We start from the raw sequence: 288,358 nt of genomic DNA, 5'->3' as shown, positions 1-288,358 counted from the left end.
ATGACCTTCCAACCAGTTTCACAGCATAACCCAAAATCTATTTAAACTTTGTTTTCAGAAAGCTGCTTCGGGATACAATCAATGTACAACACTTGTAGATATTTTGCTTAACACTGGAAGATACATTATATTTCCCTGTTCCTAAAGGAAGATTACATCACCTCTATGTGCAATGAAAACAGCAGCTCATTTAGACTTTTAAAAAACAAAACCCAAAGATTGAAATATGATTGGGAATATAGCCTCTCGCTAAAACTAAGGCACCAATAAATTTGATAAAGACAATGAGTATCCAATTTCTGAGCCAATGTAAGCCAGCAAGTTGACTGTCCTGGGAAGATTAAAGAATTGTTTTTTGTTGTTTTGTTTAAAGTGGTGAAATAAAACAATAATAATAAAAAAATAACCGGATGAATATGTTCTGGAGTGATGTACAAATATTAAAATGAATTCCATGCACTATGGAGAGATGAGCTGGTTTTCTATTTTTAAAAAAAATCCATTTACTAAAAAACCTGACAGAAGCACTGATTTTAGCACTTGCTACATGTACCGATTCAAGCCAGTTTTGCTATTTCATACATGTTGTTTCTCCCTTGCCAACTTTTGGGCTTGTGGTTGAAACCTTTTTCCCCCCTCTAACAATTTGAAGGAAATGACTTGAGATCAAAATGGTTAAATCATAGTACAAAACATTTTTAGACCTTTCCTTTTCAACTGCCGTTTCTCTTTAAACTGTACCTCTGTCTGGAGAATTTAGTAATGTTGCAGATGAGGAGGAGAGCCTCTTGTTAATGACTGGATCAACATGTTTCGAAAGGTTCATAGTTGAAACAGATCGCCTGTCTGGATCTAAAACAAATGGAAATAATGCTAATTGACAGCCCACATGCAGCAATGCAAGTTCCTAGTCCTCTAGAGGGAAGTAGAAATAGGAATATTGTGGTGGTGGGGTTCTCTACCGAACGATGCCTTTAAAAAAGGACTTCTGGGAAGGACTTTTAATAGGTGACTCAAAGAGCAGGCACAATATTATGTTGGATGCAGTCCTATTAAGACATACCTGGAAGTAAATCCAACTGATCTCAGTAGGTCTAACTCTGAATAGATATGTATAGGACTACATTGCTAATTTCCAGTTACATCCAACTGAACATCATGATTCATTCAGTCAAAAAGCAACATCTTTTATGAGATAAATCTGAATGATCTGATAATAAATAAATACAAGGAGATGTTTACATCCATCCCACTGCATTTAAAATGTGAGTGATTCAGTAAGCCTAGAAGCAAATGGGAAATGACAGAGAGGCATCAGTGTATGGATAGACAAAATCCACTGAAAAAGGACAGTTGCCTATTAAGAAAGATAGCCTTGTGGATACAGCTGATTCAGAAGCATGACCACATGTATGTTATGATGAGAATGTGGTAACAAAGCCAGCGAACATGGCAAGTAAAGACAGAAAGAAAATTGAGAATGAACTTAGGTAATTTAAATGACTAAATCCAGTTGTTAGTCACAATTAAAGTAAGCCCATTTAATTAACAAGATTTACACAAATACTGATTTAACATTTAGCAAATGATTCAGGCTGCTCTACTTGGGTCTAGCAATTGGATTTAGCCCAAGTAATTTCTGTAGATAAATCCAAGGAAAACGTAAAATAGTTTTTATGAAATTTGCCTGTGTGCGTGTGTCTCAGTTTGTGTATGTGTAGTCTATGTTTGAGAGAGAGAGAGGGAGGGAGGGAGAGGGAGAGAGAGAAATGGGGTGGGAAAGCAGACAGACATACACAGAGAGAGAGAGAGAGACATCCTTATAAACAGACAGAGGAGAATGTATTAGTCAGACATTTGCATGGGCCACACCTAATCTAGTTTCCTATCTCAAACAGCCCTTTTAAAATTTGCTTTTCAATTTATAGGATTCCTATGTACACATAAAGATTATTTTCATTACTGCCAACTACCCGGGCTATCGTTATATGGAAAGGTAGGCAATGAATTTAAACATAACATAGGCCCAGTACAGATGGGCCTTGTGGCATGTCTTGATGATGTGCTAGGGTTGCCTCGGGGGGTTGCTTACAGATGCCCCGCAACCGTAGCATGTCTTCCATACATCAAAATGGCGGTTCCCTGTACAGATGAGCGCCGCCATTTTGACGTGATGGACACCTAGCGTCCGCACTTTGCGGCACCATAATGACATCGCGAGCGTGCCATTGGCGCACTGCGGCATCATTATGGCACCGCAAAAAGAACCCGCTTTTCGCGGGTTCTTTTTGCTCCGCAAGGAAGCCACACGGTTTGTCTGCTGCAGCTTCTACCTGGAGTAAACCAGGGCGCCAGCAGACCACCCTTTTTGGGCACTCTGTACCGGGCCAGTAATAGATATTTTTGAGATTTGTTTTTTTCTTACATTATACTTAATATCTCATAAAATTGATACACAACTGTCGATATTTTGCATTTTTCTCCTTCTTTCATGCAACTTTTCTTCCAACAAGTCACTGTTTTTAAGAGGAGAAAGTATGGGCAGTGTGTGGTCACGTTAAGTCAGAGAATGGAAAGCTCAGAAAGGAAGTATAAAAATGTGTCAAAGGGGGGGGGGGCACTGTTGATGTAGACATGCTCAGAAGTTTATTTGCCATGTGAGCTGGAGGGGTATTTAGGTAAATAGAGGTTGCATGCTGTAGGGAGAGGAAAAAGAGCAATGAGTAGTAATCTGAAGGGCAGCCTGCATCACATATACATGAGACTATTACAACAGGATTCATTTTACTTTTTAAAAATGCTGACTAGGTTTGAGAAAGCAGTGTCACAGTGGACCATCCTCTCTTGCCATACTACAGAGTCAACAGCATTATTGTAGAGAGAATATAATAGATATTTCAAGAGATCTGGAAGATAAATGGAGAACTGAAAGGGATTTTGTAAAAGTCTGTATTGGGAAAAGGAACAGAGAAATAATTTAGTCAAACAAGTTGGGGAGACGTTCCCCTGCAAAGACCTTTTGAAAATATTGTTTCTGAAGCTGGAAAGAAGACTGAATACTGTCTGTAAACAGAATCACTGTTTGTTACATTTTGGGAAGTTGTACTGCATTCTTTAAGTCACCCAATAATAGTTTGGCAAATTTGAGGAATGCATGGGCATGCTATCTATGAAGCTCTAGTCTATGTAGCAGGTGTTAGGCATGCATGGTGTCTAAAAGAGGATGGTTTAGTTACTGGTGTACTGGTCCAACTCTGAGGAGATAACTACTGATGAAGAAACCAACACATCACAGTGATTTATGTACCGGGTTTTCTAGCACCACCCAGAGGTCTAAAGTGATACTCCAAGCCTGCTAAATCGAGAAAGGTGAATGATGATTCAACAAAATAACCTAGGGACAGAATGCAAGACAATGATTTTCAAAAGTAAAGAAAAAATGTAAAAGGCAGCAAACAAGTTATACAAAGAGAAGCAAAGAGAATAGGTAGAACACTGTTATGAAAAAGCAATAGTTTATTGATTTTGTAGCACAAAGAAAGCACAAAGTTCCTTCCTTTTGCAAAAACAGTAATACATATTCTTGCTCCATAATTAATGAAATAAACACCCATTAGTGCATTTGCATGGGAAAAAAATAAAATATTTAATATACATATAGAATTTCCTGGCATTAAATATACTGAACATCTTTCTGGACTTAAAGTCTCCTGTTTATTTATCTCAATATATTCAGACACAAATTGTGTCTTGAAAAATACAAAATGTGTAATAGTATAGTTTGTTTAATTCCATTTTTCATCCAAAAACAACTTTTTCAGAGGAAATGAGAAAACTACCTAAGAGTTTACAATACTAATATTAGCTATGCTAAAACTAATACTAGCTATGCTGGACACTAAACACCTTTCCAGTGGATTTAAAGGCAATGAAATATATTCTTGTTTCTAGTTTTTAATAAGAATTCACATTGTTTTCCTAAATACTTGTATTAATAATGCCTAGTGAACACACAAGCGTGAAGAAATTAGCTTAGACAGACTCTTGGCACACAAAAAGGTCACAGAGATGAACAAAGCAAATTAAGTGTAAATACAGGTGGAGTTTAAAAAGAGTGTTAGTTCAATTTCTTATTCCTGACTGCTAAATACAAATGTAAGACACATGCACATTTAAAGACACAATCAAAGACTCAGCTGAAATACAGTTTGCAAAGAGGCTTTAAGTTTGCAAATTAGCACAAAGATGGGGAGACAGGCTGAGACACCTGGCCTCCACTTTTACCTGTTGTATTAATGCTGCTGTTGCTATGCAGTGTACCTCCCCAGGACCATCTATTTTGTTTTTGTTTCGGTTTCTGGCTCCTCTCAATGGTTCGGCGTACAACAGCTTCATGTCGCTCCTAATGAGATAATGCAAAGTGAAGTTTGCCTAAACTAGTACAGTTCTGTTCTCTTCACTTTAAAAAGTGAAAATGTGATCAACATGAAGACAATGTGTTTCTTGACTGGCCATTCTGAATGATGAAGGAGCTGGAATGAATTTTCATGTATATCCCTCATCCCTTATCTCTACTGATAGAAATGATTGACAGCAGTCTTCCTCTTGCCTATCTACAATAGGAAACATGCAGGAGGAATGTCTACATAGACATGAGTGGTGTTGTAATATCAAAAAGTGGCTAATTGAGCTTTTCTCCTGATAAACACACTATGGATATTATGGTCCCATCGTTATATACTATACTATGTTTTAATGTGCTACAATATGTTTATATTATATAGTATGTTTAAAGTCTCAAAGGCTTCATCCGCACTGCAGAAACAATCCAAGTTGACAACACCTTAACTGCCATGGCTCAATGCTATGAATTTCTGGGAACTGTGGTTTGTTGTGGCTCTCTGACAGAGAAGACTAAATTTCTCACAAAACTACAATTCCCAGAATTCTACAGCACTGAACCACGGCAGTTAAAGTGGTATGAACCTAGATTATTTCTGCAGTGCAGATGCAGCCAAAGTTCCTCTAATCATTATCCAAACGCCATTAAATATTAACCAAATCTCATTAATTTCATTTCCTTACAGGCACAAAAAGGAAAGTATAACTCCTTGTACATTGTATAATCCGAAATTATCTGAAGAAAGTTTTTTGTCATAGCTGCAAGCAGAAATTCACTGTTCCAGAAGATACCCTAAAATCCACTTACCTTGTCTTCTTCTATTCGCTGTCTTCGTTTTTCCTCAACTGCTGCTCTCCTTCTCTCTTCTTTCAGTCTCTGCTCTTCCAATTTCTTTTTGCGTTCCTCTAGATGTTTTTCATAATATTGTCTCGCTCTTTCTTCTTTTTCTAGCCAGGCAAGTTCTCTTGCCGCTAAACAGCAACAAAGAAAACATCACTCTAATCTTGTCTGTTTATATAATCTTAATATTCTCCTGCCAAAACACACAGTTTAGACAACTCCAGCATATAATCGGAGGGGGCAGAGAATCAGAAGCAGACTTCAGTTCATGCTTAGTTTTCTTACCGAGAAAAATTAAAAGTATCCCATCCAAATAAATTTCTGGAAAAGGCGTATCTCCACAGATGCTGGCGAAATGTCAGGAATAAACTCTTCCACAACACAGCCACACAGCCCAAAAACTCCACAAAAAAACCACAAGGAGTGTTTTCTTTATTAATCTCTAGGTCCACCAGCCAACTCTATGGTCAATTTCCGGCAGAGTTGTGCTGGAGAACCTAGAGGTTTACAGACAGAACATGCTAATCACATCCACAAATAATCAAACCCTCAAAGGTCAAGTGTGGAGGGCACACATAATGAAATTTCTTGGAGATGGGAACCCAAGTCTAAACACAAAATTCATGTATGCTTTATATAAACCTTATACATATAGTATAAGGTAATTTTATACAATATTTTAAGTAATGTGCATGAAATAAAAGTTTGTGTATATTAAATCATCATAAAGCAAAAGTGTCACTGTCTCAGACACCTATGAAAAAAATATATGTATTTTGGAGCATTTTGGAATTCCAGATAAGAGATACTCAATCTGTTTAACATTAGCTAGTGGTTTGGGAGTGGTGGTGGCGGTGGTGGGAATTATCAGTTTCTTAGCTTGCTCATAAGCTTATTTTGTGCCAAGGGCTCCTTGTACAGCCAATGAGCTTTAATTTCTGGATGACCTTAGTACACTGTTTTGTTTTGGCTTTTACGTTGAATTTAGCTAATAAAAAAGGAGCGAGAATCAATATTAAGAGTTCTGCTTTACTGCAAAGACTCTTCTAGGCTTTTGCTACCTAAAATGAGTTCAAAAACAGATTACTTAAGATCCCTTCCATAATAAATTATGGTATGTTTAATCTCTTAATTCAAATCAAAATAACACTAACTGAACTATCACATTTGAAATTTTGAGTTTTGGTTTGCTTGTTTGTTTTTACTACACAACAATCCAGGGCCTTATACAGTGGGCCCTCTCCTTACGCGGGGATCTGTTCTGGATCCCCCCACGTAAGGGAAAATCCGCCTATGCTCCAGCCCCGTAGGAGATAATGGGGCATGTGTATGTGTCGGCGCGGTGCATGTGTGCCATGGGCGCATACGCCATTGTTCTTCTCCCCACGTGGCTTCTGTGTAAGCTAGAAGTGCATAAAATGCATCTGCACATGGCGCAGGCGCACTATACCACTGCCAATTATGAACAGTTTTAGATAAGGCTTTTATTATATCATCATCCTGCCACATCCGGTTTTTCAGGAATTACAGATGATGATGTCTTTTATTCATGACACACCCTTGTTTTTCTAGCCACTTCTGTCTTTTTGCTTACTGTTAAAAGCAAAATCAAAGATAAAGAGTATCTTTTCACTGAGGACCCTCTCTCTGGAACTTTCCTGTTTGCTCAGCTGACTCACAGTGTTATCAATGACAGTGATGCTCCAGAATTTCAGGCACAGGTCTTCTTCACCATCTGATGCCTTGATCCTTCTACAGCTGGACAGACCATTGCATGAAGGTTCAAACATGGTGTCCAGCATGGTGTATTGGGTTGGGGAATGAGCTTGGACTCTAGAGACTAGGGTTCGAATCTCCAGTCAGTTAAGTGAAATTCATTGGGTGACCTTTGGTAAGTCACACCTTCCCAGCCTCACAGGATAAAGCAAAGGCAACCACCACCAACCTGAACAAATCTTGCTAACAAGACCCCATGATAGAGTTGCCTTGGGGTTGCCATAAGCTGGAAATGACTTGAAGGCACACAATGACAACACTCTGCCATGAAATTAGGTCCTACCCAAATAACACTTTTCTGTTCTTTTTAATGAGGTTTAACCTGTTGTTATCACTGCTGCTAAAAATTTAACAAGTGGAGAAGTCATCTTGAGTCACATTCTTCATGAAAAGGAGGCATATAAATAAAGTTATTGATTGACTGAAATGATTTTTATACACAGGATGGGGTGCTAGCTCTGTCAAATTGTCATATAACTTGTGTTTGATAATGCAAACTATGTTTGCTATGTAACAGAAAGAAATCATTTGTCCAAGGCTCAGTGTTCCTACTGTAATTTGGTATTTAGCATATATTTTAATAACAATGAAACTTTAAAGAAACATTTTGGATTATATTCATGTCTGTCTGTTTTCCTCCTTCCTTATTCCTTCTAGCCCACACGATATGTTCCCATGGCTTTCCAACCTTTTAGTCAGTGTTCATAATAAGAGGAAATAAACCCCCACTAGGAGACAGCAACCTCAAAATGTGAAAATTCAGACTATTAAGAATTATCAGCTTTCTTTTGGTGCCTGTTTATCAAACCATTTCCTGTATTGCTATGTACTGTATATGCATTATCCTACTTGAGAGTATGTATTTTCCCTGGAAAATGATTAACCATCCATTATAAAGCCAAGCCCTCCCTCCAGTCCATCTGCCTTGGTCCAGGCCTTGGAGATAGAGAGTAACTGCTGGACCTCTTACCCTTTCCCTCCACCACTCCCTTCTCCTTCTGTGTCATGTCTGTTTAGATTGTAAGCCCGAGGGCAGGGATCCGTCTAACTAAAAAGATTGCATGTACAGCGCTGTGTAAATTTACAGTGCTTCATAAATAAAGGTTAATAATAATAATAATAATCCCAGACCAAATGACATTATGTTTTACACAAACAGCTACACAAATTTTAAAACGTATATGCTCCCTACTCCAGAGACATCTCAGGCAACTTGCAACAAAGTACATTTAAATTGAGAAGAGAACCCCCTCAATAAAATAAATACAACTATAATAAAGTACAGAACAGGTGTTGTCAAACCAATGTTCAATACTGCAGCAGTTTCTGAGAATGTAAGGGGCAATGAACAAAGTAGATTGGTTCTAATTTGGGAGCACATTCAAAATGTGACTCCTTGCACTCTACTTGCTAAAAATATAACCACAATTGATACAAATCCTATCTAATTCTTCATCACACTTCACTGCTTTGCCACCCAGGGAACATTTTTTGTTTCATTGATTGATGGCACATTGAGAATTTTGCTTTGAATGCCAAGAAAGATTCCTTAAAATTAAACTTTTAACTGCCATCAAATTGTCCTTTGGCTATTTGAAAAAGGGGCAGAAAAAGAAGGGAATACTTAAAATCCATGCAGTTATGAATATGCTTAAACATAACACAACAATATTAGCATGATGTAAATTCTAACTATAGAGAAGTATATTATAGACATCAAATTATACATCTTGATAATGTTGTACAGACCAAAGAGGAGCAGAGCAAACAAATAATTGAAATGAAGGCACCACATAAAGACTTCACTTGTCAAAGAGAAAATAGCTGGGAAACTCACAGGGTGAAACGTCAACATTGCTTGAGAAATAAACATTTACCATTAAGTCAAAAGTTAATAGACATGCCTCTTTCCAAAGCTATTTACTTTGGTTACTCCATACATAGCAGGGCTAGTCTACATGGAGCAGTTTACCACTGACATACTATTGACACCAGGATGGGGATTCCACCTTGTTGGGTTTTTTAAAATTGCAAACCTGTATTTCTTATGACTTCTGCACACCTGAACTGAAAACAGTTCATATCTCTTAGGCATTCATAACCCATACCTAATCATTCTCATTTTTTTATTCGCTTTAACTGTATAATTGATTTTATTTCTCCTTTTATTAAACAAAGTAATTTTTGGGTGGGAGTGAATTATTTTATTTCCCCCCATTTCATTGAACAACTCCTATCCAGAGCCAGCCAGGGATCTTGGAGTCAATGCATTACAAGCAGCGTGTTCAGGGAGAATGTCAGTGCCACTTTAAGAACCATTTTGGGGGCAAGACTTCAGAGAAAGACATTTGGGCTTCACAAAGAGAATGTAAATTGGGCAGTGATGGCAGGTGATGATGGTGCTTCTCTTTACATTTCAGGTGTCAGAAGAACTTGCTCCACCTCTAAATAGAAGATCTACCTCCTGTCCACTCCTTTAGCATAAGGTTGGGGGAAATGTGACTCTCTGATGTGATGATTCCATGTTCTGGTGGAAACCCAGTGGTTTTCTGTTCACAGAGTGTAAGTCAGATTCACTTTTTGATTTGCTTTAGGCTGTTTATGAAGGGTGTGGGTATCTGGAGAGAAAAAATCTTTCTTGAGGGACACAAGGTTTTTAAAAGCAATACTTTCATAGAACAAGCAAGTTCACCAGACCCAAGAACTGTAATGCTTATGCCATTTAATATGATGAATGTTGCAACAAAAGAAAAAAAGCCTATTTTGACATATTACTAAAACAAAAACTTGATTTTGGGATATCATGCAAAGAGCAAATTCATTTCAGAGCTCAATGGCTCACTTTAATAAGCTTAGAAGTGAAACACCATCAACAAAGAAAGAAACAAACAAAAAAACTACTGAAAAACATGGATATTTCATATTGAAAAATAGTCTCATTGTTTTTGTTGAATGCTAATGACTAAAGAGTCACATTAAGTCTCTCCTTTGTAATTGAAGGAAAAGAAACCTACCCCTCCTCTGTCACACAGTACTTAACAATGTCTTGTTTCTGTGCTTTTACAGAGGGGAGGTCTAGATCTAACGGGCTTGCATTACAGAATTTTACTTCTAAGGCAGATAATTACCAGCCCTGGTACCTGTCAGACTGTCCTTTCCCATTCTCTTTTCATAGGAGAGGGGCAATAGCCAATAGGAGAGACAATTAATCTTTTTAAATAGATTGCAACTGTCCCTCCAACCACCAACGCTTAAAACAAAAGGGAGAAAATATTGTTCTTTACACCAGAAGTAGACAAGCACTTCTGCATGGTTTTTTTTGGCATTCCCAGTGGCCCCTGGAGGATCCCAAGGAAGACAATCTGCCCTTAGCTCATTGCAATTGTGCATCCCTGATTTAGTTTAAGATTTGGTGAAATCCCTTGATAGTAAGAGCAGATTGTTCCATTTCTGAGAAGGTGGATTCTCCCTCGCTGGAGATCATCAAACTGGACTCTGAGGGTTGTGCTAGCTCTGGATATTCTCCATGAAACAAGGCGATGGACAACATGATCTTTCCAACTCTGTTTTGATTCTGCATGCCTCAGTTGTGTACTTTAAGACAGACTCACTATCACTATGGAAAAGCTAGTCTCCTTACAATTTAAACTCTACCTTAAAGAAAGTCATATTCTCTATACCTCAGACTCTGGATATTCCATGTGGTCACAATTCCTTATTAAATAGATGCAAATCCAAATGGAAGCCTGTCATCTAGATCTAGCTAAAGACAGAACAGACTAGAAAGTCATAGAATTTAATTCTGAAGTATAGGTGCTCCCTTTCAGTGGCCAATAAATTTAGTTTGAAAAGTGAAGATTCTCAACAGGGTGTGTAAAAACAAAATCTTGTCTCTAGGGAATGTTCCTTCCACCAATTGGTACTCAAACTCATTTTGGGTTAAGCAAGGTTTCTTTGAATTCCTGCCAATGTTCAACCAGAAAGAAAATAGTCCTGCATCAGAATTTATATAGACAGGGCATCAGCACTTGCCTTCTTAACAAAGTGGTTCAAAATATCACTGAACTTGCACTTTGCTGAGACAGAGTTAATATTTTTAGAATTCCAGGGGACACACACCAATTATTTACTCCTTTCAGGGAACAGGGTGAGTAGAAATGTGAAACAGCAATTTGCAGAAAGTCAGGAAGAAGCAATTTGTTAATGTTTTCTCCCAAGAGAGATAGGTAGCACTTCAGAACACTGATTTTACATTTTACAGTCAGCCCTCTGTTTCCACAGATCCTACATACATGGATTCAACCATCCACATATTGAAAATGTTTTTTTAAATTCTAAAATTAAGTGATTTTGTCACTTTATAGAAGGGATGTCATTTTACTACGCCATTATATACAATGAGACTGGGTATGCATGGATTTTGGTATCCATGGGGATCCTGGAATGGAACGCCAGCAGATACAGAGGGTCCACTGAAACAGGCAGAAATTAACTAAATCTGAAATGTTTTCTCCTGCTGTTATGAATGCTATAAGACTTTTCAGTATAATCTTGCCACTCTCTCCTCAAAAAGCATTCTTGCCCTCAGAATTATTGGAAGGAAAAATGTTACACATCCACTTTCTATGAAAACGTTACTGATCCATTACGGATACTCTGCCTTTTTCCAACATGGAGCTTTATCTTTTGTTCCATGTCCTTGATTCATTCACTCCCATTGTCCTGGGCCATTCTTTCAAAGTTAACAAGCAAGCTCAGTTTAATCCAGTTATTTTTAGGTTTGAGCAGTATCAGTAAAGAAAACCATACTGATAGATGACTTTTAAAAAAGGATCCTTATAAACATCCTGGTTTGTTGGTCAGAAAATAAATACAAATGGGGAAGGGATCATTGTGTTTAGGCTGGGTCTGCTTTACATTTTAATATCATGAACTGCTAATATGAAAAATTACAGAAAAGCTAAAGAAGAAAACTAAACCAACTACTGCTCCAAAATGCAACCTGAAGAACATACCCAGACAGTTTAAAGATAATATAAAAATAGATTTACAATATTAAGCCTAATTTACTGGGAGCCAAAAGAACTCTGCACTGAAGACAGGGACATTACTCTGCACTGAAGACAGGGACATTGTCAGGGAGGAATACAAAAAGGGCACTCTCTACAGCAAAAAAGAAAGTGAAGCATCAATGACAGGTGTAACTTTTCAACCAGTTAAGGACAGACAAGAAACAAAAGTAAAAGGTGACAAACATGCGGTCAGAAACATGAATCCAGCTGTTTGATGACTTGTGTGAAGGGAAAAAATGAGAACTACTATAATAATCAAGGGAGAGAAAAGGAATTTAACAACAAAAAAGTAAGAATCATAGAATCCTAGAGTTGGAAGAGACCACAAGGGCTATCCAATCTAACCCCCTGCCATGCAGGAACTCTCAATCAAAGCATACCCGATAGATGGCCATCCAGCCTCTGCTTAAAGACCTCTAAGGAGGGAGACTCCAAAAGGCCTCTTCCTTAAGATCTGAGAAATCAAAAGGAAATCTAAAGCAAGAGAGTGGGGATGGTCTATGACCAGTGAGGGAACACATTATACGACTAAGTACAAATAAAAAGACAATGGAAACAATACATGGAAGAACTATCTAAAACAGATGGGGGGGAAACCACTGTTTAATTCAAGAAAAATTTGCAGATGAACCTACAATTTTAGAAAGTGAAGTGGACTCAAAGCAGTTGAGAGAAATAAATTGTCAGGAACAGATAACAGTGATTATAAAATTTTATTTATTGTTCGTGCTGAAAAGAACAAGAAAGTAGAACAGTAACTACTATGCCCTGCATGGAGAATGCTTTAGAGTCAACTTCTGGGATCTTTAATCTCAAAAACAAAAATCAGAGAAATTACTTTTAGGACTAAAGATAAAGGTTTCCCCTTTGACAAGGTTGTCAACTCGTGTCCAACTGCAGGGGGCAGTGCTGATCTCTGTTACTAAGCCAAAGGAGCTAGCATTGTCCAAAGACAACTCCGGTGGGCATGTGGCAAGCATGACCACATGGAATGCTGTTACCTTCCCACCAAAGTGGTAACTATTTATCTACTTGCACTTATACATACTTTAAAACTACTAGGTTGGCAGAAGCTGGAACTAGTGACAGGAGCTCACTCCGTCACACGGTGCTTGGGCTTTGAACTGCCAAACTTCTGATCTTGTGATTGTCAGAATTGGCATCTTAACCACTAAGCCACCATGTCCCTTATTTTTTGGACTGTAACCCCCAAAATCCTTTAATCCAGCAGCAATATGAAATACCTCTGACTCAGATCCTAGGGAACTAGTCAAAGGAGACAATGAGCAAATAGTCAAGCCCAATGGTTCCCAGAGGTTTTTTAATTCTTGTGACCTCCTTTACATCTACATGTGGATGGTGTCCCCCCCACTCAATGTAGTATTTGAATAAAAAAAACTGTTTGTTTAGTGTGTGTATTTTCATTTGCACATTCATGTATATTCATGAATATACATGAATATATTCATGCAGCAGCATCTCCTTCCAAAAACCAGGGTAATGATGGGACTGGTGAGAGAAGAAGAAGTGGCAGCTTCAGATAGACTTTGCCAGAGGCCATGATCCAGAAAGCTTCCCTGGTCTCCTCCTTCTCCTCCCTCAGGCAGAGGCAACTGCTCCTTGAGTCCTCTTCACCTTTCTATTCCCTCTCCAGGATACAAAGTTTGGCAAGAGGAGTAGGAGTAGAAGGAGTAGAAGTAGAAAGGAACAAGGCCTCTAAGTCTTGCACCCCTCTTGAGAAACTCTTGTACCCCCCTGATGGTTCCCCCCCCCCCCCCCACAGTTTGGGAACCACTGGTATAGCCTCATCTAGGGCTATGCTTCCTAAATAAAAAAAGGACACTGGCAATAACTAAATAAATATTTTTTAAAAATTAAAAAATAGAAATGAAGGAATGTGCTTCATCTGTTCTTTAGGGGCAAGTGGCTCAAATATAAGTTGCAATAGAAGAACAAAGCATATATTAGTCAAAACCACCTCACGAAATAGCTTTAGCATTGTATGGTATTTTCTCATCATTTTTTTTCTTGCTTATTTGTACGTATCATGAAATAATGCAATGATGTTATATTGTTCGAATATAGCAGTATGCACATTCTCTAGTTAGAATGTGGAATAATGAGATTGTTTTGCTTTCTATGGCGGGATACAGACGGGCAAAAAGGGGTGTATTCATGACGTCATGAAGGTAGAGCCTTCAGACGGGCCTTACCTGAATGCCGCCATGAACACGCCCCCTGCACGCCCCAAGCGGGAAGAAGCGGCATTAAAAAGGTGCTGCTTTTCTCCGCTTCTTTTCCGTTTGATGCGCAGCTGCGCAGCTCCGTCTGTAAGCTGCTGCACCGGTATGCCAGAATTGCTACGCCGCTAATTTAAGTTGCCCATTTAAAAGCTCCGTGTCTGCTGCGTCGCATAATGAGTCGGGGTCCTGGAACATGCACAGTTTGCAGTCAGGCTTTAATTGCAGTGTCAGCTGCCATGCAGGTGTGGAAGCTGCAGCACAGCTGCAGCGCATTTTAAGACTCGTAACCCTAACCCTAACCCTAACCCTAACCCTAGAGCAACATGTACGCATGCGCTGCTTGGAAAGTTTGGACTTTAAAGTGAGCCCCTACACACATTCCTGTGCCATTTTCACCTAACAATAAAGACTGCTAAAACTGTAAATATTTACATATGTACAAGGGAGGTGATGGGGGATGGCAGGGGGACAGCGGTGGCAGCGGCGACAGCTGTGGCTGTGCATTGCAGATTCAGCAGGAGCGCGGGGACCAAAGGAGAGGAGGCATCCATGATGCTGGTGACATTGGCAAAGTGCAAGTGGACAAGGATGCCAACACCAGCTGATCACCAGCTGGCAGGAGACCACCATTGTTCTTGGGCAGAGCGGGGGAAAAAGTTTTAAAGGGGCTTGGGCACTTTAAATGTGCCCATAGGCTTTCTGCCGCCGCTGCTTAGCGCTGCAGCTGCGCAGCTGCGCATCCGCCAGCCGGCAAAGGGAAAAAAAAAGCCCCGTTTTTGGCCGCCCGTGAGGAAGCTGCCTCTCTCTTTGCAGCGTCCTCCGAGGTGGCGGTTTGGAAACTGTGGGTCAGAAACGGCCCCAGGTGAGGCGTCTTCACTGCCCCCCATGTGGAAGCCCCATCTCCTGAGCCACGCCCCCGGGGTGGGCGGTCTGGAGGCTCCGTATTCAGCAGAATACACCTCCAAGACGTCTTCCCCTGCCCGTTTGTATCCCGCCTATCCTACTGAAATGCCAAACCAACAAATATCACCCAAGTCAACTAAAGGTATATGTACTGTACCATTATAATCTAGTTTAAAATACAGCATGATAGCAAGCATCACACTGAGGAAGGCATTTTTCACAATATTAAGAGTGCCAGCAGTTATACAGCAGTTATATATTTACAAAATTACTTTCATGGAAGGGGAAACTGGGGAAACTGCCCCCCCCCTCCATGAATGGTCTGCAGTTCAGATGCCTTTAGTGAGCCTGCTTTTTTCTAAAAAAAGAGAATATGGGTGATTAAAGACAGAAACCCAGGAGCCTCAGAAACTGTATTCAAAGATTGCTTAGGAGATTATCACACAAGGGCTATCTATACTTTAATAACGCTATTCTAATGTTATTTAGCAAGAATGATGCAATGGTGAAATTTCAACACTTTCTTTTACACAGTGTCACAATAACAGGGCATTAAAGATTCACAAACTGTAAAAGAGTGCTTTTACATTCCACATGTCAAAATAAGAGGTTGTGATTGGAGAGAGAAAAAAAACATGTAGTCTTTCACTGCTGAGGAACTCTCCTGTGACTCACAAGTGTGACACAGGAAGTGATTCTGTTGAAAGGCACACTGGGGGACTGGGGGATTTAATTTATTTCTGGAAGCTTTAATGATGGATTCTCAATGGCGCTATTGAAACATGATTGCCTTTCACTTGTTCACAGTAGCACTAATGAAGCACTATTGGCAAGTTTCACTGTTGCTTTTTTGTTGTGAATGAGAAGTTGCACTAGCACAACGCTTTGATGATGGGACAAGTATAGTATGTGCAGAATGTCATGTGAAAATCTTCCTGCAATCACACAAACACGAGGAGAGCATAGCACTTTTCTCCTGTTTCTTATCCTCATGTGACAGTCTCCTTAGGGATAAAGCAGATGGGCGAAATGGATCGATCTGCAGTGACCAGATGGCTTGCTCTCAAAATGGGCCACCACCAATGGTCTCAAGGCACCACCAGCAGGAGCATTTTTCCTGCTCCTTTCCCAGCTGACTTCGAGCCACCTTAGGCAGCCTCAGAATGACATCCGTCCGCTTCAGGGGTGTGCATTGTTTAAATGCCACACTCCCAAATTGGACAGAAGCCGCTTTATTTGGCCCATCTGCTTCAGGCTACAGTCTCACAAAGTTACTAGGGTGGAAGCCTGTTGACAGAGAAGAGGAGGGGTGAATGGGCATCCTTTCCGGTTGTTCTGTTGCTGGGCTTTCTCCTTGGGGAACCATGCTCGCTTTCTGGCTGCTCCATCACCAGATCTTATCCCTGGAGATGAAGCCTGGTGATGAAAAAGAGGAGGAGCAAACCAGCACCCTTCCTGGAAGCTCCATCACCAGACTTTCTCCCTGGGGAGACAATCCAGTCATAGAGGAGAAAAAGGATGAATGCACACCCATTCCGGGTGTCACCCTCTGCACCAAGTGACACCCTAGCTAGTGATGCCACTGCATGGATATTTATTCGTAAGATTCCAAATGACAACAAAAGATAATATGTCACTGTTAATTAGAACCTCACATTTTATGCTGCTGAACATATAATATAAATGTCAAAAGATAAGCATGTGAGTTATGACTCATCTGAATTATGAAGTAGTTAAGAGTAAATTGCATATGACTCACCTATCAGTTTCTCCCGTTCCTCTCGCCTTTCTCGGGCAAGCCGTTGTCTTTCATCGACTTTGAGTATGGGTGCAGAGTCTACAAAACAACAGCGTATTTAAAATCTCATTTTAGAAAGCTCAAGATTTAAAATTCAGGAATTTGAAAACATAATCTAAGCAGTGTCAATTTAACCAGTTTAAAAATTTGTGCAATTGAATTCTTCCAGCATCTTCCAGCTAGTATGTGGAAACTGCTGAAACTATAAAACTGCTTTTAACAGCTTTTTATCCTTTTTAAAAGCATGTTTTAAATTGTTTTAATATTGTGAACATATTAATTCTATTTTAGTGTTAATCTTTGTGTCTGTTTAGCTAAACTATACTTGTTTTCAAATCTAATCTGCCCTGAATCCCAGGGTGGCGTATAAACCATGTTAATGAAGAAGAGGAGAAGATGGCCATATATTATGGTACTCAACAAGGCACCCTCTTGATGTTTTGGATAAGAAACCCCATCGTCCATAGCCAACATGGATAATGAGAGATGTTGTTGTTGAGTGCCTTTAAGTCATTTTTGACTTATGCTGACTCTAAAGTAACCATATCACAGATATGTGATACATGTATACATGTCGCCACTAAAGTAACAGTTACAATTTTATTTATTTATTTTTAATTAATTATGTAAATTATATTTAACAAATTATGTAAAATTATGTGAAAACTCATCAGGCCTTTTTGTTCCTAGATGGCAAAATTCATGGAAATTCCAAGTGGAGGTTGTAGAAGTGATGTTTTGAATTATAGCTCCTAGATTCCCAGTTACAATTTTAATGTGATTCTTCCATTCCATTTTCTTACTGGTTACCAAAATAGTTACTTTTCAGTTACTTTTCAAAATCACATCTGAATGCTACATTCTGCTGCCTGGTGGTACAAAACATACTAAAACAATGCCTAAAACAATGTTAAAAATAACCACAATGGTCCTTCCAGATTTGTAGGTGATACGTTCTGCCCCACCCCCTTTGCAAATGCGAAATTTTGCAAATATTCAAGTCCCATTGTCCCCAATGGCATCGCTGAGGGCAATGGGTCTTGACTATTTGTGATATTCCCTCCCTCCCTCCCTCCCTTATTGGCATCTTCCCTCTGGCGCTGGGGGCTTTAATCAGAGCCTGAGCTGCAGGGTCTTGTAATCAGCCCTGGCAGCCACCAGGACTCTCTTTCTCAGCAGCACTCGGGGCCTGGTGTGCATATGCCCCACCTCCTCTGCTGCAGCCAATGGTCAATTATAATCAATTGATGGTGGCCCGGGCTCTGATTAAAGTCCCCAGTGCCAGGGGGAAGATGGCAGTAAGGGATTGAGAAGGGAGGGAGGGAGTCGCAACCTTGGCGTCATGAATGGCTGATGCTGCAAGTGCCAAGGCCGCAGATCTGGAGGGACCACACTGTACACTCAAAAAGGGCTAACTAAAAAGAAAAAACTGCCAGTGTGGTGTAGTGGCTTGAGTGTTGGATTACAATACAATGCTGGAGACCAGAGTTTGAATCCCCACTCTTGGCAAAAGCTCAAGGGGGGGGGGGGACAGGTTGACAAAGCCCGGGGGGGAGGGGGTAACTGGTAGCCTGGGCAGATGCAGATGACCTCTCCACCTGAACCTTAAGCCTCATCACACAGACTGCCTAGAAATAAAGACCTGTACTAATGCTTCCCAGGCAGGCAGGTGAAGGGGGAGTCCTAAGTGAAAAATTGCTCATCACTGAACCACAGTACCCCACATCCCTTCAACCTGTATTTGCATACACCTTGTCAACCTGGAGAAGACATCTTTGACTGTGATTGGTTTGCCCCTTAGGTCCCATTTTGGGAGAAAGGCAGGATAAAAATAAAATAAAATAAAATAAAATAAATATGACATGTTGCAGTTGAATTAAAGTTGTGGTCTACTTTTAAACCATAACTCAATTTCACAACAGATCTTTCTCTTTCCTCATTTCACTGCTAGGGGTTAAGGCTGCCAACATGTATACATTTATGAGGAAATCTTAGTGAAGTCAGTGGGGCTTACCTGACAAAAGCAGTAATAAAAGGATTTCTCTCTCTCTCTCTCTCTCTCTCTCTCTCTCACACACACACACACACACACACGTAACAATTATAATGTAAAAAGAAGTTAAATCACCTCTTATCACATAACAGCCATAATGTATCTAGCGTGCAGCTACACTGTAGAAATAATGCAGTTTGACATCACTTTAAATGGTGCAGCTCCATCCTATGGAATCCTGGGATTTAAAGTTTTACAAAGAGCTTATTCCCACTTATATTTAAACTGGTTTGTGATCTGCTGCGGCCCGGCGACACAGGTAAGGAGGGAGGGAGGGAGGGAGGGAGGGAGGGAGGGAGGGAAGGTAGGTTAGTTTAGGTAGGTAGGGAGGGAGGAGACTTTTCTGTCCAATGGCGGTGCACGTGCGCCGCCATTGGACAAATACTGCTTTGAGCATACGCGGATTTTGGTATACGCGGGGGGGGTCCGGAACGGATCCCCGCGTATACCGAGGATCCACTGTATTTGCAAGTGTATTGGTTATTTTGCTTGTTTGTTTTAAAGACATGCACCCATAGGACACATCATAAGCACAAAGGCAGCGCTGGGGGGGGGGGTGGTAGGGGTGGATCTACCAAAAACTTTGCAGGGATGGTCTTTCTCCTCCAGAATAATGGTGATTCAGATCTGTTGTTCCCAATTGTTGAATACGCTTTGGAATCGATTCTTTTCAAAAGAACTAGTGTTGGGAAAGAGTGGATTTATTTTTATTTTGCATTTGCCTCACTTCGTCGTAATTGATACAAATCACAGTAGGATCAGAACCAGTTTCAAATGGAAACGATGGTCATATAACCCATTCAGCAATTCGCTTTAAATCATAGTGGGAACATGGCCGAAGTCTTTATCTTTATCTGTTAGAGTACTGGTGCCTCACAAAACAACAGATCCCAGCATTCTGTAGGATGGAGCCATGGCAGTTTAAGTGGTGTCAAACTGCATTATTTCTACAGTGCAGGGGCACCCTCAGATGCTTCTTCATTACTGGATAAGGTATTAATCAGAAATAACTTGTTAACAGTAACAAGTTAATTCTGAAAAGGCCTTGTTCATGTGACTTGTGCATTAAGGGGATGCAAATTAAAAGGTTTTTTTTTTGGCAACATGCTTAGGTGCTAGAAAATGGGTTATAAGTATGAACAATCTGCTTATGCTTTGCTACAGATCATGTTAAAATTATGATAAATGATGAAGGAATGCACCAAAGTTAAACAGGATGTGGGATTCCTTAATTTCTTCCTATTTTGAATACACTGCCTTTTCTTTTGAAGGTCTTCCAAATCTGAGCAGCAGAACAAATGGCACTGAGGCAATTGTAAAACTGACACTGGGTACATTGAGTATGTCTGAGAAAACATAACTCTTTCCAGATTTATTTGTCACTGTCCCTGCCAAGGGTTATAAAAGAAGGAAGGGAAATGTGCTGTTTGGGCATTATGTAACCAGACAGGAAGCAAAGTTAATACTTTCAGTGAACCTGAACAGAAAATCCATACTAGTCTGGAACCTCTGAGGTAAGCAAAACAAAACTGGAACATGCCCGAACTGAACATAAGCAGAATTTAGCTTCAGCCAGGTCTTTCCAGGGCTTATTCTTGAAATTGGTTTTATATACTCAGTGCCTCTGAGTATATACAATGCTCTCTCTCTCTCTCTCTCTCTCTCTCTCTCTCTCTCTCTCACGCACACAAACAAACAAACAAAAAGAGGAACAAGTTACTGTGTGACCTAAGTCTGCATCTTTTTTGTGTTTCAGTTGTTTAAATAGTGTAGATGTACAAATACTGCTAAAGGAATATCAAGTAACATTAGTAAGCTCATGCACACCATTACAGCCTTATGTTGATGTGCATAAAGTATTCAGTTAATACTGTATGGGGCTTCTTATATTCAGTGATTGTGATAATCATCACACTTTTAAAGTATGCAGTACACAGCTGCGTAAGTGCAACCATGAACATCACAGTAAATATACTGAAAAGACATTGAGCTTTCTTTACCTAGAAACAACTATGAGCTCTTCACTGTTAGCTGCTATCTCTCTTCCTATATAGCTTTGGATTTGCCTGCTTCAGTCTTGTGTTCCCCAAATTTGCTGACCTACATTCCAATCATCCTTGGCAGCATAGATAATGGGTATAAATATGATTTCTAGGAGCAATGAGAGTTGCAATCCAACAATCCCAGAAGGCACTAAACAGGACTAGGTTATTCCTTATTCAGTCCATCTTACTACTACGCCCCCTCCGCCTCCTCGCCGGACTCCGCAGCCAGAGCCGCGCTTCTGCCGGGCGGCCTCCTCCCGGGGTGTCGGAGGTGCGCATCTGCGCACCGCCCCGGGAGTGCCGCCCACGGACTGAAGGGGCACCGTTTGCGGGACTCTTTTTTAGGCTGCTTTGGCACCTTGCGGCAGCCGGGAGTGGGCCCTTTAAAGACTCCTGGGGGGAAGACAGGGAGAGTGCTCGCCAGGTGAGAGCGGCGAGCTTAAAAGCCGGATGCCCGGACCTTCCTGCCACGCCCCCTCCGCCTCCTCGCCGGACTCCGCAGCCAGAGCCGTGCTTCTGCCGGGCGGCCTCCTCCCGGGGTGTCAGAGGTGCGCATCTGCGCACCGCCCCGGGAGTGCCGCCCACGGACTGAAGGGGCACCGTTCCGGAACTCCGCAGCTGCGCAGCTGCGCAGTCTTTGCTGGGCTTGGGAGGTTTGGGTTAGCCTAAGAGCAGAGGATGCCTGTGGTGGTTAACCTCTGCTCTTTAAATTGCTGGTGTAGGGTGGGGGGAGGTCATGGACGCGGGGGATGCATGGGCTGGGGAAGAAGGGGATAACATCACTTTGAGCGGAGCTCCCATTGAGGTTGTGTGGGGCAGGGGGAGGCATGGCGGTGGGAGGAGGGACTTGCGTTCCAGGGGAAGGCGAGATCGATGCCTCATATCTATCTCCCCTTCCTGTCCCTCTCCCAACCTAAGGGACCTGAGGGTCACTCCAACCGTGCCACAAACCCTGTCGCTGCTCCTGTGCAACGCCAGATCGATCAACAACAAGTCCCACATCCTCCACGATCTGTTGGAGGACCAAGGTTGCGATCTGGCTTGCATTACCGAGACCTGGCTTGGGCCTGAAGGGGATGCTGTGTGGGCTCAGGCCCTGCCTGCCGGGTTCTCGGTGAAGGACCAGACCAGGTTAGGTGGGCGGGGGAGGGGTGTGGCCTTGATACATAGGAACACCGTGTCCCTCACTAGGAACCACATCCGACAGACGTCCTATATCGAGTGTATTTACCTGACCCTAAAGGCGAGGGACAGTCTAGGGATTCTGTTGGTGTATCGGCCACCCCGTGCGCTAACGGACTCCCTTAACGAGCTGACACAGCTGGTCGCTGAACTGATGCTGGAGACGCCCAGGCTACTCGTCCTGGGCGACTTCAACATCTCCCTCACGGCCAGCTATGTTCCACCCGGTGCAGCTCGCGAATTCATGGATACCATGGCGGCCATGGGCCTGTCCCAGCTGATTCTGGGTCCTACGCATTGTGCGGGTAATACTCTCGATTTGGTCTTCTGTTCTGATGCGGAAAATCCGTGGGTGGAAATATCTAATATTTCCCCCCTGCCATGGACGGATCATTTCCTGGTTGAGGCGAAAATCAAGGTCTCTACCCAGATCCCTCCCGGGGGTGGTGGACCTATTAGGATGGTCCACCCTCGAAGGCTAATGGAACCCAAAAGGTTCCAGGAAGCCCTAGAGGGATACATGGTTGGAAGTGACGGCGACTCTGTTGATGCCCTGACTGGTATCTGGAATACCGGTCTCTCGAGGGCTATACACAGTATCGCTCCCAAGCGCCCTCTCAGACCCGCTTCCAAGCGTAAGCCCTGGTATACGGAAGATCTCCGGGCAAGGAAGCGGGAGCTGCGACGGCTAGAGTACCGTTGGCGGAAACACCTTCGCTTAGACGACAAGACTCTCCTAGCCCAACTGTTAGAGGACTACGGAGAGGCGATACGAGCAGCAAAGAACTCGTTCTATGGTGCTCGTATCGCGTCCGCGGAGTCGCGTCCAGCAGAGTTGTTCAGGGTAGTCAGGGAGCTAACTCAGCTCCCTCCTGCCCTGAACCAGATCCTTGAACCTTCTAAGGCCTGCTGTGACCATTTTAACAACTTCTTCGCGGATAAAACTTCTCGGATAAGCGAAGGTCTTAACGCCGACATTCAGGCAGAACCTAGAGTAGAGGTATCCAGGGCCTCCGTGGACTTTATTAAACTGGATCGGTTTGAGTTGGTAAGTACCGAGGATGTGGACAAGATCCTCGGAAGTGTTCGGAAGACAACCTGCTCTCTCGATCCCTGTCCCTCGTGGCTAGCAGCCCAGGGGGGACCGGCTGTAACTCTATTGTTACGCCGGATCATTAATACATCTTTGAGGGAAGGGCAATTTCCATCCGACCTTAAATTGGCCATTGTAAAACCTTTATTAAAAAAGCCCTCCCTCGACCCCCTGGTTTATAATAATTACCGGCCAGTTTCACTGCTGCCATTTTTGGGGAAGGTGATCAAGAGGGCGGTTGCAATCCAGCTTCAGGCGGTCTTGGATGAAACGGATTATCTGGACCCATTTCAAACTGGCTTTCGGGCGGGTTACGGAGTTGAGACGGCCATGGTCGCCTTGGTCGATGATCTCCGTCTGGGCATCGACAGGGGAAGCATGTCCCTGTTGGTGCTCTTGGACATCTCAGCGGCTTTTGATACCATAGACCATGGTATCCTTCTGGGGCGTCTAGCAGAGGTAGGAGTCGGTGGCACTGCGCTCCAGTGGTTCCGCTCCTATCTCTCTGGAAGGTCCCAGATGGTGCAGCTGGGAGATGTGTGCTCCGATGAGAGGGCCCTTAAAACCGGGGTCCCTCAAGGAGCCATTCTGTCTCCCATGCTATTTAACATTTACATGAAACCGCTGGGAGAGATCATCCGGAGACATGGGGCGCGGGGTTATCAGTACGCTGATGACACCCAAATAATCTTCTCTATGTCTCCGACTGATGCAGTGACTGAGGATGGCGTCTCTCCTCTCGTGGCCTGTCTGGAGTCAGTAATGGGCTGGATGAGGGAAAACTGACTCAAGCTGAATCCAGAGAAAACGGAGGTACTCGTGATAGGTTCCCCTAGCCCAGGAATGGCGGTGGTTCCACCTGTCCTGAACGGGGTCACGCTCCCTGTGAAGGACTCCGTGCGCAGTCTGGGGGTGCTTCTTGACTCGTCTCTTCGCCTGACTGCTCAGGTGAATGCGACAGTCAAGAGCACCTGTCATCAGCTTCGGCTTATTCGCCAGCTGCGCCCATACCTGGCCCAGAGAGACCTTGAAACTGTGGTACACGCCCTGGTAACCTCGAGACTGGATTTCTGCAATGTACTCTACATGGGGCAACCCTTATACCAAACCCGGAAGCTTCAAATGGTGCAGAACATGGCAGCCCGGCTGGTCACTGGCACGTCCAGGGCCAGCCATATAACACCGGTATTAAAAGATCTCCATTGGCTGCCCATTCGCTTCCGGGCGCAATATAAGGTGTTGGTGATGACCTATAAAGCCCTAAATGGCTTGGGCCCAGGATACCTGAAGGACCGCCTCTCCCCATACATTCCGCCCCGCACCCTCAGAACATCTGGGCAGCAATTACTTAGGGTTCCCGGGGCGAGGTTTGTCTCCACCACCAGGAGGACATTTTCCATCGCCGCCCTGGCCCTTTGGAACACGCTGCCCATAGAGCTCCGCTCAGCTACCTCCCTGGCCCAATTTAGATGGGATTTAAAGACCTTCCTGTTTGGAATTGCATTCCCTGACTAAGGTCTTTTAGGCCTCCTTCCGCCGCACTGGCAACGGGATTGGCTAACCTGGGGCCTTTTGTTTTTGTTTTTATGTTTTATGTAATTGTTGTATGATTTTAATGTTTATTATTGATTGTATTTTTAATTGCTGTAAACCGCCCTGATCTGATGGAAGGGCGGTATATAAATAAAAATTTTATTATTTTATTATTACTATGCAAAAATATTGTTTTGATTGTTAAAAAAAATCCTCAATACTGGTGCAGTGAGTGAAAAGATTATACAAGCTATAATATAACAATAAAGTTAAAAATTCAGCACCCCCTCCAAAAAAGGTTAATTGATCACATGATCAATTAATAATTAAACATCCTTTTGAAATTAAAAAAAGTATTTGCCTGGTAGTGAAAGGAGAACAGAGAAGAGGTCAGCCTAGGCTCCAGTGGAAGGGAATCCCACAGCTTGGGAACAGTCACTGGGAAGGATCCCTCCCATGTCCTTACTAGATGGTCCTGTGATGGTGGTGGGAACAAAATAAAGCCCTTCTTCGAATATTTTAAAGACTCTGATAGGTTTCTATAAGAAGATATGTTCTTTCAAAAGGTCTGACCCTAAGTTGTATAGAGCTATATAGATATAACCGGCATTTGCAACTGTGTCTGGAAATGAACCAGCAAATAGTGGAAGTGTTTCAATAAGAAAGTTATATGTTTCCTGTAACTGGACCCATTCAGTACTCTAGATGCAACATTTTGAACCTACAGAAGTTTCCAAACAATTTCCAAAGGCAGCTTCCATACAGTGTGTTACAGTAGTCCAGCCAAGCATCACTGTAGCTAGATATGACTTCTCTGGCAACAAGCATTGCTTTGTCTTTCAGTCTGGCTGCTCTATGTCAGAAACAAAAATTAAAAGTATAGCAAACAAGTGTGCCTATAGAAATTGTGTATGCATGCATGTGAACGTATGGAATACTGCAACATTTTGAAAAGGGGGATTGAAAATAATTTCTATTTAGCTGACTTAAGGTTTTCATATTTATTGTGTTGATGCTGTGTGCTTTCAAGTGGTTTCTGGTTTATGGAGACCTTAAGGGGGATCTATTGTGGCATTTTCCTAGAAAGATTTGTTCAGAGAGATTTTGCCTTTGTCTTCTTCTGAGGCTGAGAAAGTGACTTGCCCAAGATCACCAAGTGGGATTTTGTGCTTGAGAAGGGAAGCGAACCTGACCTCTAGAGTCGTAGTCCAACACTTAAACCACTAAGCCACACTGGCTCTCAAGTTCTCATATATCACCCTTCAAAATATTTAACCCAGTGCAATTGACACCATACTTTAAAACAAACCAATAAACTGATTAAAAAGAGCAAGTAACATAAGTAGCACAACACGAAATAGCAATTAAAAGCAACAAAACAGAAACTTCAGCCAATTACAATGTTTCAAAATATGTCATCCTCTGGCATACTAGCTTGAAACCATTACCCATTAAAATGTCAATAAGATTAAAAGTGTATTTACTGAATGCCTGAAAGATATTGAAATGGGCACAAGGCAAGTCTCCCTGGAGAGGGAGTCCCATGACCAGGAGCTTCAGACTGAGTGCCAGCGATGCCACATATCTATGCTAGCAAAAGCAACAGGAAGTATACAAATGGATACCTGGTCTGGCGCCAGCGTTGTTTGCATTCTGCCCTAAAGCAGCAGAGGAAGGGCGGCTGGATGAAGCAGCTTTTTTGTCTTGTACTTTAGAGCTTTCAGATGCTAAAATGAAAAGAGAGAAAAATAAATGCCTGTTAATCCCATAGTTGCTGCTACATTTGTTGTCATTTAGTCAACCTGTGATAGCCAGAGACAGAACTACAATGCATCTCCAGTAGGGACTGGTTAGGAAAAACAGCTATTGGGGTTTTGTTACAGGCATATATGAATATAAGGAAAAACAAATTCTCCCCCTGCTAATAGAAATCCAAATACTACTACTACTACTACTACTACTACTAATACTACTACTACTAATAATATGGTATATTTTTTTAAAGATCCTGAAACAGACATGGCTCCCCATTCCTATCTCTTAAAGCAGTGTTTCTCAAACTTTGGTTCTCCTCGTGTTTTTGGCTTCAACTCCCAAAAGCCCTAGACAGTTAGGCCAACAGGAACTCTGGGGGCTGAAGTCCAAAACAACTGGAAGGCCAAAACATGGGAAACACTGTTAAAGTGAGAGACTGAGAGTCCTTGCCACTTGTCAGCTAATTTTGGGTTCTGTCTGGGGTCACCTTTATCAGTCTCTGCTCCCTCTATCCAACCCTTCCACCTGCCTCTCCCCAAATCATGATGCCATGAACCTTATCCCTGTCAGTCACCATAATTATGATTTGTCTTCCAAATAGTTAAATGCTGTCTATATATTAAACATCACCTGCAATACATGTTTTCCCAAAAAATAATAACATAAAATTTTATTTATATCCTGTCTCTCTGTCATTGACAATGAGTCAACGCACAAGTTAAAAAGTACATACAAAATCCCATCCCAGTATCCCACCCACCCCTTAAAACATCACAAATAATAAATCTGTCTTGATCAAGGGTTCCCAGCCTGGGGTGCCTCCACCCCCAAGGGGTGTGAGATGGCATTTCAGGGGATACAACAATGAGTGGTTTGTGTCCTTGAGTGACAAGTTGTGAGTCATCACTCAGCCAGCTTGCAGTGTGCTTTAAGAAGTGGTAGGAGGTGGTTGTGTTGCATAGATAGTAGTCTCATTTATTTATGCTTATTTAATCAAAAGGAGAGAATTTTACAATTTGTAATAATTTCCATTTTTCTCTCTGAATAAACTAGAATCTAATTGCTCAATTTAGATTGGAATTTTATCCATTGAGTTAAAGGCTTTTTTTTTTTTTAAATTAAAGTTCAATTTGTTCACCCACAGTATTGTATGTTGTTCAATTTATGGTTTTAAAATTAGACTTCTTCATCTTCAAATGTAGTAGTTTTGTAAAGTGTGTAAACATTAACCAAACATTTTTTAGGGGTGTAGGGCATAGAAAGGCTGGGAATCACTGCTCCTGATCCCAAGAAGGTTTAAGTACAGTACTGCCTTAAGTAATATAAGCAATAAGTGGCTTCCAAGTACTCTCAAACCTATCTTCTTTTATGTCCACTCTTGTTACTCTTCATTTGTATATTAATTTTTCTGAAAGAGCTATGGACCATATCCTCTTTAAACATTTTTGTTTTGAGAGATTTTGAGAGAAAATATGTAAAAAATATCTGTATAGGAATAAGGAATTGTTTTACTTAACAGGATTACAATTGTCACTTAATACAATTTTTTAAAAAATTACCTTTATGAGCTTCTGGTTACTCAAATTATGTTACTGGTTAAATCAGGCAGATCAGATTAACATCTACACTCCATTTAAATATCTCAAGTCTTGAGTTCCAGAATATGGAAATGAACACACTCTTTTAGTACTAATTTAGTCTACAGTCGCCCCTCCTAACTTGCAGATCTGAGATCTGTGCCCTCAAATATCCGCGGATAGGCAACCTCTGCCTGTGAGGCTTGAATATTCACAAGCCTCCATTTTCAGGGGGCTCCAGAATGGATCCCCTGCAAAAACAGAGGGCCAACTGTATTTATTATAAGTATTCACTGATATGTACATACACATATCTTCCCTTCAGGGACAATCACAAGCATAGCTTTCCCTGGACACTTCAGTGTAGGTATATTCCATAACATTGTATGCAAAGCATCATATATTAAGTCTTATAATCATTATGTTTTATTCATCAGGGGATTCATAGGAACTATACAATTAACAATGACAATAAACAATGCATGTAGGAAGATCAGCCTTCCAAGCCAGATCGTATCATCTTGATCAGTGTCAACCTAATCACTGTCATTGGTGTTAGGCTCTGTATTCTATAATCTATGCATTTTTACTAGGTTTTACATCCTTATTTAATTATAACCATTTTAGTGATATATATAAAGATTGAGGAGTTGCCAGCTAAAATTTGTCTGGTCTGCAACTCCCTGTATCAGCTGCCTTTGGCTCACTGTAATGGTAGTGCTAGCTCTGTCAGAAACAATGGAACAATATTGTCACTTTGGGTCCTGCATAAAGAGAAAGGCAGGATAGAAATCAATCAATCAATCAATCAATCAATCAATCAATCAATCAGACAGACAGACATGCTCTAATGGAGAAGTAAGGAACATTTGATTCCCAAGATGCTTTTGACTTCAGCTCCCAGAAGCTCAAGGTCTTGTATGTAGCACTTTTGAGACTAAATGAAAGAGAGAAGTTGGTAGCAGAGCTTTCATAGACTTGAGTTCAAGTCTACAAAAGGTCATGCTACCAACATCTCTCTTTCAGTCTCAAAAGTGCTATAAGGTCCCTTTGTATTAATTAAATATATAATATTTAATATAAATATCAAGATTTTTACCCAGTGTTGGTTAGCTGTTGGTGATTTGAATTATTTGAATCAAATTGGTATTTGAACTGTAGCACCTACAATTTTTATAATTTCTTTCACTCCAATTTCCAAGAAAAAAGGTTCCCAAACCACAATTTCCCAGGAAAAAAACCCTTGATGTTATATAAAAAGTTTTGCTGTGTCAGCCTAGGCAAAGCATTGTCAAATATAAGTGCATTCTAATACAATACAATACGGAAATAATAGCATTTGTTTGGAAAGATGAAGTAGCTGATGAATCTTACTATGGCCTTTGTTTTGGTCCCATTAAACATCACACTAAGTTTGCTAATTCTTTTATTGAGTATGTGTATAACAAACAGAACGAAACTTTGAGTTATCATATCCTACAGCAGCCTTACTTTGACAAAGAACAAACATGGATGATGGAGTTGCAGTAGTAACCACCCATTCCATTTTACGATCTGTTTCATATAAAAGAATGCTGACAGGTTTCACATGTGAAGAAAAGTTCAGGGTACCCTATATATGAAGCTGACATGGGGAGTGTGCCAATTCTTCTGCTGATTCCTATCAGTCCACCATGTTAAACAATGAAATTAGTGTAGATAATTTTGTCCCAGATGAAGGCCTATACAACTTTGAAATGTACCCACACTTCCAGTTAGAATTGAAGCACAGAAACCTGTCATCCAGACGCACCTTCCAGCACACGCACCTGTTGCTAGTTTTATGTTCAATCAGTGCATGACTCCCTAGCTATACAATCCCAGCTGTAAGTCCCCATTCATATTTGTACAAGAAAAGTGAAGACCTTGGTAGTGGACATAAAATATATATGCTGTTCTGTAAAGGACATGCTTAAATTGTCGTGGCTTGCAAAAATGTGCTTGAAAGTGTATAAGCTCCTTGAAGCCCTCTAGATGCTTTGGACGACAACTCCCAGCATCTCCAACTGGATGGAGGGTTCATACAAAACACTGGTATGGCCCCGGATTGGAGAATGTTGGTGTAAACAATGTTAAGTGCAGCTTCTGAAAGTGAAATTTTACAGAAAAGGAGTTTCCACAGGCTATCCATTGCTGAAGGGTTCAGTGTCTTTTGTAGCTTCCTTATGCTTCCATGGCTACCAGAAGAAGGAAAAATTAAAAACTGGGGACCTTTATTGGATTTATGTTAGGAATCATGGCTTGTTTGGGGGAATGTTATAATTATTGATTCCTTTAAAAATGGAACTGTTTTACTGCTTATCTATAAGCCATAGGGTTAGCCCTGAAGGGCAACCTATAAATTAGGGATGTGGAACCCAATAGAACCCTAGATGACAGAATACAAGTCATATCATTCCTTTCCACTGTCCATGGTGGTCAGGCTGATGGGTTGGAATCCAATATATGGAGGACCATCAGGTTCCTTTTCTCTGCTAAATCCCTCTGTATAAGTAATTACAATAAAAAGACAAACTAAAAAAAGCAGGCATATATGAGCCTTTCCAATAATAATAATAATAATAATAATAATAATAATAATAATAATAATAATAATTTTTATTTCTACCCCGCCTTTCCATAAAAAATGATCAAGGCGGCTTACAAAAGTTAAAAACATTACAATACAAGATAAAACAAGACAATATGAAGTTAAAAACATAGCTACAAGAGATAAGAACAGGAATCAATAAATTACATATATCAAGGCAAGAAAGGGAAAAATCAATTTACTATGGTCCGGGGTCAAAAAAGGAAGGGGACAGGGGCAGAGAAAACAATTAACTAAGGTGGGAAGGCCAACCGAAATAAATGGGTTTTTAGATTTTTCTTAAAAGAAGCCAATGAAGCGGTTTTACGATGGTTGGGACAAGGCGTCTCTTATTCCTACTACCATTACAGGCACCTTTGGGGAGGACACAGAAGAGGGCCATCTTGGTACCTGCTCCCAGGCTGTAGAATTCCTTGGGAGAAAAGCTGGATATCAACTAACCAATTTATAAACTAAATACAAGGCAAGGAGTTGCTGTGCCTGTGATACAGAGTCTGAGTTGCTGTGGAGTAGAATTTTTACATTTTGGGTGGGGTGAGGTGACAGTGGCAAACAAAAATTATTTCTGGATTTGTGTTCACAAATGGCCTTGAAATGGTCCTTGTTTCCTAAGAACTTATGGTTGTTTTTTACACCTGATGGTCCAATACTAGAACAGAGACAGTTCAACTCAGAAACTCTACTTCATGAACCCCACTGCACCCCACCCCTGTTCCTTAGGGATTTAATATCATATTGTTAAATTCACTGGGTGGGTATTTGGAAGAAGGTTTTACTAGTCGTGGGAAGTCAAAGGTTAATCACTTACTTAAAACTGGCAGAAACTACTAACGTTCACAGCATTTCAAGGACTAAATGCTAAGCTCCTGTATTTGTATGTAATCCAAAAACAAGAACCTCAACTGAAGGTCAAACAAGTCAACATGCATAGGATTTCTGGCACGCAGAAGACTGGAAAGTGTTCTTAGAAAAGTAAGCTGGTTTAAAAAACAATTAATGGGCATAAACATTTCTTTATTATAAATGATCAAGCATTTTAAAAAATATCTGCTGAACTTGGTTGAAGTGTTAATTTATTTATTTTTATTTGTCAGTTAATTTCTACAATTCTTGATGATTTCCCTACAAAATTCGGTCACAGGGGAGTATTAGGTATGTTCTGGATATGTACTCTTCATGTACCCAAGATGAATGCAACACCTGAATAGTTCTGGTCTGAACTACTAATAAATGAAGTTATGCTCAAAACCTCAGCAACACAGAGAGTTTCTTCTGCAGAGCTGTTAAAGGGGAAAGGAGTCTTTGAAGGCAGAAAGTCTGAAAACTATAAAGCACACATGACAGAAATGGTCCAACAGGCCTGTCCCACTGGGGCTATCATCATGAGTGCTTGGAAGCATTAGCGCTAATGGATTAATGATAAATCACAATGACATTACTGTACATTTTGTTGCAGAACCTGCACAGAGCTAGTCCTACAACGACATTCTGTGGCGGTGCCAACTGCACAGTTGTAAACAATTATTCCAGGTTTCAGCCACTTCTAATATACAGACTTGTATATTAATTTCATGCAAACTTTACAATGCATTCAAATTTTCACTGGGGGTCACAAAGAAACCTATAAATAACAAAATACAAGGTGGTCTGTTTTGTTTTGTTTTGTTTTGCATAAAGCATATAAAATTATTTTGCTAACATTACGATGGAAAGAGGAATATGTAAAATCCATTAACTAAACTGTTAATAAAAATAACTTAATTCAGAAATCATATTAAATTACTAAAATGTCTACAAATGAAACAAATTAAAATAATGTGAAGATTAATAGCTGCTAAAAATTAACATAGTTGACATATAACAAAATAATAGATTTTAAATATGACAAAGTAAGAACATCAAACATTTTTAAAATTATAGTCCCCCCTCCTTTCTCTTGGACTTGAGGTCCGTGGTCTTCAATATTCATGGAGAGGCGACCTCTATTATTTTCAATTGGGAGCGCCCCTGCAGCACATGCCCCATGGGCACTCACGGGTATGCAGCCCATTCAAGCCTATGGGGCTTGGATATTGGTGAGTCTCCATTTTCGTGAGGCAGTCTCTATCTTTCTTCTTCAGTTGATGCCAAAAGAGACATAAAGGTGGTCTTTAGGTGGGCCTCTCTGGAAGGAGCACCATGGTAGAGAAGGCACCATTACCAGAAACTAAACACCTACTTGATTTCAAAGGGAGGAAGGGCATCAGAAGATGATGGCATGAAGAGGTACATATTCCATGGCCATTTTATATTGTATGCAGGCAGCATAAAGACATATGAATGACATTGGCAATAGAGAAAGGCACAGAGGACTTGTCACAGGAGGAGAAAAGTTACCCTGTGTTTTAAACCAATCTAAACAATAGATTTAAGATTGTAAAGCAATTGTAGAGATTCAAGAGCCAGTCTGGCAAAGTGGTAGGACTGTTGGTTTAGGACTCCAGGAAAGCAAGTTTCAAGCCCCTGCTTAGTGTACTGGGGCTGCATTCACACTATAAAAATAATCCAGTTTGACACCGACACTTTAATTGCAATGGCTCAATGCAATGGGATTCTGGGAATTGTAGTTTGTTGAAGCACCAGATCTCTTTGACAGAGAAGGCTAAAGGTCTCAGAACACTACACTTCCCAGAATTCCATAGCAGGGAGCCATGGTAACTGAAGTGGTGTCAAACTATATTATTTCAAGCAGTGCGGATGCAGCCTGGATGACCGTGGACAAGTCACACGCTCTTAGCCTCACAAGTAGGCACTGGCAAACCTCCTTTGAAAAAAAGTCTTTTCAAGAAAATTCTATGATAGTATCACTGTAACTGGGAATTGACAGTAACAACAGCAACGAAGTAGAGATTTGGCTCCTGTATTTATTGTGTAAATGTTTTCTAAATAAATACAAAAATAATTTTATTGATGGTTTTTTAATATGGAAATACTCAACCATAAAGCCTGAGATTTGGAGTTCATTATCTTCCAGGTATAAATTTGGAGGGCTAGAAAATAGTTTCATTTATTTCAGAGGCTTTTTTGCTTATTGTTCCTCTGTAAAGTTGGGTAGTTTGTTACACAATTAGGAAACACGTTTTTGTATTGAAAGCCATGATTTAAGTAACAGAAATGTAAGTCTGCATGAAACATATCACTGTATGCATCAAATTGTATGCCAGGGGTAGGCAACCTTTTTGAGCCGGGGGCTGGGTTGCTGTCCCTCAGACAACTGGGGGGGCCGAAGCCCAAAAATAAATAATTAAATAATTTTTTTTAATAAATAAATAAATAAATAAACCGGGCCAAAAATTTCAAATGGAGGACACTTTTTTAAAAAAATATGGAGGACACACTAAAAAATTGCTGATTTTTAAAAAAATGTTAATATAAATGCATGTTTCGGAGGCTTCTATAGACAATTGCCCCCCCTTGCCCGCCTCCTCCTGATAGGCCAAAGGCTCCAGCGGCAATCAGCGGCAGGACCGGGCTGGGGCCGGTCCCAAGGCCTTGCCGGGCTGCATCCGGCCTACGGGCCGCAGGTTGCCTACCCCTGTTGTATGCCAAGAACAAGATGCCTGTAATATTTATGAAATGTGCCAAAAATAGTCTCTTGGCACCAGTATTTAAGATATCCTCAACAATCTAAGTGTACAGAGAATTGTACATCACAAACACCAATAATCAGTGTATGAAATTTTAATAACATGACTCCCAAGACTAAGCCAGTTATTAAGGAAGTAGTTCACATTGCTTGTGCATACAGTGGGACCTTGCTGAGACTTACACTGGATGTACACAGTCCAAATCAGGCATATTTATTTCATTTAATGACATCTGGGAAAAGCATTATTTGTAGTACTATCAAAGTACTATCAAAGGCAGTGGGCCTTGGAGCTCATCTTAAATTGTCCCAGTCATGAACAAAGATTGCAGCCTTATGCAGTGTTCTGCCAGCTAACTTCGCACATCCAGTTCAGTGGACTGTAGGCGACAAAAGCTCATGCCATAGAAAAGGCACCGGTTTTTAAAAGACGTCATGGGATTTGTTGCTTCCATCACCACAAATATAGTGTGCTATCCAACACTATATGTACTGTACTGGGACCTCCCCCATTACACACTACCCCAAATGTTCCCCAAATTTGGTCCACAAGATTTCCCACACTCTGGTGTTGACAACCAGAAACTGTTTTCAACCAGCTGTGTCTCTTCTGCTAGCTGACAAATATTGCTGGATAGAACCTAAATATGGCACTTCATCTGGAAAATACATTTATTGATGCACAAAAAACCCTATCTAAATATTTAAATAATAACTTTGTAAAGGGCTGGCAATGACATGGGCAATTGAATAATACAGAGTTAAAATACTATGATTCAACTTTAATGCCATGGCAGCATCCTGTTGAATCCTGGGATTTGTTGTTTACAGAAGAGCATTTAAACTTGTCAGCCAGAGAATTCCTTTGATGCCTTACCACAGGAGACAGGCATGCAGTTAAAGTGGCATCATAGCACTATAAGTGTGTAGTGTAAAAGAGCCCATAATAAAAGTCACTGTACTTGAGTTAAGAAGAAATTCTTCCAAAGAAGTGATTGAAAAAAACAAAAGGCCTGTTGTCTATGACTGATTCCATGCTAAAGTCCTTTTAGCACACTAAAGGTTTTCTTCAGCCATTTTAGGAAATGACCTAGAGATGGAATTCAAATACTGGTGCTGCACAGTAAGATTTCACTATGCTTACTCCAGAGTAAATGATGTTCCCCAAAGCCCCTTGAGACGGTTCTTTAAAAGCTTCCTTCTTACAGCTTTGACAGGGAGGGGAGTCTTAATTACTTGTCATTCTTCATTTTCCTTTTTTATTTAGCATATATATCTGTTGAACTACATAAGAACGTAAAAAAAAAAATTAACCATGAGAAAAACACATAACCTAGGGAAACTGGCAATAAGGGAGTGATCAACAGCTCAGTCCTGCTAAGAAGTAAGTTCCATGGATTTCAATAAGGCAGTGAGATACACATATGTTAAAAGAGAAGCAATTTACAGGGAGCAACTTAAGGCTTTACTTTTAAGTAAAGCCACAAGAGTCCTGAAACATTCCTGTCTGTGTCTGACATGTCTGGACTTCAACTACTCTTAACACCCCACCCCATCCCTGCAGACAGACCTGTAATATAAAGGAAAAGAATGTTAGAGCTTGTGAAAGGTGTCATCCTGGTTCTTCATTAAGAAGTGAAGAAGAAAAGATGACAAATCCAGAAAGAAAAACATAGTCAGGAGTAGCCTATGAATCCTCCGAGTGAGGTGTGTATGCATGTGTATACATTGTATATGGCTGACTACATCAGAACGTGTCCTACCAGTCATCACCATGTGAATGGTTTTGTGTAGGCACTCCTGGCTGACACAGTCTTCAAACAGTTGCTTAGCAACAACAACAACTGGATTTTCTGTTCTGAGTACATTGTTTGCAGTCCCGCTCTGGAGGGATGCAATTTTTAGCCATATGACATCCCCACTGGACTCTGATTTCATACAGCTGGTCCATCAGTATCTCCCTGTTTGCTATTCTAGGTAATAACACCATGTCATTCACCTTTGTGTGCCCAAGACTGGAAAGCAGCAAAGAAGTAGCACGTAATACTGCCATTCAGCCCCAAGCTATATAGGTGAGTTCATTCTATGTTTTATTCATATGTGTCATTACAGCTGACACATACACTTAAATTTATGAAATTCACTCCAAGCTACAGATGCCCTTGGTGCACAACTGAGCTCTCTCTAAATGCACTGGGCTACATAATTCTGGCTGAAGATGATGGGAATGCCAAGTCATTGGAAGGGCACCAGGTTTTGGAAAGAAGCCTGATACTGAAGGGAGAATGCTACTCATTACATTCAGAAAGGCTTGAAAACAATGGAAGATTCTCCTCTAGAATCAAAATGGCATCCTCTCCTCTCCGATGTACCAAAACTGATTGGAATGGCAGTGGAATCTTTCTTAACTCTGGCAATTTGATAGGATCTTTCAGTATACTGTACCTAAATCACAGTACGCTACTGTAGGGTGATTTTAGGGCAAGCCACATGGCATACAGTTGTCTCCATTGGCACCTTGCTGTTGTTTCACAGCATTTGACACCTCAGACATCTACTCACTGCCCAGAGCTTGGAAATGTTGTTTTATTACAATTCCTATAATTACTTTGTTGGAAAGTAAGAAGACCAAAAGGGAGATATGCCTATGTGAGAGGGGTCACTCCCCCATTTAGTTCTTTATGAAACATCACCAGCAAAGAAGTTCAAAGGAAGGAATGTTCTGAATATAGAGAGGGAGGGTGTATCTACACTGCAGAGTTAAAGCAGTTTGACACCACTTTAGCAGCCATGACAGTTTCCTACAGAATCCTGGAATTTTTTTGTTCGGTGAGACACCAGAGCTCTCTGATGGACTATGGTGAGTAACTCACCAAACTACAAATCCCAGGATTCTGGAGGGTAGAACCATGGCAGTTAAAGGGGTGTCAAACTGCTTTAGTTCTGCAGTGTAGAGAGAAATGTTGAATTAGTAAAAATTTGGTAAAAACCAAACGAACATAGATCTGATTGTAAGTTAGAAAGAAAGAGACATGAAAATGTTTTAAAAACAAAAATAATGAATAAATTTATCTGCTGCATGAATAAAGTTAATATTTGCTGATTTTTGAATAAGTCTTGCTGAACACTTTTGAAAAAGTGACAGAATTCAAGCCTTACCCAAATAGATCAACCAGCTAATGATTTCTCCCCACCTTAAGTATCATTCTATTATTTAACAGTAGATTGTTGTTATTATCAGTATTTTAACAACTGATTTTAAATTGTAATGTGTTTAATCCTTTTTAAAGGGAGGGGTTAGATATAGTATTGTACAGACTGTATGTAGTGTATATTGACTGCTTTTTAATCATGTAAGCCGCTTTGATTGCTCCTGTAGCAGAAAAGCGGGGTATAAATAAAAGTTTTATTATTTATTTATAAATTCAGGTGGATCCACAAAAGTAAGAACAGGTGGCTGCATGTAATGATACTTCATGCCAGTAGAAGCACAAGAACTTTCCAGTAGCATATGTTTAAGAGTCTTATGCTGCACTAGGACCTTCATACATCAGTAATACTAGTGATCTCTACCACTAGTGATCAGAACTGTGCTAATTTTAACAAATCAGAATTGTATAGACCAACTTCTTCTGAAAACAATCCAGTTTCTAATTCTCAAGCTGGTAGTTGATGTCGTATCATTTCAGCATAACCAGCACAATCTGGCAGTTTGACTCCTGATTTTCCTTATAGCTAAATTTAATTCAGCTACATCTATAAAATGTTTGGATTAAAGAATTGTTTTTTTTAAATATTTTTTTGCCCTGAATATTATTATTATTCAGGGTGTCATACTAAATCATTACTAAATTTGCTGTTGGTTACATCCAGAAGTCAAATTAAGTTAGGTTCAGTTTGAAACTTAGAAGTCTGTGAAAGCTGCTTTTAGCCTGTGGAACAAACAAACTCCAGCTATCAGAAATGAGAATAATTTAAAGTGTTCCAAGTATCTTTCCTCTGACCACAGTCAATGCTTTTTTCATATACTATTCCAAAAGCTCTTATTCCCCTGCTTAATTGGAATTATACAGAATGGAGCATCATGTTATTCTACTACTGATCTCTGCTTTCAATGTCCTCATAATGCTTTCTAGCTCAAGGGTAGATAGGTTAAAGCAGAACAGAATCTATATCTTCTTGCAACTATGTGGGAATAAATTGTTTTCAAGCTGTGTTAATTTAATAAAATTATGTTGTGTTTGTGAAGACAACCTTGGTTTTAAAATTAGTGTTTTTATGACCTTGTCTTTGGACATTGTAGATATGGAACTGTTTTTCACAATATTATTATGAAGAACAATGTCTTATTTATATACAGTTGCATATAGGGCAAAACGCTATGCATTTTCATTACTATAAGAAATGGTAGTTATTCTGAGCAATTGTGAAGTACCGTAATTCATAAAAAGCATCTGCAGACTTAGTATCTATGGCTATATTCTAAATTTCACTTGTCTTCTAATTATTCGCCTATTATTTTATGCTATGTTACAAAATATTTTGGTGAGCTCCTTTCTGAATCAACCGAGATACAGGGCGTGACTGTATTCTCCTGTTATAGCAACATAATATGGGCACCACATTATATTAAAAGCTGGCATTTGATGAGGACATTGGCAGCAATAAGTTTCAAATAAACAACATCAGTGCAGGCAGCAGCCAGTTAGAGACAAACATAATTTTTCAGTGCAATTCTAACCATGTCTAATCAAAAGCAACCCCAATTCAATTTAATACAGTACTGCTTTCTTCCAGGTGGAGATACAGGAGTGCAGCCTGTTTCTGAAAAACAAACAAAAAATGGTCCATGGGGCTATATCCAATTGTGGGTCATGGGGGGGGGGGGGTAGGTAGGGGAGTGCATTGGAGAATCTGAGAAATCCTTTGGGGAGTGGATTGGCAATTGAAATGGGGAGGGAGGTAGTTTCATCTCAGAGCTCAGAAAGTTACTTTTTAAAGATAGTTAATTCCATTACCCATTACAGTGTTAAACGTAACCCATTGCCATTGCTCATTGCAAGGATGAAAAAAAGTCACTTTTTGTGTTATTTGTTTCATTACTGATATCTGCTACTTTTGTGCTTTGTTTTTTGCGGTGGTAAGGGAGAAGCTCTCATAAGTGATTAGAATGGCATCTTGCAGTGAACTGCATTCTGTTATGGCCTTCCACTAGGAGGCACGAAGGGTGGAGGAAGCAAAGGTCATGTAGGCTTTATATAGGAATAAATGTCAAGTCGATTTTGGGTGAGCACTATCCTACTCTTGTCCTCCTGAGGAAGGACAGCCAAGACTGAGGCCAAAAACCTCTTGGGAGATAAATTGACCCAACTCCTGGTTACACTGGAAACTGTTCTGTTTAAAAACTTGCAGAGAGTGGTATTTAATATCCTCCTACACAAGCAGTTTTCTCAATGACCCCACATTGCAAGGATTCTCCCCCTTGGAATGGCCTCTTCAATGTCCCTGTAGTAAAAGTAGAAAGCTACCAAACACACACACTAGGGGATCACTCACACATCATTTTTATATTGAAGGATGCAAATAACCTCACTCATGCATTCTGGGTTTGTTACTCACATCATGGAAAGGCATTAATCTGCATATCTCCGAGTTTGGAGCAGGAGCTGGCAGCTGAGGTGGGATGGAGGGTGCCCCATTGCTGGGTCTGTACTTGTTCTCCATGGTCTGAAGGGGAGCAAACATGCCACTTTTCTCCCAGGAAGCCAGTCCATAGCAATGGATATGCAAGGAAAGAAGAGGAGGAGGAGCTGGCTGGGAGTAACTCCGTCCCACCAAGTCAGCAATGTGAATGTATTTGCAATGCATTCAAGGTATACTGAGTTTAATCTGAGTCTGTTCACATCATTATTCACACTGTCAATGATGCAAATCTTTTTTAAAAAACATGGGGAAAGATCCGCTGTCAAATATCTCGGATTAAGTGAGTTTTTTGGTAGTCCACCCTCAAAAACCTTTGCATTCAGGGTATGTGTGTACAACAGGGATGCAACTCGAATTCATCCTGGGCTATTTTCACTGTGTGAAGAGTGCCAGAGAAAGAGAGTTGGGAGAGGGAGATGTACATAGCATTTAACCTGGGTTTTAGACAAGGCACTATTCTCTCACCTAACAGCTGAAAACAATTAAAAATGGGGATGAATTTTAAGGGCAAAATTTTAGCTTATAAAGACAAGTACAGATTCAACAGCAATAATACTGTCATGCCTGGGAAGGAAGAAGAAATATATCATGCAGCCATTCAGAGTAAACTAACAGTGGAAGTTTCTATAGATTTCTGAACTGAGAAGTACTTGGTGGCATTTCAGCAAATGTAAACAAGTGGCAAGGGGGAGAGACTATACACTGTAGTAAACTATACACATTTGTATACAACTTGCACTGAAAAGCCAAACAGCAAAGTAAACAGCTACTTTATTGCTATACTTGGCTTGCTTATGCTGCTCTTAATAACACTACACTCTAAAAGCTTTTACGGACAAAATCCAAACTGCAGTCTGCCTTCGGGAAAGTGGCTTAGGTCATACAGCTTTAGCATTGATGTTTTCTATGCTACTATTTGATATAGTGTTCTGATGACCCTATATAATCATTGTCAACCATAGAGAAGTATGATCAGCAGTAATACTGAGATGCCTACCATTCCAGATCTCCCAGTTAGAGCACTCTGCTCATATTACAGCTGTCTGTTCCTCCCATCTGCTTCCAGACCTTATCTAATTCTTCCTGGACCAGATCTGTTCTTGTAAGCTTCACCTAAAGTGAAATCACTGGTTACTTTTCTTTTTTTCTTGTTGGTAAATTTAAATTGCAGCAGCTGTGCAGCTGCAGCCAAATACAGCCCAATGCCTGGTACAGAAGCCAAAGCAAGATAGGTCAGCCATTCCCCCCCAAACTGTTGTTATCCCTTATTGTTATCAGTATAAGTCTCAAATGCCTAAACCACATGCCATCCAGCTTCCAATGGGCAAAGCTGGTCTAGGGATAGCTAACTAAGGAAATAGAAAGGGATTTCCATCACTATATAAACAGAATGACTACCATCTGCAGGATCTTAAGGATGCTCTGGAGAAGCTGCATTAAAAGTCCCTGCAAACCAGTGGCAAGTCTGACAATTGATGCAGGACAAACTATTCCCTTGTGCTTTCAATATCCAGAATCCGTCATGACAGACCTTGGAAACTCTATAAGTAGAAAATAGATGTCTGCATGCAGGAAGGTCCATGAACAGAAACAACAAGGAGGAATCTAAGAAATTTCCAATAATAATGAAGTTCAATAGCAAAAAAGCATTTAGAAGGCAAATATTTTGATTTAAAAGAAAAATGACTATGTATATGCTTTGTTCATAAGAGACAAACAGTACTGCATCCAAAGTAGAGGATGTATATCCATGAAAGCTCAGGTGAAAATAAAAACCAGTTAGCCTTAAAGGTGCTGCACATTTCCCCCTCCCTCCTTCCTTCCTCCTCTCTACCACCACATCCAGTTTCTTTGGAAAACTAGATTGTGTTCACTGTATACAAGAATTATGAATGTTGTGATTGTATTGTGAACCCACTTGCTATGTTCATAACATTCCAGTGATAGTCAATGTTTCACTACCCATGCAATTAAGAAAAGAAACAAATCTGAACTTTGCTGTCCAGACAAATTTTGCTGTGAATCTGCTAAATGTGGGCTCCACAAGCTACCCCATAAGAACAATTATACCAGACTCTTCCTTAATTGATTATGTTTCCTGGGCAAGATTTATTTATTGATAAATGAATATTTATAATTAATATAAAGTGCATGGATACTCAGATCCAGACCACAGCCAAGGCTTATTGATTCTTTTTGTACAATATTGCCAAAATCCGACCATATCTCTCCGCTTCTACTGCCAAGATCCTGGTCCATGCCCTTGTGGTCTCACGACTTGATTACTGTAACGTCCTCCTGGCTGGGCTTCCTCTTTCTCACCTCCATCCTTTAATCTCTGTTCAGCATTCAGCTGCACTCATTATCACTTCCACCCACCGCTCTGACCACATCTCTCCTGTGTTGGCATCCCTTCACTGGCTTCCCCTCCCTTTCTGCATTCAGTATACGCTCCTGCTGTCGACATTTAAAGCCCTCCATGGACTGGCCCCTCCTTACTTATCAGACCTTCTTTCTCCTCACCTTCCCACTAGGGCTCTCCGTTCTGGTAGTCAAGGTCTACTGTCTCAGCCCAGGATTTCCTCTGCCCCCGGATTCGCCCCTTTTCACTTGCTGCCCCTCACTCCTGGAACCTTCTTCCCCCACAAGCAAGAGCCATCACTTCTTTAACCAGCTTCAAAACGGAGTTGAAAACCATCCTGTTCAGGGCAGCGTTCCCAGGCATTGCATAATTGTCGCTTACTATTTGATGTTCTTTTGGTGCCTGTTTATCAAACCATTTCCTGTATTGCTATGTACTGTATATGCATTATCCTACTTGAGAGTATGTATTTTCCCTGGAAGAAGATTAACCATCCATTATGAAGCCAAGCCCTCCCTCCAGTCCATCTGCCTTGGTCCAGGCCTTGGAGATAGAGAGTAACTGCTGGACCTCTTACCCTTTCCCTCCACCACTCCCTTCTCCTTCTGTGTCATGTCTTTTTAGATTGTAAGCCCGAGGGCAGGGAACCATCTAACTAAAAAGATTGTATGTACAGCGCTGTGTAAATTCACAGCGCTTCATAAATAAAGGTTAATAATAATAAACATTTGCTAGACTGAACTCTGCTTGCTGCTAAATGTTGAAGCAGAAAGAATGCTGAAGTCTAATGGCACATAGCTGATCCATTTGCCTGGTTCTCTTTTTGCTCCTTCCCAACAGATACTTATACAGTATATCCCTTGATGCTTTCAAGAAGCATCTACCATGGTGTGAAATGCATACACAGGAACATTAACACACACCAAAAATGCTCCTCATAACTGCAGAAGAGAAAAAGCTGTGGAAAATGGCAACTTTTATTCCTACACTGATGATCTCAAGTCGTTCCTTTCACTAACAGAAAACAAAACAAAACATAATTGCTGAATCCAGCTGCTTCCAGGCAATGGTAACTTTTTAAAAAAGCAACATGATAAGAGTGTATGAACTCCCATGAGAAAGTCTGATATCTCAAACATCTCCTTGAATAAGTAGGTGAATTCAGCTACCAAATAAATAAATAAATAAATAGTTAAGTATCTCTACAAACTGAGAAATGAGTGTAAAAGTATTCTATAAATAGGTCATTCTTACTAAGTCAAGCCTACTTCGCAAAATAATATCAAACAAGATTGGCTAATGGGAACTGGACCACTTGCAGTAATTCACATAATATTTTTGTACATCTCTCAAACAATGGTTTCACTTGGAAAACTAGAACGTTAACAAACAATGACACATTTTAACTAGTCATTTTTTAAAAATATACTTTTAGTCTGTTTAAATTATTCCTACTGTCTTAAATTGTTTAAATTTAAATTGTTTAAATTGGTTTTTTTATGTCAGCCTGGCATCCTCATATATAGTCTGGTATAAACAAACAGGGGCAAGCAGCCACAGGGAACAGACAACCACAGAGTGGTCCAGTAAAGCAGGTGAAGAATAGAGAAGGTGGCATTGACTCTGGTTCAGCTATTTTAGCCCAACCCACCAAACAAACAAACCATACACTTAAAATGTATTTTGTCTCCCCATCTGCTATGGGATGCTTTTGTTCTTGGGACATACTCTTAGCACCAGTCTGCAGATCCAAATGCATATGAAAGTGCATATGTATGGTGTATATGTATGGAGGTATTTTTATATACAGAAATCACTAGAATACTCATAGGAATAAGAAAACAGTCCTGCAGTTCACACAGTACAAGCATGCTTATCTGAATACATTACCTTTAAAACAAAATAATAAATCACACCTCCAAGTAGTATCAAAGCACTATTATCAAGAGACCAGATAAGTATAGGATTTTATAATAGTCAAAGTCCAGGTAAAATAAATTACAGTACCCACACCCCTACTTTCCTTCTGTTGTTTATATCTGCTCAGTGCTATGACTACAGTAAGAAAGTCCCAAGTAAGTGTAGATGGGATTATAGCCTTAAACTGCAAATTCATAAGTCTGATGACCTTGTACTTTGCTTAGTTACTGCATTCTAGAAGTGACAGCACCCTAATACAATTTATAACTGTTAGCAGACTCTACTTCCTCATTATGGAAGAGGTACTTCTTATTAAGCTCTTACATATATTGGGCTCCTCCAGTTGACCAATACAGAACTGAGACACACACAGCAGATGTGGATCACATTTAAACTCATGAGTGATTCTCATCTCCCCCCCCCCAAAAAAAAAAAAAATGTTTTCAAGAGCACTATAATCTCCAGCTCAGTGCTCCTGGATAAAGTCAGTAAACTCAATCCTTTTTTTTCTTATGGGATTAATGCAGACACTTTACAAATTTACTCTTCAGACATAATTAAGCAATTGGTTAAGGGGGAAAAAATCTTCCCTCCGAGCTTCTCTAAATGTTAGGGACACTTGGTACTCATTACTCATGGTATTCAAAGCATCCTTTGGAATGTAGGATTATTTTTTTGACCCTACACTGGCCCCTTTAAAAATACTGTGCAGCAGTGTATGCTGACTGCTTACCTGAAAAAATGATTTAACAAAATTCCTGTGACCCAAAGGATTTGTATTTGTGAGTCTGGATAGTGGAGGATTTACAACAGTAACTGCTGAAATGCTCTCTAATACATATCCTCAAGACAGGTTCTTTGGTTATATTCTCCATTCCCTTGCAAATCATTCACCTCTTGAGCAAATCTGTATACTATTAGCAGACAACAATGTATATATTACTGAGATGGTGGCAAAATTTGTTTTGGCTACAATTAAGAGCTAGATATCAAAAGCATTAGTTCTGATAGTAAATAAGTTTATTGTGCTGGTTTGTTAGAATAATGTTGTAAAATTGTTAGATTTTAATATTTTTGACAATTTTTTTATCATTCCTAATTTGTTTTTGGTGCCAAATTTTTAAGTTATTCTGCCATTTGGCTTTTATTTAAGTATATGGATTTGTGACAGCTCATAGCTTTTAGCAATAATTAAAAGTAAAAGAAAAGACTGTGGAAACTTTTCTGAATCAATATAGGTGAATATTTTATTTTGTAATGCAATCCCCCCCCCCCCAAAAAAAAAAAAACCGAAGTGATAATTTGTGGCAGATTTTGGACTTACTTTCTAGTATGAAAGATAGGGAAACTCTGCTTTTTGCTCAGACTGTAACTTTATGAATTTTTTCTAATTGATGGATAGATTAACTTTCAAAAATGTATTCATTAGAAGCGAGGCATATTTCCTCATTTTAAAATATTAGTGTATATAAATCCAATAATTGGACATCATCGTAACTGCCACTGGTTTTCAGCCACTATCCTACCATACACACTTCTCTTTGCCTTCTTCTTCTTCTGTATCTTGGTAATGTTCCTTTGCCTTTCACCTGCCTGTGTAGTGATTAGTTGTTGTTGTTGTGTGCCTTCAAGTTATTTCTAACATACACCAACCCTAAGGTGAACCTATCAAAGGGTTTTCTGGGGCCAAGTGTGTGTGACTTGCCCAAGGTCACCCAGTGGGTTTCCATGATTGAGCAGGGAATTGAACCTCAATCTCAAGAGTCATAGTCCAGCATTCAAACAACTATATCCACCAGTTTACTCCCTCCTAAAATAGCACAAAATCAAACTGTTTATTTTCAAAGCTGGAGCAAGCATAGTGTAATTGTAGAAAGAGTTTCTTAGAAGAGAAATCAAGAGAGAAGGTGGATACCAAAACAATTTTCAGAAGCAGTAGAGCTTTTGGAATGGTCTCAAAATCCTTGCCCCTGTAGAAGTACAGATGGTTCGGAGTGGCTCCCGTGTTAGTGGGGCAGTGAATCTGCTTTGGGTTTTAGTCTAGAAGAGCTATCCAAGGTACTGGTCCTATTTTGGATGAGTATCACAGGCACCTCCCTGAAAGGTCAACATTACACTGACATGGAAGCTATAAACCACCAGAGGAGAGGAAAACAGATAGAAAGATGCACTGCGGAGTTCAGCAAGGCCAGCCCTCCCACCAGGCAAAGTGAGTTGCTTGCTTCAAGGAGTATAGTGCTAGAAACACTGAATGGCACCCCAGCCCACTGCAAGCCCTTGCTGTCTGCAGCAAATCCCCCAACCAGGAAGCAGGTAGTATGCCACAGGGAACTGGTATGGCTTGGTCTGATGCCCAGACCACTTACTGCATCAGAGAAAGAGCTAATGTGCAGTGCCTTGCTTTGAGGAGTTATTTGTGAGTAGGGTGATCAATCAATCAATATTTATAGGCCATCTCAAAGAACCACAATACAGAATACAAAATAGATAAAATTCTATTTAATTCTATATAGAACTCTGTGTAAAACTTTAAATAAGAGTTATATAAGAGAACATAAAAATAAAATATATGGGAATAAGAATAAAAATATAATAAAACTATATAGATACAAAGCTAATAAATCACTCTATAAGACTCTGTGTAAAAGGTTAAAAAAGATATATGGGTAGATAAAAAGAATAATAATACAAAAGTCAGTAATATGATAAACTATCGGAATAAAGTTACAATCACACATCAAAATTCTTCATCAGCCCTGCAATTTACCCCAATCATCCCCACATATCTAGATCTCAGGTGTATTGCTTTGTCTAAATACTGAGCTGTAATGAAAGATATTTTTGAGTCTTGACCGCTCATGAAGTATGTTGTTCCAATATGGGTATCCCAGTACACTGTTCATTTAATATATGGACCGAGATACAGGTCTCCTTCCTGCTGGTACAGTTGGCACTTAAATAATATGTGAGCTATATCCTCAATTTCATAATCTCCACCAATACAGGTTCGCTCATTATAAGGAATGCCATTAAATTTGAGTAGGGTGATCTGAGAGGTAGCTCTGCCCTACAAAAAAGCTAGGAATATGGGTCCCTTCAGAGCAAGGAACTGGGTAAGCCTGGCTTTGTGGACAGCAGTACCGTCTGCTCCATTCCTGAAATCCAACACAGTGGGAAGGAGGATATTAGCAAAACTGCCCAAATAGCCTGATAAGACTCTCTGTTTTGATGATTCCTCACTCCCAAATGAAGTAACTCATGATGTTTGGGATGTTCCCTCAAACTTTGGAAAAGTACTGCATGTTTGGATGGAAGGAAGGATTTCTAAATCCCTATCTAAAAGGAAAAGATCCACTGCACAATAGGAGCTCTATCACTGTACACAGGTATAGCACTATGATTCCACCTGAACTGCCATGGCTCCATTCTATGGTTTGGTGAGGCACTGGAAGAGTTCTCTTGCTGAGAATTCTAAACACATACACCCATACCCACAAAATGCAAACCTCAAGTTTGCATTGGATGGAAATGCAAGTAAAGCCTAGTAATATAGTGCTATACTGTGAAGTGGATTATGACCATCCCAGGAAGATATATAGAGATAGATCATCTGACCTGAACATGCATCTTAAAGAGCAGACTATTACTTAGCACAATAATTCCTGAAGATATGATTTGGTTCTGAAGATGAATTTCACATTGTGGAGCATCTGAGGACGCCACAATCCAGAAGGCAATAGAGTTAGGGACATGGAAGTGGCTGGGTGGAAGGATACAAAAATGGTGTGGGACATGGTCTGTGGTATTTCTTACCAATTTGGACAGTCCTCAGAAAAAGCCACTGTTAAACTGTTCAGGATGTATAAAAATGGTAATACCAAACACTGGCATAGCTCTTCCAAGTGTTTAAAGTGTTTTGTGTGAATGATCTAATAATAATAATAATAATAATAATAATTTATTTGTATTTCCCGCTTCTTCCTTCAGATCGATGTTGTATAGTCCATTCAGCAACATTTTATAGTCCATACAGCAACACTGAAAGGCAGAGGTGGGAAAAGTGCACCCCATAGGCCAAATGTATTGCCTGGAGCCTACTTTTACAGCTCCACAAAGCTCCCCTCGGTAGTCATTCCAAAACTTCCAGCTCCCTCCATTTTCAAAATAGTTTGGAGCCAATTTTGCCTCCAAACCATCCAAAATGCATAACAACTTCACACAGGAATGCCAATTTGACCTTCTTCCCCATTTCCTACCACTGTTTGCACACAAAATGACCAAAAACTGTGTCTAGAAGTGACACAAGGTCACTTTTTGTGAAAAGAGTGAAGTCTATGCTTGGGCCAAAGATTCCCATCTCCTCCCAGTTGTCCCTCCTTGCATTAAGATAAGTGAGTCTTAGTATCCACATACTTCACATAAGGGTGGGAGCTGTAGCCAAGATGTGTCCCTAAGGACAATCTAGTGGATGCATGGCAGAGTGAAGATGTGAGCCAAGAACTTACTGATTCAATTTTTAGTCGCCATAGTATACCGGTCCTCAGCATCATGCACTTATTTTTCCTCTCATTGCATTTCATATATTGTCGCTTTCTTTGTTCCAACAATGCTCCAATAATAAAGGAAGAAGGAACATAATATGTGGGGTAAATGACATTAATATCACCAAGCCCACAGGGAAGTCAAGAATGAAATTGGAAGACCCATTATGAAGCTCAAGGGAAGCTCACTGGAAGGCATATTACCAAGTGTATGTCCTCAACTGGAATGAATCCATGTTACTTGTCTGTCTAGAACAGCAAGGAAAAACACCTTGGGGATGTAACTATCATGCTTCTATATTAATATAAGATGTGCATTACAATGTACAAACAAGCAGTAATCATGAACACTGAACAGTTACAGATGAGTAAATCTAGGTAACTGTTCCATATTCATGATATTGACAGAAGCCACAACTATAACACTATTGCCACAATTGTACCTCTCCCTCCATCCCAGTTTACTGGGCATCACCTGCTGGCAATCAAAGCCTGGGGCAATGACATTGGGGGTGGGGGAGGTCAGGCCAGAAGAGCTTCCTTAGTTAAGTTATTTAACTAAACTGGTGTAGAAAACTGACCACTCTCTACTGAAGCCTACCCATCACCCTACATTTCCAAAGCAGAACCCTTACACACTGTCTTATGAAAACACTGGAATTTTAAAAGTAAACATTTTTGTTTACCTTTTGCTCTTCACAGGGCTTATCAGACTTCATAATTACAGTACTATGTTTCCACTTTGACCAATATGGTTCCATCCTATATTTTCCTGGGGTTTGTCATTTAGGGAGGAATATTTGCAATTCTCAGCAAGATAGCTCTAACGCTTCACTAAGCTACAAACCTCAGCATTCCATAGGACAGGATATTGCCATGGCAGTTAAAGTGAAATCACAGTGATATAACTCTATAATGTGAAAGAGCCCTGAGAGAAAAAGTTTAAAATTAAATACTAGTCAAAATGGAAAAGAAATCCATCTGACCTTGGATGAAGCAGATCCTAACATTTCCCTGTTGTTAAGAGAATGAGAGATGCAGAGTTAAGGTCTGAAAATGCTGACAGCTTTGTCCTTTTATAATGAAAAGCTGACACCACAGCAGGAAAGCACTAATGAAACTTAACACCCAGCTGGTACTTTATGTTTCTAAACTAAGATCTAAAATGGTTCAGACAGATTGCTACCACTTCAAACAATGGATGTTGGCATGTTATTCCCTACTGCATGACTGCTACACCTTGCTTACTTGAAGCTTCTGTGGGTCTGCCATCAAAACAGCCCATTTGCAGCTCAAAATCAAGTGTATAAACTTGGGATGCAGTTGCACAATTTTGGAATAATGATCATTGGACTCCCTCCACTATGTTTGTATTTCAAAGGTTGTTATTTAAGGCTTATGTTTTATATAGAGTGACAAACCCTTGATTCTTAAGAACACCTTTTTAAAAAAATTGATGAAGAAATGATCAACGTGTTTAAGCTAATGGATGCAATTTATGGGTCTACAGAGCTGGACTCAGGAAACACAGATGCTTCCAGTCACGATGGTTTGGAGTTCAATTCCCAGAATCTTCAGATAGGATGACCCATGCATTATGGGAACTGCAGTTCAAAGCAGCTGAAGGGCAAAATGTTTCCTACAATACTGAGCTCTCTGGGTGCCCATAAACAAGTACCCATGAGCTCAAGCAACAGCCTTCTAGCATAAGTTTCAGGAAACAATCTGCAAGACTGGAACCACTGTAGAACAATATCTCTGAGTATCATATTTGTCAAATGGCCCAGACAGATATGATGACCAGTGCTAATGAATGTCACTGAATGTCCAGCAAAACAACTGAGATCCAATTCCCCACCTAGTTCCTGACGTAGGTAGGCCATCCGCCAAGGCAAACAGAGCTGTTTCTATCTCAAGACTAAGCCTGAACTCTGATTTATGAACTTGTTTAAATTCACAAAGATTGTCAATAATATAGTAGATGTACTATACAAAATAATAACAAGATGTTTTATATATTCAGATCAACTTCAATCTGAGAATGTTACATCTTTGTTATATTTAGCTATTCACTCCTTCACCCATTTTGTCTTACTGAGTGCAATTTGTAAATTCATTTTATTCTGTAGGTTATGCTGCCAGCAGGATTTGAACTCATAATGATTACATGTATGGTGTGCTATATTCCCCTGTGATAAAATGTAAACTGCTGAAGAAGACTTTTGATATGCGGTCAATGCACTCTGCTTCAAATCTCATATTTCATTTTTGCTAGTTTATGAGATTTTATGATGTGCTTGCTGTTATTGATTTAGCCTTTTACCCTTAAGCCTGTCTTAAATGTGTTTACAGTGATTGTTTTTTCTTAGTCTGTCATCTCTATGTGGTAGTATTCTGGGTAAGATCTTGCTTGCATGTTTTCCACATAATCCCAGCAACCTGTTTTCTTTTCTACACACAGACAGGGCTCAAAGTCTACACTGCTTTTTTTTAAAGGGCAGTCCATCAAAAGCTGTATTTCAAGCAATGTCATATTTTGAAATGTAGAGAATCCCTCAGAGACTTACTTTCCCTCAGCAGCTGATCCACCCTACTGTCAAACATTTTAAAAACCTTTTCTTTCCCCCTTGTCCTTTCCTGTTTTCTATAGCAGTTAAACAACTCAAAGGAAAGACTGAAGGCTGATTAATCTCCTTAACTAATATTTCCCACACAGCATGACGGTCATTCAGGGTAAAACACAACGGGTGACAAGACAGACAGAGCACCACTCTATACCCAGTTTTCATTGTTTTCAATGACAACATTGTTCAGTGAACCAAAAGCACTAACCACGACTAGCTGTTTTGAAGCTCCAGCAGGGAGCTATTTTGTATGTAGGGTAGATGTTGACATATTTGAATAAATCCCCAAGCCATCAATTCAGCACTTGAAGTGGTTGGCCACTCCTTTCCAAGATTAAAATTATTTGTGATTAAAAAAAAGAGAGAGTCTTAGCTCCTTTTAGATGTTTTCTTCTCTACTTATATACTGATTTCACAGAAACTCTGAAGGTCTAAGAGAACTTGTATGAAATGAACTACTGTATATACTCATGTACAAATCTAGAAATTTTAGTCATGACCCAAAAAACCTGAGTTGACATCTGTGTAAGTAATCTATGTAGGCCGACATCAATATAAGTACTGTACCTTAACTCCCCCCCCCTTTTTTTTTTTAAAGGAACCATCCTCTGCTGAAAGGCAAGAGTGTAATATGTCCTGGAAGCATTGAGCCAGGCCTGCTGGAATTTTGTAGTTTCTTTGGCATTGTTTTCCTTTGCTTTGCATGCTTTGTTACATGCCCCTAGGTTTTGCCCTTGACTTATCTATGAGCCATATCAAAATCCAGAATTTTGGCCCCAAAATCTGCCCTTGACTTATACATGTGGTCAACTGACAGTACAGTATATACTGGTATGTTATACTAATTACTTAAAGAAGAGACCATTCTTAAAGGAGATAAAAATCTTAGTGGAAATTGCTGGAGCCCCTGGGGCCTCCAGAAACTACTTCTGGGGCCATATGTGACATAGGAGTACACCATTACCCCCTTGTCTTATTCTGAGACATCTTTTCCAATTTTAAATAAATCTCAGGGTGTATCTACACTGCAAAATTAAAGCAGTTTGGCACAACTTTAATTGCCATACCTCAATCCTACAGAAATCCTGGAATTTGTAGTTTAGTGAAGCACCAGAGCTCTCTGAAGGACCAGGCTGGATACCACACCAAACTATTAATCCCACGATACTGTAGGTTAGAGCCATCACTGTTAATGTGGTGTCAAACTGCTTTCATTCTGCAGTATGGATACTGCCCGAGAAGCAAGACATCTCAGACTGCAAAGACTGAAACTCCATTTATGTCTGTCATGTAACTAGACAAGATGTTTTTTTCATAGCACAATTGGTACTAAATTAGAGATGGTGTAATCCCAATTTTGATGATTCAGCAAAATAGCAAGTGACAGATGATTCAGAGAAGAGACACACCAGCTATCATTCAGAAGGAGATTCAACAGGCAAGGAGGGGTTTAGCATCTTCTTTCCAGTGGAAGGTCATTCCAGGAGAAGTTAGCAATCTCAAGTATTCTAGCACAGTATGGATTTAAAGTAAAAGACATCACAGGTGGGAAAAAAGAGAAAGAAAAAACATATTTGTTTTCCTTCACTTAGGAGTTCACACTCACTCAAACATGGTATTCTTTTGCTTAACTTCTAAATACCTAATTTCCCTTGTAGATATTCTTGTAGATAGTCTCTTGTCACATCAGATTTTTTTCTCTAGATCCTGGCTTGGTCAAACCTGGTAAATTATATGCTGTTTCATATTAATCATGTCCTCTCTACTCATAAGGCTTCTCTTAGCCTATGCATAATTTTGAAAAACACACATTACTAATTACATTTTTTACATGCATATACCTTAGAATTTTTGCATTATTTAAAGACTTCAGGAAAGAGCAGCATTGACAAATATGCAGAGTACACAGAGCAGGCTATTAAGGGCAGCATTAACAAAGATACAGAGAAGACAGAGAAACTTTTCTGAAATATAATGTTAATTACAACAGAAGTTAAAGACTCTTCTCCGTAATGGGGGCGGGGGGAGCAAGGCATATAACAATAGAAAAAGAATTTTATTTATTAATTTTCATTTAGATTCTGCTTTTCTCCCATATGGGACCCCAAGTTATTCTATAGGATTACAGAATTCTATAATTTACAGTCTAATGGCGAGAAGGTCCTCTCTTTTGTCTTCTATTACCTAACTGAATTTTATGGTGGACATTCAACAAAGAGAAAACAAGTGTAGTGTACTACCCCATCCACTATACTATCCATTTTAGTGTCAGTATATTGTTTTATACTATACTATACTGTTTTACTGCATCTGAGGAAATAGACCAAGTCTACAAAAACATATGCTCCAACTTCTTTCATACAACCTCAAAGGTGCTACAAGATGCCTTTGCATACTGTTTGAGTGTCAAAATAAGACTTTACCAGCTTATCAATTTACATTGATCCACTGTATTCTTTCACATCCATTTTCCTTCTATATTTTGTTGATTATAATATTTCCTGACACTCAGAAAATATTCCAACACTGTGACAGCTCTCTTAAGCATCCCTTATAAAGCCCCCAGGGCATTCTAGAAGAGCTCTTCACAAAAGTTTACTTTCAGAATGGGGAAAATCCCTCCACAGGAAAAAAAAAATTGTAGCATCTTCCATCTGCATGCAGCAGGCCACCAGCTTATGTTACATTACATTGCTGATATAGCCTCTACCTTTTAAATGGCGGAGGGAATCCTTCTGATTATCTGATTAATAATTTTCCAGCTGACAATTTACAGTGAAGGAACAATATAGAACTAGAAGAGTTACAAGTAATACAAAAATCTTTCTCCTTGAATATTCAGCTCTCAGTATCCACATATTTTTTTTATCCACAGGGCAACCATCTACAATTTGAAAATATATTAAAAAAATATAAATTCAAAAAAGCAAACTTGATTTTGTAATTTTATATACCATTTTACTATGCCACTGTATTTAATGGGACTTTAGCATCCACAGATTTTGGTATCCATGGGGGTGGGAGTGGGGGTGGGGTGGGATCCTGGAACCAAATCCCAGCTGATACCAAGGATCCTCTGCATATGTGACTACAATTCTGAAATCTCAAGGTTGAAGAGTAAAGGCTGCTCAAGACTGGGATTCTGTTGGGGCATGATGACAGTATAACAACATCAACATAGGTACACAGATGTATTCATTCTCTCCCTTTTTACTTTTCCTCATTTTGTTTTATTATAACCTGAAGCTGAAATGAATTTTTACTACTTGACATATATATGATACTCAACACAATGAAGGTGCAAAATATTTTTACTGTGGCGCAAGTAAAACAAACCAAACTGGCACTTTCACAGTGGCACTTTCAAACTGGTTCCATAGGTATTCATGCCCTTTGCTGTGGTGTGGGGATAAAAAAGCTCTGATACAAGCTGCCTCCAGAATTCACATAAATAGATTAATGGAACCCACCTGTGAACAATTCCAGCACCACATTATCCCAGATTAAATACATCTATTTCTACAATGCCCTTGAGTTTGTTGGAAAGCACATCTAAACAAACAACATTATGAAGACTAAGGAACTATTAAAATAACTCCAGGAGAAAGTTGTGCAGAAGCACCAATTAAGTTGGGGTTATTTAAAACAAACCCCCCAAATATGAATGTGTTTCAAAGTGGCATTAAATCCATTATTACAAAATGGAAAGCACATAGATTAATTATGAGTTTGCCAAGAGAAGGCTGTCTACCAAAACCCATGATGACTGGCTAAGGAGGTATTAGTGATTAATGAAGCACCCCAAAAGGTAACTATAATCCTAAGGGAGCTGGAGAGGGCTACAGCTGGACCTCCAGAAAGCTGGCTTTTAGGAAGAGTGGCAAGATTTCGGGGGGGGGGGGGACTTTATCAAAGATATCTAAGAGGCTATGAAAAGGCATGTAGGGAACATAGAAAACATGTGGGGAAAGTTCTTCAGCCTAATCATAAAAATTTGAACCCTTTCCCTCTTGTTGCAAAATACTACGTGTGGCACAAAGCCACACAAAGTCAAAGTGATCACTGCACTGAGAATACACACACTCACACCCCATAAACCATGATGGTGACAAAAGCATCTTCCTCAGCAAGGACTGGGAACCTGTTCTGGAGTGAATGGAGACAAAGAGAGGGAAGTTCCACAGGAAAAATTGTTTTAATGAGCAAGAGGCCTGCATAGAAGCTTCACCTTCCAGCAAGATGATGAGTCTAAACACACAGCCATAGTAACACTGGGGTAGCTTAAGGACAAGATCTTGAATATCTTGCAATGATTCAGCCAAAACCCAGACCTCAGTTTGCTTGGGAATTTATAACACTACATCAAAGCTGCTGTTCAATAATGGTCTGTATCCAACCTGACAAAGCCAGGATTTGTGGTAGTGGCAGGAAGATTGAACAAAAACTGCTGGACCCAGAAACACAAAGCTGAGAATTACTTTGCCAGGAAGGGTCACATCTGTAATTTCTACTTCAAGTATTCACTTGGGATTTGCATGAATACTTGTGCAACCAACAAATGCAAGTTTGAGTTTATTTACTTAACTTTTATACCACAATAAAATAATGCATGCTTTCACAGTGTGGAGTATCTTGTGTACATCAGGTGGTAACAATGTCAATTAAATCCATTTCACTTCCAGGTTGCAACACCATAGGAGCCCTGGTGGCACAGTGGTTAAATGCCTGTACTGCAGCCATTTACTCGAAACCACAAGGTTGCGAGTTCAAGACCAGCAAAAGGGCCCAAGCTCGACTCAGGCTTGCATCCTTCCGAGGTCGCTAAAATGAGTACCCAGACTGTTGGGGGGAAATTAGCTTACTTGCTAATTAGCTTACTTGCTGTTCACCGCTATGATCTTTGGAATAGCGGTATATAAATAAAACACATTATTAAATTATTATTATAAAATGTAGAAAAGTCAAGGTAAGACTTAATACCTCTGCAAATCACTGTATGTGTTACAACATATGGTATATCCAAGCTGAATAATGCTAAACAACCTCATCTTACAGATATCTTTTTGGGAGGATGAGGAAATATGTGTGTACATGTGTGTGTATGTATGTATGTATGCACACTCCATGCATAAGAAATATAATGCACCCTCATCACCCTGCATCACTGTTATCATCCTTGGGCTACAGGCTTAATTCCTAATGTGGGATTTTAACCAATAGTCACCATCTGGTCCAAGAGGCTTATATGGATTCAGTGATTTATTTTAGAACTAGTTATGTTAAAAATAGCTGTAGTAAGTGTCAAGCATGTTTTCAAATATCACTGACTAAAAATTTTAACTGACTCTGACAATGAGACTTATGAATGATAACTATAAAACATTCTAGAAATAATATGCATTGATTCTTATTCAATATATAATGATGCCGTTCATATTATATTCTAGTACTCTACATGTGAAAAGACTACTACTCACTTTTCTCTGCTTAGAATTTGATGGCACTTAGTTCATGGCACACTAGTTCATATTGCACACTTAAGTGGCAGCTCAATTACTTCTCAATTATTTTCCAGTATCAGTGCAAGTGCAAATAGCCATATTTTATATTTCATCTATTAATCTATCCATCTCCTGGGAGGAAGCAGCTGCACATTTTCTACATGCAGGTGTGTACATTTCCTTTTAAAAAATGGTAGTTGCTAGGCAACATAAGTATTTCTTCCTCAGAGAGAGAGCAAAATTTTTGCTTGCAAAACCACACACCATTGAATATTACCATATTACCAGATATCCAACACACACACGCACCATTTGCATGTTTGTTTCCTTAAAACTAACAAAGCATCCTCAAGCTTGGGCCCAACCTTCAATGACTAAGAAAGTTCTCCTAACCTTCTAGAATGTACAGCCAAAACACAGAAATATGTCCTTCTGGCACCTTTTAGCACTATGATTCCACTTTAACTGTCATGGCTCCATCCTATGGAATCCTGGGACTAGCGATTTACGGAGGGACATTTATAATTCTCAATCATAGCACTCCAGTGGCTTCCCAAACTACAAAGCCCAGGATTCCATACGATTGACCCATGGCAGTTAAAGTGCTATAATGATATAGTGCGAAAGCTTCAAGAATTCACCAGCTACATGTCCAGGTAGTCACATTTCAAACCTTCAAGTAAAGGACCTTTTCACAAATGGGGGCTTAGAAATGGTGTTCCAACCAATGTCATTCACCCCATGTTCCCAGTCCCATGGTCACTCACATAAGGAAGACAGTATTGCTAACATAAGCTCCAGGCCCAAAACACTCTGCAGAAATAATTCAGTTTGAGACCGCTTTAACTGCCCTAGCTCAATGCTAGAGAATTCTTAGAACTGCAGTTTTGTAATTTAGTCTTCTCTGTCAGAGAGCTCTGATGCCACAATAAACTACAATTCCCAGGATTCCCTAGCACTAAACCTGAGCAATTAAAGCAATCTCAAACTAGATTATTTCTGCAGTATGTTTTCGGCCATAGTGTTTTCCAAGAACCCAAGCAATATATCATCCTGAAGATCTAGAAATGTGAAGAAGTACTATCACACTCTCTAGCTCAGTGGTTCCCAACCTTTTGTCCTCCTTTTTTTACCTCAGCTCCCAGAAGCCCCAGTCCACTTGGTCAACAATCAGGAATTATGGGAGCTGAAGGACTTGAAGGGTGGGAATCACAACTCTAAACCACAAAGAATCTCCTGGGTAGCAACCCAGCACCTCAGGGTCAGACTCATTCCAAGTCTATTCAGCTAATTTCCTTATGCCAAAACATTTTCGATATATAGTGACAATTTTGAAGCTCAAATGGCTAAATAAAGTATTCTACACCTTTTAAAATGGAAAAACTGAAGTCAACAGTTGAATGGCTTCAATGACATTGGAGAATGTAAAAGTCTTTCCCAGTATGATGTGGGTGGGAGGTGGGATTCTCACATTAAAGACATAGTAATAAAAGCTTAAGGTAGTTTGGGAAAACTTTAGTTCAGTCCACAGTGGAGAGAAGAACCAGGATGCACCAAGCATGTCCTCCAGACACTGTTAGATTGCAATTCCCATCAGTCTTAATCAGCACAGCAATAGTGAAGAATGTCTTCTTCTCACAACAGTGCGTACACCAGTATAAAAAGGCTTAGTTCATTTGCTATGTCTGTTTTGCAGCTGTCCATGGTACCGATATTGGGCTGACCCTTGCTGCTTAAATAAATGCAGGACAACTTCCTAGGATAATTCTTCTCTGAATTCATTGGATTTAAACATTAGTTCTGCTGGGCAACAAGAAAGAGAGACAGAAAAGTGGAAGGGAAAATTCTTCCCCTTCATCCCCTGTTGCCACCATGACTTGCACTCTTAGAAGAGGAAGAAGTGAAGGAGGAGAATGTGCTTGGCCCCTGATGGGAGGAGACAACTGCTTGGAGAATTGCAAGAGGATGACAGGACAGCAACAGAGACAGGCAGGGAGGGGGAACCCTGATTATCAGCCCAAAACACAAAGGCATAATGGACAATCAAGACAGACATTTCACTAGCAAGAATTATTCTATACATCTCTGATTTATCAGTACCTGGATAAAAGAAAATAATATTAAGGGTGAAGTCCAACATTTATGGAATACAACTTCCCCTTGAAGCCCCTCAGACCATCTAAATATGTATCAGAGGGCCCCCAATCCTTCAGAGCAGATTTTGAGGATACATAAGGGACTGCAAGGAGAAAGGAGATTGCTCTTTCCATGCTGCACTAATGGACTTACTGGTGGGAGAGTTGATTAGATATCATTCTATATTCCTTTATTATGATATGTTGAGCAGCTTGCTGTTCACAAACATCTTACATCTTAGAACATACATCAATTTTCCCCATACAAGAACATCTTAGAACTTTGCTTCTTCCCTGCTTTTTAGCTAGATCATGATCCCCCAATATTTTTTTATCCATTGTACATCATTTTGGAGGTGGAAAAGTAATAAGCACATACTTTAAATAAATATATAATAACAGTTAGGGAATTTGTGAGGCAAGAATTAGACTGCTAATCATTCTTTAACCAAGCATTTTAACAAAGTTTCTGTTTTAGAAAAAGAAAGAAGAGAGAAAGGAACTCTCTCAATTCTTTAACTCTCTTCTCAGACAGGATTAATGATACTCTGACCATTTCAACCCTTCCCCAAATGGTAATTCACCTTTAGATAGTCTTTTCAGCTCTCTCAGGTAGCTATTAATGAGAAGAAAGCCTGTGTGGGATGGAATTATCTCTTGGTGGATAGGTTGTTGCCTCAAATCCACCTCTCAGTGAGAAAGAGCACTAAATTAAAGAGCACTACATTATTCTAACTTTGAATAACTATGGTAAATAGTGATATTTGCACATGAAGATCAAAGTTGGCCACAATTTACTGAATAATAGCAATTTTCAAGAGTATCAGCATCCCCATTGGATACTGAATTTTATCAGCTGGAAGGTATCCTTTTATCTCAAAAATGTGTGCCATAAGACCAGGTCACCCCAACTGAATGACCCAGGAAGACAGTCAGGCCTCAAGTTAGTTCTGATCCCATGTCATCTAAGCCAAAGGAATGTTACAGGGAATCTACCTTCCAAGTGATACGTTGAGATGCCAGCTGTTTCCCTAATGTAATCCTACCCTCTAACCCATGCTTACCTTCTCTTGCCAGTTGTGGCTTGATATATTAGACCTCAAATAGAAGTCCATGCATGCAGTGTAGAACAAGCCAAAAAACCCAAACGCCCAAATGCCTATTTGGATTGGGGTGGGGGATCATTCTCAACTCTGATGGGCAATTTGCTGGTCCCATGCTGATATGCCAAAGAAACTGGGAAGAAGCCAGGTCAGCCAGTTAAGAAGGCAAGGCTACACAGGCTACCTTGGTTAAAAAGCCCCAGAGTGTTGTTTCTCTGACCAGTCTTGTTGCACCCATCAGAAAGCAAAGGTGGACAGAAAGCAATCCATGTGGACAATTTTGGATTTTGGAGTGTTTCAGATTTCAGAATTCTAGATAAGGGAGACTAAAACTATAGAATACTATTCTAGACAAAAGAAAACAGAGAGAGAGAGGAGAAAAGAGAGAGTTCTCTGTACTTATAGAATACTCCTACACAGAAAAAGTTCCTTGCACAGAGAAGACAGAGAGAAGGCTTGGCTACAACCTTTTTCCTTGACATCTGCCCCCCCCCCCCCCCACACACACACACTAATACAATTAAAGTCACATCAAAAGCAAGTCCAACCATGTTCAGTGATGCTTACACCTGAGTAACTGGACTATTAAATCCAACAGAATTTGTCATTTCCAGTCACTGCAATGGAATTTAGGTGAGGCTAACTTCTGATGGCCTATGATTAGTATTCTTTATCACAATGAACCTGTCAGTCCTTGTAAGTGTTTATACTTGGCTCACAAACTGTTCATTATTATGCTCCTGAATTCTGTTTCAGTTTTCTGCAGGGCAATAAACCAATGCATTTTTAAAATTTATATTATTAGTGCCCAATAACCAAGAGACCCTTCTGTATTTTTGTTGTTGCTGTTATATAGTACATACACAAAATATGTACACAGACATATAGTGATTCTTTACAGAATGGTAACTTCTCTAGTAATTCACAAAATATATACATATACACACATATAGCGATTCTTGACAGAATGGTAACTTCCAGAAAGTATTTAGAGGGAGAATGGGGGGAAAGATGGGGGGTGGGGGTATCTTCCAGTAAATTGCAGAGGAAACTGGGAGAAAATTGAATTTGTTAAGTGTCCCATTGTTAAAGTTAGTTAATAATCTGTATGTCAGACACTACATACAGGTTTTTCTTTAGTATTTTGAATGTACGACCACGTCCTGACTTATAGGGAATGTTATACAACTTAGTATTTAAACCATTATTTTCAAAAGATAGTTATTTAGATATGTTACAGCTTAATAGGTTCAGCTCTATTTTCCCTGATCAATGATATATTTCTCCTGAGTATCATGATTATCTTTTATCCAAAAGCCCCCTCTCTGCATGCAGTTCATACCCATTTTACATTTTATCACTTGGCTACTGACTATCATGCATTGTTTGCAACATCTATATTAATATTGGGATGTGGATTCATTTTGAGAAAAAAGGGTTTGGGAGCTGAGTGAGGGATTAAACACTGCGGCCTTTCACATCTGGATGCTGGATTAAGGCTGGAATTAAAATGAGGCTGAAATCTTGGCCTACTTCAGACTAAATGTTCATTCAATTAATAAACTACACCCACCCACCTGTTTTCAAAATATGCAGTCTGCTACTATTTTCACTCATTAAGTTTGTGACTAAAATAAATGTGTGTGAGTGGGGGGGGGGGGGGGAGATCTACGTGTAGGTAACATAACCCAGTATTTTAAATGTTGAGAGCCAGTATGGTATAGGCCTGAAATAAATGGGCCAAAAGTACCACCTTTGGGCTGATTTGGGGCTGTGACGTTCAGATGACACATGACCCCGGGTCAGGCTAAAGCCTCACTGTGCCCGCCTAAGGCGGGCCAAACCCAGCCACAAAAGGAGTGCAAAAGAAGCTCTCCTTGCCAGCAGTCCATTGTGGAGTGTGGTGGAGGGCGGCCTTGGGACCGTGGTGTCTGCTCCCTGTGGTCCTGCACTGAACAGGGAACTATTGAGGTAAGAGTAACACTGGCTGCTCCTTTTGCCCCGTCTGCTCAACCCCCTAGTGGCCTGAGTACTGGACTAAGACTCCTGGAGATAAGGGTTTGAATTCTTTCTCCACCATGAAAACTCACTGAGTGCCCTGGGGCAAGTCACACCATCCGACCTTAAAACAATGCATTAGCAAACCTACTCTGAAAAAAAATCTCTCCAAGAAAGTTTTATTAGACTGTCACCATGAGTTGGAGTTGACTTCAAGTCATGTAACAACAATATTAAATATCACCTTTATCTGCTTTGCTTTAAGAAGTACTTTATTTTCTCTTTGTTTTAATGAACTCATTTGCTCCAAAAGCCAAAACCTATCACTCAATATGCATTATGCATACAGCTATTTTAACATATCTGATGTATTTTTCCAAGTGAATAAGTCTTTTAATTTCGACCAGCAAAACAACAGGTTGGGCACAATCTTTGTCTTCTGTGGGTGACAGGGCTGCATCCATTGAAAGCTTCTTTCCATTCCATCCATGAGACATTTTTACTGCCATAATGAAGAAGGGAGCTAGAGTGTTCTTTTTCAATAACCCACCCCCCATGCATGAAAACTGCTGTGGATGACGGGGAATCCTCCATAACAAGAGAAAAGATGACTCGGGGGAGAGAGCAGAAATAGATGAAAATCACTCCTATTCCCTTTCTACCTGTGGAAGCACTCTAAGCAGACACTATTTCCAGAGAAAGGAAATAATGGGTCGAACCTGATGGCAAATGCTGGCTTCTGTGTCAATGGGACAATGAATCCACTCTGGATTTTACTTCATATTTTAAAGGTGCCACCCAAAATGCTGAAGCTTCCATAATCCCTTCTATTGGGTTCAGCAGTTTGGAGATCTCTTTAAATTTTTTATACTAAACCACAAATCAGATCCATCACCTGTGTGACACAGAAGCCACCAGCTACTAGGGATCCAACCCTCTACCTTGAGGTTACTTTCACTCATACAGTGAAGTACAAACTTTTTCATGGCAGCACCAAAACAGGCGTTTTCTTTCATAATCAGGTAAGTCAAGTTAATGCCCTGAGTGTCCAACTACATTCCTCACTACCAGAGCCTGATAAAAGTGGCAGTGTTTTTCTTTTTTCTTTGAATGGAAAACAACCTAATCATGACCGTTCTAGAGGGAATTATGGGATGAAATCCAAAGAGGTCATTTCCATGTTTTGCATATCAGTTTAACTTGTTCTGAACAATTTTACAACCACAAAGAACAACAGCAGTGGGTCGGTAGGTACGAAGAAATTCTAATCCTTTCCTTCCTCAAATATTGACTAAAATCACTTCACACACACACACCAAACTTGCTGCTTACCTTGGGAGGGTAGCTCCCACCACAACCAATAGGAACATTATTACTTTAAAGAAATGGATATTTGAAAATGAATTGTGGAAAGTGACAGAAAGCATAGAAAAAATATATACATAGAATATATCTATACTGATATATTTGAGTAGCCTCTGTAAATTAGCTTCTGCATATTAGCCAGGAAAAGTCTCACATAAACAGTCACAAATACAAATGTTTACAGAACAGGAGTTTGATGTGCCAGTATCTTGACTTCGATGCTATTGCAGCTCTTAATCCAAAGCATATTAATATATGCCAGCAAACACTAGCCCAAAGGCACTGACTTTACTTCCCAGAGAGGCAGCTATCCCTCTTCTCAGTTCTCTTTCTGCATCTATCAATCTTTGAAAATTCACTGATAATTTAGGTCTAATCTTCAAAGCATGAAATAGAACTCACTGGTGTTCTCTTTTTATTCCAGAGATAACCTTTAAATCCAGAAAACAAATCTAGGGCTATAATAGAAAGTATTTTGTGGGGTGGGGATGAAAGATGCTGAAATGACAAAACTTTCCCTTCTAAAATGAGGTTTAAATTCCACTGCAAACAAACAAACAAACAAAACTATGCATGTAACCAAGCAACACCCATTCTGATACAGCACAAAAATAACTGTACTACACTGGCTCAGAAAAGCACATTAAAACAAAAACAAAAACACACCAAAAGGAGTTTGTTTTCCTACTGTACAACCAAAAACCTAAGAACCTTTCCCCTCAACTCTGAATCACAAAGAGCTACGTCTTGAAATGAAACTGAGTTCCTTACCTTCTTCCTCCATTACTGTGAGCACTTTGGTCACATAAGCTTTCCCAAGGATCTATTGTGGCTCCACAGTGTGACCCATATTAGAGCTGTATGACTTTGACATTGCTTAAATCCATGCACAGATGAAACCTGACTGGCAGTAAAGAAATCCAAGTAAGGCTGATGGGACAGTTTGTGGCAGATACCTTGCGATTCGCGATTTCAAATCAGCCAAGAATGAAGGAGTGGTATCTCCGGTGCAAATAGAACATAGTTTTCCTGGTCAAAGCAGACATCTCCTTATGTTCCCTAGTTCAGCATCTGATCAAAATGGAGCCTGTCAGTCACATCCATGAGATTATTTGAGGGGGCAGAGGAAGGGGGGAAATCTACAGAGCCTTTCCCAGGGCAGTGCGTCAGTAATGTGAGCAGCTTAGCTGAAGGTAAGCCTGAAGCAACTGGTTAGGGGGTGGAGGCAGCTGTCTGCCATACTGCCTCATTTTCCATCACAGTGCACAACACAGTGCATGGCCCAATTGTTCCTGTTTACTAGGAAGGATCTCTGTATTCTGGAACCCAGCAGCAGGTAAATTAATGTCTCTATTCCTTGTCCTTGGAGTTTGCTTTGTGAAAAAGTTGCCGGCTTTAATCATTCTTCAGGCCAAAGTCTTTCATCAAGGCCTATGAAAGTTAGTGCCCAGCTCCATTCCACACTACCAGAGCCCAGTAAAAGTGACAGGTTTTTTAAAAAAATGTAATACAGCTCTAATCATGGCCATTCTTGGAGAGGTTTATGGAACATGAAATCCTAAAATGTAAATCTTCCATGTTTTGCATATCATTTTAAGTTGTGAACATTTTTACAACTACAAAGAACAGCAGTGAATTGGTGGGCAAGAAGACATCTAATCCTTTCCTTTCCCAGATATGGACTGACATCACTCCACCCCACCCTCAAAGTTGCTATTTGCATTAGGAGAGTGACTGTCACCAGTGCCAATGAGCATGGGTGGGGTGTGTGGACCACACCTGGTGATGCCCTAAAAGGACAGAGACAAACACTGAAGTTCTGGACCGTGCCAACCACTACCATGTCAGGATGCACAGGGAAGCCATTGAAATCCACAAACAACCAGAAAGAAGAAACCCTTAAAGTGAACAAAGTTTGGCTACCAGTCCTGAGGAATAGCAAAATAAGGACTCAGCAAATGCAAATGGAAAACCATTCAGAGTCAGGGGCTTTCCCAGCAGATAATGATCACCAATTAACAGACATTAATCCTTGTTTGCATTAGCCTCCCTGCCTGAGGCCAGTCATCAGCACAGAACAATACACATGCAAATCACTCCTGCATTCCCAGGCTCACTCAGTATATATACACCCAACTTTTTCCAGGCAAAGCATTCTCTGAAGATGCCAGCCACAGATGCTGGCGAAACATCAGGAAGAAACTTTTCTGAAACATGGCCACATAGCCCGAAAAACCCACAAAAAACTAGAGACAACAACACTGTTCCCCAAACATAGGCGTTTCAGAAGAAAAGGGCTGTGGTGTTTGCCTGCATCCCTTTAAAATGCTGGAGCTCAGCGGAAGAGATGGTGTGAGTGGGACAAGACTCAGAAAGAGGAGAAAGAAGGGAACAACTCAGTCTTTTTAAAATTTTCTTCAAAAGCATGACATCATACAAAATGTTGACTTTAACCACATGAAATAAGGTACATGTAAATGTATTTAGGTTGTTGATATAACACTGTAATTTAAAGGTATAATTTTAATGTTGCTGCTTGTTTATGTCACAATTATTACCATTACATCCAGTGATATACTGAAATTATGATTAATGAGTAACATTATTACAAAAAAACATTGCTAATATGGTTTGGTATGGGAGGAGGTCAATGGCGGAGGGGGTGACACCATAAGTTACTGTGCTCAGTGGCACCAACCGTAGTGATGCCACTGCCATTGGAAGCGAGGCTCCCAATGCAGCCCAGATGCGAAGTGCGGGAGAAAAGTATTACTCCCCCCCCCCCAATCCTTATTCTACCGATTTCTGTATTGTTTCCCAGCCTACAGGGCTCCCAAGGTGATGAACAAATAAAAACAATAAAAACAATACAGAGGGTTTTTAAAAAATTAAAACATATTAAAATGATCTTTAAAAAGCCTTAAAACCAATCCTTAAATCCAATTTTAAAGCAAAACAGAGCATTTATATCTGTATAAGCATACACACAGGTGTACAAATAGACACACGTATAAAGTTTATGCCAATTAGCACACAGCCATATTACATATTGGTGGGAGCCTTACAATGACGTTTTCCCTAACATATTTCTAATCTAAACAACAAGCCTCTTCTCTGTGATTTAAAAACCATAGATTATGGGCTATGGCAGGTGAAATGAATATATTACAGTAGGTGGACCACTAAATAACTTCCAGCAGTGCTCACAAGGACAGTTTAGAAATAACTGCCGATATGAAAACAGCAGCGTGACACAGCATGTCCCATTTTTACTTACAATGCAAGGAATATGTGCTAGTGAGACTCAGAAGTTCATTCATAAGATTTCTGGAGATTTTTCTCCCCCACCACTACCCCAAATTAGAAAGAAAAGAAAATCATGTTATGATTCTGGTGTTCACAGAGCAGGATGTCATACTTTCTGCTTATCCTGCATTCCTAATCTAAATTACACTTTTGAACATGCTATTTTGCCTTGCCTTGAAAACAGATAAATTTTCCTCAAGAGCACACAATAGTTTTAAAGGAGATATTTTTAAAATGAGCATTAATCTCTCTCAGTCCCAATCTAACCCTTCCCATGCCTGTGGCGCAGTGGGTGAGTGTAAGTACTTGGAGATCCTATCACAGATTTACTGCTTCTCATCTAAGATATCAAGATACCAAAAATATTAGTAAAGTATTTGGAGAAGTACTGTATAATGAATGGAATTGGGCATTTCATGCTGCTTCTTTTGTTTCTCTTTCTCTGTCCATTTTGCTATATAATAAATTAGCTCCATAAACTGCTCGTCTGTTGGGCGGGGGAAATCTGTTGTTGCTGCTGCTGTGTGCATAACTTGAAGGCACGCACCAGAATTTGGTGACCCTAAGGCGACCCTATTACAGGGTTTTCTTGGCAAGTTCTAGGCATGTTCAAATAGCTATCAAAAGAAAAATGGTTTATACTGTATCTATTGGTGCTGATGTTACAGAGGCACTTTAACTTGTAACTGAAGAAAGCCTTGCTGTGTTTCTCATCATTTATTTATACCTTTCACTCATATCCTGCTTTTTTCCCCATTTGGGACCCAAAGTGGCTCACATCATATGTTAAAACAGTATAGCTAAAAACAACCTGGAATACCAAAAAATTTAAAAGCATTAAATGCAATCCTTTTAAATAAAACTTTAATTTTAAACAATTAAAGGAACACTGAAACCTTCCTACCCAACCAGATTAAAAACTGAAGACTTGTTTAAATATCAAGGACCTGGCCTACCAGAAGAAAAAGACCAGGGAGTTTCATATTCTGGGAGCAGCTGCTGAAAAGACTCTCTCCTAGAGTTTCACCAACTGTACTTGTGAAGGTGGTGGGACTGAGAAAAAGCTTTCCTTCAAAGAGCTTAAAAATCAGGTAGGCTCATATCATTGTTGTTTGGAGAGGAAGGGGCATCTGTGGAGAGCAAATTTCTTCACAGTGAAAAACTGGAGTCTGTTTTCTTTTCTTCAGATATCTACTGGTCTGCTTGCCCAAGCACAGGAACTCTTAAACATACACACTTAAAATGGTAAAATATTATATGGGCACAGTTGGATAATTGGAGCCTTGTAGCTATGCAAACTGAGAGAACCAGCATGTTGTAGTGGTTTGAGTATTGGACTATGACTCTGGAGAGGATTTCCTGCTCAGCCATGAACCCACTGGGCTGACTTTGGGAAGGCAATGGGGAATCTCCTCTGAACAAATCTTACCAAGAAAACCCCATGATAGAGTCACCTTAGGGTGACATAAGTCTGAAATGACAGCAACAAGCTATGCAAACTAGTATACATTATACAGCATCACAAATTGGCTGTAAAATGGTGACTACTTCACAAAGGCAAGGAGCAGTTCCTTTTCTCTACCATACATTATGGATGCAGTAATACAGGTGAGTCCAGTCACTCAATCCTACTATTATCATTTGCAAAATGTTCCCATTCTAAAAACCAGGAAAGATGCATGAATAGAGCACCTGCATGAGTGGGACTGATAACTGGACTGATTTTTTTTTTACATGAGTTTTCCCAAAACATCTGTTGTTGTCCAAATGTTTTGTCTTCAGCTTCCAAAATATCTCACTGTTGGTTATGTGATATGAGAAGGATTGAAATTGCACTGCAAAACACCTGCAGAATATCAAGCTGGGAAAGTTTGCTTTAGGTGCATGAGAAAAGGAGCATATGTGGTTCATTCACCCAGTGGAACCCTTCACCAATCTGTAAACATCAGAATAAGACAGAATACAAAATTGGCTGGAGGACTCAAACAGTGCTGCTGGACAGGCTGTATAATCTCGCTTCCCCATCTGCAATCTCCAACAAATCACCAACCATACGACAGTTAGCTTTGAAAAACTGTTATCTTCAATAGGAGTCTTTCCCTTACAAGCTTAACTGCTGTAAAGCAGGATCTAAAACAAGCACAGATCTGAGTTGCACACCATCAAAATTCATTTGTAAATAAAACTGTCAACAGCATTCTTGATAAAATACTCTGCTCATTAACACTTTCCCCTGTTCATACTTCACAACTGTTTCTTGTGATTTTCTATCAAAGAGGTCAGTGGCTCAGCTAAGAGCAATATGGTACATCTTAAGACATAATTGAACTTAAGAGCACTAATATAATTCACCAGCTTAGGGGTAATATTCACAATTGGCTTTGTCTATATATGGGGGTGCAAGTATCTGGGTCTGTGGTTGCCCCGCACCCAAAGCAGCTGCCAGTCAATGAACATATGGCCATAAGGTAGAACACTATCATGTCAATTGCTGGCAAGGTGGAGAAGCTGAGCATCCTACACTTTCAGATGAAAGAACACAGATCTGAAATAGAAGGCCTTGCACAATCATTTCAATTACAGCCACTGGGTAAGTTTGTGATTAGTCTCTGCAGAACCATCTCTGTTAATGGAAATAATGGAAGAGAATCTTGGTAACTGCAGTGGGCTGTTCATATTTTAAGCATTTTCGATTGTAACTGGCCATCAAGAGGTCTAAAGTTGTTTTCAGAGTTTCACCAAAAGGACACTGGAACCAGTTAGACCTCATGTAAAATGCATGAAGAAATGAAGTGACCCAAACATGATTTTAAAAGCCAGGATAAACAAATACTCTATATTGAGAGTAGTGTTGATTTAACTGTGCATTCTTATAAGTGCTTACTCAAAAATAAGATGCACTCAATTCAATATACAGTATACTGTTAGATAAATATTCTTAAAACATTTACAAAAGTCTCCCAAGAATGTCCTAAATGGTCTGTTTGTTTGCTTCTTAAAAAGGTGTCCTGACTATTGTAAATCAGTGACATGAAGCATTATGTATTAGCTGGAAGGGAGGAAGGGAACTACTGGGGTGAGGAAGAGAAAGGGCATCTTTGAACATCTGAGGGACAACAGATTTAAGATGGGGTGAATTTCACATGCCCTTTATGACAAGTTGGGCAGTATGATAACTATTTTATAGGTACCAATTAATTTGTAATTAATTCCCCCCCCCCCCAACGTACCAAAAGTATAAGGAAACTGTATCATGATGGTAACTTAACCAGGAACAGCTTTACTCCAGTTCAGGTAGTAATCTAACTTCTTCTTTTGTAAAAATATTTATCAATACAGGGAGAATGGCCTCACTAAAAGTTGCAGGAAGAATATCCTACGGTTCAAGTGCTGGCTTCTACTGTGTCTTATGATTTATTGTTGTGTGTGATGAAGCAACAAGGACGCTGGCAGAAGGACCATGAGTTTTGTAGCACAGGCCAGCAGATTGTAAAATTCAGATTTTTTTTTTAAAAATAGTAATTAACAGTAACTTATTTTAGAGCTTCTGAAAAACACAAACATCGTTGTTGTTTTTAAAAAAACTATAATAGTAACTAATTATGGATTTCCCTTGAAACTACATGGGCAATTACTTTTTAAAAGTAGTTTACAGATCATTGCACTTGACACATTGTTTGACAGGTGGATAGAAGTAGTAGGTTTGACTGTTCTTTGATTTTTTTTAAATAACTATTTTTTGAAAAGGACTATTTACATATATGTGTTCAGCTATGGAAACCAACTGGGTAATTCTGGGCAAGTCACACTCTCAGCCCAAGAGGAAGGGAATGGCAAGCACATTCTGAACAGATTATGCCAAGAAAACCAGATGATGTGTTAACTTGAAGACACATAATAACAACAAATTGAATATAGAGTTGAGAGAATTTTGTGTTACATAACACAAATTCTGCTCCCATAACATCAACATTCTGTTACTATCATGTGTCAGGAAAACTGAGCAGCTCCACTTGCATCTGATTATTTTCCATAATCCATTCTGCTCCCTCTAGACAGAATAGGGAAGGACAGTGGAACCCTATCACAGCCCCTCAGCCCATCCCTACTGGCATAAGTCCCTCCTGAGATTCAGCAAGTATTGTCTATATACTTCTTATCCCTAGCTTTGCTTCAAATGTGCCTTTAAAAATGAAAAAAGAGAGTCTCAAAATGCAGAATTCTGGAGCTAGAGCTAAGTTTTGCTTGCAAAAAGTAAACAAGAGTCTATGTTTTATAAGTTTTCTCTTATAAAAATTAAGAAGAATGTCTGGACCTTAAGAGAGGTATTTTATTACCCATCATTAATTATGATGGAAACTATCTCCAAGACAATTAATTAATCAGACCTTAAGAGTGTTTCTTTATCCCTGTGATTATTTACTATGAATATTATCAATCCAGTAAGAGTACTGGGAGAACAACAGGGATCTGGCCTGTCTACAGCTCACAGTCCAAGACAGCTAGTTGATGCAAGGAGTATTTCCCTGGATTACCAGGAGATTGACCTGGATTGTCGAGGTGCCCTCACCTATATTCAGCAGTGGAAAGGACAGGCTTTGGGGGCGGGGGTTCCTCTCCAACAGTCATTACTGAAAGTGGGCAACCACATGTTAATCCACTCTGACAGAATACCTGAGCTTTCTTTCTTTAGTTTACTTTCAAAATCAGAATAAAATGACCTGCAGGTACTGTATTTTAATGTTGTTGTTTTTTTGGAAGTCTGCAACTTGGGTGGTTCCAGCACCCAGAAAGGTCAGGGAACCACCTCAGGCCCACAGAAGCCATAGAGCTGAGCTCCAGCCCTGCAGAAACTCTCAACCAGCCTGCTACATCATTCTCCCAGTGCTCAGGAGTGCCTTAGGAAAGTGAGTGATAAGCTGGGGAAATGATGCTATTTACTTTCACAGGGGAAAAGGCACAGAAAGAGTGGCATAAAAATAACTGTTTTTTATGTTTAGACACTTGCCCTTTGCAAAATGAGAGTATTTATTTCCATCATGCTTCTTCCTCCCTAACCTCAAACCACTTGCCACACTCTTTTCTATTACTTTAGAGGCAATCGCTAAAAAGGGTCCGTGAAGAACCAGGGAGATAAATGAGCATCAATGCTCTTGCAAAGAAGGCCCCATTTAAGCACAGAATAAATCTTCTTTTGAAAATCACAAGGCAGCCATGGGGCAGCATACAATTTGCATATGACAATTTGTACATGTAAATATTTAGAAATAACTAGTAGGTTTTTAATACCCTAATCTCACACTGCATTTTGAGGAAGACTGCACCCAGGTGGCTCAACCTGCTGTCTACATACTAGTTGGTGGGCAACTTCAAGCCTTCTGCTTTCCTTTCCTAATGGTTCTTTGTAAACTGGACACACCTTCAAAGCAGAAGATACCTTTCCTTCAGCTACCATTCAAATAGAGGACTATCCACTTTAATAAAAGACACATGGCTACCACTAGCTTCGTATCAGAAAATATCAAAGCAAGAACTATTTACGTAGATTCCTCAAGTGCCTACAGAAATTCATTTTCAATCCCTGAGAGAATTCTGTTTCTATTTCTATTAAAGAACATTACTGCCTTGTGTGAGCAGCATGAGAGAAATCTTTTTTGTTCCAGCATGCACATTTTTCTTATTGAACAGAACAGATTACAAAAAAGGACCAGCAGATCCTGAGGTACTTTATAAACCAAATGTAGCAGACTAAATGTAGACTAAATGTAGTGACATTCCATTAGAACGCAATATAGTTGATAATTAAAATATGTAATACACATTTTTAATCTTGTTAGCAGGCAGATGACTAAGAATTACATAAGGATCCAGCTGCTTCATTCTAACTTCAAAATCTTGAAGAATCAACATCAGGCAGGCAATTCTTTGAAATGCAGCTGAAGCACCACTCAGGTCTCATCGCAACGGACTATCATACCTAGATTATTATGAGACACATGACACAGTAGATCTTTTGAACAACATATATGTAACATATATACAATGTATTCCTGTATAAGACTACTCAAAGTAAATCTCACCAAGCTCTATGAAGCTTACTCTTAGATAAGTTGGTTAATATTGCAGCCTTAGAATATGAAATATTTTAAAATCATGTGTTTGAAAGATGACTCCCATTTTACAGACAGAGGAACTGAGGCTATGAAATAATGAGCCCTATAAAGACAATCAGCGAATCCAGAGCTGAGATGGAGCCCAATTATAGGTTCAAGAGAGGATTCTGGCACTCAAAATCGGCCTACAGCTATCTGTGTAACTTTCTACAACTACAAAGAACACCTCAGGGGCAGTTTAACCATGTGTGTAATGGCTAAAGAACATTACAGGTACTTGAATTTTAGCCATGCTATTAACTCACTAAAACACATGTTCACTACTGACTCATTTGTAATGGCTTTTAGTCAAATACAATCAATGACTGACTGACTGACTGTAAAACCACACTGCATATTAAAAAAAACCAAAACATGAAAATCCACTCTCCCTGCCAGCTCCCTGTGCTCTCACCTATACAAAATAAATGCATAAATCTCATAAATCAGCAAACAAAAACTAAGCTCATGAAGACAGACACAATAGTTTCCCAACAGGGCTAAAGAAATATAAGCCATTTATATCTGAACTGTTTTGTCATTTTGGAATCACATTCTTAAGTATAATTGATATTTCCCTGCATATGGTAGCAAGTGTTGCTATAAAACACTTGTTGTTGTAATTGTTGCTGTTGTTAACTGCCAGCAAATCGATTTTGACTTATTGGTATTCTATGAATCAGAGTCCCAAATCCCTCTATCTTCAACTGCCCTAGTCAGATCTTGCAGATTCAGAGCCATGGCTTCCAGGATTGAGTTTATCCATAGGGAATGTGCCCTTCCTTTTTTCCTGTTGCCTTCTACCTTACTTGTGTTCATGTGTTCTCATGACATGGCCAAAGTACTCAGTTTAACCATCATGGCTGGATTTGCTCTCTGACCCATTTATTTGTCTTTGTAGCAGTTCACAGTATATGCAGAACTCTTCCCCAGCACCACATCTCAAATGAATTGATCCTTTTCCTATGTGCTTTCTTCACTACACATCTTTCACAGCCATAAATGGACATGGGAAATATGATGGCATGGACATTCCTAATTTTAGTACACATTGATACATCTTCACACTTCAGGATCTTGTCTAGTTTCATCATAGCTGTCTTTTCAAGTCCTACGTTTCTTCTGAGTTCTTGGCTGAAGTCTCCATTCTGATTAATGATTGAGCCAATGTAAGAAAAATCTTGAACTATTTTAGTATCTTCACCATCTACTTTAAAGTCATGAGGGTAATCTATGAGCATTATCTTTCTTTTCTTAGGGGCTGTACACATAGCCCCTAAGGGGTAGTGGGACGCCTCCCCTTTCCTAGCCGGATTGGGGCTGTGGCAACCTCACGCCGTGGCCCCAATCTGGCCTTTCCAGGGCGTGAAAAGGAGCTGCAAAAAGTGGATGCAGCACCAGAGGAGCACCTCAATGTGTGTGCTGTGCAGCGCATGGTATGATGGTGCCCTGGGGGCGGAGCTGGGATGTATATCATGAAGACGCCACGCCCCGACTCCACCCCCCAGCTGGCCTTTCAGGCCGATCTGAAGAGCCCCTTATTCTTCAACTGTAAACCTGCCTTTGTACTCTCTTCTTTTACATTTATTTGAATTAAGAATTCAAATAAATGACTGGTTAAAGAATCTGAGGTCTGAAACAAAAGTAATTGCCCATTATGTAATTCAAAATGTAAGATCACTCTATTACATATATGCATAAAATTCTGCAGCTGTATTATACTTTTATCTCTTTCTAAAATCAGGTGGCAATGGAAATGTATGTCCCTTTTTACAAGAGATGTGGGTGACTGTGACCCTCCTGACATTTTCTGACTACAATTCTCATCAGCTCTATTAGTGAAGGATGAAGGGAGCTGCTGCTCAACAACTGGAAAGCTATCAATTCATCATCTTTAGTTTCAAAGTCTTCCAAGGAAGTCGTACTTGATTATTTGAGATAACCTGCAAGGCAGGATCTTCTTAGTTCCGGAACCAGCACTTTAAAATTACCTGTCAAAACAGAAAACAACAGCAAGATGCATCTGATTACCAGTGCATCCTCATAATAAAGGAAAGGTTATCACAGGGCAGGCATCATGATGCAGCCATGTTATCATTAGATGACAACGTGCAGATCATAGCACAATTTCAGTTGGGCCTCTCACTGCTTTAACAGTGCTTATAGAGTGAAAGGTAGTTTTTCAAATGTAACCAAGTCCCAATATTCTTTTTCACACAGGCTTTCAGCACTGTATACCCATCATGACAAATGATGTTTCAAGCAACAACAGATATATGTTTGGGGTTATACTCCCTCAGAAATCTCAGTTTTACAGCTGAGATTCAAATCTGAGCCTGGATGCCCAATGTCCAGGTTTGGACTGTGGCCAGGAATGCATTTGCACAGTTAAAACTGATGCATCAGCTATACTAGTTTCTTGAAAAGTCAGATCTGGCTACACTGACACAAGCCTTGATGGCATCCTGTTTGGATATCTGCAACACACTCTACATGGGGCTGTCTTTGGAAACTGTTTGGAAACTTCAGTGGGTGCAAAATGATGCAATCAAGTTGTTGACTGGAGCAGGTTATAAAGATCATATAAGACCCTTGCTGAAACAACTCCACTGGTTGCCAAACCATTTCCAAGCATAATTCTAAGTGCTGGATATGACCTTTAAAGTCATACATGGCTTGGGTAAAGACTGTTTGAAAAACCATATCTCCCTATATGTCAATACAAGGGGGTATCGTAAAGTAATAATTATCATCCAGAAGTTATTATGGTATATTGTTGAAATTTTGTCAGTGTCATCATTGGCCCCTAAGAGCATGATGTTGAGACAATCAGCTCATTATGTATTTTTTGACAGACTGTGCCAGAAGTGAAAAAAAGTGTAAAATCCTTGTAAGGCGCAATCTGAAGACTTCTACAATAATGTAATCCGGAGGATAAAGAAACGCTGGGAAAAATGTATAAATCAGGATAGTGACTATGTAGAGATAAGTTAACAACAGCAATTCAAAACAAACTTTATGTTGGATTTTTTAAAAGGTGATAATTAAAACTTTACGATACCCCCCTCATAGTGTGCACCCATACACTCCCACACTCAGTTGGCATTTTTTTTCCTTACTAGCATCTTCAGGTGCAATTTTCCTAGATTCCTTAATTGCTTGGCAACAGAGGAAATGTGTTAGCAGAACAGCTTTAACAACTGCATGCATCGGTGCCCTTTACAACTAGTGACTGACAACCCCAGTTTGAAGTTTGACAGTCCAAGATATGACTGTTAGTTGTTGTTGTGTGCCTTCAAGCAGAAGCCAGTGTGGTGTAGTTGTTTGAGTGCAGCACTACAACTATGACTCTGGAGACCACGACTTGAAAACATAGGGTTGCCATATGTCAGAATTTACTTGAAGGCACACAACAGCAGCAGCACAGCTTTCAAGTTGTTTCAAACTTATTTGGACCCTAACACAAACCTATCATGGGAGTTTATTGACAAGATTTGTTGAGAATGGGTTTGCCTTTGCCTTCTTCTGGGGCTGAGAGAGTGTGCCTTGCCCCAAGTCATCTAGTGGGTTTCCATGGCTGAGTAGGGATTTGAAACCTGGTCACAGTCAAACACTCAAACCACTACACCATGTTAGCTCTCTATACACGATATCACTATACAGTACAAGATACAACTGTACTTCAGATCAAATGTTATTCTTCTACAAAGTATTAGACTCAAAGGAAATAGGAAGCTGCCTTATATTGAATCAGATCCTTGGTGCATCTGGTTCAGTATAGTCAACTCTGACTGGCAGAAATTGGTCTTTAGTATTTCAGGTAGGATTATTTCCTAGCCCAAACCCCTGGTGTTCCCTGGAGATCCCCCTTCAACTGATCAGGCTAGGTTTTTCTTAGCTTCCAAAACTAGAAAAGATCAGACAAGATCAGGATTGTATGACTTGTTCTGGAGACAGACAAACTGCTACTCAGCTGTAACTTCCATCTCAAACTGAATAGGGCTCTCAATGTTCAGAGAAAATGATGTAAGAAGTGAACCCTTCAACAACCTTCAAATGATCTGAAGTGTTGTACAGGATTCCTAACTAATCCGAGAGTGAGCCCAGGGAGAAGACTAGCTGCAGGCACAACAGTGACAGAAAACTGTGCACTCCCAAAGGAGGGCAATGCCAGGAAACTTATATTAGATCACCAAGAATAAAGCTATAACTTGGGTGGAGGCAGGAAGTATCACTGGTAATAAACAGGGTTGAATCAAATGTATTTAAATCATGATGAAAACCATGATTAAATCGTTTCTACTAAATTTCAGTTATTTAAACTGCAGTTTTAATCAAAAGTGAGGAAAGATTCTATTGAATCATCATTTTTAACAGAAGTACCTTATTGTTTCAAATTAACTTTGGTACATACTCAGAAATGTCAGTTTCATTACAATGTAGCTACACTTTAAGCAATTCTTGCATTCTGAACTGTTTTCTGATTAATTTTAATCAAAAACAGGATCCCTTATTAAAACTGACTAATTATATAAAGGGAAATCCAGATGAGACCTTTGAACAAAAATGGAAAACCTTTTACATCTCATGTGCAGAATCAAAAAGTAACTATTACTATTACAGAATTTGATATGTAAAAAGTAAAAATGTTTGATATTTAGGAAAGAAGAGGTAGTATACGTTGACTTATCTTGGATAATTAGTAAAGGATTTATATGGACAAATTAATAAACAAGGGGGAATAGAATAAATCTATATAGTGTGACAGAGAGAAGAGGGCAGTTTTGCTCTTTTATTTTAACGGGGGTGGAGGGATATTGGGTTTGTGAGGGGTTCTACTTTTTCTTTTTCTCTTTCTTTCTTTCTATTCTCTCTCTCTCTCCTTTTTCTTGTTCAGATATATTCCATCCCCCCAAATTCATTGTTCACTGACTTCTCTGTCTTTTTTTGTTAGAGAGACACAAGGCTTGGGGGAGAGGGGAATTCATGTGCTACTCAACATGGTGGTCCATGGACTGGTGCTGGTCCATAAGCCATCAGCTGCAGGCCCCTGGAGAGTTTCAAGGAAACTCTCCAACCTATCCAACCATATCCAGCTGGTGCCACTTTCAGATCAACATGGTGGTGCCTCTTGGCTGGGAATGGATCCCAGCGAGCTGGATCAATTTGGTACCACATTCATACTACTGAAGATGCAAATCGCTCTGCTCCCTCCAAAAAGACGCAGTTAGTTACCCAGTGCCAAACGCACCGGGTAAAGTTGCTTTTTCACCGCCCCACCCCTACCACGTGGGTGCATTCTGGGCACAGTGTGAATGACCCTAAAATAACCCAGTTTTCATACTGAGCTATCTCGTAGTGTGAATGACCACCAAACTTTGCAACACTGCATTTAATGTAATTTAGGCTCTGAAGTATTATGGCCCCAAATTCCGCCCCCAACTACTCTCTTTTGCTGAGGATTTTCACTTCTCACAGTGAATGACAGGGTGGCTGCCTTCCCATGTAGTTCCCATTCATTCCCCAGCACCACTGCTGAGGTCAGAACAAGATGCCCAACCATGCTATCAACACTGGCATCTTGTTCTGACCTCAGAGTGACTTGAACCCACCACGATGGCATTGGACACCTCACAGAGACTGTGACCGAAGGCAGCTGCTGTCATTGCTGTGAAGAGAGCCAAAAACCCACAGTAGAACCTGAGTTATTCAAATGTGGGTTGGGGGAGGAAGCCCCAAATTGTGTGTGTGACAGTCTATGCCCAATTTGGGGTTTTGTCCCTGCAAGAAGTAAACATGATTCAGCAAGCCTGGAGGAATTTCAAGGTACATCACCCAGGTAGACAAACCTTCAGTTTCATCAAGCCACTGTTTGAACAACACCATACAAGGTATACCATATTCCAGAAAACATGGTTTTGTTTTTGCTGAACTCCCTATACAGTCTTTGCATTATTTTGTTTGACTGGCAAGCTCTACAAGATTTACAGAGCTCAGAGAATTACTTTTAAAATGACTTAACAATTAATATTACAAGGGCTCCAAATAATCAGTTGGTGTTACAATAACTCTTTGCATTCTCCTCAGAGTAATAAAATAGTTCCTTTGTACCACAAAGTAAAATTGCTTATATTTTAATTACATAATAGAGACTTCCAAATGCTGCAAAACACCTTGTGGTTCAAACCAAACTGTTGTCCTGTCCACCTCATTGTTCCCCCAACATCTGCATCAGAGCACAAGACAGAAACATGCACCAGCACTTGAACCACGTCATATTTCTCCTCCACAATGACATGATACGATGCCCCTGCAATTATAAATGCAATTAACAGTTATGGTATACCAGAAAGAAACCAAACTTATCCTAATTAAATTACAGCTGCAGAGTAACAGGTCTAATCTGCACTGCAAAATTAATGCAGTTTGATACTGCTTTAATTTAGCCTTCCCTGCTAGACAGCCACAACAAACTACAAATCCCAGTATTCTATACCATTGAGCCATGACAGTTAAAGTGGTGTCAAATTGCATTATTTCTGCAATGCAGATTAGACCTTCGTCATATCTTAATTATTGAAAAGGAGTTTGGTTACATGTAACTATTTTAAGTAGTTCCTTCCAAGATTGAATAACTTACTTCATCCAAGTGATATTAAAACAAACTTTTGACCTAACCTTTTGTACCAGAATGAAGTGCTGCAGTTATTAAATAGAAAAAATACACTGCCCAGTAAGCATCTTCCATAACTAGAATGCCCCAGGAAATAACATATGATGAGTCATGATGATGGAGACATTAATTTTAAAACGAGCAGGTCCTAGAGCATTAGCTTCTAACTCTAAAGGGGAAAAATTAAAAAGTCTAACATTAAAAAGTTGAGCAATATATTTCACCAAAAATGTAATCTATTTTGGATCGTTAATAAAGATCTGCCTGGCCCAAGTTCCCATATTAGGTCATGTATGGATATCTGCCAAGAAAGAGTTAGATTTCCTTCTTATCTATAACTGGCATCACCTGGCAAAGCGAACCACGGCAAATTTAAGAAGATGGCATAAGGTACACTCCATTTTTATCTACCACAATGCACCAACTTACTATGAGTACTGGAGACACAACAGATAATGCCAAAGGCTGCATCTGCACAGGAGCAATAATGCAGTTTGACACCACTTTAACTGCCATGGCTAGATATGATGGAATCTTGGGGTGTGTTTGAGAGTTTAAGATGGGTTTAAGACCACCCAGTGACCTTCATGGCTCAGTGGAGATTCAGACTAGGATCTCCCATGTCCCAGTCTAACACCCTAATAACCTGATCTCCCAAAATAAATAATTTTCCTAATCTCACATGATATATTTTCAAGCAATTATGAGTTTTCCACATTACCTTTTTGAATTTCAAGCAATAATTCAACAATTTATTTTTCACAGACATTTGGTAGTATGCCAGGTCAGTGTCACAGTTAACACCATGAAAGTCCATTTTTATTTATAGGGTAGTGCTGACTATTGACCACTCCATATAGTATCTACTTCAGGTACAAAAACACTAACTAGGTAGAGTTGTTACTCTACTTTAACCAAGATCCTATAACATAAATATACACAAGACTTCAGCTCACCCATTGTGCCACAATAAATTAATTCAGGGTAAACTAGGGCATGAAACCCTTGCACAGCAAGTCTCTAAACTAAATTGACTATAAGGCCGATAAAAAAAAGTCTGATGCTACTAAAAGGGTGAATGCAATCCAATTTATAATTATGTATAACTCCTTATAAATTACACCTGTTCATGAAAAGTACAGTGTTCATTAATTTTAAATACAGGATAGAAGTCTTTTAGATTTCAGTTGCACTATGAAGTCTTTATAAAAGCCCTTAAGCTTAGAGAGACGGTTATTCCCAGGATCTTTAAAACTGTTTCATAATGTCTTTACCATTCTGTTGCTCTTATTGCTGTATACAGCAATTTTTATTATAACTCTTAATGATGTATACAGCAGAAAGAAAAAGAAAGAGAGAAAGAAAGAGGAACAGACTAACAAACACATTATGAAATGGTTTTAAAGAATTAAAGTATGTTAAAGTATACGTCAACAAGAAAGAAAGACTGATGAAGCCATTATGAAATGGTTTTAATGATCCTAGGAATAATTCTCTCTAAGCTTAATGACTTTTATAAGTTCTTTAAAGTGCAATTGAAATTTAAAGGACTTACATTGCTGTTGTGTGCCTTCACATTATTTTCGACTTATGGCAACCCCAAAGTGAACCTATCATGAGGTTTTCTTGGCAAGTTTCTTCAGAGGGGTTTGCCATTGCCATCCTCTGAGGCTGAGAGTATGTGACTTGCCCAAGGCCACCCAGCAGGTTTACATGGCTGAGCGGGAATTCAAACCCTGGTCTCTGGAATCAAAGTCCAATGCTCAAACCACTACACCATGCTGGCTCTATAGTATGAATTTAAAATGAACACTGTACCTTTCATGTGGGTGGATTTGTATTATAACTGACATCACTATATGATTGGTTTTTTAATAGTATATTTTAAACCTTTTGTTGTTATTGATTTTGAATCATTATTATATCTATTTTTGATAGGATAACAAAATATATTGTTCCATTTGGATTAATGTTTGCTTATTTCAGAACAGCTGTAATTTATAAGATTTTATACATAATTGTAAATTGGGTTGCAGTCACACTTTTAGTAGTAGGTAGCATCAGACTTTCCTATTAGTCTTATACAGGGGTAGGCAACCTTTTTGAGCCGGGGGCCGGGTTGCTGTCCCTCAGACAACTGGGGGGCCGAAGTCAAAAAATAAATAATTAAATAATTTTTAAAAAATTAAATATATAAATAAACCGGGACAAATGTAGGACAAAATTTTCCAATGGAGGACACTTTGTTTAAAAAAAAATGGAGGACATGTGAAAAAATTTGCTGATTTTTTAAAAAATGTTAATATAAATACATTTTTCTGAGGCTTCTATAGACAATTGCCCCCCAAAGGCCCGGCGGCAATCGGGGGCAGGACCGGGCTGGGGCCGGTCCCAAGGCCTCGCTGGGCCGGATCCGGCCCGCGGGCCGCAGGTTGCCTACCCCTGGTCTTATAGATTAGCTCCTCATCCATCAGTCCAGTGTGTGTGTACACATGTGCACAGAGAATGCCATCTGCTTTAGGATTAAATGTAAACAACCTCTGAAAAAGCACAATTGTTTGTGCCACAGTATTTATGCTTGGACAGCATCTCAACAAAATTCCAGCCAGATGTTCATGTGTGAAACTGGTGCACTGAGACTTCTAGTTGCTGCAGTGCAGTCACTACAGACCCTGTTAGATAACACCATATATGTCTAGTTTTGCTAACCTATTTACACTTAAGGAAAAGACCACAAGTTTAAAAAGTTTTAAAAAAAAGTCTAGAAAAAATAATTTCAAATCCTAGAGGCCTGGCATTTTTCCTACCATTCATTTACTACACAGACTTGCACCTTTTAGATTTAAAAAGCAGCTTAGCTACTTGATAGAGCAATGTTCTCAGGCAGTTTCTGCCTCAAGAGGATGGAACTGTCAGTGTGATAAAAGCACTGAATCAAACTGTAGGGTCAGCATAGTCTTCAAACCTGATTACACAATACACAATTACACAACAGCAATTATAACAATAATGAAATTAGTTGTCTACTTTCCTCCTTCTCCTCTCTTGCCAGGCCCTCTCAAGATCTATTTATGCATATAACAGATTTCAGAACTAGTAATGAAACAAGAGCCCCTACACCATGCATCAGGCTAGTTTAGAAAGGAAGGCTGTGTGAAGACTCAGTTGTGACAGAAACAGCCGAAGTGTTCATGAGAACCAGCTAGTCTTGCCAAAGTGAAAACTGAAGAGGGCTCCTACCTTTAAGCAATGTGCACAAGAGGGAATTTTAGCAAGTGCTGCTTGTCATGCAACCAGGAAATGAGAAACACCTAATGAAATCCCTCTGTTCTTCTTGTTGTTGTGTGCCTTCAAGTCATTTTTGACATGGTGACTCTAAGATGAAGCTACCACAGGGTTCTTCCTGGCAAGATTTGTTCAGAGGTGTTTGCCATTGCCATCCGGTGAGGCTGAGAGGATGTGACTTGCCCAAGGTCACTCAGGGGGTTTTCATGGTTGAGCAAAGATTCACAGTCGAACAACACTCAAACCACTGCACCACACTTATACAGCTATTAAAGGTACAGGAGCTCGCTCCAGTTTTTACTCTTGCAACCCTAGAATTTACTGTGAGATTGTAATCATCTGTCCTCACCCCATCCCACCATCAACAGAGGCATTTACCTCAATCTGCCCAAAAGTAGAACTGGCCTTGCATACGCCTTCAAGGGGGACAGGACATGTCTCAGTATTCACAAACCCCTATTCACAAGTGCTTCAGATTAAAAGGTGGGGATGTTAGGAGGACAGCAACTGATCCAGGCCTCTTGTGGACCCTAAGAGGCTTCCTGGTTTTTCCCAGATGACCTTACCCCTTTCCATGTGGCAATACTATTTGGTGCTTTCCCTCATTTTGTAGTTTTTTTTAAAATTTTCTGAAAGATTGAAATCCCTCTTCAAAGACACTTGCTGTCACTAACAGCTTTAAATTAAAATATGCTGGGGGGGGGTTGTTCCCAATTTTGCCTTTGGCCTCACCCATCACTGAAATGCAGCCTCAGGAACCTTTCTGAGACTAAATTTAGTCCTTCAGCTGGGAAAGATTCCCCACCCTTGATACAAATTTGTGCAAGTTAAGCATAAATACCTGTACTATAGGGGATTGCAGACACATTTGGTTGAATATGCTTATAGAGCTCCTGTGACTGGAAAACCTGATAAGGCAGCCAAACATGCTTACAAGCCCCTATGCAGACCTTTGTGATCTATGAGGTAGTCAGGGGTGCTGGCGGGTGAGGCATGCATGCTCACACATGTCCATTTCATAGCTTCCAACATTTCACAGTTTTCACACCAAGACGTGTGTGGCCAAGCATCATCAGAGTGCGGTCAAAATGGCAAAATGTATTAATGATGAGAAATGCAGAAACCAAGAGACTGCTTTTGCATGAAACTGCTGGGAAAGGAAAAATGCTTCTCCCTGCTGCTGACTTAATTGAATGTGAACTACTTTTGCACTTTGAACTCTGTTTGCAACAACTCAAGTACGATGAGGACAAGAAGAAAAAGTGGTAGGAGGAAAGACAAGCTAGAACATTTTAAAAGCAGCGGAAAATTGAACAACAGAGGATTAATTGGGACTGTTCCTGAAAAATCAGGACAACTGGACAGTAAACCATTTTATTCCTATACCCATTTCAAATTAGTGCCCGTTACACCTTATGGATATAAGCTAGGTGCGCATTGTTGTTGTATGTCTTCATGTAATTTCCAATTTATGATGGCCCTAAGAGTTTATAACAGGATTTTCTTAGCAAGATTTGTTCAGAGGGGGTCTGCCTTTACCCTCTGAGACTAAGTCAGTGTAACTTGCCCGAGGTTACCCAGTGGGTTTCCATGGCTCAGAGAGGATTTGAACCCTGTCTCCAGATTTGTGATCAAATGCACAAATCACTAAACCATGTTGGCTCTTAAGTGTGCATTAGCCCCAAGAAAATCCCAGCATCTGGAAAAACGTTTGACTACTGATTAGGATTACTCCCACACTTCATGAAACTGCTCCTATAGGCTCTTTCGGGATTCTTACTGTCCCATTACTTCATCTTAGTTTCAAGGCAAGATGAAGAGTGGAGAGGAGAAGTGGATGGAAATGCAGGGTTTGCTAATAACTTTCAAGATGCAGACAAAACTTAAAGGCTTCTGTGATTGGACCACAAATGAAATAGAGAAGATACCATCATTCTGCATCTGTCCCCTGTTGTTCTATTTGACTGCAGCTGTCTCCTGTCATCTGTGCATTATTATGTTTGCTGCTCCTCAAATATGCCTGCAGCTAGACAAACAAGGATAATACAGCATCATCCTTGTAAACTTTTAACCTCCAAACAAGAAGGGGAAAAGGAAACCTTTCTTTTTAGTTGAAAAATGAGGTGCAAAGGGGAATGCTCATCTAAACAGTCAGTCCCTTTTGACAACTGGCAGTATATGGCATCTCAAAGCTGAATCAGAGACCCAACATCTAGGTCAGCCCTTATTCTGATCCTTATGGTTTAATATCATCTGTCTACATACAGCAGAATTCCTAATTCTCAATTATCAAATTCACTTTGCACTCCCCTTGCAAGACCCAATTTTGAGATAATGCAATGAAAGAGTGCATCTGTTTATCTAAATATTGTGGATTCCCCTCCTGCCTTCCCTGGTTTCTTAATATGAGATAGTTTGGTTTTGCAGCAGCCACAACTGATTTTTCCTTGACTAAACATGAATTTACAGAAAAATAATATGCACTTTGAATTTTTTAAAAAAATCCCATTGTGTTCAATAGAGATTATTCCCTAATTATTTTTTTTATTGTAGCTTCAATTTCCAAACACTCCTAGGGCTCCATGAAACTTGAGCTGAAGTCAAAGAAATGGGAAGATCCAATCTTTGTATTGCTACATTTCATACATGATGAATAGTATAAATGGCATGCCAAGCCAAAGATTTGCATTGTCACAGAAATTTGGAGATGCAAGGGATCTTGAAGGTAATGGATGAAGGGAGGGGGGAGTCTAATAAAGAGATCCCTCACAGACAACCACTACATAGCAGGAAATAATTTTGTCTATATTCAAGTTGCTATATGTTAGTTTATATGCTGGGCAAAGATTCAAACCTGTGAGCCTGAAACATTTCTTGGTCATGGTGCTGAAAAAGATGTCCTTCAGTCCTAGGGTTGCTCCAACCTAATCCTGGCCAGGCTGCCTTCTTTTTCACCTCTTAAGTAGTGTGTGTGTGTGTGTTCAGATGCATACATGCACACACTCACTGTGAAGAGAGAAGCTGCGGGCAAGCCTACTTAGAGCCAGGCAATTACAGCTTTCAGACTGCTGTGAAGGGGGGCTGGGGGCAGAGGATATATTTCAGAGACCTGTCGGTAAAAGAGAGGGATGCAAGTAGAAAGAAATTAGTTAAGGCAGAACAACATAGATCTGAGGCAGTCAGGGGAAGATCTGAATAGGGGTTTGCAAGCTGGAAATGTGGAAAGAATGGAGGGAGTTCATGTTTAACTTAATTGCTAATTGATATATCTTTAATTGTTTTGTTTTCTACAACTGTGTCTGGCTGTTTTTATTTAAGAGTGGATAAGAAGAGCTGGTCACGCTTCACCAGACCGAACCCACTGACCAACACAGCCACCTGTCCAGCATAGAGATCACGTTGAAGCCCATATTTCCTGAGGGAAGGGGAAAGTGAGGCACAGAAGCCTTAAGAGTTTAAATATGGGGCCAGCCTGGATAGGGATTCTGTCACACCCACCCTTCATCTTGGCAAAAATATGTTTCACAAACATTTTTAAAAGCAGTTGCAAAACAATGTTTGTGTTTCCCACGGCATGATACTATGGACACTACCTAGCAGAACTGCTGGGTTTTGCCCCTATTTAAAGCTAAGTCCATGGAAGCATTTTTTTTTTCCAATAGGGAAAAATATTCACTTGCAGAGTGCTGGAGACAGTTTTGTCAATTGTGCACCTACACTGCATAATTAATGCAATCTGACACCACTTTAACTGCTATGACTCAATGCTATAGAATTCTGGGATTTGTAGTTTTGTGAGATATTTAACCTTCTCCGACAGACAGCTCTGGTGACACAATACATACAAATCCCTGGACTCCATAGGATGGATCCATGACTGTTAAAGTGGTGTCAAACTACATTAATTCTGCAACGTGGCAGCAGCTCAAATCATTCCTAGTATCTTTAACATGTGACAACTGTCCACCAAAACTGCAAAACAATCCAAGTCTATTTTAGAGCACTATTTTAGTAAACACACTTTATTAGCAATTTTATTGAATTCTGTGCATGACTTTTTTAAACAGCATGTGTGTGTGTATTGTCTGGCACTGCTTTTGAGATGCAATGCTGTTTGTTTTCTTTCCCTAAAAAAATTTGGCTGACCCAATACAGTATTAATCTTCAGCTAGACAGGTAAAAAAGAAGCTGCAGAGCAACAAAATTACTACAGGCATCCTATTACCTTCCATCAGCCAGAAGGTTCAGTTTTGAGTTAACGAAAACACATTCTGATCATAAGAAAGATTTCTAACTGAGGTTCAGATAAGTGACACCTTGACAATACAGGGAACCCCAAAAGGCCAGACCTGTGGAGTCTGGACACTATACTTAAAGGTGACCAAAGGACTGCTCATTACCTGCCTTTGTAGTATTTGATACCTGTGCCATGAAATAGCTATTAGGATCAGCCCTACTCTGTTGCCCCTGGTGAGGTTATGGTTTGGCAGCAGCTTCCAGTTCATTAACCCAACACTGGAAGGACAGGTTATTCCATGCTGTGCAGGGAGGGAGAGTTTTTGAAGATCAGAAAAGCACAATAAAGGCTTTATGAGTAATTGAGTCAATGATGTTCATGTGGGTGTGTTGGGACAGGAAAAAAACTATTCATATAAAGAATGAGGCACCTCTCTCCCCTCAAAGATGTAACTGTTCTAATAATTTCAGGAAGTTATAAACCAGAGGTTCTCAGTCTTTGGTCATCCTAATGCTTTGGACATCAGCGCCTATAATTCCTGAACTTTGGCCGTGGTGCACAACTCTGGGAGCTGAAGTCAAAAACACGTGAAGGACCGAAGGTTGAGAGAACCACAGGGCAACATGCTGAAGTAGGGAAAGGGGAGCATATGTGTACAAATATCAGAGAGAGTGGGGGGGGGGAGACTTTGAACAGTCCCAGCGTGTACTTGACTTCTCGGGTAATCTGTTGACCAAATATTTTCTTTGCCTCATCTATTCTTAAAGGATTTGGCTTTCAATTTATGTGTTTGCTAAGTATTTCAAAATTACAAGGAATATAGCTGAGTAATTACAAAAGCCAAGCATAAGGTTGTTAGTCTGGGTACTGACTTTTACTACAGGTATACACATGCAGCTAGGATATGCTGTGATATTAACACATACTTTACAAGCACTTTGAAAAATTATTACCTTGTCTGTAAATGGCTTGCTAGAATGCTAAATCTATTGAAGTGTTAAGCCTAAATCCAACTAGTAGCCCCAAGTAGTTTCACTGGATCAAGTCACACAAGTGCCAATTTATCTCCTTCTTTGGAGGTTTTTAAACAGAGATTGGATGGCCATTTGTTGGGGGTGCTTTAATTGCGTATTCCTACATGACAGGAGGCTGGACTGGGTGGCCCTTGAGGTCTCTTCCAGCTCTATAAGTCTATGATTCCATTATTCTATCAAGTTCTCATTAATAGATCTATTTATGCTTCTATTTTCTGGTACTTGTTCAGCTGTTTAATTTTTAAAAATTCAGGACTAACATTGGAGCAGCAGACAGTATTGCAGAAATGCATGTCCTTAATGAAACACTGCAATTAACTCAAGCCATTATCTGTAGTATTTTGTGAGTTCGGTTTCAAGTGTTGTTGTTTTTTTTAAAAAAAACACCCAAACACAGATGCCTTCCCCCTCCCCAGCTGGTTAGTGACTACTCACATAGATTAGGCTGATAGTTAAAAAAAATGTCAACAACCACAATAACAACTGTGGTTTCAAGAGTCATAGGTACTCAGGGAGTAATCTTAAATGAACTCACAAAACAGCTGAATAAAACCACCACAGATAAGACTGCAGCAGCACAATTACAAAAAGGAACACTATTTGGAATATGACACATTTTTTGAAAATGGCATACTTATTCCTCGATTCTTGGATATAATCTGTATCATTGATGGTCCAAAATTCCAGTCAGTAATGTTTGACAAATTGTGAAACTGTGGTTCAAAACAGTCGGGCCAAATAGAATGGCTTCTGGCTACTTCGAGGGTGTGGCACTTAGATGACGCACATCCCCAAAGCAGTCAGAAGCTGCTGCAAAGCCATCTAAGGCGGCCCAAAGCCACTGACAAAAGTAGTGGTGAAAATCCACTCCTTGCCAGCAGTCCATTTGGGACCAGGGTGGCAGTCTGCTTTGAGAGCAGGCCGTGCAGTCGCTACAGTCCCTGGCCAATCATGGGGCAATCATGGGCAGGGTGTCTAAAGGCTGCTCCTTCATGCCCATCTGCTTTGCCCCTCCAGCATTAGCCACAGTGTCTAAAATAACAGATGTCCCCTATACTCTATTGAGATGTGGAATTCTAAAATATGGAATACAGTCCAAAGGTCTTTGGAGAGCAGGATGAAGAATTAGGAGAGTTGTGTCTGGAGGAGGTTGGCAAAGGCTGATCTAGAAAGGGATCATATTTCAGAAGGTAGTAATGCTTCATCACTCAGAAATATTCCAGCTAAAACAAAATTCAGATGAACTAAGCTAAATTTAGGCTTAGGCTTAGTTTATTCAAGTTGGTTTACTAGGGATAGTACTTCACATCTGTGTTACTCAGAAGATCAGCTAACTAAACAGTCATTGGGTATAAGAGGAATACAATCAATCCTACAAAAAGCAAACACACACCACCATCAATCCTTGAAATCATTTGCATGACACAGGGAGGGGTTTACTTTCACACCAGGTGGATTTCTCTCTCCTATTAACTATGTTAGGATCAGTGTACATTAAATCCAGGTATTAGCAGTTGTACATCACACAAATGTCGTTCAGTACCCTTAGTCTTTGGTGAACAGGGAGTTCTAAGGATATTTTTCACAACAAGCCAAGTAGAGTATATCCACTACAGATATAATTTATTTGTCCACTTTGCATTTAGGCAACACTCAGTACTAAAAGGTACAGTAGCAGCAACAGAAATTTGACAAATTAATTGAGAAACTATTGCAGATAAATCAGGTTAACATTAAGCAGGTTGTACGTGGATCAGAATAAAAGGGCCATCAAACATTCAAGAAACACCAGTAGGAACTTATCAAATTTCTTTTTGTTTCTTATGCATAACAAACAACAACAAAGTCATCAACAAGGAATCTTCATGACAAGGAGACAAATGAGAACCTAAGAAATGGGATTTGTAGGATTCATTCATAAACTGACATCAGGGGTGGGCAGAAAGTAGATCTGGATTTACTGTTGGATCTCAGGATGAGATGCAAGGATGTTGGATTCCCAGTCAACAACAGTAGCAGCAAGGTGATTCTCCATTCCCCTCAAATTAAATTTTTGAAATGAAGAAAGTTTGAGATAATTTGGAATAGATTTTTGTATAGAATAGCTTTAGGTATCTAAAACAACTTTCTGGGCTCAAAGGTCTTTAATTCTAAGAATTTGCCTTTTATACCAGGGCTCAGTTGATGGATTTCAACATTCCAGTTTTTTTTCCTTTGTTTGTAAAGACAGACTGCAGAAACTGAAATATGCGCTACTCTGTCTTACACTAGCAAACAAATATGGTCAATAAATCAAAGTTTCCAAATACTGAGTGCACTTTCATCATCATTATGATCTTGAGGCTGATAAATCTTTAGACTATCACTTGCAACATCACATCCACTGGTAGCAATTTTATGTTCATAGGTACTAATGACTGTATTTTATTTAAACCTATTAAAGTGTACACTGCAAGAGGCATCACAGTGTTTGTAAAGACAGATTTAGTATAAAAGGTAATCTTTGGGGAATCTCAGTACAGACATGAATAATATTGAACCAACTGACAATTACGTTATTCACTCAAAAAGTATGCAGTTGTAATAGCTCTTTGAAAGTTCTGCTCAGGAAACATCAGTGAAGTTATTCTGTATAAACCTACCTATTTGACATCCAAGACAAGTTCCCTGACTGGCAGGTATTCAAAGATAATTTATATATTTTTTTTCATTTCCTAGTCCCAAGCTTTTGTCTCTTTGCTATCCGCCTTGACAAAGGGTCATGTGAGATCTGAAACACATTGAGAAGGTACAGATGTAAGATTACACTAGGCTGGCTTTCTGATGTAGTGCTCCAGATGTTGTTGGACTGCTACTCCCATCAATCCTAGCCAACATGGCCAAGGGTGAGGAATAATGGGAACTGCAATCCAGCAATATCTGGAGAGTCATACATTCACTAGCCCCATGCTCAATCATTGTTCCACTTTATAGAGAAAAAGAGTTTTTAAACATAAGTAAGCTACTCTGACATACATACATAATTTTACTGATGTTTCATGAGCAGAACTTCCAAAGAGCTATTGCAACTGCATACTTGACTGAAGAAAACAATATACATACCATTAATTAATTAATTACAAATTGGACAAAAATATTATTTAAAAGTTCTAAAGGCCTCAATGGAACTTAGTCCCTTGCAAGTATTTTGTAGGCATCAGACACATTGATGCCTTTAATAACATGATTATAAAACACACTGTCCTTTAAAATAAAACTGCTGACATTCTTTTTCCTCCAGAAAGCCTTTCCAAAAGTCTTGTGCCCATATATGCTGGTTCATGCCAGCAGCAGCATCACAGGGGCATCAGATCACCCAACTCTCAAAGTTTACAACACCATGCAAAATTCTCTTCAAAGGGAAGACAAACAAGTACTTTGATACCAAAGCAAAGCCCAGACATGAATCTACATCATAAGAACTAGAAAGTGCTAATAAAAAAAGATAATAGAAGTTCTGCTAGTAATCCACTTGGCTTCATGTTTACTTCCCATGGCAATTGCACAGAATGTCATTTACAACTTCTCAGATTTGTACAATGATTATGAAACACATTAAGATACATACATACCTAAAAACTCAGGTAGATGTATATATTACCAAGTAGGAAGTTTTGGAAACAAACTGATCAAAACAGATTTTGCTCTATTGTATTGAGAATCTATATTGTTGGATATTTTTTCCTCACTTCCATACAAAGGTTTGAAAACATTAAAATTCACAGTTTGAAAAAGCCAAGCTCCTGGAAGTTAACTATTGAGAGGAGCCCATGAAAATAGCTGTCACTTTCAAACAAACTGGCCCAAGCCCCAAGGATAAACATTAACACTATTTTAAATCTGTAAATATTTGCCTGTCAAACTTCCCTTTAATCCTCTGTCTGAATGAAAAGGAAAATAAATGAGTTCTCAGTCAGCAATACAACTGAGATATATGAAGTCCTACTTCCTTGATCAATACCAACCCATCATATCTGACAGCTGTTTTTCACCATCGCAGAACATTGTTTACAAGCATTTTTAACTGAACATTCTCACTTAGCATAGCTGAGGATCCAAAACATTAAGAGAACTGTGTCAGTACAAACACTGCTCAAGACACAGGCCCAAGATGGAGCATTAATAATACTTAACTTTTAAAGATAATGGATCAGGTAAGAATATGGTGCTCCACAGTGAATGAAACAAGATTTTGTCAAACATTCAGCTGGAAGTTTTTCTGCAGTCTTGCATGAAGGTATTGGACTTTGAACCAGATGTTTAATATACTTTTTTTTTTCAAAAATCTGTACTACAGACTGTAAAACATCTAGCAGAAATTTTTTCATTGTTTTTGCTCCCTCAGTAGTCTAGGAGAACCTTGTTTCTCCACTGTAATACTCTCATTTTTGTCAGCCTATGCCAGCAGAAGAAAACAAACACTTATTGCTGATCTAGAAATAGATCCATCTTGCTGTTACCAGTAACAATCTGTGACCAAAAAGTAGCATTTTTAAATATGGTAAACATGTCAAAACAGAAAGCAGCTTGCCATGATTAACAAGGCAGATACTTAAAACCAGAAATTTATCGTTACTATTTTAACAAATAAAAGATGCACTGAATTAGATGCCATTTCATAAAACACCATGAACAGTTAAGTGTTGCAACTAGAAAAATAAATACACTGCTTGCTGAGCCTTACCTTTTTGTTTCTTGGAATTGCTATTTTTTTGCTGTTCATCTTCCTCGTTAATGGTAAACAGAACAGGAGTATTTGGCCTTACACCTGCCTTTTTAAGTCTCTCTTGCCGTATAGCAGTTGTCGAACCGGGCATATTGTTATTCTCTCTCTTTTAAAACAAACAAACTACCATATATCAGTTCCGCACTCACTAGCTGCAAAGCAGCTTGTTCATTTGTAAGAGATCCAGTACAGCTGAATAGTATGTGAAGAGCTGCTGAATAACCAACATCCACTTAGCAGAAGGCGGCCTGCAGTCTCCTCCACCTTGACAAGGGGAAAAAAGGCGGCCTTCATGGAAGGCCCATCAGTTTGGATGCCTCTTCCTCCTGCTGCTGCCTGAATCTGTTCAGTCAGAGCCTGCTTTCCCTCCTGATGCAGTACCTTTTCCCTCTCCTGGTAGCTTCTTTCCAGCTCTTGCACACTGAAATATTCAGCACGGAACCCAAGAGGAGAAAATATGATACGCCACCATTAACAGTTGCCCTGACAACAGTGACATATCTGAATCAAAAGGAGGTCCATGAATGTCGTCTCCTCAGCTGCAGGAAAGCAGCCTGCCGGAATGTTCCCGGTGTGTGTTTGCGTGTGTGTGTTGGCTGCTGAGGCAGAGCCAGCCAGCATTTCAAAGGGGAAAAAAAGGAAAGGCTGAAACCACCTAGCAGGCTGGGCTGCTCCTTCTTCCCTCAGAGATAGGTGGAGGATGGATGGGGCTCCTGCTTGCACAAGCACAGAAGTTTTGAGGACAGGAAGCTGGCCGACAAGCCTTCAGGCAGGTACGTGGAATTTGCCAGTCCCTCGGTTCATTTGTGGTTTTGGGCCAGCGTTAGCAAAGCCAGGAGCACTGCAGGCTTCCTAGCATTTCCCAGGACTGCTCACCTTTTGCAATGGGAAGGCAGACTCCCACAGAAGGTAGCTGTCCTCTGGAAAAAGCAAAACTCTCAAGGTGTTTAAAATTTCATAGTCACTGAGCAACTTTCACACTTTCCTTAACTACCAATATTCCCTTGGGCAAATGTTAACTAATGCAGTACAAAGGTTACTAGCAAGAGGAGTAATTGAGGTGGGTAGGACAAAGTGCTATCAAAGTTTTCTGGCAGACAAAGTAGAACATAATAGTGCCCTTTGTTGTTTACGGTAGAAAGTGTATCATAGCATCCATTTTAAATACCAACATTTTGTTGTTGTTTATTATTTACAAGATTTTTTATTGCGCTTTTTCATTAGAAGTAAGAATATTCACTGTAAGAAGGAAATTATAATGAGGTAATGAAAAGCCCAACTAAACAGAATTTATAAAAAGGCATATGGCAGGGAGACAAAACAAAGATATTGCAAGCCAAAATGTATGTCTAAAGAGAAAATCCATTACAAGGCAGAAAACAGTCATTAAGTGAAGACCAATGTGAAATTTTTAAAACAGAAGTTCCATAGTCTATGCATTGTTATGGAGAAGGACTATCTGTTCCTACCAACTGGCAATGGAGGCACATTCAGAAAGGGCTCATCAGCCAAACACAAAGGATAGACAAGTGGACGCAGCCTTCAAGTTTATAAACTCTTAGGAAATGGCAGCTGGAGATTTCTATGTCAATGGAATGGTGAATCCACTCTGGGTCTTTTAGTCTTATTTTGGTGTTTACCACATTGGATAGCTCCCTAAAACTTCAGACTAAAAGATGGAGCTGATTTGCTATCCCACTGATCAGCCACTGCTTGAATGAATTATTAGTGATGAATGAATTATTAGTGATCAGAGAAGTTTGACCAGGAATGGAATGACTTGCTCCTTCATACTGATGCTGGTCAGAAGCATCTTCTTGTTTCTTCTGCTAATGAACTGTCTTTTAGCTTCCTATGAACACGTAACTGAATTAAAGGTTAAGCTTAATTTCCCCTGTTTGTTTGTTGTGTGTCTTCAATTTATTTCCAGCTTATGGCAACTTTAAGGTAAACCTAGCATAGGGTTTTCTTGTCAAGATTTTTTTCCCCAGAAAGGATTTGCCATTGCCTTCCTTTGAGGCTGAGAGAATATGACTTGCCCATGGTCAACCAGTGGATTTTCATGGCAGAACTGGGAATCAAACTTTGGTCTCCTGGAGTCCTTAATGCGGCATTCAAATCACATCGTGCTGCCTCTCTGTTTTCACTGACCACAATCAAAATCAGTTTGTCCAGATTCAACCTTTTTTGGTTGAAAAATGGAAAATAAATGCTCTGAATAAATGAAAATAAGATGGTAGGATATGTTAAATGTGTTCTCATAAAGCAGAACAACGATTGAACATGTGGGACTAGTGAATGTATGGCTCTACAGATACTGCTAGATTGCAGCTCCAATTCTCTCATGGTCAAGGGTTCCTCACCTTGACCATGCTGGCTAGAATTGATGGGTGCAGCAGCCCAACAACATCTGGACCACCACACTAGGAAGGCCACCCAGGAGACCTAGTGTAATCTTACATCTGTACCAGCTCAATGTGTTTCAAGGCTCACATGATCCTTTGTCAAGGTATATAGCAAAGAGGTAAGAGCTTGGAACTTGGAGAAATGTAAGTTCTCTTTATATACCTGCAGTCAGGAAACATGTCTAAGGCCCAAAACACATGGGCAAATTGACGTGACTTCAGGTCCCATTGGGAGCATGCCATTTACATGACACGTGCCCTGAACGCGGCCTGAAGCTGAATGGCACCAGCGCTGTCTCCTGCCTCTCTATTTGGCCTGTTTGTTTTGGGTATTGGATATCTAACAGGTAGGTTTACACTGAAGATTTTCTCTCAAATATCCTTAGCAGAAACTTCAAAGAGCTATTAGAATTGCACATACACTACTTTTTGGGTATGTAGCATAACCTTCAGCTCTATCGATAATATACATTTCTCTACTGAGGTTTTCCAAACATTACTGTTTATATTGAATCATGATGCTTCTTGCGGCAGAGCATTATATCTCTGTTTCATCTAATAAATAATAAATGGTGGTTTCTTATTGGTAGTGTGTTTTTCTCAGCTGTTCTTGGAAGAGGTAATAAAATTTCTGCCAGTGGGAAATTTTTTTTTTGGGGGGGGGACATGTTCATTTGCAACTAGGGAAGCTGGTGTTGTGCAAAGTAAAATCTTTAAAAGAAAAACTCAAGTATTTAAACCTTCAGAGAGAAGGCAATTTTTTTTAAGCTGCCTTGAATTCTACATTCTAAAAGAAAATTAGGGCAATGCTATGCATTGCGACTGCTGTGAGAAACAGTAGTGTAACACCAGCTGTTTTGTATGGAAAACAGACAAAGTGAGAAAATGAAATGTGCCTGGCCATGGGTCTTTAAACCTCTCTGCCTATTAAGTTTCTCAGATGCAACTATGCATTTGTTCAAAGGAATGCAAATATGTACATCTTAATCCATAACAAAGTCACCATTAGTCTGAAATGACTTAAATGCACACAGCAACAAAATCAAAGTATTAATCCATCCCAAGGAGTTTGTTACCCTACTAAGACTTGCCCAAGGAGAAATTACTGTGGGACCGAACAGACAGGCCAAAATAAAGCTGCTTTGGGTCACTTTGGAAGTATGCTGTTTAAATGATGCATGCATCCTAAGAGGCTGGAAGCCACACCAAAGCCATGCTACAGTCCTAAGGACTGGAGTGCAGCTTTGGTGCAGCCTCTGGCCTCTTAAGATGCGTGTATCAGTTAAACAGCATACTTCCAAAGTGACCTGAAGCAGCTTTATTTTGGCCTGTCTGTTTGGGCTCTGTGTCTCACCTCACTGTCACACTGAGAATGCAAGCTACTACAGCCTGAAATTTCATTTTTGCATTGCAGTGGTGTGTGTATGTATGTTTTCAGGTCATCTGAGGAAAGAAAGAACTTTTGGTTTTTTACAAACACCACTGGAATCAGAAACACCACATGGGTTTTGAGGTTAGTGGCAGGGCCAATTTCAAGTATGACAAAGGCTTTGGATACACAACATCTCAACTGGCCTATGGACGTTTGGTCACAATCATATGTGACCAGTGATCTGTCATTCTGTGGCTCCTCTAGCACTTAAGTTACTTTAAAACAGAGTAAGTTACTTCCAAAGCCCCAAAAATGTAACTACAATAAGTAACTTTTAGAACAGAGTTGATATTCACAAAAGCTCATGCAATAATAAAAACAATTTAGTCATAAGGCTGCTACAATATTCCTTCCCTCCTCCCCCTTCCTTCCTATTTTTTATATTTTTAAAAAAGTAGCTCTTTCTTTTCTCGTTATTAAAAATACCTGAACTAGTTATTTTTAATTAATTTTAACAAGCAGTAGAAGGCTGTACGCAAAGAGAAAATGCAGACACTTTTGGTTAAGTATAGGCAACTATCCTGTATTTTCTCACGGTGGTTGAATCCACATCTAGAGATGCAATACACTAACTTGACCACAATTGCAGTTTAGCGAAACCGATTTGTTTCAATGTCCAGCGTTATGGTGTTTGCAGCCATTTCAGTACCAGTAGTGGCTAGTCTCTTCCATTTCCTTGGACTGGTGAATTGGTTCTCGGTTTTAGTCTGAGATTTAAAGGAGTTATTTAGGTACTGAATCCTACTAACAATATAGGCTCAGCACCTATTCAGCCTACAGTAAAACCTGGAATGGATCCCCTGCCGTTCCACTAACATGGATGCCACCAGTCTCCATGGTTCATTGCTTGAGAAGAAGCATGTCTTAATTTCCTTGTACATCAAGCAACTTTTCTGTTTTTCAGCCTGCAGGGTTATTTGAGGAAAATCTCTTTAAGTTTACATGTAACATTTGCTGTGGTTCATATGTATGTGAGAAGTGTGTGTGTGTGTGGGGGGGGGGGGGCGTACACATGTGTACTTTTAAAAAGCAGATTTACACTAAGTTGTTAAAAGTACTTTTGTGTTTTAAATTAATATTTCAGAACTACTGGAAGCAGGATGTATGAGGCTTCATCTTATGGTGAAATGCCTCCTCACCGTTTTCTTTTTCTTTTTAAGTTGACAGACTATGGTAGATGTAGCAAAATGGTCCCTACAGTAAAACTGTCAATTGAGGCCTCAGGTCCTGGCATCACATTTATAATCTATAGTGTTATATCTGACAATAGACTCTTCCTGACTGTGGTTGCTTGGCTGTACTCTAGCATCACTTAGAAACCAGTTACTGTGCAAGATTATATATATATATACTGTATATACTTGACTATTAGTCAACCTCATGTATAAATTGAGGTCAGATTTTAGGGCCAAAATTAAGGATTTTTATATGACCTGAGGATAAGTCAAGGGCAAAACTTAGGGGCATGTAAAAAATGTTCTAAAGGATGAAGCAAAGGAAAACAATGCCACAGAACTTACAAAGTCTTAGCAGGCATAACTGTACTCACCCCAAGGCTGGATCGATGAGAGAGTCAGGGGGGCTTAGTGCTTCCAGGATAGATTACATTCTTGCCTTTCACCAGGGCATGGTTCCTTTTTAAATGACGGCTAAAGTACTTATACTGACCCATGGATAAATCAACTCAGTTTTTGGGGTCAATTTTTTGACCAAAATTTCTAGACTTATACACGAGTGTATACAGTAGATAAAATAGTGGGTTCTTAGTGTTTTGCAGCCTAGGACAGAGTCTGAAAGTAAACTCTCTCCTTAACTCTAAACATGCCTCTGGGAGTCCCTGCAAAATGTTTAATTCCCCCATTCCATCCCCCGCTTCTATTATAATGGCAAATGTTTGAGCAGTCAATGATAAATGACAGATGGGATGATAGAATTCTAGGGGATTAGTTAGCTCAGGGGACATTCACAGAATTTATATGGCTTATGTCCCCATAAGAGAAATGACTATTCAGATGTAAACAAAAGGCACATGTTATAGAACTGGTTTTGCCCAGTGTATGTTTCATTCTTCCCTCTTGATAGGATTACTGTATTCTCATCTGCAACAGGATAGCTTGGCTCTGTGACACAAGGGCGTAATAAGGTGGAAAATGCTTTGAAGAGAAGGGTGTAAGACAAACAAAAACAAAATAAAACCCCTAGTCACTCTCCACCAGATTACCTTACAATGCTTATTCAGACCACCACTAAACTACAGATAACATAAAACTTTAATTTAAGAATTCAGCCCACAAACTCTAAAACAGATGATATAAACATTGCCCTAGAGAAGAAGTGTCCAATATTCTTTCAGTGATTGAGTATAGCTGTGCAAAAAAGAATGCCTGTTGTTGTTGTTGTTGACTCATTTGCTACCTGAAAATAACACTGGGCCTTGAGGTGCCTTACAAATATTAAAACAAATATAGATTACAATACATACAAAAACATCAGTAAATCTGTTGGATTTCAGAATAGTCCAAAGAGTTTATACTGGGAAAGTGTTATTTAATCTTTCCCTAAATTAATAAAGGCGCGTTACAGACCACCCAAAATGGGCAGTCTGCTGGCGCCGTCATTTGCTGCGCCGAGGAGCCCCAGCAGCCAAACCACGCGGCTCCTCGGCACAGCAAAAAAGAAGTTGAAAAAAGCGGCTTCTTTTAGCGCCATGGAAATGGCGCCACAAGTGGTCAATGGCGCACTTGCGGCGTCACATCCGTGACATCAAGATGGCGGCGCCCGTGTAGAATGGGCGCTGCCATTTTGTACGCGCTGAGCGTGTACTAGGGTTAGGGGCGTCCAGAAAGGACACCCCTTTCTAACCCTAGTACGTGCGCGGCACGTACTTTTTACCCGTGCAGAACGGGCCACAGTGTCCATTCAGTATATAGATATATTGACTCAAATGGTGGCTCATAGCAGGAGAAGGGCCTCGGAGACAGCAACTGCTCCTGGCACAGATTAAGTGACTGGGAAAAGGACTGATCTTGAAGAAGCCCTGAAGCCAGAAATAGGCAGACAAGAGTCACAAGACCTAATTTGCTTTTGTACTATAACTCTAAGACCAACCAACTGGATTGACCAACTGCTGGACTGTGGTCTACTTGCTGGCCACAGCTGTTTAAAACAAGTTAAGTGAGGTGGCACAATAACCACTGTAACCACAACTAGGGTCTTTTTTTAATTGTCACAGCTCCATCCTATGAAACTCTGGAGTTTGCAGATTACGGTTCTTACTTTGGATGTGTGTGTGTTTGTGCGCATGTATGTGCCTTCACATTGACTGTCAATTTATGGCAACCTCATGAATTTCATAGGGTTTTCTCAGAAAAGCAATACTCCGCAGCGATTTTGTCAGTTCCTTCCTCTAGTCTACAGTATTTGTTATTAATTTGCAGTATACCATCCAAGGATTAACCAAGGCTGATCCTGCTTAGTTTCCAAGATCTAATAGGATCTTTAGGATTCCCTTTAATTTGCTTCATGAGGTATAATGTTTTACTCACTAGAAAAGACAATATTGCTGGAAAGTTAGAGGGTAGGAAACAAAGAGGTAAACCACATACCAGATGGTTAGACTCAATCAAGGAGCCTGAAGGAACTATGCAGATTGGTTGAGGACAGGGGGTCTTGGAGGTGTCTCATCCACAGGGTTGCTGTGAGTCAAAGTTGACTCAAAGACAGTTAGCAACCAATTCAGAATTATGAGCCAGAGAGCTCAACTGCCTCACCAAACTATAAATCCCAGAATTCAACAAGATCGAACCATGGCAGTTAAAGTAGAATGATAGCACTAAAACTGTGTAGTGTGAAAGGGCTTCAGAATTCCATCCCAGCGTCTTCTTTTTTTAAAAAAAGAAAGTAAACACAAGAGCATTTTAAGCAAAGAGGGCAGAAAAACCCAAGCCAGACAGTTAATAATGCAGCCCTAACTACAACATCAAGCTGAATCTGATAATTTAACAATTTAACAAAAGAGATGGAGAATAGAAATCCTCACCAAAATGGGGAGGGGGGTTCCAAAGAAGGCACAAACTCAGCTTAAAAAGGCACAAATCTAACTTCCAAAGCCACTCCATTCCTAGTTTTTTGTGGGTTTTTCAGGCTATGTGGCCATGTTCTAGAAGAGTTTATTCTTGATGTTTCGCCAGCATCTCTGGCTGGCATTTTCAGAGAAGATACCAGCCACAGATGCTGGTGAAAAGTCAGGAATAAACTCTTCTAGAAATAGCCACATAGCCCAAAAACCCCACAAAAAACTATGGATGCTGGCCATGAAAGCCTTCGACTTCACACTCCATTCCTATTTGTTCACCCTGTCCAGTCATTTCAGTTGTTAATTCCTGAGAAACAAAGAGGTTCGCTACAGGGTTCACCAGCTCTGATGAGCCCAGCTATAGAATGGCTTATTAAATCCTTTTTTTAAAAGTGATGATCCTGGATGTTTCAGAGAAGAGGAAAGAAAAAAAAATATATCACCAGACATATGTCCCTTTCACAAGGCATTCTCCTGAAGCTGAGTACAGGACTGGAGGAACTCAAATGTTCAGTCGCAAATGATTGCAACAATAAAGATATTCATGTTGAGCCTTGATGTCTTTCCCTTCTCTTCTTATATAATAGAATGATTGAAATGTGCAATCACACTTCATTGGCTTCAAAATTTAGATGGACGACCACTTCAAGGCAGAACACACCATTGGGGAATTCAGCCCTGGAGAGCTCTTTGAGCTGAATACAGGGAAACATTCTTAAATTTATTGTTTTTTATTAATCTGCTGCATGATATTCTATAAGTCACTCTGCTTTTTATGTTCTTATTTTGGAGGTGTGCATGTATATGTGTGCTTTCACATCACCTGTCAACCTATGGCAACCTCCTAAATTCATAGTGTTTTCTTAAACAAAGAATATTCTGAGTGATTTTGCCATTTCCATCTTCTGAAATATAGCCTACAGCACCTGGCACTCATTGGTGGTTTCCCATCCAAATTCTAACCAGAGCTGACCCTATTTAGTTCCCAAGCTCTGATGTCTTTAGAGTTCCCTTTAATTTGCTTCATGAGGTGTGTGTGTATATTTACTTCAAAGCCACTTCAGAATGGAAAAAATGCTAACATAAATATTACGTATTATATTATATATCAAGGGCACATACTCCCATGTATTAACAGCATTTTACTTCTAGCAACATATTTCCCCTTCCAAACCATGAGGAGCTGTTTAAACTGAGGAAAGGAGACTGTCATCAGATATTTTCTTTCCTAGGATTTATGTTCTTCATGAATTATAAAAATCACAAAATTGAGGGGACTCAAAGACTCATCCAGTCCAACACTGCCAGTTAAGGAAGCCATACCTAGAGCATCTCTGAGTTCATCTAATCTCTGTTTGAAGACAAGCAATGAAGGTGAGACTACCCGCCCTTTCCAGTGTTGAACAGCTTCTACAGTCAGAACATTCCTCCAAATGGTAATCTTTCTCGTTTTAATAATTATTGGGGATGAATGGTTCAGTTTAATTCTGTTCTATTCCTTTCTTTTGATTGTACTGCACCAAGTCTCTTCCATCCCATTTTTACATTTGGGCATGAATCCTACAGGTAATTCCAACCAGAATAGACTTACTAAATCAACTGTTCAATGGTTAGTCAAAATGTATATAAATCTTTTTTGAAACAACAACAACAAAAAAGGCAAGACTTGTGTAAATCTCATTGATTCAACAGAGTACTCTAATTGGAATTAACGATAGGATTAAGACCATAATGTACATAATTAAAAATAAATAAATAGCAAAATAAAAGTTAATTGGTCCAAATAAAGGTTGCCACAATTTCTACAAAATTCATTGGGGGTCACCATTAGTTAACAGAGGACTTGAAAGCATATAAACACACCCACTTCCTTTAAATAGTGGCCATCTGCAGAAGGTAGAATTTTTGGGAGAGCAAATATCACACACACTGAAAATTGGACTGTTTTTGGCTTTATAAGCAATAGGGCATGATAACATCCTGTCACTCACAAGCTGTTTTATGTGCCACCGCCAAAAGGTGCCAACTTTTCCCCATATAGTGTCCCTGTGAATAACAGGACATCTTTAGGTACTGATGGTCCCAGAGGCCTCTCTACCCCCATCTTTCAGCAATCACACTTCAGCGTATCTTTACTGTCAATGATTGAACTATAATACCAGACACAGAGGCTACGTATAAAAGCAGAATAAATGTTCTAGTGTACCCTTAACTGTGTACCAGAAACCAAAATAGTTGAATTCTTCCATAACTGAGCACCATTAAATGAACACCCTTCACATTAGTTGCCAACATTAACTTAGGAACAATAGGAAGAACAGGTTTGCACTTGGAGGTAAAACGACATATTAAGCAATTTTTTACAGAAATATGGACCTACTTCAAAGAAAAGTTAATAGCACAAACATGAACATTAAAATTTCTCCATCGCACCACCAGAACAGATATGATCAAAGCAATGACATTTCTGTATTTACCTTCTAAAAGCCGTTGTCTGCTAAGAAGCTGATCATAATTAGAAAAAAGTGTTTCTTCTTTTGTTTGGGGAAAAAATTCCAGAAGCTTAGTGCAGCAACTGAGGTTCCACTTTCTGATCCATCACAGAGAGCTGTGAGACTGGCAAATACCAGGGACAGGGTTTTTTCCATGGTAGTCAGACATCTTTCAAATGCCGCCTACCCAGAAGTTCATACTGGCACCTCTTTGTTGGCCTTTTGGAGGTTTTGAAAGGCTTGCCATATAATCCTACATCTGATTGTTGAGAATTAAATCTACACAGTGGAACTTATTTTCAGGAAAGAGGGCACTGAGTTGCAACCTTAAAGATGAATTCTAGCCTCATAGAATAGCCTAATTTTAGCATACTTTGCTTTTTAGCTGAGGTTTTATCTGTTATTGCTATCTTACTTGTTATTTTAAATGATTTGTTTATTTAATATTGTTTCTTATTTTTATGGTTTAATTATTTCAAGAGCAAAATACATTTCAAAATCTTATTCAATTTATTTTGTGGGAGATTTTTAGCTTGTTGAATGAACAACAACAGTAGCAAGAAGAGGGCAAGTGACATATCTTCCAAACTAAAATTTCCACTTAATAAACGCTGTTGTTGAGTCGAAAATGTAATAAAGATTCATCTTTTGACATCAGGCATTACTTTATTAAAAAGCAAATGCATACACCATTTCCTGACTGTGGGCGGGGCTGGTTGCATGTTAACTAGAAACACGTGTCTTGAGCGCACAGAAGCCCCACGTGCGCAACAAACTTACACCTCCAGTGCAGCAGTAACAGAAACTTTAATAGGAACTTCCCAAACAGAACTCTTCAACAATAATAACTCAAAGTCCAGATCCCAACCCTTTGCCTGTCGTCAAGGCAAGCCTCTTCAGGGCTGGGGAATCTCCCGGGAGCTGGGTGCTTCTTCTCCTTATTGAGTTCTCCGCCTGCATGAATGTTTCTCCAGGGGCTCCACTTCCGCCTTCTCCCGCTCTCTAGGAATAGGGCCCGCTTCCCACTTGTCTCCTTTTGAGTCCCACCACTGTCCTTCTAAGGCTCTCCCTCCTGGCTGTCTCCACCCTTCAGCGTCTGGGTAAGTCCAGTCCCCTTCCTCCTGAGGATTTCTTAACAGTACCTCCTCGTGAGGCCCTTGCCCTCGGCCTCCAGACCTCCTTTGGAGAGAGGCGGGGGCGCTGTTCCTCTGTGGGCTTCTCTTTACTGTCTCTGTCCCTCTCGCAGCCGCCACTTCCCGGTCTCCTCTTCTGCGCCGCCCCTCTCTCCCCGCGCAACTCTGCCCCTCTCCTCTTATCCCCCTTGGGACCACCCCTTGCTTCACCTCTGGCTCCACCTCTTGCTCTGCCTCTTTCCCCAACTCCACCTGTGTCTCCACCTGGTCCCCATTAGCCCTCCTAGCTCTCTCTCCAAGCATCTCTACCTCACTACACTGACATTTACATGTATCTGTTCAAGTGGCTATTTTAAACAAGTTTTGAATCATTAAAAGCATATTCACATCTTCCTGAAGTATACTAAGTGATTCATAAATCTAAAGAGAGGAGGCTTCATAATCAGCATTTAGCAGTCTGATACTAGACACCCTGCACCCCTGTCCCACTTTGTAAGGAAAGAGAACCATTGGTCCCAACTTAGTGCTAGAAAGTAGCTGACTAGAAGGTGAAACTGCAGCTTGCCAGAAGGCCACACCAGTTAGTCAAGTAAACAATAAGCCAAAGTGGTCACCTAATAGTATAAATACCAGGAACTTGCTCATTCTTTTCAGAACTTTTTACCTCTACAATGTACAGTAACTAAGCCCCCTGCTTAGTGAGAGGGCTTGAAAAAGAAGCCTTTCTGAAGGTTCTTTGCAATCCTTCTCCTCAGACTTATTATGAGGAAAAGGATACTCTGCACATGTTCAGTTGCAGTATTTTCTTACTATATTAAAAGAATGATACTAAGCATTGTGTGAGGGATATGGGTAAGGATCTTGGTATCCCAAGAAAATCCATTAATGTAGACTCTTACATGGAAATAACTTCCTGCAGGAAATTTACAGGATCCTCTTGAGTTGCACCAAAGGGAAAGATACACTGGGATGCTTCTTTGAGGAAAGAAGCCACAGCAGGTGGAACTTTCCCTTCCCTACAATTCAAGGTGTTGGTATAAGGCCAGGTGGCTGACTGGTCCCATCAAGGGTTGATGGGATTGATGGTGAGTCACTGTCCAATCTGGAGTCAACCAAGCTGAGGAAAGCATGGAAAAGGAAAAAAACAAAAACAAAACAACAAGCCCTCTTGAGCCAAAGATTTAACAGCCTAGGTAGAGGTAGGCTTGCCATATCCCGCCTGGGGGCGGGACTTTCCCGGTTTGGGGTGGGGCCGCACGGTCCCGCCCCGGTTTGGCCCCACCCCCAGGATTGCACCCGCCCCCAGGTGAGATATGGCAAGCAGAGGGAGGCTTTCCCTCACAGCTTGGGCGAAGGCCTGCAGGGAAAGCCTCCCTGAAGGGGAGGAGTCCCTGTCCGTTTGGGCTCCGCCCCCGCTGAGGGCAGGGCCCAGGCTGAGAGGGAAAGCCTCCGAGGCTCCTATTCAAATGTAGGACACAAAAAAATATGTGTCCTACATTTGACAATTTTGCCCTACATTTGTCCTGGTTTGGAGGTCCTGATGAATGGCAACCCTAGGTAGAGGCAATGCCAGTAACAGATTAAATGTTTGTCACAACTTTTTGTGGGTTTTGTGATGACAACATGAAATGCTAACATGATGTTCTACAATGAATATTTAATATCTCCGTCTCTCACCTCTCACACTGTAAGGAAATTTTTACAACCTAGACCTTGGAGTTTCCAAACATTAATCTCTTATTACTGGGGTAGAGAAAGATGTTCAGTCCCAACCACAGGCTTGGACATGTTCTGATGCTTACACTTCTGTAAACTTTCCAAATGGGAAAGAAAAACATCTTGTCCGATGGTTACATCAGGCCTCTTTAAGTGAGATATTTAAAGGTATTAAGTGCAATTATTTTTGACATGATAAATCCTTTTCAGCTGTATAAAAACAGATAACACCCTTCCTTTATATGTTCTAGTTCTCTCTCATATTTTCTCTCTCCCATATTTTCTCTCTCAAGCTCTCTCGGCTTTTGGCAAAGTGCAGCCATGGGTTGTATGCAACCCACTGCTGTTTTTGGCTTTCTCCAAACTCCCCATAATTCTTTTTCCTGGTCAAAAAACCAGAATCTATTCAAACAATTTTCACATTATATAATTATAGCCCTATGGTTTTATTTTAATTGCCACAGCCAGAGAGCAATAATCCTGCACCAGACTGCCAGTCCTAAGATTCCATAGGATGTCAGCTAAAGTGAAATACTAATGCTATAGAGATATACCTCAGTTAATAAATTCAGAGACATAGCCATGTTAATCTGGAATATCAATAAGCAAAGGGATCTTGAATCACCTTTGAGACTAAGGGGCTGTGCACACCGACCATAAAGGCCAGGCTGGGGGTGGAGTCAGGGCATGGTGTCCACATGACACACGCCCCAACCCTGCCCCCAGGGCAGCATGACACTCCATGCCGCTCCACATGGTGTGCAGCATCATGGTGCTCCTCTGGTGCTGCATCCACATGATGCAGTGCCAAATGAGCACCTTAAAGCTGCAGTGCCGTGGCTATCGCGCTCTTTCCAGGGCATAAAAAGGAGCTGCTGGAAAGGCCAGATCAGGGCCGTAGTGTATGGTTACTGTGGCCCTGATCTAGCACAGCTGGAGGTGAGTGCAGGCTGCCCCTTAGGGGTGGTCTGCACAGCCTTTCACTGAGCAAAAAAAGTTGTAACATAAATTTTCGTAGACTTGGTCTACTTCCTCAGATGCATGGATGCACTATAAAAATTTACACTACTATTTATTTCATACAGTTAGGAACAGACACCCTCAGGGCATGATCAGAGCACGGTGTTTACACATTGTATCCTCTGATGACACCCTGAAGCCACCTTCAAGATGCTCTGGCGGTGCAGTGTTTAGACACTGCACACTGCTGGAGCATCTTGAAGCTGACATGGGGTCACGGCACAACCACGAAAGGCAGCTCTTCAACAGCCCCAAAAGGAGTGTATCTTTGCCGCTCCCTTTTGGGCTGGGTTCAAGATGGACTGGGCCCTCAGCGTGTGGTTGCTGTGGCCCCAATCTGTCTTCGGAAGGGGCAGCTTCAACCCACCCCTTCCTCCCTGTCAGTTTCTCGCCTTAGTCTCAAAGGTGCTACAAGATGCCTTTGCATACTCAGTATGTAGAGAGATCTTGTAGCACCTTTGCGACTAACTGAAGTTGGCAGTATGAGCTTTCGTAGACTTCAGTCTACTTCCTCAGATACTTCTGCAAAAATTATCTGAGGAAGTAGACAGAAGTCTATGAAAGCTCATGCTGCCAACTTCTTTCTTTCAGTTAGTCTCAAAGGTCTCTCTACATACTTGATCTCTCTACATACTGATTCTACAGACTAACCCAGCTATATCTTTGAATTCTGTTTGTGTACTCAGTTAACAAAGTCAGTGTCTTCCTGACTTTACTTTTTTTACAGGACCTTTCGCACTAGAGGCAGAAATATCACAAACAAATAGGGATAGGCTCCTACACCACAAAAAAGAAGAGCATTTCAACATGTTTCAGCAAACTTTTTATTCAAAACTAACAATATACATATGTGAAATGAAACAACTAGGTCAGGAAAGTTACTTTTCTCAGTCCACTTATCTTTTCTGGGAATAGGTGCCCCAGAGACTTTCAGAACACACATATCCACATTATTTTGTACAATATGCCCTACATTGCATTAAAGGACCTTTCTTATACTTTTCATTTTTAGAAAACATACAGACTAAAGTGGCAATGTGATACCCAGCTGTAAAACTATCAACGTATATGTGCAAGTCCTTGCATGTGCCTGTCTGTTTTTACTGTATAATCTTTATTTATTTTTTTTTTTTAAAAAAAACTATTTTCAAAATAGGTCTAAAAATTATAGGTGCTATACCCTTGAGGCACACCCAGGCTTTTGGGTAAACATAAATATACAGTAATTTCATTTCACATTAACAAAGATACAAAGATTACAGTTATGTTGTGGTTGAGTGTCGGAGGGTGATTCTGGAGACCAAAATTCAAATCCCCACTCAGTCATTGAAAGCCCCTGGTTAGACAAGTCACACACTCTCAGCCTCAGAAAACTCCATGACAGGTGGTTCAACTTAGGGTCACCTTAAGTCAATACAACTTCAAGGTGCACAATAACAACAAACAATTCCAATTAATTGGTACTGGCCAGGAGGAGAAGCAGTAGACACTGATTTTGTTTTTGTTCTTGTTCTTAATAAAATGTTTCAAGTTGCACTACATGTATTTTTTGTAATAATCAGTTACCATGTCTAACTATAGCATCTGTCACTAAAACATATGAAATGGCTGCTAGAGTTAGTAGATGCCAGCACTCTACAGATATTCCTCTTGGAGGAAACACTTAGATCAGTTGCTCATGCATGCATCACATCAGACTGGAAGAAGGGACACCAGTCTGATTATTTACCAACTGCGAGGAGCCAATGGCAAAACAACAATCATGAAAATTACACAGACATATCCCCATGTCAACCTACTGTCAGAAACAACTTGAAGGTCCAATGTGAAGTTGAAGGCTTTCATGGCTGGCATCCATCGTTTTTTTTTATTTGGGGGGGGGGAGTTCGGGCTATGTGGCCATGTTCTAGAAAAGTTTGTTCCTGACTTTTCGCCAGCCACTGTGGCTGGCATTTTCATAGAATGCTGGCATGGAAATGAATGGGGTATATATATACTGTGTGACCCTGGGTTGGGATGAGTGATTTCCGTGCTAATCTGTGTATTGTTCTGTTGTTGAATGGCAAGGCCTCAAGGTGGGAGAATATGCAAAGAGGATTTGTGTTTTTATATAAACGACTAAGAAAATCCAGCAAATGTTACACCTAGTGAAGGACAGAAGGGACCCTCTCACAGCCGCAAGAGTTTACCGCATACCGTGTAGACGGACATGTCTACATAGGGACCAGCAAACAGTGCGTTCAAACACAAATCAAGGTACATGAGAGAAACTGCAGACTGGGTCAGCCACAAAAATCAGCAGTAGAACATGTTATAAACCATCCTGCGCATAAAATGCTGTTTGAAAACACCAAAATTCTGGACCATGGCAACAACTATCAGTTCAGAATGCACAGGGAAGCCATTTAAATCCATCAACACCTGGACAACTTCAAAAGGAAAGAAGAAACCCTTAAAGTTAGCAAAATTTGGCTTACCGTCTTGAAAAACACCAAAATAAAGATCCAGCAAATGCAAATGAAAACTACCCAGAGTCAGGGGATTTCCCAGCAGACAATGGATCTCTAATTAAACAGATACTAATCCTCTTTGCATATCCTCCCACCCTGAGGCCACTCACTTCCATGCAGCATTCTCTGAAGATGCTAGCCAAAAATGCTGGCAAAACGTCAGGAAGAAACTCTTCTAGAACATAGCCTGAAAAACCCACGAAAAACTTGAGGGTCATCCAGAAAAGCTCTATTGGATTTGACTTATCTGAATTTTTTTTGTGTGGTGTGCCCTATTTAGAAAACCCAGAGCAGATTTAGTCCCCATCTGAGGGTGCTTCTAAGGTCATGTGGTACCACTTTAAATACTGTGGCTCTCTATCTGACAAAATCCTGGAATTTGTAGTTTCAAAAAGAACCAGCACTCTTTGGCAGGGAAGACTATTGTTGATGATGATGTTGTGGTGTCTTCCAAATCATTTCTGACTTATGGCAACCTTAAGGTGAAGCTATCATGGGGTTTTTAACCTCTCTCATATGCCTGGGAATGAAGGAAGCTAGTGAATGTGAGTAAAAAAAACCTATACTCTCAGTCTTTCTGACAGAACATTTGGGAAGAGAACTAAGCTGAAGGAGGAGAACGTAGCTCTGAATCCTCAGTACCAGAGCTGTGTTACATATATCATCAAATTAGTTGGCACAGTCTTGAGACTGCCAATGAGGAATGCCTTTTTCTCATAAATATATATTAATATTTATATATATAAACTCTTGGCAGGATCTAGTAAAGGTTTCCCCCCCCTCAAAAAAATCCTATTAGTGAAATACTTTCAATAACATGGATTAATCAGAATAGTCCACTAATAGGAATTCTGCATTTGTAACAATTTGTAAAAAAAGTTACAAAAGCCTGTCTAGCTTTTCAGATAACTACTGATCTCTTAATCAGGTAAGATGGAAGTTAGAGAAACCTGTATAATTCTGGCAAAGTCCGATAAAGGCATAATACACAGTAATTTGAGTATGGAACTTATTTTCACTGTGGACCAAGTGTGACTCTTTACATATTCTCCTTGTCATAGGAAAAGTGAATTTATTACAAGTAAGTAGTTACTTCAAGCTCTTAATATAACATCATACAGAGGACATAAGAGAGTGTGTTCAATCAGCAGCACCTCTTTCTATTCAAAATGTCAATGGTAAATGGCTCCATCTTGTGGTTCTATCACTGACTAATTGAATTCAAAACATGCCTACCAGGTAAATATGCAGCAGGTGGTTAAACACAGCAAATGTAATACTGAATTAAACATGAGAGTCCCTGGGTTGTCTGTATTTAAATATCTTTACTTTCTCATTACCCTACTAAATCTGACTTCAGGGATTAAAGTGGATAGGAAGCACTAAAGCACCAGCCATGATGGTGGTAGGTCCTGATTTTGTGTGCATTCATGTCATTTCTGATTTATGGCAACTCTAAGGCAAACCTATCATGGGGTTTTCTTGGCAAGTTTCTTGAGCAGGTATTTGCCATGTCCATCTTCTCAGGCTGACAGTATGACTTGCCCAAGGTCACCCAGTGGGTTTATACGGCTGAGCCGGGATTCAGACCTTGGGTTCCAGAGTCCTAGCTTAATGCTCAAACCACTACACCATGCTGGATCTCAGTGTGGATCTTACCCACTCAGAATCAAACCTGAAAAATTAAAGCAAAACAATACACTTCTATGGACCACAGACCAGAGCAGAACTGTATCTCTATTATACAATTACAGCAGTTTGGTCCCACTTTAAACTACCATGGCTCCATCTTGTGAAATACTATGTTGTGTGGTACTTAAAATTCACAAGGGAACTCCTGTTGCTTTGTGTACTGTGATTCTCTCTCTCTCTCTCTCTTTAAAAAGGAAACTAGACATATGTAGCATTCTGGATCGGGGAAAATATATTTAAGATTTAAGATGTGTTCATCTCCCCACTAGCTTTCATCTCCATTAATAAAGGATATGCATTTACATATTAAACTGATGGTGAGAAGCAGACGGGACATTTAGTGAAAAACTCAAGTGATTTCTGCTTCGGGATTACAAAGAACAGCTTGTTTTTAAACATTTGGCATACCAACCTGCACACAGTCTTGAGTACAAGGATTCCTCTCAAAGATTTAAATGGATTAACCACGAAATAACACTGTGTTCTGTTAACAGCCATAAAAGGAATATAGCTTTAAGCCAATAAGGGGAAAAAAACATTTATTAAAAAGTAACTCCAGATTCTTGCTTTCTACATGCTTGATAGACATGGGTGAACTTTGATACTGTGAGCCAAGTTAAAAGCAGCTTTTATTAAGCATCTTCTAGAAAATAAACAAACAAAATCAACGTTTGTTTCCTGTACCTACATAATCTTTTGATAACATGTACATTATGAGCCAAACCTTAAAAATGCTGAAATGGTTTAGAGCTGAATCTAGACAAAGTGAAGGACTTTAGACAAAGTGAAGGACTTTAACCTAAGTCCCACTGGTTTAGGAAAACAGATTTTAGCCTGTGCTTAACTTTCCACTAACATCAAAATTGCTCACCTTTGCTGTGTTATACATTAATTTAGGACATTCTTTTTATATACAGTGCGAGTGTGTGTGTGTGTATATATATAATTTTTTTTATTAGTCTATATATTGTAAAACACATTCATACAAATACAAACAAATATACAAACAAATACATTCATACAAATTATGATCGTATAAGTTTCACCAGAAGATCCCACCAGCAGATGTGGCATGGGCATCAATTTTTGCTGAGTTCCCCAACATGTTATGTCATGATAGTCCAAAGTACAATAGCTTCAGTTGGTGTCCAGTGAGAGTTCTGGTTGGATTTGCTCTTGGACCATTTGTTTGTCTTTTTGGTAGCCCATAGTATCCACAGAGCTCTCCTCCAGCATCACACTTCAATTAAGCTGTTGTTTTTTCCTGTTGGCTTTCACAGCCAGACTTAGAAATCATAAATACAATGGTGCTGATTTTGGTATTCAATTATATATCTTTTTTACTTGAGGATTTTGTCTAGTCCCTTCACTGCTGCCCTATGTCTTGTCTTCTTCTGATTTCTTGATTACAGTTTCCATTTCTAGTGACTGAGCCAAGGTATAGAAAACCTTTATTTCAATGTCTTAATCACCCACTTTAAAGCTATATAAATCTTTTGTGATCATGTAAATATATATTCATTTGTAAGTCTATACTTTTTTCCTTAACTTTCCTCAGAAGTCGTTCCAGGTCTTTTCTTATTTCAACTAGGAATATGGGATCACAGAGAAGAGGCCTCATGCGAACCATGTAATCCAACCCCATCTAGGAATCTTACATTATTGCTTCTTACTCTTAATTTCACCTGTCTCTTCTCTGAGTCTATTCCACATGATATATTCTGTGTCTAAATTAGATAAATGGGGTGATAAAATGCACCCTTCTCTGACCCTTTTGTCAGCTGAGAGGTACTTCAGATCAGCTGGAGGCTACCAGCTGCCCTATTTCATGCACATTATAGTCTAGACCAGTGCTTCCAAAACTTTGGTCTTCCAGGTGTTTTGGACTTCATCTCCCAGAAGCCCAGGCCTGTTTGGCCAACAATCAGGAATACTGTGAACTAAAGTCCAAAAGATCTGGATGAACAAAGTTTGGGAACCACTGGTCTAGAATATCATGCATGGAATCAGCAACCTGGTGACCTCCACCTGTTTTTGAGTACATCTTCTGTAAGTTCCAACCTATTCAGCTAATGGTAAAAAATGGTAGGGGTTGTAGCTTAAAACATCTGAAAGGTACTCCATGGGAGGAAGCTGATTATGACTATTTTTCAGTGTGAGGAAAAAAATAAAAAGAAGAATTTCCCACCAATTTCTGCTATTTTTGTTTATGTGGATGCAATTCTAGTGAAGCCCATAAATCAGAAATGACTTGAAGTCACACAACAACAACAACAATCCTTGTGAAACTTGAGCCACTACTTCACATGGTGTGTCATCCCGTGGGATAAAAACCAATTTCCTTTCTAAAAGTGGGGGTGGGAAAAGGATAATTCTGACATCTGCTCAGATAATGTCACTTCAATTTTGCCTTCCAGGTGTTTTCAACTACAGCACCCACAATATCTTATTTTTGGCCAACCTGGGTGGGGTTAAGATGTAATTATAGCCAGCAGGTTATTCCTTTATCTCCCTCATATCCCATTAGGCTATGCCAACTCTTGTGATAATGCACATATACTTTACTTTGGGGGAGTGTACTCTGGGGTTTCTGGGAGACGAGAGAAACTAGTTAATGTTGAAAGCAGCATGAGTCTGTTCATAAATGCCTAAGAATGATTTGAGTGACATTTCCCAAGTTTCAGCCTTTTATATAATGCAGTCACCTCCCATGACGCCACACAAAAATATTTAGCATATTATAGGTACACTTCAAAATAGTAAACTGAAAGACATGCTATTCTCAGGGAATTATGTGGCAAAATAGTAATTACTGGATGTGAAGGAAAATAAAGATTTTCAGGAAGGATGATGCAAAGCTTTAATTTTGCACAGCAAGAATTAGATGCAAAAATGTGTGAAGTTTGGGAGGAGAAAACTCCTGTTGAATTAAAAGAAAAAAGAAGAAAAGAACCAGAGCATTTTACATCTTGAGTCTATGCAGGGTTTGGCATGCCTGAGTCCATTAAAATCAGTGGGCTGTGGCACACCTAACTTTGTAATGTAAGCATGCTGTTCATAAATAAGGTGGTAACCTTCAATTCCTTTTTTTAAAGTATGCATGAGCTCATAAGCCTCTTTCCATGTCCCATTTTCATTTCTGTGCCTCATCAGTTGTCTTTCTGTAACAGAATGATGGGAGCCTTCCAGATGTTTTTGGACTGCAACTCCCATCATTCTCCAAGATATCTGGCTAGGGCTGTTAAGAGCTACACTCTAACATCAAGAGGGCCATGTACTGCCAATTCTGCCTGCATGCCTGCCATTCCCTTGGGCATCCTCACTTCTGCTCCACTATTGCCAGCTGTCTTTGCATTGTGGTCCTACTGAGTTACCATTTTCTGTAACGTCCTTTTATTCTCATTTTGCCTGTCTAGCCTGAAATCTCAATGGGCAAGGTCCCATTAAACAGGAACAACAGTAGTTTCACAGTGAACTATTCAGAGCATGGTAGAGTTCTTCCTTTCATGCAAGAAATACTAACTTCATGGCTTTGACAAATTATCAAGTGAATGTTACTTTGCAATATTACAGCTTCATCATACAGAATACATTCATACATTCTCAGAATTAACTGTCTTAGTTGCATCGCCTATCAAAGGAACATTTCATTGTCCAAATCTTAAAACAACATGGTACAAAACTTTAACTTCCTCCTCTCTGCCCAATGAATCATGGTTATTTTTATCCAAAAACATACAAGGTAAAGTAAACTGATCAGAAAGAAGTGTAAGATATTATACAAAAGACTGACAACAGAAAAAACAGTGCACAGGGATAATACGCTTTATTTTCATGTTTGGTTTCCACAGTACAATTGTTGTTTGAAGAGGAGTCAACACGGAAATTCAAAGGAGATCAAATAACATATGCTTCCTGAACCACCTGCAGTATTGGCCATACTTAAAATTAGAACTCAGTGAACCCAGAATGGGCTATTTCTGCTCAAAAAGCTACTAGAAATTAAAATGTCAAACCATTAATCACACACACCATGCTAGAGCTCTGGAAAGTGTGTGTTTTTGTGGTGGACATTCAAATTTATTGCCATGAGTCATTCCATTAGGGCCAAGTAAAGTTATCCATGCAGATGCTTCCGTACAGGCTTATTGCATACAAAGTGTACACCTGCCTTTTAGCAGAAAGCTTTCATATTAGATTAACCATACTCTGTGGAAACCAGCCTGCTGAAAGCTTACGCTTTCCAAGCATAGTCAACCTAGCAATAAAATCCTGGAAGACAGAGTTTAAAAATAAACACACCATCCTAATGTTGGTGATATAAACTGGTGCCACTTTAAATCAAAATAGCAAAAATACAAAGGTGTCCCTTGAACTACAAAGGCAATGTCATCCACCCGCCACCTGAGCCTCGCTTTGCAATGAGACAGTAGAGTAGGGCTCACAGGGATGAAGCAGGAGGGCTTTTTCATTTGCAGGGGCAATTACAGCATCTGTCACCTTTTTCTGTTGGCAATGAGTTCAATCCTCACAGTAGCAGGGGAGAAGAAATGGATCTTTCCAGCAACAATATCCTGTTGCATTCCTGTTGTGATACAAAATATTTAAGGGTGGCAGGAAAGTGGTGGTGGAGCGAGAGGAGAAAGGTGGGTCACTGCAGCTTCCCAAATTTTTGGCTACTCCTTGGGCTCTGGGAATTGTCATAGTAAGCAAGCTGTACTTTAAAATATACTACTACATACAGTGGTAGTTTGTAGCAAAGTTTGTGGGAAGAATGTAGCCTACAGATTGGAGGAAAAGAGAAATGAGATCTCACATTGTTAGACTTCAGGCTGAAAATATATTGGTGCCAGTGAGACTTAAAAGTGAGCGGTGACACTTACAAAAGGCCTACAAAAGCCAGTTTCTGCGTTAAGAACGTAAGACCAGTCACAAAATGGGGAAAAATTACCTTTTGGACTATAACTACTACAATGCCCCAGTCAAGTTGTGAAACTGCGGCAGCTGCAATTTCAGAAAGTAACTCTTTTCAGTTCTAACTAGATGTCTATTTAGTTCAATAATCCTGTTTCTCGCAAGGATGGACCAGATGCTTGTGGAAGGTCTGCACACAGGACACAAAGGCAATAGCTGTGTCTTGTTAATGAGCAACCAATTAAGAAGTTCTTGAAGGATACTGGACCCACTGAGATCTCTCATGCTTAGGATAAACTGAGCTGAAATGTTTTGAGGAGCGTCTGGAAAAATGCTGCAAACTATGCCAGAATCAACAGGGCAAGGAGGGAAGGCAAAAAAGTAGACATAATTATTTCAAAGTGAAGACATAGTAATTAAGGAACCCATAGCAGCCTGCAGTCTGCAGGGATGTCAACATTCACCTCTCTGAGACGATGCCTAAGGAACAACACAAATGTTGATACAGGAACAGGTGGGGAGTAGGAAAGGAGCTTAGCATCTCAATTTAAGGAAAGCAGGAGACTCAGAAGACTGAGCTGTTCAGAAATTCAGTCTATGAGGATGAATATAATAATAATAATAATAATAAGAAGAAGAAGAAGAAGAAGAAGAAGTTTATTTGTATTTTCCCACTTCTCCCAATGGATCAAAGCGGGATTACAACCAAAAATCTCCATACAGGCAATCATGTGTAAAATACATATCATAAAGACAGCACAAAGTATAAAAATTTCAATTACAGTAATTGCAGGGCAGCGGGCAGTTATGCTGTTATGACCGGAAGTGGGGTTTCCTAAAGTTCTTTATAGAAGGTCAAGTTGGTATGCCTGCCGGAAGAGATCCGTCTTTAGTGCCTTCTTAAAGGCATCTAGGGTTGTGATGAGACGGATCTCCTCCGGCAGATTGTTCCATAACTTGGGGGCCACAGCTGTATATGCTCTTTTGGAAGTAACTCTTAGTCTGACCTTTGGGTAGTCTAACAGATTCTTCCCTGTTGTCCTGAGGGTGCGGAGTGGATTGTGTAGGGAGAGGCGTTCCCTCAAGTAACTTGGGCCCAAGCCATGTAGGGCTTTAAAGGTAACAACCAACACTTTGTATTGCACCCAGAAGCTAATTGGCAGCCATTGTAAAGATTTTAGGACAGGTGTTATATGATCTGACCTGGAAGTTCCAGTGATCAATCTGGCTGCTGCATTTTGAATTAACTGAAGCTTCCGAACCTGCTACAAAGGTAGCCCCATGTAGAGCGCATTACAGAAGTCTAAGCGAGAGATTACCAGTGTGTGTACCAGCGTTTCAAGGTCCTTTCGGTCCAGGTAGGGACGCAGCTGGCGTATCAGCTTAAGCTGGTACCAAGCACTCCTGGCCATCGGCATGGTAAGACTGCAAGTGGTCCTGATTTCTTCACAACTTTTTTAATGGAAAGAAGCCACAGACTTGGTGTCAGTCTGTGCGAAACGAGACAAACACCACAGGCTGGCTCTCCATGCCAGTCTCTCTGAACATTGGACCACAGCTCCCCATGCAGCAATGCCGGTCTTTTAGCATTCAGAATCCTGTGACAGGGCTGCCATCTGTCAGAAATGGCTTGAAGCCAAACAACACCACCCACAGCACCACCCACACAGGACCCATATCTGGCTATGCCATTTTCATGCTTGCACAAGGCTAGGAAGGAAAGGCTCTTTTGGATCTCACAGTTAACACTACTGTTCACTTCTTTATTCTCATTTCCCTGCAAAATGCATAAACCATACAGTAATAGTGCCATTGTCATAAAACCAACAAACATCAACAAAACCACTTGTACTGTCTCCTCGGCTGTATCACATTATTACCCAAACAGCCCAAGCATGAGCCAACCAAAACAAAATACTTACACCAGCTGCAGTTGTTCAAGATTTGCCTGCAATATATGCTGACGTGACTCGAGCCCTTTCAGCAATACAAGTAGCAACAGGAAACGTCAGGGGGATTGGCAGTAACTTTGCTATTTTTGCCGTTAAAGGTGTTTGGTATTAAAGGTGGCACTGACTGTAACAGCTGCACCACATGCAGGCAGGCACTCAACAGCTGCAAGGTTTGCCATCTCTGCTGTGAAATGCTACAATCCACTGAATTTTTATTTGTTATGCTGTCACAACACACACAGTACAGTAACATCCAAAATCCACAAAACAGTGAGACCTTTACCAGGCCAACCAACATGCACAAAATGCAAGCTTTTGAAACTCCACTGGCTACACAGGGATTTTGCCAAGGAGAGGGAGGAGGGAAGGTGCACTCTTCTCATGGAATTCATTTGCACACTCATGCTAAAACAAAGACAAAACAAGACGCCCAGAACAGCAGGGTTGTCCCAGTTGGGGCAGTTTTATGAGAATATATAATAGAAATAAATAAATCACTGGTTTCTTCAAGGCAAGTGATGGGGGAAAGTACCCCTTCTCATAAAATTCATTTGCACGTTCAAGCTAAAAGACAAAGCAAGATCTCCAATGCCACAAAACAGGGCTGTCCCAATTGGGGAAAATGCCCTTCTCCCAATTGGGACAACTGCTTTTGGGGGTCTTGTTCTTGTTTTTAATGTGAATGTGCAAATGAATTTTATGAGAAGGGGGTGCATTCAGAAGGTACACTTTCCCTTATCACTCTCCTTGGCAGAATTCCTGTGTATGAAGCAACCAGTGATCATATATATGTAGATATATATATATATATTCTGATAACATTTTCTTTTCACAAAATTTGTCCCAATTGGCTGTTCTGGGGTATGTGTGTCTCGTTTTGTTTTTCTTTTAGTGTGAATGAGCAAATGAATTTTATGAGAAGGAAATTTTATAAGAGCAGCCACCCACACACACATATATATTAAATATAAATGAATAAATGGGTGGCTGCTTCTTCATGCTCCATACACAGGAATTCTGCCAAGAAGAGGATTAAATAAACAAATCCGAATTAGTCAATACCTTTATAAGACAAATGACAACATTGTTTTAAAACCAGAGCATGCCTGAAAGAGTTCCTCCTAGGAGCATCCTCCTGAAAGCTGGGAGTTGCAGGCAAGGCTCCAGCGCAAGGGCTTTGAGGTGGAACTGGTGGGACACCTTTGCTCCAGGTCCAGGGTTAGCAAAAGTCAGTAGAGTGACAGTCTCCCATCCATCCCACTGACCCCTCTTTCCCCTCAGGCAAGAAGCTGGAGCCTGTGCAGCCAGAGGTTCTCTTTCTGCAGGACCTGTCCTACATTTCAGCCTTCTGTCCAAGAGGAATCCCAAAAACGTCCTCCATTCTGAGCAAGAGACTAAGAAGCATGCATTTATGTTTCCATGAGTGTCTTTAGCTCAGGGTGACCAGAGGTCCTCCTTTTACAGGACCCGTCCTACATTTAATTTTTAATAGTTAATATTTGAGTGTTTAAAATGTGTAATAATATTCACCATTATTTAATATTTATTTAATAATATTTAACACGAGTGTTTCATAGATTTAATGACATTCAACATTTCCTATGCATTTAGCAATATTTAACCCCTCCCTGCCTGGTCCTCCGTCCTTTGCAGCCAGGGAGCCCCTCACTCTCTGGACCTTGTCCCTTGCTGCTGCTGCTGCTGCTGCTGCTGCTGCTGCTGCTTTCCTTGCCCTCCTTGCTGGCGGCGCCTCCCCTTGGAGGGAGTCCTGCTCCCTCTGGCGCCACAACATCCGGATTCTCTCTCCCGGCTAACATTCTTCTATCCCATTCTATCCTATGGGAGGGGGAGGGGGGCATTGGCGCTCGGAACCTTGGCGCCCGCGGCGTTCTGAAAGGTGCGCGTGCCTCCTTCCCTCCCTCCCTCTTTTCAGTGGGACTGCTGGCGCCTCTCTCACCTGCTCTGGCTGAGGAAGGAGCCTGCCTTGGGCTCTTCTGCCCGGCTTTGGCTGCTGCTGCTGCTGCTGCTGCCTCCGCCATCTCGCCCGGGTGAGGTGAGCTCAGGAGGAGCAGGGCAGCCCCGCCCACTGTAGAACGCCTGTGTACTAGCCCCGCCCCCCCGTCGGGGGAATGGAAGGCGGCCCGGGCAGGTGAGAGAGGGATGGAACGCAGCCAGGAGAGCGCCCTCTAGTGGGCAGGTTGGTTTGTGCTGCTGCTTTTGGTTTGGAACTGTCAGGATTGTGGGTTTGTGAGAAATATTTCAAGACATAGATTCTGGGAAGTCTGTTTTAATTTAGGCGTTTTGTCAAGCAAGACCGTTTGATGTGTTCATATGTTTGTAGTAGTATGGTTGATTATAGAATTGGAGAGTAGAAAGAGACCACAAGGGCCCTGATCCAGTCCAAGCCCATTCTGCCATGCAGAAACTCTCAATCAAAGCATCCCCAGTGACAGATGGCCATCCAGCCTCTGCTTAAAGACCTCCAAAGGAGGAGACTCCACGACACTCCGAGGGAGATTGTTCCACTGTCAGACAGCCCTTACTCTCAGGAAGCTCCTCCTAATGTTGAGCTGGAATCCCTTTTCCTGCAGCTTGCATCCATTGCTCCATTGAGTCCTATTCTCTGGAGCAGCAGAAAGCAATCTTGCTCCCTCCTCATTGTGACACCCCTTCAAATACTTAAAGAGGGCTATCATATCCAATGATGTGATGTAAAACTGTTTAAGTTATTTGTTTATGTTTTTTATAATATGAAAAGTTAATAAAGAACTTTTAAAAAAGAAATGACAGTCTCCAGGACTCCATCGCATGGAGCCATGGCAGTGGAAGCGGTGTCAAAGCGGATTATTTCTGCCTTGCGGATGCAGGCTATGATTGTGCTCCCTGAAGAGCAGCAGCCGCAGGCAGAGGCCTCCCCCTCGGAGCGCCTCAGGTGACGGTGGCCTCCCTCTGTCCCTGGGGCAGCCTCCACTTTCCCTCCAGGTTACATAAGAGCCAAGAAAGGGGCTGGAGCCAGTGCCACAAAGGAGCTCATTAAAAAAGAGAAAGATGAATGGCTATTGAAGCCAATAGACCTGTCTGAAATGGACAAGTTAACAGCTAGGTTGAATAACAAAAACATAAACACAGTAGATGAGAGATGGGCTCCTATAGCAGAACTTTGTGAGGAACAATGAGAAGTGAAACGAAACAAGTTTGTCAGTAAGCTTCTCAATAGAAATGATGTCAGAGACCACATTGAAAGCAAGGTCCTGAAAAGACAGGCCAAATTAAAGCGGCTTCAGGTCACTTTGGAGGTATGCTGTTTAAATGACACACACATCTTAAGAGGCCAGAAGCTATGCCAAAGCTGCGCTCCAGTCCTTAGGACTACAGCATGGCTTTGGTGCGGCTTCCAGCCTCTTAGGACACATGCATCACTTAAACAGCATACCTCCAAAGTGACTCAAAGAAGACAAATGAAGGAATGGTTTATAAACTTGAAAGTAAGAGAAGTTAAATAGAATGAAAGGGAATATGCATTATGCTGCTATTGTCATAACAAGACTTAAGGGATTGATTGCAACTGAACAGGAAATGCATGGTTTTGTTTGATGGTGTTGATTTGTTTTATATTAAATAAAATTCATTAAAAAAATAAAAAGTGAAAAAGAGAAAGTTTGCAAGGATGACCCTCTTCCCGATTAGCAGCTGTTGCCAACAGGGATATAAACCTGTTCCCTGAAGTGTGAAATCCAGTGCCACCAGAGAGAACCGTGAAACTGATGAATTAATTGAAGCCAAAGTACAGCAACCAAGATCAAGAACAGGAAGTGATAAAACTACAGATCATTTCATAGAAATGTAGCAGATGATTTAAAAATCAGTCAGCACTCAGCTAGGAATGAAGGATTAGGAGGACTAATGTTCAAAGTGGAGAAATGCATTGACTCAGAAAGAAAGCTCTCTAAGCTTTGTGGATGGTATGAAATTGTGTTTTAAGTAGCTACTTAAATTCTGGAGTTTTACTTAAAACTCTGGGGCCAGGGTTTGACTCCCATTTCCCACTAGGGAAATTAGACTGATTAGAATGGTCTGCCCTCGAAGGCTGATGGAACCCACTAGGCTCCAAGAAGCCCTAGAAGGATTAATGGTTGGCAGTGACAGCGACTCTGTCGAAGCCCTGGTCAATATATGCAATAACAATCTCACCAGGGCTATAGACATGATTGCTCCCAAGTGTCCTTTCCAACCTGCAAAAAACTGTTATCCTTGGTATACTGAAGATCTCAAACAGATGAAACGGGTTGGACAACTACTAGAGTTCCTTTGGCAGAAATCTCAATTCATATCCGACAAGACACTTCATTGGACTTTCCTCAGGTCCTATCAAGTGGCGACAGATGCAGCTAAGTCCTTCTATTCAGCATCTATCGTGTCTGTGGAATCTTGTCCAGCTGAGCTGTTCAGGGTGGTGAGGAATTTAACTTAATTACCTCCCACCTAGAACCCCCTATTAGATCCAAGTCGGCTGTGACACTTTCAGTGATTATTTCATGACTACTGAAATATAATCAACACAGTCGGCCCTTGCTTTACATGGGGTATCCGTTCTGGACACACACACACCTACCCCCCGTGTAAGGCAAAAAACACGTATGCTCAAGCACCATTAGATATAATGGGGCTTGTGCATAATGAACCCGCATGTGGCCCGGGCTCACTGTACATCTTTCAGCAACAGCACCCTGCCTTCGTGTCTTAAAGAGGCAATGGTTATACCACTCTTTAAAAAGCCCTCGCTGGACTCCTTGGATCAAAATAACTATAGGCCAGTATCGTTGTTGCCATTTTTGTGCAAGGTGATCGAGAGGGCGGTCGCCAATCGGCTACAAGCAGTGTTAGAGGAAACTGATTTTCTGGATCCATTTCAAACCAGATTCAGGGCAGGATACGGAGTTGAGACTGCCATGGTCACCTTAGTTGATGATCTCCGTCTGGGCATCAACAGGTGAAGTGTGACCCTGCTGGTGCTCTTGGACCTCTCAGAGGTCTTCGATGCCATAGACCATGGTATCCTTCTGGGACGCCCGAGGGAGTTGGGTATCGGAGGCACTGTTCCTACCTCTCGGGCAAAGTCCAGATGGTGGCGCTGGGACAGTTGCTCTTCTAAAAGAGCTAAAATTTGGCATCCCTCAGGGCGCCATCCTATCTCCCATGCTGTTTAACATTTACATGAAGCTGCTGGATGAGATCATCTGGAGACATGGGGCGGGGTGTTATCAGTATGCTGATGACACCCAAATATATTTCTCTACGTCTCGGACTAATGCAGTGACTAAGGATGGCATCTCTTCTCTGAATGCCTGCCTTGGGGCGGTAATGGACTGGATGAGGGAAAACCAATTCAATCTGAATCCAGTGTCATGGCCAGCCAACAGCAGGACTCGGAGGATGAGGAGGAGGCCGTGGCTCCTAAAGTGCAAGAGGAGATGGAGGCTATACCAGGTCCCAGTTCTGCCCTGCCAGATCCCAGCCCTGATCTCGCAGCCCCAGGGGTTGAAGCTCAGCCAGGTCCTAGCTCTGTGGGGTTCCCTCCTGAGGCTCAGCAGCCTAGCGTTGACTCTGTGGAAGAACCAAGCATGGAGGTTCCTTTCTTTAGGCAGAGGAGAGCAGTGACTTAGCTAGTCTTTGTTCCCCAAACCTTTCTCTATAGAAATAAATAAAAAATAGTGGGAAGAGTTACAGAGAACACAGTAGGTTAATGTCTCCTTTGTAGAAGGTGTATTTCTACCGAGTGGCGTCATGGCCACCCTTCTTTGTCTGTCATTAACATACCGAGTTAGAGCCCATTAGCAGGTGGCAGTCTTCAAAAGTTGAACTCCAGGAAAGAAGACCTTGTCCAGGGCAGGCACTGAGCTTTTAGATGGATATGCTCCTTGGGACAATTTGGGAGCAGTGGAAGAAAAGAATAGACCCAAACACATTGGTTGCTCAAACAGGCCACATCCTTGGGTAGGCCACATTCCTGGTTGTTAATAATAATAATAATAATAATTTATGTATATCCCGCCCCTTTGAGGTCAATCGGGGTGGCTAACAGTAATAAAATAAAATACATCATACATCAAAATCTACTTCCCTCCCCCCTTAAAAAGTTATTAAATCAATTATAATTAAAACCAACAAATTAAAACAACATCAACACATACACATTATTACAAAACAAGACAAAACAGTAAACTGCGGTAGCATTCTACTTAGATTTCCAGGGAGGACCTTGGGGACTCTCATGAGAAGAGGGTTCCTGAGGCCGGGATTATCTATCCAGGAAAGGCCTGCCGGAAGAGAGCCGTCTTGACAGCCTTTTCAAAGCTCTCTAAAGATGTCAATTGACGGATCTCGTCCGGCAGGTCGTTCCATAATCTGGGGGCGACAACAGAAAATGCCCTCCGGGAGGTAGCCAAAAGCCTAGATCTTTGAGGCTGCAGCAAATTCCTCCCAGAGGACCGGAATGTGCGGGGAGGATTATATGGGAGGAGGCGGTCCCTGAGATAGTTTGGACCCAAGCCATTTAGGGTTTTAAAGGTGATAACCAACATCTTGTACTAGGCCCAGAAACTAATAGGCAGCCAGTGGAGGGACTTTAATACCGGAATAATATGGTCTCTCCTCGATGTTCCTGACACTATTCTGGCCGCCATGTTCTGCACTAATTGCAGTTTCCGAATCAAGCACAAGGGTAGCCCCATGTAGAGCGCATTATAGAAATCTAGACGTGAGGTTACCAACACGCGTACAACAGTCTCAAGATCCCTTACTTCCAGAAAATGGCGCAGTTGGCGTATCAGCCGAAGCTGATAACAGGCGCTCCTGACTGTCGCATTGACTGATTTGTCATCAGGAGCAACGAGTCAAGGAGCACCCCCAGACTGTGAACACAGTCACTAGAGGAGAGTGTGACCCCATCGAGGACTGGAGGTTGCAACCCAATTCTTGGTTTCGGGGCTGCTACTGTGAGCACCTCCATCTTGTCCGGATTCAGTTTCAATCTGTTTTTCCACATCCAGCCCATTACTGCCCAGAGACATTCATTGAGAGAGGAGATGCCATTAGAATTCGAGGCCGACGAACAAGACATGGAGAAATAAATCTGGGTGTCATCAGCGTACTGATAACACCCAGCTCCATAACTCCGAATAATCTCACCCAGCGGCTTCATATAGATGTTAAATAACATCGGGGACAGTATAGCACCCTGTGGAACCCCACAGGTGAGCCCCCTTACTGGAGCAACTGTCCCCGAGCAGCACCCTCTGGGACCTGCTCAAGAGAAAGGACCGGAACCACTGCAATGCAGTGCCTCCGATACCTAACCCCCTCAGGTGGTTCAAGAGGACACTGCGATCTATCGTGTCGAAAGCCGCACCAACAGGGTCACACTACCCCAGTCGATGCTCAGACGCAGATCATCGGTCAAGGCAACCATGGCAGTTTCAACCACAAAGCCTGTCCTGAAGCCAGTTTGAAATGGGTCTAGATAATCGGTTTCATCCAAGACAGCTTGGAGTTGAAGAGCAACCACCCTCTCGATCACCTTGCTCAAAAATGGTAGTAAAGAGACTGGCCTGTAATTATTCATATCCAGGGGGTCCAGGGAAGGTTTTTTCAGAAGCGGCCTAACAGCCGCTTCCTTCAGACAAGTTTGTAGACTCTACCTTTTCAGGTCTGGACATCAGTCCACACATACAAGATCTTTGATTCATCACAAAGTTATTGATCAATCTGATTATTATAATAATAACAGACTCTCCCAAGTGCCCCCTTCTTATAATCCGTCCCTACTCCTTCTCTCTCTCAGTAGTGTCAAGTGTGGCCGCACTCAAGATTACAGGCTTCTTTCATGTTTCCCAGACTATGCCACAATTTTCCTGGTAAGGGTTGCTTGGCTTTTTGCCTGCATGCTGTTTGGTTGTTCAGCAGCCTTTCTGACTTTCTAGAATCTAGACCTGCATTTTTAATCTCAAATTAACACTATTCCTGTGATGCTCTATTTTTGTTATGTTCATTAAGACTGAACTTCCCTCTTCCTATTTGTAAGTGGTAGTTGGATATGAAGAAACTATCTTCAAATGAAGGGCTTACTGTGTCAATAGTGATGCTAGTGATTCTCCTAGCAACTCTTTTTTAACCCACAGTGCTCTTTGGCATGATGCTATATGATGATGCGGTATTATTTATTACTATGCTGAGGGCAATAATCTGATGTGCATTAAGGAGACTATTACTGCCTTGATGGATGGGGAAAACACACAGAAGATGCACCAAAACAATGGTAACCCTATTTCATCCCACCCCTCAATTTTTAAAACATTTCAATCAGATGTTCTAATGTTGTTTCATTGTCACTTCAGTTAACCCTTCTTCCTTGTCTGTAAGGCACAGCCAGCAGTTAATTACAGAGGTGCCCACAGTAATACAGTTTAATTCTACAAGCCTTGCTGTGTTTTTTTAATTTTTGTTTAAATTTTATGTGTTTTTAGATGCAACCTTAAGTCCAAGTTTAAAACTTTTCAAATTTGTTGTATATCAGTGGCTTTACAGACGCAATCTCTATCTGCTCCATTTGTCTCATATGCTCCCAAACATCAGGTGGCTGAAGCACAGGTTGTCTCTTAGGGCATCATCTTCCTATTAGGTCAAGAGAATACTGAGCTACATGTTTTAAAACTGAAGTCATACTTGGCTCCAAGTTCCCATGTGTTCAGTGCACTCCTATTTATATTTTCCAACAGTTGTAGCCAAAGTGGGTTCTCCATTGTGCTGTCCTGTAATTTAGGGAATAACCACATCTACTACTGCTAGGAAGTGGAACGTCTGGCTATATGATATTTTCCCCAATACCAGAATGCTATCAGTAACAATTTTCCATCTTTACTATTTACTGAAAATATTTTCAACAGCAGGAGCCTTTAATTCTTCATTTCCTCTTCTTTGTCATAATTCAATTTTTCAATCATGATTTTAAAATAATGAAGTCAAGAAATGTGTCAGCATTGTGTATTATTATTTATTATTTAAACATTTGTCACAATGAATAGCTTTAGAACAAGCTAATGGTACTATATGTAGTTCAGGCATATGTAACTGGTACAGTTCAATAGCACATAAACAACACTAAAAACAGATGCACTGTAGTCTGAGATTTAAGTTACTAAAAATAAAAATAATATGAACATTTAAAGAGGACTGTAAGTACCAACTGTAATGTTCAGCATAATTGAAGAAAAAGCTAGTGCACATACTCTACAAACCTTGCAGTTATGAATTCCACTCCAGATTATGAAAAACTACAAGGATCTTGAGCAAAATGCTTGGTCCTTGAAAAGGACCCATGAATACTTGTATGCCTCACCATGATCCTAGCCCTTCCATTCTGCCTTTCCTTCAGCCACCTGCAAAAGAGTTCCAAGTTATAACCTCTCCTGGGATGAAAGGATACTCCTCCTTCTCATGCTCAGAAAAAAGAATCCAGGTCCCAGAAATCGCCCTGCCCTCTCACAGGCTCTGGTTACACACATTCATCTGAAAAGTCAAATTTTCACATTTTGGTTTTGTTTCAGTGATGTTAGCTCACATGAGATCTGACATCCATCAGTGATACCTTTATTGACCAACCAAAATGCACCATATACTTGTTGCAAGCTTTTGAAGCACCATGGGCATCTTCATCAGGCAAGATGTTACAAACCAAACAGGAGAGAAACAAATAATTAGAGATGTTAGTCAGATGCGCCTGCATGTTTTATCAGTGTGACAGTGAGTTTATGTAATACCAATTTTTGGTTTTGTTAAATGGGTGCTGGGTATTCCAACACTTTAGAAAAAGATAAGATCCTATGTATATATATTTTTTAAAAAATTAAACTAAAATCATGTTTAATATTGTAGAGATTTCTCAGGGGCATTAAAAGTAGGGACAGCTAGAAAGCTGCAGTGTCCTTAATGGTAAACAAATACTGGTTTAAAGTGCAACAGCATTCCGTGATAGCACTCTTGCTCTGGTGCAGGAAAGCTCCAGTTGTTTTTGGAGGTGGAGGAAATTCCTTTGCTCAAGGTCAGGCAGGCTTCTCTCGAAAGTCTGTGATGGCCTTCCACAGTGTACATAAAATTCCCCCTCTGCAAAATAAAGTCACAGCAGTTTTAACTCTCAGTAGAGTAGGGGTTTTTTAACCATCTTCAAAATGACTTCCCTCTAATAAACTGTGGTCTCAAATTCTCAAACAGAAGTAGAACCATGGCTTGGAGTTGTTGTTGTTTTGGACTGTGCATTGTTCAAAAATAGCATCTCTACATTCTGAAAAACATTTTAAGGTAATCCTTTTGAATTGCTATATGACAATAAAATCCCAATGGGGGAAATTTATAAGTGAAGCTAAAATTTATTTGCATTCCAAAATGTTGTTAGAACATGGACTCCTGCCTGGCCAGCTGGCATGCAGGAAAATGCCTCACATGGTGGATTGATCCACCTGCCATCCCAAGAATGTTGTAAATGTTTCTATGTAATGTTTATTTATTATACAATTGTGATGCTCTAATAGTGAGCTTCCAGTGATTTTCTATCCAATGAACAGACTGCTGTTGCTAATGTTTTAAATATAATTCAAAATTAATAGTGCATTTCTTACTAAGATAGGTTTTTTTATTCAACAAAAGGAAAAAAGTAAGCATTCCTTCCAAAAAGGGACCAAAATCCTGTTCAGTTCTGAAGGACTGGAACCCTTTGCCAGCATATTATGTGAGCAAGGCTTTTACATGCCTGGTGCTATTCAGTCCTCAGAGCCAATGCACTGTGAAGAGGCTCACTTGGAGAACTGCTTGTGTAATTTCAATAAATGTTTCCTAAGCATCTCCAATAGCGCCTAAGCTCTGAGGAGGAATTAAAGAACTGGGCAGCTCCTGAGAGGACATAAATTTGCCGGAAGGCACATGCCAGACACCACTCCCTCTGGTAACAAACAAGTACAATGGGTGGTTGGGGCTACCTACCACTGTTTGCTGTTGCTATCATTCAGACAGAAGGGGCTTGGATACATCTCTAGACAGGGGGTGAGAGTACCAAACTCCTCAAATAATGGTCAGCTGCATGACCAAATTGACTCTATAATATTCTGGCCACTCTCTATGACAGGTTGGGAGAAGGGGAAGTAAATCAGCTATTCTACTTATTTTTATACAAGCAACACCTGAAGAATGAATAAATTACCAAAGTCTATTGTTGTTCACTACTATCTTTCTGCAGTATCTCAGAAAAAGTGAGGATGGCGTAGGTTGCAGTGGTGGTGAAAAATATGTAAATTCTTGTATCTATGTACCATCAAAGTGACAAAAGCGTAACAGGAATATCAAAGAGTTTAATGCTTCTCATTTTTCTGCCTATGGTATTATATGCCTTTTCATATCTTTTCACAATCTTCACTTAGTAACACTGGAATTATTTCAGTGCTCCAAGTGGCACAAATTATTCTACTTCTACTGAGTGAAATGTAGTACATAAGTCTGTTCATGCAAAGGCATCTGCCAGTGGAGCATTCTTGCTCTCTTATAAGCTAACTCACTTCAAATCCATTCTGGCACATTGGGGGCTACTCTGAGTTCTAAAGATATGTAAGGGAATGCAGTGAGGATGGGTGAATGGAAGTGCAGATATCTAGCTTGTGACACACTTTTTTTGCATAAGTCACACATAACTAGTCTGACAATGTACACATTCTGCCATTTTGTCACCTGGACAGCCATTAGGAATTTCCTCAGATTTCAGCCACTAGCAGTGTATAGTTGTTTTTACACAAATTTTAAAAAGAAAAGAAAAGAAAAGAAAAACAACAGTCTGGGTATAAAATGCCTCCCATCTACTGATTCCCCCCTGCCCCCCCCCCCCACACACTGAGGTACTTTCTTGTCCCAGCCTATTTATTTATTTATACCAATACAGTTGGCCCTTCTCATACACAGATTTTTATACATGGATTCAAGCATCCACGGTTTGAAAATGTTCAAAAAAAGTATAAATTTCAAATATCAAACCTTGATTTTCCATTTTTTATAAGGGACACCATTTTGCTATGACATTATATTTAATGGGACTTGAGCATCCACAGATTTTGTTATCCATGGAGGATCTTGGAACCAAACCCCAGTGTATGACAAGGATCCACTGTACAACTTTCTGGGACAAAACATGTCCCATGACCTTTTTAGGTGCAGTCATGATGCAGCAAAAAAGAACTGATGTGTTCTGGTTGTCTCTACATTGGCCTTGTGTTCAGAGTAAATGGAAATTTCTTCCATCATGGAGAGGATAAAGAATTGGTCAGGAAAAACCCCACATTACAGAAGTATACCGTTATATTCTGACCCTAATCTGCAATGTAATGGAATTCCCATTTGGTCCAGAAAACACCCAAACTCATCCAAGATGGTTTTTTAAAAAAAATCCTATTGGATGAATGTTAAATACAGTTTAACCATAGAATCATAGAATCGTAGAGTTGGAAGAGACCACAAGGGCCATCCAGTCCAACCCGCTGCCATGGATTATTAGATAATAAAACAAGTTCATATAAGGAGAAGCATACGTGGAAAATCTAATTACATCCTTAATAAGTACTATATTTCTGTACAGTACTTATAACTTGGGGGGGGGATATGCTTAAAAATATGATTTTCAGAAATGTGATCAATATGGTTCAACATGTTTATTAGCTAGTTGAAGGATGTCAGCTGCAAGCACCTTGTCCAGAGAATTTCTGAATAAGTTATTTCATGTAAATTATATTAAGCATTTGAGAAAATAAAAATGTCAAGTTTTAAAGGATAGTTTACCTGAGCCTAAGGCATTTTAGATCGTCACGTGTAACATAGCAGAGAATATCCATTAGAGTGTAGTCTTCTGCCAAAAACTAAAAACAAGAAACAATAATGAAAGTTATTCCAGGTGTGTCACTAGTTGTCATTCTGGGTGTTGCCCCAATGTTTTATAATATCCCTAATTAAATTAACAATTATATATCTGAAAAATGCACAGTAATAATAGATGTATGGCTGCCACAAAGAAAGAGTTCTGTTTTCTGGCACGTGACAGTTCATCACCCTGAAGATGGGCAGATGTTCCAAAAATTTGGTTTTCACAACAGGATGCATTCAAATGCTCAGCTATGACAATGAAGTGACATCGTCACAATCCAAGAAACAGTAACTGTATATACTCGTGTACAAGTTAACCCCATATATACGTCGAGGGCAGGTTTTGGGGACAAAATTTTGGATTCTGATATGACTCGTGGATAAGTTGAGGGTACAACTTATGGACATGTAACAAAGGATGCAAATGACGAAGCCCCACACACAGATGCACTCTCTCCTTGCAAAATGCAATCGGAGCTGGCAATCGGAGCTGTTTCCCTCCTTCCTGGGAAAGAGGGAGACATGCAGATGCACTCTCTCCATGTAAAAATCAATCATGCTCTTTCCCTCCTTTTCCAGGGAGCAGGGGAAAGACCCATTGCTTTTTGCAAGAAGAGAATGTGTTTGTATATCTCCCTCATTCCCTCCTTTCCCAGTGATGAGGGGAAGAGCCCCGATTGCTTTTTGCAAGGGAGGGAGGGAGAGGGAGAGAGAGAGAGAGAGAGAGAATCTCCTTTGCTTTTTGCAAGGCGCATGTGTCTCTCTCTTTTTTCCCAGGGAGGAGGGGAGGGGAAGCAATATTACTTTATTGACCCATATATACGTCTGCCCAGGATTTTTTGGCATAATTTTTTCAACTAATAGATGAGTATATATGGTAAGTGTGCTAAAGATAACTGAAATCAACAGGCTTAAATGTACTAAACTTCAGGATATCATGAGGTTAAAAATGCCTACCAGTAATTTCCTTTGGGTACTCTTGTGTAAAACACAACAAAACAAAACAAAAAGACCATGGGGTATAACAAAGGTAATGACCAGCAACAAACAACAAAAAAGCTACATCAGATATCCAAATCCAGAAAATTGAGGAACAAAATTCAAAAGATGCTCTCAAGCATTCAGAATCCATCTGGGAAGTGTTATGCAGCTGGATGATAAAATTTTTACCAGAAGAAAATGTTGTAAAATCACCACTTGACTCCCATAAAGCCTGTTGCTTAGTAACTGCCAGAGTATGGAGATAAACTTAATTCTGTGATAATTAGTTACCCCTCCTCCCAATAAAACACAAGGAATTAATTTGTCAGTTAACAGGTACTCATTATGAGAACATGGAGGTAAAATTAAAGTTAATGTAGTTATCTGCCAACTCATTTCCTCCTTCTTCCATAAAGTAAATATGCTACTTCATGGGACTTGCTACTCCTGTGGTGCAATAAATAAGGGTTATGCCTTGTTGTTCAGTGCTAAGTCTTAAGATGAAGTGGAGAAGGAAGGAGATAACTGAAGAACAGTGAGAAAGTTAGATACTAGAGAAGCCAGGGACTGAACTTGGGACTTCTGGTGCTTGCATGCAAAACCTATGCTGTAACATTGATCTCTGCAGACTATGACTACTGAGTCTAAGGTCCAAAACACACTGCAGAAATAATCCAGTTTGAGACTGCTTTAACTGCCCTAGCTCAATGCTAGGGAATTCTGGGAACTGTAGTTTTGGTAGGTATGTAGCCTTCTCTGTCAGAGAGCTCTCGTAACCTCTGGGCAATTAAAGCAGCCTCAAACTGGATTATTTCTGTAGTGTGTTTTGAACCTAAGTGACAGCAGCAAAGACTGAAAGTATTCAATAGTGCAGAAAAATACTCAGACGAATTAAAAATATTTCTGAAGGAGTGTTCTCAGCCTTGATTCACCGACTGATCTTTGTAGCCACTGACAGCTACACAGCAATATTGTAGTGGATCAGTGTCCTCTAATTGAAATGAACACATAACTCCTTATTCATCTTTTCCAATCCAGACAAACTATCCAGTTTTTGAAGGGTGAACAAACAGCACGTATATTAGTGAAGATGGAAAGAAGGATGCAGATCAGTGATACAATTTAACAGGACCCTATTTAACACAGGCCTATAGGAGCGGCCTGTGAATTTCTGAAAGTCCCCATCCTCAAAAAAATAAAATCAAAACTAAACTACAAAGCTCCCTTCCATTGCATTATTTTACAAAGATTAGCAAACATATAGCTCTTCAAGTATTTGCTTGGCTTTCTACTGGTGATCTCTGTTTTTTTCCCTAAGAAACAAACGGGTCATATATATGTAAAATATATACATTATACCTTTCACATCCAAATTCTACAAGTTCTTTTTAAAAAGACCCATTTAGGATATAGTCTCACAAATCAGGATGGCAGAAATGACAATTTACAATTATCATTTTCAGACAGCCTGAGATTAGCCATCATGTTCAATTAGGCTTTCATATATATATGAGCTGTCTACTTTGTTTATATTTTTTCATAATCATATTTTTCTACAATCAGGGTGACCAGATGTCCTCCTTTTCCAGGACACATGCTCCATTTCAACCTTCTATCCAGGAGGGATTCCAAAATGTCCTCCATTTTGAGCATGACTAAGAAGCATGGATTTATATTTATATTAGTTTTTTTTAGGTTTTATGTGGTAATGTCCTATATTTTTCTTTAATGTCCTACAGTTATGACATCTGGTCATTCTGTCTACAAAGAAGGAAAAAACCTGCAACTTTAAAATTTCACTACAGAATGCAGGGTTCCACTGGATACTTTGTTTTTATTTGGACCTTAAATTCTCAGTTTTTAGAGGTGCCCTTCTCTTAATTGTTTCTTACCAAAGAAAAACATCAGCAACTCTTCTCTGATGATGACATTTCCTTGCAAAAAAACGAAGAGTGTAAATTCACCTGTCATTTGACATCTCAACCTGTATTAACCTCTTATTTGTTCAGAATGTATGTGGACTTGAAAGGCGGGACATAAACTATATTTACTTCCCACACATATTCCAACTATCTTGTTTTCAGTGCTTTCCCACATGTTTGCAGATGTTTATCCAAACAAAGTGGAAGCAGAAATAGGAGAATGCCTTCATCATCACACGTTCATGGAACAGGATATCCATAAGCCAATAATTTTTACTTGTCTCTTACTTCTGCATCCATCTGTTGCTATATCATTTTTTTTCTTTAATATATCACATATTTTTACCTTCCTACCAGAAATTTTTGTTTGAATTTTTAAAAATTTTCATTCTGTATCTATGGAACTTTTTTGATTACATCAATTACAGTATTTATTTATATTTTTATAAATATGCACACACTGTATTTATAGTATATTACAATTTTATGTGTAATAAATTCATATTCGACTTTTCAACTCCTTACTGAAATTCTTCTAAGTAAAAAGGGGAAACTGTTTTTGCAGACAGCTCCCATTATCATCATTCAGCGCTGGCCAATAATAAATGATTGTAGGAACCAAATTGTAGCCCCAAACATCTGCGAGGACAAAGAATCTCCACCCTGAATTTAACACTTCTGCTGGTGTCAGTTTTGTCTATAAGAACTACCAGAGAATGGCAACATTCTAGATTTTTTTCCAAGTTACTTTACAGAAATTAAGATCTGAACTAGGGCCAGACAAAGCATAAGAATCTAGCTGAATTATCTAAAATCAAGGAGAAAACTCATTAATGCACATATTCTGCCACATCACTGAGCTAGCCATCTGCAGACTGGAGATCCGACAAATTGCCCCAACTCATATTAGCCAATGTGGCATACCCATGGTACACTAAAGTGGGTGCACGCTCATCACTGCCATTGACTAACATGGGTTTGAGCGCCCCCATTTTTCCCATCAAGGTGAGAGCTGGGGAGGGGGGCAAAACCAACCCTACCAATGGGAAGAGCCCAATGTATGTGCAAATACAATGAGAATAAAATGTGAAAGAAAAACATGTGAATTGTCAGCAATTTCATAATTGCAGCACTGCCATCATGGCCAAACATCATGCTACAAATATTTGGTGATGTGTAAGTAAAGGGCAAACCCTTTAACATAGATCCATCTCCCAAAATTGATTGTATTACAGGGCGTTTACCAGTTTGTTACTGAATTTCAGCAGCAAATTGTGAAAAGCCTTCAAAACGTTGTACCTACTAAATTTGCCCACTCCTGCCTCAATGGACAAGAACATGCTTTACTTGCAGAAGCCGCTAGGCTGAGTCTTCAGTATGCCTTATTAAAGAGCTAGTTAGATCACTTGACTAACAAGTTCTATGATCTGACTGAGTATAAATCAGTTCTCTACATTCATAATTAAAATGTCTTTAAATACACTGTCCTTAAAACTGGAAGATGAACAAAACCAGCAATGATTATTACACCATCAGTGTTCTCCTTTTACTTCCCACTGCTTGCATCTTTATTCCATCAAAATGACAGGAAAAGCCAAATTTAAGCCCGTGCCATTTGGTGATTAAACCTTAGGATCTAGAAAAATCACAAACAGAACATACCTAAGAAAATATCTTTCCTACCCTGTTTATGGTTTCATCATCAGCGCCATGCACTCTCAGCCAATTTGTAAGATCTGGATCTTCAACTCTTCCATCAGCATTGCTAAAGTGAGAGACAGGCACGCCAGGGATATCTAAAAGAGTATTTTGGGAAAGATCAGTCAATGTATGTTCCAGAAGATTGCAGCTGTACACATTCCTGAAGGGGGCCTCTTCTTCTATGCTCCTGTAAGTTTTTATTTTTATTTTTTTACTTTAAAAGACACCTCATACCATCTAGAGCATGCAAGAGTTAAATCTACCACACACACACCCTCCCTTTGTGCTATTCTAGATGGGGATGGGTAGCATTTTTCAAAACTGGAAATGTTAAGAAATGCTAATGATATGCTAACTGCAATTTGCAGCCTAGATGAAAAAATAACAGGTGGGGATGGGCTGCATTCACCATATGTAATTTCAGTCTTTAACACTTTAATAGATATTTAAAAGAAATATGGCTATTCTATACATAAAATGCTGCCAACTAGAATACACTATTGCACCAATTCACTCGAAATATTAGTGAAAATTGTGTGTGAAAACAATTAGCTTCAATTAGCCATTTTGGTCGAAAGACTCCCTTTTAAAAACAGAACAAAATATATGCCAAGGTGCTTCAAATAAATCTCTGTTTTCATGCATTTGTAAATTAGAAATAAGCAAATTCTACCATGGAAAAATGAATAAACAAACTGAGAAGGATCACCGAGTTAAAATTCCTCAAGCTTGTTTTTACAGTATAGGCCAGTGCAAGCTACTTCTGTCAGTGAAAACAGGACAATATCTCCTCTTTCCAACATCTTCCATGCACCCTAAAACATGCTTTGGAGAGTTGGGACACTTCAGTGACACAGAGGGCCTCATGTGAACTGGGATGAGATTAAATTTCCAAAGTCGCTGTGAGCACCAGGTTGGATTTAAGCCACAGGAAGTGCCCTGTCAAATTAGAACAAAACCCATCTAGTCCAGCATTTTATTTCCATCTGTGGCCACTGAAATTTCTCTGAAAATCAAGCTATACAAACTATTCTTCCCACTCCTTATTTCTGTGACAGGAAAGGAGAATAGACGAACCCTTGGTATGCCATACTGAGGCTCTTCTTGTGTTCTCATGTCAGTGTCAAGCTTGTAAATGTTTTATAGCAAAGTTCTCCTTTCCTTAGAGGAAAAAAGTATGAATTGAAACATCATGCCTTTCCTAATAAATAAAACATTTAAAAGCAGAGCTTGTAAAAGGTACTTTTTGGAAAACAACTCCTAGAATCCTGCAAATAGCATGGCCACATGATTCTGAGTGCTTCAGTCAAAAAGTAATTTTTCCAAATTCTAATTAAAAGGTTTCCTGCAAAGCATGAATATATGAAAAATAAAATTAATTAATTAATTAAATCTATTCTGGAGGCAAAGTAAGGCGAAGCAGTAATAAGGGGAGGTTAGATTAGATAATGGATGTTGACATTTTAATTGTTGCCTGTTTTTTTTAACTAATTCTATTTTATATTACTACCTATTGTTTATATGTATTTTGTAGATTGTATGCCATTGGCAGGTTTTATATTTTTATTGACTTGATTATCTGTATGTACGGCACTGTGTACATTTACAGTGCTATAGAAATAAACTATAAGAAGAAGAAGGAGGAGGAGGAGGTGGTGGAGGTGGTGGTTGGGGAAAGGTTTGATTGCATCAGCTTTCTTTGGAAACTGCTTTGAGGAGCAATTGCTTTTGGAGATTCTAGTAGAATACTGAATAGCTAAGTCAGGATCATCCATTCCATAATATTCTAATTTCTTGGTATGGTAGTGAAAGCAGGACAGTAAAGACAGTAAAGAAAACTGGTAGGGAAAAAAATCATTATCTCTGGAACAGAGGAACCCCCGCAAAAGACCAATAAATGGTTCCAAGCCTGAAGTCTCACCAGAAGCCAAAATGACTAAACAGAATTTGTTGTGCTCTGGACATAGAATGAGATGACACAAATAATTGGAAAATATGATAAAGTGGAGGACAATGGGAAAAGAGTATGGCCCTAAGTATGCAAGAGGTTAGCAAGGCAATTAATAACAGATTCACTTAAAGGTATCTCATTCACAGAGCCTCCATAAATTGAAAATGACTTGATGGCAAATAACAATAATAGAGCACCTATTGGCTTGGTCCTAAGCTTTAGGTTTTTGATTTCCTGTTCCTTTTCTTCTATAGCATGATGCAGCAAGGCTTGAAATTCTCTTTCTTTCTGCACTAGCTCTTCGAGTAATCTATCAAGGGAGACAGAGATAAAGAGAAAATTAAGTATCACTAAGTTTGTAAAGATCATCCCTTTCACATCAGTGAGAAGCAGAAACTACAGTATTGCAAAGCTACTTTAATTTCTATGCACACCTTCAGTAACAAAACTAAAATACTTTAAAAACAAGTTTTTACAGTTCATCAAGACGGTATTAATTGTGTTTCCATTTGCTATGCTTATTTCTGTAGTTCCACCAACCCCATGGAATATAAACATGTATTTACTTAAATGGAAGTAAGTCCTTTTCTTCCTACTGTTGACAAAATTCAGATGAAATCATATGCATTAAAAATTAGAGGCAGCTAAAATAGTCTAAAAACTCACTTACAATCAGTCATTACTAAAAAGCAAGATCAAATGGTTGCCTAAATCAAAGTGTTTAACAGCATCTTCTGATAAATTACACTGCTTTAGTGAGGTGGATGTCCTAAAAGAGCCAACTTCAAAAGGTGAGGATGGAAACATGATGATAAGCCATGATACTACATATTAGGTAAAAAGCGTAAGAAATAATCAAATGAGATTTTTATGCAGTTTCTAATTAATATGAATGACAGGAGTGTTTATCTGTAGCAATTTGGAAATGGGGACAATCAGCACTGGGTTATTATCAAATAGCTTCCTCTTCTACCTCTCTCTTGCTTGCTTTCTTTTTCTTTTGCCTTGCTTTGTTAAGCCACTTAAGAACAAGATTTCCTTTTGTTTGCCACAATGTAATAAAAGCAGAAATGTACCTCAAATGTACAGCTTTGATAGCAAGTGTGGTATAGAGATTAAAGTGTTGGAGTATAACTTGGACGATCTAGGCAGAAGTCCCAACTGAGCCATGAAACTCACTAGACAACTACCATTTCCTCCCTATCTAACAAGGAGGGGAGGAAAAGTGGAAATGAGGAAGTATAGGTTATAAATATAACTATCAAATAAATTAGGCCCGAAGCAGAGGCCCAAAAGAAGCAGACAACGCACATTCCCGGAGCAGCTGGAAGCTGCTCTGAGGCTTTCTAAGGTGGACCCAGGCAAAAGGAGCAGCAAAAATCTGTTCTTTGCTGGTGGCCCATGCGGGGCCACCTTAGGAGGCCACATGTATCCACCAAGCTAGACTTTGCACACTTCTGATGTGTAACTATATACCATAAATGCTATTGATTCAAAAGCACTTATTCTTAGAGAGATTTGAGCTACTGGTGAATTCAGTCAAGCATATTAACTTTTACAGCATAATCAATAGAGAATCTAGGACTTATCTTTCTTTTCTTCAATTAATGTTCATCAGGCTAAATCAACTTTAAAAACAAGCTCTTAGAAGAGTTCTGGCTCAACAAGCTAGCAACAGAAATATTACATTTTCTATCTCCATTATTCAATGTGACATTTAAAAAAAAAATTAACTCCAGGAATTAAATTTCCTATATTATATTTTGGAGATCAAAAATGACAAAAGCTAGAAGCTACAGATAAATGTGTCCCATTTAGTTTAGTTTTATATTTATTTCTGGTACCTCAGTCACTAGGGTGACCTGGTGGTTGTTCGTAATGTTACAAAGATGAATTATTATGAGTGGCAAGATTTTGACAAAGATACTTGGACATTATACTGAAGTAGTTTTTTTAAAAATGTAAGAATTATTTGAAAATAAGCTATTTTAATTCTTTAAAGCAAAATCTAAATTAGATTTAGCTAGATGCCATGTCGCCCCCTCCGCCTCCTCGCCGGACACCGCTGCCAGAGCCGCGTTTCTGCCGGGCGGCCTCCTCCCGGGGTGTCGGAGGTGCGCAACTGCGCACCGCCCCGGGAGTGCCGCCCACGGACTGGAAAGGGCACCGCTGCGGGACTCTGTTTTGGCTGGCCTTGGCATTTTGCGGCAGCCGGGAGAGGGCTTTTTAAGGGACATCTGGGGGGAAGGCAAGGAGGAGGCTCACCAGGTGAGAGCGGTGAGCATAAAGCCGGGCGTCCGGACCTTCCTGCCACGCCCCCTCCTCCTCCTCGCCGGACACCGCTGCCAGAGCCGCGTTTCTGCCGGGCGGCCTCCTCCCGGGGTGTCGGAGGTGCGCAACTGCGCACCACCCCGGGAGTGCCGCCCACGGACTGGAAAAGGCACCGCTGCGGGACTCCGCAGCGCTACCACCGCGCAGTTGCGCAACTGCGCAGCTCCTATTGGGCTTGGGGAGGGTTTGGGTTAGCCTTAGAGCAGAGGATGCCTGAGGTGGCTAACCTCTGCTCTCTGAACTGCTGGAGAAGGGTGGGGGGAGGTTATGGATGTGGGGGATGCACGGGCTGGGGAGGAAGGGGATAACATCGCTACGAGCGGAGCTCCCATTGAGGTTGTGTGGGGCAGGGGGAGGTATGGTGGTGGGAGAAGGGACTTGCGTTCCAGGGGAAGGCGAGATCGATGCGTCATATCTATCTCTCCTTCCTGTCCCTGTCCCAACCTAAGGGACCTGAGGGTCACTCCAACCATGCCACAAACCCTGTCGCTGCTCCTGTGCAATGCCAGATCGATCAACAACAAGTCCCACATCCTCCACGATCTGCTGGAGGACCAAAGTTGCAATCTGGCTTGCATTACCGAGACCTGGCTTGGGCCTGAAGGGGATGCTGTGTGGGCTCAGGCCCTGCCTGCCGGGTTCTCGGTGAAGGACCAACCCACGTTAGGTGGGCGGGGGTGTGTGTGGCCTTGATACATAGGAACACCGTGTCCCTCACCAGGAACCACATCCGACAGACGTCCTACATCGAGTGTATTTACCTGACCCTAAAAGCGAGGGACAGTCTAGGGATTCTGTTGGTGTATCGGCCACCCCGTGCGCTAACGGACTCCCTTAACGAGCTGACACAGCTGGTCGCTGAACTGATGCTGGAGACGCCCAGGCTACTTGTCCTGGGCGACTTCAACATCTCTCTCACGGCCAGCTATGTTCCACCCGGTGCAGCTCGTGAATGCATGGATACCATGGCGGCCATGGGCCTGTCCCAGCTGATCTTGGGTCCTACGCATTGTGCGGGTAATACTCTTGATCTGGTCTTCTGTTCGGATGCGGAAAATCCCTGGGTGGAAATAACAAATATTTCCCCCCTGCCATGGACGGATCATTTCCTGGTAGAGGCAAAAATCAAGGTCACTACCCAGATCCCTCCCGGGGGTGGTGGACCTATTAGGATGGTCCACCCTCGAAGGCTGATGGAACCCTAGAGGGATACATGGTTGGAAGTGACGTAAGCCCTGGTATACAGAAGATCTCCGGGCAAGGAAGCGGGAGCTGCGACGGCTAGAGTACCATTGGCGGAAACACCTTCGCTTAGACGACAAGACTCTCCTAGACCAACTGTTAGAGGACTACGGAGAGGCGATACGAGCAGCTAAGAACTCGTTCTATGGTGCTTGTATCGCGTCCGCGGAGTCGCGTCCAGCAGAGTTGTTCAGGGTAGTCAGGGAGCTAACTCAGCTCCCTCCTGCCCCGAACCAGATCCTTGAACCTTCTAAGGCCTGCTGTGACCAATTTAATAACTTCTTCGCGGATAAAACCTCTCGGATAAGCGAAGGTCTTAACGCCGACATTCAAGCAGAACCTAGGGTAGAGGCATCCAGAGCCTCCGTGGACTTTGTTAAACTGGATCGGTTTGAGTTGGTAAGTACCGATGATGTGGACAAGATCCTCGGAAGTGTTCGGAAGACAACCTGCTCTCTCGATCCCTGTCCCTCGTGGCTAGCGGCCCAGGGGGGACCGGCTGTGACTTTATTGTTACGCCGGATTATTAATACATCTTTGAGGGAAGGGCAATTTCCATCTGTTCTTAAATTGGCCATTGTAAAACCTTTATTAAAAAAGCCCTCCCTCGACCCCCTGGTACATAATAATTATCGGCCAGTTTCACTGCTGCCATTCTTGGGGAAGGTGATCGAGAGGGCGGTTGCAATCCAGCTTCAGGCAGTCTTGGATGAAACGGATTATCTGGACCCATTTCAAACTGGCTTTCGGGCGGGTTACGGGGTTGAGACGGCCATGGTCGCCTTGGTCGATGATCTCCGTCTGGGCATCGACAGGGGAAGCGTGTCCCTGTTGGTGCTCTTGGACATCTCAGCGGCTTTCGATACCATAGACCATGGTATCCTTCTGGGGCGCCTGGCAGAGGTGGGAATCGGGGGCACTGCGCTCCAGTGGTTCCGGTCCTACCTCTCTGGGAGGTCCCAGATGGTGCAGCTGGGAGACGTGTGCTCCGATGAGAGGGCCCTTAAAACTGGGGTCCCTCAAGGAGCCATTCTGTCTCCCATGCTATTTAACATTTACATGAAACCGCTGGGAGAGATCATCCGGAGACATGGGGCGCGGGGTTATCAGTACGCTGATGACACCCAAATAATCTTCTCTATGTCTCCGACTGATGCAGTGACTGAGGATGGCGTCTCTCCTCTCGTGGCCTGTCTGGAGTCAGTAATGGGCTGGATGAGGGAAAACCGACTCAAGCTGAATCTAGAGAAAACGGAGGTACTCGTGATAGGTTCCCCTGGCCCAGGAATGGCGGTGGTTCCACCTGTCCTGAACGGGGTCACGCTCCCTGTGAAGGACTCCGTGCGCAGTCTGGGGGTGCTTCTTGACTCGTCCCTTCACCTGACTGCTCAGATGAATGCGGCGGTCAAGAGCACCTGTCATCAGCTTCGGCTTATTCGCCAGCTGCGCCCATACCTGGCCCAGAGGGACCTTGAAACAGTGGTACACGCTCTGGTAACCTCGACATTGGATTTCTGCAATGCACTCTACATGGGGCAACCCTTATACCAAACCCGGAAGCTACAAATGGTACAAAACATGGCAGCCAGGCTGGTCACTGGTACCTCCAGGGCCAGCCACATTACACCGGTGTTAAAAGATCTGCATTGGCTGCCGATTCGCTTCCGGGCACAATATAAGGTGTTGGTGATGACCTATAAAGCCCTAAATGGCTTGGGCCCAGGATACCTGAAGGACCACCTCTCCCCATACATTCCGTCCCGCACCCTCAGAACATCTGGGCAGCAATTACTTAGGGTTCCCGGGGCTAGGCTTGTCTCCACTACTAGGAAGACATTCTCCATCGCCGCCCCGGCCCTCTGGAATACGCTGCCCATAGAGCTCCGCTCGGCCACCTCCCTGGCCCAATTTAGAAGGGATCTAAAGACCTTCCTTTTCTGTATTGCATTCCCCGACTAAAGTCCAATGGGCCTCCTTCCTCTTCACTGGCAAGGGATTGGCTAATTCGGGGCTTTTCTGTTTTTTATTGAATTTGTGATGTTGTATTTGTATGTATTGATGTTTTTATTATTGTTTTTAACTTGCTGTTAACCGCCCTGATCTGTTGGAAGGGCGGTATATAAATAAAAATTTTATTATTTATTATTATTATTAATATGAAAACTGTGTACAAAATTATATACTGTGTATATGCTTGTCACTCCTAAATCTAAGTAATGGCTCTTAATATTTTCTGAAGCTAAAACTTTGGTAACTGTCTTTTAAGAAGGTGTTGATTTCTGCTGTTTCCCCTTTCCCAACTAACAGCTAGCTGTTGGAATTTTTTGCTCTTTAAAAAGTACATGGATAATTCCGTGTGTGCTCAGTTAGACATGCTACTTCGATGTGTGCTCAACTGGACTGAGGTGCCAGTGTGGGGCAAATACTAAGCAAGACTCAAAAGATAATGAAACTGACCCTGTCAATTTCAAAATAAGATAGTAAACACGATGAAAATTTCCATATGGATTATACAGGAATACGTCTTACAATGTTAGCTATGACATACCAATGTTAGCCATGACAGGATACTGATATCTTCAGATACCAAAGACTTACCTATTAGTTTCCAATTTTAGCCTTCCAAGTTGAACATTAAGGGATCTCTGGGCAGCCTGGGATTCATGGGACACACTGGAACTGAGTGTGCTCACTCCTGAGGTAGCTATAGCATCATCTGGTATGAGGCAAGGATGCTGAATTGTTGGGTTTGCAGGTTGCTCTTCATGTTCTTCTTCACCTTCAATGTCCTCGCACTGATCTGCTGTATCACTCTCAGATGCTAAACTGAAGTGCGTCCTCAATTCTATTACACAGCAACAAAATTGAAGAGAGGTATGATGAGTTCTGTACCCTGCATTCCTTCAAAGCTAGTACAGACAGGACACTTGAATACTTTTAGATAAGACCTTGCACTCATTCTTCAGACAGAGGTCACAACATAATCCCTGAAAGAAATCCCTGAGAGAAAACTTTGCATGTCTGACACATCAGGAGCAAAACAAAAATTAAGTTGTTAATATGATACCTATCCCAGAAAGAATCTGGGACTGCGTCCCTGCTCCATAAAAAAGGCAAAATATAAGGAACAGGGTCTTTTTGATAGTGTCTACAACCTTATGAAATTGACACTAAAGATAAGTCTGCCAAGCCAGCTCCTTGTCCTGTTTTATGAGTTTATTTTGATAGCTAGTTGAAAAAATCATGTTCTTGGAAACAGGGCTGGCAATTTTGTGTTTTTTTTTAAATTAGAAAAGGGACTATAGTTGAAAGAGATGTACTGACTTTTGTATTATATAAAAATACTTTTTTGAGCTACAGCATCTACTAGTACAAGTAAGAGTGATTGACTGACTGAGATTTGCATTACATCAATCTGGCAGTACAGTCTATCATCTTGTAAATGCTCACTGCTGCTACACATGCAATGGAAGGCTTTAGAGATTTTTCAAAAATAATCTCTAAAGCTTTTCCCCCCTAATCACTAAGCTAGAGTACTTTTCGCAGAGCAAATGCTTTTAGTGTTTACTTTTTGCTTCCAGGCCTTTTCTTTTTCATACAGTTCATTGCCCTTTTTTCCCCCCTAGCACTTAAGAAATCCATCCAGGCCAAACTACATGATTCCTACTCCTTTAAATTCTTCTGAACTTTGCAAGTTCAAGTTCAAACTTAACACATTTTGCTTTCCTCTTCCCTCCTCATTACTTTACCCCCTTTGTATCAGTCAATTACACTGTAAGCTTATGTGCAGGGAATGACTTACCTTTTAAAAGCCAAGCATTTAGAAAACCATAGGCTCTTTATTTTTTAAAAGAATAACCTCGGAAATGGAATATAATCAATTTTTGATTATTTTAATCTTAATGGTATGCACTTAAATGTGATTCAACTGACTTGTTACATATGAAGTGACCCTCAGTGAGTATCCCACATAGATTGAGGGCTAACTCTGAATGGTGAGCCTGGTTTCTGTCCCTTGGGTCCACTGGAGGCTGCACCATCAATTGGGGTTTGAAGTGGCCAGAAATTCACTTTCCATTTCAAAAACCTTTTTTTAAAAAAAAAAAATTTTAAACAAAACTATTTGCATGTGGGCCATGAACAGCACACCTCTATTAACAAAGCCTCTACAGAAAGCCCCTTTTACAAAGTCTTTTTATACCTGCTAAGCCTCTCTTTACCTCCTGGTCCTCTGTGACTAACTAGCTCGATGTGTTTTAACAGCTTCCACACTGGGAAGATGATGAAAGAGGGCTGGACACAGAGACTTTCAATGTCAGGTTGCAGCTGTCCCTCTGCAGTAATTAGTACAGCCAAGCCTGAGCTGAGAAAGAATGGGATTCTGTTCCAACCAATCTTACTATACCTTTGTGTGGCCTGCCTACAAACAGCTGCCCCCAGAGTCCCTTACTGTGTCTGTGAACAGCAAAAAAGAAAGAAAAAGGGAGATCAACTTGCCTCAACAGGGAGACCCAACATGTGAAACAAAGCATAGCTCTGTATGTTTGGCCACCAAATAAAAAATAATAAGGAAAGTGGAAGCTAGAGAAAGGAAAAATAATCCCTAGAAGCATTTTGGAAGGCGCCGTCAAGTTGTCTTGAGAAAAGTCAAAAGGGTTTTGTTTATTTAAGGTGCTATCCAGACAGCGCTTTGCGCCGGCCTGGATTCGTGCTAGGGTTGCACAAGGACGGCACCACTGCACGTCCCACAACCTTAGCACGTCACGACGGCATCCAAATGGTGGCACCCTGTCTACATGGGTACCACCATTACGATGTGACGGATGCAAAGTGTCCGCATGTCACGTTGCGCTTGCGACGTCACGAGTGCGCCATATGCGCACTCGGGCGTCACAAGCGCAACGAAAAAAAGAACCTGCTTTCTGCAGGTTCTTTTTCCGCTGCGGCTTCCCACCGGCGGAAAAGGAAGTGTTGGCACACCGCCCTTTTTGGGCGGTCTGTATCCCGCCTGTGCTAGGTTTATCTAACATGGTTATTTCATTTCACATGTTAGTTTTGAACAAAAGCTTTCCTGAAACATGTCGAACTGCTGTTCTTTTAAGTTACTTTTAAGTTTCTGTTAACTTTTAAGTTTCTTTTAAAGAAGTAATGGCCAGGAACACATCTACTTTGTTAACTGATGTATACCTGTTCTTTGGTTTAAAAAAGCATCATGCTTCCTGGGGCATAATTCCCCACGTTTTAAGTAACAATATTGAAGGAGGAAAGTGCTTTGGGTACCACAAAAATAGTGATGTTACTCTGTAAAGCAATAGTGCATATGTAAAACAACAAAACTGGAATGCAGCCACGGTTCAAATACTGTAAGATCAGTAGGGGCTTCTAAAAAGAACTGGATGCCATTTAAGAGCAAAGAATGAGGAAAAATTACATTCAATATACTTTAACAATAAACATCTTCCACCTAGTGGCAACCAGTACACATAAAGCAGGACTGAAAAGGGCGTGATCCAAACACTAGGATTAGTGTCTCATTAGTTAAGTCTCATTAGCTTTGGCACCCAAGGCAGTGATGAAGGGTGATGAGTTGTAATTCAGCAGCATATAGAAGACCACACAGTCTACTCTTAATATATAAAAGATGGCAATTTCCACAGAAATTCCTTCCAGATTGTGTGTGCTTATAATTTAAAGAACCATTGATATGAGTGATAAGCATCTCACCTGGAACCAGAATAGTAATAGCTGTCTGTACTGCTTTGCGAATTATGCTGTCTAGTGCAAACATCCAATGTGGCTTGATATTGTGGGTTCTTAGAACTTTATTAACCTAGAAAAAGAAATTTGAATGACAACATAACTTTTGTTTGCTTGTTTTCTAGACTCAGTTTTCTGTCTGAGTTTGAATATTCAGTCTTCCTAGTTAACCAGTTGTCTGTCTATGAAATAAATAGTAAGTCATATTTAAATAAACTGATATACTAGCAAACCTTCAATATATGTTACTTACTGAACTATTACAAGTGAATCTATCCATTGTTAGAAGGGCAGTCACAGAATTAAAGACAGTTGGAAGAGACCACAAGGGCCATCCAGTCCAAACTACTGCCACTCAGGGATACACAATCAAAGCACTCCTGACAGAAGGCCATTCAGCCTCTGTTTAAAAAGTTCCAAAGAAGGAGATTCCACCACTCTCTCTGGCAGCATAGTTCATTGTTAAACAACTCTTACCATCAGAAAGTTCTTCCTAATATTTAGGTGGCACATCTTTTCCTGTAGCTTGAATCTATTGCTCCATGTTCTAGTCTCTGGAGCAGCAAAAAACAAGCTTGCTTCATTCTCAATATGACATCCTTTCAAATATTTAAACATGGCTATCATGTCACCACTTACCCAGGCTGAACAATACCCAGTTCCCTAAGCCACTCCTCATACGGCATGGTTTCCAGACCTTTCACCATTTTGGTCATCCTCCTATGGACACATTTTAACTTGTCAATATCCTTCTTGAACTCTGGTGCTCATAACTGAACACAATATTCCAGGTGAAGTCTGACCAAAGTAGATTAGAGTGGTACTATTAGTTTCCCCAATCTAGATACTATACTACTATTGATTCAGCCTAGAAGGGTATTGAGTTTTTAGCTCCTACATCACACAGTTGGCTCACCCAGAAAACATGCCCAGGGGTAGCCATGTTGGCCAACAGTGCTATATGCTATATGGCTAAATTGCTATATGGCCAGCACTTTTGGCTCATGTTCACCTTGTGGTCTGTTTAAAGCTCCTAGATGCCTTTTGCATGTATGGTTATCAAGCCAAGTGTCCCCCACCCTATATTTGAGTCTTTCATTTTTTTCCCTGCCAAAGTGTAATACCTTACATTTCTCCCTATTGAAATTCATTTTGTTAGTTTGTGCCCAGCTATTTAATCTGTTAAGGTCATTTTGAATTCTGATCCTGTCCTCCAGAGTATGAGACTCCCCCTCCTAACTTGATGTCATCTGCAATATCTGAGACGCATGCTCTCTATTCCATCATCCAAGTAATCAATAAATTTGTTGAATAACACTGGGACCAGGACAACCACGAGGCACCCCATTAGTCACTCTTTTCCAGAATGAACAATTTTGATATTTTCATTTTTCATTACAATAAATAATTAACAAAAAGTACCACAAAATAAGACAGTGTGTCCTTAACATCCAGATCTGGCAAGGCAACTTTGGGGGCTAGAGGCAGGGAGGTAACACCTGGTTGCCTCCTCATGTCAAAGGTTGGGAAGATGGCTGGGGTTTGCCATGCTTAGCAGCAGGCAATGAAACACATGTTACCGTTGAACAGCATTATGGACTGTTGCTTTCCTCCATTGGTATTTTTTTTAAAATCCAGAATGTGTCTTACCTGGATTTAACATTTTCTTCAAGATAAATTTTACTATGATAAAAATTGAATAGAGAAACAGTGTGCTGCTATGGTCTGAATGTTGATCTAGTACTCTGAAAAACAGGGTTCAAATCCCTTCTCAGCCATGAAAACCAAGTCAACCTCTCTCAGCTTCAGAGGAAAACAGTTGCCAACCTCTTCTGAAACTTCTTGCCAAGAAAACCTCATGATAGTCTACCTGAGGATTGGCATAAGTCAAAAATGACTTGAAGGCACTCAACAACCATTTTTTTTCCACCTTGTTCTTAATATATCTTAAATTCAAGTGTTAGTCCTGATGAGTAGACTCATTGCATCAATAATATTTATGTAAGTGTTGGGTTACTCTGGTACCTTGTTTTCCCAAAGATAACACATACCCATAAAATAAGCCATAGCAGGATTTCTAAGCATTTGCACAATATAAGCCATACCCCCAAAATAAGACATAGTGATAGGCGTGGCCATGCAGCGTGCCGGCGCAGAGCGGTAAAGAAGACGGGCAGCCCTTCTCATCTGCCCCATCGTAAAAATAAGACATCCCCTGAAAATAAGCAATTGTGTGTCTTCTTGAGGAAAAATAAACAGAAGACAGTCTTATTTTCGGGGAAACATGGTAGTTAGCAACTGCATTCAGGCTCTATATGTTTCCCATTTTGAACCCTAATACAATGAAGAGATAACAACAATAGTGGTGTCAGCAGCCATGGTTGTCATCATTGTCGTGGTCATCATCATGATTTTCAGCAAGCAGCAGCACCATCAACAACATTTATATCCCAGTTTTTTCACAAAGAAATCCAGAGGCAGTTACATTGTCCCCTTGAATTATCCTCGCAACCGCCATGTGAGGTAGGATAAAACTAAGTGGTAGTGACTGGACCATGTTAACTTGGTGAGCTTCATGCATGAGCAAGGATTTGAATCTGTGTACCCCAGTTCTAAACCAGCACTTTGATCATCATACCACACTTTGATCATCATGCCATACAATTAATGTGTGCAATGCTGAACTGTATTGTGTGAGTCTATGAAAATTCATAATGAAATACTTTACATAAAGTAAAAAAATAATGGTAGAGGATTGTACTTACTGCATCTTGGAAACCAAAAAGTACCAACTGAACCTGGCTGATGCCATGACTGTCAAAGTCTAGTTCCAATTTCAACTTTGAAAGTGTATTTGCAATGATTTTACGATCAGTTGACCTCACAAATTCTCTGAGGCTGGCAACTAAAGTTGTGATGTGTTCCCATTTCAGCTTTGGTTCTTCTGCTCCCTGTTAAAACAATATAGAGCAATTAATTACAAATGTACAATCACAAAGCAATAGATAAAATACGAAATGCAAATCCCTTCTGTGCACTGCTGCTGTACAGTGCTTCAGCTAGGTAATGCTCCATAACTGGAATGACATGGTGCTTAATCAGAGAGAAGGTCATGGTAAACGGCTCCATAACACTGTAAGGAATGAGAAAGACTTTCAGGAAAACAAGGGCACTGATCCACACATGTTTTGCTTGTGGGCTTCCCATAGGTACATTATTGACCTGTGTGGGAGAATGCATATCATTTGCTTTAAAAAAGTTTATGCTAAACATACCATGAAGTATTTGTTTACCTGAGCTAAGGCTTCCATCAGATTCCTCACCACCTTATCTTGGTCCTCTGTTAGAATTCTATGGAGGGTGGCTCTTCGCTCGCTGTCCTTTTTGAGCATGAAGAAGCCAGAATCCTTCTCATCAGGTGAAGGAGGAGCACTGTGGTCCTCAAAATTCTCATCTGGAATGCTGTAAAGAGTTAACATTGAAAATTGCTAGTAATCAAGTAAACTCATCTGAATATAATTAAACTCATCTAAAAATGTTATATTCTTTTTTTCATAAACTTGCACGGATGATATATAGATTTTTTACCTTAGAAAAAGAGACCTAAGTCCTTTGGCTTCCTTTTCTCCACAGGATTTGGCTCTCATTTTAAAAGAGAATGGGTCAAGCTTTAACTCTGTGTCAGGGGAAACTGAACCATATTCACTGCTGCTGCTTGTATCTTCTACAAGAACAGGGACTGGCAAAGATATGCTTCGAAGATATTCTGGTTAGGAAAGGAGAAGAAATCCAGACAGTGAGTGTATCAAAATTATCTATGGACAGTAAATTATAATGAACACAATACATTATCATCCCCACCACTATAGCATGTATACCCTGAGAAGTGGCATAATTCTTTCATCTGTGATAATGGCAGTATCCAAGGGAAACTGGGTGGTGTGGATTAATTGAAACACATGGAAATCCCCTCCTAGATGCACAATTCTAAAATATGCACTGACATGATGGATGTATCATATTCATTGTGCTTCTAAAAGGAACCTGCTATTCTGCAAAGCAGTATGGGAATATTCAATTTTCTCTATAAATATACATAACTACCATATAAATAGTAATCTCTGAAGAATTATTTGGGGGGAAAAGGAAGACAACACATTCAGAGTCAAGTCTAAACATGCTTGATTTGAAAATAGGTTTCACTGAATTTATTGCTTAAAGGTGTACCAATGCTTTTTCCAGAGACGCACGGCCCAGTCTGAGTGCCAATGAGCAAAAAGCTTTCTGATGAAGGGCTCCCTATTAACACTTCCCTGCTGCACTGCATGCCTTGGTTGTTGTGACTCATCCTTCCTCTTTTCTTGGGCCACTGGCAAAGAAAAGTATGGCAGCAACTAGTTAAATGAGGTTGCAGCCACATGCTATTTTAAATCATTTTCCTAATTCTAAGCAGCAGCGAGTTAAACCAATCAAACATTGCCTTTGGGAGTGCAGTTACTGAAGAAACCACAAAGAAAATGGTGCGGTCTCTTTGCTGCCTGCATTGGCTGTACACCCACAAAGATAGCATCTGATACCTTCAACTTGCTTCTACTGAGAATAAGTTAAAATAGTATGTGGTTTCAGCTCAAACCACAACTAGCTGGCAGCCACCATCACCATTAAACCCACGACCATTCAACTTGTTTGTACAAGCAGCATGACATTATTGCCTGTTAAGGTAGCAATGCCACTTCTAAGAGCCATTCAAGCTCTCTAATACAATACACCTTTTTTTACGTGGGGGATCTGTTCCGGACTCCCCGCCTAAAAAACCCCGGCATATGCTTGAGCCCCATAGAAAGTAATGGGGCTCGTGCATGCAACAGTGGCGCGGCGGTGCGGCAGCGCATGTGTGCCTTGGGCATGTGCCCCCATTCATCTAAATGGGATGCGCCGCCCCGCACACCCTGCATGCGGTTCCTCACAGCTTTCAGCATATGCTGAAAGCTGCGTATAGCATGGGCGCACTGTATCTTTGGCTCCTGTTAACTCATTTGAAATTGTAATTGTGGTAGCTTCTGGTTATATAAACAGTCTAATGCAGTGGTACTGAAACTTTTAGCCATTGGGACCCAATCTTTACATGTGGACATCGTGCCCACCCCCATTCGATGTAGTTTATGAATAAAAATATTTTGTTTATTTAGTCTGCATATTTTCATTCATGCATTCATGCATATTTGTATTTTAAAATTTTATAAGGAAATAACATTCAGATTAGAATCAGTTTTATTTAAGTAAATTCAATACTTAACTCGAACACGTGTAATTTTTTCACATTAAAAAGTTTGGGAAGAGGAGGAGGAAGAGGTGGAATCAGAGCTTCCAAGTCTCACACCTTCCTTAAGCAACTCTCACACCCCTCCTGGGGGTCTCAGCCCATTGTTTGAAAACTACTGGTCTAATGTTCTAGAACATTCAAAGGGTTCACAAGGTTAAGAGGAGAATGATCTAAGTATTCATCTCACCATTTGATCCAACTGAAAGTGCTGGAGAAAAGATAAAGAGAAGAAAAAAGAGAAAAAATAAATGTTATTAAACACATCTAAGATGCATTTCTACAGCAGAACTGCAAACATATTTTGATGAATTTCTATACCATACACTATTGTGTTCTGAGTCTATTTTAAATCTTGTTTCAAAAATATTATAGGCAAACACTTAGGTGCTGACCCAGTTTGTCATGACTAATTTCCATTATGCAAAAGATGAAGCCATTCCAACTGCTTTAAAAAAGGATTTTTTTTTTTAAAAAAGAAACATTTAAAAAGCATGTTTTGGACCACATAAATGGAAATTGATGGCTGAAGACCAGAATTTATTATGCTAATGAGCTCTGTGTTTGTACTCTTGACAGAGCTGTTATTCCATTATTAGTCAGAGCTCATAATGATCTTAAGCTTCCCAGGTTAGACCAGTCTTCCTTTACCTGCTAGCTTTGCTTGGGACTTCCGCTTTTTGCTTGTGACCTTTAAGAAGTCATCAACAAGAAGTTCATTTGCACAAGTTCTTTTGTCTGGATCAGGTTCAAAACAACGCAGTAGGAAGGCTTTTGCCTCTGCTGACATGGATTCAGGAATCTCAGGATGTATTTTGAACATTCCAACCTGATGTAGGATAAGAAGGAAAACAATCCAGAAGTCAGAGAAGTATTTTCCTTAAAATGCAATATTACAACAGAACCAGCATGAACTGCCCCCTCCCACTTTTATTTAAAACATTCTTTCTCTGTAAATAATTAATTTTAAAAAGCAATTTGTTGTTGTGTGCCTCCAAGCCCCTTTTGACTTATAGTGACCCGAAGGTAGGGTTTTCTTGGAAAGTTTCTTCAAAGGGGACTTGCCATTGCCTTCTTCTGAGGCTGAGTGAGTGTGGTTCACCCAAGGTCACCCAGTGGGTTTTTATGCTTGGGCAGGAAACCGAACTCTACTCTCCAAAGTCGTAGTCCAACACTCAGACTACTACATTAAACTGGCTCTCTGAATAATATTTCAACATCTTATTTTCTTCAAAGCATTTTCTTATCTATCTGAATCAACACCACAAATTATATGCTCTTCTCTGCCCTCAAACCAGTGTATCACTTTTTTTGCTCAGCCTTTAATTAGATAACAAAATTTTATTTTACAAAAACATAGCATTTATCTATACAGATATGATCTAACCTTAAACATTGCTGCCTGTGGTTCACCTAGTTCATAAAAGGGAGGTTTCCCTGTGGCCATTTCTATAATTGTGCAGCCCAAGGACCAGATATCTGCAGCTTTTCCATAACCTCTTGGTCCTTTATCAATTATTTCTGGTGCCATATACTGAAGAGTACCTGTTTTTTAAAAAAAAGAAAAGCCAAGAGATTTGTTTCACTTCGGCAAGAATTTCTTTGATCCACAGTAAAACACAACAGAGGAGGTATGCAGTTCATGTTTAAATGAACAAGCTTTTGAAGAGGTTTGGATAGTTGTATATTTATATACATACTTGCTTTATGCACTTTTACTGTAGCATTTATATAGCGTTTTAGAGTCTTCAATTTAGCCTGGTTTAAACTTAATAATCTTAGTTTAATATATGATCTTTCATTAAGTTGAAAAGGAGCTTTGTCCCTGACTACACTTTGTTCTTGCACTTACCTTATACATCTAGCTTGGGTACTTTTGTTTTTATGCTAGTTTCCCATTACAGCCAGACTGTGAAACAGTTTTTTTTTCTGGAGGTGAGCCAGAACATGACACCAGTATACTGTGCTTCAACAAGTCTTGGAAGTGGTCTATGCACAAGAGAAATGGGGAAGGCGCCAGCACCATGCTCATTTTCATGCGTGCATGCACACACACACTGTATCCCATTTTTCATTGCAATGCAGACACAAAGCAGCTTACAATAGTTGTTTATCGAAGGACACCTAGCGAGTATATGGCAGAGGTGAGAGATCCGTACTGGGGACTTCCTAGTTCACAGAGAAGTTTCTAAATACTGCTTCAGAGATTTTTTTGTGGGTTTTTCAGGTTATGAGGCTGTATTCTAGGAGAGTTTATTCCTGACATTTATTCCACCCTTTGGGTGGTTGTTTTTCAGATGATCTACAAACTGACCAAGAAAATCCAGCAAATACTGCACTCAGTGAGGGACAGGAGACACCCTTTCATGGCCACAGGAGTTTACTGCATACCCTGCAGCTGCGGACAAGTCTACATAGGGACCACTAAACGCAGCATCCAAGCACGAATCAAGGAACACGAGAGACACTGCAGACTGGGTCAGCCACAAAAATCAGCAGTAGCAGAAACACATTATAAACCATCCTGGGCAAAAAATGCTGTTTGAAAACACTGAAATTCTACACCATGCCAACAACTATCAGGTCAGAAAGCCACTGAAATCCATAAACACCTGGACAACTTCAACAGGAAAGAAGAAACCCTGAAAGTAAACAAAGTTTGGCTACTAGTCCTGAAAAACACCAAAATCAAGTCACAGCAAATGCAAATCAAAACCACCCAAAGTCAAGGGGATTGCCTAGCAGACAATGGATCACTAATTAAATAGACACCCTGAGGCCTTGCCATTCAACAACAAAACAATACAGTGGTGCCTCGGGTTACGAAATTAATTCGTTCCGCTGTCAATTTCGTAACCCGAAAGGCTTTCGCAAGCCGAATTCCCATAGGCGCTAATGGGGAAAAGCCGCGATTCCGTGTGAAATCGCGCAGAAAAGCACCAAAAGTTTTTTCGTAACCCGAAAAAACTTTCGCAACCCGGAACAATAATTTCCTATGGGTTTTTTTCGTATCCTGAAAATTTCGTAACCTGGGTATTTCGTATCCCGAGGTACCACTGTATACAGATTAATACGTAAATTGCTTCTTCTGAACCAACAGGATATATACCCCACTCTCTTCCATGCCAGCATTCTCTAAAGAAGACAGCCACAGCTGCTGGTGAAATGTCAGGAATAAACTCCTCATAGCCCCCAAAACCCACCAAAACTATGGATGCCAGCTGTGAAAGCCTTCGACTTCACACTGTTACAGAACTTCTCTATTGTCTTGTTGCTTATATTATATTACCTGTATTTACTTACTGATTTATTTCATTTTTATCTTTATTTTTTCGAAGTAGCTCCATGCAGCATACATGGCTTCACCAATCAATTTTATTCTCACAACTATCCTATTAGGTAGGTTAGGTAGAGATAATAGTGGACCAAGGATGCCACTGAGTTTCATGACCGAGTGAGAGTCTGAACTCAACTGTAGTCTGATACCACAATTCATTCCTAACTGTGAACATACACTTATCATTGGCATTATTCATTATCCCCAGCTAGCATGGCCATTGGACCAAGTATGAGGAGAGCTGTAGTCAGCAATAGCGTGGTAATTATATTACACCAAACTGAATTAAACTGCTAAATTGGGTACTAGATTACTGTTAAACTAATTGTATTTTGATGAATTCAATATTAAATTTAATAATATCACCCTAGAAAGATGCTAACGTCCAAACAGATATGTGCTTCCACACACATGCTCCACTTGGCTCCTATGTTGCAAAAGAGAACAGTGCGCACACAATCTGTCAGCCAGCTAAGGATATTCATACATATGACCTCTAGTGTCTCTATATAATATGGAAGGTCAGCTAGCTGTAGCTGTCTGAATTTCTCTTGATTCAGGGACTAGGGATATTTCTGATAACATTTGGGGAAACTGATATGTGCATAATACAGGCAAAGTATTACTTATCTAATGCCAACAACTTGGAGAATAAATAAAACTGCATTCCAGAATACATTTCCATATTTCTATAAACATTTCCATGCCAGTACGTGATTAGGATCACTGTCTACACCAGACTTTCAAATTTGCTTTGTATGGGAGTATCCTTTTCAAAATACGTACATGACTGAATCACAGAAAACACAGTTTTATATAAGGAAGGAAAACACAGCAACCCTGAGATGACTAAAAGCTATCAAGACAAATATCTAATTTATACTTTTGAATATGCTTTACTTTGAAATTGGAAGGTTCTAAGTTTAGAAAGATACCTGTGAATGTTTCAGTGCATGGATTTATTCCAGCCAACCTTTTTGAAGTTCCAAAATCTGAAATCTTTAGCACCCCACTGTAAGTGTTGATAAGAACATTGTCGCCCTGAAGGAAAGAACATTTGGGATTATCTTTGTAATTTATGGCTTATACTGAAAAACATCTTGCAGTTAAAATGAATGCTGAAATGCCAAACAGTGCATTATAAAATAATTTAAGTGGCTATTTGCTACATTTTTTCACAATATTTCTAGTTCAACGAAGCTTTATTTTGAACTGAAACAGTTCCTAAGAGTCTACTATCAAGCTACATTATATTAAGAAAACAGTAAAAACAAAATAATATGAAATGACTCAAAAATGTATGAACATTTCATGGCCTTGTTATTTCTCAAGAGACTTTCTGATGATACCACAACCTGTAGTTGTTTCTCCTGTGTGCATTACTACACAGAGCAGTATCCAAAACATTTCAGGTGAAATTGAATGTCATGTGGATTGATGGCAACTCAGGTTTACAGTTCATCCCCTCCTCTCCCTGCATCCCATGGTATTTTATACAAAAATGTACATTCTTGGCACAAAAAAGTAAAATTTTGGAAGAATAAATGATTTGCAAAAGACTATCCTGGAGAGAAGTGACCAGTGGGGTCCCACAGGGCTCTGTCCTGGGCCCAGTGTTATTCAACATCTTTATCAATGACCTGGATGACAGAATTGGGAGCATACTTATCAAATTTGCAGATGACACCAAATTAGGGGGAATAGCTAATACCCCAGAGGATAGGATCAAGATTCAAAATGACCTGAATAGACTAGAAAGCTGGGCCAAAGCTAACAAAATGAAATTCAACACAGAGAAATGTAAGGTATTGCACTTAGGGCGGAAAAATAAAATGCACAGATATAGGATGGGTGACACCTGGCTGAATGAAACTACGTGTGAAAGGGATCTAGGAGTCCAAGTAGACCACAAGTTGAACATGAGTGAACAGTGTGATGCGGCAGCTAAAAAGGCCAATGCTATTTTAGGCTGCATCAATAGAAGTATAGTGTCTAGATCAAGAGAAGTAATAGTGCCACTGTATTCTGCTTTGGTCAGGCCCCACCTAGAATATTGTGTCCAGTTCTGGGCGCCACAATTCAAAAAGGACATTGAGAAACTGGAGCGTGTCCAAAGGAGGGCGACAAAAATGGTGAAGGGTCTGGAGACCATGCCCTATGAGGAACGACTTAGGGAGCTGGGGATGTTTAGCCTGGAGAAAAGAAGGTTAAGAGGTGATATGATAGCCCTGTTTAAATATTTGAAAGGATGTCATATTGAGGAGGGAGCAAGCTTGTTTTCTGCTGCTCCAGAGAACAGGACCCGGAACAATGGATGCAAGCTACAGGAAAAGAGATTCCACCTGAACATTAGGAGGAACTTCCTGACAGTAAGGGCTGTTTGGCAGTGGAATGCACTTCCTCGGAAGGTGATAGAGTCTCCTTCCTTGGAGGTCTTTAAACAGAGGCTGGGTGGCCATCTGTCAGGGATGCTTTGATTTGGATTTCCTGCATGGCAGGGGGTTTGACTGGATGGCCCTAGTGGTCTCTTCCAACTCTACGATTCTACGATTCTATGATTCTATCCTGAAATGTGGAAAATGATCATGAAATACTGAAAATCTCAAAATTTCAACCATGAGGGGTAGTTTTGAAATTTTTTCTTCTTGTATGCAAAAACAAAATAAGCAAAGATTTATATCCCCATGAAAGTTACTAAATAATGGTAAGGAATTCACCAAACACCGTGGTCTATGTCCTGTGGAGTAAAGTAGGAGGGGCAATCACTTGAAATCAGGCAGAGGAATCTTCTACTGTTTCCAATATGGGAAACTCCCTTTCCCCATCTGATTTATCTCACTGGGGTATAACTTGGGTTTCCCACTGGGGTATAATCTTAAAATTCTGAGACTTAAATCCAGTTCTCTTCCATTCCAATCAGTAAACTTCAGTGCTCCAGCATTTATGAGTTACTATTATCAAGTGGAGAATGATATACTCATTATTTTGTTCCAAATTGCAATCACCTCATATGCACTAGCATGAACCAAATTATTTCAGGGAAAAAATCTACATTAACAATTCATAGTAAGCTTCCCACCTTGATGTCACGATGCACTATTTGATTATCATGAAGGTATTTTAATCCTTCAAGAATCTGTTTGGTATAAAAACCAATGGTTTGTTCATTATCTTTTAGTGGTCCCCATTTTGATCTCAAAAGAGCAGAAAGACTACCTGTAACACAGTGAAAAGAAGAGAATCAAATAACAGTAACAGTACTTAAATGTCTTCTGAATAAAAATGGGAGCATTAGTTTAATATCAAAATCTTCTACCGTATATGACTCACATTCTGGGGAAAAAACAATGAATGCAGTGGACTCCTCCCAGCTCTTGTGATTCAGTTCTGGGCCTGCCCACAGATGGGGGCGGGGGGGGGAATGCAGACAGTTTTGCCCTATAATATTCAATGGGTGGCAACATGTGCACATCCATGTCAGTGCATTCACACACAGCCTTTTAATAATATGGGGCCTGGCAATCCATGAGGAGTTGAATCTGCAGATTGCTAGCCAACTGATATGGTGGGGCCACTGTACTGCTTTTTGTTTGTTTGTTTTTGCTAATGTGTATTTAAAATGAGAATACTTTGCTTACTACAACTGGATGATCTCAAATTTTAATTATTTGTTGGTCATGACAGATTATTAAAGGGAAGAGGTTTTTTTAAAAACCTAACAGATGAAACCACAAATAATTTACTACTGTAAATGACTGAAGTATCAAAATCTTGCATCAAGGGAAAAAAAGTATTCCCACTTCTCTTTCATTGCTTTCAGGGATAACCAAAGATCCAGATTGTTTTAAAATCTATCACTTGGCATCCTTCCATGTGTTAGTTTGCAATACGGAAAGGACAATGTGGACATATTTTCATCCTGCAATTATAGAAACTAGAAACTTGCTATATTTATTGACTACTAAATCCAAGGAACTACAGTGGGAACACACACTTTCTTCACTTCTTAGAAAAAGTGACTTTGGGCTGAAATAGACAGGCCCAAAGGCGCAGCGTTACACCACCCCTGAGAGAGCCAGATTGGGGCCACAGCAACCACACGCCACAGCTCCAATCTGGCCAGCTTCCACCCCAAATAGGAACAGAAAAAGCCACCCCTTTGCCTCTAAAGCTGGCTTTTTGCTGGTTCTGGGGCGAGTGGCATCTGAATGCCACACTCCCAAGTTGCCTGTGGCATGTAATTGCCGGCACAGCTTCCAGGTGATTCGGCCGTGGTGTGCCTATATGTCATGCCCCCAAGCCAGCTAGAAGCCAGCTTTACCAGGCCGTCTGTTTCAGCCCTTTGTGTTTTATACGTTAACATCTACACAACAGACACATGTGAAGAGAAGGGCACAACTGTTTTTAAATACTACTAGGTAAGGGGGGGGGGGGGAGGTAAAGAAAAATCTCATAAATAATTATTCCCATCTCTCTTAAATTATTTATTTGTCATAATGAATCTATCAAAGCAAACAGAAAGTATACTGTGGGTTGAAGCAAGACGTCTACTCAGAGATAATTGAGCTATATTAACAGCTCCTATCTATTTGCTAATAGCTATATCTGAAAATTAAATTCAAGGAATGGTCAATTGATGATTAATGCAGAAATATGTGGGGCACAGTACCCCACCCTTTTGAGATTTTGGTCAAAAGTCAATTCAGAAAGTAGACTCTGTACATGTAACACTTGGCATCTTCTTGGGTTATCCTTCTTCCAATTACAGGAATCTGCATATAGCTCTCCCTCCAACATAAACATCCTATGTACCCTGAACACATGGAGAGATCATGACCACAACTACTGACCATGTTCCCAGCAGTCACACATTTGGCATTCTTTTCTAAAAGGGCTGTATGTGTGTAAAGGCTTCTTCTTAATGTGACCAGAAATCCTGAGGATCTGATTTTGCAGAAAGACCTAGGTGCTATTCTTATTAAAGCTGTACACAGTGCTTTCATGGCCAGTGAGCACATTAATCAGATCTGGCATAAAGTTTCATTCACTGAACATTTGAGGTGAGTTCTCTGAGCACTGCTACAATCATATCAGAAATGAAATATTTATCACTGTGTAGAAATGGAGAGAAGATAGAAATTTTTCAAAAAGGCAGCCATCTATTCCTCTGGTACCTTTAACAGATTTATTGATGCATGAACATGAGCCTTTGTAGATAACAACTTCAAATGTACACAAATCTCAAACTTCAGCTAAAGTTATAATTGTTTTAACAATGGACATTTACAAATATTCTGGCAAGAAATGAAGCAGTTAATACAGGTGTTTGAAGTAAATAAACAAAAAATCCAAGTTTGGTCTCAAAAATTGCAGACTTAAAAAATCTAAGACCTCATACCTCCTGGGACCTGTTCCATGAATATCTTGATGAATCCATCTTCACTAAATGAACCAAGGTATTGAACAATGTTCTTGTGTTTGAGGTGCTTGTGTAAAGCTATTTCTTCATGTAGAGGCTGGGAATATCTGAAGGAAAACAGACCATGTTTCAAACAGCATTTGTATGCAGTAGAGTGTAATGCTGTACTGTAAATTATAATTGCAATCCCAGTAGCCCATGTTTTAAACAGCACAGCAAACTGCCCTGGCAATGTTTGTGAAAAGGAAAGAACTTCCTAACCACATGACAATGCAGAAGAAGTAGGTATAAATCCCGAAGGCTACATAAATCTCATCCCACGAGCACAGAAAAATAAAACTGAAGCTTATCTTTTTGGTTGGATAGTCAAACATAAATGAAAAGCTTTTAAAGTGAGAGGTTTATATGAAATGTCAACTGTGCATGTTTGCCTCAAGTGCAATAACAATTTTTCCCTCTTCATTGAGATATATTCTGTTTCTAGGCATCGCCAACTCACATACTCTTTCTGGCTGCATGTTTTCTGTGTTTTTCTAGCACAGTTGAAATATAAAATTTGTTCCTAGTGATACATTAGCAGCCAACTATTGTAACTTCTAACTCTTGCTTGTATGAGTAGTTATTCACTTATGTAAATAATGAGTTTGTAATTCCAGTGCTGTAGTGTTTGTTGAGCAGGGCACATTATTTATTGGTATATTGTTCTTTTTGCAAAATATTGCAGAATTGATTGTATGATTCAAAGTAAAAGAACTGATTTTGTAAAATTCTATACCTTCATTCCTCTCTGTAATATCATATTCTGTGCTACTGACCATCCCAAGGTGTAAAACAGTTTAAATTGTAAAAAGAGGGGCACAATTCCAGCTTCTAAAACTGAATTGATTCCTTTAGGCCATGTCTGCATAGGCCAAATAAACGTCCTCTCCCCTGTTCCCACATCTAGTAATCCTGATAATGCAGGGCCCAGTCTCCCATTCTGGTGCGAACTGTCCTGATGACATCTGGCCAATTCAGCACCAAACCTGCCATATAGCCCACTAATAATACATTAGTTTAAAATAACTCACCTTTTGCACTGGATCTTCCACAAGTTCTGGAACCCTGCACTGCGGTGCCAGGTGGCTGTTTACAACGTGTTCTCTTGTGCTGCCCATCATCACAAGTTGCTCACAATGAGGTCAGAAGGAGGTCCCTGGCCATGTATTGACACTGGGCACCTGCCTCATTCTGACCTTAGAGCAAGCTACTCTCACCAGTGGTGTGGCACCAGGCAGCATGGCAAGCCATGAGTGTGAACAGCCACCTGGCATCACAATAGAGAGCCCAGGTAATGGGGGGGGGGATCTTGGAGCAGCTCTGGGGCCAGGATATCTGGGCTGTTCCCTAAGTATTCTGGCCTGTGTGGACCCAATAATCTTAACAAGGATGTGCTCTGTTTTTTTGAGGAACTGGGCAAAAGAGCCTGCCCTACTCTTTGGCACTTCCCAGACTACCATGTTAAAACTATGTCAGCAAACATACGTGTGGGAAGCTGTTGTCTATACTGGTCATTACAGAGACAGCAAAGGCTGGAAAAATTGGACATGTTGGCTGAAGGATTCTGGAAACTAGCTCCACATTCAGACAAAGGGTGATCAACTTTGAGGACTATATTATAAACATAATCTCCAAACAAGAATGTCCTATGTACCTGAAAAAGTCTGTACATTGTCTTGATTCACAGTATGAGACAAAACTTTCTGTATCTGAAGTCTGCATTTCATGCAAATGTTTAAACCTTGAAAAACTAAAGTCAAACTTGATTCTTTTTCATCCTGAAAATAGTAAACATAGGGCTGCAACAGACCAGCCACTTCAGCCGACTTCAAACTGGCTTGAGGGTGTGGCGTTTACACATGCCACCCCATCAGGACTGTCTGTTTCACCCCTAACATAGCTAGATATTGCCCCCCTCTTCCCAAATTACAGAAATCTTCCTGTTCTGGAGATCACTAAGCCAAGTTCTCTTTGCTTTCTCTCTACAAGTTTCTACAACTGTAAATACAGGAACATTTATCAGCAATCACCATTACCTTACCTGCTGTCTCTTTCTGGAATTTCTTTAATGGCAATCCTGACTTGATTGCTTAGATCTCGTCCAGCATAAACTATGCCATAAGTGCCTTTGCCCAGAATGACACGCTCACCATTTTCATCATATTCATAGTCATACTGCAGCAGAAAAAAAGCCAAAGGAAAGGAACAGTGATTCTTGTAAGTATTCCAATTACAGTATATGATATGATGAAAATATGGGGAAACAACATCCTATCTCAACAAAATCACTTTCAGTATGAATTGATTTTTTCTTATTACAAACATTTTAGGAAACCATATAATCCAAACAGTTTTACTTCAATTTATTGCTATCCCACTCTCCCAATGGACAATTAGCATTCCCAGTAGTTATTGTTCTTACTCCAGTTTAAAAAATCTACATAAATTGGAGATTTTCTAAGTTATAGATGTGAAGTAACCATGCATAGTATGATGCATTTTATGATGCATAGTAAAGAATGCATGAGGCGCTGGGTTCAGTTTGCAGTCACATGCAAGTGTCTGCCAAAGATTAAAGTAATACTTAAATGACAACACCACCACATTTTTTTTAAAATTAGACTTTACTGGGGAGACACACAGCATATGCATGTTTGTAGCAAATGGGCCATTCCCGAAATTGTAATTAGATACTACTCAGAATGTAGAGATATTTTTTTTCAAAAAAACAAACAAAAACAAAACAAAACTGTGGGATCTGAGAAGGATTTGGGGCACTCTAGAGAAGGTGAAGGGGTATGCTACTTTATGTTTGAACTTTAGGAATATTTTTCCATATAAATGAGATGGGGAAATTTGACTTTTTATCCTGAATAACTAAAGTTAATTTATCCAGGCAGTTAAGAAATAATAGATATTTTAAAGGGAAATACTGAACCTTCTTATAAGATATTTGAGAATTAAATATAAGTCCTCCCTTAATTTAAAAATCTAGCCAAAATGTATGACTTCCTTTACCTCCAAAGAATCTCCATCACAATCGCCTTCTTCTGTGTTCTTTCCTATTTCTTCTGTGATACTATTAACCATTTCAAAAAATCTGCCAATATTCATAAAAATGAAAGGGGTCAGGTTACAATAGAACAAAATATGTGGCTAACATTTCTTTTTGCAGTGGCTAACATTTCTTTTTGCAGTTTAAGACTATTTTCTTATGTTGAGTTCCTGTGTGAATAGGGTCTCTCCACGCAAACAGGGAGCCCTGATTTTCCAGAGTCCTTTCCTTGTGTGGAAATTTTCTAGGTAGTTACAAATTTCTTTTCTTCAGACCTGATAATGTTCACATGGGCAGAGCACCAATGGAGGAGACTGAGACCCAGCATTCCACTTTTTGCACGCTGACTCAAGTAATACCTGAATTGAGGCTGATATTTTTACATCTACACATTATGCAAGTAAGGCAAAAGACTGATCTGAGAGACTGCTGGGTTCCATTAAATACTGCAGGTATATAAAGGGGAAGCTGAATAATTTTATAAATGTTGCTTCATCCATCTAACAAACTAAGACACCATATAGAAGGGTCTCCAAATTTGTTAGCCCAGTCTCAGGAACTTCTTTATATATGTAATCCTTTTAAGCTGTTTTCTTAAACAGTTTTCTTAAACATTTTTTTTAAAAAATTCCATTTGAAGTATGGGAATGAAGAACTCTACCATCTTTACTGTCTCATTTTCTGCAATGCACAGAAGAGCACATTTAGCATGAAATTTCATGTGCACCCATACATCCCATGCAAGCTGAACACAATTGGCCAAAGACAATCCAAGAAGCTGAGGCTAAATCACTAAGGAGCAATTCATAGGATAAATTCCATACATATTGTAGATGACATCGTTTCAAGGAAATGTTTGAAAATAAGAAACGGTGAAAAACTCATACTTTCTGCAGTGGTGTTCCGTACAAAAATATATTTGAAAGTCATCTGAATTGTGCAGCACATACAGGAAACAGCATCGTTCTTCAAATTTTGAAATGCTGAAAGAGAAGCAAAATTAATATGGTTACTCATTTGAGAACTGTATGCTAGAGGCAGTGTTTGCATTTTCAAAAAATTAATAATACTCTTTTGTGCTAGTGTTATAAAGGATGCACCCACCCAAAGGACTGCACTCATCCTTTATGTAAAAATTGCTCCAGGAGAATTTGAGATGTTGCTATTAACATAGGTAGGTGAAGATTTCATGATAGAAGGAATATAATAAAAAACTGTATATTAATATTCCATTCCCTGAGTAGTGTACAAATTTGAATGCTAAATTAAGCACAAAAGATGCCTAGCTTTATAAAAAGAAGTCTCTGAAATGCAGCTGATCAGCAAAATGAGCTATTTTCTAGAGACAATGTGTTTTCATTAACACCATAGGTACTAACACTCAGAAAACTGTGCCGCTATTCCCTCTTTTAGGAGATTTCTTTGTAGAAAGGATGGAAGGGTTACAAGCAGAAGGTAATCTTGTCTGAAGAATTCTAATAAGGGCATTGGCAAATACATTCTGTATCTTCAGTAGATTCTGTTCCCCAATGATTGATTAATTAATTAATAAACATGAGTAATAATTAATAATTAATATAAACAATTTCATTAATATAAACTCATCCTTCAGACCTGTACTTGTCTGTTTGCTTATCCTTTTGGAGGGGGGGTTCATTATCATGAAGAAAGAACCCTAAGAGAGCAGGAGCTTCTACCTAGAAAGAGAAGTCATCATATTCCTATTTCAATAACCGTATCATGCAAAGCCACAAAACGTTACTTCTGGATTGCAGATCCCAGAACCAACTATGTTGGATAAAGAATCATAAGAGCTGTAATTCACAAAGTGTCTTTTCCAAATTTTTATTTGTACTACAACACCCAGTATCCTCCTTCCTGCACTGGATGTTGTAGTCCAAAAAATAAGTTTTCATGCTATAATGCTATAGCAGGAGCCATTAGGGGGCACCCTAGTGCAAACATGAAAGTTGTATTTTTCATGTTCAGTTGCTCTGAAATAAATTGAATTTTCTTTCCTTTGAAAAATCAGAGGACAGTAAGACAGCCATCACTGAACACCTCCTGCTACTTGACTCATTTTTATGAAACTTAAGTTGAGAAAGGAACATGGCAAAACAGCAACAAAAATTCCTCTGCTCTTTATTTGTAACACACAGGTTTTACCACAAATTGAAAAAAACCCACAACATTCTTCTCTACACATCATTCTCAGTATTCCCTATCTAGAATATCTTCAAACTATTCCAGTCTTTAGTATGCAGTCACAGTCCATTAAATCAGAATATATATTATCTCCAATCCTATACACTTACCTCAGTACCACTGAACTGAATGAGGCTTACTTCTACACAGACTTGTATAAGACTGCACAACCACAACTAATTCCCAACAGAATCAAAGACAAATTGTGTTTAGAGACACAATTATTCTCTCTGATTGATTTAAAAATAACAACCTTTCTCTGGGTTGGTATTTTTCATGTTTGTGTCATAAATGTGTCCTCTTTTGTGTTTTTTTAGTATGCTCCTGTTCTTCTTTTGTGTTCCTGGCTTTTTGAGAATGTTGTGAAAAGGTTGTATGTCAATTTGCTTTGAAATAAAGTATGTATAAACTCCAAACATGGTGAAACAATCACAGTGACAACAAATGCTTTTTGTTAGTGTAGCAGTAAAAGTTAGATGTTTACAGTTCAGTATGATATTTTGTTCACAGGAGATTTTGAACTTTTCAAAAAATATTAATGTTCAGAGGCTGAAGTCAATGCTTTTTAACAGTGGAGTTGTTGCAGACCACTCATAGAATCACAGCCCCAGGATGGCTTCGAGATACTCTGGTGGCATGTTGTGTGTAAACGCTGCACTACTGGAGCATCTTGAAGTCGCCCACATGTGGGCAACTGACCAGCCTCCGGGTGTCATCAGTGCATATGGAGTGCAAAAGGCATCTTTAACGGGCTGTCTGTTCCGGCCCTGAGTGAAGAGACTTGATATTTCAAGTTTTCTCCTGAATGTGCCATAGTAGTTTGAGCGTTAGACTATGACTTGGGGGACCAGGGTTCAAATCCCAGCTCAGCCGTGACACCCAAGTCACACTCTCTCAACCTCTGAGGATGGCAATGGCAACCCCCCCTCCAGAAGAAACTTGCAAGAAAACCCCATGATAGAAAGGTCCTCTCCTTGCCAGTTGCAATACAAACTCGGTCCTGTGGCCTACAATGTGATCTTCTAAGAATTTTTTGTATTTTCAATATTAACAATAATACTTCAAACCATCTCCATTCCAGCTAACCCTAAATAACTTTATTTATTTATTTAAATGTACACACAACACTTTTTTGGACCAATTTCACCAAAGATAGAGATACAAAGATGGATACAAAGATGCAATAATATACTATAGTATTATATATATATATATATATATATATATATATATATACACTATAGTATTATATATATATATATATATATATATATATTTCAACATGAATAAAATTAACATATACTTCAATTGCCAGTTAAAACCCACTCCCCTTGTCCAAGTGGTGGTTGAAGCTTGGAATGCCAGTAGTGGGATTCCACATGGCTACAAGCCACTATGTGGTTCCCCTATCATTTGGGACTGCCCTGAGTATATAGGCACTTTCTCCCCCTAAACTTGATCTGGCCCCATGCCAAAACCACCCTAAAGCTGTGACAAAATAAAATTAAATTGGTGCAGAAAACACAGACTTCAGATCCTTTCAATAAACTGTGTGCAATACCAGAGCCAAGAGAGGAAAGGTGAGACGATAATCCAAGCCTGGATGTGAACAGTGTGTGGGGGGAATGATTTTAAGACAGGGTACTAGGTCTGTGACAAGACTTCCCTTCTATGTCTTGAAGTTACCGTTTATCTCTTCCTTACAGAAGAGGCCCCTGGTCATCGACACCACCTTGCTTTCACCCTCTAAGTATACAAGGGCTAGTGTCTGAAGTGTCTTCCTCTTATTAATTCAATATATTAGGTTGTGTGTTTGTCTTTGCCTATAATGTCTAGCATTCCCTCAAACAGAGACTTCTCTGGGGAGCCCTGGTGGTTAAATGTGGTGAAATGCCAGTATTACAGCCACAAGAGTGTGAGTTTGATCCAAGGCAGGACTGCAAGGTCCACTTTGACTTCCATCCTTTCGTAGGTTGGTAAAATGGCAAGTGTCTTACACATTGTAAACCGCTTAAGGAGTGCCAGTTCACTGATAAGCAGTATAGATATATACTTGCTATTGATATATTATAACAAATAAACAGTAACTTTATTGAATAACATTTAGTAAGAAAATAGCTTAGGCAGTTTAATTCCAACTTAGTGTGGTTACATTAATTTAACAGTTGCTGGCCTATCAGTTTCCTCTGTATTAACTTAAGTACACTTGCTGTCCTAGTCAGAATCCTTATCTGACTGTACTGAGACCCTCTCTCTCTCTCTCTCTCTCTCTCTCTCTCTCTCCAGTTTCCCTATTGGCTTGTCAGAATACCTCTCTGCCTCTCTCTAAGGCCCAGCAGATTCCATATCTGACTCTTACTCAAAAGCTCTCCCTTGGTCACTCACTCCTGCTTTTATACCTCCTCCTTCCCCTGAAGCCCCTCCCTCAGTCTGCCTGAACTGTGACTGCCTGCCAGGAAAGCCGGTCTGCCCACTGACTCAATCACAAAGTCAACCCAGGCAAACCCACTCAGAAGCCTGTGATGAGCTCCCACATGGGCTTAGGAAAGGAAACAGCAAGAAGATGGTGCCTTGTTTTCAATCGGCACTTCTCCACCCCCCCAGATGAAAAATGGGCTCCCACTAAATCTGAGAAACATCACAAACCATATAAAATCTCTCTCTCTCTCTCTCTCTCTCTCTCTCTCTCTGTGTGTGTGTGTGTGTGTGTGTGTGTGTGTGAAAGACAGAAAAATACTGTAATAGCTGAAATGTGTCAGATGCGTCATAGAAGCACAAACGGAATGATATATAAAAGGTAAACAGGACATTATCATAGAGCTAAAGACCGAGAGTGTAGTATAATTTGTCCCCAGGAGTGAAGAAACTTGGGAGAAATTTCCAGAATGTAAGGGCCCCTACATGTAAGGCCCTGTATGTGTCAATCTTAGAACGTAGGCTATTAAACACCTAAAAAGATAAAGCACAATATAAGTCTTTTTTACTCAAAATGGACACCTAGAAATCTTGTTGTATTTTTTAAAGGTAACTTCCTGATCTAAAGCAACCCAATATATTAGTCATGGACAGTGCATGATCCTTTTAACAATCCTTTAAAAGAAAATGACTTCTCCATCACTTCTCTGTATACGTTAATCATCACTTAGCAAGAGGGTGCCCTTAAAAGAATCTCAATTAATGGTCGAGATATATACAGGCATGCCACACAAGGTGCCAAATCTTTCCATATGTTCTTAATCCAGAAAAACTTGTTATGCTGTAGGGCTGCTATCTAATACCAAAGACAGCTTTGCTTGCCTAGGAAAAGAAATCAGTCCCATTTAAAACCATTTATTTTAATTTTAAGTAAAATAGTGATTCCATTTGAATCAATGACTTCTTTCATGTTTTGGTCCTAATACAACACAATTTTTATCAGATGATGAGCATTTAAGTGGCTTTTTATATCACTACCTTCATAAAAAGCTACATGTGAGCAGTGAGAAAAGAATACAGTAATTGGCCTTTGTCTATATATGCATTAAGGGATACCTTGCAATTTATACTGTATATGCTTCATTGCCACAATTTTTCTTGATACAATACAGTACACCAGAAAAATATGATGTGGTGAATACAGAACTAGAAACCTGGGTTTGGGATCCTGCTCAACTAAGAAGCTCTGACTAATTTAACTAGTTCAGCCACTCACACTCTGTCAAGCAAGTACAAAGTTATCATAGAGTTCAAATGGGATAGCCCCTAACTTTGAACACTATTACCATTATAGAGGAGAGGTGAGCTAAATCAATGGTCAACCAATATAGATGACTTTACCTTACTCCCCTTATAGAGTCAGCACTGAAGTTCCATTCATGAATGCCTTTCTGCAACAAAAGAAATAAAAGGGTCACTTAATTCTGAAATATACAAAATCATTTAGCTACTAACTTTAAAAAATGGGTTTCAGGTTATTTCTCACCATTTATCCTTTTAGAAATGTATCAGTCACTTTCATAAAATTGAACAATGCACTCATGTGAACATTTTTTTAAAGATTAAGAGATATATAATTCTTAATCACTGAATCTTTAAAACCTCATTGATCCCTTCCTCCAAAAGCATTATTTTGCCCAGTCCTCTGTGACACATCTTTTCAGAACACTTTCCAGTTCATAAATTCTCTTTGAATCACACTAGATTCACAGTTCAGTTCAAGGCCAAGAACATCTGTTCTTCACTTAGTAGCAATATTTTTTCAAAAACTCAGTAGGAAAACTGCTTCAGTAGCCAGTGTAAGACCAAGCGCCAGGGCTAAGGAACTACTGAAAGATGGAATAATATAAATTCCATCTGTTCCCTGGTACTGTAGCTAAGGGTCACTGCTAGACCCAAACTATCTCGACAATAAAAGAGCAACCCAGAAGTTGTTCAGAACCAAGACGTGTCAGTAAATCGTATGTCAAATGAATATTCAGAATGAAATTCCAGCAATGAAGGATTCTAAATGGTGAGTCATACAGAGTTAAGATGTTACAGTGACCCAGAAGGCAAGAACATCACGAGGACTTCAGACCTGCACTCAAATACCTCTGTAGTTATGGATACAGTTGAACAACTCAGTGTCTCAGAACCTTAGTTCTATATCCATAAATTTACAATAACTTACAGGTCTGGGAAATATGACTATAAATAAGGAATGAGATGGATTTCCTATATTGCAAGCTCAGTATAAACTATTTTTAAACAATATGATTTGAAGTTGTGGAATAAGCCATATATTCAATATTGTTCTGATGTAGGAACCAGGTTAGGAATACAGCGGACTCTCAGTATCAGCGGGCTTGTCATCTGTGGATTTAAGCATCTGCAGACAGCAAGCCCCGTTGCTTTCAATGGCGGCATGTGCACATGGCCGCATTAGTGGCCATATGTAAGTTGCACTTGCCATTGAGGACAATGGGACTTGTGGTCCTGCATTTTTCCTTATCCGTAGGGGGTCTGGAATGGATCCTCCGCAGATTCGAAGGGCAGACTGTACTTTTGACACAAGCAATATGCCACACATAACTTTAAGACAGGTTACATGGTAAAATGCAGCGATATCAGCCACAAAAGAAGGTAGGCCAGGTGAAGTTTAAGTCACATAGTGCTACTGAAGTATACTGATTAAAGTCCTGGACTGGCATTTATATTGAGATCCACATTCTAGTGTCTATTGTACCATGAAACTCACTTTTTGTGCCAGTCACTATCAGGCCTAACCTACTCATAGATAAAATGGAAAGAAGGAAACCTACATATGCTGCCTTTTGCTCACTGAAGGAAAGATAAATATAAAGACACTAAATAAATAAATCTAACATGACCAAAAAAGGCAAAAGCCCAACTACTCCTAGGAAAGCAATTCTACTTTGCGTATGTACGTGCCTTCACGTTGTCTGTCAATTGATGGTGATCCCATGAATGGGGTTTTCTTAAGAAAGAAATACTCAGAGGCAGGCCTGCCAGTTCCTTCCTTTGAAATATAGCATACAGCAACTAGTATTCCTTGGTGGTTTCCCATCCAAGTACCATCCAAGGCTGACTCTGCTTAGCTTCCAAGCTCAGGCAGGATCTGGTGCCTTTGGGGCTTTTGTTGTTGTTGAGATTTGTAGTCCAACACTCGAACCACTACACCACACTCACTCTCAACATTCTGTCTTGTTTTATTTTGTAATATTAATGGATGTCACCCTCTATATTCATCAGAATGACTAATGAGGTATTTATTAATGAACCTGTAATATGGTAATTGCTTTGAGTATATTCTTGAAGCAGAAAAAATTTTTGTGTTTGTGTTATCAAGATGTACTTTACGCTGTAAGCATATGGTCATGTTTGCAATGCCCTGAGAGTTTGGGTTTGGTTTACATACAATAGGTGGGATGTTTGCCCAGATGATTGATGATCAAAGCTAAGTGTGCCTATAAAAAAAATCAACTGCTCTTCACTTCAATTTTGACTGTTATCTTTACTCCAGGACCATACAAGAAAACATCAAACAACTACTACCTCAGGCTTTTTGTATACTGTTACAGAAATAACAAAAATGAATGTGAACAAAATACATTTTCCTATAAATTGCCACAAAAGGCAGTCAAGGCCAGGAACAATTCCTCAAAAAGTAGCTTTCAATAAAATAAAAGCAAAATAAAGAGGTTTCCTATAAAAATGCCAAAATAGTAGCTGATGAAGGAACCACACTATTCTGTAGTGAAAAAAATGCTAGAGAAAAAAAAAATTAATATATTTTTCATTTGGAGTATTTGAAATGTCATCTGGGAAAATATACTCATTCTGACTTCCAACTTTCCCTCAATCTATTCAGTTCACGTCTTCTATTTTCCCCTTGCTGCTTTTGTTCTCTGTTTCCAATTTTAACTTGCAGCTACTACCTTTTCTCTGCCTTACATAAGACTACCTTACGTCAAATACTTCTCAGAATTAAGCCTGTGTTCACCAACAATGAAATTAACAAGCAACAGCAAGCAATCCTGGTTCTCTGATAAATGTATCTATAAGATGCCTGTGTACGGGGGGTGGGTGGTGGGTGGGAGGGTGAATACAACTCCCAGAATCCCCCAGAAATCTTTACCATTGGATTCTGGGAGTCATAGTCCAAAGAACTAACTTCTCCAAATTCTGATCTATCTTCAAGGATCTGTTCTGCTCTACATTTTTAGATGTGGTTTTGTTTTTTTTCAAAATAGATATATGCCTAAACACCTAAAATGGCTTAAAAGCCCAACCAGATCTTCCACAATTCCAGAGTGCTTTATGCTACATTTAGATTATCTGAGGAGGGTACGACACTGCCCTATTTCAACCTCTTCAGAGTCCTAGCAATCATTATGCATGTGCATGTTTGCATTTCCAAAACAGGCCATTCACACCACTGCCAAGTAACAGTAGCCTATCCACACAGCATTACAGCCGAAGCCCTAACTTAGTGATGAAGGCTAAGAAGCAGTTGCTCGTTGCACCAAAGTTGCACCTGTACAAAACTTTGAGGCCACCATCCCTAGCAGTGCAACATCAAATCTTCTAGAAGACAAAAGGAACAGCAACCATACTGATGGAACTGTGTCAAAGAGATGGTTGATTCCCCTGGGGAATGTCCCTTACTCAATGGTAGATAATATGCTATGAATGCAGAAAGTCCCAAGTCCCTGGTATCTCCTCAGAGAGCTGGGAAAGTCCCCTCTCTTAAAACCTGAACAGTTTAAAACCAAGATGCTAACCAAGATGGATCAGCGTTTTGAGTTGGCAATAGGTAGCCTGCTGTGATTACTTAGTTTACAAAGTTCCTGATCCCAGTACTGAAGTTGCATATATAGACATGCTATGCTTAATACTATCTTTCTTCTCTTGTATCCATTATTTCCTCATCCCTGGGGCTTCTTTGTCCCACTCAATTTGCTCTCTGAAACATTAAAGGCTCTAATCTTTTTCCTGCTCCCCAAACATCTCCAATTTCTCCTGGCCTCCAACACTAAAATCAATCAGCTGCTACTAGGGATAGTCTAGTTACAGGATACAACATGCACAGAACAGATTACATCTATCTGTTGTTCTAAAATGCTGGTTGGTAGCTTACCTTATCATCAGGCATAACATGCCAGATAGAGACAGTCTTTTCTTCAGCCTCACTATTAATGGAAAGGTACGAAGGCTGGTAGATTTTTGTAGGCTCTAATATTAAAACCTTGAACAGAAAAATGGGAAAAGGTGCTATTAAACTGTTACTATGTGAGCAGTTTCTTCTAAAGACCTATGTTATTAGATGCTGACATTTTTAGATTTAGCTCTTGGAAAATCTGGGATTATAGGCAAATTTCATAAAAAGCACATGTATATAGCTTTAATATAAATAACCTTGTAATTTCATCACCAATAATTTACTTAACACCTTCTAGTTTCCAGATTTATAGAATCTCTAGTTTATTACAACACTTCTAGTGTTCTTGGGTTCATGAAGGTAAGAATGTCAGAATATATTTGAGTGAAGAAGCAACACTGCCCACACCATACTGTATTAACTTGGACAGGATCTAACACTCATATTTTTGTGGTCTTTGCAGAGCAGTTTAACCCACATCAAAGTGACACATTTTGGATCTGCAAACTGTCTCCATGTGTGGAAAAGAAATGAGTATGGAAGGGGCCTCTACCCAATTTTCAGGGTTATTTCCTGCAGCACCTAAAATTCACCTCAATCAAGGAACACTAACCATTTGTGTGCCATTTTTAAGAGATTGGAAAGAATGCTGTATGAAGGAAGGGTAGGAAAACAATACTTCTAGCAGCCTAACTTTATGTGTCTAAATCTACATCTAATCTTGGGGATACTGGGGATAGTTTCATATTTCAATATCTGCTGGCAACTAGAAAAGGAGAAACAGAAGTTTCTACTTCAAAGAAGAAATGTATATGCATAAAATATATGGAAATTGTGCTGACTCAGAGAAAAAGAGAACTGACAGGAAATGTGGCAACAGTATCAGTTCCTGAAAGACATGTCTGGGTATCTCTCTGAATATAATCAAGAGCTAAATCGGTAGGGTTGCTCTGGAAATAAGCAAAAGTAAATGGAGTCCAGTAAGCAAATGAAGGAGAAGGAGGAGGAGGAGGACAGAAGAAGACAGAAGATGAAGGAGAATCAGAATCAGAAGAATAAGAATCAGAATTAGAAGAATTAGAATTGTTATAATTAAAAGAAGAAAAATTTGGACTAGTAGAATTAGAAGAATCATGATCATAACTTTATATTTATTACTAAATTACTTAGTTGTTTTTGTTTGTTTGATTGATTTTGTTAGAATCATATTAAAGTGATTGATGGGGAAGGGGGAGAGGAAGAGGAAGCAATAATTCCCATTGAGGAGAATAACTGCAGGCATAATAATGCTGAAGAACTGAAAGTAGACCAAATGAAGGGGTGTACAATTTCCATGAAAGAAAAATGAAATTAGCAAGATATCAAGAGATCTTAGGCATGGTAGAAAACACTACAGTCTAACTCCTATGTGCTTTAAACATCAGAGCATTAAACAAGTGAGACACATATTCTAACAATGGAATAAAGGAGTGGTATGAGGGTCTATGGGTGCAGAATATGCGTCAGGGCTCCAGGTCAGTGCTGTGGAGGGCTAAGGCAACCCAAGTAGGTTAAGCTTCTGTAAGGAAAGAACTCAGAGTTCATACAGCCTTGGCCTTGCCACAGAAAAAGTTGAAGAAAAGATGGAAAGGAAAAAGACAAGAATGAGGGAAGGGCAAAATACTTGGCTGACACTTTTCCATCAGAGGTCATTCCTGCCCAACCTCACTTTGCAAAGACCTCTTTATGGAAAGGCTGTGAAACCAGTGGGTGAAGGCCAATTGGGTAGTCTCATGTAAAGAAATTCTGAACCTATGGGACAGCAGTAGATACAGATGATTACAGATGATATAAAAATTTTGCACAATGGATTATTAATTTCATGGTATGAAACAGGCTTTTGATGTGCATATATAGACAGGGTCTTCACTGAGTATTTCCATAGGAATAGTAAAAGAAAGAAAGAAAGAAAGAAAGAAAGAAAGAACAAAAGACCTGGTTGGATCTGGATTTAGGCATGCAAAGGAAAAGAGGAATTCAAAGAGCAATCTATCCCATGGGAACCCCTCCAGACTACTGAAAGTACTACACACAGGGTCAAGGGAACCTTACTGAAAGGTGTTAACAGTAGTGATAGATGGATCCTGAGCACAAGCCCCTTCCATGAGGAAAGAAGTAGAAAGCAGGGCCTGAATACAACCTTTTGTCAACAAAAATAAAAAATAATCACAATTTTCAGGACTGGACAGACCCAGGTTCAAACCTCCACTTCGCCATGAATTCTTCACAGCTCTATTTGGCCCTGAAGTGCTGAGCCTGGAGGCTCAGTGTCATTCAGACTGCTCTAACTCACACTTTTGGCATGAAAATAAAACAGGAAAAGAAAACCATGCTCATCTGCTTGGAGGAAAAGCAGGATATAAATGTATTTCAGTTCTACTCTTTATTATTGGAAACTTATTGCCTTCCAAATTAAAATGCTTTTCTCTTCAAATAACCATGGGCCAACAGCATTAGTTAAGTTGTCTAAAATGTACTTACAGGAAATCTAACCACAGACACATCTGACTTTGTGGCCTCAACTAGAAAGTCCATCCAAAAGTCCACAAGATCATTTTTGGCTACTTGCTGTTCTGGATTTAGTTTCTTAAAATGCTGATATATTAAGATAGTCTCCACAATAGATTTGAGGTACCTAAGGTAAATCAGTAAAAAGAAGAAAACAGAATTGCTTTTATTTATAATTAATTACAGTCTCTGTATGCTTAGCAGCTCTTAGTAACTACATCCGTGATGTTATATATAACTAAATAATGATGATGATAAGATTCCTGTCTTCTCTGCAGGGGGACAAAGAATGTTTTTTTCCTACCCTGGAAATTTACAAATACACAAATTTTTACTGTGGGATCTACCTACTACAGGGACCACCACAAGAGTGGGATCGGTCAAAAATATTTAGAACATTTTTTCCTCAAACAGCCTAAAGGGATCAGTGGCGCAGTGGTTAAATGCCTGTACTGCAGCCATTCACTCAAAACCACAAGGTTGCGAGTTCAAGACCAGCAAAAGGGCCCAAGCTCGACTCAGGCTTGCATCCTTCCGAGGAGGGAGCTAAAATGAGTACCCAGACTGTTGGGGGCAAATTAGCTTACTTGCTAATTAGTTTACTTGCTGTTCACCGCTATGATCTTTGGAATAGCGGTATATAAATAAAACAAATTAAATTAATAATTAATGCAGGCATTTTCTTCACATTCCACCCAGACCCTGGGCCACTTGACGTCTAGGTGAGCCCCTCTTCATAAACCCTGTTGTGAAAAAAGGACTGTCCAGTTCCTCCAAAAACATGTTAAAAATGTTCTTACCTCATTTTGAAAATACCCTCATTTTGGGAATTCTGGGTGCAAAATAATGTTTTGAACTTTTTTATAGTGTGTGTGTATACTGGGGGAATAGCAGCCCTCAAAGATTACAGGGAGAGGGCACTACTGCAGACTACTTCCCTCCAACACTGTACTGACCTACAGTGTTTCCCATTACTTCTGAGGCTTCCATATACTTCATGTTCAAAATACTGCAGAAACACAGTAAGATCAGTTTATTAGTTTATTTATTTATTTAAATGTTTATATCCTGCCCTTTATCATAGGATCTCAGGGTAGCATATAAGCAAATATAGAGAATTTGAAACAATTCTAGACTAAAAATGATAAAATAACTTAAACAGGACTAAAGCAATAGCAATGGCAAGTGCATTTCTATACCGCTTATTAGTGCACTTAAGCATTCCCTAAACGGTTTACAATGTGTAAGCCAATTGACCCCAACCAGCTGGGTACTCGTTTTAGCGACGTCGGAAGGATGCAAGCCTGAGTCGAGCTTGAGCTCCCTTGGCTGGGATTGAACTCGCAACCTTATGGTTTGTGAGTGAGTGGCTGCAGTATTTAACCACTGCATCACAAGGGCTCCTCCTAAAGCATAATGAACAGGTCAACGATTAAAAACCAGCTTACATGGCTCAAACTATTAAAAACATGTACATGTACATTTAAAATATAAATGTAAAGATTTCACTAAAAAGGAATGTTTTGCCTTAATGCTGGAAAGAAGCAAACACTGATGCCAACTGAACCTCAACAAGAAGGGATTCCACAAATGGGGAGCCACAGAATAAAAGCCTCTGACCCATGTCCTCAATACAATACATTATTCCCTTAATAGGACACAGAAGTGACCCACCCCAGCAGATCTGAGTCTTTGGACAGGCATGTACAGCATAAGGAGAGACTTAAAAGTAACCAGACCCATGAATTCAGACCAAAAGTGAATTGGCAACTACTGCGACTCCTTTAACACCAGAATAATGATTTTCTATACAGTATTCCAGACAACAACCTTGCTGCTGCACTTTGCAATATGTATGCCTTCTGAGTCATCTGCAAAGGCAGTCCTGCATAAAGTGCATTATACTTGTCTTCCCAGGAAGTTACTAGTATGTGGACTAAATGTATCAGCAACAGTCATCACACATTCTGTGGACTGACAATAAAGGTCTAAATCAAGCAGGTAGCAAGCATCACTTACACGAATTCTCTTTTCTACTAAAAACCAGGTTATCTCTAGTTTTCACTCTGTTATTCTAGTAAAGTATCATCTATACAAATAAGCTACAGAACTGAATGAAGCTGAAATCCTTTGGTCCAAATTCCATTTTAACCGTGTGATGACTAATTTTAGCCAGTGGATGACTATTGTCAATTTTCAGTCCACTTCTAGGCTGTACTTGCCATTGATTGTTTATGTTCAAATCTGCTACAGAAATGAAAGCATATACCATTTCCTTTCAGTGAAGTAAAATTACAGTTGGCCCTCCATGTCCACAGAATTTTTTAACCACAGATTCAACCATCCATGGCTTGAAAATATTTTTTTAAAAATATAAATTCCAATAAGCAAAACATGACTTTGCCATTTTATATAAGAGAAACCATTTTACCATGTCATTGTATTTAATGGACTTGAGTATCCCAACAACAACAAGTTTATTGATTAGTCAGCTGATCATATCAGTAGAATACTAAATACAATTACAAAATTACAACATATAAAATACAAGATAAAAAATATCAAAATGTCCGCATATATACAAAGATAAAACTGAGTCACACTTAAAACTTAAAGCTGTGTAGTACAGGTGAGCAAAGTCCACCCCAAAGGTCCCTAGCTTCAACCTTTCTGTCTCCTGAGGTCTTGCACCCACCCCCAGCCACTATTTTTTAAATTAGAACCAGCACAATTTTCAGGCAACTTTAGCATTCAAATCAAGGCCTGATGTGTAGGAGACACATGAAAAAATGTTCCCACACAAATACACCTGCACAAATAACTCAGAAGCCTGAACTATGCCCAAATAGCTCAATTTTCCTCTGCAGTCCCTCTCAAAATGGCAACAGAAAGTGATGAGATTCCACTTCAGGCTTGCAAGGAGGGAGAGCAGCCTGCAGTCAGGGTTTTTTGGGGAAATTGGTCCTTGCCCCCTCCCCCCAGTAGCCCACTGCTACTGTATAGTGTACATACAATTACCTGCAAGTTTATTGTCTTTTGATTTAATATATATGAATGGTACAAGAGTACGGTGCTTTACCATGCTGGTGTCTTCAGTTTGAAAAGTTTTTCTGAAGCCTGGATTACTCTTGTGTGATCGTTTGCTAGGACACTGGCTCCGAGGAAGAAGCCCACTTCCCAGTAACTCTGTAATTTCTCCAAGTTTCCCTTTTTCCCAAGCAGGCTACTTATCTTTACTCCTAAAGAAATGAGAAAGGAAAAGCTTTGCATGAAACTATCAAAAACTTGTCGATCCACATTGCAGCCTGATTAAAATCAATAGGATTTAAGCTGTTCTGATTTACAAATGGTTCTTCTTTTCTCACTTCCCTCTCTTACCCTCATCCCCACTGCTTATTTATAAACCAGCCTCTTAATACATTTGTATGGTAGGAAATGAAAATCAATCTGACAGTGTCACTTAATTCTGGACCAGCATTATGGGCAAACATGATGCCTGGATAGCACACATCCCTGACACCTTGAATTCTGAGTGTATGTTACTTGAACTGAAACATGCTGTAGTCTGTTTGAAGCCACCAGTGTCAAAACAAAACTCAACCCCAGAAACTGCTTGTCAGGGCACTGTGAATTTTTAATATTGATCCACTGATTCTTTAAGTGTTTGCATTCATTTCCCTGCTTTTAAATGTTGTGCCAGTCTGTTTTGCCCCTAACTGACTGATTCCACATTTGTCAAAAACAACAATCATGGGGAAAATAATGGCATGCAAGACTTCACATGACCAAAGATGAGCCTTAGTGAGCACAATACAAGAACTGTTCATATAATTAGAACCAAAGGGTTCACCTAAACCATTTATAATTTAATACAATGTTATCGTGAGTTGCCTTAACTTCCTTTTTTGCTTACTGTCTCTTTGATAGAAATTTAACCCTGAAAACTGGACTTAGTCACAATGGTTACAACTGGCAGGAACAATGTGATGGCCTAAAGTAATACCTTTTTATGGAAAAGGTAGCTGAACTGCCAAGTTACTAACAAACAACTCTGACTACATTCATCAGAATGTTTCCAGTAAAACAGAGGTTGGCGAAAATGCAGTCACTGAATTTGATTTGCCTGTGCATCAACAGGCTATAATTACCAACTTTCCGCAGCTCAAAAGAGGTATCAAACTGGTGCCCAGCAGCCAAGAGAAGTACTGCATAATTTATTCCCGACTGTAATGTTGGTTCTGACTCAAATGCCTTCTTGAACCTAGAAGAGTAAACAAAAAAAATTTTTTTTAAAAAAATAAGGCAGTCTTACAAAGGAGCAATTATGTCTTTTTTTTGGTACTCTTAGTGCTGATCATCTATTTGTTCAACTTGACCAATTCATCCACACACAGAATACTGTTGTTTTCCATCCAGGCAGTTTGGTTATTTCAGGAGGCCACACTTACACCATACTCCAACCATTTCCTTCAAATTCTCATGCGGTTACACAATTGTGAAAAGTATATAGCTTGTTAACAGCTTTATGTTAAGAAATTAGACATGTTTTTGATGACATAGCCATTAGTTTCTTTTCTTTTTATACTAAAATTATCAACACTTTATAGATGAATAGTAATATCATGGTTAGTTTATGTACTTTCATTTAAAAGCTAATTATTTTCAGTGATCCTGTAAAAGCCTGGAAATGAATAAAGGCTTATCTGTGTCACCAGATCTCATCTGATGTTCTAGGACAAACAAGATCAGGCCTGGCTAGTATTTAGATGGGGGACTACCAAGGATTATCAGATGCTGTAAGCTATATTTCAGAGAAATGGGAAACCTCTAAGTATTCCTTGCCTAAGAAAACTCTGTGAAATTCATGGGGTTGCAGTAAGTTGACAAGTGACTTGAAGGTACACATACACACAAGAGTTAACAATAAGTATAAAAGTGAATAGGAATGGGAATGGAGGAGACATTTGTATGGTCTGCATTTTAATTTAATTTGCAGTTCTCAAACTAACATGCAAATAGGAATGTTACTTGGTTTTCACATCTTTGAGTGTTGTGATGCACTTCTTCAATCAAACAATGATTTGGTGTTTTGGTGTCTTGTTTCAAATGTTGTTGCATATGCTGTCTCCAATTTTACTGCCTATTTTCACTGTGTTTCCCTCTTGTCTTTACTGTCCCCACCGCCACTGCCAATATTACATCTCTGGAAAGGAATTTAGTGTAAGTAGGCAGTGATGGGGTAATGTGAAGTTGAAGGCTTTCATGGCTGGTATCCATAGTTTTTTGTGGATCTTTTGGGCTTTTGAGCGATGGGGTAAGTCTGTAGAAGACAGAATATTTGTACAGAAAAGAAAATGCCACACTGAGAAAATGGCCATAATTCTCCATTTGAACCTTGTCTGCAGATCACAAAACAAGGTTAAAGGTGACTGTTTACTGCATTCCCTGTACTCATCCAAACTTTACCATCTCAGAAAGGGGAAGACACAGCTTGATAATCAGTATTAGGCAAAAAGTTGAGAATAAAATAGAAACAAAGTCTATCACCATCTTAAAATAGATATCTATTTGAATAGGTACTACAACAATTTCTAGAACTCATTCAAATATCTAGAGAGCCATGGGCACAATTTCTGGTATTACAGGCACCACCACCTCCATCAAATAAAATTCAAGAGTAATATTAACAAAACTATTGCTGTTGCCCATCTTTTTGACCTAGGGATACTGGTAGTGTGCCATGTCTTCTATAATGAAACAAGCTGCAAAAGTAGACTCTGGCTAAAAGCCTGGTATATTGGAAAAGGAACAGATGGCTCTGCGCAAAGAAACATGACAACCTTGCCAGGTTTAGACTGTTGGCAAAATATGGTTCTGTGTGGAGGACTCTCCATGCTAATCCCAGCCACCAAAAATAATGTGAGGTGGCACACAGAAACACTCCACTTAGTCAGGATGAGTGGAATAGTGAGTTCTTCTTGCCTGTTCTGACTGTCATAGACTAGTACCACCACTGTCAAGTGCTTCTAGAAGCTTCTGGACAGTGGCTTTAGGGTAAGAAAAGAGAAGACACTGTCCAATTGTAGCAGAATTGTGAACAGGCAACTCATACTCATGTTTCCAGGAGACAGCTGGACTATACAATTGAGACTGACTTGAATCCTGTGGCTGGAGGCTCTTTGAGCCATTAATACCTTCAAATGTAGTATTATCTTCATCATCTTATTTGATGCAAGACTGTGATTTTAAAAGCCCCTTCTAGACTCCTTAGGATTAGGATGGCTGCAGAGTGGATAGGTAGGGGTGTGTGAGCGCACAGCAGTGGTCTAGGGACAGAAGGGATTTTTAAAATTATTTTCCAATATCGTATTGCACAGAAAAATTGTGTATTCCCAAAGTGATACTCATAAGACTAAACAAGGCACCCAGAAAAGAAAAGCAGAGACTATTCCACATTATTTCAACCTGTTAATAAACCTGCATGAGATACACAAGCAAATTTGGGCCTTCCCACTCTTGAAAGATTCACAAGGGGGGGGGGAATCACACACGAAGTTCCACGTAGAGCTACAATCACTTTGGTCTACCAATTCAAGGCTGGTGCCAGGAATCACTATGTTTGGGCATTCATTGCCAAACCTTTGAGAGATGGAGAAGGAGCAAGTCCTTTCCTTCTCTGTCCAATGTCTCCCAGTGCCATGCTGGTATTTCTTCCACTGTCCCAATGGGCAACACTGTGGACAACATTTCAGTGAAGAAGACAGATCTCCAGCCAGATCCAGCAAAGTTCTTATGTTCGCACATGCAGAGACCACAGGAAACAGCAACAGCCAGTGCTCCTTCTTCTGCCACTCAATTTCTCTTCACCTGTCCAGTGGAGCAGCAAGAATAGGAGCAAGGATGGTTGCTCAATCACTTGCCGAGTCCTGGGAGGCAGCAGCTGCTCCTGGCCAGCTTTAGCGAGCACTTGTACTGATGAGTGGCAAATAACTGATAGTAGGGGAGAAAGCTGCCACTCTCCAGGAAAGGACAGTATGAGTATCTATTGTTATGCCACACGTGCTGACTGGGCAGGCAGTGTGACTAGGAGTACCAATCCATTCTACCAGCAAGGGAGATGGTACTTGGTATGGAGGAGTTGCTGACCAGTGAGTCACATTAGACCTATAACCAGACATAAAATAACTGCATGTTCCAGCATGGTGTTGTGGTTTGAGTGTTGGCCTACAACTCTGGAGACTAGGGTTCAAATCCCTGCTCAGCCATGGAAACCCACTAGGTGACCTTGAGCAAGCCACATTATCTCAGCTTCTGAGGAAGGCAAAGGCAAACCCTCTCTAAACAAATCTTGCCAAGAAAACCTTGTGACAAGGTCACTGTAAGTCAGAAACAACATATGGAACACAACAACAAACATTTCAACGTGGAGCAAAATAAGAGGCAACATGCAAGTATATTTCCAATTATAGATTTACATACTAAGCAGACTATGTAAATTTAATGCAATGTTTTGGCCAATGCTAGCCTTTCTAATTGCCCTCAACACTAGCAGCAGGAGTTCTGAATATTCTGTCAGTAATTTAACTTAATCATTTACTCTTTTTAGGTTCCAGCATCTATCCTCCTTGCCTACACCTTCCTCTCTGCCAAATGCTGTTACCACAGTAACACCCACATTACTAACATCATTTCTTCATCTTAAAATCTGGCACCAGTTGAATCCTGATTAACAGCCAAGTTTGGGCCCACACCTAGGCTAGCTCCTGGCTTTTTGGCCAAGCTCCTGATGATGAGGTCAGAACAGATTTTGCCTCATTTACACAGTTAGCATGGCAGCAGCAATATGTCTGAGAAAAATCTGGCAACAAATAATTAACTTGTCATTCTGTGTTGATATTAATAGAGATCTTATCAACCTAGGCAAGTTCACTCAGCTTGGAAACCAGCAGATCATGAGAAAAGAAAGGAACAACAGTTGCATGGAGTCAGAGTAAGATGCCCCCCCCCCAAAAAAAAAAAGCTTTCTAGGGTGGTTTGGGAATAAATTGATCCTTCGATTTCCTTAATCCTACCTCGAATATAGTTTCTGGTGTTAACAGGAGAGTACTATAAAGCTGATTATGAAACAAGTATCTGAAATAAATTTCATATGGCAGGGGTGAGGAAGCAGACCTCTCCCACCATTCAGGGCTGTGCAGTCTAAGCTTGAAAAGGATTTATTAATTTATTTAGAGTATTTATACCCCGCTGTTCAGCCAAAGGTCTCTCAGAGTGGCTGAATAATAATTTTTTGAACTTATTATAAAAGAGAATCCTTGCGTTTTAAATGTGTGTTTTCAAAATGTTTATTATTTTAAATTGCACATTTTAAATTGGTTTAATGTAAATAGTTTAATTCTATTTTAATGTTACTGTTATTATATTGTATATGCAAACACCAGAAAAACAGTTTTATTATATTGTACTGGGGAAGGAACTGGGAGGCAAAGACACACACACACACACACACACACACACACCAGCCTTGCAAAGCAACCAGGGTTTTTCTCCAGGGCTGTGGAGTAGGAGTAAGGAGTAAAGAAGTAAGAGGTTTTTACAGGAGGAATATCATTAAGAAAAAATATCTTACACCAGAGTAGGACAAGGAATAACCCCAAAATCACCACTACTCCCTAGCCCTGATTTGTACTCTTCTCCAAAAATGGGACTCAAGGTGGTTTGAATATAGCTATAAAATAGTTAAAATCTTATTAAAGACTCCCCATCCTTGGTATAAATAAAGATTATGAGGAGGAGGAGGAAATACTTTTGACTGTCAAGGTCGAAGGGTCACAAGAGTGGCTATACTTGCTACAGCTGTTCCCAAAATTCAACAGAATTTTATTGTAAAAAATAAAGTCAGTCGTTAAAAGGAACCATTTTTAGTGTTGTACAGATATCTCATCTATATGTATTGATACTCTTATTTTTCATGGACACTGGCTAAGACAAATAAAACATGCAATCATTTCCCAGCAATGGTGGGACAACTACAGAGGTATCTCTCTACATGCTGATAGTCTGTGAACTATGCATATGGATGAAAAAATGGAGGTGTGTTTATCTACTGCTCCACACTCCCTTTGGAAAAAAAATCAATCACAAAGACCCTGAAAACAAGTTATTCCAAATTTGTTTTGACAGTTACAAACTTGATTTTATTAAGGCTTTCTATAAGGTTCCCCATTATATTCTTGCAGGCAAGCTGGTGAACTCTGGGCTAGCCAATCGTACAGTTAGGTGGATCTGTAATTGGTTGACAGATTCAGCTCAGAATACCCAGCAACAGTTGCTCTTCACTCAGAGAAAAATGACCAGTGTGGTATCTCAGAGTTCTGTCCTGGTTGTTAAATGTTTTTATAAATGATCTAGATGATGAAACAGAAGGCACGGATATCAAATATATAGATAACACCAAAATTTTGTGGTGTGGAGGGTGTGGGGTGGAGAGACAGCTAATACTCTAAAGGACAGGATCAGAATTTAAATGAACTTGACAGATTGGTGAACTGGGCCAAAACTACTATAAATAATTTCAACAGTGATAAATGTAAGGTACCATATCTAGGCAGGGAAAATGAAACGCACAAATATAGAATGGGTAACATCTGACTTGAAAACAGTACATGTGAAAAGGATCTAGGCAGACTACAAACTAAACATGAGTCAACAGTGTGATGCAGCCAAAAAAGCTAAAGCAATTCTAGACTACATCAACAAGTGTACAGTGTCCTGATAGAGGATGTGTTACTGCTCCTCTATTCTGCTTTGGTCAGACCTCATTTAGAATACTGCATCCAGTTACTGCTCCTCTATTCTGCTTTGGTCACACCTCATCTAGAATACTGCATCCAGTACTGGGCACCACAGTTTAATAAGGATATTTACAAGAAGGAATATGACCAGAGAAGGGTGACCAAGATGATCAAACATCTGGAAACCAAGCCTTATGAGGAATGACTTAGGGAGCTGGATATGTTTAGAAGAGAAGACTAAGGGCTTTATCACATGGGTTTTTTGCAGCTCTGATCCAACGTGACTGTAGGTTCAACTATGCAAATTCACGTGATGTATTATCACATGTAATTGCTTACTATGGGGGGTTGTTCCATGGAGCTTCAGCAGTGAATCCAAAGTGACTCCTCATTTTGGTGAATTCGGTAACAAGTGAATTCACAGAAGTTGCTTCCAAGCTCACTTTGATTTCACTCCGAATTGGTCTAGTGTGGAATGCAACTTTGCTTCCGTCCTGGTACACCCCCCCAAACCTCCAAGGTCCCACATTTCCCATGATGCTGTGCTGCAATTTTGCCCCATTTGCTTCCGGTGCTCGGAAGGATACATTTAGACGTAGATGACAGGGATGAAGGGAATGAAACAGGAGGCTGAAATGAGAGATGAGAGCAAAGGAGGGGGCCACTGGAGGCTGGGGGAGAAGCTCCAACTCCAAGAACTCCATAGCCTCAAGCCAAAGACCCCCAACAAACTCCAACTCCCAGAATTCCATTGCCTTGAGCCAAGGACTCCACAACAAACTCCAACTCCCAGAATTCCACAGCCTCGAGTCAAGGACCCCACAACAAACTCTAACTCCCATAATAATAATAATAATAATTTATTATTTTAAACTAATAATAATTATATTAATAATAATTAATTTTTAAAATACTAATACTAATACTAATACTAATAATAATAATAAATTATTAATCTGCTGAGGCACCAGAGCTCTCTGACAGAGAAGGCTCAATGTCACACGACACTACAGTTCCCAGAATTCCATAGCAGTGAGCCAGGACAGTTAAAGTGGAGTCAAACCGGATTCTTTCCCAGTGCAGATGCAACCTCCTTCAGATCCAAAGGATTTACTTCCAAGTAGACCTGCAGCTTCTACACTGATTATTATTATTATTATTAAGGAAATATTATTATTATCATTCTTAATAAAAAATTATTTTACTGCATAATAATAATAATAATAATAATAATAATAATTTTGCCGGTGATACATTCGGATGAAGCAGAGGGCATTTAGAGATAGGTGACACATTCAGATGAAGCAGAGGGCATTTAGAGATAGGTGACACATTCGGATGAAGCAAAGGGAATGTAGGGATAGGTGACATTCCCTATTATTCACGTGAGGCTAGCATTCACATGAAACTGGAAAGGGATGGAGGGAATGAAACGAAGGGTAGATTTAGATCTAGATGACAGGGCTGGGGGAATGAAACAGAGGGTAGATTTAGATGGAGATGACAGGGTTGGGGGAATGAAACAGAGGGTAGATTTAGATATAGATGACAGGGTTGGGGGAATGAAACAGAGGGTAGATTTAGATGTAGATGACAGGGTTGGGGAATTGAAACAGAGAGTAGATTTAGATATAGATGACAGGGTTGGGGGAATGAAACAGAGGGTAGATTTAGATGTAGATGGCAGGGTTGGGGGAATGAAACAGAGGGTAGATTTAGATGTAGATGACAGGGTTGGGGAATGAAACAGGAGGCTGGAAGGAGAGATGAGAGTAAAGGAGGGGGCCATCAGAGGCTGCGGGGAGAGATGACAGGAACAATGTACGTGAGGGTTGCATTCACATGGAAGTGGAAGTAGGAAGTGGCCCCGTTCTTCACCCCAGAAGCATAAAAAGTCTTGATGTGTTCAGACCCCCACTGAGCATGTGCAAGGGTGCCAATTCGAATTGTTGAATCCGCATGGTATGCACTGTTGTGGTAATTTAAAGTGCTCTCACTCCGCTTTGACTCAGGAATCGCCACAATTAAGTTCTTCATGTGTGATAGTTCATCATGTAGTATAAACACCACCACAAGAGAATTTAAGATTCGGAAGGGTGATAAGAAGAAAGTTAAAAGACAATTTCTCATATTTCATCATGAGAGGTAAGATAGGGAAGGAAAAAGGATGCTGACAATAAAATAATGTATGTATAAAAGCTTGAGAGAAAAATAAGGAAGTAATGAAAGCTATATAATGCGGATATACGAATCGCAAATGTATGATTTATGTTTTTTTATTTGTGTAAAATAATAGAAAGTAATGACAAAAAAAAACTTTTTTCCAACAGACAAAATTCTTTGAACACAATTATTTGATGGTAGGAATTTTAAAAATCTGTTTATAGAAAAACTGCTAACATACTGTTGTGTATTAAAAATAGGTAGAGCCAAAGTATAATTATCTAGAAAAAGTTAAATTACAACTTTGAAACTGAACGATGCCAGCCACAGATGCAGGTAAAACATAAGGAATAAATTCTTCTAGAAAATGGCCATATGGTCCAAAAACCCACAAAAAACTATGGACGCCAGGCGTGAAAGCCTTCGGCTTCACAACTTTGAATCTGCCCAATTTGACTAGAATTGTATCTATGTATTATTGTACTAATTAATATATGTAACAATGCCTGTTTAAAATTTAAGATCTTCCCCTGGGGGGAAAAAACGAGCAGTGTTTCACCCCTATTAATGGTTAGAATAGTTTAACAAAAAACATTGTGTAATGAAGGGTCACTTACCACAAAGTTCCTTGGTCTCTACTATCTGTGTCTGTAAATCCAGAATCCAGAAAAATATCTTTGTAGATTCGTCCCACGAGGCAGTACATATCTGAAGCTACTTGGCTTTCACACTCCACTAGAGGGATCATAATATCTAGTGCTTTCTTCCTATCACCAGGTAGATTTCGTCTGTTAAAAAAAAGAAAAAAAGAAACCAGAAATATTTCAACCTGTTGTAGGTCTCTGTTGACTGCATCTGCACTGCAGAAATACTCCAGTTTGACACCACTTTAACTGCCATGGCTCAGTGCTATGGAATTCTGCATATTGTAGGTTGTAGTTGTACCAGACCTCTCTGAGAAAGAAGGCTAAGGGCCTCTGTAGACCAGTCATTAAGGCCAGCCTGGGGGGTGGAGTCAGGGGATGGCGTCCATATGCTGCACACCCAACCCTGCCCCCATGGCAGCATGACGGCACTCGCCACTCCACATGGTGCATAGCGTCACAGCACTCCTCTGGCGGTGCACTTACACAACGCAGCACCTTAAAGCCATGCCACCATGGCTATCGCGCCCTTTCCAGGGTGCAAAAAGGAGCTTTTTGCGGCTCCTTTTTGCATCCTGGAAAGGCTAGATTGGGGCTGCGGTGTTCAGTTGCCGTGGCCCCAATCCAGCACAGCCCCTTAGGGGCGGTCTGCACAGCCTCTAAAAGTCTCATAAAACTACACTTTTCATAATTACATAGCAATGAACGATGGCAGTTAAAGTGGTGTCAAATTGGATTATTTCTGCAATGCAGATGCAGCCATTGTCCTAATGTCTGATCACTTCGTGTTGTTTAAAAGGCAAGCTTCATGTGACTAAAGCTGGAATTGTAGGTGAAAGAGAGATGAAACCACACAAACATAGTCATATTTCACTCAGTTCTCTACCTCTAACACACACATGCACATTGCAGCCATAGAATTATACTGCAAGAATTCAACTGACTGTTTTTAAACATACTTTCAGATTACACTAAGATATTAGAAGATGGTTCTCACTTTGCAGTGTGATTGTTGCTAAGCATCTGAATGGAATGAGCTGAAATAACAAGATATCAATAATAAAGGTAGGACAGGGAAATGCATCACACCTCATTCTAACCCCATTACTGTTATGGCTTTTCAATAACCAACACTGCTTTTTCCATTTGTATCTAACAAACTTGAAAAATGAATCCACATCTTGATTTATCAGTAGAAGAATAAAATCTACCCCACAAAATTGACCCATTTTTGAAAAGGTCTTTTCACATCATGCCCTTGTGACCAACGAAGACACACATAATCCCCTCAGCATCCCTTGGCTGACCTCACATTTATACAAGTTTCCTTGGAATGCAGAACGGTTCCAGCTGTGATTTATCCCAGCCTACACACAGCCCACAAACAGCATGCAAACTCTTAAGACACATCCTTTCTTAGTGGGATGTACAATGTGTGCATATGGGATGAAATAACACAGTTTTCACATATGATAATCTACTCTTGGCTTTACATAGTTGTTGGAGAGAAAAGCTGTCTAAAAAATTAGTCACACCTGAAGTGTCCTTGCACAAACAGCCCATTTATCTCTGGCAAAGCATTGATAAAACACTCTATAGCTCTCTATTGTGCACTTCTGCTAATGAGCAAAGCAAAGGATGTCAGAACAGAAAGAGAATAAGCAAATTAATTAGTTTTACCCAATTATCCTAACCATATTTTACCTCTGCTCTGTCCCCAGGTGTCTCATTGGGAAATCAACTGGTGGGAGCAATTTAACATGGCTACAACTGGCCAAATATCCATTTAAAAGAAGGTTCATTTCACATCACGTCACACTGCAATCAACGTATTATGTGTATATATGCCTTCAAAGCAATCTGTCAACTTATGTTAGCCCCTCAAATTTCATAGGATTTTCTTAGGCAAGGAATACTGCAAGGTGCTTTGCCATTTCCTTCCTCTGAAATATAACCTACAGCACTTGGTATTGGTCAGCAGTTTCCCATCCAAGTACTAACCAGGGCTGACCCTGCTTAGCTTCCAAGAATAGAAGGGATCTAGTGTCTTTAGGGTATTTAGGCACCTGTAAGAAACTGATTAGGTCATAGTAATATAAACCCAGCCATCATGGTGTGGTAGTTTGAATGCTGGATTATAATTCTGGAGACCGTGGTTCTGATCCCCGCTTGGCCAGGCCAGGGAAACCCACTAGGTGTCCCTGTACAAGTCACACTCTCTCAGCCTTAGAAGAAGGCAAAGGCAAACCTCCTCTGAACAAATCTTGCCAAGAAAACCCTGTAATGGGTTTGGCTTAGGGTTACCGTAAGTCGGAAGTAACATGAAGGCACACAACAACCAAATATAAACCCCAGATGATGATGATTGCAGCACAGGTTTTCCCACTTGCCTACTATATAGTTGTCACTTTGTTTTATGGACACATAGCACAAGTCCAACAATTAGATCTGGCACTTTGTCCACAATAGACCTGTTTTGCACTAAACTCACATGACCCTTCCTCCTGTTTGCCAAAGGAATAACACATTATTTCAGGATGACTGAAATAATGGATAAGCCCCACATTTCCTTTAAATCAACTAGAATACCAGACTGGGGGTTACAAAACAATTCTATCTATATACTTCTGGTCATCAGGATCAAAAAAAGATGAACATATTATACATTTGTCTGTTCTTATTATAGTGAATACTTATTTATAGCAGTTATATTGGAAAGGCTCTTAGAGTGACTACACTGCTTTGCATCACTATTCAACGCTGGCCCCCACCTTTTCCACATTATATTGTGTTATAGCCTCAAGCCAATCTGGATTGCAAATGTGCATCTTGGGAGTACTCTTAAATCAATGTTTGCTACTGGTGATCCAGCTGAACTGACTTAGAGGCCACCTTCAAATTCTCTGCCAGCTATGGCCTTCCCTGAACAGGGATAAATGAGCCACAGTAGTTAACTTCCTGAATAGACTATTGTAGTTCTCCACCTCAAAACTCCCTTCAGATAAGAGTGCAAAAAGCAGCAGCCAAACTGCTGACTGGAATATCATGCAGACACCTTATAAGGACAGGTTGCTTACACTTGTAACTGTGGTGCTTCAAGCAGTCATCTCTGCTCTCACACAAGTGGGGCTGCACTTGTGCAGAGACTCCATTTGGAAAGTTCTAGACCTGAGTAGCTTGGCGGGACTGTTCCACCCCCTCCTGCCTACTGTTCTATCTGCTTCAAACTCCACCATAAAAACACAGAGACAGAGGGAAGCTGGGGAGGGGGGGGTTGAGTGAGGGCACAGATGTCAGTGAAGCTGCCTGTTTTTTTTGGACAAGGTCAAATGGAATTTCTTCCATCCACTTTCCCCTCCCTGCAAAGTAGAAGGCACTTGCTCAGAGGGGATACCAACTGGTGTAGCTTTCAGTGTTGGTGTCAGGGAAGGCTCCATTTGACCAGCAGGAGTTATTGATACTCAGGCGAAGTCCCATGTCGACTTTGGTTTCTTAGTCCTCAGTGTCGAAGTTGATATTGAAATAGAAGAAAGTGGTGTATTTGACACCATATGGTCCAACACTAGAAGTGACTTCTCCCAAGTGTATTTTTAGGCACTGAGTCTGATTTTTCAGAGCATGAGGGGTGAAAGCTCTACAGATGGAGCAATGTTCAACGGCATGGCCTTCCCTGAAACAGAACAGGCACTGAACGTCTGTCAGAAAGGGTCACTTTTCCAGCAGAAATAGAGCAATGTTTGAAAAGAGAAGTAGAGGCCATAGAAATGAGAAAGGTGACAGAAAAAGAAGGGAAAATTGGAGGAAGGAATTGAAATGGAGCATGACAAAACATGAAGTAAGTTTTTAATTTTTTAAAAGATATGCAATAAGATATAAGAGAAAGAAACAAGAACAGCAAAGAAAAGGCGAGAGGGTGAACTACTCAGCATTGTCACATTGAAGGGCAATCACATTGCAGGACAAAAATAATAGTAGCTTAGAGAAGGCAGCTTGGCTGGCTCAGACATGGATGGTAGGCAGGAAGGATGGGGTGTTCCCACCAAGCTACTCAGCTCTAGAATTTTCCATATGGAGTTTCTGCAAAGGTGCAAACCACTTGTATGAGGCACAGAGACTATGAAAAAGAAAACCAATTAGAAAAGAACTGCGCTGGTTGCCAGTACATGTACCGTATATATTAGCTCCTTTTTATGTCTACCTAGCACTCCCCTTTCCGCATCATCCTCTGTCTGCCTAGACGTCTTTTAAGTAGCATCAGCACTGGGAGAATAGTAAGGACTGGAAAAACACAAGATATTCAATGCTGGGTTGTAGCAGCATGTCTGCATTAAACAACGCAATAAACAAAGTTTAAGATGGGAAGGAGCAGGATTCTACTCTAGTTGATTTTATTGTATCTGCAGGCAGAGTAAATAGCAGCTGCCTCTAAAATCATTTACGAAGCATGCAGGGACTGAAAAACTGTGCTCTTCTTCTTCTCCTCTTCTTCTTCTTGCTGATTTTTCTCTACTCTGGTGTTCATTTAGCCCTTTTCCTTGCTCACTCTCCTATCCTTCACTTACCAGGTAGCAGGATCTTTTTCTTTTTCAAGACTGATGTTCCTACAGTGTGAAGAGCACCACTGGAGTTACCAGCTCTGCCTGAAAATTTGGCTCTTTTGCTTACAGAAGGTACTGCAGACTACAAATAGGCATTGTTAAATAAAATATTAATTCATTTTAAAAACAAAATTACCCTGCAGTACACTCATACGGACGCTTTAATATACATGCAAGCTTTAGATACTGAATCTAGGTACAGCGCGCCTGCGTCATACACAGGCGCACTTTACGCGGACTTGAGCTTACGCGCTCAAGCCGTGGGGCGTGCACGGGGCAGAAGAGGCATCGCGTCCCATTCAACTGAATGGGCGCGCGCACCCGTTGCGCCCCGCAGCCGCTGCACTGCCACGCACGAGCACAGGCAGAATTCGCCTTACACGGAAGGGTCCGGAACGGATGCCCCGCATAAGGAGAGGGCGGACTGTATTATAGACTTGGTATTATGGCAGGGATACACATAAATGGTGATAAGGAGTTCTTTTTTTATTCTTATATAATATATGGGTTGTAACCGCTAAGCACATTAAGGCACTCTTCACTTAAGAATTAGGTGGGAGGGAGATTGGGGAACTAGGATCTAATATGCCCTGTTATGCTTTTATCTATTGATAGTCATGTTTGATTTTATTGTTTTTGTTTGTTGTTACCCACCTCAATCCAATACAGGGAGAGGCGGGATACTACTACTACTACTACTACTACTACTAATAATAATAATAATGTCCACACAATTTCTATGCCTGCATCCTTGGAGGTTTTTCTACAGACAGCTCTTTATTATAACAATAACATCCACCACCAAGTAATTATTTTGATGTTAGTGGCAGTGAAGTGCTATACTACATTTTTAACTTGTTTCAGTTAAGGATGACACTGGTCAAAACAGATCGGCATCTTACAGTGGCTGCTGCTACGGTCCACAATGGACCACCAGTAAGGAGCGGTTTCCTCTGCTCCTTTTGCAGCCGGCTTAGGGCCACATTAGCCAGCCTCAGCACAGCTTCCAGGGGCATGCGCCATCTGCACACCATGTCCCCGGATTGGCCCAAAGGCGCCACTTTTTGCCCGTCTGTTTCGGGCCACTATTGGATATGATGGATAGGACTGATTGCCATTCATGTCTAACAATATGGAGGGTTTACATGTGTCCCACCCTTCTGTCAGATGTAGTTTGCCAATAAAATTTACATTAGTGTCTTATGCCTGAGCAACAGTAAAGGAGATGGGGAAGATGCAAAACTTTTAGTTACTTGCTAAGGTATGAGAAAAGTTTCAAACCTGTGGAGAAGGATGAAACTAACATTAAAAAAACCACAATTTCATTAGCAGAAAAAGTTCTTACCTGTTCAGTGCAAATGCATAATGAAATTTCACATGGTGATGCAAAGCCAAGTCAAAGGTTGGAAGTTTTTCTAATGTTTCTACCAGTTTCACAATAGAATCATAATCCTTCCAAGAGACAGAATAAAGGAATATAGTCAAAGAAAGAACAAACATTTACATTCCACATTTATGCTCAACTTGCATGATGAGATACAACACACAAAAGGGTTCCAGAACCATGAAGTGTGAAGTGCCAGTGTTCTTAACTCAACCTTCTTCTCATCACCCAGCTATTCCACTTGCTGCATCTAATCCCCCTTAGAAATTACTTTGCTACACTAAAGTCCTGCATCCCTTTTCCAAATAAGGATACTATTTAGGGAAAGTGAGGGAAAAGATTCCATCTTGTATTTCAGAACATATATAATTATTGCTCAGGGTGCAGGTTTCCCTGGCTAGATCAGTATTATTATCCACTGCAAGCTCAAGATTTTGAGTGAAATTTTATGGGGCACAGGAGACTGAAGAAGGAATAAAAGATCAGGAGAAGAACCTGAGTTGAAGCTCCTGTGTAATGGCAGAAGCTCTGCATGAGGCTGTTGGCATTCCAAAGGCTGATCTTAAAATAGTTTTTTTTAGAATAATACATGGGGATGAAAGATTAAAACATCCTGCTCTGAAGCAATTGGAAGAAGCACCAGACATCACTTGGCAAACTGGTACTATCCAGCTCCAAGTAGTGGCCTCTTCTTCACTGAATTATCATATAAGGGCTTGTGAGGAACCATCGTGCTCTGAGAAAAGGCTTGCAAGTCATGAACAGGAAGTTAAAACAAACCTGCGGAAGGCAAAGTAAGATTAAGATGCTATCCCCACGTCTGCAAAAGGTATCAGGACTTCAGGACAGTGTCTGCCACTTCACTTCAAAGTAACAGGCCAGCTTAATGGGTACAGAGCAGACTGTGTCAAAACAGCTTCATACTGTATAACTTCATATAACAAACAGCTCTTCCCTCCAGTAACTGGCTGCTGCCTTCTCACATGTGCCAACTGATGTGACTATCTCACTCTGCCTAATAGTTGGTCCATTTCTGGGAAATTTACAGGTAATCATCAACACACTTCTCTTCCCTCCCAATCTCTTTCTTTGTGCCTTCTTGTCATTTTCTCTTGTAAACCTGAGGTCCATGACTAAATACAGCTCAGGATGCTGTGCTATTTTAGACTGAACTGTTTTCATTTTTTAAAATCTTTTAATGGTATCTTATCTTTCAAAGTGTCATTTTAACTCATTTTAATATTGTCAAAACTTTAGTCTCTTTTTCATTTTCATTTTTTGTATGTTTTTAGCCATGTGTATGTGTACGTTGTATGCCTTTAAGTCATTTCCGACATGGCGACCCTACAGCAACCCTATCATGAGGTTTTCTTGGCATGATTTGTTCAGAGGAGGTTTGCCATTGCCTTCATCTGAGGCTAAAAGCATGAAACTTGTCCAAAGTCACCCAATGGGTTTCATGGCCAAGTCAGAATTAGAACCCTGATTTCCAGAGTCCTAGTCTAACACTTAAACCATTATGCCACACTGGCTCTCTGTTTTTAGCCATACTGTTTTGTTATCTGGAAGCTGATTTGAGTCCCTGTTTTAGGAGAAAGTTACTTTGAAAGCATTGGGGGGTCTTTAAATAAGTAAATATAAACAAATCAAGTGTGGCATATTTCCACACAGGCCCAGTGAACATGCACTGAGATGCCTTTTACCAGTTGGCCAGCATCAGATGTCACTCCAGGGGGGAGAGGGTGTCCATCTTTTGGAAGTTGCATTTCAATCAACTTTGTGGGGTGCTACAGGAAGGGAGCATAATTTCAAAAATGCCAGCTTATGTGCAGAATCTCCTCCGACAATTTCTTTGTGATCTGACTATTACACTACAGCAGGGCCTTCCAGCATGTATAATATAACAATTCTTTGGAGGGCAGTGAATCAAAATCCTATCCATTATGCGTCCATCTCTTTCCATGCACCAAATCACAGATGTACAAAGTTGCCATGGTAACAAAGTTCTGTTATTAAATCTGGGAACTGTAGAATGCTTTCATTCTGCAATGAGACAAAAGTGTCAGCAAGTCATTTATTCAAAGCTCTCCCCATGTCTCTTTTCATGGGTAGAGGCAGCTGACCCAGATCCATTGCTGGCCAAGCTTTTACATTTTGAGATTTTTCTGCAATGGCGTCTGTAAGATACTTGCTTCTCCTACAAAACATACCATCACTCTTCCTAATACCACAGGATATTCTAATACTAACATCAGATAATCAGTGATTTAAAAAAAAATCTTTACAGGATAGTCTTGTTTGTTATAGCTGCTAGACATTTACAATTACTTTTTTATTTAAGTATATGGATGCTCGTATTTCATTCTGGGAGCCTACATGGAACTTCTCTATATGGATAATGCAATAAGTTATATTTTTCATTTATAATGAACAGGCTGAGAGTATTCTTTGCTAGATTTGGTACTTGTGCAAAGATGTATATCCACGTGCAATAAAGTTCTGTACACCTTATAACAGGAAGCCAGCATGGTGAAGTGGCTAGTACATGGTGTAGTGGACTATGATTCTGGAGACCAGGGTTCAAATGGCACCCTGGCCATGGAAACCCACTGACCATGGGCAAGTCACACTTTCTCACAATCTCAGAAGAAGGAAAACACACACACAACTCCTAACAAATCTTGCCAAGAAAATCCCATGATAGTTTGTGTTAGGGTTGCCATAAGCTAGAAATCACTTGAAGGCACACAACAACACCTTCTAATAGTTAACTCAGCTACTAAGTGCTAATAGGACTGGAAAAAATGGTCAACTGTAAAACAAGGAGGCATGTTCAGGTGAACCCTTGAGTACCACCATCTACCCTTAAAAATTAAAAGCAAATTTGCACAAAAGAAAAACCAAAGAAGGAGCAGGCTCAGAAGCAGTAGCTATTGATTACAGTAGCAGTAGCTTTGATTACAAAAGAAAAATGGAACATAGAGAGATAGGAGGAGAGAAAAAATACCTTGCTTGGTGGAAAAGCTTGGGGGAGCTGTAAACAGACAGACTTCTTTAAGGAGTCACTTCTTTCTGGGTATCCCTTGCCTTATATATTCTATTTTCCATCTTCAGGAGAAAGTGCATATGCTTATCTAGCTAGAGCTAGAACCTTCATAAGCATGGTTGGTGAGGACAGAGAACACAGGCTTCTTAGTAGCTGCTAGCAGGCTATGAAAAGTTCTGCTTCTATAGACCAGGCTGGCCCCCTCCCTGCTCTCCTTCCACTGGCAGGTAGAGATCTTTTTAACAAGTATTTGGTGATCAAGAGCCTCTACAGACTGGCGTGGGGACGTGGCGTACACATGCCACCTGCCCCCTGGTGCCCCCACGCCACACACCCAACCACACGGCAGAGGGCATCACAGCACTCTGGTTGTCGCGGCCCGATATGGCAAGCAAAGGGGTGGCATGAAGCCACCCCTTAGGGGCTGTCTGTTGAGCCCCCAAGTGATTATAAAGAATGGTCTTTGTGTATGATGCATTTTTTTATTGTTCTTGTCAGCATTTTAATGATGTTATATTTTTTTAAAGTACTAATGTTTTAATAGGTAGCTTTTAAAGTTGTTTTAATTATTACTAATTCATGTTGTTGTTGTGTGCCTTCAAGTTGTTTCCAATTTATGGCAAACCTCAGGCGGACTTATAATGGATTTTCTTGGCAAGATTTGTTCAGAGATGGTTTGCTATTTCCTTCCCCTGAGGCTGAGAATATGTGACTTCCCCAAGGTTACCCAGGGGCTTCCATCACCAAGCCAGGATTTGAATCCTGATTCTGACTTGTATGTGAGGTGCCATGAGTCCCACCAGGGAGAAACAGGAGATATAATTAATTAATAATTAATAATTTGTTTTATTTATATACCGCTATTCCAAAGATCATAGCGGTGAACAGCAAGTAAGCTAATTAGTAAGTAAGCTAATTTGCCCTCAACAGTCTGGGTACTCATTTTAGCGACCTCGGAAGGATGCAAGCCTGAGTCGAGCTTGGGCCCTTTTGCTAGTCTTGAACTCACAACCTTGTGGTTTTGAGTGAATGGCTGCAGTACAGGCATTTAACCACTGCGCCACCAGGGCTCCATATAAGAGTCTACACAGGGGGTTTTCTTGTCCATACATAGAAGATACTGGTAAATGTCTACAGGGATGGAACAATAAATACTTCCCACATAAATCAATGAAAAAAATTAAAACTTTAATGAAGTGCCTTGTGTTCACTCTCTAAAGCCCCATAACCCAAACAGCAACAAATAGAAGAGTTACTGTTCTCTTTAACTCTGTTCTTATTAATGTGAACTTAAAAAAAAAAGCCTGCTAATGCAAATTGCACAACTACAGTCTGCACAACTGATGTAGACCTTTCCTCTGAGATAAAGTCAAGCACTCAACTGCATGGAGAAATCACATGCTCTAATGACTTACTTGCAGAGTGGCTGTGCAAAACAGATCTCCACTTTTTTTAACATGCGATAGACCCAAGTTAGAGCAACTGTACTCATTTTTGATGACAACCTTTGGTTTTATTTTCATTCAACGCTCCCACATTTCTCCCTTTCTGATGTTTTTGTTCCCTTGCTTATGTAAAAATAATGAGAACAAATAAACAAGACGGAAGAGTCAAGGTTTGCAAAGAAAGAGAGAGAGAGAGAGAGAGAATGAAAGAAAGAAAGAAAGAAAGAAAGAAAGAAAGAAAGAAAGAAAAGAAATACATAGATGGGGCAATGTCCAAAGCAGCCCAATAGGGAAGGAGTGTGTTCAGTGGCTAGAGAATATGACTGGGAAGGCAAGGAGGATGGAAAATTACCAGGGAGGTAAAATGGCAAGGCAATGGAGAACAGAACAGACTGATTGGAGTGGTGAAGATCAGCACTCCATTCAGCAATATTTGGTTGCAGGTCCCAGCTGTACTAGACTAATGTTGTCAGGGATGTTACTCAAAAGCAGTGTGTGGGTAAAATAGAGATAATAGAAGTAATCCATTTAAATTAAGAGCAGCAAGTTCCTACCTGTATATCTCTGTAAGATAACAACAAGTTTATCACAATGTCTGCAGAAAGAAGCTCAATATTATCCACCCGCTGTCGTATCCTTGCCAGCTCTGCAGCTAATTCCTTCCCTGTGTACAAGTTACGGGCTTTTCTGATGTCATTAAGAATTGATTCTTTGAAGTATTGACTATAATAGAAAATAAAACCTCCATGTAAGGCCAAACAGTCTCTCGGTTATTACACTAGGATACAGATGTAGGGCTCTAATTCCACTACTTTCTCAAACATAAAGTGAAAATGGCATTCGAAATAGGGATCTATGTGGAAAAAAATGATACTCGATCACAGCCTATGTTCTGAATGAACAAAAGCAATTCCAAACTCATTTTTTTCTGTAAGGAAAAATTACACAACATGCTGTACTTCTTCGAATTCTGAAAACTGTAAAATATTCCGGTTTCATATAGGAAGTTAATCAAATGACAGGTGTCTCCAAAAATGTGACTCATGTTAACAGGGAAAGGGGAAATGGAGTCTCCCTCTGTCAAACTCCAGTTTGTGAGCCTCTGAAGTAGAAGGAATGGGATTGTGGGCTGTCAGTAGACATGTCTCACTAAAGACCTACTGGCTTGGTCTTCTAATACTGTGCATCTCCAGAAGCCCTCAGCCCTGGCCACGACAGCTAGGGGTTCTGGCAGTTCAAAGCCAAGGAACTTGTGGAGGCCCATGTTTGAGAACCACTGCTCTCATTGGGCCCATACAGACAGGCCAAAATAAAGCTGTCTCGGCTCACTTTAGAGGTATGCTTTTTGAATGATGCATGCATCCTAAGAGGCCAGAAGCTGTGCCAAAGCTACACTGCAGTCTTAGGACTGGAGCGTGGCTTTGGCGTGGCTTCCAGCCTCTTAGGACACATGCAGCATTTAAACAGCATACCTCCAAAGTGACCCGAAGCAGCTTTATTTTGGCCTGTCTGTATGGGCCCATAGTTTGGCCAGGCGGAAGCCAACACCACAGGCACAATAATTTGGCCACCCCTGCTATAAACAATATTCTTATAGACATGAGCACCCAAGGCTATTATCTTTTGGGTGCCATCTCCAAATGTTGCATATGCTACATTTACAGTACTGTATACCAGTCCTTCTCAGGCTATCTGATGTGGGGGACCAACATTTTCCCCTCTAGATATGCTAGGTATATATACCATTATTCATGCCCACTGACAATTGTTTCTTTCCTAGAAACCCATTAAGTACAGAAGCAAATGGTGCACCAATCCATGGACCACTGCTTTGGGTAGTAATGCTATGAACTGTCATCCCACTTCATTTACTTAGATTTCACCATTCATAAAAATCACAGGCAGGTAAGTTCTTCCTCTTTTTGACAGATTTTGCCCTACTGCAACTATAGAAGAAGACACATGAAAACCTTACCTTGAGCTGCCCTGCGCCACCTTCAAAAGCTGAACAAAACGGTCAACCAATGGTAGGCATATTGGTCCAAGTAATAGTTCAAAGTTGGGCTGCATCAGCTCTGTTAATCCCTTCATAAAACTGCTGTCACAGCAATATACTTTATTATGAGGAGTTATCATATACGGAAGAAATATGTAGTTGCCAGTGCACATCTGTGAAAGAAAAGCGTGTGTTTAGCATAAGAAATAAATGTTTTTAATAATACACTATGTGCAGCCTAATGAAATGTCCTGAAGAATGTGAAAGTTCACCTTTCTATTATATTTCAATGGTCCAATTGAAGTATTACCTAAAACTGTTTTGGGGCTTTGCTCGAACCACACAGCTGGGTTCTTGTATGTTTCTCCACATACAGTGTAACCTATATTCGATGTAAATTTGATTATTACATTTCTTTTAAAAAAATAAACATTTAATGTATTCCCTACCTTTCTCCCAACGTGGCTCATAAAGCTTCTGAGCCATGTTTTTAAATGATTCATCTGGCAAATTCTGTATTATAGTAAACATTTATTATTTATTTGATTGATATTTCTCCTTTGCACCCAAAGAGATTTGCAAGATGACTAACAGAACCACAACAGATAGCTAACAGCAACAAATGCAAAACCAAGCAGAAAGATCTGAACACAGTAAAACACAGTAAACACAGTAGCAATATTTATAAAACAGAAATTAACAATCAATTAATTGAAACTGTAATTATTTTACTTGTCCCTTTTATTCAAGTCATGATCTGCCTACTTTCCTGAACATGATGCCCTAGATGTGTTTGAAATATAAGTCAAATCATCCCTACCCACTAGACCAGGTGGAAATTGCGGTCCAACTTATCTGGACAGTATTAGATTGAGCAAGGTGACTAAACAGAACTACCACAAATGGGAATTTCTCAGACTAGGTACAATTATCAAAACAACCCTAATTTGTATAGCCAGATATTAGGCAGGTGGCAGAGAAAGAAAAGTAGTAGTGAGCAGGTCTTCCAATGGGCTGGAACTAAGTGGTAAATATATTTGCACAGGACATTAAGGCACTGACGTAAAAACAAATAACATTCTTTCTTCCCTAACTCCAAGGACAACACTGCAGTTTTTGAAGCTATGGTTGAGGTCTTATTTTGGTGAAGGCCAGGTCAAGCACTGTGAAACTAATCCTTCAGCATTATGCTGTTGTACCTTAAGAAGCAGGGCCCTTCTCAGTATTACAAGCATAACACAGGTAATAAAGCCTCTAGTAAGGAGGAAAAGGAAAAAATAAACTCATTTTCACAAAAGCATTTTTGTCTACCCAGACCCCCTACTTTTCTTCCTTGTCCTCTGCCTAGCTGGAAGATTTTTTAGCAGCATCAGCACTGGGAGAATGGTAAAGAAAGCCTGGAGAAACACAGACTCTTGATATCAAGTTGCAGCAGTGTGTTTGCAGTAAATGCAGGGCCGGCTCTAGGTATTTTGCCACCCTAGGTGACCCCTGTCGCCCCTCATAATTATTTTCACTTTTATTTCCTTGATTTCCGCTGTTTCGTTTGTTAAAGCTAAACATGACATAAAACTTATGTGCCAATCTTTTGTCAGTATTGAGAATTAGTCAAAAAGCCAATTAGATTTTTACAGGTTAAAGACTTATTTACTGCTGTGGTATTTGAAATGGAGACTAATGCACACATATTCCTTTTGCACGCTGGAAGCATTATTCATTCTGATGATGTGGAAAAATCTGGATCCTATCCCCATGAATTTATGGGATAGTAGTGGTCCATCTATGACCCTCAAAAACTAAAAATCTTCACTCAAGGAGCAGAAAAGGGTGTCAAAAGAAAGAGACGAAAACCAGTAGAGTCACTAGGTGAGAGGACCAGGGCTGCTGCCACACTGCAGAATTAATGCAGATTGATACCACTTTAGCTGCCCTTGGCTCCCATGGTGACCAGCTGTCCTAACCGCAAAGGAGGAGAAGGCACCGCAAAATGTAGGGCTTTCAAGTAAAATGGAGGACATGACCAAGTAAAAGCTGAAACCCCTCATATAAATATAAAGTCATGCTTCTTAGTGATGCTCAAAACAGAGGACATTTTTGGAATTCCTCCTGGACAGAAGACTGAAATGTAAGATATACCCCAGAAAAAGAGGACATCTGGTCATCTTGCTGGTTCTATGCTATAGAGCCCTGGGATTTGTAGTTTGTTGTGGCTCCACTGCTCTCTGACTGAGAAGGCGAATTCTCCTCCAAAAATCCAAATCCCAGGATTCCATAGCAAGGAGCCAGAGCAGTTAAAGCGGTGTCAAATTGCATTACTTCTGCAGTGTAGATGCAGCCTATGAAAAAAGGATGGGAATGGCTCCAGGGTGAGAAAGAAAAGACACATAGTAGGCACAGCCACCAAGAGTAGGCAAGCCGCACTCTCTCAGCCTCAGAAGAAGGCCATGGCAAAGCTTCTCTGAACTCACATTGCCAAGAAAACCCTATAGTAGATTCGCTTCAGGACAGGGCAGACCTCCTCCTTTTCCAGGACCTTCTGTCCAGGAGATATTTTAAACCATCCTCCATTTTAAGCATGACTAAAAAGCATGCATTTACATTTCTAGGAGTGTTTTGAGCTTTTCTTGAGTCCTGTCCTCCCTTTTTCTTGAATGTCTTCCATTTTGTGGTGCCTTCCTTTGTGGTGAAGCATACTGTTTTTAAAGCGTATTGTTGGAGCCAATGTGGAGTAGTTGTTGGAGCACTGGACTATGATGCTGGGTTCAAATCCCAGCTCGGCCATGAAAACCCACTGGGTGGGGGCATCACTCTCTCTCAGCCTCAGAGGAAGGCCATTGCGAGCCTCCTCTGAACAAACCTTGCCAAGGAAACCCCATGAGAGGGTGGCCAGGAGGCAGAAAGGACTTGAGGACACACAGCAACAAACAACAAGGGAATCTAGAAATCTGAGAAAAGGGTGAGTGAGTGGGAAGGGAGGCAAAGATGGGTGGATAGGGAAGAATAAGGCCAAAGTCTGGGAAGGAGGAAGGAGTTATGGGGGGGGGGGGAGAAATGGGGTGATTTTGGGGGAGTCACACTCTCTCAGCCTCAGGGGAAGGCCATGGCAAGCCTTCCCTGAAAGTCTCTCTCTTAGCAAGAAAAAGAGGGAGAGAGGAAGGAAGGAAGGAAGAGAAGAGGGAGGGAGGGAGGGAGGGAGGGAGGGAGGGAAGATGGAGGGAAGAAAGGGGGAAGGTAGGAAAGAAGGAAGGAAGGAAAAGGAAAGAAGGGGGAAGGAAAGAAGATAGAGGGAAGGAAGGAAGGAAGGAAGGAGGAAGGGAAGCGCTCTGGACTCCACAACAAACTCCAGCTCCCAGAATTCCATAGCCTTGAGCCAGAAAGAGTTAAAGCAGTGCCAAACTGAGTTAATTCTCCAGTGTGGACGTAGCCCAGGAGTTGCAGAGCGTAGCAAACTTCTTCCCTCCTTCCAGCCTCAGCAAGCATCTCTCTCTTCCTGCTACTCAGGAGGCTGGCAGGGCTGCTGGCTGCTCTGCTTGCCTGATTCTATGATCCTCCGGCTTCAGCCACTCTCTCTCTTTCTCTCTCTGGCGCCCCCTAGAGGTTGGCGCCCCTAGGCGGCCGCCTACCTTGCCTATATGGACGAGCTGGCCCTGAGTAAGTGCAATAAAGCTTGAACTGGGAAAGAGCAGAATTCTACTGTATCCATGTGCACTGCCTACAATAGGCAAGGTAAACCTGAACTCACTTCAGAATTCCTGAGAATATGTCAACAGTAAAACAGACAGAAGGGGGAAGAGTATATGAACTTGCCTCACCAGCTATCCCTAGGATATTAAAAAATGTACAAGTGTACTTATTTAGCCAACAAAACGGAAATCATAAGAAGCGAGATAAGCTGTTGAAAGAAAAAGTAGTTCCTGGATGCATTTCAGAAGTTGCTTTCAAGTTGTCTCTAGATGGTTAAAAAAAAACATTTTTGGGGGGGCTTATGCAAGGCTTACCTGACCTGGTTGTTTCATTTTGCATATAAATATTGAGCATTTGGAAGAAAAAGTTTGCTGAAACATGTTGGTGCTTTTTTTTTATGGTATATAAACCTATCTGTATTTTTTCATGTTATTTATGCTCTAGTAGCCAAATCTTCTGTTAAGAAGTAATGCCCAAGAATATATTGTTTTCTTTAAATGTGGTATACCTGTATAGTACAATAGCAGGCATATCAGAAAAATCCAAAGCTATCCCACCCTGGTACTACTCAAATATGATCCAGTATTTCAGCAACTATTTTTATGTTAATAATCAATATCTAAGAGAATGATCTTATATTATAAATATCTAGATAGGAGGAACTATAAACCACTTAGAGCTAAAGATTAGAATTAGAAGCAATAATCAAGTTTTTTAATCTGCAGTGGACCATGCTTCCAAATATGCAAGTTCATTTTAAACTTTCTCTCTGTCATAGAAGAAGCTGCTAGCTTTGAGCAAGTGGACATGTTCATTACTGAGCCTGTCACTATTATAATCAGGACCATGCTGTAATCTCACAGTCTTCATTATGTTTTTCTGTAATTGTTCTTGGATAGAATGACAGGAAAATTGCTGAGAATATGATGGTGGTGATGAATCAATTCTTTATACAGTGCTTGTTTTGCCCCATCAGAAAAAAAAACTTCAATAACATATTGCCTCATAATTATTGTTGAAAATACTTCTCTGCAGGGGTTTCTTTATCAAACAGTTGTAACAGATGGCAAAATTCAGAGTATACTATTAAGCCCATTTCTCACATAATTCTCAGCAATCAACTCAACATGTTAATAATATTGTAATGAATATAAATATATAGAAGGATTCTGCTTTGACAAGAAAAAAGGGACATTTTGCTATTTAGCTGAGATGTATTAAAACTAGGATCAGAAATGGGTGCTATCACGCAGGATAATGTATGCGTAATGGGCAATCAGGATATTAAAATTTTAGATAAGCTTTCTCATCTCTCACATTTTTTCATCTTTCACCATTGAACCAATTTTGTCAATTTTCTTTCTTTCTTTTTCTTTTCTTTTTTGAAGGTGATATATTCATCGTATTCCTGTAATAAACCATTCTTTTTCAATACTTTATTCTAGTTGGGGGGGGGGACCAGATATCATCACACAGAGCAGTTATGAAGGAACCTTTAGGGGAAAAGGCATCTTAAGGTAACTTCTTGAGTTAATAGCGAAACTGGACCACATGGAAGAGGATAACACTGTATTATATTACTTTCCATTTTATAAAACTATTTTCTTGAATTAAGATATGTAGTTGTTTTGCTTTATGCATCCTTTTGATGCACAAGGCAAGCCAATCTACAGACTTATAAGAAGTCTTTACATGTAGTATGGATTATCTCCATGATTGCTATTATTTCTTCTTGCTTGCCATTCAGCACAGGTTACTTAACAGTGAGAACACATCATCACAACCATATACTCACAAGCCACCACTGGGAGAGCATGAATCAGGTCAACCATACCAAGTTCTTTCTTCCTGCTTCCACCTTGGCATTCTGTTTTCCCCATAAATCAGCCCTGTCCCAAACATGTGGAGCTTACTCACTTTTCTAGCAGGAGCAGTGTGTAACAATGGGGCCCAGGTCACAGGGTATCCTTCTGTTGTGGGGTGTTGTGGTACAGTAACTTAACACACACCCAGAGTGTCACACAACAGCAGAGGCATTATGTTTTGTGGTTTTCGACTGATATGAGAATGCAACTTCAAAAATCTTTCAACCCATCAATGCATACAAACCTAGGAAGCTGCTTTATACTGAGTCAAGCCCATTGGTCTATCTAGTCCAATATTGTCAACTCTGAGTGCTATGTGATCCCCAGGGATTTCATAGAATCATAGAGTTGGACGAGACCACAAGGGCCAGCCAGTCCAAGCCCTGCCATGCAGGAACTCACAGTCAAAGCACTCCTGACAGATGGCCATCCAGCCTCTGTTTAAAGACCACCAAAGAAGGAGCTTCCACCACACTGTGAGGGAGAGTGTTCCACTGTCGAATAGCTCTCACTGTCAGGAAGTTCCTCCTAATGTTGAGCTGGAATCTCTTTTTCCTGGAGCTTGCATCCTTTATTCCGGGTCCTATTCTCTGGAGCAGCAGAAAACAATCATGCTCCATCTTCAATATGACAACCCTTCAAATATTTAAACAAGGCTATTATATCACCTGTTAAGCTTCTCTTCTCCAGGCTAAACATACCCAGCTCCCTAAATCTTTCCTTGTAGGGCATGCGTTCCAGACCCTTCACCATTTTGGTCACCCTCCTCTGGACATGCTCCAGCTTCTCAACATCCTTTTTGAATTCTGGTGCCCAGAACTGGACACAGTATTCTAGGTGAGGCCTGACCAAAGCAGAATAGAGTGGCACTATTACTTCCCTTGATCTAGACACTATACTTCTATTGATGCAGCCTAGAATTGCATTGGCCTTTGTAGCTGCCACATCACACTGCTGACTCAACTGTGATCTACTAGGGCAGTGATGGAGAACCTTTTACAGACCGAGTGCCCAAACTGCAACCCGGACCCCAATTATTTATTGCAAAGTGCCACATCCCTCTGGCTTTCTAGTAAGAAACTCTGGCAAACTCTTTGCTAGGGCGATAGCATGTGTGCCCACAGAGAGGGCTCTGAGTGCCACCTCTGGCACGCGTGCCATAGGTTCACTATCACTGTACTAGGGGGTCATTCCCACTTGGGGTATAATCCGATCCACTCCACTTTCTAAGCAATTCCCAAAAGATCCCTCGTTCTCACTATGAAAAGGGACCTTTTGTGGAATTGCTTTTTTTTTCTGGGAATGCTTGTAGTTCCCATTAGATGGAGCCGGAGGAAGGTGGCTCTCTTTCTCTCTTCCTTCCCTCCCCTCTGCCCCTTCCTTCCCTTCTTTCCTTTCGCCCTTTCTCCCTTCCACCTCCCTCTCCCACTCCTCACCTTCTCTCTTTCCTTCCTGCCGCCGCCACTTCTCCAGAGCTGACGGGGCTTCTGGTGCTGCTGCTGTGCCTCTGCCACTTGTTCAGTGGTGGCCAACGTGGCAGCAGCGCCGCAAACCTCATCAACTCCAGAGAACCAGCAGCAGTGTGGCAGCAGCACTGCAAGCCCCACCAGCTCGAGAGAAGCAGTGGCAGCGCAGCAGCAGTGACAGACGCCCCACCAGCTCCAGAGAAGCGGCAGTGGTGGGAAGGAAAGAGAGAAGGTAAGCAGGAAGAAAGGAAAAGAAGGGGGAGAGGGTGAAGGAAGGAAGGAAGGATGGATGGAAGAAAGAGAGACCTGCTGCAGGGCAAGGACGGGGGAGCCGGGAGGAGGTAGAAAGATAATTAAAAAACAAATAGAAATAATGGAAAAATCGATCAATCACTAAAGTAAATAATTACTTTAGCAATAGATTAATGTTTCAATTATTTCTATTCCAAAAAAGAAAAGAAAAGAAAAGAAGAGAGAATCGATTCTTATCTGGTGAAGGGCACACTGTACTAGCTGGATTGGACTCCAACTCAACCCTACTTAGTTTCCAAAAGATTCCACTTGGCTCCTTTCAAACTATGCAACGATAGCACTATAACTCCACTTTGTAATTGCCATGTCTATAGCCTTTGAAATCCTGAGGTTTGTAGTTTAGGAAGACACTAGAGCCCTTTGGCTGAGAATTCTAATTACTGTTTTTTTGTGGGTTTTTCAGGCTATGTGGCCATGTTCTAGAAAATTTTCTTCCTGACATTTCACCAGCATGTCATACATTATTGTATGACATGAAGATGCCAGCCACAGATGCTGGCGAAAAGTCAGGAAGAAAATTTTCTAGAACATGGCCACATAGCCCAAAAAACTCACAAAAAAACATGGATGCTGGCCATGAAAGCATTCGACTTCACATTCTAATTACTACTCTCTAAATTGCCAAAATCAGAATTCCAAAACATATGAACAAGGCAGTTAAAGTAGAATCATAGTGCTATAATTGTGTAGTATGAGAGGGCCCCAGGTGAGTTGAGGATGATAGTGTAGAATGTTTCCTTGCACTGAAATCCACCAGTTAGGGTAAGTGTGGGGAGCGTGCCGTTTTCCAGACTTTACTGGATTCCCACTTCCAGCTGATCCTTGGTCATGGTGTCTGGGTAACGCGAGTTGGAATCCAGCAACAATGGAGAGCCACGGGTTCCTCAATCCTGAGTCATGATCATTTCCAAAATTACAATCAGCCCTCTGTAACCATGGATTACTTAGCCACAGATTCAACCATCCACAGTTTGAAAATGTTTTTTAAAAATGTATAAATTCCAAACAGCAAATGTTGATTTTGTAATTTTGTATAAGGGGCACCATTTCTATGTTATTGTATTTAATTGTCCTTGAGCATCCACCAATTTTGGTATTCACGGTGGGGTCTTGAAACCTAACCCAGTGGATACCAAGGGCCAGCTGTATAATAATATAGTTGTCTTAGGCCCGAAGCAGACAGGCCAAAAGGATCGTGCCAGCCCTGATCACGCTAGGACCACAGTGACCACACAGGCCCGGGCCTGATTCCCGGCTGCCACAATCCTAAACTGGGCCACTGGAAAGAGTAGGCTATATCCGCTCCTTTTTTACCTCGTTCTTTATGCTTGGTCTAGCATTGGTATGGCTTCCAGCTACGTTCAGAGTGTGCATAGTCTAAACGCCATGCCCTCAACACAGCCTGAAGCTGCGTCACTTTGCCCATGTGTTTTGGACCTAAAAAGAGGTATCAAGTATAGGGGGAGCACTGAATCTCTTTAAGATGCTACAGTCTTATTTTTCTGTTTCCGACTACAAACTTTAATCTACTTATTTAGTTACCCTGCAGCATACAGTATCTATTTATTTATTGAATGTCATTTATATGCCACTTTACTCCCAAGATGAGATCCAAGGCAGCTTTAAAAATAGACCTTAAATATTTTTACAATAAAAAATTAAAAACCATTAAAAATTCCCACATTGAACATTATAAAATCAAAAAGAGACAAAATTCCCAATTTGGCAGTCTTTCACAAAATATAGGGTACCAGAAACAATGACTGACAATAGTTTTCCTGCAATCCTGACCATCACCATTTACAAGTTTGCTCTAGGGAAACTTAATGGAACTCTGATAATATGAAGGAGCTCTCAAAAAATGAAGAATTAATGCATGCTTTAATACACACATACATACATGCTGCATTTTTATTATTGTTAGCTGCCTCAGGGATTATATAAATCATAATAAAAATACATTACATTAAACAAAATAAATATACTTTTTAGTTGCATTAGGCATAAACCATATGTATGTACTTAGAAGGATGCACAAATTATTTAATGAAAAGTTGGCTGCCTTCCTAAAACATGAGCAGTTCAAGACAAAAAGGCTTGAAAAGCAACGCCATAGATGAGATAGACCTCAAACAAACACCAAGATTTTATGACTGGCACCCAAAATTAAATAATCATTTCACTTGTTTCTCTGAACACATAATCATTTTTCAATGATTTTGATGGTACAGAAAAAAAATGTCAATACCCCAAGTTAAAGTGCTATAAAAAAAACAAGTCCTGAGGCTTTTTTTCTCATTTCAAAAACATAATCACTTCCTAACATATTTCCTGATCTTGATACAGTGTTCTGGTGTAGCCACCGAATACACAATACAGGAAAAAAATCCTGATAAATTCCGTTACTGAATTTCCTTTACATGAATGCAAATGAAAGAAGTACGCATGAGAAAGTTCACAAGTAACATTTGACATATGTTTGAGAACATACCAAATATAAAGTGTAGTAACTATAATGTCAACCAAAAGAGAAAACTAATAACTAATAATTCTAGTAAAAACTCATCATAGCTAATAAATCCGAACAGTGCTGGAACAGCATGAAAGGAAACTGTGTCTAGCTAACACAATTAAAGGCCTGCATGGGAATCTGCAGTAAACATTTGAATGGAGTATGGAAAATTGTGATATGTTTTTGTATGAAATATTTTTATAATTTTAGTGTAAACATATTGCTCTGTATGTTATAGAACTAATTGACTGTGGAAGTTTTAAAGGGTTTTAATTATTTTTGTAATTTAATGGCTATAACCTGTATTTGGTTGTCATGAATAAATTGTTCATGTTCTTTATTAGTTTTCCTAATAAGACAAGGAATAGGTCAGCATCCTGTGATTCCCTCCTTTTTGCAGTTTTTGTCAATTTAGAAAGACTGTTGGCACATACATCATGACAACTTGGCTGCAGCCCATCCAGCTCCCCCAAAGCTCATTCTTGAATCTTGATAAGACTCAAGAGACACTTTAGGCTTTGTGTGCCATAAACAGCTGTGTGTGAAGTTATTTTCTGAATCGATTTTACTGACAATCAAGTGGACACATATTGTAAAAGGCAGATGTATACCTTTACTCTTGTTTACAGAGGCACATGAAAAATGGAACACGGCTGCTGTGCCTTTAATAGTTGCACAGAAGACAGAAATCCATATGTAACAAACATTTCTGCATAACTAAAAATATATACTTACATTATTCTTCTGACAAATAATTTCCTAAAAAGAAAAAGATAACCAGTCTTAAATAACTTATGCATGCATTTATACTTAATAAATATGTATAACCTTAAAATTTTATGTTTCTTTTACTGATTTCTTTTGGCAAGAGATAAGGAGATGGAGGGTATGATGTTGTTTCCTGAATGCAAAGGATGGAGTTACTGTACATTTACTGGACTTTCTCCTGTGGTTTTAAAAGAAGTCTGGGTCACAAAAATTAAGTAGGCAAAGCCTTTTTGTGCATGGAGATAAAGTAATAGGAAAAGCTAAATGTTTCTTATTCATGACAGTTTGTTATTAAAAGTGCTGGAATAAAGCCAAAGGAACAACAGAAGGAAGAAGAAAAGAGTAGCAACCGTAAATACAAATAATGTTTTGAGTATTGGACTACAACTCTGGAAACCAGGATTTGAATCCCTGTTCAGCCATGGAAACCTACTGTATGACCTTTGGCAAGTTACACTCTCTCAGCCTCAGAGGAATGCAAAGACAAATCCTCTCTGACCACATCTTGCCAAGAAAAACCTGCGATAGGATTGCCGTAAGTCAGAAACTACTTTAAGGCACACAACAAATGTGAACTGATGTGAACACATAAAGAGCTCGTAATTTACTAACAAACCATTTGCATATCCATTTCTATTATGTATGCTGGCATTTTTCCTTACAGAGCTGGCAGACAAACATTGTGTTATTGTTCCAGCATTGATTTCTTTCCCCACATGGTTCACAGATTGACATGCCATGGACAGAAATATAAATTTACTGTAAAGGGAGGAGGTGAAATACATATTCCTAATGGAGCAACTCTTCATACCTGAGACAATTCTTACCTAAGGAGCTGAACAGACCACTCCGAAGGGGCGGCTTGAAGAAAACCAGATTAGAGCTGCAGCAACTGCATGCCGTGGCCCCAATCTACCTTTTTTCTGGTACAAAAAGAAGGGGCAAATTGCTGCTCCTTTTCGTGCTGGCAAAAAGGTGGCTTTTCCCACACCACTGCGGCTTTACAGAGCTCCTGTGGTGTGTAAACACTGCATTGCTGGAGCACCCGGAAGCCAGACTATTTTTGAGCAACTGGACGAAGCGAAGCCAGCTTCTGGATGGCTTCAGAGCATGTGGCATCAAAACACCACACTCTGAAGGCGCTCAAAGGGGCAGTCTCCTTCACCCCTAAGACAATGTTTTAGGACTATATTAAAGATATAATTATTGGAAAGTTCATATTCATCAAGTTTTCATCTCGCATTATGTTCTGCATCTTTTTGTGAGTCCACTGCTTCTCTACCATCTTTTGCATGTTTACGATTCAGAAGAGCACCAAGGGATCAGTGGGCGCAAAAAGAGGTGAGACTCAAGTGCTCAAGGCACTTGCTGGAAAGTGACAGCTTTTTCCCCACCAAAAGTTCATTTAATATAAATTCAAAGAGAGCCAACATGGTATAGTGGCTTGTGCTGGACTGTGACTCTGGAGAGCAGGGTTTGATTTCTGGCTCGGCCATGAAACCCATTGGGTGACCTTGAGCAAATCATATGCTCTCAGCCTCAGGGGAAGGCAATGAATGACAAGCCTCATCTGAATCTTGCCAACAAAACCCCATGATAGGTGATAGGGTTGTCTTAAGGTCACAATAAGTCAGAAATGACTTGAAAGTAAACAACAACAACAACATAGACTGATCACTATATCTCAATATAACCCACTTCACATGGTTGTTGTGAGGATAAAAATGGAGAGGAGAGGTCATAGGGGAGGGAAGCGGAAGCAGGCTTTAAATATAACAAAAAATAATATAAATAGGACTGAATTTTTACTTGTAACATGTACTCTGGTCCATCATGTAGTTAAGCTTTTATTACAGAAATGCTTTTGTGGTCAAAATCTAGTTAAAGGGGATTTTCCCTGAGGTTCAAAGAGACTACATTAGGCAGGGCTTTGGGAAGGGCAGGTTTTTTTTTCATAATGATACTTAAATTGCTTTGGTCTCTGAGTTTGTTTTACTACCAGCACCTCCTTCAGAATGAATTTTTGAAACCTTTACCAGCTACTAGGACACCATGATGACAGATAATACTGAGAACTGTGTGGGCATGGAGATCTTTACCACAATGCAATCATCCATTTCTCTGAATGATCCCCAGGAAACCCTCCCTCAGCCCACACACTGATCCCTTTTTCATTCTATGAAGGCATCTGTTACCTTCAATGACTGTAGAGAGTCTGCATTTGTATCACAGTAGAGAATTATGTTGTTGGCCATGCTGAAGCTCTCTCGGACTCCTAGATGATAAAACAGGGAGGGCTGACGGAAAGCATCACTCATTTCCACCACTGCAATATCTACAAGAAAGAGCAAAACACATACTTGTCAGATCTACTGTTAAACCTTGGTGCTCAAAATAAACTTTCAATTGACTTGTTGAATTTTCTGCATATCCATCAAAGACAGCTGGTACAATGGAAGAGAGAAATTATTAAAGAAGCCAGTTCCAAGCACCACTGACTAATGCCAAAGTAGCTCTTGTAAAACTTCTGCAACAGGAAGACAGTATCTATACTGCTTTTGTTCATAAAGATGGTGCTTTAGACTGTGGAAGGGAAGGGATTTCCCCTTTTAAAATAGTGAATGGAAAAAAAGGAACATTGAGTACATAATCCTCTGATAGTCGATGTTCTTTGTAGCAAACCCAACACTGACTTTATACCAACTCTTCCAGTCTACAATTCTGTGTTTAATGGGTCAGTCTTTGAAATAGACCTTACATATAGGAAAGATTCTAGAGCAGATCATTAATAATAATAATAATAACAATAATAATAATAAACTGTTTATTTTTATACCGCTTTCCCTCGAGATCAAAGCGGTTCACATCTACTAAAACTATGACATATGTCATAATACAATATAAAAACAATTAAAAACATTCAATTAGAATTACAACTATTCAATAGGATTATCTAAAAACAACTATAAACTATCAACGTATCTTAATCTAATTGGGGAATACATTCTCTACAGACAGTCGGGAGGGTATGCTTGCTGGAAGAGATAGGTTTTCAATGCCTTTTTAAAGGCTTCCAGTGTACCGCTAAAGCGGATCTCTTCCGGGAGTGCCTTCCAAAGAGTAGGCGCTATCGCTGTATAAGCTCTTTGATGGGTTGTTGCCAGTCTCACCTTAGGGTGTTCGAGTAGCAATTTCCCCATTGTTCTAAGGGTGCGGGGCGGATTGTGTAAGGAGAGGCGTTCGTTCCCTCAAGTAACTCGGGCCTGAGAACATCTAGATAGCAATTCCATAATCACAAGAAGTCAACATGGGTTTCAGAGAAACAAGTCATGCCAGACAAATCTGATCTAATAATAATAATAATAATAATAAATTTATTTGTAACCTGCCCCTCTGAGAACAATCGGGGCAGCTAACAAGTTAAAAATATACAACATATCAAATTCCTGGTACCCTCCCCCCCCTTAAAAAGGTATTGAATCTAACAAAGAATTAAAACCATACATGTTAAAACTGACCGAAGGGTCAAACAACAAGACAATACAACAGAACAATAATCAATACAACAGTTTTCAATGGGAGCAGCAGTATCTCTTTATGGGAGTTTCCTGAGGCCGGGTTGGCTATTCTGGAAAGGCCTGCCAGAAGAGATCCGTCTTAACAGCCTTTTTAAAGCTGTCTAAGGATGTAAGCAGACGGATCTCATCCGGCAGGCCGTTCCACAGTCGGGGGGCGACGATGGAAAATGCCCTCTGGGAGGTAGCCGAGAGAGCCTAGATTTTTGTGGCTGAAGTAGGCCTCTCCCAGAGGAGCGGAGTGCGCGGGGAGGATTGTAGGGGAGAAGGCGGTCCCGGAGATAGTTTGGACCCAAGCCATTTAGGGCTTGATCTCTTTCTTTGATAAAATTACCAGCTTGGTAGATGAAGGGAATGCTGTGGATATAGTATATCTTGATTTCAGTAAGGCCTTTGACAAGGTTTCCCATGACATTCTTGCAAACAAACTTGTAAAATGTGGGCTAGACAAGGTAATTGTTACATGGATTTGTAATTGGTTGACCAGCCGAACACAAAGGGCGCTCAACAATGGCTCCTTTTCATCCTAGAGAAAAGTGACCAGTGGGGTCCCACAGGGGTCTGTCCTGGGCCCAGTGTTATTCAACATCTTTATCAATGACTTGGAGGACAGAATTGGGGGCATACTCATCAAATTTGCAGATGACACCAAATTAGGAGAAATAGCTAATACTTCAGAGGAGAGAATAAAAATTCAAAATGACCATAATAGACTAGAAAACTGGGCCAAAGCTAACAAAATGAAATTCAACACAGAGAAATGTAAGGTACTGTACTTAGGGTGGAAAAATAAAATGCACAGATACAGGATGGGGGACACCTGGCTGAATGAAACTACATGTGAAAGGGATTTAGGAGTCCAAGTAGACCACAAATTGAACATGAGTCAACAGTGTGATGCAGCAGCTAAAAAGGCCAATGCAATTTTAGGCTGCATCAATAGAAGTATAGTGTCTAGATCAAGAAAAGTAATAATGCCACTATTTTCTGCTTTGGTCAGGCCCCACTTGGAATATTGTGTCCAGTTCTGGTCACCATAATTCAAAAAGGACATTGAGAAACTGGAGTGTGTCCAAAGGAGGGCGAGTAAAATGGTGAAGGGTCTGGAAACCATATCCTATGAGGAACGACTTAGGGAGCTGGGGATGTTTAGCCTGGAGAAAAAGAAGGTTAAGAGGCGATATGATAGCCCTGTTTAAATATTTGAAGGGATGTCATATTGCAGAAGGAGCAAGCTTGTTTTTTGCTGCCCCAGAGAACAGAACCCGGAATAATAGATGCAAGCTACAGGAAAAGAGGTTCCACCTCAACATTAGGAGGAACTTCCTGACAGTAAGGGCTGTTTGACAGTGGAATAAACTCCCTCGGAGTGTAGTGGAGTCTCCTTCTTTGAAGGTCTTTAAGCAGAGGCTGGATGGCCATCTGTCGGGGATGCTTTGATTGAGAGTTCCTGCATGGCACATGGACAAGATGGCCCTTCTAGTCTCTTCCAACTCTACAATTCTATGATTCTATATAGAGTCAAATCATTTTCAATGCCTTTCTGCATCAGTGGCTCTACTACAGACCATTGAGAACTATGGAAAATTCTGTGACAGACAGGCTGAACTCCTACAGTGCAGATTAGGCTTTTTGACCACCACCTCCTCCTCCACAAATACACCCAAACTCTCCCTAAAGCTTCACATTGCAGGGTAAGATCAGCAGCAGAGTTAAGCAGCCTTTCAGTGCAACCTGTATGCCATCTTTAGGAAGTCTGATGATCTTTCAACCAGGGATTTTGGATTTCATTGTTCCTTTCCAGAGGATTTTCTTATGGGCTTCACACAAATAGTCATCTGACAGATCTGGAATGTTTTCTCTACTGCCATCAATTAAAAAAACCAACAACCTCTATTAACTAAAAAGCCTGGAAAAACAGACCATTCAAAACCTGTTTTCTGGAATTCTTTAATCATCTTAAAATCTATTTCATGATCTGATCACTTACACCATCTACCTAAGCGGCAATTGCAAGGGATATAGCAAGAATAATATCAAGGGCTAAGAAAACATAATGTTTTCACAGCCAAAATAATATTCTAGATTTCATATTTATAATGCATGATTATTGTTAATCTACAGTGCTATATAAATATAATAATAATAATAGTTAGGAATTTTGATATGTAAATTGCAAAGTTTTCTGAAAGGTAGCAAATTCATGATCCACAGATGTCAGTATCTGATCAGATAGCTAATCTACAGATTTCTGCAATTAATAGTGTAAGTACTTTATTAACAGTACAGACAAATACACACCAAAAATTTATTCCCATATTTGATACCTAATAACTTGAAATTCTTCATAGCAACAAACTAGCCAATATGCTACATGCACAGGCCTAACCAAATGGCAGGTCTAGTTGTAGCATAATTTTCAGAGACCGTTCTGTTCCTCTCCTTTTAACTGTACTGTACTATAAAGTTCCCCACAGGCAATATGACACAGGAGTTTAGATGCCATTAAAACAAAAATGTTCCTTCTCTCTTGTGGCAGAGGTTATTGCCAAAGGATGCTGTCTGTCTCTGGATGGCTGAATCAGTGAATGTGGGAAACTGTGGATAAAAAGATGAATATGTCAAATCGCAAGGGACATAAAACCCTTAACTTTCTTTAATCCACTTCCAACAAAGTGTGAAACAAAATCATAACAACATATGTGATATTTAAAATATGAGGCTTTCATCATATACCCCTTCTCTTAATCAGCACCTGTCTAAATTAATTCAGTCACAACATTTACATGCTGTTTTCTTGAGATCTTGTTTTGCTTTGCTTATTTTATGTCTGGATGTTTCTCAGTACAAATCATGCAAAGGCAAGCCCAGATGCTGACAAAGAAGCTACAGCAGTGTTGAAGGAGTGCTTTAAAATGAACTGTAGTGAGACTAAAATGTGTGATATAAAGCTGTGTATTATACACATCAAGCCTAAATACCTGAAAAAAACAGATCCTGTCTGATCATGGAAGCTAAGCACAGCCAGGTCTAGGTAGTACTGGGAAGGCAGACTGCCAGGAAAAGCAAGTGCTGTAGAGGTTACCTTCAGAGGAAAGCAAAGGCAGACTTCCTCTCAATAAACCTTGTCATGAAAACCCTATCATTCACTTGCCATAAGTGGGAATTGACCTGAAGGCACATAAACACAATCATATGGACTGGGTAGGGCAAAGTGAAAAACACTTAGATCTGTCTGTCTGTCTATCTATCTATTGACCTACCTACCTACCTATCATCCACTATCTAAAGATCTCAAAGCTGTATGCAAAAAAATCAAACCTGACTAATTTAACGTATCACACAATAAAAATCAGGGGTTTAAAAAGGCATTTTCCTGGGACATTCCCATGACGTTGCGATTAGAGAGGACTTATCCCAAGAAGAATCCCATGAATGAATTGTTTCTGGAGCATTCTTGGTTCTTGCTGGGATAAGTCCTCTCTAAGTGGAATGTGTGGGAAAATCTTTCCAGTGATCATGCAAATGTCCCGGGAAAATGCCTTTTCAAATCCCCGTTTTCTCCTGATTTCCCCTGTGTGATAAAGTTCCTAGTGTAAAGAACAAAATGATTTTAAAAGGTTAAATATATATTGAAAAATTTAATAATCTTAAAATGACAGATTACAACTGGTTAAAATAGTTTAAAACTATTTAAAAGCATGCACATGTGAAGGTTTGTGTAAAATTAATTAGGCTCCAAAGGCTTCAATGAATGATCACATTTTTACTTGATGCTGGAATGGCAACAACGTTAGTTGATGAGGGCATTCCATAATTGGGATGCCATAGCAGAGAAAGACCTTTCCTGCATCCTTCCACAGTGTATCGCTCTAACTGATGGGACACAGAAGAGGGCCCATCCAGCAGATTTCAGTTCTTGGGCAAAAATATATAGGGAGCAGCATTCCTTCAAGTAATGAGGTCTCAAGCTCTGTAGGGCTTTGATTGTCATTACTAGCACTTTTGAGTTCAGACAAGAAGTGTATTGGTGCCAATGCAATTCCTTTAAGATTGGCATTATATTATTTTTGTATGACTTGACAGCTGCTGCATTTTTCACTTGCCATGGTTTCTGAGTTGTTTTTAAGGGCAGCTCCATGGAGAGTGTATTGCAGCAATATAATCAGGAAGTTAGCAGAGTATGGACTATTGTTGCCAAGTTGTCTCTGTCCTGGAAAGACCACAGATGACAGACCAGTTGAAGCTGGCACCAAAAATGGTGAGCCATAGAGTCCAATTGTGCGTCCAGTGACAAACATGGATCTAAGAGTATTCCCAAAATGCACACCTGCTTCTTCCAGGGGAGTGCAACCCCAGGACACATGATTTACCCAATTTCAGGAACTGCGAATCATCAATCCACAGAACCTCCATCTTATCAAGATTCAGCTTCAGTTTATTGCCCTTCACCTAGTCCATTATAACATCAAAATACTGGCCCAGTACCTGCACAACCCTATGTACCTCTGACGATAAGGAGTAGAGCTCAGTGTCACCAGCATACTGATGGCACCCCACTCCAAATCACCTCCTCCAGTAGCTTCACTAGCTTTGCATATGACTATGCAGAGTTCTGCAATTTCTAAGTGCATAAGAAATTGGGATACCCCACTCTTGTCAGCTTACCACATTCTAACAAATCCACTGAATTATGTAAGAGTTCGCCTCAGTTTCTGTGTGCAGCCATACCCATATTATGCTCTTTTCAGTGAAAATTATATTCTCTCACCTTATGTTAATCAGCCATGAAGCTACCTTCCCCCTGAACTTCTACCGCATAATCTTCAGTAACATAATTCTCCTTAGCAACACAGCTCTTACTAAAACAAGCATCCTTCTACTCCTACAGAATCATAAAGGCAACCCAAGATCTGTCTTTCCTCATGAAAACACCACGTGCTTTTCTCACCCAAGGCACATTCTTCTCCTACGCCTTCTGTAAAACATGTTGATTTTTCTGAGAAAACGTGCTAATTTTTTTAATGGCAGAAAAAAGAAAAAAAGAAGAATCAATTGGCTGTAAAACAAATTGTGAAGCAAACTGTCTTTTTCAGAATCTGGTAAGCAATTAAGATTTTTTTTGCATGGGGGGGCTGTTAAAATTAAAAACATATTGTGTCATCAGCACTATTTCTATCTACAAATTAATAAGATCTTTCCACTGATAATTCATCACTAGGAAGTAAAGAGAACTGGAATATGAATGAGTGGTGCAATTAAATACTTATTTGAAAAGGTTTAAGGGATTAATCAACAGACTAGTTGATTATCTGACTAGTCAATTAGTTGACTATTAGTCACAGCTTATGTTGACTATCAGTCAACTAACTAGCTATCAGTTAAGATCAATACATCAATATATCTCTATCAAGCTATATCTATTGATAAGGAAATAGACTGTGTCATTGTACTATTGTGGCGACAATGTAATGGATCTACAATTTCCTCCCATCAACAGTGGGATGCCTTCTGTTCAAAGAAAGTTAACTAATCCAGCAGACATATTTGAGGGTAACCAGGCTGACCATGCAAAATACAACAAAATACAAAATTCACAAAAGGAGCAGTCCCCCCCCCCCCCCGCCCAGCATAAAATATGTCATGCAAGCTTTGGAGGCTCTGCTGGCTACTTCATCAGTCAAAAGATGTTTTAAAGTCATACTGGAGAAGAAAAGTGACAATGGTAGAGTCACAGGCCTACATTTTGTAACAGATGAGGTTTCTGTTTATCAGCTATGTTGGTCTAGAATACAGTCAGAGGCCACTTCCTTTGTTGGCCGTGTGGGCACCAGGCACAAAGGATGGTAAAAGACAGGTAATAACATTTCAGTTCCATTAGCCAAAAAAAAGTAACTTCCCTTGAGATCCAGGTTGTTCCTGTCCTGTGCGAAGCTAACTGTTCCTTTCATAGGCAGAGAAAACTCAATTTCTCAAGAAGTCCCTTTGCTGTTACATCTGTAAAACTGTTTAGGTGCTCTACAGGTAAAACATGCCAATTGTAGTGCAAATGGAAGAGTTTTACCTTTGCTGGAAGTAAAAAACACAAAGAGTCCATTAACTCCCAGTCTATTAACTCCCATCTTCTTAAAGTTCCCCCTGATGTAGCAACATTTGGTATCTTCAAATCCAAGGAACATATTCAGGGTATTTCAAACAGAGACATATTCAGGGGTTTCAGCAGAATACTTCCATTAGTGTAATGAGGAAGAAGGCAATTTTCACCAATTCCTGACTCTGCCTTTGGCCCTCTGTCTTGCTCTCTCTGGGGGGCCTTCGGTAATACAATCTGCCCTCCTCATATGTAAGGGATCCGTTCTGAAACACACACACCGCGGCGTATGGGGAAAAGAGTGTATGCTCAAGCCCCAGAGAAAATAATGGGGCATGTGCTCACAGCAGTGCATGCTCATGGCAGCATGGGTACGCGCCCCATTACTTTTGCCGGGGCTTGCCTTTCACATAAGCTCAAAGCCACGGAAGGCAAGCCCACCTATGGGAAAGGCTGACTGTATATTGGAAGGCTGCAGTGGGTCAACAGGGGGAGGGATAATTAGTGAACAGCATTTTCCCTTCTTTGTTGCTGAGTGATATGTGAGCAGAAATTAGCTCAAAGCAGCTAACAACACCCCTAAAAACACGGTGAACAAGAAAACCATAAAAATCATAGAATCATAGAGTTGGAAGAGACCGCACGGGCCATCCAATCCAACCCCCTGCCATGCAGGAAATCCAAATCAAAGCATTCCCGACAGATGGCCATCTAGCCTCTGCTTAAAGACCTCCAAGGTCATCACCAAAAACAAATGAGACAATAAAACCAATAGGCAATTAACATTAAACAAAAAAGAAAAGGCAGTATATTGCTTGTTCAAAAATGCAAATATGATTGTCATAATTAATCAATTACAATTTGCTTAATCAGATTGCAGCCCTAGTAATGAACACCTAAACAGTACAATATGATTGATAAATGTGACAGGGACCCGTGATTCACATGGGATAATAATGCAGCACACTGAATGATGTATTATTGAGATGTATTACTGGAGAAGAGTATTGAGGATACCATGGTTGGCCAAACAGACAAACATTTGGGTCCTAGAACAAATCAAGCCCGAACTCTCCCTGGAAGTCAAGATGACTAAATTGAGGCTGTCATACTTCAGCCACATCATGAGAAGGCATGACTCATTAGAAATGACAATAATGCTAGGGAAGATAGAGGGCAATAGAAAGAGAGGAAGATCTCATGCCAGGCGGATATACTGAGGGAGACCATGGGCCTGCAGGACCCGAGCAGAGAGACAGAGGATGGGGGGCTTGGAGATGTGTCATTCACAGGGTCAACGTATGTCAAGACTGACTGTAAGGCAGCTAACAACAAAACTAGATTGGAGAACAACTCTGTTCCTATCTGCTCCAAGAGCTCTATACCCCCTTGCCAATGTACAGCTTGTCTGCTTATCTAATCTGCTGGGGAAACTGAGCAAGGGATGCGGTGGCTTAGAGGTTAAGATGCCAATTCTGACGACTGAAAGATCGGAAGGTTGGCAGTTCAAGGCCTGAGTGCTGCATGATGGGGTGAGCTCCTATCACAAGTCCCAGCTTCAGCCAACCTAGCAGTTCGAAAGTGTGCAAATGCAAGTAGATAAATAGATACCACTTAGGTGGGAAGGTAACGGTGTTCTGTGAAGTCATGCCACATAGCCACCAGAGTAATCCTTGGACAACTCTGGCTCTTCAGCTTAGTAACAGAGTACCGCCCCCTACAATCAGTTACGACTAGACTGAATGTCAAGGGACTACCTTTACCTTTATCGTCTATTATCCCCTCTGTTGTAAACCGCTCGGATTCCCAGTGATTGGGCGGTATATAAATAAATCCTATTATTTACCTTTACTTTCAGGCAAGGGACCACACCTCCAAACAGTGGCTAAAAAGTCACTTCTAAGAAATGTGTTCCACAACACCATCTCACCATTGCTCACATATGGATGGTTGGCTTCACTGCATCAGTATTTTCATTCTTCTTAAAAATAACTTTCCACACTCTGGTTCTAAGACTGAGTTAAGATTTCACTATAAAAACCAGCAGGGCAATCTCATGCTTCCTTACATGAAAGTAAATCCCACTGTGATCACTGGGTGTTCATAGGTCTCTATACCATCTTAAGAGATAGCACCATGACCTTCTTTGTTATACAGCCTTGCAAATAAAAGCCCAGCAGAAGATTTCATAAACAACTCTTAAATTCTACCAGAATGGTGTGAAGGACAAGACAATAGTTCCAGCGTCTCCAGTAAGACCCATTGCTCTCTTTTCTCCCTTTCTGCTGCTTAGCTTCCATTTAAATTTCCCACAATAATAAATAATAATAAAATTTTTATTTGTACCCCGCCCTTCCAAATGATCAGGGCGGCTAACAAAATGCACCGAAGCGCAAACAAGATACAAGATTAAAAACATACAATTGACAGTAACAATCCTTAAAAACAATAAAAAACCCCTTAGCCCAACCTCACGGCCACGAGAGAGGAGGGAGGCCCACAGGATGTTTAGTCGGGGAATGCCTGATTAAATAGGAAGGTTTTTAGGCCCTTCCTAAATTGGGCCAGGGTGGTAGATGAGCGGAGCTCCGTGGGCAGCGTATTCCAGAGGGCTGGGGCAGCTGTGGAAAAGGATCTTCTGGCAGTAGCAGCCAACCTAGCCCCAGGCACCTTCAGGAGTTGCTGCCCAGATGTTCTGAGGGTGCGAGGCGGAATGTACGGGGAGAGGCGGTCCTTCAGGAATCCTGGGCCCAGGCCATTTAGGGCTTTATAGGTAATAACCAACGCCTTATATTGCGCTCGGAAGCGAATGGGCAGCCAATGGAGATCTTTAAGCACGGGTGTTATATGGCTGGTCCTGGGAGCACCAGTGACCAGCCGCGCTGCCATGTTCTGCACCAGTTGCAGCTTCCGAGTTTGGTATAAGGGTTGCCCCATGTAGAGTACATTACAGAAATCCAGTCTCGAAGTTACCAGAGCATGTACAACAGTTTCAAGGTCCCTCTGAGCCAGGTATGGGCGCAGCTGGCGAATCAGCCGAAGCTGATAACAGGTACTCTTGACCGTCGCATTCACCTGAGCAGTCAGGTGAAGGGAAGAGTCAAGAAGCACCCCCAGACTGCGCACGGAGTCCTTCACGGGGAGCGTGACCCCATTCAGGACAGGTGGAACCACCGCCATTCCTGGACCAGGGGAACCTATCACTAGTACCTCCGTTTTCTCTGGATTAAGCTTGAGTCGGTTTTCCCTCATCCAGCCCATTACTGACTCCAGACAGGCCACGAGAGGAGAGACGCCATCCCCGGTCACTGCATCAGTCGGAGACATAGAGAAAATGATTTGGGTGTCATCAGCGTACTGATAACCCCGCGCCCCATGTCTCCGGATGATCTCTCCCAGCAGTTTCATGTAAATGTTAAATAGCATGGGGGACAGAATGGCTCCTTGAGGGACCCCAGTTTTAAGGGCCCTCTCATCGGAGCACACGTCTCCCAGCTGCACCATCTGGGACCTCCCAGAGAGGTAGGAGCGGAACCACTGGAGCGCAGTGCCCCCGATTCCCACCTCAGCCAGGCGCCCCAGAAGGATACCATGGTCTATGGTATCGAAAGCCGCTGAGATGTCCAAGAGCACCAACAGGGACACGCTTCCCCTGTCAATGCCATTTCTTACAATACCCTGTAAGAAATGCTAAATTCATGTTAGCAGTTTAAAAGGAGTGCCTACATCTATCTAAGTGCTATTCACAGTACTATTGCCTGCTGTTGCCCCCTGCATTTAGATAAGGCCACACCAAACGACACACTGATAAACCTTGGAAGTAACAACGTATATGTAATATAGCTGCAAATTACTTTTATTTGTCATGAAAACCATATTTCAAAAGCAACATAAGTGGGATGCAAAATATGCATGTGTGAGATGCTTTTGTGTGTATGTAGTGTACTTTATCCTTTACAAAAGCATTTTAAGCATTTTGAGCAGAATGTTGCAAGTTTTACACCATGCTCATTGCTCATCAATTCTATTCTTAGAGAGAGAGAGAGAGAGAGAAGTAGTACAATAAGCAGCATGGTGGTTTGTGACATTAATTAATTGTTTTTGGAGCTTTTAAATGAGCCCCATAGGGCCTGTACAGACAGGCCAAAATAAAGCTACTTCAGGTCACTTTGGAGGTATGCTGTTTAAATGATGCATGCGTCCTAAGAGTCCAGACGCCACGCCAAAGCCACACTCCAGTCCTAAGGACTTGAGTACGGCTATGGTGCAGCTTCTGGCCTCTTAGGATGCGTGTGTCATTTAAACAACATAACTCCAAAGTGACCCGAAGCAGCTTTATTGTGGCTGTCTGTACGGGCCCATAACTACTTTTCTTAAAGCAACTTTGCAAGGATGTTACGATGGGGGGAAAAACACTAATACATTAAGCTTTTAAATAGTACAAAAGATTCAAAAATACAGGGCGTCCTTAAAAAATGTAGTGGGCCTTTCGTATCTGCTGGGGTATGTTTCCAGGACCCCTCATGGATATCAAAATTTGTGGATGCTCAAGTCACATTATATATATTAGTCAAATAAAATGTTGCCCCTTGTATAAAATAGCAAAATGAAGCCCCCTTTTTGGATTGTTTTTTAAAACTGTGGATGGTTGATTCCATGGATACAGAGGGCCAACTGTACACACCCCTAGCAGCTTCTTCTTATGAAGCTATTTTAAATATAGAGTTTATGCCACAAAACCAAATACACTTGAAAAATTAAAGATTACAATATTAAAGAAGCCTTGTGAAATTACAAAAGAAACTCTAGGGCTGTCTTTGACACTGCTTTAACTGCCAGGGATCTGTGCTATGGAATTCTGGGAACTGTAGTTTTGTGAGATACTTGGCTTTCTCTGTCAGAGCGCTCTGGTGCCACAATAGACTACAGTTCCCAGCATTCTCTTAACACTGAGACATAGCAGTTAAAATGATGACAAACTGGATTATTTCTGCAGTGCGGATGCAGCCTTTAAGTGGAGTTTACAACTCTGTGCTTTGACAATGCAAGCAGTACATTGCTGCGCAAGGATGACAATTCAAACACCTTAACATTGTAATTTAAGATGGAATTTGTAACTGATTAAGTCAGCATTACATTTATTGTTCAATATAAATTTGTTTACTCAGCCTTCAAATAATCACCATAGTTACCATTAGCTGTTAAATTGGGGGGGGGGGGGGGTGTTGGATTGGATTGATGGGGAAATAAAGGTGGGTGTAAAGTTAGCTTGGGAGGTTAGTCTACATAGGTTTCTGACTCCTAATCCAACTGGCTGTGGGTGTCACACATTCCGAATCCCTCTCTGTGCAATGATGTAAAAATACATAAGATATTATGATATGTAACCAATCAGAATGCCACAAACGTGGTATGTGTTGGCCATGCACTAGGAACACTAAAAAAGAGTGGTCCTTGGTATAGATGTGGCTGTGTTATCCCCAGGTATCATAGGCGTGGTACAGACGGTGCTATACGCATGCTTATGGTGTGCTAGGGTTAAAGGACTGCGCAGCAACCACACAGTCCCTCACCTTAGCACATACTGGTGGCAGCATAATGGCGATGCCCCATGGACTCAAACATAACTGGTGTGGGTTCTTTTTCCTGAGGAGGGAAACTGTGCAGTTTGGCGTCTGCGGCTTCCCTCTGCAGGAAAAAACACCGCCGCCAGCCTGGACACAATGCAAGGTATGTACTGGACCACAGTTTTGTGAACAAATATTGTCTTTCTTAATTCAAATAACAAATCAAATTATAAAGCTATGTGGCACGTTACTATTGCTGACTGTGTTTGTCAGAAAAAATGAGTTTGCTCCATAAGGATCTCATTTCCTTATTCTTTATGGTAGCATGTTTAGAGATTGCAGCCTGCTGGGGAAATTTGAAGGGTTTCTCTATTAGAGGACAAACAGACTGTGTGTGTGTGGATAACAGCATTACTAGAAAAGTTGACTTATAAACTAAAAGCAGTTTGTGGAGAAAACAGCTAATTTCCAGACATTTGGTAAGTACAAACTTTTTTTTCTCTAAACCGAGTGATTCCTTGTCATATGGACCACCAATATAACACCTGATGGACTAGGTGAGTGCTTTTTAAATGTTGGCTTCAATTTCTAAACACAAACCTAACCCTTAAAAGCTTTAAAGATCCCCAGATCACAGCTGTCTAGCCAGTGCGTGTCATGTCAGTACCAAGTTATTGTCATTTCTCTGTTATTCACTTCATTCTTTTTGTGTTTTAAGTCATATTGTATTGTACACCTAAAAAAAAAGAATAGGAAAATTAAGTGACTTTCCAAGTTCTGCACTTTGCTCCCTCAATCAGGGAGCTGGCCTAGATTAACCCAAATGAGTTTGCAAATTTACACAGACAGACACATGAAAAATCAATCTTGGATGAATTTCAAAACCAGTTGGCACTTATTTCCTAAGGATAGGCACGTTAATGCTTTCAAACAGGTATCATTATCAATTATAAAATGATACATGATTAAATGGTGTACTGAGAAGGGTCGACCTCCAGCTACAATGATGAGGCCTTCCCATGTAGTTATAAATGATCTTAATAATGAAGAGGGTGAATGGCCAAAGTCCAAAAACTCATTTTTCATTACAATGAGGCTAATCAGAGGAGCAAACCATTACTTGCTCTTTAACAACACACACTCTTTTCTTTGCTTATGGTTTTCATCAATTTAATATAGGACAAAGGAACTGTACTTACAAATAATTAAGATGTATTTTTGCTTGAGCAGCACAGGGATTTTCAGCTTTGATTGGTAAGATTGTTCCCAAATTATATATTGTATGATGAAATTTTCATTATGTTAAGTTTTAAATGAGGAAGATGAAGAAAGGTATTATCCCCTCTGTTGTAAGCTGCCCGGATTCCCAGTGATTGGGCAGTATATAAATACATATTATTATTATTATTATTATTATTATTATTATTATTATTATTATTATGTCCTTTAGCCACTGAGACAAAAAAAGGACTCATGGAACATTTCTTTCTACTGTAGCCCTTCAGCAAACAGATATATATAGATCCACAATCATACGCCTGCTTACTTGGGAGTAAGCCTCGGAGAACTCAGTGAGGCTTATTTCTGAATGGATATGCATTACTGATTTATTTAGGAACATTTTATAACATGTTTCCTTTATAAAATCCCAAAACAATTTACAATACAAACAAGATATAATAAAACCAATTGTTAAAAATAATACAGTGATGATAAAATGTTGACAAAATGAAAAAGCAATAAAATAACTGATTAAAGCAATTCATTAAAAACCGGGGTGATGGTTAAAAACAGAGAAATAATCAGCAAAACACTTTTAGACATAGCATTGCACTGGTAATGTCTCCTTTGAGGTACATTCAGCACATCAAATAACGTAACTAAGAGGATGTTCCCACTTAAGATTTGAAACGAATTAAAATACAACGTTTTTAATAAAACCGATTCAAAATAACCCTGGTCTTATCCCGTGTTCCGAATCGCTTTTATTATTCGTTCCCATCTGTTTTTTAAATCGAAGTTTTTACCTGCAAGCGTTCCTACTTGGCATGAAATCGGTGTTTAAATAAAGCGATTCTTCTCCTCCATACCTTATTTGGAGCTGTCAATCAATAGTACGTCAGAATGACGTAACGTTAATCCGGAATATTTGGAAGTGATTTATCTTTTGGCATCGTTTCCATTTCATTGACTTTTTGTGAATTTAGCGAATTTAGGAAAGCGAATTTAGGAAACCCAAGCTCTTTCCAGAGGAACTATGGGATAGGTTTTGCATGACAGCATCCCCTCTTCATGTCTCCCAAGACAGCCAGGGAGAATCCCTTCAGAGAGCACAGAGATCAATGGGGGAGGCTTCTGGCAAAGCAAATTTAGGAAACTCAAGCTCTTTCCAGAGGAACTATGGGATAGGTTTTGCATGACAGCATCCCCTCTTCATGTCTCCCAAGACAGCCAGGGAGAATCCCTTCAGAGAGCACAGAGATCAATGGGGGAGGCTTCTGGCAAAGCGAATTTAGGAAACCCAAGCTCTTTCCAGAGGAACTATGGGATAGGTTTTCCATGACTGCATCCCCTCTTCATGTCTCCCAAGACATCCAGGGAGAATCCCTTCAGAGAGCACAGAGATCAATGGGGGAGGCTTCTGGCAAAGCGAATTTAGGAAACCCAAGCTCTTTTCAGAGGAACTATGGGATAGGTTTTCCATGACAGCATCCCCTCTTCATGTCTCCCAAGACAGCCAGGGAGAATCCCTTCAGAGAGCACAGAGATCAATGAAGGAGGCTGCTGGAAAAGCAGGGAGGGAGCACTCTTCCCAAAGATTCTCTTTCCAGGGTTGGAGGAGAAGGCAGATTCCATTTGAGAAAGGGAGGGAGAAAGGCTCTATCCCCCCCCCCCCATTGATCAGAGCCCTTCCTTGCCTGGGCGAGATCAGATGCCTCCTCGCGAGGAGCCTTCCCTTCCCTGTCTGGGCGAGATCAGAGCCCAAGTGGGCAGGGAATGCCTCTTCGAGAGGAGCCCTCCCTTCCTGCCTCTCCTCCGTTAGAAATGGGCTCTCCCCACACAGAGGGGAGGTTGCAATCCACCGGCAGATGCAGGCGCTTGAGCAGCCGGGACTTCAGGCACTTAAAGCGCTGAAGAGATTAAGCACCTGTAAACCATTAAAATAAAAAATAAAAATAATCCTTATCTCTTATTGAAAGACCACAGCGGACAAAGGGGTGAGGGAAGCAAAAATGGCGACAGCCATGACGGATGGGGACAGAAAGGGCAACTCCCCCAAGGCCAGCCCCATCGCACTCGGCTCCTCCCATCCATCTAACCCGATTTCAAAGGTTGTCGTTCCTATTTAAATGCTCCGGTTCCTAACTCGAATCAAGGGGAAAACGTAGGTCGGACCCTAGTGTTTTTTTAACACGCGTTAAATGAGGAAAACTCGATTTAAATTTTTATCCCGCTCTACGATTCGATTTGTAGTGGGGACGATTGCGGGTTGCTCTAGAACCGTTCTAGGTTTAAATCGGATCCTAATAGGAACGCCACTCCTTGGATTCGATTCAGAACACGGGGTTTCACCTAATGGGAACATCCCCTAAATAGACCAAATGAGCATCAAAAGACAAAAGGTACAGGTTTATATCTAATATGTTTCTCTTCTGTTTCTCTGTCACATGTCTGTTTGTATGTGTATACGTACACATGTAAGAAAATAACTACATCTATTTATATACAAGCAAGTATATATACACACAGAGAAAAGAGCAGTTGTAACAGTTGTAGTGTTGACTTGATTGTATGCAACACCTAACATAGAAATGAATGAGAGACTGAACAGCACGCCCATAACGCTGTTTGCTAGGCTTTCTTCACAAGGTCAGGAGTGAACAATCATTAACAGTAATAAATTCTAGACCTCCAGAAGGCATATCAACTATTCAGACTATGCAACTAGGATACTTTTTCAGAAAATGACAAGAACAGCACAAATGTCATTCACAGAAGCTTGTTTACAAAAGCATTCAAGTAATAATAAATAATAATAAAACTTTATTTATATACCGCTTTTCCAATGATCAAAGCGGTGTACAACAGGAATATAGTTACATAAAGGTTAAAAATATAAAATCTACATATCTCAGTATACATAAAAACACACGGCCAAGAATCTATCAGTCAAAGAAGTGCAAATCTATCACGAATAGTGACTAGTAGATGGGCATTGGTTTCTTTTACAAAACAAAACAAAATAAAAAACAAAAAAACATGGCACAAAGGTGCTTACAGAAAAAAGAAGGTAGCATGAAAACTAGGGAAGAATCTATGGAGGGCAATGCTCATGTTTAGCTGCCTTAGACAATATTAAAGAAGGCTGTTTTTGTTTAATGTCTGATTCAGTCTACAATTAAGTCATGCTGGTATGAGATCTTTCAGCAACTGGTTTCCCCCTCCCCCCTCCCTTTTTTTTATCACTACAGAAATCAGTAATACCAACAGTAACCGAAAGCAGAAAGGGGGAAGATCTAATTCATTGGCCCTCAACTCCTATCAGCAAGGCAATGATCAGTGATGATGACAGTAAGAGTCCAAACAACATCTGGAAGATCTCATTTTATTAAAACTGTGACTCAATTTAAACATGGCTTCCTCTGTAATAATTGCAGCTTCCACCTGCTGCTATTTGGGATCAGCTAATTGAACACAAAATTAGCATGTAGGTGAAATATTTACCCCCTGGGAAGAAAACTACTATGTGGTCATAAAGTGATCAGACTTCATGGGACAGCTGATGATCCAGACTTCATGTCTCTTTCTGGAATGTGGTCAGACAACTCCCAAGCAAATGGATCTGTTTTCTCCCAGCCCACATTTTGAAGCTCCAATTCTGGATTCTTATTGGCTGCTTTTGTCATATCCCTCTTACAAAGGCGAACACAATAGCTGTCTTGTGAGGCTAAGGGAAAACTGGGAGCCCATTGCGCAACAAGGGTGGGACTTCTTGTTGGGTTGCTGCAGCACAGCCTGAGTCTGTCAGGTTGGAGCCCTTGGGGCTTTTTGAACAGCAGGGACAACTAAATCGCCTGCCACCTGCCTCAGGTTTTTCCTGTTCCATCTGAAATTAGCTGCAATCCTCACCATAGCAGCAAGGACAGATGGATTTTCTCAGTAACACTATATTGTTTTAAGTTATTTCTGCTGCAAAGCAAAATATTTTGTGGTGGTTTGGTCTTGAATAAACAATTACAACACATGAACTGTACAAAAGAGCTGCTCCTTGTAGAGCTGAAAGCAGCGAGAAGTGCTGTTGTTATGGTACATACAGCTACCTACATGTTTGGGGTTCTGCTTAAGAGCACCCAGAAAAATGCCCGAAACTCACATTTTACTACTATCATAGGATGGGGAAGCTACTCTTTGGCGTACAAGACCCCAAGCAGACAACATCACCAGTGCTGAGCCATCACTAGAAAGGCAGTCAAGAATCCTGATGTGCTCCCCTTCATCCTGAGTGTGACATGCATACTACATCTTGCATAAGTTTTTGAACCTAGATCCACTTATCTATATTTTATGTACCACATACCTTTCATACTTAACCATCCAGATATCACACCACGAATGCCCACACCTGGATAATATTAGGGCTAAAGGCATATAATGTTCACCTGACTTTCAGTCCCACTGAACAAAATGGGGCTTATTTCTAAGTAGCTATATACAGATATAAGTAGGTATGTACAGTAGATATTACAGATAGTAAGATAATAGTAATATCTTAGAGAGGTTAAGAACAATAAAAAGGGCTTTTTGGAGTACTGTATATACACATGTATAAGTCTAGAAATTTAGGTCAAAAAATTGACCCCAAAAAACTGACTCGACTTATCCATGGGTCAATGTAAGAAATGTGTCTTAACTCTTATTTAAAAGAAGGAACCATTTCCTGATGAAAAGCAAGAGTATAATATGTGAAGTACTGACTCCCACTACTCTCTCATCCATCCAACCTTAAGAGTAAGCCCAAAGAGTTATGTCTGCTGGAATTTTATAAGTTCTTTGACACTGTTTTGCTTTGCTTCATCCTTTAGATTGTTTGCTATATGCCCCTAAATTCTACCCTCGACTTACCCACGGGTCATAGCAAAATCCATAATTTTGGCCCCCAAACTTGCCCTTGACTTATACATGAGGTCGACTTATAGTCGAGTATATATGGTATGTCCGTAGCAAAAGGAAGAAAAAGGAAATTGTAAGGCCACTATATGCAGAAGATGTTGAAATGCCATTAGGGGGCAGAAACAAGGCAGAAATACTCAACACCTTCTTTGTCTCAGTCTTCTCAGAAAAGGAAAAGGGTGTTTTCCTGAAGAAAATGGAGCAGAGGTCACAACAGGGAACACGCAGCACAGGATAAGTAAAGTGAAAATAAAGGAATACCTGGTTGATCTAAATGAATTTAAGTCTCCAGGACCAGATGAACTACATCTAAGGGTATTAAAAGAACTGGCAAATGTAATATCGGAGCCACATTGGCAATAATCTTTGAGAACTCCTGGAGAACAGGAGAAGTCCCAGTAGACTGGAGAAGGGCAAACGTTGTCCCCATCTTCAAAAAGGGAAAAAAAGAGGATCCCAACAATTATCGTCCAGTTACTCTGACATCTACACCAGGAAAGGTTCTAGAGCAGATCATTAAACAAAGAGTCTGTGAACATTTAGAAAGCAATGCCATTATCACAAAGTCAACATGGATTTCTGAGAAACAAAACATGCCAGACTAATCTGATTTCCTTTTTTGATAAAAATTACCAGCTTGGTAGACAAAGGGAATGCTGTAGATACAGCATATCTTGATTTCAGTAAGGCCTTTGACAAGGTCCCCCATGATATTCTTGCAGACAAGATAGTAAAATGTTGGCTAGACAATACAACTGTTAGATGGATTTCTAATTGGTTGACTGGCTTAGCCCAAAGGGTGCTCAACAATAGCTACTCTTCATCCTGGACAGAAGTGACTTGTGGGGTCTCACAGGGTTCTGTCCTGGGCCCAGTGATATTCAACATCTTTATCAATGACTTGGATGAAGGAATAGAAGGCATGCTTATCAAATTTGCAAATGACACCAAATCAGGAGGAGTAGCTAATACCCCAGAGGACAGGATCAAGATTCAATAAGATCTGAATAGACTGGAAAGCTGGACCATAGGTAACAAAATGAATTTCAACACACAGAAATGTAAGGTACTGCACTTAGGGCAGAAAAAATAAATGCATAGATATAGGATGGAGGACATCTGGATGGACAAGACTACACGTGAAAGGGATCTAGGAGTCCTAGTAGACCACAACTTGAATATGAATCAACAGTGTGATGCGGCAGCTAAAAAACCCAATGCTATTTTAGGCTGTATCAATAGAAGTATAGTGTCTAGAACAAGGGAAGCTATAGTGCCACTCTATTCTGCTTTGGTCAGGCCTCACCTGGAATATTGTGTCCAGTTCTGGGCACCACAATTCAAAAAGGGTGTTGACAAATTGGGAGTGGGTCAAGAGGAGGGTGACAAAAATGATGATGGGTCTGGAAACCATGCCTTATGAGGAAAGACTTAGGGAGCTGGGTATGTTTAGCCTTGAGAAGAGAAGGTTAATGGGTGATATGATAGCCCTGTTTAATTATCTGAAGCGGTGTCATATTGAGGATGAAGCAAGCTTATTTTCTGCTGCTCCAGAACAGCATGGAACAATGGATGCAAGTTCCAGGAAAAGAGATTCCACCACAACATTAACAGGAACTAACAGTAAGAGCCGTTCGACAGTGGAACACACTCCCCCAGAGTGTGGTGGAGTCTCCTTCCTTGGATGTCTTTAAACAGATGCTGGATGGCCATCTGTCAGGGCTTCTTTGATTGTGAGTTCCTGCATGGCAGGGGGTTGGACTGGATGACCCTTGTGGTATCTTCCAACTCTATAATTTTATGATTCTGTGAATCTTCCTAACTGCAAAGTTACCCATTAGTTTTTTGTAAAAAAAAAAAAAAATGAAGAAAAGGCATTCAATTTGTGCTGAATGTAGACCCATGTTTTGTCAATCTGCACGAGAAAAATTATTATGAGGATCTGAGGATGAGGCAAGAGCACACATAATGTCCAAGATTACTAGGTAATAATCCTGATTATGAATTCCCAGTCTTGAAAAGTAGGCACTGTCTGTGTAGCTTGCTTTGCAGCTCCAAATTTGTTACAGGTACTTTCAGAAATAATTTCCTGGTATGTAGTATCAGACCTGTCTGGATAGTACTGTATACTCACTGAAATCCTCCCCAAAACCTCCAAGATGTTCTCCCTAATCACAGACACATAGAAACTGATTTATATTTCTTGGTGAAGGTAAAACCTTCAAAGTCAACTAGTTCAAGATCCCAAGTTAAACTACCAATGCTTACGTCTCAGCCTCAGCTCAATTCAAGCTCTTATCTATCCATGTTTGCTTCTACGCTAGCCATGATCCACCAACTGATTTTTTTACAGATAAATCTAGACAACAGATAGCCTGGACAATAACCAAGGTGCTAGAGAAGCCTGGTTTATCCAGTTCAAGCAAGTAAGCCCATGAACATTTCACGATCTCTCCCGCTTGGCTCCACCTTGCAGTTAGAGTAGCTAGAACAAAACACCAACACCATCTCTAGATTGCTTATCATGTCTGAACTGAGAATGGTGACTTGTTTTTCCTTCAAATAAGCCAGAACCATAAGACTTATTTTCTTGTTAGCATATGGCTCTGGCCAAAACAGGGAGAAAGTCCATGGCATGTTGAGTTGCTTCTGTGTCCTGTTCAGTTCTGATATGCCAGGTTTTTGATTCCTCAGTATCACGGTCAATGACTGCATTCTCGTGTCTTCTGTGTTGTATTCCCATTTTTTTCCCATTAAGCATACAGTAAAAGAAATGCAGAAGAAACTGCTTCTTTATGCTGTTGTCAACAATGAGTAGGACAAGCATTAACTTTAAACTAGCCATTTCAAAAGTTGATTTTCTAATAAACCAATATTCTTATACAGTACTTGCATTTCACAAATAAAATATGCAAGTTTAAGTGTTATACTTTTGTGTCTTCAAGTCACTTCCGAGTCATGGCAAACCTAAGGCAAAACTAACACAGGGTTTTCTTAGCAAAATTTGTTAACAGGTTTGCCTTTGCCTTCTTGAGAGGTTGAGAGTATGGACGTTATCAGACAAGGGAAACTGGAAGTATAATCCAATGGCAATCCCAATGCAATCATGGGGTTTAACGTTATTGCGTGATAGACTACCACACACAATTTTGGGCAATGGGAAGTCAGTCCAAACGCAATCATGAGGTTTCACGTTATTGCGTGAGAGGTGATCACACGCAATTTCGGGCAATGGCAAGCTATTTTCGGGCAATGGGAAGTCAGTTCGAACACAATTCGAATTCATGTAAATTCGCTGAACTAGCGAATTCACGTGAATGCATTCTGGCCCCACTTTCTTTTCATTCGAAACTAAGAGAAATTACTCCTGTGTGATAAACTCCTATATCACTCTCTCAAGATCACCCCATGGATTCCCATGGCTGAGAGGGGATACGAAGCTTGGTCTCCAAAGTTGTAGTCCAACATTCAAACCACTATATCATGCTGGCTCTCAAGCATTGTACTGGAGATATATGCCAAATCCTACAAAATTGGATACAACTTCTTTTTTTATACATTTTAGCAACTATTAATACATTTTTGATCATCTCCACATGAACTATATTCTTCCAAATAGTTTAATACAGCATTAGTGGTCCCTTTGGAAACTGCACTCTGTATGATGTTACTACTTGCCAAAGTCTCTTAATTTTAGCACTGCCCCCATGTACGTGCATTATGGCACATCAACCTTAGCTTGTTTCGTTCTCACAGAAAGAACAAAAAAACTTTGCAAGTTTTCTCCCTGCTATCTAAGATTATAAGAATTTCTGCTTATTTTTCACATGTTGGGACTTTCTTCAGAAAGCTGCATGGAAAGTTTCTTTCTGAAATACTTGTTTTTGTTTTTAAAAAAACCCCACAAAACAACTGCTCACAAAAATTACTCTGCAGACATGAAAAATCCTGTGAGGCTGATAGGGATTTATTGGACAGGATGTTGCAGCATGTTCAGACACCATTCTAGGATGAAAAATTGGCAAATGTTCTTTATAAACATAATATGCATACAAGCTGGATGAGGCCAAAGCCACCTCCTTTTTAAGACCTTCTTTGTAACAGTTTTGAAGACCTTCTAACTGTCTACTACAAACTGCAGAAACATTATTGAGGTGCTTCCCAAACTACTTTGTAGCCCCTCAAAGTGTAGGGGAAATGTAGGACAAAATGTAGGACATTCAGGAAAATGGAGGACACAACCAACCAAAAGCCAAAAACATTAATAAAAAAACATTGTATTTCATGTTTCTCATGGAGGACATTTTGACACGCCTATCAGCACAACTCCAAGACCCAAATTCACAACTACTAATTCATTGGGGACAGAAAAAGAGAGAGAAAAGCAGCAACACATGCAAGGAAGCCTTGGAGCATTCTGAGCATTGGAGCATTCTCTGAGACCAGGGTTCGAATCCTGGCTGAGTCATGGAAACCCACTGGGTGACTTTGGTCAAGTCACACTCTCTCAGCCTCAGAGGATGACAAGGGCAAACCTCCTTTGAAGAAATCTTGCCAAGAAAACCCCAGGATGAGGTCGACATAAGTTGGAATCTCAGACCAAAGTCAAATCTTCCTGCCTTCCACTGATTATCACTGGAAACTGAAACAGCTGTTACTTTTTTCCCAGTCAGAAATGTATGAAATTTTCATACACAGTAACCACTTAGCAAGAGATTATGCCTCTTAAATTGGTGCCAAATGAGAAAAAAGGATATAAATAAAATGAATGAAAATAAAATTTAAATAAAGAAATGGAAGATAATCCATGCCATGCAGCTTTACATTCTAATTTTTAAAAAGGGGGAGTGGCTAACAATCTATTTAATTCTCAGCAGACTCATAAACAATTGTTTGCATTGGATGAGTTATTTTTATCCACCTGACTTCTTCTCTACTTCCTGTGCATCTGTTGTGCTACCTCTCCTCCATTCATTATTTCCTCTAATCTTCTTGTGACATGCTCTTTATAATGTCACATCTTCCTTACTTCCATTTTGATTGCTCTTTTCATGTCCTCCCAGCAAGATGAACCCCTATCATTTTATAATGACTGTTATCATACTCTCTTGCCTATAATTATTATATTACACTGTTCTTCTATTTTCTAATATGGATTTTTCTTGACAGTTCTTTCTTAAAATGTACATGTACGTCCAGAGCAAAACATAAGGCATTTGAAGCACCTAAGTTTCATATTGTAAATTTTAAAAAATAATCCTATACACATTTGATTGGGTGTAAATCCCACTAGACACAACAGGGCTTACTTATGAGTAGACTTGACTAGGACTGCACAGTTTAACCTTTTGTTTGCTAAATTCTCCTGAATCAAACTGATGGTCTCCTTGTTATCTGTGTATGTGTCTTCAGATCATCAATTAACTTATGGCAACACATGAATTGCATGCAGTTTTCTTAGGTAAAGGTGGTTTTGCCTAAGAAGTGGTTTTGCCAGTTCCTTCCTCTGAAATATAGCCTACATCACAAATAAGAGCATTCCAGGTACTAACCAGGGCTGACCCTGCTTTGCTTCCAAAATTAGATGGGGATCTGGTGCCTTTAGGGAATTTAGGTAGCTAGTATACATTTATATTAGAGCCAGTGTGGTGTAGTGGTTTGAAGGTTACAACTCTGGACACCAGGATTTGAACCCCCACTTGGCCATGGAAAACCACTGAAGCTGAAAGTCATAACCTTTCAATAAACTTATCAAGAAAACCCATGATAGGTTTACCTTAGAGACAAATGGTGGTGCTTAAGAGGCTAGATTTGACATGGGAGCTTTCAGTAGCTATAAATATTGCAGAGAAAAGTTTGCTAGTATAAAACATAAATTCTGTGCAAGAGAAACACCTGTACGTTAGCCATCATAGAAAGCATGCATTTATATGCTACTAGACGAAAAACTACCTAACCAGTAATTACATTCATCTAAATTGCAATTATATGTCCACAACAGAAAGCGGATATGACTCATCTGAATTAAATTGTTAACACTCAGCATGAAGGCTGTCCTATTTTGCAAAATTAGATTAAACAAACATGATAAACAGGTTTGCTTTCATTTTTCACTGGTAGTGCCTGGTAGCTGCAGGTTAGTCCTTAGTCTTTCAATTTGGTTTTCTACCCTGAAGACTGTGTTCCTGGGGAAGGTATGGAGGAATCTCGTGGAACTATTTTATTTTTATGCCACATATTATTTTGCAAAACAACAATTTTCAACTTAATATATATCTTAAGTAGCCTATTGAACAAATGAACTGGGAGCAAAAAGCACACACACTTCAAAAACTAGAGCAAAGTAACAATGGCACGGTATAGACTGCCTGAAAAGGGCAGCCTACCAGAAGCCTAATTTCCTCAGGAGGGAAGCCCCAGCCACCAAAGCATGTGGCTTCCCTCTGGAGGAAAAAGAACCCAGGAAAACCAGGTTCTTTTTCTTCCACCATTGTTACATTGCGAGTGCACCAATGGCGCACTCGTGACATAACTGGCAGAGCGCGCTGTGCGGACACTATGCGTCCGTTACGTCATAATGGCAGCGCCCGTGTACACGGGGCAACAGCATTGTAGCGATGCCAGTCTGTGCTAGGGTTAGGGACCGTGCAGTTGCCACACAGTCCCTAAACCTAGTTGTGCTGCCGCCATGCTACAAAGGGCCCATCTGTCCCGGGCCAATATATAGCAACTGGATAGCACATTTCTGTTTTTCTGGGTAATTCATATACAGGCTGAGCTAGTGGTCTGAGTGTTGAACTACAACTCTGGAGAACAGTGTTCAAATCTCCACTTGGCCATGAAAACTCACTGGGTGACCTTGGGCAAGTCACACTCTCTCAGCCTCAGAGGGAAGCAAAGGCAAACCCCCTCTAAACAAATCTTGCCAAGGAAAAAAATTGACTTATATTGACCCAATTGCCTTTGGGTCTATTTAAGTAGGAAACCTATGGCAAACAACAACAACAACACATCTCAATAATTCATGAAGTGACCATGCAGTAAATCTTCACAGTATAATTGCAATACATAAATACACACTTAGTGAGTTCAAAAGAAGGTTAATATGCTTAAAGGCTTAACTAATCAACTAACTTAGGGTACAATCCTATATTGAAGATGCACCAACTGTAGTTATAGGATTTGGTAGATGTTCTACTATACCAGCACAACTGCACATACTGCACACTTCTGACCATGGAACATCCCATCAACATTCTCCCCATCACCATTCTAGTGTATAATGCTCTTCCTGGAATTAATATTGACCTGATATTAAGCAGTAGTTTTGCATCTGCCCCAGGGCAATCCAGAACCTGAACCACAGACAAGTAGCCAGAAGGAGGAAGTCTCAATAAGATGTTTCTCCTTCTTCTCCTTCAGTGGCCTGTCCCATTTCCACTGCCAGTTTATTTTAACACATTGTCTGTTAAAACTGAAATGGTAACACTCCTATAACTCCCTCCTCATCTTCAAATACCTACTTCCAAAAATAAAATACAGTGCAGAATTCTAAGTATTCTGAAAAATGTCAGCAAACCTCTAAATCAGAAAACACTCCCTCAATGAAAACAAATGGGGGAAAAGCACAAGTAACCTTCTCCCCAGGTGCCCCACTCAGCCTTAATAAGCATGCCACATCACGGTTTTCTTGTTGTTGGTTGTCAACCTCCACTCATGGCAACCCTGTGAATGAATACAGCTTGGGTTCAGGTTATTGGAAGGGTGGTATCTCCCTTTATGAGCCCACTACAGTATTGAGATCATCAGGAGAGGCCTTCTCTCTGTCTCACCACCATCTCAAGCTTGTTTGGTAAGCACAAGAGAGAGGGACTTCTTGGTGGCTGCTCCTAGGCTCTCGAACTCCCTCCCTGGAGAGCTCAGGTATGCCCCATCCCTGCTCTCCTTTCAACAGCAGATAAAAACATTATTAAGCTGCCAGGCTTTCTCAAACTGACACACTTAAATGCTGTACAAGGTTTGTATAGTTTTGTACAGAGTTTTGAATATATTTTAAATTTTAATGTGTAATGTTTTTACCTTTTTAAAATTATTGAATTGTTTTTAAAACATTGTATTTACATTTTAATGCTTTGTATTGTTTTAAACTTGTACTGTTTTAAAGTTTATTAGCTGCCTTGAGTCCAAATACCAGTAGAAAGATGGGATATAAATAAAGAGAAGAGGGAAAGGAAGAAGAAGACATCTCCAAGACCTCCTATTCTCTACCGCTCTGCTCAGGTCCTGCAGGCTCAGGCCCATAGCCTCTCTGATGGAGTCTAACCATCTGGTGTGCAGTCTTCCTCTCTTTTCTACTACCTTCCACCATTGCCTTTGCTACTAGGTCATGCCTTCTCATGATGTGGCCAAAATACAACAACCTCAATTTAGTCATCCTGGCTTTAAAGGAGAGCTTGATCTGTTTTAGGACCCATCTGTTTGTCTTTTTAGTCATCCACGGTATCCTTAGCATTCCTCTCCTACATCACATCTCAAATGAGTTAGGCGCAGTACAGACCGCCCGAAAATGGCAGTCTTCAGGCACCCATTTTAACTCCGGAGGGATGCTGCAGCTACTAGACCATGCGACATCCCTCCAGAATTAAAAAAAACCAATTTTTCTGGGTTCTTTTCCTGGCACCCTGGTTACGTCGTGAGTGCAGATACGCTGCAACGTGTGGACGCTATGCGTCCATTACGTAAAGATGGCAGAGCCTGTGTGGACGGGATGCCATTACTCTGCCACCCGCACATAGTAGGGTTCGGGACCGTGTGGTTGGTGTGCAGTCCCGAGCCCTACTATCACCACCAAGACGTCACGTCCTGGCGGTGTGTACCAGGCCTTAATTTATATCAGCTGTCTTCACTGTCCAGCTCTCACATCCATACATTGTGATGGGGAATACAATGATCTGGATGATCCTTGCTTTTGTAATTAGTGTTATGTCTTTGCATTTTAGGATCTTATCAAGTTCTTTTATAGCTGCCCTACCCAATCCTAGTCTTCTGATTTCTTGACTGCAGTCTCTGTTCTGATCAATATTTGGTCCAAGGTATGGGAACTCATAGTCATGCTCAATCCCTCACAATGTAAGGACTCTCTTTCACCTGATCCCACCAAAAGGGGAGAGAAGCCCCATAGTGAAATGACAGAGGAGGTAATATCTGCCTAAACATTATAATTACCCAGCCAGAAGGGGTGCCTGGAAAAGGTTAAATTCAACACAGATGGGTCTAGAGAACACTGGTAGTTTGTGGCTATTTTAGGATAAAACAACCCCCTTCACAGGCCACAGGCTGCCTCACCCAGAGAAAGAACAGGAAAGAGCTGGCAAGATTCTGGAAGAAATGATAAGACAAAGAATGTTATTTCTCTTCCTGGTCTGCTTTTTCTTTCTTTCTTGACCAGGAAGGAAGCTGCATTGAGCAGCTGCAGCACTGAGGCTTAGCCATATAGACAGCCAAAGGGATCTAACCTCATTCCCTGTTTCAGGAAGGGCTGAGAAAGAATACTATATGTATGTGACTAACTAGAATGTTTAGTGAGATACAACTGGAGGAAATTTCCGTGTGCACATGCATACATGCACTGGAACCTCTTCTGACCAGCAGATTAATTCACAGAATCATAAAATCATAGAATCATAGAGTTGGAAGAGACCACAAGGGCCATCTGGTCCAACCCCCCTGCCATGCAGGAACTCACAATCAAAGCATCCCATACAGATGGCTATCAGCCTCTGCTTAAAGGCTTCCAAAGGAGACTTCACCACACTCTGAGGGAGTGTGTTCCAATGTCAAACAGCTCTTACTGTCAGGAAGTTCCTCCTAATGTTGAGCTGGAATCTCTTTTCCGGGAGCCTCTTCCGTATTCTAGTCTCTGGAGCAGCAGAAAACAAGCTTGCTCCATTCTCAATGTGACATACCTTCAAATATTTAAACAGGGCTATCATACCACCCCTTAACCATCTCTTTTCCAGGCTAAACATACCCAGCTCCCTAAGTCTTTCCTCATAAGGCATGGTTTCCAGAGCCTTCACCATACTGGTGGCCCTCCTCTGGACACACTCCAGCCTGTCAACATCCTTTTTGAACTGTGGTGCCCAGAACTGGACACAGTATTCCAGGCGAGGCTTAACCAGAACACAATAGAGCAGCACTATTACTTCCCTGAATCTAGACACTATATTTCTATTGATGCAGCCTAATACAGCATTGGCCTTTTTAGCTGCCTCATCACACTGTTGACTCATGTTCAACATGAGGTCTACTAGTATTCCTAGATCCCTTTTGCATGTAGTCTCATTAAGCCAGATGTCCTCCACCCTATAATCTATGCATTTCATTTTTTTTTTTTTAACCTAAGTGCAGTATCTTACATTTCTGTGTTGAAGTTCATTTTGTTAGTTTTGGCCCAGCTTTCCAATCTATTAAGTTCATTTTGAATTTTTCCTGCCTCTGGGGTATGAGCTACTCCTCCTAATTTGGTGTCATCTGCAAATTTGATAAGCATGCCTTCTATGCCTTCATTCAAGTCATTAATAAAGATATTGAATAGCACTGGACCCAGGACAAAACCCTGTGGCACCCCACTGGTCACTACTCTATATGATGAAGAGGAGCCATTGCTGAACACCCTTTAAGTTCGGCCAGTCAACCAACCGTTCCGGACTCCCCTGTGTAAAGCAAATTCTGTGTATGCTCGAGCCCCATTTAAATGAATGGGGTCTGTGCACGTGGTGGTGTGGTGGTGAGGTCGCGGGCGCACGCGCCATTAGTTGGAATACCTATGAAGTTGGAACCAGTAACCCATTTCTCTCATCTTTCACATATGTATTTCATTCCAGTACTTTGAATAAAACCTCTTACAGTCCTGTGCAAGTGATTTATGTCCTGGGCTGTGGGGGAGGAGAGTCTGCATTCACATGACTCTAGTGTAAATTAGCAAGTTTTTGTTGTTGCTGTTGTTTTGTTTTTGAGGGGGGGGGGGCTACAGCTGAGCCCAACAGCTGTAAAATCTTTGTCTGGCTTTAGGGATTAAATACTTTGCTTTGTCCATGGGGAACACCATATGCTGGTCTGGCTATGACAGCAAAATGTCTTATCCCTGTCTTAAGAACAGTATCAGGTGTGTGGTAGTAAAGCAAGAACATGAAACATAAATATTGAACAGTTTAATAAACTGTTAGTTTTTGTATAAATAGATCTGGAAAATGTGTTTTTAAAAAATGAAAATGGTTATGATAGTTTAAAAATACACTTGTGCAACTTTGCAAACTATACTTCATTTTATCATTATCTAATCTCCATTGTTTTTTCTGCTGGGAAACTTAATTAGTATGGTACATTAAAATTATTTATTTTTAAGCGAAGATGCTTTGTGTGTTAAAAGAAGCCTTGTCTAAAATACTTTAGCAGCCATATATCTTTGGCTGGAACAGATGTCAGTCTGAAATCAGAGGTGGGAGAGATGAAAAAACTCAGTGTGTGAAGAGAAACCCACAGGTGGCTTTCTCAATGTTATAAAGTTGTGGCATAAGAAGGCAATCACTACCACCTGAGTATGGGAAAAGAAAAGGTGACATGGAGAAATGAAAAAGAGTTTGTACACTTTTTATGTGTCATGTGATTTCTATTTCTTGATTTTTCCAAAATGAACAAAACAACATATGAAATATTCTTGAATAGTTCACAATATGTCTGCATTCAAATCCAACAAACTAAACTCTCTGGCATCACTCTTCAAAGTGCCAAATACATACTTTAATGTAGAAATTCATGCTAACAAACATAGGAAGCTGCTCTATACCAATTTAGGCCCTTGGGCCACCTAGTCCACTACTTACAACTGTAATGGGCAATGACTTTCCAGGATTTCCATCAGGACTATATCCTAGCCCCACCTGGAGATCCATGGTATTCCCTGGAAGTTTCCCATTCAAGTACTAAAATAAGGCCCAAACTTCATTGACTTCCAAAATCAGATAAGACTGCGTATGTTCAATATGACATAAGTGACAACATAGCATTAGTCACTCGCCTTATGTTAGGGTCAGTTCAGGCATTATACAGTATTTCGAGAGAAAAAAATATTGTGCTTTATTTATTTATTTATTTGTATCCCTCTCTTTTCCCAGGACTGGGACTCAGAGCGGCTTCACAGTACTTAAAAATAAAAATAGTACAATAAAATAAAAAGTACATTGAAAAGAATTTTTAAACTGGTCCAACATCGAACATCCCAGCCTGTTCTTATAGTAAATCCCTAAATGCTTGTGTGAACAGGTAGGTCTTTACCTGCTGGCGGAAGGCCATCAAGGAGGGAGCTGTTCTGATCTCCCTGGGCAGGGAGTTCCAGAGTCTAGGGGCAGCCACTGAGAAGGCTCTCTCTCGTGTCCCCACCAACCGTGTTTGTGATGATGTTGGGACAGAGAGAAGGGCTTCCCCAGAGGATCTTAGAGTCCGGGCCGGTTCATACCAAGAGAAACGGTCTGCCAAATAGTGTGGACCTGAGCCATGTAGGGCTTTGTAGGTGATAACCAGGACCTTGAATTGTGCCCAGAAACAAACTGGCAGCCAATGAAGCTGTTTCAACAGGGATGTTGTATGGTTTCTGTAATCTGCCCCTGTTAATAGCCTGGCAGCAGCTCTTTAAACCAACTGAATTTTCCAAATACTTTTCAAAGGCAGCCCCATGTAGAGCCCATTACAGTAGTCCAAACGGGATGTAACCAAGGCATGTACCACCATGGCCAAATCTGGCTTCTCAAGGAACGGGCACAGTTGGCGTACAAGTTTTAAATGTGCGAAAACACTCCTGGTCACAGCAGATACCTGGGCCTCCAAGTTCAAAGCTGAGTCCAAGAGTACCCCCAAACTGCGAACCTGTGTCTTCAGGGGGAGTGAGACCCCATCTAACACAGGCTGGATCCCTATTCTCCAACCTGCCTTCCGACTGACCAGGAGCACCTCTGTCTTGTCTGGATTAAGTTTCAACTTGTTTGGCCTCATCCAGTCCATTACTGAAGACAGGCACTGGTTTAGGACCAGGACAGCCTCCTTGGATTGAGGTGGGAAGGAGTAGTAGAGTTGAGTGTCATCTGCATATTGATGACACCGCACCCCAAAACTCCGGACAACCTCTCCCAGCGGTTTCATGTATATGTTAAACAGCATAGGGGACAACACAGAACCTTGAGGGACCCCACAGGTCAATGGTCAGGGGGTTGAACAGGAGTCCCCCAGTACCACCTTCTGGGTTCGCCCCTGCAGGAAGGAACGGAGCCACTGTAGAACAGTACCTCCAAGCCCCATCCCAGAGAGGCAGTCTAGAAGGATACCATGATTGATGGTATCAAAAGCCGCTGAGAGGTCCAGGAGAACCAACAGAGACACATTCCCCCTGTCCAGTTCCCTGCGTAGTTCATCCACTAAGGTGATTAAGGCTGTCTCTGTTCCATAGCCAGGTCTGAAACCAGATTGAAATGGATCTAGATAATCTGTTTCATCCAGAAATCCCTGGAGTTGGGAAGCCACCACACGTTCCAGAACCTTGCCCAGAAATGGTAGGTTAGACACTGGCCAATAGTTTTTCATTATTGTGGGATCCAAGGATGGCTTTTTTAACAGAGGGCTTACAACAGCCTCCTTTGGGCAGGATGGAATTCTGCCTTGTTGTAAGGAGGCATTGATGATCTCCTTTACCCACTCAGCCAGTCCCCCTCTGGCCTGTTTAACAAGCCAAGAAGGACAAAGGTCCAAGATACATGTGGTGGCTTTTACCTCTCCAAGGATCCTGTCCACATCATCAGGCTGCACAAGCTGAAAAGTATCCATTAACACTGGACTGATAGGAGCCAAGGTTGCATACACTGACACTGTATCAACTGTAGCATCCAAGTCGGAGCGGATCTGAGCGACTTTATCTGCAAAATGCCGTGCAAATTCTTCACAGCGAGCCTCCGAGTGGTCTGTATCCTTTACCTGAGGGTGAGGGTGTAAAAGGCCCCTGACCACTCGGAACAGCTCTGCTCCTTGCAGATGCAATGCTGGCAGCAAAAAATGATTTCTTTGCTGCCCACATTGCCACAGAGTAGATTTTCAAATAGGCTCTAGCCCGAGTTTGATCACATTCATTCCGAGTTTTCCGCCAACATCGCTCTAGTCTCCGCCTCATTTGCTTCATCACCATCAACTCCCTGGAGAACCAGGGGGCTGGTTTGGCTCCACTCCATGAGAGGGGACACTCAGGAGCGATTGTGTCCACCGCCCTGGCCGCTTCCCTATTCCAAAGGTTGGCCAGGGCTTCAACAGAATCACCCGCCAAGGTGACAGGAAATTCCCCAAGAGCCCTCAGGAATCCATCTGGATCCATCAGCCCCCTGGGGCAGACCATCCTAATCGGTCCCCCACCCCTGCAGAGGTTCTGAGTCCCAGCGAGTCTAAATCTGACCAGATAATGATCTGTCCATGACTATGGAACTGTGGAGAGTTCTTTCACAACAAGATCATCATCATTCCACCCAGTACAGAAAACAAGGTCCAGAGTGTACCCAGCAGCATGAGTAGGTTCAGATACCACTTGAGAGAGACCCATGGTTGTCATGGAGGCCATGAAGTCCTGAGCCACTCCTGAAAGGGCAGTCCCAGCATGGATGTTGAAGTCCCCCAGTACTAATAGATGTGGAGACTCCAACACCAACCCCGAGACCATCCCGGTTAGCTCAGGAAGGGAGACTGTTGTGCAGCGGGGTACCCTCTTGAGCTCCCCTCTTCCTTGGTGTTTTAACTGTCTCCTCTCTCCATATCTCCCTCTGCCTTGAATGACTCCAATGGGTTTTCCCTGAATCTGTATATCCCCTCCTTTCTGAGGAAAATACATCCTTCCTATTAAATTGACAGGAACGGGGGGGGGGGGGGAGGGACAGGTAGCTAGTAAAGCTGGATGCCGTTTGGTTAGTCTCCTGCAGAAGTCCCAGCCTTATACCTCAGGCAGGCAAGGTAGCTGTGCTGGATGAAATAGTGTATGCTGAGTCAAGGACTCAGTCCTGCAAGGACTCAGTCCAGCGAGGGAAGTAGAGGTCTAGGCAGCAAGAACAGAAGCCTCTTCCTCCCTGCAGCCTCCAGACAGAACTTGTGGGCCTCTGTCTTTTCCATATGTTGTCTCCTTCCCTTCTCTCCCTCTGTTACCATAAGGGACTAGGGATCTAATATAGTCAGATACTGCTGGACAGGGAGGCATCTCTGGAGAGAAGTGGCAGTTGGTTTCAGTGCCTCTTGGGGGAGGAATACAATCTGAACCACAGTGTTCAGGGGAAGATGGTCCAGGGCTTGACTTTAAAGTTGCACCCAAAGCTCTCCCTCAAGGGAAGATGGTCCGGGACTTGGCTATGAAGACTCTGCCTGGCTCCTCCTCTGTAGCTGCTGGGAAAGGCAGTTGGTACTGGGCCTGCCTCTCAAGGCTCCGCCTCTGGCCCCTCCTCTTTATATGTTATGCTGGAGGAATGTTCACTACTACAGTGTAAAACAAAAGCAGTGGTAAGCCTAGGTAGTTCTAAACATTTGAAATAATGGTCTTATCAACAACAACAGCAGCAACAACAAAACAGAGAGAAACGGCTCTTCAGTTAGTAAAGTATATCACACTCAACTTCAAAATGTATTAAACCAGTTTAATGTCTTTGGGATCTTTCCAGCCTGATCCACTAAATGCAGCCCTTAATTTCTGGATCAAGCCTTCCTCTCACTGTATCCCAAACATAAGAACTAAGCTCTGGTCCCATGAGAACTGACAATGAAGGCTTTTCCCATGCCATTCTACCTCGACTGAAAGCTGGGCAGGGTGGCTATCTGCTCCAAAGCCCTCTATTAGCCTGGGAACATGGAAAGGAAATCTTTTCTTGGGCTCTATGGCATCCCTTCGCTGCACCAGCTCTTACTGCAAGGTTAGAATGATAGATTAACCAAGCTGTATATTTTGTGCCCAGAAAGGATGCCTGTTTAAAAGCACCCTATTCAAATGACTACAGTACAGCCCAATTCATTTATTAATTTCTCTTACAGGAGGAGGGTGAATAGTGAGACTGATTCCAGATTGTGTTCTCTCCCCAGAATATGATGCATTAACAGGCTATGTGCTGATAGTACTCTCTATTTAACATAATAGTGACATAATTAACACCCACTACAAGAATGTTCAAATGCTTTATTTATCTAGCTTAAGTATTGCAGCATTCCCTTGTCATCTCTTACATTTATGAAGACTGACATACAAGAGAAAAGGTTCATCAGCTCATTCCCAAAACCATACGACTTTCAAGTCATGACGTACAGGCTTCCTGTTTTTGTCCAGGTGATCTTCTTCAGTTTAATACTTGACAGGATCAATGCCATGAGCCCAAATTAATATTCCAAGTCATCATTTGTTTCTTTCGCAATAAATCCATTTCTGTTCCATACCATGGTTCCACAATGAACATTCTCCGGTTCACTCACTACATTGGAATCCTGCTACGTCATATCAATATTCCTAGGATTTGTGCCCATTAAAATCAATGCGAGACATTTCATAAAGCAAACTCCAGCCCACAGAAGGTCAGGCTACAATGAAGTTTAAAATGCCACAAGATTCTTCATCATTACCAAGGCACTATCTCACTTTGACAATGCAATGGCAATACTGATGCCTTTAATAACAGTTAACCTAAACTTCCTTTAAGAGATAGAAGGTAGAAAGGTGGAGACAAGCACAATAACTGAGAAATGAAGGAACTCCTAGATTCATTTATGTAGTTACACAAAACAAATATTAGGTGGTATGACCCAGCTAAAATTAAGCACCATTAAGTCTCACTTGAGTCAAAAGAAGATATTCAAGCACATGTGTAACAACACATAAAATGAAATCTACAATACATAAAATGTAATCCTGAGCATAACTATTCAGAAGTAAAGTCTTGTACAGTTCAAAGGGAGTGACTGCCAGAGAAATGAGCACAGGATTGTAGGCTAAAGTATGCAACCCTTGCTGGTTCATACCATATATATTAATCTAAAAAAGCTTTTAAAAAAATTATTGACCTTTCAACTTGCCTGAATATTTTTAACCCACTAACATATCCACTGGAGGTCAATAAACCAAGAAATACACTAAGAGTGGCTTGTATAGAAGTGTTCGACCCCTCCCACTTCATTTTTCCATATTTTGTTGTTTTACAGCCTGGAATTGAAATGTATAATCTATAGTGGATAGCAACATATAATCAACCTCAATTTAACAGAGATTTTTTGTATTCCACAACAATTGACCAGAAGCTGGCCTTTTTGGCAGTGATGCAGACTCGAGTTGATTGACTTGGACTCAAGACACTTTAATGGTTCAACTCAGCAATAAATGGCACACTGGCATGACCCATGGCTTTCTGGCTTCATCCACTGTAACCAGCAAGCAAGACTTGCTCCCATGAACGAGGGGGAGAACAAGAGCAAAAGAAACCCTCCCTGGTATGAGGAACCTGTCTGTTGAAATGTTTTGCTAAAGAAGAAGGTGGTACAGCGACCACAGTCAAGGAAGGGGAAAGGCCCCCAAGATGGTGACAATGGTGGTAGTAGTCAAGCAGCTCCTCTCAAAGGGGGAAGGAGGTGTCATGGTCCTGGTGTGGCTCTCGCCTTCACCTCTGCCCAAGCTCCATAGAGAAGCAGAAGCCTTGGAGCAGCTCCCACAAAGTAATACACTAGAAAGCCATCGAGAACATCCTCCGCTTCCTTTCCTAAATGAAAACATCCTGCTTCGTCTAGTGAGGGGCTGCCTGGGGAGCAAGGGCAACTGCTGAACAGGATGAAAAGGGGAGTGTGAGTACTTGGTGGGGTGACAGAGAGAGAAAGAGGCAAACTTACATCTAATTGCCTCGTTTGCCAATGCTCTTTTCTTCCCTCCTTTCCCCAGTTCAGTACAGTTTACGTCCTCTTCTCAGAATTGAACTGAAATCATTCCCAAGGTCTCCCAGTGGATTTCCATGGCCAAGTGGAGAATCAAACCTTGGTCTCTAGAGTCATAGTCCAATGCTCAAACCACTACACATTTCAATTCCAGGCTATAAAATAACAAAATGTGGGGAAATTAAGTTCCTCACTCCTACTTAGCAGTCAGCCACTGTGATTGACAGGGATATGCCCCCCTGTTGCTCAAGAAGCACCTGACTGACATTCCCACCCACTCTCCCATGTGAGTGATTTCAAGCACCATAGAGAATTGCAACAGGAGATCTGCTTCTGTTTATCACACTGGAAATCATTCATGAGACGTGGCCCGGGGGGGGGGGGGGGGAGGAGATTGCACTGGGTGCTTCTCAAGCGAAAAGGAACAGGCCCTTGTTGACTGCAGTAACTGCTTTCCATTAAATGAATTCATCTTGTAGCACTGTAGCTACAGTGCTTACACATACATGTCTACCACATAACATTCTGGACAACATCATTAGTGAATATGCTGAACATATAACACAGGCATAGAAAACAATACAGTCCCCTGCCTGTGTCAATCATGGCAAGGCCCCTTCCCCAAAACCATTTTCTCTGTGACCCTCACTCAGAAAACTTCAAAAACCTGGTGATCTGTCATTATAACAGTAGCATGTGGCTTTAAAAAACATCATAAGAGAGAGCTTACATACAAGCGTTTCTCAACATTAAACACATGCCAAACAAGTATGCACAGGTGGGGGTGAAAATCTCAGTCAGTCACCCACATTCCCTTCAATTTCCGAAGATATCCAATGCTGGGATGCCTCGGGTACTAGAGCACATGTGTGAGATTCAGAGCAGAACCTGTCACGATAAAGCTGTCCTCTCCCACAGCAAATTTAGAAGACTGTATTACAAATGCAGGCCTTTTTTGTTTGTTTGTTCTTTAAACAGGCAGCATAACAAATGAAAAACACTTGTCATTATAATACAAGCAATTATAGAATGACTTTTGACAGATTCCCATAATATCAGAGGTTGAGTGCTATTTACTGGAGTAGTGGTGAGCACAAATATTTCACTTTGTGATTAGGTTCCTGTCTGCACTGGCACAGACAGTCTCGAGCATCCTGACCCCAGAGCTGCCCCTACCCTTCCCTGTGGCAAAGGCCCTCCATTCCGATGCCGGGCAGGTGACTGCACACACATCCTCCTCAATCATTTAGTATGTCTGCGTTGCTTTGGTCTGAAGTCAAAATAAGGTAACCAGCCTCAGTCACATGGCTGAGCACCTCATTCTAACCACAGAGTGAATGAGCAGCAGTGGCAGTGATAGACACACTAGGCAGCAGAGCAAGACGTGTTTCAAACAGTCACTTGCTGTTGGAACAGCAAGAGGGCTCCGGATCTTACAGGAAAGTCTAGGGCAAATAGTAAGATATTTTAATATGTGTTAAAGTTGTTATACTCCAGTTCTGGTGCTGAACAGACTGGCCATCATCCGTTCTGTTCACACCAGGACAGCGGTTTGAGCCATGCACCATCCGGTCTCCCTGCTGAGAGGACAGAGGAAGCCCTTTTATTTGGTCCATATAGACAGGGTCCAGGGCAAGATTTAACTGTCTGATTGCTAGCACTACGCTTCTACAGTGTGACACTGCTATCCTAAATATTACACTAAGCTACATATAGGATGTATTTTATATTTCTAGAGCAATATTTATATTTACAAAGCAACCACGAAGTGCACAGATAGGCTCAAAGAAGACCCACTACTCTACTGAACGACAAGGTCTAGATCAAGATAACGTGTCAATATAATCAGTCATTAGAGGCACAATGCATCATCAAACAGAGAATTATTTTTCCGCCATTATTATAGAATAAAAGAAATCCAAGTTCATGAAGTCTAAATTTATGGGGGGGGGGGGGGGGGAAGGATTACATTATCACCATTTTTAAAAATCCAATAAGCATGCAATAAACCAAAGCTTGGTGTTTGCAATCTAAAAAATAAACATTATGAACCTCTGCAAGAAACACAGGGCACACTGGCATGTAATTACACAGAACATTATTCACCTGAATGTAATTATCACTTAATCATCCAAATCTGTGAATCTTATACCATGATTTATTATTTAATAAGCTATCACAGGCCTGTGCTTCATACCGCATCAGTCAGTGCCTTAGCACTGTAAGGATAGGAATCACGTAGCACCCCAGAGCTTTTTTTCCTGAAAGTCCCAGCAGCTCGAGTCACCATAGCCAATGGTGAAGAATGCTAGGAGATGCAGTCAAACCATATCTGAAGGGCCACATGTTTGGGAAGTTATGGGAAAATATGTAATGAGGGAGGGGAGAAGAAAAATTGCTATTTCACAATGAAATTCAAAATTGTGTGTGTACATATATTTATTTAAAACATTTTTATCTTTCACTGTTCGAAAAAAGTCTCAAAGCAGCCTGCATTATTAAAATGTGCATTAAAAATAAATCCAGCAGTACAGCAACAAATATAGCAAATAATGCAGCGTTAATGCTCACTATTAAAGAATACTTGAATAAAGAACTGTTTTTACAAACTGCCAGAATCAAACTGTTGTCTATGCCATCTCAGTAGTAAGAAGAAACCCCTCCCAGACAGTAGGTGCCACCCCTCAAAAGGCCCAGTTCCCCATGCCTGGTAATATTCCACAGACTGACATGATCAACAAGGCCCTCTGAAGACTTCAGGATTCTACTGTAGGAGTGGGGTGACCTTACTGGTCCCTCTGACAACCTAGTAGAAGCTGCATCACCACCAGTATATACAATTGCAACTATAGTTGTTGTCCAATTTCAACAGCAGCTCTTTCAGTTCTCTGTGGCAGTGGTAATTTCATCATGTGGTGCCATGGAGCACTAAGGCATGTGCTGATAAACACATGGAAAGGATGGAAAAAAGGGACTGGAAAAGCAGAAGGAAAGTGTGGTTTTAGGTAAGACAATAGAACAAGGTTCACAGGAAAGGACTTGATGAGACCAAATAGTCCACAAGCTGCATACCACCTACCCCAGTCTAACGTGTTCAAGTAACCTGAACCCAAACTGTTCACAGTTTTATGCATCAAAAATAACACCATGAGCATAGCTTGACAACTAAAAGAACAAAAGCATAACACATGCACAGTCAGGTCCCAGCTGCAGTATCCAAGCCAGTCCTAACGGTAAGCCCTATAGTGCTTTACAATGGTGCAACTGCTAGGGGACCAGCGCAAGCTTCATAGCAGCCCTGTTTCCCCAACTCAGTTTATTGGCTTTCATCCTACCCATCTAAACACCAGTTTAGGTGTGCTTGGCTTCTCCTAATTCAGATGTAACAGAGAAACAAGACCTCTCTATCATCATTATACTGCTAACACCTCACTGCAAACCTCATAATGACCACTTAAATTTGTAATGTCTAATCCAGTGATTCCCAACCTTTGGTCCTTCAGATGATTTGGATTTCAGCTCCCATAATTCCTGACTGTTGGCCTGGATAGCTGAGCCTTCTGGGAGCTGAAGTCCAAAACAAATGGAAAACCAAACATTGGGAACCTCTGCTAATAGCACTATTTTAAAAAACATTTTGTTCATGGCGTCTTTTCTTATTTGTGAAGCTAAACAGTAACTCAATAATCAAGGCTCATTATCATAGTGGGGCCTCTCTAGGCAAGACTCCAAGCACTAAAAGAAGGTCCCTTTCATCTGTTTAGGAACAAGCCCAATCCAAACAATTCTCAGGTAAGAAAGCAAAGCTATATTTGAACAAACCCTAGCTAACCCAGTGCAGGCTGCACTGCAGATGTCCCAGGGGTGAGAGGGATCGAAACCTCCTCGGAAAGAAATATGCACAATTAAAACTAAAAATTTTAACTAGCTCATTTGTATTCCACAATACTTATTTCAATAACTGGCAATAACTATAACGCTGAAACTTATCTTCTGCCACTCTAAACGGCACATGTTGTGGGCTCTGCTAGGTCAGGGAGATCTGTTAGTGAGGAACAATTTTGTTTTAGGAGCAAATGTCTGTTTCAAGAATAGAAAGAAGAGGTGGTGTAGGTGTATCATTTCACAGTAAATTCCAGAACATCCTAAAATAAATTTTGACTTGTTCTGCAACCAATGCTCTGGCTTCTCTTTAAGTGTGTTCATCATATCGTCTCAAATGGAAAACTGTGGAATGTAGCCATTCCTCCAAGTTAATTCTAAGCTAAGCAAGACACTATCAGAAAAGAATCCATGGAATTTAGGAAGAAACAGTTTCTCTGTTTCTTCCACTCCCTATGGTTTTGCATGTAGACCCAGGGTTGCCATAAGTCAGGACCTCCAAACCGGGACAAATGTAGGACAAATGTAAGGCAACATTTTCAAATGTAGGACACATTTTATTAAAAATGGAGGACACGCAAAAAATTGAGTTTTTTTTTTTAAATGTTAATATAAATGCATGTTTTTTAGGCATGATCAAAATGGAGGACATTTTGGCATTATTCCTAGACAGATGGCAGAAATGTACTTGCCCTCGGGTTCAACTGTACTTCTCAGAAGTGTGTACTTGGTCAAGGGACTGTGGTTTTTCTTCACTGCGCATGAGTTTGTAAAAATCACAGCAAGTTACATTGGCCGTGCCTCAGAGGCTTGTTGATATCAATATCACCACCATCATCATCACCACTATAATTGTCCTAGAAAGGCAGACTTGTTAGCATTCAAAGCGCCATAAATACACAGAAAATGTACTTACATATATTTAATAATAAAAAAATAATGGAAAAAAAACAAGGCAGGGTTGTATATATTTAATAATAAAAATTAATGTAATAAAATAAAAAAACAAGCAATAATAAAAATCAATGAAATAAAATGAAATGAAAAAGCAATAATAAAAATCAATGAAATAAAATAAAATAAAAAGCAATAATAAACATTAATAAAATAATATAAAAACAAGCAATAAAATTAATAAAATAAAATAAAAACAAGCAATCATAAAAATAAATGAAATAAAATAAAAAAGCAATAATAAAAATTAATAAAATAAAAAAACAAAAAAAAAGTATTTTATATTTTTAAAAATTACTGTAATTAAAAAAAACACAAACCCAAGGCAGACCTGAAATGGCCACTGACTCACTTTTTCACCTCCTCCTCCTCTTCATCCTCCCCATCTCCTCCTCTTCATCCTCCCCATCTCCTCCTCTTCATCCTCCCCACCTCCTCCTCTTCATCCTCCCCACCTCCTCCTCTTCATCCTCCCCATCTCCTCCTCTTCATCCTCCCATCTCCTCTTCATCCTCCCCCTCCTCCTCGGCGCAAGGGCTCCTTGGGAAGCTCCGTGTGAGGGCACGCAAGTGGGGGATGCGCGCGCGCTGCCGCTGGCCCATGCTGCAGCCGGGGCGGCGCACACAAGGGAAGAGGAGCCCGTCCCCTTTGGCCAGCTGGCCAATGGCCGGCTGGCCCAAGAGAACGAGCTCCTCCATCATAGCCCTGCGCACGGGTGGGAAAGCCCCACCACAGGTGGCGGCGCTGGCGAGGAGCAGGAGGGCGGCACTGCCCAAGAAGAGGAGGAGGTGGGTTGGTGGCCAGCCGCAATAGCGGCCACAGCAATGGCCGCATGAGCGGGGGCCCGGAGCCGGGACAAAGGCTGGGGTTGGGGGGAACCGGACCGGGGCAGGCAGGGGGGCCCCAAAAGCGGGTTTGTCCCGGGGGCCACAGGGATATGGCATCCCTATGCCCAGGTTGAGAAAGGCTGCCCTTTGATTTGCACTGAGGCTCTAAACTGTAAATAGAAATGTTGTCTTCCCGTTTGAGGCTCAGACATGCCACTGAAGCGCAGCAAAGCATTTGATAAAGTCTCCCATGATATTTTGATTAGCAAACTGATTAGATGTGGACTAAATAGAAACACCATCCTCTGAGGCTGAGAGACTGTGACTTGCCCAGGGTCACCCAGTGGGTTTACATGGCCAAGCCGGCATTTGAACCCTGGTCTCCAAAGTTGTAGTCCGACACTCAAACCACTACCCTTACTCATTCAGCCAATATTCCTCTGGCCTGTTTAATTATCTAGGGGCCCATTCCCACTTGCACTTTAAAGCGATTTCCGATTCGGCTTTGCTCCGTGTTGGAAATCAATTCCAAAAGGTCCCTTGCTCCCATTACGACACCAGATCTTTTCCTTACCCCAATGTAATCGCTTTCGTTCCCACTAGTAGTGCTGCTTTAAAATCTCCCATCAATCATCTGTGACCTAAACAACAGCCAGGGCAGCCTGGCATGGGAATTTGGGGGTGGAGGGGGGGAAAGACTTCTTCAGAGGAGGTTTGCCCTTCTCTTCCCCTGAGGCTGAGAGAGTGTGACCCACCCAAGCTCACCCAATGGGGAACGAGGCAGGAGGATGAAGGCTTGGAAATGGGGAGGAGGAGGAAGGCTTGGAAATGGGGAGGATGTCAGGGATGGCGCAGACAGGCTGGGGACAGAGGACGGCAGAGACAGAGGACACCGAAGATTGGAGGAAGCAGGCCAAGAACGGAGGACAACGAGGATGGACGACGATGGGGATGGAGGAGGCAGGCCAGGAATGGAGAAGACAGGCCGGAAACAGTGCAGGCAGGCCGGGAACAACACAGGAAAATCCCGAATGTAAAAGGTGGCCGATTTTGTTCACTTGGATGGATCGGAGCAGGTTAATGTTGGATTAATGCTCAATGCCCCTGATATGTCTGTAAACAATCTCAAATTTGCAGGATATTCCCAGAATTTAGATCCAGTTTCTGCACAGGATTTGGGCACTTAGCCTCCCGTGTGTGATAAACCTCTATGTCAGAGCAAATCTGAGCGATTTCATCTTCTAAATGGTGGACAAATTCTTTGCAGTGAGCTGTTGAGGGGCTCACCTTCTCCTCTGGACCAGATCCCAAAAGATGCCTGAAACCACTCAGCTGAACCGTTCTGTGCAGCTGCAATAGCTTTAGCCACAAGATACAAGGTTAACAACATGAACAATAACAACAACAAGCAGGAAATAAATAATAAAGGGAATATACACACCAAACCTGGCTTGTTTGTAGGCACTGCTTGTTACCTGGTTGCACGACACAACAGTGGCTGAAATTTCCTGTTCTACACAACCATTTAAGGTACACGAGCCAGATAGCATCATGGATGCCAGCCATGAGCCTTTGACTTCAAATAATAGTACCCTTTGCCCACTCCATCTCATCAAGTTCCTTTTTGAATTGCTTTGCCCAAAACTGGACACAGTATTCCAGGTGAGGTCTGAACAAAGCAGAATAGAGTGGCACTATGACTTCCCTTGATCTAAACATTAAACTCCTATTTATGCAGCCTAGAATTGCATTGGCTTTTTTAGCTGCTGCATCACACTGTTGGCTCATCTTTAGCCTGTGGTCTACTAAGACTCCTAGATCCTTTTCTTATGTACTGTTATACTGGGCTCATGCACTTGGCAAGTGAAAAAAGACTTTGTGTAACACTTCACTGTCAGAGACTTTCTTAATTGAGATGTGTCTGTAGTCCACAGCCAACATGACAACTAGCCATTGACAGTTACATTTTGCATGAATTTGTCCATCCCCTTTTAAATTGATCCAAGCTGGCAACCACCAGCATGTCTCCATTTATTACATGCACCTAGAAACCCCCCTCCCTTGCTTTCCGTTGTCATAGCATGGCAACTGTGATGCTTGCTATGACTCTGTATTGTGATGCGCTTATGGTTCTGGCTACAGTTGCATTTCATCAGTTAAGCTCTTGCTGGGAGAAGAGTAGGGAAAGCAGAGCCTGGTTCCCCAATGAGTTTAAGATGGGAAAGGGAAGAGTAAAGGATAGGGTTTAGAGACAGCATGGTGTAATGGTTTGAGCATCGCACTGCATCCCTGGAGACCAGGATTCAAAGCCCTGCTTGGCTATGGAGTCCAATAGAGTGATCCGGGGGAGGTCCCAAAACAAGGCAAAGGACTTAGTTTTATTCCTCGTGTGTTTGGAGAAAACACCTGGGGTAGGACAACAAAGGTAGATGTAAGTTAAAATCATTTGGATGAGGAAAGTAAAGTATTTTGTCTTCTGTTACCAAGGAAGATATTCAAGTCAATATCTCTTAGTGCTAAATTAATGAGATGTCATTGGATCATGATTTGTTTGGGTTTCGCTGCCAGTTAGAATCCATAATATCCAAAGCCCACAAAGCAGTGATACCTTTATTGTCGCAATTGAAATGCACAGAATACCTGTTTTGAAGTCTGACTGGCTTCTTCTTCAGGAAAGATGCTAAGAATCAGACAGGAGAAAAATATATATGATAATATTAGTTGAGATATGGCTGTTCCCAGTTCAGATGGTATTGGAAGGAAATTCATGAAGGTAGATATCCCTCCTTTTCAGGACATACAAACATTAAGTTTCATTAGCAAGACAAAATGATAATCCATTTTTCCTTACCTGATGCAATATATCCAGGTATCCTCTTCTTTTTTTTCTCCCCTCCTAACACTTTTAAATTCACTTTAGGATTGCCATAAGTCGAAAATGACTTGAAGGCACCTCTTTGTTTCAATATTTTCTCCAAACACATGAGGAATAAAATTAACATGATAATGGCATGGCTTCTAAAAATGAAAGAGACAAAAATGCCTTTGTCAGAAACCTAGAAATGCCAGACCTGAGATTGTATTATTACGCGTGTTGCTTAAATTGGATAGAATATTGGATAGACCTAAAAGATGAATAATTGTTAGATCTGGAAGGTTTTAATCTGAGATATGGCTGGCATGCCCACCTCTGGTTTGGAAAGGTGGAATTCAATGCAGAATTCAAAGACCATATAGTAAGGAGAGCCCTATGGAAGGTATGGAATATATGTAAAGGGAAAAGATATAGACAAATGCCAGATTGGATATCACTCCAAGAGGCGCTGATGAAAAAAGGGGGAAAAGAAGGAAAAGAATGGCTAAGATATAGGGATATACTAAAGATAGAAAAGGGAAAGGCAAGGATCAGAACAAAGGAAGAATTAATAGCAGAAGGGCACGACATCCATTGGTTTTTCTACTTTCAATTACATGAGAGATATAAAAAAGAAATTAAACAATATGGCATAGCACAAAACAAGAAGGAATTAGATCTGATCCTAATGGATAGGAAAGGGAAAACAATTTCAAAATTCTATAATTTGTATATAATATATCTTGACAAGGCCTACAATAATGATGGAAGAAAGAGACTGTGAGATTGCCACCTTCAGCTCGACACATGAAACAGGTATAGTTTAAAGTTATAGATACGTGGCACCCCGAAAAGGAAATTAAACTGTCACCAGAGGTTTTGTAAGCATAGGATTTAAGAGATAAGATTCTGCACACTCTTAGTAATTACTCAAAAGAGGAGCCGTATAGTGAGATAAAGGCATGTATTTCTTTATTCGGGGGAATATTTAAGATTGTAGCTGATAAGAATAGTAATGATACAGTATAGAAACAGAAGAAGGGGGGAGAAAAAGTATGAATATTAATCTAAAATGTTGAAACAAGAAGAGATTGTGCATTTTTTAAAATTTGTAAATATTTCAATAAAGATTAAACATTTAATATTAAAAATAAATAAAAATAATTTTAAAAAAAGAAACCTAGAAATGCTGCATGAAGAAGAAGCGGCTTCTGTAGTTACTTTCTGAGTAGTTACAACTATAGTTTTAGTGCCTGATATTTAATGGTTTCGGTGTTATAAGTATCTCTGAGAGTTGCTTCAGGTAGGAAGGTGGCAAGGTCAATCAATTACAATGCCAGCCTGAAAGGATAAGGCAGAATGAACATCGTCACAGGTTGGCATTGTTGAGATGTTTACAAGGATAACAACAAGCATGTAGAACTTATACAGACAAATATGACCAGCAATATGATTGGCAATGCATTTTTTCCAGCCTTGACCAAATGCACCTGGAAAACACAGGTAAGGAACCCAAGTCAAGCGACGTGAAAAGTCTGGAATGAATCAGGTAATGTATTTTATCTATGCAGAACGTCATTGACCCTGATTCTCAAGAAAGAGAGGTAAGTATTTTTATGTGATTTTATTTTGACATTGTATTTTATTCCAGCTTTGACCAAATGCACCTGGAAATCACAGGTAAGGAACCCAGGTCAAGGGACTTGAAAAGTTTGCTAAATGCTCATTGTTCTAAATGTTTAAAAGTACTGCACCATTTTTAGCTGAAACTGTAGCCAGGTCATTAATTCAATTTCTTCCCGAAAGGAAAAAGCTGCTGTTTTTCTCCGTTTTACCTTCAGCTTATTTTCGCGTTATTTCAGGTTTGCAGGAATGTCGTGTGACAGACTTCACGCATTTGTGGGTGCTTTTTCCCCAATTCATTAAATCTAGTTTAAATCCCGTTTCTGAACAGGATCTCGCTCAAGTGATAAGGTACAATGGCTGCTACTGGTCTTGAAACCTCCCAACTCTTGAAGATGATCAAGATTAAGCATTTCAGTAACTAAATTCTTTTGCAATTCCTTTTCTAGGCCAAATGCACCTGGAAAACACAGGTAAGGAACCCAGATCAAGCAACGTAAAAAGTTTGGAATGAATCAGGTAATGTATTTTATCTATGCAGTTCTTGATAGACCCTGATTCTCAAGAAAGAGAGGTAGGTATTTTTATTTTTATTTATTTTATTTTACAGCGCTCTTTTTTCCAGCTTTGACCAAATGCACCTGGAAAATACAGGTAAGGAACCCAGGTCAAGTGAATTTAAAAGTTTGGAATGCATCAGGTAATGTATTTTATCTATGCAGTATGTCACTGACCCTGATTCTCAAAAAGAGAGGTAAGTATTTATATTTTTATCTATTTTATTTTACAGCGCACTTTTTTCCAGCTTTGGCCAAATGCACCTGGAAAACACAGGTAAGAAACCCAGGTCAAGGGACGTGAAAAGTTTGGAATGAATCAGGTAATGTATTTTATCTATGCAGTACATGATAGACCCTGATTCTCAAGAAAGAGAGGTAGGTATTTTTATTTTATTTTATTTTATTTTACAGCGCACTTTTTCCCATCTTTGACCAAATGCACCTGGAAAACACAGGTAAGGAACCAAGTCAAGGGACTTGAAACGTTAGAAATGCATCAGGTAATGTATTTTATCTATGCAGTATGTCACTGACCCTGATTCTCAAAAAGAGAGGTAAGTATTTATATTTTTATCTATTTTATTTTACAGCGCACTTTTTTCCAGCTTTGGCCAAATGCACCTGGAAAACACAGGTAAGAAACCCAGGTCAAGGGACGTGAAAAGTTTGGAATGAATCAGGTAATGTATTTTATCTATGCAGTACATGATAGACCCTGATTCTCAAGAAAGAGAGGTAGGTATTTTTATTTTATTTTATTTTATTTTACAGTGCACTTTTTCCCATCTTTGACCAAATGCACCTGGAAAACACAGGTAAGGAACCAAGTCAAGGGACTTGAAACGTTAGAAATGCATCAGGTAATGTATTTTATCTTTGCAGTACATGATAGACCCTGATTCTCAAGAAAGAGAGGTAAGTATTTTTATGTGATTTTATTTTGACATTGCATTTTATTCCAGCTTAGACCAAATGCACCTGGAAATCACAGGTAAGGAACCCAAGTCAAGGGACTTGAAAAGTTTGCTAAATGCTCATTGTTCTAAATGCTTAAAAGTACTTCACAATTTTTAGCTGAAACTGTAGCCAGGTAATTAATTCAATTTCTTCCCAAAAGGTTTTTTCACGTTATTTCACGTTTGCAGGAATGTCGTCTGACAGACTTCACGCATTTGTGGTTGCTTTTTTTTTTAATTCATTAAATCTAGTTTAAATCCCGTTTCTGAACAGGATGTCGCTCGTGTGATAAGGTCCAATGGCTGCTACCTGTCTTGAAACCTCCCAACTCTTGCAGATGATCAAGATTAAGCATTTCAGTAACTGAATTCTTTTGCAGTTCCTTTTCTAGGCCAGACTGCTGTCGCCACCCAAAACCTTTGAAGGAGAAGGCGAGAGCATCAGTAGCTAGTGAACCGCTTGTGTATGGCTCTTTCTGACATGCCCAGGGTTGCACTGACCGCCACTTTTGGGGTCGGGAAGGAATTTTCCTCCAGGACAAATTGGCCAGAGATCCTGGAGGTTTTTCGCCTTCCTCTGGGCATCCAGCAGGAGTCACAGATTTAGGGCCTTCGCGTTTATTTTTTAAAGAATAAATGAATAATTTTAACAAGAATTTTCTTAGTCATGGTCTCATTTCCTATGTTTTATTTATGAATTTGCAAAAGTTAAAGCAGACTCTTGGGATCCTACTCTACGAAATGGATTTTCCCTTGCAGTTCTTTGCCTCCTGACTCCCATTCTAGAGAGCTGCCATTTTGCCCCCATTAACCCAAACTACCCTTTTCCAACCCAGGTTACACCACAAGCGTTGGATGGTCATTCAATATGACCACTACCTGGAGTGATGGGAGTTGTAGTCCAAGATACCTTAAGGTGCCACACACACACACACACACACACACACACACACCAAAGCAAACCTTGATTTTGCTATTTTATCTAAGGCATATGTTTTAAAATTATATATTACTATGCCATTGTATTTAATGGGACATAGGCATTCATGAATGTTGATATCGGTGGGGTGGGGTGGGGTCCTGGAAGCAAACTACAGTGGATACCAAGGGCCCATTGTATTTAAAAGGAGAAGAAGAAAGAAAGAATTCATGTCAAGTGTAAGGCTAGCTGGATCTATGTACAGTCGCCCCTCCTAATGCACAGATCTGAGATCTGCGTTCTTGGATATGTACAGAGGGGCGACCTCCACTAATTGCAGTGGTGCTCACACCTGTGCAGTGCTCACAGGAGTGTGCTCCATTCAAACCTATGGGGCTTGAATAAGTGTGAACCTGGTTTTTGCAGTGTGTGTGTGTCTGGAATGGATCCTCCATGAGAATGGAGGGCCAACTGTATTGTCATTTTAGAAAATTTTGCATGTATTTTTTGTAGGTTCATTCTAGCTTGCTTTTGCATTCATCTGCAACACCCTCCCCCATTACACATACATAGTTTAGATGTAATTCCTGAGAATAGTGCACCTTTATAAATATAGGCTAAAGCAGTGATGGTGAGCTTTTTAGAGGCTGAGTGCCCAAACTGCAACCCAAAACCCACTTATTAATTGCAAAGTGCCATGTCCCTCTGGCTTTCTAGTAACAAACTCTGGCAAACTCTGTGCTGGGGTGACGGCACATGTGCCCACAGAGAGGGCTCTGAGTGCCACCTCTGGCACGTGTGCCATAGGTTCGCCATCACTGGGCTAAAGTCTTGCATCAGATGTAGGGCCATGATGTTGTGGATACGATCTCTCTCCTGATCTGAGCCCTGATGCCCATCTAAAATCCAACCCATTACACTGAGGGATGGAGTTCTGTGATGCTGGTGAGAAGGATGATGTTTCCAACCTCCACTCCAGTCTAAGGAGCTGTGAGAGGATCTTGCAATGGTCCATGTGTCTGATGTCAAATCAACATTTGAGGGTAGGAGGGGACTGAACATGTCATCCTTCAGTACTCCGCTTACCAGCAGCATAAAACTCTATCCTTCATTATGGTTGGTTGGATTTTAAGTTGGGTTTTGCACATATTTATGATTATGGCAACGATACCCCAATTGTAAATGTGAACTGACTGTTATAAGGTTATAAGTCGAACGTAGAATATTGTAACTGACTAATAGGATTCCAGCCTCATTTTCTATTAAAGTATTTATTTTTCGTCTAAAATATGCCTTTTTAAAACACATCCTTTTTGGCCCTTCACTCTTCCCCTCTCTCGAAATGACATTTGGAGAAATGAAACATCCAAAGGATAACTGAATTCCAATCCGCGTATTAGTTCAGGTTGAGATCAGATTGGTTCACTTTGAAATGGGGACTGAACAAAAGCCTTGAGCGTCCCCAGCCAGGAGCAATCAAAGCAACGAAAGCCAACAAAATAGATACAATAACAAATCTCCTTTCGTCACTGGAGAATAATTGGCCCCGAGCAATCAATAAGAGAAGCAATTTTACTTAATCGTGTATCATCCAGTTGGTAGTAAGCTCCCCAGAGACATGCGAGTTCTTTATTTTACTCAGCAACTTGTCTGGCAATCCTGACTGCTGCTACAGAAAGGATTTCTCAACTCCATTTCACTCTTCGTTTTCCAGAATATTGGATCACTGCCTCTGCTATAGGAAGCCATACCTTGGCAATTGCAGGAGGCTTGTAAAGCATCGTTGTGCAAGTGTTAATTTGCCACACTGCACTCTTGCACATCCTGAGCAATAATGATGGCAGAGAATGGGAATGAACAAGAACTATAAAGGGATTGCATCTTAAAATATTAACCTTTTTTTAAAAAATGTACTTCTGCCTATAGTGATAAAGATGTAGGTGGGTAGTGGATAATGGGGACAAGTAAAAAAGACATGGGGAGAACTAAAGAAACAGTAACGAAAGATGGGAAGCACCTCAACTGGTTGCAAAGAAGCCAGATATTGCAGTTTGTTGGGTATGACAAGGAACTGTTAACCTGGAAGTAGGGTTGCCATAAGTCAGGACCTCCAAAGCGGGACAAATGTAGGACAAATGTAGGACAAAATGCTCAAATGTAGGACACTTTTTTAAATGGAGGGCACGCAAAAAAATTGATTATTTTTGAAATTTTTTTCATATAAATGCATGTTTCTTAGGCATGATCAAAATTGAGGACATTTGGCAATATTCCTAGACAGATGGCAGAAATGTGCTTCCCTTTCTGGCCAAACACCAGAAGAGGAGGAAGAGTGGAAGAAGCAGAGGAGGAGGAAGAGGAGGAAGAAGAGGGGAAAAGGAGGAGGAGGAGGAAGAAGAGGAAGTAGAGAGGAAGAAAAAGGGGAGGAACAGGGGAAGGATGAGGTGGAGAAGAAGAGGGAGGAGGTGAAGAAGAAGGGGGAGGAGGAGGAGAGGAGAAGAAGAGGAGGAAGAAGAGGAGGAGGAAGAAGATGAAGAAGGGGGGAGGAGGAGAGGAGAGGAGGAAAAAGAAGAGGAGGAGGAGAGTAAGAAGAAGAGGAGGAGGAAGAAGAAGAGAAAGAAGAGGAGGAGGAGAGGAGGGCGGAGGAGGCGACAAGGCAGGGGAAAAGGGCTTCGCCGAGGCGAGACCCTTTTCCCCCGTCAGGCCGCCTCCCTGGCCGGCGGAGGAGGCGGCAAGCAGGGGAAAAGGGCCTCGCTGAGGCGAAGCCCTTTTCCCCTGTCAGGCCGCCTCCGTCGCCAGCGGAGGAGGCGGCAAGGCAGGGGAAAAGGGCCTCGCCGAGGCGAGACCCTTTTCCCCCGTCAGGCCGCCTCCCTGGCTGGCGGAGGAGGGGGCAAGGCAGGGGAAAAGGGCTTCGCCGAGGCGAGACCCTTTTCCCCCGTCAGGCCGCCTCCCTGGCCGGCGGAGGAGGCGCCAAGGCAGGGGAAAAGGGCTTCGCCGAGGCGAGACCCTTTCCCCCCGTCAGGCCGCCTCCCTGGCCGGCGGAGGAGGCGCCAAGGCAGGGGAAAAGGGCTTCGCCTCAGCGAGACCCTTTTCCCCCGTCAGGCCGCCTCCCTGACTGGCGGAGGAGGCGCCAAGGCAGGGGAAAAGGGCTTCGCTGAGGCGAGACCCTTTCCCCCCGTCAGGCCGCCTCCCTGGGCGGCGGAGGAGGCGCCAAGGCAGGGGAAAAGGGCTTCGCCGAGGCGAGACCCTTTCCCCCCATCAGGCCGCCTCCCTGGCCGGCGGAGGAGGCGCCAAGGCAGGGGAAAAGGGCTTCGCCGAGGCGAGACCCTTTTCCCCCGTCAGGCCGCCTCCCTGGCTGGTGGAGGAGGTGCCAAGGCAGGGGAAAAGGGCCTCGCTGAGGCGAAGCCCTTTTCCCCTGTCAGGCCACCTCCGTCCCCAGCGGAGGAGGCCAAGCAGGGAACGAGCCTCGCTGAGGTGAGGCTCCTTTCCCTGCCTGGCGTCCATTGCGGGGGGGGGGGGGAAATCCCGGGGGCGGGGCCAAACCGGGGGGGGGGACGTGCGGACCCACCCCAAACCGGGAAAGTCCCGCCCCCCGGCAGGATATGGCAACCCTATGTAGACCCTTCCAGTCTGGGACAATGGTCAGTGCTCAATGGGTAAGCAACTTGCTCTACTACACTGTGGAAGGCTTAACAATAAAAAAAAGGAGTTCATTGGGTTGAAGCCAAGCTGTACAAAATTACACTGCAATGTGTTGCACTGCTGAGACAAGTAGAAATTGTCCCCAAGCAAGCACCTATCTAGCAAAGTACCTCAGTGAATTCAGGAAGCTGACAAAGGATAGTGGAGGAAGGCAAGTCTCCCTTATCTCTTCCATTATTAATAATGAGAAAATTTCTTTTAAGTGAAGTTGAAGGCTTTCATGGCCGGCATCCATAGTTTGTTGTGAACTAGAAAATCCAGCAAATGCTTCACTCAGCCAAGGACCAGAGAGACCCTCTCACAGCCGCAGGGGTTTACCACATACCATGCAGCTGTGGACAAGTCTACAGAGGGACCACCAAATGCAGTGTGCAAACAAGAATCAAGGAACACGAGAGACACTGCAGACTGGGTCAGCCAGAAAAATCAGCAGTAGCAGAACATGCCACAAACCATTATGGGCATAAAATACTGTTTGAAAATACTGAAATTCTGGACCATGCCAACCACTACCATGTCAGGATGCAGGGCAAGCCATTGAAATCCACAAACACCTGGACAATTTCAACCAGAAAGAAGAAACCCTTCAAGTTAACAAAATTTGGCTACCAGTCCTGAAGAATAGCAAAATAAAGATTCAGCAAATGCAAATGGGAAACCATTCAGAGTCAGGGGCTTTCCGAGCAGATAATGATCACCAATTAGGAGACACTAGTCCTCTTTTGCATTAGCCTCCCAGCCTGAGGCCTGCCATCAGCACAGAAACAATACACATGCAAATCACTCCTGCATTCCCAGGCTCACACAGTGTGTGTGTGTGTGTGTGTGTGTGTGTGTGTGTGTGTGTACATATACCCACTTTTTTCCAGGCAAGCATTCTCTGAAGATGCCAACCACAGATGCTGGCGAAATGTCAAGAAGAAAATATTCTAGAACATGGCCATATAGCCCAAAAAACCCACAAAAAACTAATTTCTTTTAAGGTTAACTGTGCCAAGAGCATTACAGTGTATGCACGAAAATCACACAACTCCAGCTGTTTGAGTCACTATAAAGCTGTCCTTACTGTGGAGTATGTTGTTTCCCATTCTTTTCTTGTTTGCTAAGCATTGTTGTCAAGAGCTACTACTTTTCCAAAGCTTGAAAATGGATCAGCAGAGTTACCTCAGTGTCTCTATCACAGCATCACAGTAGCTACTCAGAGCCACAGAGTTGGAAGGAACGACAAGGGCCATCTAGTACAGTTCCCTGCCATGCAGAAATACACAACTTAATCACTCTCAAGAGATAGCCAGCTCCTGCTGTATTTCTTCTACCAGTCCAGAACTTTCAACCAGAATAAAATGATGAATGCAAAGCACTTGGTAGTACAAGCACCAGACAAAAACTCAGCAGGAAATTTAAAAACAATATAGGTAATTTAAAGATACTGCAACTATACACATGTTGTGGAATGAGAGTAGGAAGCATACATCTCTCCAGGAGTTGTTAAGCCTACAATTCCCACATCAGCATTGACAATGGCAAGGGATAATGGGAGAGCTGTAGACCAGCAACATCTGGAGGACCACACATTTCCCATCCCTGTTCTGGAATCTAGGTTGCATCCACACTGGAGAAATAATGCAGTTTGACACCACTTTAACTGCCATGGCTCAGTGCTATAGAATTCTTCAATTTGTAGTTTTATGAGATATTTAGCCTTTTTTGTCAGACCTCAGGTGCCACAACAAACTACAAATCCCATTATCCCATACCACGGAGCCATGGTGTTAAAGTGGTGTCAAACTGGATTATTTCTGCAGTACAGATGAAGCTCTGGTGGTGTGGTGCGCCTTCAAAAGGTTTCCGACTTATGGCAACACTAAGGCATGGGGTTTTATCATGGGGGTTTTCTTGGCAAGATGTGTTCAGAGGAGATTTGCCACTGTCTTCTTCTGAGGCTCAGAACATGTGATCTGCCCAAGGTCACACAGTGGATTTCATAGTGAAGCAGAGAATCAAACACTGGTCTTCAAAGCCAAAGACCAATACTCAAACAACTACGCCACATTGGCAGCCTGAGACTTCCACAAGTTCCTTGTGCCCCACCAGTCTCAACTGAGGAACCAAGAGCTCATGCATCCATTTGAGCCTCTACATAAAGATTTTCTCCAAATGTCTCTATTTCAGATCCAGATTTTTCAACTCACTGCATGCTCTCTGCACTTGTTCCTTCAACCATCTATCTCCTGGTAATCCTAACTTAACAATACTCATTTTAATAACGTGCAAGAACTATAATGCTGAAACTTATTTTCTGCTACTATGGGCTGTGCTAGTGCAAGGAGGTAGGGTTTTCTTAGGGTTAATAGGGTTGCGTGTGCTATGTATGTAGTGTGACGGCCATACAAAAGGTCCACTGCCTTTTCATATCCCACACTATCCCTTTCCAATTTTCTGTGATGGATAATCCTGATTATTCTTCCATTTTACTTTCTGCAACTAGTTTTGAAATGTCTTTATCTGGCCTGACAAGTAGTTAGAATTTTCATAGCTATAATCTGTAACATACCGATATCACTTTGGTCAAGATTTGCAGGCAACTAAAATGTATATTAGGAGATAAAATAATATTTTAAATGTCTCAACAAAATAGCCATTCTGGAAGCCATGATGACTAAATTGAGGCTGTCATAATTTGACCACATAATGAGGAAAAATTAATCATTAGAAAAGACAATTATGCTAGGAAAGGTGGAAGGCAGTAGGAAGAGATGAAGGCCACATGCCAGATGGTTAAACACGATCAGGGAAGACACCAGTCTGGGCCTCCAGGCCCTAAGCAGAGAGGCTGAGGACAGAGGGCCTTGGAGATGTCTCATCCACAGGATTGCCATGAGTCAAAATTGACTCGAGAACAGTTAACAACAACAACTCAACAAAATGGCTATTTGATTTCCACAATACAGTTGCATAGCAAGCTTTTCCAAGGCTTCCATTATTATGTTTAAACTACTGAAATCACTTCAACCAAGACATACAGATTAATGATGGTAGACCACATGGACAAGTTCTATTCTTCCAAGCAACTATCTAATGTTTTTATGTTCCCCAGTTCTAACAATAAGAAGAAAAAGAACATTTTTCTACAGAAATTCACAGTGTTCAAAGAGAAAGCAGTTTGTGAAACTTCCCCTTGTCACACAGAATTCTTAGTTATTGAGCATTACACAAACAATTTGAATTATTTAATTAATCAAAAATGATTTAGGTCAAGAGTTGTCAACAAAGGAAACAACACCATCTTGGGCTAGATGAATAATGATTTAAAGTAACACGAGTTAAACCCTGTGAGTCAGAAATTAAAAACAGAGGTGAGGAAAACATTTTTGGAGCTAAACAATCATGGCAACATAAGGAAACATTGTTTTATGATGCAAAATACACAAGATAACATAGTCTGGTGATTCTGAGTCAGGAAAGTATTTTGTACGTACTTATGTGCTGATTTGAAATTAATCTTAGTTTGCCATTCAATCAAGGCTAAAACAAGTTTTTGCAGAGTTTAGTACAACTGTAGTATTAATCTACAGGAAAAGAGATTCCACCTGAACATTAGGAGGAACTTCTTGATAGTAAGGATGTTCAGCAGCGGGACACATTCCCTCGGAGTGCGGTAGGACGTTATCAGGCAAGGGAAATTGGAAGTATAATTCAATGGCAATCCGAATGCAATCATGAGGTTTAACATTATTGCATGATAGACTACCACACACAATTTTGGGCAATGGGAAGTCAGTCCGAACGCAATCATGGGGTTTCATGTTATTGCGTGAGAGGTGATCAAACGCAATTTCGGGCAATGGCAAGCTATTTTCAGGCAATGGGAAGTCAGTTCGAACACAATTCAAATTCACGTAAATTAGCTGAATTAGCGAATTCACGTGAATGCATTCTGGCCCCACTTTCTTTTCATTCAAAATTAAGAGAAATTCCTCCCGTCTGATAAACTCCATAGACTCCCAAAACACACTGTAGAAATAATCTAGTTTGAGACCACTTTAACTCCCTTGGCTCAGTGCTAGGAAATCCTGAGAACTGTAGTTTATTGTGGCACCAGAGCTCTCTCTGACAGAAAAGGCTCAAGATCTCACAAAACTTTCCAGAGTTCCCTAGTGTTGAGCCAGGGCAGTTAAACTGGTCTCAAACTAGATTATTTCTACAGTGTGTTTTAGGCCAGAGTCTCCTTCTTTAGAGGAGAGCCATCTATTGGGGGTGCTTTGATTCTGTATTCCAGCATGGGGATTGGACTGGATGGCCCTTGAGGTTTCCTCCAACTCAATGATTCTAGGTACTACCCACCACAGCATAATGATTTGAGCACTGGATTATGACTCTGAAGACTAGGGACTCAGCCATGAAAGCCCACTGTGTGACCGTTGACAAGATACTCTCTCAGTCTCAGAGGAAGGCAAAAGATCCTGGGATTGGTAGTTTTACAAGGTCTTTAGCCTTCTCTGCTAAAGAGGGCTGGTGCCTCACAAAACTAAAAAATCCCAGAATTGTGTAGAATGGAGCCATGACAATTAAAGTGGTATCAAACTGCATTATTTCTACCATGTGGATACACCCTTAGTACATTTATTTTTTGAAAAAAAATATCCTCTGCTCCAATTATTTGTGACTTAAGAAGAAATTATGCCATGTAATATCACTGAGGTGGGACCTCATTTATTTCAGAAACCTATGGAGGTACTTCTTTGCCACTAGTGGCCCTAATGCAGGGGTGTCCAACTTGGAAGGAGATAGGGGCCAAAATTAGGATTGGCTAAGGTTGTTCGGGCCTCCAGCAGCTTTAGATGAAATGTAAGACATTTAGGTGAAATGTAGGACATTAAAAATGGGGGGGAGGGGAGCATGACCAAATAAAAGCTGGAAGCAAAACGCAAATCCATACTACTTAGCCATGCTCAAAATAGAGGACATTGTGGAATCCCTCATCCTGGACAGGAAGGCTAAGATGAGGAAATTGTCTGGGAAAAGGAGGGAAAATCTAGTCACCCCACAAGGGGGCAAGGTGTCCCCTCCCTCCCTCCCTCCTCTCCCTTTCTTTACTTCCTCCCTCCCTCCTTTCCTTCCTTTATTATTTCTTTCTTCCCTTCTTCCTTTCCCTGCTCCCTCCCTCCTTTCCTTCCTTCCTTGCTTCCTTCATTTCCATGCGTCTTTCTTTCCTCCCTTCCTCCTTTCCCTGCTTCCTTCACCCTCCCTCCCGCCCTTCTTTATCTTTTCTTCCTCCCTCCCTCCTTTCTTTTTTCTTTCTTTTCTTCCTCCTACCCTCCCTTCTTTCTTTCCTTCTCCACTTCTTCGCTTCCTTGACTCTTTCTTTCTTTCTTTCTTTCTTTCTTTCTTTCTTTCTTTCCTTCCTCCTTTCTTTCCTTCCTTCCTTCCAGAGGAGAGGAGGAGGAGGATGGGGGAAAGAGACAAGGATGCCTACCCACCGCGTTGCCCTCCTCTGCAGAGTCATTCACCTTTGAGCAACCTGGGGTTTTTGCCAGGCGGACAGCCTTGCCAGTTGAAGGTGAACGACTCAGCAGAGGAGGAAGAAGACAACACAGTGGGCAGGCGTCCTTGTCTCTTTCCACCATCCTCTTTTGTCTCTTTCCCCCATTGCTCAGCGGACAGCCTTGTAAGGAGGAGGGGGGAGGACGGGAGAAAGAGAGAAGGACGCCTGACCACTGCGTTGTGCTCCTCCTCCTCCTCTGCCGAGTCGTTTGCTTTTGAGTGGCCTTGGGGTTTTGCCAGGCGGGTAGCCTTACCACTCAAAGGCAAAACCCCTAGGCCACTCAAAAGCAGAGGAGGACGACGACGCGGTGGTCAGGTGTCCTCCTCTCTTTCTCCCATCCTCCCCTTCACTCTCTAGAAGAAGGGCCCAAGGCTCTCTCGTGATCTCTAGCTCTCTTGCTGTCTGCTCTCTCACTCTCTTTCTGCCCTCCCGGCCGGCTGTCTCCACTACTTGCCTGCAAAAAGCTCCTCCCTCTGGGCCTGCCTGGCCAATGGAGTCAGAGGAGCTGTAAGCCTTCCCCCAGTAAAAGCTCCCCTGGGAAGCAGAGGCGAACTCTGGGGGAAGAGTCCATTGCTCTTGTTCTCCAAAGCCCCATGCGATCAGGCAAGGACTTTGGGAACCAGGACATCCCCCCTCCTCCTGACAATGGGGCCCTGGGCCTCCAGAAATTCTTTGGTGGGCCGCATCTGGCCCCCAGGCCGCATCTTGTGCAGCCCTACCCTAATTGAACCACTGCCTACACAGGCAGTGGGATATGAGTCTGGCAGTAGTCCTCTTTTCTCTCTGTACACCAAACAAATTATTCTTCTCACTCTCAGTCTCTCTGAACTGCCCCTCTTATCTTTCTCCCTTTCTCAGCATTCTCAGCTGTTGCACCCATGAATACAAACACTCTTTTATCTCTACTGCACCACAGATCTGCCTTCACAACCTTTCATTTTGCTCCCTTCTGTTTCTGCTTCCTGACCAACAGGAGCCTCCCCAGCTCAATTTCTAAGTTATTCCTCCCTTTTTTCACCTATGCCACGTATGGCTCGGGGGGGGGGGGCATGTTTGCTAATATATACACATAGAAAGATCTAAACATGTCAGTTCTGGAACCAACACACAAAACCTATTTTGGTACAAGACTGTGAACTACTTTTGTACAAGATTAGCAATATGTCAATTTTAGAATGACTTCAGTTCTTCTAAAAGAGAAATTAATTCTCCTTCATTTAAACTGTACTTCTTCACTAATTCAGAATAAAGCAAACATAGTGTAAATTCCTTAAAGACAACAGATCATGACTGATCTTGGCAGCTAAGTAGGGTCAACCTTGGTTAGTACTTGCATGGGGGACTGCCAATTAATTCCAGATGCTATAGACTATATTTCAGAGGAAGGAACTGGCAAAACCACCTCTGAATGTTCCTTTCCTACGAAAACACTATTAAATGCATATGGCCATAGAGTGAAGAAGTCCCTTCTGTAGTCTTTAAGCACAAAAGAATACTAAAATGTCTTCTAAACCTATGCAAGTGTGATCTGAGGAAAATTCATTTGTATGTTCTGCTTAGTTGTGGAAGAGTTCATAAGAGTTGATGAGACTGAGTTGGCACCACATTTATTTAAGAAACTAGTGGTAACATTTTCTTGTAACCATCAAGGGGCCATAGCTTAGTGGCAGAACATCTCTTCATTTGCATTTCTCCTGAGTGGGACCCTGGAAAGCTACTACTGGTTAGTGACAACAATCCAAGGCTAGCTAGATTAATGACCTGGCTCAGCTTCGTGTGTTCCTGGTGGTAGTCATCACTCAAATTCTGGAGAGTATGGTCATGTAAACACTGAGCTCACACTAGTGGCATGCCGGCTGTTGTTCAAAACTACTGCGGCAAAAATGTTCCTTCTTAAAAAGATCTGACGTCATGGTAGTTAAATATAAAGGGGAAAGGAAAATTCCCATTCTCCCAGGACTTTTGCTGATCCTTTTTGCCATTAATAGTTTGTCAAGTGACTTTGTTGTTGTTGCTGTTAACTGTCCTTGAATCGGGCCCAACTCATGGTGACTCTGTGAATGAAACATCTCCGAGACCCCATTCTCCACTGCTTTGCTTGGATCCTGCAAGTTCTGACCCATGACGTCCCTCATTGAATCTATCCATCTAGTGTGCAGTCTTCCTTTCTTTCCCCTACCCTCTACCTTTCCTAGCATTATTGTCTTTTGTAATGAGTCAAGCCTTCTCATGATGTTGCTAAAGTACAACAGCCTCAATTTGATCTTCTTGACTTCCAGGAAGAGTTCAGGCTTGATCTGTTCAAGGTCCCGTTTGTTTGTTTGTTTGTTTGTCCATGGCATTCTCAGCATTCTTCTCCAGAATCACATCTCAAATGAACTGATTTTCTTCTTATCCATTTTCTTCATTGTCCAGCTCTCACATCCATACATAGAGATGGAGAATACAATGGCTTGGACAATTCTGATGCGCAGTTCAAGCTATATAATTCACATTTATCTCTAAGGTTTTCCTCTCAGGGAATATTAACAGGACCCTTCATCCAATGTTACAAAATGTTGTGAAGCTGCTGTCATCCTTCTACTTCCCTGTCCCTCTAAACCTGATCAACTCTCTGGAATAGATTTGTGAGGTGGGCAGGGGAGACAGAACTGAGTTGCAAATAATGATTATTATCCTGGTAGATGGACAACACTGGATGTAACAGAAAATAGCAATTCCTTAACTCTTTCCTACAATTCTCTGCCTTGATCCAACCAGAACTGCTGAGGAACAGAAACAGAGTACATTATTTCTATCCCGTGGGGTGAGGGACTTGCACACCTCCAGACATTTCAGCTTTCAATGCTCACCAGCCCCAGCCAGGATTGTCAATGGCAAAGGACTGTGGGAGATTTAATCCAAAACATCTGGAAGGTCAAAGGTTCCCAACTCCTCTTATAAAGAGAGGATGTGTGCACTGACTCTAAGGACCCATTCATATGAGTAATTTGGCATAGTGAGACTGTGGGTTTCTGTGGTTCTGAGCTGTTTCTGGGACGTACTGAAGTAGTTATGTGTCCTCAGCTAAGAACTCATGATCTAAATTTATCATTCCAGTGGTCAACACATTTTCAGCAGTAAACACAGTCTACGTGCTCAATTGTGTACACTATATATGTAGTGTGACTGCCACACAAATGGTCCTATTGCCCACCAATCTGAGCCAGGATCTGCTTGGCTCATACATTGCATGATACCAATAGACAGTGTCATATCCATAAACTTCAAGGCCACATCAAAGACTCTGAAAACAGAAATGGAAAAATGGGTGAACTGATTCTGAATAGAATGTTATCCTCCTGGCATAAAGTTCTAGGTGTGACTTCCTGCCAAGGCACCTATCACTTAAACAGCTATTCACCTTTGTTTAACAGCTTTTAGGTGCAACTGGCTGAAACAGCTGCAGAATGTATTGGCTGATTCCTATCTTCAGAACCAAGGAAACTGGAAACAACATGAGGTGTGATAAAACATTCTCATGACTCCCTCTTCCACAGCAAGGGACAAATATCTTGTATCGGCTTTCATGAGGACTAGCAGTTTTACTTACAAAGTACAAAAATGCATGTATGTTACATTTTAAGGGAGCCACTGTAGAGTAGTGGTTTAAGCATTGAGCTATGACTCTGGAGACCAGGGTTTGAGTCTCTGCTCAGCCATGGAAACCCACTGGGAGACCTTGGGCAAATCACACTCTCTCAGCCTCAGAGGAAGGCATTAGCAAAAACCCCTGAACAAATCTTGCCAAGAAAATCCTGTGAGTTTCGCCATAAGTTGGAAACAACTTGAAGGCACACAACAACAACAAAACAACAACAACATGTCACATTTTGCCAGCTTGGATAAATACCCTCAAAAACTGTATTTCAAGCTTCCATCTCCTTACTCAGCTTCCCAGGACCAATCTTTGACTCCACAGTCAAACTGGATGAAGAGCCCCCTCCCACTCCGACACATATTTCTAAGAAAAGTTTTCGAAATCAGGCATTTTTATATTATTTTCCATAGACTAGAGCATGTGTGTGCACATTTTTCAAATGTATACATTCTTCATTGACATTTTGACATTCCCCCCCAATTTTTAAATTCAGTTTATTGTTTTACAAAGCACACTGGAGACTGGGAAATCTACAGAGTTCTAATTGCAAAGTGTGACAGGATCTGTATTCAGTTTTGTACTTTGTAAGTTTTGACAGCTATGAACTGAGTAATCTCAATTAAAATGTGAACACAATGAATTTTTCATCTATCTCTAGATTAAAATAACATCATCTCTGAACATGAAAGAGTCTGAATACCCTGAAGGCACCAGATCTTGGCTGATCTTGGAAGCCAAGCTGTGGCAGCCCTGGTTAGTACTTGGATAGGAGACTACAGGGGCTCTAAGCTATATTTCAGAGGAAGAAACTGGTAAAACTACCTCTGAGTATTCCTTGCCTAAGAAAACCCTACGAAATTCGTGGGATTGCCAAAAGATAACAGGTGACTTGAAGGTACATACTGTTTACACGTATCTGAACATATATGTATGGCATGGACAGTGAGACTCAAGTGGCCTTCCAGATGCTGTTGCACTCCAATCTGCAGCACTCTTTGCCACTAGCTACTACTAAGGTTGGTGGGAATTGTAGTACAACAAATGAAGGGCTGCATGATTGGCAACCAGATGAATGGAGAGCACTGGAAAATACATTTTCTTCCTTAATGTGTAAACTAGAGATGGGCAATTCGTGGCCCTCCAGATGTTATTAGATTACAACCTCATTGTCTCTCAACATTGGTTACACTGGCTAGTGCTGCTAGGAATTTGCAACACAACATCTAACAGGCAATAACATGCCTACCTTATGTATGTATAAATGCAACCATTTTATACAATGATGGGAACACATATAGCAGATTCCAGTTTAAAAGGTGTGATCTGATGCATTGAGTCATTATATTTAATTACTTATATACCTTGGCTCCAAATATATGGTGAATTGTGATGCACACAGAGAACAGAAGAAAGGTCCCACTCCTTACTTGCAAAGTGTGAAGAAGATATATTCACAATCACTACACACTTGCATTTTTGGAAATACAGTGGCCCCCTGGTATCTACTGGGTTTATAAGCCTAAAAATTTATGCCCCAAAATTGACCCCCAAATTCCAGATTGACTTATTTACAGGTCACTATGGTAGTGTGATAGCAGCTCTTTCAGATTTCCCAGTGCAGTTTCTTTTTCTCTTGAGCCAAACAGAAAGAGTCCTGGGTGATCGACTGATACTGCTGTTTGTTTAAGAATCCCTCTCCCGCTCGGACACCTCTCTGTCTGAAGGCTGAAACGAAAGCTCAAGGCTGAAGCAAAAAGCCTCAAAGAGAGCCCCTCTTGCCGCATGCACACATACATATACTGCAGGAGCCTCTAAGTTTTACCCTCGACCTATCCATGGGTCATGGCAAAATCCATAATTTTGGCCCACAAATCTGCCGTCAACTTATACATGAGGTCAACTTATAGTCCAGTATATACGGCAGTTCCAGGACCCCCTGTGAATACCAAAATCCAGGCATGCTCAAGTCCCATTACTGTCAGCCTTCCATATCCATGGAATCTACATTCATGCATTCAACCATCCATGGGGTTATTTAAAAAAACAAAAACAAAACAAAACAAAAAGGCAAACCTTGTTTTTGCCACACACACACCACACACACACATTTTGCTATATTGTATATAGTGGGATTTGAACATCCAGGGATTTTGGTGTCCACGGGGTCCTGGAAACAAATCATAGCAGATACCATGGTTCAACTGTATGTACAATGGGGTAGTAAAATAGCGTCTTTTATATAAAATAGCAAAATCAAGGTTTTGAAGGCTTTCATGGCCGGAATCCATAGTTTTTGTGGGTTTTTCGGGCTATGAGCCCATGTTCTAGAAGAGTTTATTCCTGACGTTTCGCCAGCATCTGTGGCTGGCATCTCCAGAGAATGCTGGCATAGAAGAGAGTTGGATATGGATATGGATACACACACACACACACACACACAGTGGGTCCTCGCCTTATGCGGGGATCCGTTCCGGATCCCTCCACATAAGGTGAATTCCGCCTATGCCCAAGCCCCATTGTAAACAATGGGGCTCGTGCACGGCGGCGCACAGGGCGCAACGGGCGCACACGCCCATTCAATTGAATGGAACACACCGCCCCTTCCGCCCCCCGTGGCTAGAGCGCGTATGCTGAAGCAGCGTAAGGCGTGCCCGCATATGACGCAGGCGCGCTGTGTGTATATAAATATATATATACACACACACACACATATTGCTGTGTGACCCTGAGTAGGGAGGAGTGATTTCAATGTTAATCTGTGTATTGTTCTGTTGCTGACTGCATGGTCTTAGGGTGGGAGGATATGCAAAGAGGATTAGTGTCTGTTTAATTAGTGATCATTGTCTGCTGGGAAAGCCCCCCACCCTGTGTGGTTTCTCATTTGCATTTGCTGAGTCCTGATTTTGCTGTTTTCCAGGACTGGTAGCCAAATTTTGTTCACTTTAAGAGTTTCTTCTTTCCTGTTGAAGTTGTCCAGGTGTTTATGAATTTCAATGGCTTCCCTGTGCATTCTGACCTGATAGTTGTTGGCATGGTCCAGAATTTCAGTGTTTTCAAACAGCACTTTATGGCCAGGATGGTTTATAACATGTTTTGGTACTGCTGATTTTTCCAGCTGACTCAGTCTGCAGTGTCTCGTGTTCATTCAAACACAAATCAAGGAATCATTCTCTGAAGATGCCAGCCACAGATGCTGGTGAAACATCAGGAATAAACTCTTCTTGAAGATGGCCACATAGCCTGAAAACTCACAAAAAACTATAAAAATCAAGGTTTGCTTTTGGGAATGTGTATATATATATTATTTTCAAGCTGTGGATGCACAAATCTGTGGATAAAGCATTCCTGGATATGGAGGGTCCACTATAGCACCAAAGATGCCTTTCGGAGCAATGCTGAGGACCAATGTTAATGCGATACAAAAGGAAGAAGGATGCCAATTATAAATGCACACTCTGTCCAGCATGAAGGAATTTTCACACATCATTATCTGGTTATAAGAAAAGCAAAGAAAAGCAGAAGGAAGTTATGCTTAACTAAGATGACAACAAAGATGTTCTTCAGAAATTACATTTCTGTGAGCGCCATACTATCTCCTCACTGAGTAGATGAGAGACAGACAAGGAACACCAGGTGTTGTAGGCTACACTTCAGAGGAAGGAACTGACAAAACCACCACTGAGTATTCCTTACATAAGAAAACCTTATGAAATTCATGGGGTCATCATAAGGCCACAGGCAACTTGAAGACAGACATACATATTTCACTGAATGTGCCGTAGAGGCAAACCTATCTTCCTTTCTGCCCAATATGGAAAGCAGCCCTCCAGTTTACTTCTGAATTACAAGGCCAGGAAAAGCACATACAGATGTATCAGGCAAACCCGCTCAATTCTATTTATTTCTACTTAAGAATCCCTTTTGCCCTCAAGACTTCATTCCACACAGTGGGCTGAACTAAACACCCAGAACAACAACCAACCAACCAGAGACTGTACCCTCAAGACCATTCCCACAGCTCCCCATCTCTCTTACATGGGTATCATTTGGGAAAGTGGCGGGACGTCATTCCTCTGCCAGCCTTGCTCCCCGTATTTGCGTTCCCTCTGAGGGGGACCCACCATGGGGTTCAACAGGGTGTGAGTGGATGTGTTTTACACTGTTGAGCCAGTGTTGGACTATAGTCCAAAACACACTGCAGAAATAATCCATTTTGACACTGCTTTAACTCCCCTGGCTCAGTGCTACGGAATCCAGGGAACTGCAGTTTGTTGTGGCACCAGAGCTCTCACAGAGAAGGCTAAGCATCTCACAAAACTACAGATCCTAGAATTGCCTAGCATTGAGCCAGGGCAGTTAAAGTGGTCTCAAACTGGATGATTTCTGCAGTGTGTTTTGGACCCATGACACTGGAGAGCAGGGTTGAAATCACTGCTCAGCCACAGAGACCCACTGGGTGACCTTGGGCAAGTCACTCTCTCTCTCAGGGATGTCTTTGCCGCAAAGGAGGCCAAGGCACCGCAAATTGTAGGTCGCTCAAGAATATGTAGAACGTGACCCAGGAAAAGCTAAACACACTCATATACACATAAATCCATGCTTCCTAGTCATGCTCAGAATGGAGGACTATGGAATTCCTCCTGGACAGAATGCTGAATGATGAAACAGAAGACTCTCTCAGCCTCATGGCAAACTCCCTCTGAAGAAAACTGTCAAAACCCTATGACAGTACATCTATGTGCGCATTGTTTGCCTTCAAGTCCTTCCCAATTTGAGGTGAGCCTATCCTGGGGTTTTCTTGTCAAGATTTGTCCTGTTTGCCATTGCCTCCCCTTGAGGCTGAGAGTTTGTGACTTGTCTATCTTAATTATCACATATTTGCCCATGGTCACAAGGTTCCAGAGAGTCTCATTCATTCAGAAACAACACAACAACAACAACAAAGCTCTTGGGGCGACTATGAGGCAGCCCGATCAGGATTTGTCTAGAGGAGGTTTGCCATGTGTGTCCCCTGAAGCTGAGAGTATGTGACCTGCCTACATTAACTGTCTATCTACCTCAGTGGACTAGTCCTCTGAACAGAAGAAACCGTGGGGGCTGTGTGGCTTCAAGTCATGTCCACTTATGGTGAACCCATCCTGGTGTTTTCTGGGGGTCAAGACCTGTCCAGAGGAGGCTTGCCATGGGCGTCCCCTGAAGCTGAGAGAGTGCTGCGTCCACACTGGAGAGAGGACCCGGTTTGGCAGCGCTTTCACTCTTTGTTTGGCTCAAGTCCAACTCCCAGAATTCCATAGCAAAGAACCAGGCAAAGAGTGAAAGCGCTGCCAAACCGGGTTCCCTCTCCAGTGTGGCGCAGCCAGGGCCTCCTCCGGCCGGAAGCCGCCTCCTCCTGCTGCTGCAAAGGCGACCCACCGGCGTTGTAGAAGCGGTCGAGGACGGCGGTCTCTCCGAAGTCCAGCTTCCCGAAGTGCAGCGCCTGGAGCTCGGCGCCGGCCGCCTCGCACGCCTCCCGCAGGCTCTGCAGGGCCCCGCTCTCCGCCGCCTGCAGCAGCCCGGGGCTGGCCTCGTTGATCACGTAGCACACCGTGGTCCGGCGCCCACTGCCCACGCCCTTGGCCCGGGCTTCGGGGCAGGAGGCGCTGCCGGAGTCCTCGTTCCAGAAGGCGCCCGGAGGAGGCTTCGCCGCTTCCCCCGCCGCCGCCCCCGGCCTCCTCCCCGCCGGGGCCGCCTCCTCGCAGAGCAGCGGGCAGCCGCCCCCCAACATGGGCACCGAGAAGCTGATCAGGCCCCCTTCGGTGCTGCTGCTGCTGCCGCCGCCGCCGCTGCTGTCGCTCATGCTTTCTCCTCCTCACTCCGCCGAAGGGAGAGAACCTTGGCCCCCCGCGGCTTCCGTCATGGCGCCCTCACGGGCTCCGCAGAGGAGAGAGCGAGAAGAAGAAGAAGAAGAAGAAGGGCCACTTGTTGCATCCCGCCAGAGAAAGGAAAGGCCCCGCCCCGCCCCGCCTGGGAGGGAGGGGGAGGAGAGGAGGAAGCGCCGCCTGTTCCTCCAATGGAGAGGAGGGAGGCCGGCGATGGGCAGGCAGAGGAGGAGGAGGAGGAGGAGAGGAGCCCCGGGCGCCCCCTGCTGGCCAGGGCCCTCATCGCCGTCTCTAGTGTTGGTGCCACACAGTGCTAAAACCCTCCCTCCCTCCCTCCCTCCCCCACTCACTCACCTCCTCCTCACACAACCCTCCACACACAGCACTTGGCTAAAAACACTCATATAAATGTAAATTCATGCTTCTTAGTCATGCTCAAAATGAAGGATATTTTGAAATTTCCTCCTTGACAGAAGATTGAAATGTAGGATATGTCCTGGAAAAGGAGGACATCTGGTCACCCTGGTAGAGGACATTCTACACTGTAGAAATAATGCAGTTTGACACTATGTTAACTGCCACAGCTCCATCCTACAAAATCCTGGGATTTGTAGTTTTGTGAAACACCAGTGCTCTTTGGTAGAGGAGGCTAAAGACCTTGTAAAACTACAAAGTCCAGGATTACAAAGGACAGGTCTATAACACTGAAAGTGGTATCAAACTTAGGGTGACCAGACATCCTCCTTTTCCAGGACATAAATTTTTCCAGGTCCTACATTTCAACCTTCTGTTCAGGAGGAATTGTAAAATGTTTTCCATTTTGAGGAAAACCAAGAAGCATTAATATATATATATATATATATATATATATATATATATATAGTTTTTATTATGTAATATCCTACATTTTTCCTGAATGTCCTACATTTTGTAGTGCCTTATCCTTCTTTGACATCTGGTCACCCTGTGTCAAACTGCATTATTTTGAAAGTGTTTGTTGTTACTGTGTGCTTTTAAGTCATGTCTGAAAATCTAAGTTGAATCTATCCTGGGGTTTTCTTGACAAGATTTGTTCAGAGGAGGTTTGCTGTTGCCTTCCTTTGAGGTTGCGAGAGTATGACTTGAGGTCACCCAGTGGTTTCAGGGCTCAGCAGTTTCAAACCCTGGTCTTCAGAGTCATAGTCCAACACTCAAACCACTACACCACAAGTGCACATGCACTCTAAGCCATAGTGACACCGGTAAAGTCCTGAAGTGCTTTTCTGCAGCTTGGGAAGGGGAAATAGCTAAGCTCTTGCCTTCTTTTTTAATTGGAAAGCTTGACAGTTTTTGGTGAGTAAATCCAATTTAGCCCTGATTTGAGCTGAAAGACTGTCTAAATCTAAATCTTGGCTCATATGACTACATCATGCTGGCTCTCTGTACATGCTGTCTCCACTGTTAAAGCGTTTAATGAACTCTTAATAAGCCTAACATATCCACCAGCACATCCATTTTTCCAACTACATATCAGTTTTCCAAGTGAACAATCCCCCCCCCCCCATCAACACATTTTGTGTCCAGACACACACTACAAAACACTGATGAAACCCTGGAAGCTGCTTCCAGTTAATGCACATAGTTTGGAGCTGGAATCTAGACCAGGTTTTCTAAACCTTTTAATTCCAGAGGAATCCTTGAAATGATTTTCAGGTCTCAGGGAAACCCTGCATAAAAAGTACAGGCCTCAGAGAACCCCTACATAAAAATTAATTCAAAATAATTATATCTACCGCTCAAAAAACTTTGTTAAACACAAATAACAACAAAGACATATACAATGTGTGTGTGACTATAAATAATCATACAAAAACTACAAATAAAAAAGAAACAATCCTAACAAAACACAAAAACTAACAAAAACTGACTTCCTCTCTCCCATTATATCCCCCTATTACCAGACTTATTTTAATTCATAATATGTAAGGTTTCTATGATATAAGCAAACTCTATTTCACAAAATCTAAAACCAATAACTGACCCTAATAAGAATCCATGTAAGAAATAACATTTCCCAGGCTTTAAAACATGTTATTGAGAATCTTTGCTTAATCAGAGTTGTTCATTTGTCCATTTCAACAAATTCAACTATCTTCATGGAATCATTGGATTAGAAGAGACTACAAGGGCCATCCAGTCCAAACCTCTGCCATGCAGGAACTCTCAATCAAAGCATCCCCAATAGATGGCCATCCAGCCTCTGTTTAAAGACCTCCAAGGAAGGAGACTCCACTACACTCCAAGGGAGTTTGTTCCACTGTTGAACAGCCCTTACTGTCAGGAAGTTCCTCCTAATGTTGAGGTGGAATCCCTTTTCCTGGAGCTTGCATCCATTGCTCCGGGTCCTAGTCTTTGGAGCAGCAGAAAACAAGCTTGCTCCCTCCTCAATATGACATCCCTTCAAATATTTAAGCAGGGCTATCATATCACCTCTTAACCGTCTCTTCCCCACGCTAAACATCCCCAGCCCCCTATGTCTTTCCTCGTAGGGCATGGTTTCCAGACCCCTCACCATTTTAGTCACCCTCCTTTGGACATGCTCCAGTTTATCAACATCCTTTTCAAACTGTGATACCCAGAACTGGACACAGTATTCTAGGTGAGGCCTGACCAAAGCAGAATAGAGTGGCACTATTACTTCCCTTGTTCTAGACGCTATACTTCTATTGATGCAGCCTAGAATAGCATTAGCCTTTTTAGCTGCCTCATCACACTGTTAACTCAAGTTCAACTTGTGGTCTACTAGGACTCCTAGATCCCTTTCACATGTAATCTCCTTAAGCCAGGTGTCCCCTTATCTTTGCATTTCATATTTTTTGCCCTAAGTGTAGTAGTATACCTTACATTTCTATGTGCTGAAATTCATTTTGTTAGCTTTAGCCCAAAGTTTCATTTTAAATTTTGATTCTCTTCTCTGGGGTATTAGCTACTCCTCCTAATTTCATGTTATCTGCAAATTTGCTAAGTATGCCCTCTATTCTTTCATCTAAGTCATTGATAAAGATGTTGAATAGCACTGGGCCCAGGACAGAACCCTGTGGCACCCCGCTGGCCACTTCTGTTCAGTCAACCAATTGTCTTGAGTTGGAGTAGCAGCTTTCTTCCACCTGTGAGCATAGACAATTCTTTCTCACTGATGTAATCATATTGTAAAATCCATCCATAATTCTTCTCCAGAATTTCATCCAACAATCACAACAAGCTGCACTATGAAAAAAATTAATGAAGTTTGACAGTAGCTTTCATTGAATACTGTTTTATCAGAAATGTCTGCATACTCTTTTCTTGGACCTTTCTCCTCCAAAAAGATTTTAAAATATTCATAGCTGGAATGTGTTAGGCAGTTTAATCATAATTGAAAAATTGCTGCATTGCACCTGAGATATCGCTCATACTAGAATCTGGAAACAGTGCAGATGGCAGAGCAGTGGAATGACAATATGATTGTGTCAATCAACCCCTGTTAGCAACATTGCAGCCCTATTTGGGGGAAGCTTCCAGACCATTTTCAAAGGCAGTTCCATGTATAATTCATTGTGATGCACCTAACAGATTACCAGAACATGAATAACAGCTACAAGGGTATCTCTGTGCAATTGGGGTCATGGCTGTATATCAGCCTTAACTAATAAAAGAAACTTTGAGCCACCAAGACCACCTGTGCCTTAGTGACAATGATGGATCTAAGAAAAGCTGGATGGACAAACCACAGGCAATATCTCAGTTGTGTCCAGACTGATGGTGTATGCATGCGGCAGAATTGTAGCAGTTTGATACCATTTTACATGGTATGACTCTATCATACGGATTCCTGGGATTTGTAGTTTGGTGTGCTACTTAGCTTTCTCTGTTACAGTTCTAGGGCTGCAATTCAGAGAAGCACCCCAGCACTTTTGCAGATAATTCCAAGTCCTTCAACTGTTGGAAGATTTTTGGATTCTCTTTCCCCCTCCTTAGATAGATAGGGATTTTCTGCATGCAATATCTCTCTCTCTCTATCTCTCTCTCTCTCACACACCCACACACCCACACACACACACACACACTCTCAAACTAAACATGTGACTTAGGTCACTCCCCCTTTGGGAGTGACAGATTATCTGTTAAATATATCGTCTCTAAAGATTTTCTCCCGAACTGCATGTTTTGCATTTTCTTCCTCCCTCAACTTTCTTTGGAAAGATGGTGAGATAAAAATTTCTTTTTACATGAACTATTCACTGGCTAGATTATGATATAGCTTCTATGTATATATAGATTGAAGCCATTAGTAAACTTTTGTTTGAACTACAAGCTATTTGTGTTGTTTTTTGAGTTAGTCTCAGTTATTAGGAAAACATTAGGCCCTCTCCAGACGGGCCTTTTAGCATGTACCAAGTATGTGCTAGGGTTGCCTTGGAGCGTCCTTTACAGACGCTCCCTAACCCTAGCACATACTCCGTACGTCAAAATGGCAACGCCCTGTACAGATGGGCACCGCCATTTTGACATGACAGCCGTACCGCATCCAAACAGCACGGTGTAGCCATGACATGCTCGCACCGCTACAGGGTGCATAGGGCGCCCTATTTGTGGCACCAGAAGGAGCTCCAAAACAGAGCTCCTTCCTGGGAAGTGCCTCGTTCCCACAGCCACCAAATAGCTGCGGGAATGAAGCCGGGGGGGAAGCGGCCAAGCGGCCCCTTTCTCCCCCGACAGTGGCTCCCTGGGTTGTCTTGGGGCACGAAGCCCCAAGGACACCCCTTTCCAGGCCGGGGGGAAGCGGCATTTTGTCGCTTCCCCAAGGCCTGGAAAAGCAGTGGATCAGGGCCTCCAGGGCTGCCACTGTGGCAGCTCAGGCCCTGATCTATCAGGGAAAGGGGCGGGTGCAGGCCACCCCAAAGGGATAGTCTGTATCCTGCCATAGTTAGACAAAGACACATTTCTGCTACTCTCCTGATTTAAAGCTAGACCCTAACAGGCTTGGCTTTGACATTT

At 40.8% G+C, this 288,358-nt stretch overlaps 2 protein-coding genes, 1 long non-coding RNA gene and 1 pseudogene across 9 annotated transcripts in view; 1 reads left to right on the top strand and 3 right to left on the bottom strand.

Moving 5' to 3' along the window:
• MAP7 (microtubule associated protein 7) overlaps positions 1-93,727 on the bottom strand; it is a 130,388-nt gene extending 36,661 nt beyond the window's left edge. For 2 of the 7 annotated variants that reach the window (XM_089530302.1, XM_089530301.1), the window contains exons 1-6: positions 93,189-93,724; positions 26,566-26,667; positions 16,996-17,073; positions 5,210-5,373; positions 4,285-4,402; positions 742-852 (exon numbers count right to left, since the gene is read on the bottom strand). In XM_089530302.1, the coding sequence (XP_089386428.1) occupies positions 742-852; positions 4,285-4,402; positions 5,210-5,373; positions 16,996-17,073; positions 26,566-26,667; positions 93,189-93,321 (706 nt within the window). In that variant the 5' untranslated portion in view covers positions 93,322-93,724. Of the gene's footprint in view, positions 1-741; positions 853-3,307; positions 3,395-4,284; positions 4,403-5,209; positions 5,374-16,995; positions 17,074-26,565; positions 26,668-64,549; positions 64,873-93,188 lie in introns of those variants that run through there. The other 5 variants (XM_089530300.1, XM_089530299.1, XM_089530303.1 and 2 more) reach the window with 5 other exon arrangements.
• Positions 93,728-128,186: 34,459 nt separating this feature from the next.
• On the bottom strand, positions 128,187-283,466 carry MAP3K5 (mitogen-activated protein kinase kinase kinase 5). The gene is made up of 30 exons (XM_089530296.1): positions 282,897-283,466; positions 214,838-214,977; positions 212,610-212,633; positions 202,015-202,208; positions 200,594-200,762; positions 195,510-195,616; positions 189,540-189,710; positions 181,114-181,226; positions 180,045-180,204; positions 176,939-177,092; positions 174,398-174,505; positions 170,596-170,645; positions 165,462-165,557; positions 164,538-164,619; positions 163,561-163,694; positions 161,460-161,587; positions 159,141-159,277; positions 156,997-157,102; positions 154,112-154,269; positions 153,376-153,553; positions 152,915-152,935; positions 150,993-151,170; positions 150,698-150,866; positions 150,170-150,355; positions 147,372-147,477; positions 144,246-144,492; positions 138,272-138,384; positions 136,106-136,218; positions 131,439-131,515; positions 128,187-128,729 (listed from the first exon to the last, which is right to left on the bottom strand). The coding sequence occupies exons 1-30, from the start codon at positions 283,318-283,320 to the stop codon at positions 128,669-128,671; spliced, it is 4,104 nt and encodes a 1,367-aa protein (XP_089386422.1). The 5' UTR covers positions 283,321-283,466; the 3' UTR covers positions 128,187-128,668.
• On the bottom strand, positions 228,594-248,480 carry LOC149311080 (uncharacterized; annotated as a pseudogene).
• LOC149311079 (uncharacterized) lies at positions 259,837-264,334 on the top strand. Its single transcript, XR_016281750.1, has 2 exons — positions 259,837-261,355; positions 262,014-264,334. It is a non-coding gene; the product is annotated as an uncharacterized LOC149311079 (long non-coding RNA).
• Positions 283,467-288,358: the final 4,892 nt, after the last annotated feature.

This window comes from Sceloporus occidentalis, unplaced genomic scaffold (assembly GCF_023333645.1).
Source record: "Sceloporus occidentalis isolate IW3139 unplaced genomic scaffold, rSceOcc1.0.p SCAF_6, whole genome shotgun sequence".
Taxonomy (NCBI): domain Eukaryota; kingdom Metazoa; phylum Chordata; class Lepidosauria; order Squamata; family Phrynosomatidae; genus Sceloporus; species Sceloporus occidentalis.
The sequence above is the reverse complement of the archived record's forward strand: the minus strand, read 5'-3'. Positions and strand labels throughout refer to the sequence as shown.

Bases quoted from the DNA above. Each gene is read 5' to 3' on its own strand.
- MAP3K5 (XM_089530296.1), bottom strand. From the start codon at position 283,320: ATGAGCGACAGCAGCGGCGGCGGCGGCAGCAGCAGCAGCACCGAAGGG. The intron at 174,506-176,938 runs GTAAGTACATTT...TTTCTGTTCAAG, and splicing joins TGTCTGTGGTTAGATTTCCT to GTTTTAATATTAGAGCCTAC. The intron at 164,620-165,461 runs GTATGAGTTTTT...GAATATTGGCAG, and splicing joins ACGGAACACCACTGCAGAAA to ATTTTTTGAAATGGTTAATA.